Below are 236,623 nucleotides of genomic sequence, written 5' to 3' on the forward strand. Positions count from 1 at the left end.
ACTGGATTTGCATATTGTTTCTCCATTAGTGATCACAGGAGTATAAACAATTAGATTTGGAAAAGACCTTAAAAAATCACTTAATTCATATCAATGCCTTTGATTTCCCTCATTCATTCTCTAAATCTGTGTTTGAATTCTTTTCACATGCTTCCTGTGAAAGATCATTCAGGGATATTAAATTGTTTATTCTCTCTCAGTCTCAATTTCCACAATTCTAAATTGGAGACAATTACTACCTACCTCAGAGAACTAAATAATAGATATAAGGCATTTATTACAGTGCTTTGCAAGTGTTCAACAAATAAGTCTTTAATAAATATTAGTTTAAAATGACTTATTGGGGCTTGAAGTGTAGCTTAGTTGCAGAACATGTGTGAAGCCCTAGGTTCAAATAAAAAAAGCAAATTGTAGTTTGTAACCCATTGGTGGACTATGAAATCAATTTTAAATGTATAATGAACAGCCAATTTTAAAAGAGGAAATATAATACATACCATGTATTATTTCATAAAATGTTTTATTCCATGTAAATACGGGTGTATGTGTTATACGTGTTTATATGATATATATTTATAATATTTTTATATTACATATTTATGTGGCTATTTGCATATGTGTCTTCTGGGTCACAATGTGAAATGCATTACTGTGGATCAGGTGGAAATTTTGAGAAAAGTTGCAACACATCTTCTTTCCTTCTTTTGTCCGTGTATATTGAAAACCAGATCTCAGTTTTAGAGATTATCCCTCTGTCAAGGGCTTACAAAATACTTTATCTCTGTAAAGTAACTTTTGTTCCCAACTCTTACCACAATACTTTGTAAACAGAAGGTGCCAGGTTTTTTATTAAACTAGAAACATGAAACTATGGAAAAATATTATGAAGATATGAGAATGATTATTTTCTAGGTGATAAACTACTTTTGAGAAATTGTTGAAAAGTCTGGATCTTTTTTGCCAGAAGTGCTAAACACAATTCTGAAGATGTACGGACCCGAAGGTAAAGAACCCTGAAAAGTATTTAACTTTCGCTGGTTGGGTGAGTGGGATCGCGTGTTGGAAGATGGTTTAGGATTAGATTACTTTTTATATTCTACAAATCCTGGAATTCTGAACTTTGGTGCTGTGAGAGCTGGGATATTAAGAACGGTACAGCGGGTCCGTTCGCGTGTTTCGGTCAAAGAACATTGCGACAATTTTTTTTAACATACATTAATAGTATTTAATGCCATGTTAATCCTGTAATGACGAAACTGGAACTCTGAGATGCCCAATGACTAATCTAAGAGGACACAGCTGGTAGGTTCTGGAAAAAGGACTTGACCCAGTATCTCTGATTTTATGAGGTGAAGTCAGGCACCGCGAATAGCGTGGAGAAAGGGGCGGGCCAGCGCACGCGCACCGCTGCAGGGTCGCCGACGTCTCCGGGTTTCCTCTTAGAGCCACTCTTGCTCTCAGTCCAGTACGGTGGCCGACGGGAGACAGACTCTGGGGATGAATGAAGGTTCTGGGGCAGGTCGAAAAAGTCTCCTCCGCCTTTCCTTCTCTCCAGATTCTGTTCTGTCTTTGTGGGGTGTCTACCCATCCTGCCCCCATTTTATCGACGACCCGGTTGGTCCCACCATCTGAGTTCTTGGTGCCCGAACCGACTTGGGGCACAGGCAGGGTTTGGGGATCCGGATGATCGCCTAGGCCCAACTTCGGACCGCGTTCTCGATTTCTGCCGCGTCCCGTCTCTAAGACGCGGAATCCCAGTGGGGTCCCGTGAGGCTGCAGGGTAGAGCTTAAGGTATGAAGCACCCGCTTCTCAGGCCTCAGCGCGTTCCCCGCTTTGTCAGCAGCCAGCCGAGCTTTGCTCAGCCGGAGGGACTTGGTTCTTACGACTGAGGGAAAACCTAGGAGCACACAGGTCTCGGCGCCTCTGCTCCATCAGCCTGTTAAACGACCAGCTCCAGCTTGAAAGCAAAGCATCGTTTCTGTCCAAGACTCTGCCCCAAGTTTCTTCTAGTCAGTCGGTCTTAAGAGGAGATGGCTTTGGCTACCTGCTTCGAGCCTCCTATTCCTGTGGTGTTTTGTTTTGTTTTGTTTTGTTTGTGCCTTTGATTTCTCTTGGAGACAGAGAAGTGCCTAAGTGGGACTCGTCTTTGTCTCTCCTATAGCTAATTATTTCACTTACTCATCTACCCCCCCCCCCAACAGGGGACATAAAATTGTGTTGTGGTCTTCGGAGCCTGGAATCTGACATTACTTTAGGCCACTAAAGTGATTTACTAGTATTTTCATCTACTCACAGAGGGTGGAAAAGAAGTCCAAAAGTTTGTTGGGGAGGCCTGTGAAACTAAGGAAGTATGGCTGTGGCCATTCACGTATAAGCATTTACTTATCGAGGAGCTCTATACCTGACACAGTGAAGAAAGTCTTGGATTGGGATTTTAAAAATATTTATTTATTTATTTCTAGACAGGATCTTGCTATGTAGTTCAGTCTGGCCTTGAACTCACTGTGTAGCCCAGACTGGCCTCCAACTTGGGGCAGTCTTGCCTCACCCTTTGGGTGCTGGGACTACAGGTGTGGGACTGCAGCCACCACATCTGGCTCTTGCTCTGGGATCAATTTTATGAGGGTTCAGCCTTGGGTTTTGGCACTAACTAATACTGTTACTTTAAGTTGGTTACTGAGTTTTCTGGACTTCATATATGTGCTTTATAAAATAAGTATTAGAGCAGAAGATTCCTAAAGCTGGAATGTACATTAATAAATTCTATTTTTCTTATTTTCCAGATGGCAGTAGAAACATAGAAAGACAAAGAAACCTGGTCTTTAATTGTGCCAGAAACATTGCCAACATAAGGCCCTATTAAAGATCCACCACATTTTTCAGATTTTTGAAAAAGAAGGGTGATCATACAAGTGGAAATTATAACCATACTTTTTGTTTTTTAATCACCAGGATCAGCAGTGACAATGACTGAGTGTACAAGCCTTCAGTTTGTTAGCCCTTTTGCCTTTGAAGCAATGCAGAAAGTGGATGTTGTTCGCCTGGCATCTTTAAGTGATCCAGAGCTGAGACTTCTTTTGCCCTGTTTGGTGCGGATGGCACTTTGTGCTCCAGCTGATCAGAGCCAAAGCTGGGCTCAGGATAAAAAACTTATCCTTCGCCTTCTTTCTGGAGTGGAAGCTGTCAACTCTATTGTTGCATTGTTGTCTGTGGACTTTCATGCTTTAGAACAAGATGCCAGTAAAGAGCAGCAGCTCAGGTAATGTTATGTAATACACAGGTTGGAATTTATTTGGATTTTCCAAGGAGTAGAGAATCGGATGTTTTTCAGACTTTCAGAGTTCCTCCAGAGAATGAGAATCTAAACTTTGGAGGTCATTTTACTATTTATCTTTCCTATTTAGAGTTAAAATTCTGGGGTCTTTTGAATTCTGTATTATAAAATATCTGCAGAAAAGTTTGGCCACATACTGTTGTGCTTAGGGAGAACTTATTAGGTCAGTTACTGTTTGTGGGGAGTGGGTAGGATAACTTCCCCTGGATTAGACGGATTTACTGGACTCACCTGATATTATATGCTTTCTTACCCATTGTGAATCCAGAAGGCACTTTTGTTTAATGGCAGTGGGTATTAACTACCAGATCTGATGGAGTCCTTATGTAGCTCGTGAATTCCTGAAATAGGCAAACTAAACAGCATTTTGAAAGTAATAGAAAACATTTAAAATGCAATTATTTCCACACCAGTGTTCTCATAACTGTTGTTTTACGTGTTTGTATTTCATTAGGCATAAACTTGGAGGAGGCAGTGGAGAAAGCATCCTGGTGTCACAGCTTCAGCATGGACTGACATTAGAATTTGAACACAGTGATTCACCTCGTCGATTGCGTCTTGTGCTTAGTGAACTATTAGCAATTATGAACAAGGTGCTCTTTTATTTTTTAGCCATAACTCAAAAGTATTCATGATTTTTTCTTTCAAATTTTAATTTTTATTAGTACATGTTTGAAGGATATAATGATTACTTTCTTTCTTTTTTTTTTTTTTTTTTTTTGGTATCGGGGATCGAACTCAGGTCCTTGCGCCTGCGCAGCAGGCAGTGAACCACTGAGCTAAATCCCCGGCCTGTAATGATTACTTTCATCGTGGAGAGTTGGTGCATGTACATAACACATCTCAATTCTTTTTACATCCCCTTCCCCTCTCTATTTTTCCACCTCCCCTCATCTCTTTGATTCTTACCTGTTTGCGAAAGACAGTATTTGTGCTTTGATATCTATACATAGAAAGGTAGAAAAAAATAGAGGCAAGAAGTCAGGCAGGTTGCATCTTCTACTGGTATTTATTTATTTATTTTTCGACTGGTATTTCTATTTGATATGTGTTTTCCTTTCAAAGATTAAAAGGATATTAAAAATATACATTGGTCTATAATCCCAGCTACTCCAGAGGCTGAAACAGGATTGCAAGTTTGAGGCCAGTCTGGGCAGTTTAGTGAGATCCCATCTCAAAATAAAAAAATAAAAAGTGTTGAGTTGTAACTCTGAGACAGAGTGTTCCTAGGTTTGATCCCTAGTGCTGCAAAAAAAACCCCCAAAACAAACCCATAACCATCACTACCACCACCACCACAACAAAAACAAAGCCAACAACAACAAAGAAAACAAAAAAACATGCCATATAGGATTGCTTTCTCTAATTACTATTTTCTTTTATGTATGCCTTACATTTTCTGTCATAGGGATTTTTTCCCCCTGTATGGAATCCATACAATGGCTTCTTGACGTCTTAATTTATGTCAAGACTTGTATAAATTGACAAGTCCCCTATAAAATGTAGTGTGGCATAATTGAAAAATGTGCGGATTCATTTAGACACTGCCTGAACATGAAACTCCTCATATGTGACAATGAGTAAGGAATATCAATAAGAACCAAGATGCATAAAAAAAAAAAAAGAACCAAGATGCATTATGTAAAGGTACAATTCCCAATGAGAAATGTAATTGTGTTGTATACCTAAAATGTACCAATAAAAGAATTTAACAACAACAAAAAAAATGATTAAGAAATATCAGATCTGAATTAGATGTAGGATCACTGATTGGCCTCACTCACTACATGACTTAATTGACCCGAATGAAGGCTATTTTCTTCTAAGTAAAAATATAGATTTTTAAGTCATGGACCTTTGGGTAATTATGGTTAATTGAAACTCTGAACTTAAAATTTCTAATGTCCAGGATCTTTCATACAAAGAACTAAATTGGATCGTCATATTAAGGTGTCTCATGTGAAATGAGGCCCAGAGTTTTAGAGGTAAAAGTTACTGTTAGAAATTTGGGGTCAATTATTATAATCAGTAAAATTTGGTTGTATAAATTGTGGGGGAAAAAACACCCTAAATTCTGTTTCTAGAGAAGATGCTGGTAGGAAGTTTCAGCTAGCTTTAGATAAAGTTTTTAAGATATGTTACAAATCTTTGTAAAATTTTTTCTATCACAAATAATTTTCTTCTGTTCTTTTCCACTATACTAATACTCTTTAATTTCAACCAAATCCTCCCCTCACCCTCAACCAAATTTTTTTCTGCATCTTTTCCTTAATATATCACTTGATGGTTATGCTAAAATAAGTGAACTTTCTCCTCTAATTTTTCTGTTTAGCATTCTTTTTTTTTTTTTTGGTACTGGGGATAGAACTCAGGACTTTGTGCTTGTGAGGCAGGCAGTGGAACCACTGAGCCCAATCCCCAGCTATTTAGCATTCTTCATCATATGCAAAGCATGGTGATAAAATTACTGAAGGAGGAGCCTGGGATTGAGCTCAGTGGCACAATGCCTGCCTCATAAGTGCAAGGTCCTGAGTTCAATGCCTGGTAGGGGCCACGGGAGAGAAAGAGACTTACTGAAGGAAAATTCCCGAGAACTTTGTGCTTTTGTTGATCCAAATTTTAATTCCTTATTTTTCCTCACAGTTCATTCAGAATCAAATGTGAATTTATATTTATTATACAGCTTTACGTTTAGAGTTTTTGGCTTTTGAAAACAACTGGTTATGTAGATAACATTCTTAGATCATTTCTTTGGTTTACCTTATCCTTTAATTTCCAATGTCTTAAAATATGTAGTTAGCAATCAATTCTTTCTTTCTTTCTTTTTATTTTTTGGTACTGGGGATCAAACTCGGGTCCCTGCACTTACGCAGCAGGCGGCAAAACCACTGAGCTAAATCCCCGGCCCAGTTAGCAATCAATTCTTGAGACTAGTACTGCTAGATCTGAATAGTAATTGTGGTTAAATTGATTGAAGGTGATCTAGTACTGTCCATTCTGCTGCAGTATATTAGTGATATATTAAGAGAAATGAGCTGGGCATGATGGTTTGCTCCTAGAATCTCAGTTGCCCTGCGGCCTGAGGCAGGAAGATTTACAAGTTCAAGGCCGCCCACAGCAACTTAGTGAGACCCTGTCTCAAAATATAAGGTAAAGGGCTAGGGACAGAGCGCAGTGGTAGAGCTCAATGGTAGAGGCCCTGGGTTTGATCTCCAGTACTGGGAGAAAAAAAACAAAAACAAAAAAATGAAACATGATCTATGTGAGCTCAACAAATACTACAAAAATAGTAAGAGATTTAATTTATTACCTGAAATTAATAGAGGTGTTTTTGCATTTTAAGGTTTCTGAATCCAATGGAGAATTTTTTTTCAAGTCTTCTGAGCTCTTTGAGAGTCCAGTTTACTTGGAGGAAGCTGCAGATGTACTTTGTATTTTACAAGCAGGTACTGTACTTAGCGCTAAGATACAATTCAGACATAGTTTGCTGTTAAATGATAGTGTGTAACTTCTTAGCCCGGATTGTTGTTAGGGATCATCAAATAGAATTATGCCTACAAGTTTAAGTTAAAAAATGACTAATAGTAGAACAATGAGTTAAGTGAAGTATATTAGTTGTATAATATCGCATATTATGTACATACTAAAATAGTATATTTGATTTAATGATTTTAATGCTTACTAATGATTTTGGAAAATGTTCACAGTATGTTAAATGAAAAAAGCATCTAAATGTGGTGGCGCATACCTGTAGTCTCAGGTACTTGGAAGGCTAAAGTGAGAATATCTCAAGTTCAAGGCTAGCCAGGGCACCATGGTGAGATCTTGTTTAAAAAAAAAAAAAAAGCCAGGTGTGGTGGCACATACCTGTAATCCCAGCTGTTGGGAGGCTAAGTCAAGTGGATCACTTTGAATTCAACACCAGCCTGTGCTACTATTGAGTTCAAGGCCAGGCTGAACAACATAGTGAAATCTTGTCTCAAAAAACAAAACAAAATTAATATTATTGACTTTAAGAAAGGGGATTGGAGCTAATTTTAAAAACTTTTTTCTCTTTATACTGTTTTGTATTTTTCAAGTTCTTTGTAATAGGTATATATGTTAGAAATAAATGCAAAAAGACAAAAATGCAAAGTTTTTTGTGAGATCTTAGACCAGCGCTGTTCAGTAAAACTTTCTGCAGTGTCCTGTGTTGTCCTGTCTATGTCCTAGTCACATGTTCTGGGGATTACTTGAAATGTAGCTAGTATGACTGGGGAACTGAACTATTTAAATTTAAATTTAGCCACGGATTTAGCTCAGTGCCACTGTGCCTGCCTCACAAGTTTTAGGTCCTGAGTTCGATCCCTGGACCAAAAAAAAAAAAATTTAAATTTAAATATCTGTATGTGGCTATTGGGTATTTTACTGAACAAGTCAGCTCTTTGGTTTGAGACAAGGAGTTTCACTATGTAGCCCATGCTGGCTTTAAACTTGGAATCCTCCTGGGTCAGCCTCTGGAATGCTAGGATTATAGGAATGTGCCACACCACACATGGAACAGCTTTAGACTATGAAAAGAAAGTACTTTAATTGCATTCTGATGACATCTTTGAAATAAAAAGATGTTTAACATATAACACAATGAAATAGTACTCTTTAATAGTAACATTGACTTTGTTTTCTCATAGAGCTCCCTTCCTTGCTTCCTATAGTTGATGTAGCTGAAGCCTTGCTACATGTTAGAAATGGCGCCTGGTTCTTGTGTCTCTTGGTGGCTAATGTTCCTGATAGTTTTAATGAAGGTAAATATAATTTTAAAATGAGATATTGAAGACATATGGTGGAGCATGTACACAATGTACAGGATCCTTTGTATGTGGTTCTAGGGATTGAACTTAGGGCCTTTTCACTGAGCTATATCCTCAGCCCTTTATTATTTTTTATTTTGAGAGAGAGTCTTGCTAAGTGGCACAGTCTGGGCTTAATCTTGTGTTCCTTCTGCTTCAGTTTCCCAGGGTTGTACCATCAGCCTCCCTCCACCGCTTTTCTTTTTGAGTTGAGGTCTCACTATGTTGCCCAGGTTGGCGTTGAACTCCTGGGCTCAAACAAACCCTCTTTAGTCTCCTGAGTAACTGGGTACATGCCACTGCAATGTGGTTAGGTCCTTTTTTTTTTAAGCCAAGAAGAAACACAGGGCTTTATTTCAAAGCTTATCTTTTGAAAGTTTATTAGTGGGTATTTATTTTAGAAATACTGAACTTAGATATTTCCAAATTTTATTGACCTTGTAAATTTAAGTGTAGTTAATATGTAACAGAAACTTTTTTTTTTTTTTTTTGCCTTGGCCACCAGAGCTATAATACAACAGCAGAAAAATACCAATGAACTATAAGGTATAATCGCTATACTCAGGAAACGAAGAGAAGACATACATGTATGAACTAGCCAAAGAGCAATATGAGAGATAGGTAATAGGGAATACCAGCAATTAGACTTTTATTTTTTAGCCTTATTGCTGTCATTTTGCAGAATAGTAGAGAGTAGAAATTAACCAATTAATGAAGAATTTTCACCTTTATTTTAAACTACTAATAACTGAATATGGTTGTTTGAGTCTGAGTAATATAAAAATAAAAACAGTTTTTATTAAGCAAGGTAATTTATGAATTGGGAGCCAGGGAAGGAAAAGCCCTGGATCTGGGGTGTGATTCCTGACTTTGTTTCTTATTGTGTAATATCCATTAGGATGCATAACTTCTCATCTGTGAAATGGCATATTGATAGTATTTCCCTTAGACATCTAAAGATTTATTTACTATCACATGACATAAAGTGGCTTTTTCTAAATTATGTTTTTTCTGCTTTTCTGATTGTTTTTTTCAACTGCTGAAAGAGGTGACTTGTTGTCTCCAAACATAATTGTGATGGGGCCGGGGATTTAGCTCAGTGGCTTCACTGCCTGCTGTGCAAGCACAAGGACCCAAGTTCAATCCCTGGTACCAAAAAAACAAAAAAACAAAAAAACAAAAACAAACATAATTGTGGATTTGCTTGTTTTTATTTTTAGTGCTGTCAGTTTTTGTTTTGTGTGTTTTCAAGTTTCTTATGGAGTCAATGCACATCTAGGATTGACACATCTTTTTGATAAATTGAGCCTTTTTCCCCTTCTTTATGAAATGACCTTCTTTATTCCTGGTCATTTTTCTGTTTTTTAAGTCTACTCTATCTCATGTTAATACAGCCATGTAATCTTTCTTACAATTAGTACTTGGATAATGTTAAGTATTTCCTTATCTTTTTATTTTAATCTAAGATAGATTTCTTTTTTTCTTTTTCTTTTCCTTTTTTTTTGGTCGTGGGGATCGAACCCAAGGCCTTCCATATACTAGGCAAATGCTCCAACACAGAGCTACATCCTCAGCCTTTTAAGGGAGATTTCTTATGGGCAGGCTGGCCTTGAACTTGTGGCAGTCCTCTGGCCTCAGCTTCCCGAGTACTGGGGTTATAGGCATGTACCACCATGCCTACTTCATAACATCTTTCTTACAAAGCCTGAGGTAATAGACTCTCTTAAATATTTAGTTTGTAGAGGCCTGATCAAAAATGGAGAACGACAAGATGAAGAAAGTCTCGGAGGAAGGCGCAGGACAGATGCTCTACGCTTCTTATGTAAAATGAATCCTTCTCAGGCCCTCAAGGTCCGAGGCATGGTGGTAAGAGATCTTGTTTTTATGGGACACAGCTCTTTATACTGTATTAGGACGATGTACTTTTCTAAAGATGGTTTTAGAATCTTGTAGAGTTTGGGAATTTTAATTAATTATTGGGTGAGTTACCTTTGTTTCTCTCTTTTTTTTTTTGAGACAGGGTCTCACTGTGTAGTTCAGGCTGGCCTTGAACTCAATGTGTAGCCCAGGCTGGTCTTGAACTCAAGGTGATCCTCCTGCCTCAGCCTGCTGAGGCTGGGATGACAGGTGTGTGCCATCACACCTGAGTTAGATGCTTTAGATTTTAAAACATCCTAACCCTTTATGAGACTGAGTTTAATTTGCTTGCTTTGTTGTGTTAGGTGGAAGAATGTCACTTGCCAGGCCTTGGAGTGGCATTGACATTGGATCATACTAAAAATGAAGCTTGTGAAGATGGAGTGAGTGACTTGGTTTGTTTTGTTAGTGGTTTGCTGCTTGGAACAAATGCAAAAGTCCGGACTTGGTTTGGAACTTTTATCCGAAACGGACAGCAGGTGAGGGTTAAATATCTCTTGGCTGTGGATCAGATATTTTTGTGATTACTAAAAGAGAAAGAAACTCTTAAAAATATATCATTAGATCAGTGGTTCTTAAATTTATTTTCAGGGACATCCTTACATTTTGAAAACTCATTGAGGATATGAAAGAGCATTTGTTAGAATGGCTTTTTATCTTTTGATATTTCTCATTAAAAATGCAACTGAGGGCCGGGGATTTAGCTCAGTGGTTTCGCCACCTGCTGTGCAAGCTCAAGGACCTGAGTTCGATCCCCAGTACCAAAAAAAAAATGCAACTGAAATGTTTGAAATATTTAATTCATTAAAAGTAGCAGTAATTACCTAATTAAATGTGAACCCACTTTTAAGTTGGAAAATATATTTTCCAAAATCAAAAAATTTAGTGAGAATAATTGTATTTTACATTTTTCAAATCTTGTCATTGTCTGGGTTAATAGAAACTTTTGGAAAAATACAGTGTAGACTTGTGAGATAGAAGGAAAAAAAGGCAATGTTTTAGTATTGTTAAAGAAATAGTTTTGCCATTTTGGTCTCCATGAAAGGGTTTTAGAAATCTCCAGGGTCCTGGGTCAGGCTCGTGAGAACTGCTGCATTAGGTCACCAAAATAAGTTATACTCTATAATTTTAATGTACACATATGTGTACATATTTACGTACATAAACATCTAGTGCCATTTAATTGTTCTGAAGTGTATAGTTCATTGCATTAACTACATTTACAATGTTGTGCAACCATTATCACTATCCATTTCTAGAACTTCTCAAATTTTTTTTTTTTAAATTTTTAGAACTTTTTAAAGTCTAGCCCCCTTCCCCCAGTTCTTCAGGGAGAGATGACATCTTAATCATCTCTTACTCTGCAGGACCTAATATTGTGTCTGATAAGTAGCAAGTACTCAATATCTGCTAAGTAGGTGTGTGAATGGAAAAAGAAAGATAATAACATGAAAGCAGTTCTAAACTATAAATGGCAAATATTACTTGTTTATTATTCTTAGAGCGTTTCCAAGTACAATATAGATAAATCTGCTTTAATAATAAACTTAATGGGCCAGGGATTTAGTTCAGTGGTTTCACCGCCTGCTGTGCAAGTGCAAGAGCCCGAGTTCAATCCCCGGTACCAAAAAAAAAATAAATAAAAAAAATAAACTTAATTACAACAGTTCTACTAGATAAATATTATTAGTAAAATATTCATTTCCTTGTCAGTAAAAGAAATTAGGGTTCAGAGAAGTTACCTCATGTACTTAAAAGTACTTAATCATTCAATAGTAGAGCTAGGGTTTAAACTCAAGACCATCTTTCTCCGCAATCTGAGTACGTCCTACTGTACTACATGATGTATTTGCTTTTTTTTTTTTTTTTTTGTACCAGAGATCGAACTCAGGACCTTGCACTTTCGAGGCAGGCAGTGGAACCACTGAGCTAAATCCCTGGCCTGTGTTTGCTTTTTATTTATTTTTTCTCTTTGCTGTAGATTGAAGCCAGGGGCTTGTGCATGCTAGGCAAGCATTCTATCACTGGGCTACATGTTCAGCTCTATATTATTTATTTAAAAGTATCATTTAAATAATATTCTATACGTTTCTGGGCATGGTGGTGCACGCTTGTAATCTCAGCACTTGCGAGGCTGATGCAGGAGTATTGCTGTGAGTTCAAGACCAACCTAGGCTACATAGTGAGTTCAAGGCCAGCCTGAACTATATAGCGAGACCTATTTCAAAAAAACAAAAAAAGGAAAAGAAAAGAGAAGAAACAAAATTCTATAATTCAGATGATCACTGATTTAGTCTTCCTCTCTCTGCAACCTGTCCAAATCAGGGTAGAGTAGTCTTCCAACAGACCCGTGAATTTTGAGTTTACTTGAATTGTTAAAATGAGATTCTGTAGTTACAGTGACCTCTCTGAATGGGTCAGTTTCAAGTGTTTAAATGAGGAGGTCTGTTTGAGCTTCCTTTCACTTTAGTAAATGCTCTATGCTTTTTTCCTTTTGTGATTCATATTTCTTTCAGAGAAAAAGAGAGACCAGCAGTTCTGTTCTTTGGCAGATGAGAAGGCAGCTTCTTTTGGAGCTGATGGGCATTCTTCCCACAGTAAGAAGCACCCGCATTGTAGAAGAAGCTGATGTGGAGATGGAGCCCAATGTGTCCGTGTACTCGGGGCTGAAAGAAGAGCATGTTGTGAAAGCCAGTGCACTCTTACGTCTCTATTGTGCTTTGATGGGGATCGCTGGACTCAAGTATTCAATAATTTGATACTTTACCTTTTTGTCATTTTACTTTCTTGTTTTTATCCCAAGAAAGTGGGCCTAAGGCCTTTTTGTTCGGAGAATTAAAGGTTTTCTTTGGGCTCAGGTGGGAGCCTGGCCTAGATCAAGATTGCTGTTCTAGGAGCTGGGATTTAATTCAGTGGCACTGTGCCTGCCTTGCAAGCACAAGGTCCTGAGTTTGATTCCTGGTATGGAAAAAAAAAAAAAGATTGCTGATCTAAGGTCAAGTATTCCTGTCAGGAATGTGTTAATTTATTTTGGTCTGATTGTAATAGAATTATGAAAATACAGGAGGGGCCAGAGTAGTTTTTAAATTTCTGATCACAATATAAAGAAACTTGTGATTTCACTGCAACTTAAGACTTCTGCTGCATGATCTGTGTGTGATCCTTTTCTTGTCCATGCAGCTAGTTGAAGTAAATCTCTCCTATGTTTCCTTTTGCAACCAAGATTATAATTTTTAAAAAACTGATATAATGGGGCTATTAAGCACAGGTTTTTTTTTTATTCCCTGTACTCCATTCTTTTGAATAATGTCCTCAACTGTTATATGTCTAGTTTCACTTTGTGTCTCTGATATGTGTGAAATTCAGTGTTCTTTTCTTTTTGGTACTGGGAATCGAACTTGGGTCTTTATGCTTGCACAGCAGGCGGCAGAACCACTGAGCTAAATCCCCAGCCCATCAGTTACTATCATTTAGTTAAAAAAAATACTCATCCCTCAATAGTGTCCAAATTTCAGTTACCACAGTATATTAACCTAATAATTGTATAAAGTTCAGACTTTACTGTGAGCTCTTTAGGATACATACCACTATGTAAATAATCTCATGTGTATTAGTGACCACTAGCATTATTTCTTTAAAAGTCTGTTGGTGACTGAGCACCACACGTGTTTTGTTAGATTCATGCACAGACAGCAAAGTTTCCTTGCTTCCTTATCTCTCAGTGATAAACTTATGCCATTTAACAAAAATGGGTAATTGAAAGAGGGAATTGGCCAATAAAGATGAAAGTATAATAAACAAAAAAAAGTAGTAACATTGAAAATGATATTTGAGCCAGATATAAATTGAATAGCTAATTGTGTGAATTTTGACACTGGTACCATTTCCAAGACCCTAGATACGGAGCTGGAGGAATTTAGCAAAGGTGAACCTATTAACATAAATGATGTGTAAGAAAAGGGTGAAATTTTCCCAGAGGATGTGACATATGCATACATCTTCACATTAAAGGAAGTCTTATGGAAATGAAACTGCAAAGGATAAAGTGTTGGAAGCTGATCCAAACCTAGAAGGGTATATGCCACTTCAGCAAGGCATAGAGAAAAAGCTTACTCTATGTTACAAATTATGCAATGTAAAGAAGGCAAGGGCTATTTACAAAGAAACAAAACACTATTTCTTAATGTTTCTAGTGTTTTCTATTACAGAGTGGCATGGAAATATTAGTTTTACTGTTTTTTCCATTATAACATAGTTTTTCAGGTTTTAACAAAAATATTGAATAGGTCACAGTACAATAGTAATTTTCACCATTATTAAGATTGTGTTGCATGGTTTCAGCTATGTGTTCTTTTTTATGGTCCCACACTACTGGGCAAAGTGAGGTCTGCCTCTGTGTCTCAGGAAAAACACTGTAGTTGTAATTTCTTAAAAGTGTTGCTTTTGAGAATTTTAGATGTTAATGATTTTACAGTGTAGGATCATTATAAAGTTTTTGTATCAGCAAGGTTAATGTGTTGAGAAGTTTTCTTTCTTCCTCCCTCAGCTTAAAAAGTAAAGCCTACTTGTGTATTGCTTTTTAGACCAACTGAAGAAGAAGCTGAACAGTTACTGCAGTTGATGACAAGTCGTCCTCCTGCTACACCAGCTGGGGTTCGCTTTGTTTCACTTTCCTTTTGTATGCTACTGGCCTTTTCTACACTTGTCAGGTACCTCACTGTATAAATTTCTGTATTTTCTCAAAGTCTGCTTTTATTTACTTATTAAAATGGATATACAGGGTCATTGGAAGAGGCAGTGCCTAGCATATATGAAGCTGTGGGTTTGATCTCTGGTACTGAGAAAAGAAAAGTACATACACAATTAGATGTAGAGTTTACTATAAAAATTTTGCCTAGGAATGAATGGGTGTAGTATCTTTTTTTTTTTTAAGACAGGGTAGTTCAGGCTGGCTCTGAACTCACTATGTAGCCCAGGCTGGCCTTGAACTGACAGCAATTCTCCTGCTTCAACCTTCCAAGTGCTAGGATTATAGGTGTGCACTACCATGCCTGGCTCAAAGTTTCTCAAGAACATTGTTTAAAGGAGTAAAAATAGGACACATGTGTAAATATGGAGTAGTTTCTCAAGTGTGAGAAACTGAAAGTGTAAATAAGGACTAAAAGGTATAATAGAGAATGTGAAATAGGAAGAAAAGGGGCAAAGGGGAAGGGGAAGTGGGAGGGGTAGAGGAAAGGAAAGGGAATGGAATTAATATGAGAAAATGAAAAAATGGAAACAAATTCTTTGTAAATGGGGAGGGATGGAGGGGTTGAAGAGAGGTCAGGGGAAGGGGGAAAATAAGAACCAGGAGAGATTAAGTAAAGGTATCCAATGATTTTTATCCAATGATAATTTTATCCAATGACATTTATCCAATGATAAATGTCATTATATTGTATACCTAAAATGTAACAATTAAATTAATTAAAAACAAAAGCAAAACAAACAAAAAACCCTAAGTTGTGCATAGTGGTAAATGCTTGTAATCCCAACATTCTGGGAGACTGAGTCAATTTAGAGCCCAGTCTGGGCAACTTAGCTATTTAATGAGACTTTTTTTTTTTTTTTTGGTACCTGGGATCGAACTCGGGACCTTGTGCTTGCAAGGCAGGCGCCGGAACCACTGAGCTAAATCCCCAGCCCCAATGAGACTCTTTTAAAGATAAAAAATTAAAAAGAGCAGAGGATGTAGCTCAGTGCATAGGCCCTGGGTTCAATCCCTAGGACACCCCCCTCTAAAAAATAAGACTCATACCAGTCCTGACCTTCCTCCTTTTATCTCCCCTCCCTGAACACAATTTCTTTTAGTTCTTCAGCTAATTGTTTTGGATATGACTACTAAGTTGTTACTAACATGTTTGTATTTGATACATTTTGATATTTTTGTCTTAGATATTATTTGTTGAATTCCCACTTTCAAAGATAAGGAATTAGTTCTTTCTCTGTCTGAAAACATATCCACGTATCCTTCCTATTCTCCCATTTGCCTCTATATAGTTATAATGATTTTTTTTTTCCCATTAAGTTTATTGGTACATTTTCGGTAAAAAAATACAGTTACATTCATCATTGGGATCTTGTACCATTACATGAGTCTCTTGGTTCTTATTTTTTTTCCCCTTCCCTTGCCTTCCCTTCACCCCCTCCACTCTTTCCTATTTGCAAAGACCTTGTTTCCATTTTTTTTCTCTTCTCATACTTTTTCCTTTCCCTTTTTTCCCTTCCCCTACCCCTCCCAATTCCCCTGCTCTTTTAGACCTTTTCTTTCTGTTACACAATATCAGTTATACATTTTTTAAATTACAATATTAAGATCTAGGAGACATTATCACAGATTTTACAGAATTTAAAAGGATATAGAAAGCATATTACAAAAATCTTTTTTGAAATAAATTTGACAACTTCTAAGAAGTACCTTGGAAGACAAATTAATGAAACTAACTCTGGAGGAAATATAAAATTTGAACAGCACCTATTAAAGAAAATATATTCCTAGCTTGAAAACCTACCTATATGACAATAGCAGGCTCATAAACATTTAAACTGATAAATTATATCAAACAATTAAAGCAGAAAAAAGAAGGAACATTTCTCTCCTCATTTTAGGAACTCCACATTGTGCTAATCCTAAAACTGGATAAAGATAATAGAAGAAAAAAGTATGAACATAGATAGAAATTTGTATAACAAAACAAACTATTAGAAGTCAGATCTGGCAGGATGCAGAAAGTGGTTTTGTTATAGGGATAGCAGTGTTGGTTCAGCATTGGAAGATCCACCCCCAAAAGTCATCATTTAAACAGAGGAAAGGAAAAAGCCATATGATCCTGTCACTAGTTGGAGAAAAAGTATTGGACTAAATTCTACAGCTGTTCATGGTAAAAGCTATCAGGAGACTAGAAGTAGAACAGAAACTTCTCAACAGATTAAAGACATGTACTCCATACTTCCAGCAAGAATGCCTTATATAAATGGAGAAGATAGAATGCTTTCTCCTTAAAGTGGGGAACAAGGGCAGATATGCTTACTCTTTATCTGTCCATTAAACTTTGAAACCTAGTCCCCACCAAAATAGTCTGGCAATAAAATGACACAACTAGGATAGGATTGGCACGGCAGAAGCAAAATCTTTATATGTAGATGAAATGATCATCTACAGAGAAAATACTAAGAAATCTCTAGGAGCCCCTAGAACTTGTACTTGAATTTACCAAGATTAGAAAACACAAGGTATATATAAAAATTCAGGTCTGTGTATACTTGCTATAAATGAAGAATCGGATATTGAAATTTAAAAGTTATGTAGGAGTACAAAGGACCTAGAAAAGTTAAAAACAAAAACAAAAACAGTGTTGGAAGATGTTTAGTACCTAATTTTAAGACTTCTTCTAAAGCTACAGTAATCAAGGCAGTGTTGGCGTAAGGAAAGACATATAGAGCATTTGAATAAAACAGAGAATCTAGAAATAGAACCACACATATATGATCCACTGAGTTTTGCAAGATTATTTAACATTAGCATTTTATAGAATATAAACTCGATTCAAGAGCCGAGGAAGAGATAGTGTTTTCAGCAAACGGCACTAGAACACCTGGTATCCGTATGTAAAAACTTAACCTCAACCCTTTTTTTCCGTACACGAAAATAACTTGAAGGGATCTATGAACCTAAATAAGAAAGCCTAAAAGTATAAAACTTTAAGAAGAAATTATAAGGGAAAATATTTATGAATTCAGGGTAGGCAAGAACTACCTAGGATACAAAAAACATGATGTATAAAAGAAAAAAACTGATAAATGAGATTCCATCAAAATTTAGAACTTTAAATGACATCATTAAAATGAAAAGTAGTCCTTAAACAGACTATATTTACAATGCATATAACCTATGAGCAGAATATATAAAGAATTCTTAGAGCTCATTAATAGACAACCCAATTAAAATGTAGACATAAGATGATAAATAGCCAGTATAGCACAAGGAATGGTGTGCAACTCTAGAATCAGAAAAATACTAATCAGTACAATAATAAGATTGAATTATACACTCATTAGGGAGATGAAGTTAAAAGTTTTAAAAGGCTTGTCATGACTTTTTCTTTTTGTTGGATTCTCCCCCTTTGTGTTTAATTTGTCATGCCCAATGGATTCATTCTGCTGGGTTTCCTGGGGTTGTGATCCTCATTGTCTTTTCCTAGGGTATTGTCTAAAATTTTTTGGAGTGCTGGTTTGGTATTCATGAAGTTCCTGAGGTGCTCTTTATCATGAAAGTATCTTATTTCTCCATCAATTTTGAAAGATAGTTTTGCAGGGTACATCAATCTGGGTTGGAGGCTCTTTTCCTTTAGGGCTTGAAATACATCACTCCAGCTCTTCTTGCCTTGAGAGTTTGCATTGAGAAGTCTGCTGTGATTCTGATGGGCTTTCCTTTGTATGTAATTTGTTTCTTTTCTCTCACTGCTTGTAGAATTTTATTCTTCTGTTGGATTTCTGGAATCCTAACTATTATATGCCTATGTGTAGATTTTTTTTTTGATCAGGGCTAGCTAGAGTCCTATATGCCTCACTTATCTGTATGTCAAGTTCTTTTCCCCTCCTTGGGAAGTTTTCTGCCATCACTTCTGTGAACAGTTTTTTTATGTCTTCTGCACTCTCTCTTCTTTCTTCATTGACTCCAATCAGTCTTATGTTATTCTTCTTTGCATCGTCTAGCAGCTGCTGGATTGATTTTTCATGTTTCCTTACAATTTTAAAGCAATTTTTCTTTTCCTCCTAATTGCAATCTTATCTTCTATATGTGAAATTCTATCCTCACATTGGTTCATTCTGCTGTGCAGACTTTTGATGGAGTTTTTAATCTCTTGGAAATCTGTTTGTATCTGTTTTATGGATTCCATTTGTTTCCTATGTTGGGATTCCATCATGTTCCTCAGATCCTCTATTTTTTTAACTGTGTCCTCTCTAGATTTATTAATCATGTCTTGCACCATGAGCACAATCTTTGCTGTTATCTGAGTAATTATTTCTGATTTCATTTTTCCCAGATCCTCTTTTGTTGCCAGTTCAGAGAGTCCAGGTGGCTGAGTATCAGATTGTTCCATCTCGTTTCCCTTTGGGATTGCTGTAGGTGATCTGGAAGTCTGTTTTTGAGGCTTGTTTATGTGTTCTCTCATTTCCACTGGGGGGGGGTGCTTCTGGTGCCCACGCGGCTCACCTTCTCTGCCCTAGGAGCTTGGGATGGTGGTGGGGGAGCTTCCTTCCAGGTGCTGGGACCGGCTGAGCTTCTCTGCCCTAGGAGCCTGGGATGGAGGCAGAGAGCTTCCTTCCAGGTTCTGGGACCGACTCACCTTCTCTGCCTTAGGAGCCTGGGATGGCAGCAGGGGAACTTCCTTCCGGGTGCTGGGACCAGCTGAGCTTCTCTGCCCTAGGAACCTGGGATGGTAGCAGGGGAGCTTCCTTCTGGTTGCTGGGACCGGCTCACCTTCTCTGCCCTAGGAGCCTGGGATGGCAGCAGGGGAGCTTCCTTCCGGGTGCTGGGACCGGCTGAGCTTCTCTGCCCTAGGAACCTGGGATGGCAGCAGGGGAGCTTCCTTCTGGTCCTGGGACTGGCTCACCTTCTCTGCCCTAGGATCCTGCGATGGCAGCAGGGGAACTTCCTTCCGGGTGCTGGGACCAGCTGAGCTTCTCTGCCCTAGGAACCTGGGATGGTAGCAGGGGAGCTTTCTTCTGGTTGCTGGGACCGGCTCACCTTCTCTGCCCTAGGAGCCTGGGATGGTGGTGGGGGAGCTTCCTTCCAGGTGCTGGGACCGGCTGAGCTTCTCTGCCCTAGGAGCCTGGGATGGAGGCAGAGAGCTTCCTTCCAGGTTCTGGGACCGACTCACCTTCTCTGCCTTAGGAGCCTGGGATGGCAGCAGGGGAACTTCCTTCCGGGTGCTGGGACCAGCTGAGCTTCTCTGCCCTAGGAACCTGGGATGGTAGCAGGGGAGCTTCCTTCTGGTTGCTGGGACCGGCTGAGCTTCTCTGCCCTAGGAACCTGGGATGGCAGCAGGGGAGCTTCCTTCTGGTTGCTGGGACTGGCTCACCTTCTCTGCCCTAGGATCCTGCGATGGCAGCAGGGGAACTTCCTTCCGGGTGCTGGGACCAGCTGAGCTTCTCTGCCCTAGGAACCTGGGATGGTAGCAGGGGAGCTTCCTTCTGGTTGCTGGGACCGGCTCACCTTCTCTGCCCTAGGAGCCTGGGATGGAGGCAGGGAGCTTCCTCCCGGGTTCTGGGACTGGCTGAGCTTCTCTGCCCTAGGAGCCTGGGATGGCAGCAGGGGAACTTCCTTCCGGGTGCTGGGACCGGCTGAGCTTCTCTGCCCTAGGAACCTGGGATGGCAGCAGGGGAACTTCCTTCTGGTTGCTGGGACCGGCTCACCTTCTCTGCCCTAGGAGCCTGGGATGGAGGCAGGGAGCTTCCTTCCAGGTTCTGGGACTGGCTGAGCTTCTCTGCCCTAGGAGCCTGGGATGTAAGCGGGGGAGCTTCCTTCCAGGTGCTGGGACCAGCTGAGCTTCTCTGCCCTAGGAGCCTGGGATGGAGGCGGGGAGCTTCCTTCTGGGTTCTGCCAGTTATAATGATTTTGATTACATCAATAAATAGTTATTTATAATATTATAATTATGTAATCACTACTGAGCTCAATCATGTAGTAGATGATCTCTTCTGCCAGTTATAATGATTTTGATTACATCAATAGTTATTTATAATATTATAATTATGTAATCACTACTGAGCTCAGTCATGTAGTAGATGATCTCTTTGATATTAATAATTTTCTTATGTTTTTGTTTTTAATTTGCTTCGTGTTCTGTGTGCCATTAATGCAAATCTTACCTTTATCTTGTTCTCCTTTTTTAAAAGAGCTTTATTGTGATGTAATCTCCACACCCATATGATTCAGCCATGTACAGTGTAGAATTCAGTAGTTTTTAGTTATTGACAGGATTGTACAGACATAGTCACAATCTAATCCTAGGACATTTTCATTACTGCAGAAAGAAGCTGCTTATTTAACCTTTTAGGATTTGTCCTCAACTTGATCCTCAATTTGCTATTTAGCGTTTAATTTCTAACTCATTTTGTTCTATGAATGTTTCTTTGTAGTATCTGTTCCTTCATGCTTGTATACTTTTTTTGATTTTTATCAAAATATTAATGATATTGATCACAGATCAATGAGATTAGGAATGTCAGTGAATATCAATGAAATTTTGAAGGGGCTTTATATGTATTCTTTTTTTTTTGGTACTGGGGATCGAACTCGGGACCTTGCTTTTGCGAGGCGGGCACTGGAACCACTGAGTTAAATCCCCAGCCCTCTGTGTATTCTTTTCTCTGAGGTGCTTTTTTTGGTCTCTTTCTAGTTAGAAGCTTTTTTCAGGTGTTTAATATGTCTTTTCTTTTTTGGTACCGGGGATCGAACTCAGGTCCTTCTGCTTGCAAGGCAGGTGCTGGAACCACTGAGCTAAATCTGCGGCCCAAGTGTTTAATATTTCTTGATGTTATTTACAAATAGGAAACTGAAAAACATTAAAATACCTAGATAGGGGCTGGGGATTTAGATAGGTCTTTAGGAAACTCTTGGGCTGATCACAGTCCTAGAGATGACCACCCTGTTGCCTAGATTGTACAGGCCTGTCTAGGAACCTGTGAACAAAGTTAGGAGTGGAAAGGCTGGTGGATCTCAGCCTGGAGCATAGTCATTTGTTCACTTAGCTCTCCTCTGGTACTTTCAGAATGTCACTCCAGTTATAGCCGGTTGTCCCTTAATTCAGATGCACTGCTTCCCCATCTTTAGAGAATCATTTGTCAGCTTTCTCTTAGCTTGGGGAGGAGTAATCATGAACATGTGTAGAATAGAGAAGGTGATTTGGATGTCTACTACTTACACAGAGGATCACCCTCTTTTAGTCTCTCTTCACTTCCACTTCCAGAACCTTCCGGAGCTGTCAGTAGCTACACCCTTTGGGAATTCTGGGGTATAAAATGATTGGTTTTCCCTCCTGCCTGTTTAATATTTTACTGCCTCCGGGCTGTAAAGTTGGTTACCACTCATCTAAATGTTCTCTAGTTTCCTGTATTATATTGTTCTATTTCTATTCAACATTTATGCCTTATTTAAGAAATTTCCTTTAGGGTAGTTTTAGTGGGGTTTTTGGGAGGGTGTAAAATTAGATATATGAAATGAAGTGCTTTCTTTTCTCTTTATCTGAAGTACTTTCTAAATATTACCTCAAATTCTTAAGTTTTTTATTCAAGATTACACTACCAGTATATACCAGAGATGGGATTCCTACTCAAAGTTTGGCAAGCTCTTAAGATACCTATTTTATAACATTGTCTTTTATTAGTGAAATCATTTAAGTATAGTTGAGCATGACCTTTTAAAGTTTCATTACTTGGGAGTAGTAGGAGAAGGACATCCTTAAGCTGTTTTATGTTTTACCAATATTCACTGTAGTCAGGTGGAAAGTGAACAATAAAAATGTTTTTCACAAGTCAAAGTCAGCTTGTACCTTTCAATTTAAGAATCTAGGAATTGCTTTTAAAATGTTATGGTTATTGTTAAATTTTTATAACCATTTTTTCATATCTGATCAGCCTATAGTTGTCTAATTTCTTTTTCATGGTTAGTAATAATTTATTTCTCTATAAATTTGAATTCTAAAAATTGTTCTGTAAATCAGACTTCATTTTGCTGGTAAAAGATGGACTAATTTGTTATTGTATAGTAATCAGATTCTGACGTATTGGTACTTAAGTTTTAGCACTAGATAAGTGTCAGCTGTTAATGTAGTTCTTTTAAAATTTCAATCCCAGGGCTGGGGATTTAGCTCAGTGGTTCCACTGCCTGCCTCATAAGCAAAAGGTCCTGAGTTTGATACCCCCCCAAAAAAATTTCAATCCCAAATAGTCTTTGTTTTTACAAGGAATGTGAGGAAGTTCACTGTCTCTAACAACTTCTTTTTGGTACTGGGGAGTGGACTTGGAACCTTTCGCTGGCGAGGCAGGTGCAGTGCCACTGAGCTAAATCCCCAACCCTCCAACTTTCAAATATAGCAACTAAGACTTGGAGAGTTGATGGTTGAAATTCATGGAGAAAAGCAAAGGCTCTCATCCTTGAACTCCAGAACTACCACCTCTCTCAATTATAATTAATGGTCCAGTTCAGCAAACAGTTGATTTGACTTGATATTTCAAAATAAGGGAGGAGGCCGGGGATTTAGCTCAGTGGTTTTGCCGCCTGCTGCGCAAGTGCGAGGACCCGAGTTCGATCTCTGGTACCAAAAAAAACCCCCCAAAACCAAAAACCAACAAAACAAAATAAGGGAAGAATAAACAATTCCTACCAAAAATAATTTCAGAATGCTTTCATATTCCTATGCTTGTAAATCCAGTTTAAACCAGTGACATTCTGCTGTGTTTTATACAGCACGCCTGAACAGGAGCAGCTCATGGTTGTATGGCTAAGTTGGATGATAAAGGAAGAAGCTTACTTTGAGAGGTACGTTTACTTCTACTAACATGGTTCATTTAACTGAGAAACATTTTCTTATTCTCTCTTTGGAAATTCATATTTTTTGTGTGTTTCAACAGCACTTCGGGTGTCTCTGCTTCTTTTGGGGAGATGTTATTATTGGTGGCTATGTACTTCCATAGCAACCAGCTGAGTGCTATCATTGACTTGGTCTGCTCCACTTTGGGAATGAAGGTAACTTATTTTCATTCTGAAAGATGTTTCCAAATTGGAGGGTTTATTTTGAGTGTAAAATAATTATATTGCTTTCATTTAAATAATTTTAGTTGTTTAACAGTTTGAAATTTTTTGGTTTTTTTTGGATACCAGGGATCCAACTTGGGACCTTGCACTTGCGAGGCAGGCGCCGGAACCACTGAGCTAAATCCCCGGCCCAATAGTTTGAAGTTTTATCAGGAGCTCTAAGAAAATACATTTTGAGAGGATTTATTTATAAGAATAAGTTCAATGCAGAACATTTGGAAAGTATAGAAAAATACCTCATTTCCATCATTTAGTGATAATCAACTATACTACTGTTAACATTCTAGTGTTTGTCTTTTAAAATGATGTATTTAATAATTTAAAAGAAAAACTTACCATCCAGCACTACAAAACACCAAAACAAAACAAAGGTGTGTAATCCCAGCACTCTGTGAAGTCGAGGCAGGATAATAAATTCAAGCCCAGCCTGAGCAAAGTACAGATTTAGGGGATCCTCTCACAAAACAAAAAAAACTTTTACAAAAAGGATTGAGGATATAGCTTAGTATGAAGGCCCTAGGTTCAATCCCTAGTGTCACAAACAAAACAAAACTTAGTAGTATATGATGAACATTTCTTTATATCAATAAATATTATAATACAATGTAATTAATTAATTTTGTCCTACTGGGACTTGAACACAAGGACCTTATATATAAAGTATATGTTGTCATACTTTATATACTTTATTAATTTTAAGACATATGTTTTACCCAATATTGCAATTGGGATTCTTTTTTTTTTTTCTGCCACTGGGGATCAAACTCAGGACCTCACACTTGCCAGGCAGGCACGGTGCCACTGAGCTACATCCCTAGCCTTTAATTGACATGTGAATGTGATAGTGTTTGGTCTCTAGTCTTCTTACCTCTTTTTTTACCTACTGTTAAATATGTTGGTGCATCTTGGTGTTTTTAAAAGTGAAGGTGAGCATGGTGGCACATGCTTGTAGTCCCAGCACTCATGAGGCTGAGGCAGGAAGATTGCCTTGAGTTCAGGGCCAGCTTGGGCTACATAGTGAGTTCAAGGCCAGCCTGAACTACATAGTGAAACCCTGTCTCAAAAAAAAAAAAGCAAAGTAGAATATTTTACAAATGATTTTTCCCAATCTTTTTTGTCATTTAACTTTGCCATGAGAAAATTATTACCATTGATTTTATACAGTATATTGTTTCTTCTCTTCACATCCTGTTCTCTCCCCTCTCTACTTTTTTTGCAGTGCTGGGTTTCCAATTCAGGGCCTTGCATATACTAGGCAAGTGTATTCATTTTTTTTTGCTAGGTTTTGCTGTGTTGCCTAGGCTGGCCCAAAAAACCTGGGCTCAGGCAGTCCTCCTGCCTTCCTCTCCCAAGCAGCTGGGACTAGAGATGTGTGCCACTAGTCCTGCTTTACTAAGTACTTTTATATTGGTTCTTTTTCTGAGGAAAAGCATCCTTTAGTGTTGGGTTTTAGAAGATGCTTCTGAAACAGAATGCATATACGTTTGAACATTCATATTGTATATCTTGCATAGTTTAGATAATGAATTTCCAAAAGTAGGTTGTGTTTCATGTATTTTACATACTGTTGGAATTCTTTTGATTATTTTAGATTGTAATTAAGCCAAGTTCCTTGAGCAGGATGAAGACTATCTTCACACAAGAAATTTTTACTGAGCAGGTAAAAATTATTTTGTATGTTTAAGTATTTATTTAACTTTCTCTTCCCATATTTTTGGGGAGAAAACATATATATCACCTTTATTATATGGTCCTCCGTTCCATTTCAGTTTCTAATGATGTTTTATTTTATATTTGAAATTTCTGTAAAGAACTTTAAAGCAACTCATTGTAGAACAAAGTATGTTTTAAATTTATGTAGTTTTGGAGACTCTGAGTAGGTATTTTAGAGGCTAGTCTAGTATATTGGTTGGGCACTCATGTGAGATAATCATTTGGATTTATCAGGCAAAAAGTAGAGAACTTTAGTTTAAGTCTTTAGGTTGTAAGATTCATTTCTGTTTTTTCTTTTGGGTACCGGGGATGAACTCGGGTCCTTGCGCTTGTGAAGCAGGCAGCGGAACCACTGAGCTAAATCCCCAGCCCTGTAAGGTTCATTTCTAACAAGATTACAAAGAGCACTAAATTCCTTTTTCCTGTATTTACATGTTTTTATTTGGCCTCAATACTTTTGTCTGTAGCTAAACTTAAGAATATTAGAATATTTTTCAGTGGAGTTCATTCTAAAATTTAAAATTAATTCTCAGATTTATTTATCAATTTAAATCTTAAAATACAATATATATATATCTGTCTGAAAAATGAAATATTTTAAAATACTTATGGATCCATAGTTGTTGCTTCTTTTTTGTGATTAATATCCTTAGTCCTATGTCAGACTCTCCCCCTCCCTTCACAGACATGCACATATATGCTCCCATGTACCAGATGGTCACACAAAGGATGCAGGAGAATCACGTCACTTTTTATGTCATTAAATTTGAAGCAACTGGAACACAACTCTGGGAGAGTCTTTGAAAGACAAGTAGAAGTATGTGTATGACACATTGAGAATAACAATAGCTGTTTATGTGGTGCTTTATAATTCACATAATTATTTTCAAAAATATTTTTTCCATTACAGCAATCCTTTGAGATAGATGACATGGTCTTGCATTTTGTAGATGTGAAAATAGATTCAGAAGATAAAGTGACTTCTCTCACATCACTGAGCCCAGATCAAATGATTCTAAATTACATATATATATTTTTACCTTATCACGCCACTGTGTACATATCTGTGTTTTAAACTAAAAAATTAAAGAACTTTACATATCCCTACATGTATGAATAATTTAAAACTGTAATTGCTGATTTCCATCATTCATTCCTAAGTACCACACATAAGTATTGATAATCTATCCTACCTCTTTCACAATAATTTTTTATTTGGTTCTTTCATATGTATTAATATTATTTTTACATTTTAGGTTGTCACAGCTCATGCAGTTCGGGTCCCTGTCACCAGCAACCTGAGTGCCAACATTACTGGGTTTTTGCCTATTCATTGTATTTACCAGCTTCTCAGGAGTCGTTCCTTTACCAAGCACAAAGTGTCAATAAAAGTATGACTTTGTATTTATATTTCAAACTACAACCTAAGTTAATTTTTTTTCCTAGCTAGTTTTGTTTTATTTGTAGGCCTTTACTGTGTGTGGTATTTAGTGAAGTTATTAGTCATTCTTACAGGTAGAGTTATTAGGAACCCAATTTCAGAGTTTTAAAAAATATAACATTTTTAAAATGTAAAAATATTATTCATCCATTTAAATTCTCAGTAATGGTATGTGGCTACTATTAATACTGATTAACTAATATTAAGTATTCTTGGGGCTGGGGATTTAGCTCAGTGGTTCTGCCGCCTGCCTTGCAAGTGCAAGGTCCCGAGTTCGATCTCTGGTACCAAAAAAAAAAAATTAAGTATTCCTAGTACTTAGGAAGAAATGACCATTTTTTAAATTTTAGTTGTGTCCACCAAATTGGGAGAGTTGCTGGTCATCCATGACCACTATTCGCAAGTTTATTGCAAGGCCATCCAATACTTAAATTATACATGTACATGTTTCAGTTTGGTATATTTGTCCTATGAAACAGTTAAATGATCCTCTACAGAAAAGGCTAAAACCCAGGAGGTGCATAAATCTTTTTGAATCATTTATAGAATTTGCTTATTTATAAAGACCAATGAAAGTACATGCATGCTATTTTGCTTTCTTTGCCCTTCTTTTTTTTTTTTTCGTACCAGGGATCGTACTCGGGTCCTTGCGCTTGCGCAGGGGGTGGCGAAACCACTGAGCTAAATCCCCGGCCCATCTTTGCCCTTCTTTTTATGATTTAATGAAATTATTTTTGCAGCTAGCTTGCATTTTGTGTTTCTATTATCAAAAAGCGACAGGTGTGGTGGTGCACACCTATAATCGCAGCACTTGGGATGCTGAGGCAGGAGGATCACCATGAATTCCAGGGTAGCTTGGGCTACATAGTGAGTTCAAGTTCAGGCTGAATTGCATAGCATGACTCTGTCTCAAAAAACAAAACAAAACAAGTAAAATAGCTAAGAATTAAGAATCTGAATACTGTATCCAACATTTCTATGTGTTCTTTCTAAGCTAGTTAAGAGATATTGTCCTGTTAGTGCTGATAGTAGCTGCTTTCTTAATCTGAGTGTATGCTTTGAAGAAAGATCCCTTTCCGTAAATTCCTCTGCTGTGGGTCTTCCATGACAACAAATATGGTACTATAGATACATATTTAGTAGGGACTTAAAATGTTTTCCTTGTTACTTAAAAACTATTTAAACCCCAAACTAGACTTATCATATTAGATTCATCTTTCACTGGACAGTATTCTCATTTAGGCTATAGATGTAATATATATTTTTATATCAAAGAAAATTATGAAAGTCAATAATATATTTGGAACTGCCAAAAGCTAATACCGAGTTTCACTAATCCATAAATCATGTAAAACTGCATGTGAGTCTATAATTTTGCTTGCTTTTTCTTAGTGCCACAATTGATTCAGTGCCTGTAACCTTCTTCTTTAGGATTGGATTTATCGACAGCTGTGTGAAACCTCTACTCCACTCCATCCTCAGTTACTTCCTCTGATTGATGTGTATATAAATTCTGTACTTACCCCTGCATCTAAATCTAACCCAGAAGCCACAAATCAGCCAGTCACAGAACAGGAGATCCTCAATATTTTCCAAGAAGTCATTGGGGTAAAATACATTTATTAGCTGATTTTTCTTTTCCTTTCTTCTGACTTACTCTATATTTTTTCTCTTCATGAGACTTGTGGGTGATTCTGAATTTAAAATAAGATTAAATGTCACCTTAGATCATCTGTAAAAATTAAATAATGCTATTAGTTACAAGTAGTTTGTTAATCAGACACTCTTCGAGGAGTTTTCTTAAAAGTTTCATTTTAGGGCCTGGGATTTAGCTCAGTGGTTTTGCCACCTGCTGTGCAAGAGCAAGGACCTGGGTTTGATCTCCGATACCAAGAAAAAAAAAGTTTCATTTTCTTTTTCTTTTTTTCTTTTTTTTGGTACCGGGGATTGAACTTGGGACCTTGCGCTTGTGAGGCAGGTGGCGGCCTAAAGTTTCATTTTAAAGCTAGAGGTAGTGGTAAACGCCTATATTCCCAGCACTCAGGAGACTAAGGCAGGAGGATCACTGTGAGTTCAAAGCTAGCCTGGGCTACATAGTGAGTTCAAGGCCAGACTAAAGTACATAGTAAGACCCTGTCTCAAAGAAACAAAACAAAAAGGTTCATTTTAAAGTATAAAAGTACCTTGAGGGCCGGGGATTTAGCTCAGTGGTTCTGCCACCTGCCTCACAAGCGCAAGGACCTGAGTTCAATCCCCGGTACCAAAAGAAAAAAAAAAGTATCTTGAAAAGTATGTATTTGTTAAAGGACTATGTGGCATTTTAATACATTCAGTATAGTACTTGTTGAATTTCCTAGGAACCCAATATACACTTAGATTCCTTTATTGAAAATTTTACACATTTTTTCCCTCAGTGTGTTAGAAGGAAAAAAGTTGAATTTTTCACAAATATGTTAAATATTCAATATCTTTTTTATAGTTGTTTATTCATGAGAATTTCACATAATACTTTAGATTTCTGTAACCCTTTGAAAGTCACCCTGACAAGAATGCTGTTGAGAGTAGTAGGTGAAGGTTTTTGTTTTAGTTCCATCTTAAAAGACTAGGTAAGCATGTGGCCTTTCATGCCTTCTCAGATTTCTCTTAAAATTCATATTGTCTCCTTGAGTTTAAATACAGCGTCATTTCTTTTGGTGTAGCTGAGCTTGGCAGCAGCAACACCAGGCAGTCTATTTTGATACTTGGCTGTTAAAGGCAAAAGAACTCATGCAATGAGTAGTGTGTTAAAGTCTGTGATGTCACCTCCAGGGTGACAGCGTCCACCTTAACCAGCATTTCAGCATCACAGCGCAGCTTTTGGTGCTCTACTACATCCTGTCTTATGAGGAGGCTCTTCTGGCAAACACAAAGACCTTAGGTAAGTGGTACCTAGGTGATTGGCTCTACAAGTTCATTTGCTTGTATTTTGTTATTTTCAAGCTATGGTATGATAAAATATGACCAAATATTTAATAAGCTGCAGCATCATTTTCTTTTTCTTTTTTTTTTTTTGGTACTGGGGATGAACTCAGGACCTTGTGCTTGCAAGGGAGGTGGCAAAACCACTGAGCTAAATCCTTAGCCCAGTAACAGCAGTTTTAAACCATAACATCAAAACCTAGGACTTGCTGGGTGTGGTGGTGCCTGCCTGTCCTCCTAGCACTGGGGTGGCTGAGGGAGGAGGATGGACATGAGTTCAAGGCCAGCCTGGACTACACAGTGAGCTCAAGGCCAGCCTCAGCTACATAGTGGGACCCTGTCTCAAAAAACAAAAACTTTGTACATCCTGGGCTAGTGCTCTACTACTGAGCACTCCCCCTCAGATAATATAAGATGATTATAGTCTTTGTCATATTAGGGAAAAGGTAATTTAACTGTAAAAATTAGGTAATCTACCACTTTCATCGACACATAGACAATGTTTTCTTTTTTTTTTTTCTTTTTCTGTGCCTGGGGATCGAACTCGGGACCTTGTGCTTGCGAGGCAGGCGCCGGAACCACTGAGCTAAATCCCTGGGCCCACGGTGTTTTCTGTTTATAGGACACTTGAGATTTAATAAGTAGGCAGTAGAAGAATGAGCTACTAGGTGTTCTAGGGGAGAAATCAGACCACTAATACTGTAGCAGAGGCCTGAGATACTCTTTAGTTTTTATTTTAATGAATCAGATTTGAGAGAGAGGAAGCAAGGTTGACTTTGAGCCTTTTATCAGAGCATAAAGGATAGAGTGTGCAGAGGTTGAAATAAAAGTGAGCCTTGAGGAAGTCCAGGTTTCTGGAAGATCAGGATGAGGACGAAGAGTTCAGTTGTGAATGTGTTGAGATAATCTGTTAGACCATCCAGTGGGGTTGTTCAGTAGACAGCTGGGTGTCTGGGCTGGAATTTAGGGGAGATACCTAAACTGAAGTTTTGGGAGTCTTTGGCATATATATGATATTCAAACTCATGACATTAAGCAGAATCACTAAGGGATGGAGTACAGGGGGAAGTCAGGAGGCTATGGTGTTCTGGAGGCTAGAAGAATGTTTCAAAGAGGAAGTAGCGAGGACCTATGTCAGGTGACATTGGTAGAGCAAGTACATTTAGGACTGAGGCCCAGCTGACGACTGCTAAGCTAAGGTTACTGTTGTGTTGGTGAAAAGCAAGCTGTATGAGGATGAAAGCCAAATTGTAATGAATTCAAAAGAGAATTAGAGGAGATATACTGCGGACAATGAGACCAGGCTGGACTTCTGAGGAATTGTAAAGAAGAGAAATGATGTGATAACTGGAGTGGAAAATGAGGTCAAGAAAGGATTTTTTTTTTAAAAGATGAAGAAATAAGAGATTGTTGGGAATGAGCTAGTAGAAAGCAGAGGACTGATGAAGTCAGGCCATCCCTGGAGTGTTGTCCCTGATAGGTGGGAGGAGATGGGATATAGAAGGCAAATGGGGGAATTCGCCTTTTTTCTTGAAGTTTTCCCCCAGGTAAGAGATTTTTTTTCCTAGTCTAGTCTCTCATCTCCAAGGGGGAATAAATAACTGCAGACTATGTCACAGCCTTAAGGTAGGTTTCTTTTGTACCACAAAATGTTACTCTGCCTCACATTCCCAACTATGAAATTATGTTGTAATTTCAGCACCTGGCTAACTGTTCTGTGGTGGTTTTTTTTGTGTGTGTTCTGTGGTTTTGACTTTTACAATAAATAGGTTGTTGCAGAAGCTCAGATAAGGAATTCTGAAATTTGAGATAGAGCCAAATATTGGAATATTATAGCCATTAAAAATATATGTGTATTGGGCTGGGGATTTAGCTCAGTGGTTCCACTGCCTGCCTTGCAAGCGTAAAGACCCAAGTTCGATCCCCGCTAACAAAAACAAACAAACAAACAAAAAAGTTTTAAAAATAAATGTGTATTCGTTCTTGGTGTTTAAAAATATTTGTAATACAAATATTAATTTTAGTTAAATACTCATTTGATTAGTATTTATTTATTTGTGTACTGTATGTGTATATATATATTTGTGTTACTGGGGATTGATACCCAGGGCCTTTGCATTGAGCAATATCCCCAGACCTTTTTTTATTTTTTATTTTGAGGCAGGATCTCTAAGTTGCTAAGTTGCCCAGGCTGGGCTTGAACTTTCGATCCTCCTGTCTCAGCCTCCCAGAATCCTGGGATTACAGGCGTGTGCCACCAAACCTGACTGGTTAGTATTTATTTATTTTTTTAAAAATCCCTGTTCTCCCAATACTGAGGCTTAAACCCAGAGGCATTTTACCACTGAGCTGCATCTCCATCCCTTTTTATTTTTTATTTTGAGGCAGGATTTTGCTAAATTGCCCAGCCTGTCCTGGAAGTTGCAATCCTCCTGTCTCAGCCTCATGAGGTTAAATGTTATGTTTGAACCTTTGAAAACAATACACTGGGAGAAATTTATAAATGTTAATGCTCATGATATATATGACCAATATTCTTCTTATAGGCATTTCATGATTATAGTTTACTTTTTTACTGAAGAATTAAGAATATACTTGATAGTATATTTTACAGAGATTGCAAAGAGAAATAATTGCTTTGAATTGGACTTCATGGGCTGCTGGTTCTTTGATGGAATCATTAAAAAATGTGTTTAGGGCCGGGGATTTAGCTCAGTAGTTCCAGCCTGCCTTACTAGCACAAGGTCCTCAGTTCGATCCCTGATACCACAAAAACCCACCAAAACCCAAAAACTAAACAAAACCTCCCCCCCCAAAAATGTGGGGAATTTAAGATTTTTGTCTTCTTTAGGCTTGGTGATGCATGCTTGTAATCCCAGCCCTTGGGAGGCTGAGGTAGGAGGATTGCCATGAGTTTGAGGCCAGCCTGGGCTACATAGTGAGTTCAAAGATACTGTTGTTTTGGTTTGTTTTTGGTACCGGGGATGAACTCTAGGACCTTGCGCTTGTGAGCCAGGCAGGCACGGAACCACTGAGCTAAATCCCTGGCCCAAAGATACTGTTAATTACAGAGTGAGACTCTGTTTCAAAAACAAAACAAAACAAAGCAAACAAACAAAAAAAGATTTTTGTCTTAAGCTTCATAGGGCCAGCTAGTTCATAGTTGTTTTTTTTTGTTTTTGTTTTTTTTTCGTACCGGGGACTGAACTCGGGACCTTGCGCTTGCAAGGCAGGCGCTGGACCCACTGACCTAAATCCCCGGCCCCATAGTTTTGTTTTGTTTTGTTTTAGATAGTTTATAGTTTATCCTTAACTGATCTTGGGGACTCCAAATCTCCTCCCCTCCCCTCCCCCTCCCTTTCCTTTTCTCTTTCCCTTGTCCTTTCTTCTTCCCTTCCCCTACCCCTTTCCCTTCCCCTTCTTCCTCTTTCCCTCTCTCTATCCCTTCCTCTTTTTTTCTGTCTTCTTGCTTGTTTTTTGTGAAGGCTAGGGATTAAATTTAGTGCATACCGAGCAGCAGTGAGCTATATCTCCAGCCTTGACTTTAGATCTTACTTTTACTACTTAACATTTGAGTCCTTACTATGTGCCTTACACTGCCAAACCACTTTACAGGTGTTAACTCAAGTAAACCTTCACAACAATTCTATTGGACAGGTTATCTTTAATTTACAGGGCAGAACACTGAGGCACAGAGAAATTAAGTAACATCCCTATGTAATGAGTATTGGAGTTGGGATTTGATTATCATTGGAACCTGTAGTTATTGCTTTGACTACCTTCTCCACATTCTTTGTTCATAAAATAATTCTGGAAAATTAGGATGCTAATTGACTTACAGGGGATTATATTTGATCAAGAAGTGTATGGAAGGCTGGGGATATGGCTCAGTGGGAGAACCCTTGCCTAGTATGTGTAAGGCCCTGGGTTGCTTTGTACAGATGATGATCTTGACTTTTATTGTAGTACTTACATTCTTCTTGTCCTCAATCAAAAAAAAAATTGTTGGCCTTTACTTTCAGTGATTTGAAAAATGTTAGGCTTTACAATTAACATTTCATGGTTTTAAAAAAGAACAGCATAAAGAATAAAATATATGGATGTGCTTTTTCAGATACCCTGCTTGAGAGTCTCATATATTCATGTGGTATACAGCAAGGTTTCTTGGAATGAGAACAGGGTGCTAGGCACATAAAATATGATAAAGATGAGACAGAAAAAGATTAGTGAGCTAGTCACCACTATTGTGTATAATATGATTAAGTGAAGAATTTTTAAATTGTTACATTGGAATCACAAAGCTTTTAAGCCGTGTGTTCATGATGGCATTTGATCTTCTCTTTAGACTTGGGAGCTCTTAACTCATCAGCTCTTTTAGTGTAGTGAAGTGAATCTCTCATATAATGATTTTTCTCCCCATAGCTTTCAGTTTGAGGGCATTTTCCAGATCTTTCCCTTAAATATGGTCTTGCTTTTTCTGAATATTCAGTATTTTGATAGTTATTCTTCATTTTTTATGTACTATATTCACTGATAAGTGAATTAAAATAATTTAGGGGGATTAAATATGATCAGGCCAGGGATATAGCTCAGTGGTGCTGTGCCTGCCTTGCAAGCACAAGGTCCTGAGTTCGATGCCCAGTACCAAAAAAAAAAGATCAAGATGCAATATGTCTATGTGCAATTTCCTCAAAATGAATGCAATTATTATGTATCACAAGCATATACCAATGACAAAATAAAAGCATTTTCATTCCCATTTTGGTTAAAGGTTAAGATTTCTGTTGGTTCTGACAATTTATTTTTATATTTTTTATCTTTGACTGACAGCTGCCATGCAAAGAAAACCCAAATCATATTCTTCTTCTTTAATGGATCAGATTCCTATCAAATTCCTCATTCGACAGGCTCAAGGGCTACAACAGGAGTTGGGAGGTATTTGTTTCATTTGCTTTTTACTGCTCAAATTTATTGTTAAAAAATGTATGTCAATTTATAAGGTATATAGATGCTCAGTGTTAAAAATTCAAACAATTTAAGTGTGAGATTATTCTTTGCTTTCCTTACTAAATCCATTCTCTCACTTATTGGAACCTACCCCTTCCTGTAAAAAATCTGTAACTTTTCCAGTTTGGTGTATATTTTTAGGCATTTTCCTCTATTGGTTGAACCAAATAAAATTGAACATATTTAAGCATGGAGGTGTGGAGGTGTAGCTCAAGGTTAAAATGATTTGTCTAACATTTGTGAGACTCTGGGTTCAAGTGCTAGCATTGTAAAAAAAAAACAAAACTCAATTACTGATTGTGTTCCAAATCATATTCTTCATTAATGGATCAGATTCCTATCAAATTATGTATTTAACAGGCTCAAGAGGAGTTGGGAGTTGGGAGGCATTTGCCTACAGTGGGTTTATTGGTGATATAACCTCATCATAAGTTGGAAATGAATTTAATACATCTAATTTTGAATGTTTTAGCTTAGTAAAGTACAGTATAGAGTATCCGTTACTCTTGTGATTGTGTGGCTGATTTAGTTGCTGTTCTCTGCTTCTTGATGCCATTGCCCAGCATCATGAGAGAGTATCTTACTGCACTATTGCTGCCCCTGGAAAAGAAAAATTCAAAACACAGGTTTTTTTTGGTACTGGGGATCGAACTTGGGTCCTTGCGCTTTCGAGGCAGGCGGCAGAATCACTGAGCTAAATCCCCGGCCCACAAAACACAGTTTCTAATGAATGTGTCTTGTTTTCACATCATTGTAAAGTTGAAAAAACTAAGTTGAGCCATCATAGGTTGAGGGGGCATCATTTTTGACCTACAGAAACAGCAGTTTCATTTGGTTGAGCCTACTAGATACACAAATAACAACAGTTTTTAGCTGGGCATTGGTGATACACATCTGTAATTCCAGCTGCCTGGGAGACTGAGGCAGGAGAATGCCAGTATTAGGCCTGTCGGGAGGCAGATGAGCAAGACCTTGTCTCAAAATTTAAAAGCAAATAATTATAAAGGGCTGGAAATGTAGCTTAGTGGCAGAGTGAAAAAAAGGACTGGGGATAGAGCTCAGTGGTAGGGAGATTACCAGGCATGATTTGGGCCCTCAGTTCAATCCCCAGTACAGGGTTAAAAAAAATAGTTTAAACTGTGAATGATACCATTGCCTCTTCTGAGAGCACCCCCCACTCTAGAACATCTTTCCAAATCATTACGTGGAGACATACCTTATTGTTTGTCATTATTCCAGTCTACAGTATATTAGTATGGAGTAATGTAATAATTTATAAATGCTATTATTCTTAAACACCTTTTATAATGTTAGAATGTGGATTTTTTTTCTGTTTCTTTGCATAGTCTGTTTCCAAAGAAATGATACTGTATTTTGCAGCATTTGCCAATTAACTTGTTTTATTGAAGAGAACATAAAATATAGATTAGTTTGCACTATTATAAGCAATCTTTTTTGTGATTGTTGGGATGATTTTAATTGTTTGTATATTCCTGTTTATGTTTAGAGACTTAAACTTTTTTTGGTGGGGGGAACTGGTGATGGAACCCAGGGCTTTCACACTGAGCTGCACCCCCCAGCTCATTTTTAAATTTTTTATTTTGAGGCAGGGTCCCACAAACTCAGTTGTATTGCCCAGGCTGGGCTTGAATTTCCAGTTTTCCTGCCTCAGTCTCCTAGAGTGCTAGGATTACACGTGTGTGTCACCATGCCTGGCTTAAAATACTACTACTTTTGATTGTTGCAATGTCTTGTCAAACATAGAAACATCAATTTTATGCAGCTTTTATGAGAAAAGAAGCTGGTATTATCTCTACTGGTATTAAACAATGTTATAATTTGATTTAACTTGCAAGAAGGAATGATTGACTCTTAGTACTCTGATTTGCTGCTGCTGGTACTATACTCTTACTAATGATGATGGTAATAGTGTAGTAGTACTAGTAGTGTACTTATGTGCCAAGCACTTAGCTTATGCTACTTTATATAACTAAATAATCATTTTTATAGCATTATTTATTTTATTATTGTTACTACATAATAGCATAAATAGGTAAACTGTGCTGTAAGCACAATGTTAGAAACAAGGCTTTTGACTTAGGAAAAGGAAGGTTTTACTGAAAGGTGCCACTTGTAAACACTCAAAGTGGGCAACTTTAATTTTACCTGTCTCAGTGATTCTCAACAGGATTGAAGAAGGAAAGGGTAGGCACTCTACAGAACCCTATCAGAATTTCTGAGTCAGTCTTTTTCAAATCATATATGATTTTGCCTCTTTGGAGTGTGCCTTCCTCCTTTTTTTCCTCTCCACTCCTCTTAACACATTGTTCTGTCAACTTTTCCTAGGCATTTATGAGGCCCCAGTTTCAATCCTTAACACTGCCCAAAACAGAAACAATTACTGATCATCTTTCACTTATATGATAGGTTTACTGGGGAGATATATATTGGCATGAGGGGGAAAAAGCTTGAAAACTTTTGGTGTAAGTGGTGGTTCCCAGGTCACTGTGTATCTATTTTAGGATTTTTTCTTTAAGCAGATCCTCTGGCTTGAACTACTGTATAGAAATTCTTGAACTGTGGTATGCATGCATTGAGGTGCCAATTTCTAGGCAGAGTTTCTGCAGTGTTCATCTGGTATGGCATCTCTTATTCTCCTCATGAGAGATGGTTCCCAAGCTTCTGAAGCTAGAGGTGCTCTCATCATAGTGTGAGAAACACTGGTTTAGAGCATGACCTTACTGTCTATTGGCTTCCTGAAAATGAAGGGTGGGAAATCTTCTGTTTTTGAGAATGGGGAATCTAATTGACTTGCTGTTAATTTTCAAGGGTTGCATTCAGCTTTACTACGTCTCCTTGCAACTAACTACCCACATCTGTGTATTGTGGACGACTGGATCTGTGAAGAAGAAATCACAGGGACTGATACCCTGTTAAGGCGAATGCTCCTGACTAATAATGCCAAAATCCACTCTCCTAAACAACTACAAGAAGGTACAGTACATTGATAGTCCTCTTAGCCCTTTAGCAGTACAAGGAGATGCTAAGCTAATTGAAATCTTATAATCATACAGAATTTTCCTGGGCATATATCAATGTTTTGGCGAATGTATTTTAAATAATTCTTTTGAATTTAGGAAGTTTTTTTGGTACCAAGGATTGAACTCGGGACCTTGAGCTTGTGAGGCAGGCGGCGGAACCACTGAGCTAAATCCCCAGCTCCCTAACCATTTCTTTTTGATGTATTCATATTTTTTTCTTGCAGTGCTAGGGATCAAACTGACATGCATGCATCTTTTACCTCATGTCATATAGCCCTAAAAATGTTTTAGAAAAGTTCTAAACTATTTAGAAATAAATGCTATTAAATAAGGCTGTATACTTGCTGTTAATGGATAGTGTTCTACATCAGCACTGTTAAATAGAAATAATGTGAGCCACACAATATAAACTTTCTAGTATCCCTATTTAAAAGTAAAAGAAAGCCTGAGGATATAGCCAGTGTTAGAGCATTTGTCTAACATGGATGAAACCTTGGGTTCAACCAGGCAATATTAATTTTTAAAAAATTTTAAAGTTTATTATCTTTATGTGAAAAGTTTGTACAATCACTGCACATTAAGGTCATTGCAGAATCTTTACTCTTTGTTTTGCCAGCACTGACATTGGCCTTTGGTGTCCCCTTGACTTTCTTCTTTCTGTTCTTGAGTTTATTTCACTGTTTCCTTGAGGCCTTTTTCTTCTCATAGAGGCCTGTCAAGTGTATGTTTGAGTGTATTTTTCTTTACATAACCCAAGGAATTACAATTCATAGCAAAGCCAGTTGTCTTGCCACCACTAACATGGGTTCTTAATCCAGATATAGAGATTACATCTGGTGTGGTCTTGTAAATTTTGGCTATTTTTTTTCTGAATTTCTGTTTTAGATACTGTTCCTTTCCCATGAGCATCCTGGTCTGCATGGTTCCTCTGTCATTCATGTCAGCTGCCTGTCCAAGACAGCTAGGGAGGAACAAGCTTCAAAAATAATTTTAATATTTGTTTCATTTAACCACATACCTCCAGTACATTATTTCGCCATGTAATCAATATGAAATTATTAATGAGTGTCCTTTTTTTTTTTAACCCACATTAACTTTTTAGCCCATGTATTGTACACTTCCATCACACTTCAGTTTGGACTATTTGCATCTCAGGTGTTTAAAAGCCAAATGTGGTTGGTGACTACTGTATTTGGGGAGGACAGCAATAGATATTTTTAGTAACAGCAATCTGGTGGGTGCTTATACCCTGTAAAGGAGCCACCAGAAGGAAAGTATCAAGAAGTTAAAGCTTTCATATGACTATCCTAACAGAGGCAGTACCTGGTCTATTTTTCTGTATCAGTCCTGCTTTTAAAAGAAATCTGAATCATCCAAGAAAATGAGAATTGGGTCACTAATATTTTTGTTTTGTTTTATTTTGAGACAGAGTCTAGCTATGTAGTGCAGGCTGCCCTTGAACTCACTTTGTAGCCCAGGCTGGCCTTGAACTCGTGGGGGCGATCCTTCTGCCTTGCCTCAGAGTCCTGGGATTACAGGCATGTGCCACCACACCTGGATACTAATATTTTTTAAATGAGGTTTTGTTGTTGTTGTTCTAAAGAAATAATAGTTTCAATAATTGGACTTCCATGAATTTTTCTTCTTTTTTTTGGTACTGGGGATCGAACTCAGGTCCTTGCGCTTGTGCAGCAGGCAGCGAAACCACTGAGCTAAATCCCCAGCCCTCCATGAATTTTTCTAAAGGCTCTTATTTTAGGTTTAGTCAGAACTGACTGTGATTGAAAGTTTTATTTTCTAGTAACATTGTTTTCTTGATTTGTTGGGTCTGTAGTGTAAGAGCAATATTACTTCCTGCTCCATAAACTTCAGATTTTGACTGCCAAATTTTCTTTTTTAGCATTTTCAGCCATCCCAGTAAATCACACACAAGTGATGCAGATTATAGAACACTTGACTCTACTCTCTGCCAGTGAACTTATACCATACGCAGAAGTATTAACATCCAATATGAGCCAGCTGTTGAATTCAGGGGTTCCACGGAGGATTCTTCAAACAGTCAATAAGTTATGGATGGTTCTTAATACTGTGATGCCTAGAAGGTAAATTCAATGTGCATTGTTACGTATAGCAGTGTATAGCAGCAATAATACACAATAACCTAAACTTAATTGTTAAAAAAAATTTCACAAGACCACTTATATTTATTGTGTGACAATAAAATTCCTTTTTGAAGACTACTAATTAACAAGTTGTTAGGGCCGGGGGTTTAGCTTAGTGGTTCCACTGCCTGCCTTGAAAGCAGAAGGACCTGAGTTTGATCCCCGGTACCAAAAACAAAACAAAAAAAAACCAAGTTGTTATATCTTTAAGGGAAAGAATGAAATAGAAACGTATTTAAGAAATAGAAACGTATTTCCAATTTGAGAAAGTTCTTTAAAAACAGGTTCTCATGTTTATTATTCTCATGGCTAATTGTGATTTAGGTCATTATGTTGTCTTGCATCAGGGCTGGGGATTTAGCTCAGTGGTTCCACTGCCTGCCTGGCAAGTGCAAGGTCCTGAGTTCAATCCCCATTACCGAAAAAATAAAATAAGCAGCTATGTTGTCTTGCATCATTGCTTATTATGATCAATTTTTCATCAGGCTGTGGGTAATGACAGTTAATGCACTTCAACCTTCCATAAAGTTTGTACGACAACAAAAGTATACACAGAATGACCTGATGATAGATCCCCTCATTGTCCTGCGGTGTGATCAGAGGGTTTACAGGTACGTGTCATCTGAGTTTCATTTTTATTATAGAGTTATACTCTAGACAGTCAAAATAATTTGAAGAAATTCAGTTTAACCTTGTACTTGATGTTTTTGCAATAACTAGGCAGTATGACCTATGTGTCTTTTTCTTTAGTTGTTTATATTCATGAACTATATATTTGGCTTAGTCTTCAACATGTGGTTAAAAAATATATTCAACATGTGGTTAATAAAGTAAAGCCTTAGAGAAATTTCTTAGAGAAGTGTTGCTTTTGTTGACCACGAGTAGTGTTAACCGCGAGTAGTGGTTTTCGCTCTCATAGTGAAAACTGGTTAAGAATAACACTTTTTCTGCTAGCATGTTGAAAAAGGATTTTAAAAAACTGGTTCATTTTCAACTGTTACATACCTTACAACTGTGACTGTACCTTTAATTTTTTTTTTTTTTTTTTGAGACAGGGTCTTGGTGTGTGGTTTAGGCTGGCCTTGAACTCATGGTGAGGGAGTGTTGGGATTTCAATTATAATGTTAGCTTCACTGAATCTACATTGGTTCTAATTCTTTGTCAAAAACATTGAAGCGATTTCACCTCAAAAAGCAATCAATGAACTCAGATCATTAATATTTGAATTTCTAGTTGGTTTTTTTTCTTTAATTTTTATTTATTTATTTATTTGGTTTTTTGAGGCAGGGTCTCCCTTTGTAGTTCAGGCTGGCTCTGAACTCACTATGTAGTCCAGGCTGGCCTCAAACTTGGAGCTATCCTCCTGCCTCAGCCTCCCAAGTGCTGGGATTACAGGTGTGCCCCACCATGCCCGGCATTTCTTTAATTTTTTTGAGACAAGGTTTTACTATATAATCACTATGAATTTGTGATTAGCTTGGGATGTCCTTGAACTCACAGTCCTCTTGCCTTGCTCCCCAAATGCAGGAATCCAGGCATGTGCCCTCTGTTATATTACTTCTGGTTATAATGCTAAATAGTATCAAAGGCATTTAAATTGAGGGGACTGCCTTAAAGTGATTATCATCTGCATGGGGAAAGAGGACATAATGAAAAGGTGAATAATAATAATAATAAAAAAGAAAAGGTGAATAATATGGCCACGTGCAGATGAATGGCATAGTAATGAATGCTGGTAAAAGCTGGAGAAAGCTGGGACCTGGGTGTTTGAAAGGATTGACCTAGGATTTAAATGAACAGATAATATATTGGTGGGGTTCAGTGTATCAAGGAAAGTATTTGAGAAGGTATTTTGAATATGAGCAAAGGTATAGAAGCAAGGATGAAAAAGGCTTGCAACAGAGGGTTAATTTTTTTTTTTTTTTGGTTCTGGGGATCAGTCTCTGGACCTTGCGCTTGCGAGGCAGGCGGTGGAACCACAGAGCTAAATCCCCGGCCCAATATTTGAGAGAAGCACACTTTACAACTGGAAAGTTAAGTTGGAGTCAGATTATGCAGATGCTAGAAGATCATTTAGGTGGTATTTTGGGAAAAGAAGCTTTACATTAGGTGTGCCACAGGGAGAGAAACTATAGGAAAAATGACCAAGTAGGATACAACCTACACTCAACCAAAGGGATGACAGTGTGGGAGTGACAGACCTGATAAATTTGCTTAGTATGGTTTGGTGAGATTGGGGTTACATAGGAAATAGGAATCATGAGAATAAACAATGCAAATCACCTTAAGTATCTAATAAAAAGAAAAGCATGGTAAATAAAACTTCTAAAAAAGAGGTACTTGTTTTTCCTCTCAGTGCTGGGGAATTAATGCAGGACCTCATGCATGCTAGGCAAACACCGTGCCACTAGGCTGCACCCCTGTTTCTTTTCCTTTCTTTCTTTCTTTTTTTTTTTGGTACTGGGGATCGGATTTGGGACCTTTACGCTTGCAAGGCAGGCGGTAGAACCACTGAGCTAAATCCCCAGCTCTCATTTTTTTTTTCCAGTACGGTGGATTGAACTCAGGACCTTGCACTTGTGAGGCAGGTGGGCCACCACTGAGCCAAATCCCCGGCCAGTTTCTTTTTAATTTTGAGACAGGCTCTCGCTACATTGCCCAGGCTGGCCCCCAACTTGTGATCTTCCTGCCTCAGCCATCCCAGTAACTGGTGCTACAAACATGTGCTGTTTTAGTGTCTGGCTGAAAAGCAGTGCATCTAAAACAAATGATTTATCAGTGTTAAAATCCACTTAAGTAGGTGATGGATGGGTTACCTCAGGTAATTTAGTTCAGGGAGGTTACAAGATTATGCTTTCAAAATACATTCTGTATTTGTATAGTTTGGATGTACCACTAGTGAACCTTTTCTGATGCTAACAGATTTGTTTCTTATATTAATTGGCTGCGTTATTTCATTTTATTGATGTACTATGCTTCACCCCATGCCTTATTTATTGCTGAATATTTTATTTTTTTGTGGTATTGGGGATTGAACCAGGGCCTTTGCTCTAAGTTACATTCCCAGACCCCCTTTTTATTTTTGGCTTAATTTTGAGATAGAGTCTTACTAAGGTGCCCAAACTGGGCTCCAGTGTGACATTCAGGATTAACCCAGTGGTGGCATTAGGAAAGTGCATGGAGACTGTTGAAGCAGGGTGATGAGTTCTTGGGAATTTATTGTAATATTCCCTTTTTTTTGTATGTATGAACATTTTCATGCTATCTATTAATAAGTGAACCTTTAATAAGATGCAAGATTAACAAAAAGAAAAAACAGATTCTTTCTGGCCTCTTTTGACCAATCCCAGTTTTATCTCCAGAGGAAGCTGTTAGAATGTTGTATAAGTAGTTTTACTTTTCTGTGTACTTAGTAATTTATGAATAGAACTTTTTTTTGTTTCAAATGTTTTAAAGAAACATAAGTAATATTATAGGGATTGATTTATTCTTTTAAAAAATACTTTTGAGCCAGGTATGGTGGTGCATGCCTGTAATCCCAGCACCCTGGAGGCTGAGGCAGGAGGATCACCTTGAGTTCAAGGCCAGCCTGAGTTACACAGTGAGTTTAAGGCTAGCCTGAACTGCATAGTGAGACCCTGTCTCAAAAAATACAAACCACAACAAAACAAAACAAAACCCCCCCAAAGAAACAAAAAACCTAAACAAAAAACTCCCCAAAAAACAAGACTTTTACTGCTCTCCATGTTTTCTGTGTTCATTATGCGTAGTTCTACCTCATTTGCTTTAACTGCTGCACAGTCTTCCAGAGTGTCCTCCAGAATCTGTGAGAATGTCCGGATTGGAGCTTGAGTTTTATGATTTTTTTTTTTTGGTACCGGGGATTGAACTTGGGACCTTGGACTTGTGAGGCAGGCGCCGGAACCACTGAGCTAAATCCCCAGCCCAAGTTTTATAATTTTTTAAACAGGCCGTTCTTAGATTTTGGGAAGGTGATGCTCATTTTCAGTTTGGGGAAGCATGGCTTCAGTTCAGCATTGACATGGAGATGGACATTAGGTGGTGCCAGTGTTTCCGTTCTCAGTCCATCTGTGATGCCTGTGAAGGTGTATACAGGAGTTCTCTCTGTGATAAAGCCTAAGAAATGGAACCTCTGGTTTCTTTGAAGGGCTTGACATTTGAAATTCTAGTGGTCACTAGTTTATCTTTTTTATCATTATTTTCTTTTTTATACTTACTTTTACTTCATTTAAATTTAATCTACAATCTCAATCTTTGAGGAATGAATAACCATGTGCCTGTTTTTTAGATGAGGAAACTAAGGTTCAGTAAGGACCTTCCCTTAGCCTTCCCCAGGTTAAGGAGATGAAACACTCTTGGAATATGGAGTTGTCTTGTTCTCTTACTCCAAAGAAAAACAAGAGAAGATAAATAATCTCTTCTAGCTTCCGTCTTCTCCATCACAAAACATGCCTCTTTTGAGGACAACTGCTTTGCAGGCTCATGTCTAAGAGATTTATGGGGAGCATAGATTTCAGCAAAAAAGGAGTATCTTTTCTCTGTCGCTTATATTGCATTTTAGCTGATAAGATGAACAGGTGAAAGTGTATAATCTATAGAGAATAGGAAATATATATTTAAGTTTTATATTGAGAATAAATATTTCAGTGGGAAAATTTACTATTCTGTGATACTCAGATTTTTCTATTTAACTGAGTTGATCATGTTCTGACATAAATTTATATACTTTCCACACATTTGTCTTTCTTTTAGATGTCCCGCGCTGATGGATATTACACTACACATGTTGAATGGATATCTTCTTGCATCTAAAGCTTACCTTAGTGCTCATCTGAAGGAAACAGCAGAGCAAGACAGGCCTTCCCAGAATAATACAATAGGTTTAGCTGGACAAAATGATGCCCCAGAAGTTACCAGAGAAGAACTGAAAAATGCATTACTGGCTGCTCAGGTACATTTTGCTATAGTAAAATTTAGTCAGAAGGGTAAGGGGTTCCCTGCTAATGTAATTAAAGAAATGAATGGTACATTATGCCTGCTATGCTTGATATCCTGTGCATTCCTGTTATAAGAGCATCTGTGATGACGATGTTACCTTTGCACTGATTATTATATTTCACTGAAACCAGGAATAAGCTTCACAATGTGAATTTCATAGCGACTTAAATAAGTATTTTTAATAAAATACAAGGCTTTAACTTCTGAAGTTATAGTTAATATCTTTACTGACTAAACAAATACTTATCAGACACTTATGTGCCAAATACTGTTCTAGGGACTGGAGTTATAGTGGTGAAGAAGAGAAAATCTTTAGTTATTTCTTTTTTTTGGTACCGGAGATCAAACTCAGGTCCTTGTGCTTGCGCAGCAGGCGGCGAAACCAAATCCCCAGCCCTCCTTGGTTATTTCTTAAGATCAAATGGTAGAAAGGAAGTCAAATGTTGGAGACGGTAAATAGAAAAACAGGAAATATATAATAAAATGTTAGGGAGTGATAAATACTGTGACAATATAAGCAGTTCAACTTTATACTTAGGAAGTTTTATAACCATGTAGAATTTCGTTAAAACCTTAGGTAGTCATTTTTGAATAATGTAGCAGATGTGAGATGATAAAATGTTAAGCAGTTTGAGGTCTTCAGAAATTTTTTTTAGTTTGAAATGTATTTTCTGAAATCTCATTGATGAAAGGAAAATTAGGAGTAATAATACCAGTCTACAGTCCTCTAACCTATAGTATAGAAATCCAAAAAGGCTGTGAAAATGAGGCATTTCTTTTTTTTGGTGCTGGGGATTGAACTCAGGACCTTGCACTTGCAAGGCAGGCGGCAGAACCACTGAGTAAATAAATCTGAGGCATTTCTTTTTTAATTCATTTAGCAGAAAAATTTGACATTATGTGAACTCATTTGGTGAGAAATTGATGTAACACTATTGATGGTCTTTATCTCTCTTAATGTAAATATTGGTATGTTTGATATTCAATGTGTTTGCTGTCCCATTCTATACTTGATCTTAGCCAAAAGGCCAAGAAGCGATCCCACACTATTAATATTGTGTAATACTACCTTTTAAAAAATTCTGGCCATGTATGTTGTTGCATGTGTATAATCACAGCTACTTGAGAGGTAAGGCAAGAGGACCACAAGTTCCAGGTCACAAATTCTGGGCAACTTAGTGAGGCCCTGTGACAGAGGAAGCACAAGGCCCTGGGTTCAATCCCTAGTACCACAGTGGGGGAGAAAAATCTGAGTTCTAAAGTAAATTTTTCTCTGGGCATGGTGGTGCATGCCTGTAATCTTAGCACTCGAGAGGCTGAGGCAAGAGAGTTCGATGCTAGCCTGAATTACACAACAAGACCGTGTTTCAAAAAACCAAAAAAAAAGTAAAGCTTTTCGTATGGATTAGAATAAGGAACTGTAGATCATAATACTGTAGTTTACACCTATATACGGCTTACTACATGGGTAAGTTACGTGGGTGCCAGTCTAAGTTCTTTACATACATTAACTCATTTAATTTTTACAACCAACCTGTGAGGCATTGAGTATTATCATATGCATTGTGATAGATTTGGAAAATGAGACCCAGAGAGGTTTAGTGATTTGCTCAAGGTTATATATTCAGTAATGTGAGAGTTAAAAATCATGCTTGTGTACTCGGGTTCTGTAGCCTGCAAATAAAATCAAGTAAAACAAACACAAAAGCCACTATCCAAAATCCATCAACCTCAAGGACAGGTTGAAAAGAAAGGCTAACTTCAGTTGCAAAGAAAAGCTAACCCTAAGAATCATCAGATTCTTAAACATTTTGATCACGTAATTGTTCTCTACCCCAGCCAGTAGCTGTTTTACAGAGATGCATGTCATATATTCTTTCTCTCTTGTTTAAACTCCTTTTTAATAGATGAGATTGATTATAGTTCTCCTTCAGATAGAGGGGGCTCAAGTAGGTCACCCATTAAAAACTATTCTATGAAATGACTCCCAAGCTATAGCCTGAGCTAGGGTGGTTTGTGCAGGCAGATTGGGTGGTGAGGGTAGAATCTGTCCCTGTCCTTGCAAAACCAGGGCCTTTTAAGAGCCTGTCTTCAGGTTGAAAAGGATTATGGGAAGTAATTTAGGCATTATTACCCACAACCTTCAGAGGAATTAGTTGGTAGCCCAGTGAGAAAAAGGAGGAAGAACAGGTAAGACCTGGGAAAATTAGATTAGGAAGGAAGGGAAAGTCTGGTAGAAGTTGTTTTTGCCTTAGGGCCTATTTTGGGCGTCACTGAATTAGATTATCTTTCTAGTAGATGTTTTTAAACTGGAGTCTGTGGATCTGCCTTAGAGATATATGTCTTCCTTGAAATGATATAATATGTTTATTTTTGTTAATTTTTATGGAAAGAGGGTTTTATTTAGATTTTTAAGGGACTCATGACCCTAGAATGGTGAGAATATTGCTTTATACATTGTTTACTTCTGCTCTAAGAGCCGCCACTTTGTGTGTTTGGGTTTTTGTTTTTGTTTTTTTTTGGTACCAGGGATTGAACTCAGTACTTTGCGCTTGCGAGGCAGATGCGGTGCCACTGAGCTAAATCCCCGGCCCTTTTTGTGTTTTGAAAGAAACTAGTTATTCTGCCATTTCTGTTCATGTGGAAAAAATTGTTTGATTTTCAAATGAACTTCTCAGAAACTTCTGTTTGCTTTGCTTGTAGGATAGTGCAGCTGTTCAGATTCTCTTAGAGATTTGTTTACCCACTGAAGAGGAGAAAGCAAAGGGTGTCAATCCAGACAGCTTGCTAAGAAATGTTCAGAGTGTTATCACGGGCAGCTCTCCGAGTAAGGAAACAGAGGAAGGGGAAGACAATCTGCTTTGTAACCTTCGGGAAGTTCAGTGCCTTATCTGTTGTCTGTTGCACCAAATGTACATTGCAGATCCCAACATTGCTAAACTTGTTCACTTTCAGGTATGTTTTCAAAGAATGATGGTTTATAGTTTATTTTTCTTGGGGATTGTTAGGGATCATTTAGAGATACTGTAATACAAATGATCAAGTTCTTTTATAATATGGAAAACTATCTAAATTTTAGGTTTTTTTCCCAACCCAATAAAGCATTCAAATAATTTCTCTCTTATTCTAGTACATCAAAATAGTGAAATGCCAGGATACATGTAGAGCACTGTAGTCTTCTGAACATCTTTTACATAAAGAAAGTGAAACTTTCATATAGTGAAACTTTCATTTGTTTTTATCTACATTTATTTGACTTATTTCTAACCTTTTCCCTCTTTCTTGTTGAGATAGGGTTATCCATGTGAACTCTTGCCTCTGACAGTTGCAGGTATTCCATCTATGCATATCTGTTTGGATTTTATACCTGAGCTTATTGCACAGCCAGAACTTGAAAAACAGGTAATGAACGTGTTGGAGCTTTAAGAAAATGTTGATAGTCTGGAGTGGTGGTATATGCATATAATCTAGCTCGGATCGTAAGTTGGAGGCTGGTCTGGGCTACATAGCGAGTTCAAGCTTGGCCTCAACTATGTCGCAAGACCCTATCCCCAAACAAACAAAAAATTTGATCTCTTCCTGTAGTCTTGCTAGTTATATAAAACATCTTATAATTTTTAATATGTAACATATTCTTGAGAAATATATAACCTTTGGATTTTGTATTACAGATATTTGCTATCCAGTTGCTTTCTCACTTGTGTATCCAGTATGCATTACCAAAATCACTTAGTGTGGCTCGCTTAGCTGTCAATGTCATGGGAACTTTGCTAACAGGTGTGTAGCCAACATCAACAACAAAAACTTCTAACATGAATTACTACTGTACATATATTTTCTGAATTTAATGACTCAGTAGTTTTTTGTGTCAGTATGAAACAGTATAATACAATGTACGTTCTATGTAATTTAGGTCATCTTTTGAATTATTGTTTTGAAGATTCTTCTATTTAAAATGAGATTTATAGTGTAGAAGAAATGAATAGGCAGGTAAATGAGATCTTTCATTTAATTAAGTTAATTAATTTATTTTGGTACTGAGGATCGAACTTGGGACCTTGCGCTTGTGAGGCAGGTGGTGGCACCACTGAGCTAAATCCCTGGCCCAAAATCTTTAATTTTAAATGAATAGATATACATATAGACTTATAGTGGCTGTAATAAGATCACATTCTTATAAATAGAAGTCACATCTACTTTATGAATATAATTATTTAGTAGAAAATAAGTTAAGATTTATTATAAATGCTCAGAGCTCTAGAAAAATATAATCATACATGTGTAAAGAAGATGTAAATATGTTAGTTTCCTTAAGTTCTAAAATATATGTTAACATTTTAACCACCTTCTGATTTATAGAGTAAAATGGATGGAGATAAACTACTTTATAGTTGAGTCTTTTAAAGCTGTGGCTTAATTTAGTATTCTTTGTTGATGTTTTTATAATACTATGTTCATTTATCTTTCCCTTGTATTCATCTCACACTATAATTCTTTTTTTTTTTTTTTTTTGGTACCGGGGATCGAACCCTGGTCCTTGAGCTTGTGCAGCAGGCGACGAAACCACTGAGCTAAATCCCCGGCCCTCACACTATAATTCTTTATAGTGGTTAAGAGTTTATATTGCCTGAATTCAGTTCCACCTTCTGCACTAACTGGCTGTGTGACCCAGGTCAACTTTAGTTCATAGTTTTAATAGTCAGATGTAAAGTGAGTGTCACAGTGGTACTCTTCTCATTCTGGAAAGGGTGAGAACTAAGTGGGATAATGCCCGCAATGCACTTATGACAGCACTTGGGCATAATAAAAACTCCTATGTTGGATGATGACTGTTAGACTGTGTGCTCTCTGGAAGGTAGGGCTTACAGTGCCTTAGGAAACTTAGTATCTCCAGTACAGAGCATGGTGCTTAATTTGTTGTATAGGTTGCATATGTCCAATATGTATCTACAAAGTAAAAAATTCTGTTTAATTTCTTTCCAACAGTTTTAACACAGGCTAAGCGGTATGCTTTCTTCATGCCAACTCTTCCAAGTTTGGTCTCCTTTTGTCGAGCATTTCCTCCACTGTATGAGGATATTATGTCTTTACTGATTCAAGTAGGACAAGTTTGTGCCTCTGATGTTGCCACTCAGACAAGAGACATTGATCCAATTATTACACGTAAGTGGTAACTCATTTTCAAGATTGATCTTGTTTTTTTTTTCTGGTTTTTTTTTTTTGGTTCTTGGGATTGAACTCAAGACCTTGAGCTTGCTAGACAGGTGCAGTGCCACTGAGCTAAATCCCCGGCTCAAGAGTGATCTTACTATCTCAAAGATGACTGAATTCCTTTCCAGAGTTCTTGCCTTTATTTGTTTTTCTTTCCTTATGTTTTTTTTAGGTCTTCAACAAATAAAGGAGAAACCAAGTGGATGGTCACGAATCTGTAAAGATCCACCTAATAAAAATGGATCCAGGGACACTACAAGCATGGATCCTGACGTACAGCTCTGCCACTGTATTGAAAGCACAATAATTGAGATAATAAATATGAGTGTTAGTGGAATTTAAAAAATTTTTTGAATCAAAAAAGTGAAGCTGTTTGCTGCATATACCCAACATGAATCTGCATCTGATAGCAACTCCAAAATGAACTGGAATAGTAAGGTCTTGGAATTGCTGAAATGACTCAATTCAACACGAGTACAATTTAGAATCTGAGAATCATGCTTGCTTGTATTTGGTTCTTTTTTTTTTTGGAACCTGGAATTGAACTTGGGTCCTTCCACTTGTGAGGCAGGCAGTGGAACCACTGAGCTAAATCCCCAGCCCCATTTTTTTTTTTGGAACCGGGGATCGAACTCAGGTCCTTGTACTTGCACAGCAGGCGACGAAACCACTGAGCTAAATCCCCGGGCCACTTGCTTGTATTTGATTGGCACATTTTTGGATCTACTTTGGTGGTATGTTTATATTGTAGCTGAGCTTTTTTTTTTCCCAGTGGGAACACGTTTAAGAAACTCATTACTGGAAAGGGAATTTGGTCTTCTCCTTAGCTTTCGAAGTGAGAAAGACTGCCATGCCTTTAATTTCTTCTAAAAATGAGTATGTGGGTAGCCCTAGTATTTAACTGTGAGCTTGTAACAGAGTACAATAAGGGTAGAATGATGAGAGGGAGAGAAAGGGATCACAGGAAGGGAGAATTCAGGAAAAATTAGGAGTTAAATACCCCAATAGAAATCTCAAAGACTTGCAATGCAAGTCATAGTAGTGCAGGTTGGAATTCTAGTTCTCAAGAAATAGTATTGAGATGGTTTTAAGAAAAGGCAAGTAGCTTCTGTAAATGATTTCCATGGAATTACAGGTGAGGATTTATAGATATCACATATTTGCTTCAATTTTTACTAATAATGAAGCCATATGTTTAAAGAGATACTTGAATAATTTGGAAGTTTAAGATACTGGTTTAAAAATGTTTACAGGAACAACAAAGAAGAACCTGAAAGGAAGTCTCATTTATTTTATTTTTTAAAGTTTATTTTTATAATACTTTATTAACTTATCTAATTCTCAGAGAGGGGAATATATATCAAATTAAATGAAATTTAGAGCACTAAAACCCACTAGGTTAAAGAGCTCTTGGTTTGTCATCAGGATAATTCACATTTTACTTTGAGAAGATTTTTGGGTGAGAAAATACAGTGTTTGAACCTCAGGAAAAATTAAAATGTGGGAAATACTGTCTTGCTGAAGGATTTTGCAGTCTTCTGTTAGTAACTTCCATGGTTTAGGTTAGACGCATTCAGTAACCCATAAGCCTCATTTCCACCCCCCCAAATTAAGTATCTAATATAGAAAGTACTTGTCCTTGCTCTCTGAGATATACCTCAATCACTCCCCCCACCTTGAAGCAGACCTCTTCACTTGTAAAAAAAATTAGGAAAGTTAAATAACTTTGTTTTTTAAGAAAAGAAATTTCACTTCAGCCTTTTCACTAGCAAATAGTACATCTCATTTTCCTTCTTTGTAAAATGGGGTTCCTACTGGCCCTACCTCATTAGGGTATTCTACAAAAACTAGTTTGTAGCTGTTTCCAATAATGAAGTGCATAGTATCATGTGTGATAGAATATTTATAAATTTTTATTACATGCTTAATGTTCAATTAAATAATTTTGATGTGAAAAATTAATAGGCTTAAAAATGCTATAAGAATTTTCATATTTTTAAACAAGGCAGTTTTGTAGTATCTTAAGATTAAATACAACTGCTCTGTTTTTGTTTTATTTTTAAACTGAGGCCTTGGAGTATTTTGTGTGAATAGGTATCACCTTCAGAAGAGGTTACAGTATGTTTTTTAACTAAATGCAATACATATGTCCTTGGTCAATTTTCAAAGACTGCTTAAAACCTGCTGTGTAAAAATAACAACATAGGCTGTTTTTCATCAAATTTGTTGATGCTGTAAATAAAATGTGTAAATATATTAGTAAATGTTAATATTCATGTATTTTAAGTTAAGGTTATAAAATTTGTCACAATGTGATTTTTTTATTCACGTGAAACCAGATGTGTGCAGCTATTTTGAATATTGATTTATAAACATTCATAATCTTATCAAATGAACTTGTCTTTTTTTTGTGTTTCATTCCATTGCTGTTAACCTGATTCATGAGGTTCAAACCATGGAATCCAAGACTGTGTGGTTTATGTGGGCTCATGTGTCTTCCTGTTATGCCACATGCATTAAATGGCAGTAAGAGACTAGAGTTGATTGAAAAGCCTTAAGACATTTAGGTGAGGAAGTTAACAGTAGTTACCCTGTAGCAGTTACCTAAAATATTTGATATTTTAAAAATTTATAAAAGCAAAATAATGATTCAAAGTTTTTAAAAGGATTTATTTTTATGAATTATCCTTCATCTCATTGTAACAGTAAATTACTTCTTCATCTTTGCTTAGTCATATATTTTCACATTACTGAATTTCTAACATCCAATTTGGAGTCTGCTTTTTTTTTCATTTAACTTTATGTGACATTTTTTTCTTGCAAGTAAGTTTTTAAAGTAATAATCCTGTTCGGTTCATAATCTGTTGAATTTTGATAGATCAGACTGGGGAGTTTCTACGTTTTTCCAATATTCCAAATAGGCACTGTTGTCAGTTGAGGTGTTAGCACTTTTTCTTTTAGATTATGTCTTTAGGATAAATTTCTGGGACTGAGATTACTAAATCAAAGGGTAGAATTTATTTTTATGACAAATTTTGTCATTTTGGGAAGATGTAATAAAACAACTGAAAGTGAGGCAAATAATTCAACAAGTCTTATGCTCCCTCTTCCCAATAAACCTCTTCTCTCCAAACTAGCTACTTGAATTTAAGAAACTGTCCCAGGTTTTGCCCTTTTGGGACAATAGTATCTGAGCCATGGTTAGGGTATACAGAGTTTTAAGAACGAAAACCAAAATTACATAATTTTGCGAGGTCATGATTAACTCCTTGTCTCCGAGGACACTGGATTGTCGTCTTCCTTTTTTTGGTACCGGGGATCGAACTCTGGTCCTTGAGCTTGCGCAGCAGGCAGCGAAACCACGGAGCTAAATCCCCGGCCCAGGATTGTCTTCTTGATAAAGAATAAACTGGTCGTAGGAGCGATGGAAGGCAGATAAACCTTAGAAGTGTTCTGTTGGTGAAGACCTCAACAGTGATCAATAGTGTATCTCTGGCTGGTTCTGTTATCTGGAAAAGCCTTGAGATTTTTTTTTTTTTTTTGAGGCAGGGTCTCGCTTTGTAGTTCAGTCTGGCTCTGAATTCACTATGTAGCCCAGGCTAGCCTCCAACTCGCGGCAGTCCTCCTGCCTCCGCCTCCCTAGTGCTGGGATTACAGGCGTGCGCCACCATGCCCAGCAAGTATTAAGAAATACTGTACCAGTTGTCATAGAATCCTCTCACCCTGTTTGGCTGAGCAGACGGGCAATTCCGGTCTCAAGTTTTTTTCCGATAACCTGGCCACTGGAAAGCTGGGAAATTTAAATTGGCACTGATGAAAGGCCCGAAAACTAGGCAAGGCTTGAAGATACACCCTCTCCGTTGATCTAAAGAGAAATGGTTGCGTGGGTCACCAGTTTCAAAAGTCAAACGAAGAAGACTTTTTCCTTCGAGCAAACTCCCAGGTTTGCTTACCTCTCCTTCTACGGGTGATTGTCTTCCGGTGCCGCGAAGTACCTTGGGTTGGTTCTTATTTCGGAGGCTCCTATTGGGTGCTACAGGTTTCGCCCCCTAATCTCGTGCAGGGATTGGTTGCTTGCCTTCTTGCCTTGGCTGGTGATTGGTTGTCTGAACTCGTTCGGCGATTGGATACTTGGAGGCGAGGGGCTGGGAGGCGGGAATTCGTCGCGGGCTGTGTGGTTCAGCCCTGTGAAAGTTGCGAGGTGGAGCAGCCTGTGTACCCGTCAGCGGCAGCCGCGTACGGAGAGCAGCAGCCTAGAGAGGGAAGGAGAGGATTAAGGCTAGCGCCCTTTCTTCTGTACTCGGGCTCTACATTATTTGCTCTCGGAAACCAGTTTCTTTTTCCCCGTGAGTCAGCGCCCAGGCGGTGTTGCTTCCAGTTTCACCCAGGCAAGTCGGAGGGAGGCCGGCGGTCAGGAAGGCGCGCGGCCAGCGCAGGCCCCCGCTGAGCCCGGCCGCTCGGGCCCCGGTATACCCGGGCTGTGGGAGGCGGGCGTCGGGGGCGGGGAGCCCAGGAGGAGGGAGCCGCTCCTGCCTTCCCGCCCGCGCTTGCCCTGGGCGGAGGGCAGCGGGAGGAGGCGGCTCGGTTCCTCGGTTCCTAGGTCGGTAGCGGAAAGTGCCAGATTGAGACGAAAGTCGCCGATGCTGCGGCGTAGGATGAATTGATTCCTGGGTGGTATCTGAGGAGGTCAGCCTTGAGTTCTTGATTCAGATCAAGAGGTTAGAGTCCAGCAAATCCCGTTCTTACGGATAGAATCACTTTTAGAACAGAAAATACCATAGAAGAGTTTTTGTTTTTTCTCGGCGGTCCTGGGGATTGAACCCAGGGTCTTGGTACATGCGTACATCTCAGCCCCAGAATAGCGGTTCTTCTTTTGGAATACAAAAACTGTGGCTAAGGTTATTTATTGGCTTCATAATCTGTTGGATTGCTATTTTAACCATCTCCATCCTCAGGTTTTTATCATTTTTTCCATTACTACAAAAATTCCTCAGTTGATAAGTGTATATCATCTCCTCCCTTTGTGGTTTCCATGGGATATATTTATGTGAAGAGAAATCTATGGACTTTCCCTTCAGAAAAATTCAGTCATGTACACAAGTTTCCACATACGATTTTAATACATCACAGTTTCTGAATTACATCTGTGGATTCTAGTGAGGATTAAAGTACATCACTTCTCTGTCAGATATTAGGCACATTCTGTTCTGGTTTATTTTCATAAAAAACCCCATCAGCTAAGTAGTATTATCTCAGTTCCATAGATGAAGAAACAAGGACTGAGAGGTTAAGTGATTTACACTGTGAATTTTGAACTTGGATTTGTCTTACTTCAACACCCATCTTCTTTACGTTATACTCCACTGACCATTATTTAAGAATTACTGAGCACCCACTATGTCCCAAAGCAGGTTCTCCCTTATGGCAGGCTTTAAATTAGGAATTATTACAGAGGAGGATCTTAGACCAAAGAAGTGAAAAGACATGTCAAGAGAACCTTTCAAAACCTGCTGACTCCTGGTTCACAACTTTTTGGGAGACAGGAAGGCACAGACTAGCAGAGAGTTGCCTTAAAAACCTATTTGTTTCTGTAGCTTGATCATATCTGATCTAAGTTCTTACAAGAGTTCACCGAGAACCTGGCATGTACTGTATCATATGTGCACATTATTTCATTTAATCTTTACAACAATCCTATGGAGTAGCTATTGTTACTATCCTTATTTTCTGGATGAGGACACTGAAGTCTAGAAAAGTTAACTTGCCCAAAGTTATACAACAAATCATGGCAGAATAGGGATGCAAATCCAGATTTGTCAGACTGCAAGACATGCTCTTCACCACTGTGGTCTAATTATAGGACTAGGGAGTTCTTTTGCTTCCATTTGTTATGTTTATTCCAGTTTTTATTTCCAGATTTCTGTCTTACTGTTGAGTGGTTTTCTTTGAATGACACTGTTTCGATATTGTTTTTAATTTGTATTGCAATTAGGAATCTGAAGTAAACAAGAAAGCAGGATGTCATCATTGTGTTCTGAATACACAATTGGTGGGGTGAAGATTAACTTTCCTTGTAAAGCTTACCCATCACAGCTTGCTATGATGAATTCAGTAAGTATTTTTTCAGCAATTAAATCTTTGAGATACAGAAACCTATGACCCATAACATATATTGAATATGTGACTGTATTAATATTCTCAGTAAATGGATTGAGAATATTTGCAAGGTTTATTTGGAAGAATAAACTTTGGGAAACTTAATATTGATTACTATTAACTGTATATGTCTATGGTTAGAATGCAAAAAAGATTCAAGAAATATTTTCAGCTCATTTGGAACTTCTATTTCTTTTAACGAATTACTGCTTTCTGCAAAGTATTTTCTATCTTTTACAGAGCACTCTATTTCTCACTATTAATTTTAAGTGTAATTATCCCTAAGTACCTGTATGGAATTAATTCCAGGAACTCACCTTGGGTATCAAAATCTCCAGATGTCCCCAAATCCGTTACATAAAACAGTGCACAGTACAGACAAAATTTTTTCTTTTTTTTTTTTTTTTTTGAGTATTATTGATTTGTGGTTGGTTTAATCCATGAGTGCAGACTCTGTGGACATAGTCATTATATTTGAATCATAGAGAAAATTAATATAAAAATTTGAGTAAAGCAAGCTTCCAGTTTGTTATTTTTTAATATTTTGCCAAGTTTACTTCATATCACATTAGTATCCTGAATTAGTAATTTTTCTTTCTCAGTATGTTTTTATACTTTTACTACACATGTATTCATAAACAATATAGAGTATTATTTTACATATATTTAAGCTTTGTGAAGTGAGCTGGGCATAGTGGTACATGCCTATTATTTCAGTAACTTGGGAGAGTGAGGCAGGAGGATTACAAGTTTGAGGCCAGTCTAAGCAACTTAGACTCTTATCTCAAAATAGCAAAATAAAAGTGGCTGCGGATATACCTCAGAAGTAGAGTGCTTGCCAAATACGTATTGTGGTAGGCTTTGGGCTCAGTCCTGAACACTGCATTCAGTAAGTAGTAGCAACAATAACAAAAACTTTATGCAGTGGTATGAGATGATGCCTGTCTGCAGAACTTGTTTCTTTTTGTAGTATGGGAATCCATCCCAGGGCCTCATGCATGCTAGGCAAGTTGTCTACCACTGAGCTACACTTCCAGGCCAGACTATTTCTTCTCCTTCTCTTCTTCTCCTTCCTCTTCTTCTTCCCCTTCCTCCTCTTCCTTTTCCTCTTCTCTTTTTTTTTGCAGTACTGAGGATCGAACTCAGGGCCTTGTGCTTGCAAGGCAGGCAAGGTGCCACTGAGCTAAATCCTCGGCTGCTCTTCTTCCCCCCCGCCCCCCTCCACCTGATTATTTCAGTTGCAGCATAGTATGAATACAAGAATTTTATCTGTTCTTTTTTTATTGTTAGCCATTTAGCTTGCTTACATTCTTTTGTAATTATCAAACTATGCTGTTAAGAACGAACTTATACATTTTTTCCTTGTGTTCATGTAGGGAATAAAATATACATATAGTTGGATTTGTTTGAAGGTAGGCATCTTCAGCTTTACCACAAATTATTGATTGCTTTCCCTATTCTTTTTCTTTTGCAGTTTTGGGGATTGTACTCAAGGAGTACTGAGTTACATCCCCAGGCCTTTTTTAGTTTATTTTATTTATTTTGAGATAAGGTCTTACCAAGTTGCCCAGGCTGGCCTTGAATTTGCCGTCTTCCCACCTCAGCCTCCTAAATAGCTGGGATTACAGGCATGCACCACTGTAGCTGGCAATGCATTCCAGTTTGACAGAAATGATTGAATAAGTGATGTCCAAATTGCATTTTTAATTTTGTCTCTTGTGCCTCATAGGCTTGGAAGTCCAACATATTCTTAGGGCAAAGTGTAAAGGAAAAAATTCTAGATTTAACTAAATGGTAGTTCTTCATTGTGCTGTTGCTCTGTTTCCATGAGTGCAGCCTCACTTCTCCTTGGTATGTTGTTTATACTTCTTTTTTTATTTTGGTACCGGGGATCCAACTCAGGTCCTTATGCTTGCGCAACAGGTGGCGAAACCACTGAGCTAAATCCCTGGCTTGTTTGTACTTCTGATGGAAAGAGACTTAACAAGGTAAAATGTTTATTGATTTTCTATTAAATTGGTTTCTTTATCCATAGATTGTCAGAGGATTGAACAGTAGGCAGCATTGTTTGTTGGAGAGCCCTACTGGAAGTGGAAAAAGCTTAGCCTTACTTTGTTCTGCTTTAGCATGGCAACAGTCTCTTAGTGGTAAGTAGTAGCTTGATATTTTCAGATTGCTTGTTAGGATCTGAAATAATATAATAAAGTACTTTTTATGAGTGGTTCAACCATATTCTACCAAATTCAAATATTCTCTTTTAAGATTTTTTTATGTCATGTATTTCCAAAAGAGTTTCAATACAGCAAAATGTTTAACTCATCCTAAAACAATACTAACATAATTTAGTCTTTTATTTAATGATTCAGAAGGTATTTTGAGCGTTTTGGATGCTAAATGACAATAATTAGATGATAATTTGTATGGAAAAAATGCAAGCAAACTGAGTGTGGTGGCACACGCCTGTAATTTCAGCACTTGGGAGGCTGAGGCAGGAGAAGTACCACGAGTTTGAGGCCAGCCTGGACTACAGTTTGAGTTCAAGGCCAGCCTGAGCTACATAGTGAGATCCTGTCTCCAAAAAAACAAAATACAAGTGATACTAGGTATGGTGGCACATGCCTGTAATCCCAGCAGCATGAGAAGCTGAGGCAGAAGGATGGCAAGTTTAAAGTCAGCCTGGGCAATGTAGCAAGACCCTGTCTCAGAATTTTAGAAAAGGGCCAGTGATAATCTCAATATGAGGGCCCTGGGTTCAATCCCCAGTATCAGAAAAGAAAAAAAAAAGCAAAAGATGAGGCTATCATGATACTGAATAATATACGTACTAACTGCTGATTTTTTTTTTTTTTTTTTGATACCGGGGATCAAACTCGGGTCCGTGCGCTTGCGAGACAGGCGGCAGAACCACTGAACCAAATCCCTGGCCCATAACTGCTGATTTTTAAAAAGTAAATCCTTCAATATATTTGTTTATTTGGCCTTTCCTTATAAAAATATGGAATGTATAGGAAAGAAAATGTTTTAGTTGATCTTTCTACTTTTTTGGATGCCAGATAAAGAGCTTATTGTAATATTGTTTATATGAACTCATATTATTTCCCATTACTTTTACTTTATTTGCTAACAAGTGCCATTTAATATTTACACTTATGAAAGACAAATCTGTAGATGCCTTAGCCCTAAAGTATGAGGAGAATTTGAAGTTAACCACTGTAATATAGTATATACAGAATCATCTTTAAGTGGAAATGTTGGTATTATTAATAAGAATGTGTTAAACATAATAAATATTTTATAGGCTTTTTATTGTCCATTTTTATTTTTATTTTTGTTTGGGTGTGGGGGATCGAACTCAGGACCTTGCACTTGTGAGGCAACTGGCGGTACCACTGAGCTAAATCCCCCGGCCCTATCCATTTTGATTTTTACTAATGTTGGTCTTTGGGAAATTGAGATTAATTAAAAATTTACCAAAATTTTTTAATAACTTAAAATTTTAATAGCAGATATATGGAAAGTAAAATTAGTAGTATCTGTGTGGTACAAAGGAATAAATGTTGTCCATATTTTAAAAACGGAAATTATTCAGCTTTTATAATATATATGAATTGTGAATTTATATTCTGTGGGTATATGATACGGACACTGCATTCTGTGTATTTAATTGTCAAAATTACGTTTTGATAAATATTGATCTTAAAATGTGTTTTGATAGAATTTATACATCCTAGAATGTTTCTATTTAAAATAGTATAATATGGGAACTAATGTAACCCTTATGTATTTACATTATTATTTATGATATTGAACTTTCAAGTTCTTCATTTAGGGAACTAGTAATTGATAATATACCTTAGCTGCCTGCCTTGCAAGTGCAAGGTCCTGAGTTTGATCCCTGGTACCAAAAAAAGAAAAAAAAAAAATATATATATATACTTTAGGTCTTCCAGCTTGATTTTTTTTTTTTTTTTTTTGTGCAGGGGATCAAACTCGGGACCTTGCTCTTGTGAGGCAGGCACAGTGCCGCGGAGCTAAATCTCTACCCCCTCCAGCTTGATTTTTAAACGCATCTCTATATAAATGAGTATTTAAGTAGTTGTGCATGTATTGCATTAGTAATCTTTGCATCTCTTTTTTTAATTTTTTATTTTTTTGGTACTGGGGATTGAACTCGGGACCTTTCGGTTTCGAGGCAGGTGGCGGAACTACTGAGCTAAATCCCCTGCCCTTGCATTAGTAATCTTTTTTGGATTTTTTGTAGATTATACAGATTGATTATAACTTTTGTATAAATGTTTCTGGCATAATTGTTTCTCTCCTGTTCTTATTTGAAGCTATAGATAGGTTGACCATCTTGTCCCCATTGCCAGGGGTAAATCTTGCGTCCTAGGAAACATCTCAATCCTGTGTGAACTCAGGTGATTGTTCACCCTAGCTTCAGAGAAGGATTAATACTTATTTAGTTAGAGATATTGTAAATAGATACCTTTCCTTGTTTTTTTTCATTTTTAGGGAAGCCAGTGGATGAAGGCTTAAATAAAAAAGCTGAAGTACCATTGTCATGTTGTTGTACATGCCATTCAAGGAGCTCCACACATAGTGATGTGAACCAGGAGACTTCGCATCACTTTAGCAGTTCCGCTACACCACCATCTGAAAGGAGTGGCACTTCATCAGCTTGCCAAGGTAAATTATGTTTTTCATGGGTCTCTTAGTATCTGTAATTGCAACCTTAATTATTAGTGTTATGTGGTCTAATTTAGATGAATTTAGTTGACCTAATTTTTCTGTTGTTATTATTATTATTATTATTATTAGGCACTAGGGATTGAATCCAAGACTTTCATACTGAGTTACATCCCTAGCCCTTTTTAATTTTCTTCCTTTAAATTTTGAGACAGGGTCTTGCTAAGTTGGTAAGTAATTCCAATTTACAGTGTGCTGCTTGGAATTAATTAGTTGGTTTTGGTGCCAAGAATAGAACCCAGGGCCTTTTCACACCAGACTGTACCACCCCCTACAGCTGGAATATTTTTTTTTTCCCTGTGGTGATGGGAATTGAACCCAGGGACCTTTGCACTAAGTAAGCTACATTCCCAGCCCTTTAAAAAATTTTAAAATTTTGATGCATACTTATAATCCCAGCACTTGGAAGGCTGAGGCAGGAGGAGTGCCGTAAATTCAAAGCCAGCTAGTGCTATGTAGTGAGTTCAAGGCCAGCCTGAGCTACCTAGTGAGTCCCTGTCTCAAAAAAAAAAAAAAACCAAACAAAATTATTTCGGGAAGATACCCAGAAGGAGAATAGCTGGGTCAAATGGGACACTAATCCTAGTTTTTTGAGGACTCTCCACACTGATTTAAAACCATCATACCACAGTGATATATGTGCATCCACATTTATAGCAGCACAGTTTGTAATAGCTAAGTCTTGGAAACAACCCAAATGCCCATCAACCAATGAATGGATAAAAAAAGATTTTTTTTTTTAATACAATGGAGTACTAAGCCATAAAGAAGGATAAACTTGAGACATTTCTAGGTAAATGGATGCACCTTGAGACCATACTCTTAAGTAAAATAAATTGGACACGTGTGTAAATATTGCATTGTCTCTCTGGTGTGAAACTGAAAGTGTAAATAAGGACCAAAATGTATAATAGATATTCTGAAATAGGAAGAAATTCTTCAAAAGGAAAGGGGAACTAGGGAGGGGGAGGGGAAATGAGGGAAAGGGAAAAGAAAAAAATGAGAAAAGAAGGATAAACTGGAAACAACTTTGTAATTAAGAAGAGGAAGGGGGATTGAAGGGAGGGGAGGGGAATGGGAAAAAAGGAATCAAGGTATATCATGTACAGGTACAAATTCTCTATGATGAATATTATTATGTATATCTAAATTGTACAAATAAACAATAAAAAAAAAGCAAAAAAAATTTTTTTTTTGTTTTGAGACTGGGCCTTTTTGAGTCACTAAGTTAGCCTTGTTGGACTTGAATTTGTGATCCCCTTGCCTCATGCTGGGATGACAGGTGTGGGCCATCAAGCTGGGCTCCCAGCTGGAATTATTTAAAATAACACACAGAGTGGTCAATCATCCTTGGACTTTTACAAATTCTTGGTTTGACTTTTAATATAGAGAGACATTTTGCTGGCTTAAATAATTTTTTCTACTTTTTTTTTTTTTTTTTGGTACCGGGGATCTAACTCGGGTCCTTGCACTTGCAAGGCAGGTGGCGGAACCACTGAGCTAAATCCCTGGCCCTGCTTAAATCATTTTTTGATGAAGGTAAAGCAAAAGAAATGATTTTTTAATAGTTAATATTATTTGTAGCCAATATTATTAATTATCTTTTAGAATTTTATGAATCATAGTATTTCTATGCTGAGCAAATGTCTAATTAGCCTCATTCATTCTTGATAAATTTGCCTGATCTAAGGCCAGTAACCTAAGAAGAATCAAGAATGTTTTATATATGATCCTTAAATAGTTCTTACTAGATTAAGAGAAATATATTAAGACTAACATAAGATTTAAAAAACAATATTAAAAAGTACTTTGGCCTTTTTTTTTTTTTTTTTTTTTTTTGGTACGAGGGCTCGAACTCACAACCTTGAGCTTAGGAGGCTGGCGTGGTGCCACTGAGCTAAATCCCCAGTCCCTAATACTTTGGCTTTTGACTCTTGCCAGTTAGGATTGTTAATAGTTCAAAGAGCGTAAATCTTGTGTCTTGATGCCTTTGGGTTTGTAAGTAAATTCTTTTCTAAGATATAATCTCTAAATATAGACATGTGCAAATCTTACATGTATGGCTTGATGAATTTTCACAAAGTGAGTATACTCATGTAACCACCACCTGTATGAAACATAAGACATTACCAATACTGCAGAGGACTTTATACTCTTTTTTAGTCATTATCCCTTTTTTTCATAGGTAATGTCCTCCCTTCTGTCACTATTATGAATTTTGCCTCTGTATAGAAATGGAATGGTATATGTACTCTTATGTCTGTCTTCTTTTGCTTGACATTGTATTTGTGAGATTAATCTATACTGTTGCATATATTAGTACCTCTTGTTTCTGTATATCATTTCCTTGTATGAATATACCAGAATTTATCAATCAGTTTTTTTGTTTTGTTTTGTTTTGAGGCAGAGTCTCACTATGTAGTGCAGGCTGGCCTTGAATTTGCTATGTAGCCTAGGCTGGCCTTGAACTTGTGATCCTCCTGCCTCAGTCTCCTGAGTGCTGGGTTTACAGGTGTGCACCACCACACCCGGCTCAATCAGTTTTACAGTTATTAGACAATTGGGTTGTTTTGCTTTTGTTTATTACAATTATAACATTATTGTGCAAATAAATATTTTCTATTAACTACATACCTAAGAGGGGAACTGTGGTATATATAAGTATATTCAACTATGTAGATACTGCCAACATTTTCCAAAGTGATTGGACCGATTTATGTGCTCCTTCCTTTACCTCCCTTTCCCCCAATATAGACATACCTCATTTTATTGCACTTTGCATATGTTTTTTTTTTACAAATTGAAGGTTTGTGGCAACTGCATTAAAGTATATTGGTGCCGTTTTGTTCCAGTAGCTCAGATGATTGTTAGAATTTTTGAGCAATAAATTATTTTTAAATTTCAGACAGTGCTATTGCATACTTAATAGGTTACAGTATAGTGTACACTGAGAAACCAAAAAATTCGTGAGACTCTTATTGTAATATTTGCTTTATTGACATGGTCTATAGATAAACCCAGAAAATCTCCCAAGATATGCTGTATATGAAACATTTTCAGCACTTCTGTTAGCACTCAGTATTTTCAGTTTTTAAAAAGGATTGGACTGGGGCCGGGGATTTAGCTCAGTGGTTCCGCCGCCTGCCTCGCAAGCACAAGGACCTGAGTTCAATCCCTGGTACCAAAAAAAAGGATTTGACTTCCTCTTGCATGTATGACTCTCTCATTGAGTTATTTTTTCCTTTGTTGTTGTGCTGGGGAATTGAACCCAGGTTCCACCTTTATGTTGGTCTTGAGTCTTGAAAAACACTTAAGGTTATATTTCTTAAACCGTGTTATTGAGAATAGTCTACAAAAGCATGAATCTGTTAAGTCACAATAGGTTTTCTTATCAAAAGTATGTTTTCTCAAAAATGTTTATGTCTTTGTTAAAGTATTATAAACTGAATGTTAAAGAAGTATTTTTTTTTTGGTACGGGGGATCAAACTTGGGACCTTGCGCTTGCAAGGCAGGTGGCAGAACCACTGAGCTAAATCCCTGGCCCTTAAAGAAGTATTTTTTAAATATGTAGTATTTCATGTTTTAAGTTATGGTATGAAATACTTAGAAATAAATCTTATATCTTAGTTTTGGTTTTCTTTTAAAAAGATTGCCTTAGTGTAAGTTATTTATGTCAATTTTAATTACTTCTACAAGACTCTCCTGCAAAAAACACACTGGCTGCAAAGTTGTCTGCCAAGAAACAGGCATCCAAACACAGAGATGAAAATGATGATTTTCAGATAGAGAAGAAAAGAATTCGACCCTTAGAAACTGCGCAGCAGGTAAACAGAATATGTTAACTGAAGTAATGTAGATATAGTTCATCGTGGTAGTCCAGTACCAATCACGTTTTCTTTTGTTTTTTGTTTTTTGTTTTCCCGGTATCGGGGATCAAACTCGGGACCTTGCACTTGCAAGGCAGGCGCTGGAACCACTGAGCTAAATCTCTGGCCCTAAACTGTAGTTCTTTTCTTTTTCTTTTTTTTGGTACTGGGGACCGAACTCGGGACCTTGTGCTTTTGAGGATGGCGCCAGAACCACTGAGCTAAATCCCTGGCCCAGCCACATTTTCAGTGGCACTTGTGGAAATTTTTTTTTTAAAAAAATTTTTTTTTTGGTACCGGGGATCAAACTCGGGACCTTGTGCTTGCAAGGCGGGCGCCGGAACCACTGAGCTAAATCCCCAGCCCCTATTGTGGAAATTACTTTGATTGTGTCACATCCATAAATTAAATGGTAGTTTATTATAAGCTCATTTTGTACAGTTGTTTATTATAAAGATATTTGTGAGTATAGCAGCTTACTTACTGTAACATATCATTAAAGCAAAATTACATGATGCTTTCATTTTATGCAGATTTGACAGCAAAATACTTAAGCCATATCTTGGTAATATAGCAACTTTGCCCTTTTTAAATGCCTCCATTCCATTGGTTTTTTTTGGTACCGGGGATCGAACTCGGGTCCTTGTACTTGTGAGGCAGGTAGCGGAATCACTGAGCTAAATCCCCCGCCCTCCATTCCATTGTTTTTATCTAATAATTTTTGATCAAAATAGCTTTGGTATGAATATTCACATTATGGATATTTTGGCATTGATAGTTTTAGTATAATGACAAGCTTTACTTTTACTGGGCTTTTGAGATTGATACTGCATGATAAAACATGTATATTTCTAAAATTTATTAGGAGACCTGAATTACCAGATAATTTTAATGAACTATACTTTTTACAGATGAAGAGAGTTTTTTTTTCTTCAGAATTCATGACAAAGAGGTACAGGGATTTTAATAGACTTAATTTTATAAATACAAAAGTATTAATTGGCCTGTAATCTTTTAATTGAACATGCTCAAAGTATTTGCTTGTTTGTTTTGTTTTGTTTTTGGAGGGTCTTGTCTGTAGCGCACAATGGCCTGGTACTTGCTGTGTAGCCCAGGCTGGCCTTGAACTTGGCAAGCCTCCTGAGGGTTGGTATGGGCATCCACGACCACACCTTGCATCAATAAGTGTTTGCATTCTTATGTAGTTTTTTTTTTTTTTTTTTGGTACCGGGGATCTAACTCGGGACCTTGTGGTTGTGAGGCAGGCAGTGGAACCACTGAGCTAGATCCCCGGCTCTTATGTAGTTTAATATGTGTTCCACTCATAGTTAATTAATTTCTATAAGTAAGCCTTGTTTTTAGAAATAGAATGTGGTATTTTTGCAAAAGCACAAATTGTAAATGAAGTGTGAATCTATAGAGATTCCCGCCTCCTAAAACTATGTACATACAGTTGGATGTTAGAAATTGCAAATTGTAAAACATTTATTCTTTGACTTTTATTTCTTTGATAGGAATAGAATTATCAATATGTATTTTTTTCCCTCCTGATTTAAGTCCTTTTTTTTCTTTTGGTACTGGGGATCAAACTCGGGACCTTTTGCTTGTGAGGCAGGTGGCGGAACCACTGAGCTAAATCCCTGGCCCCTGACTTAAGTCTTTAGCAAGTAGAAAAAAAGCAAAATCCAATTTGGAAGGAAAACTTAGTAATATTTATAAAAGAAATTTCATCAAGTATAATTTAGTTTCTCTACTAAGTAATAGTAATAATACTAGTCAAGTAATTTTATCATGTAGAAAATTATGACTATTTACATTTTAAAATTTTATTTTGAGTTCTCTTCCATGTAGAATGAGGTTTAAATATTGATTTTTCTTTATTTTTCCAATTAAATATGTGATTGAACTTTAATACTGTATTTGATGTCTATGGGAAGATTATTTTATAATACTATAATATTGATACATTACTAATTAAAGCTATTTTGGTTAGAATTCAACAAGTATTACTCATTTCCATTTAAGTGCTATGATGATTTACCTATTTGTGCTTTTAAAAATTATTTGATTATTGCCAGTTAGAAAAAAGTCTCTTTTTTTTAATGTAGAAAGAAACCCCACAGAGATATTTGACCTTTGAGATTACTAGTCTGTCAAATAATTTCAGTTTAAACCTCATCTTGGTTGTGTATTTACAGATTAGAAAGCGTCATTGTTTTGAAAAGGAAGTACCCCATTTGGATGCGCAAGATGCCTTGGAGGACACTCTGAAATTCAATTCCCCATTAGGAAAAATAAACTCCTTTTCTTCACAAAATGTATGTATTTATGCTATTGTTTAGTTGAAAGAAGAATTTTGCAAGAGTTGTGTATACCATTGTGAGCTTGGCAGGTGTTTAGTACTTACAGACTTTAATGGTGAGACTGCTGGTAATGTAGAATTTGACTTTGTTTCCTTTCTAATGTGCTGAGAATCAAACTGAAAGCCTTGTGCATTCTAGGCAAGTATTCTGCCACTGGGCTACATCCCCACCCCATAGTGTTACTTTTTGGTATTGCATAATAATGTGTTGACATCTGTAAGATCTGTATATGTGAGACTCAGTGAAATAAATGTTAGCTATAAATGACCAGTACATGATATGGGCCTTTTTCTGCCCTGTCCCCCATTCTCAGGCAATCACAGGTTTTGTGTTCAGATTTAATTGTACTTTGTTGATGATATTCATTGGAAGTCTTATAATTAGAGAAATCAACTAGAAACTTTTGGTATTAAATTGTCAATTATCATTGACAGTGATATAGCATCATTGTATGATAAAATATGCTACATATTTTGCTCTGCTAATATTTTCTCATTTTCTTTCATGGTACCTTCTTTTTTTTTTTAAGAGTAGGAAAAATTTATTGAGAGAAAGAAAGCTTCTGTCTAAGAGAGACAGAAGAGGGACCAGAAAGTGGGTTTCCCCTCATGGTACCTTATTTTCTTCATAGCTTTATGATTACTGAATGTACTTGTTTATGTGTTTGTTATGCATTTGCCCTTTCAGGATGTAATATCAGTCTTTTGCATGTATATTCCTGGTGCCTAGAAGACCATGTGGCACATATTAGTTGCTCAGTAAATATTTGTAGAATCTTTTTTTTTTTTGGTACCAGAGATCGAACTCGGGTCCTTGCACTTGCACACCAGGCAGCGAAACCACTGAGCTAAATCCCCAGCCCCTATTTGTAGAATCTTATTGAAGTCTTTTTTTTTTTTTGGTACCGGGGATCGAACTTGGTTCTTTGCGCTTGCGCAGCAGGTAGGGAAACCACTGAGCTAAATCCCCGGCCCTCTTATTGAAGTCTTACAATCACTATGAAATAGTTACCTGTTCCATTTTATAGATAAGGAAACTGAGAAGTAAGTAACTTGCCTAAGCCCATGAACCTGATAAATAGTAGAGCTAAATCCTACCTATGCAGTCAACAATGTTCTAGCAAATACTCTGATTACTTTGTTGTACATTCTCTCTAAAATACCTCTTAGAAGTTTGGAAGCTATTTAAACAGAGTTATACACGGAGATAAGGAAAGAAGTATATAGGAGCATAGGGATGAGGAAGTCAAGTATAAAATAAGCTGTGATTCTATTAGAGAAACATTTTTTTTTTTGCTATTGGGGATTGAACTCAGGACCTTGGCACTTGCAAGGCAGGCATAGTGCCACTTCGCTAAATCCTCAGCTGTCCCTTGGGATTTTTTTTTTTTTTTCATTTAATTTGTTTTTATTTTTTAAAGGGCTGGTGTCTCACTGTGTTTCCTAGGCTGGCCTTAAACTCTTGAACTCAAGTAGCCCTTGCACCTCAGCCTCCCAGGTAGCTGGAACTATAGTTGTATGACACCATGTCTGACTTGGTTTTTTTAGTTTGCTAAATGGGGTTAATAACAGTACCTATGTCACAGGGCTGTTATGAGGATTACAGTTAGCAAAGTTCTTAGAGTATAGCTACCATATTTAGAGATTAAGTAGTAAGTAGTAGAAGTAGTTGAAGCAACCAATACAGACTGAGAAGCCATTATAAAAAGTGCTTAGACATGAAGTGTTCTGGATTTTGGGTATTTCAGATTTTGAAATATTTTTAAATACATATGGGTTGAAGTATGCCTTACCTGAAATGCTTAGGACCAGAAATATTTCAGATGTTGGAGTTTTTTGGAGTTTGGAATATGTGCATTGACTTTATATGATGAGATATCTTATGGATGGGACCGAAGTTTGAACATGAAATTCATTTATGTTTCATAATACACTGTTTAGGGGCCAGGAATGTAGCTCAGTGATTCTGCCACCTGCTTTGCAAGTGCAAGGTCCTGAGTTCGATCCCCGGTACCGAAAAAAAAGCAAAACAAAAAAACCCCCTTAATACACTGTATACACATAATCTGAAGGTAATTTTGTACAATATTTTCAGTGTGTCTGCATTTTGACAGTGACTTGTCACATACAGTCAAGTGTGGAATTTTCCACTTTGACATCTTGTCAGGGCTCAAAATGTTTCAGATTTTGGATTAGAATATTTAATGTGTAGTCACATATTTATAGTTCTTGTCTTTAACTTCTGGTAATAAAAGTTATTATATTGATGAATAATAGTATATATTTGTAGTTCTTATCTTTAATTGCTGTGAAAAGGCATTATATATTTTATATACATATATATAATTTTTTTTTTTTTTTCCTTTTGGTAGTGCTGGAAATTCATCCCCAAGGCCTCATGCATGCTAAGCAAGTGCTCTGCCACTGAACTGTATCCCTAGCCCAATTAATGTAAATTTTGAGGAGTAGGTCTAAGGTAAAAAGGAATTAAGTAAAAAAATTCTTTTAATATCTTGTAAGGATGAAAGCATTTTAGTCCAGACCACTTGACTCTGAGTACCTGAATTAAGCCAAATGTTTTGATTGATTTCACCTTTTGGTTAGGTAGTATATTGACATTGTGGATTGTTAATATTATGGTCTTACCAATAAAATATAATTATATCTATACTTACATTTATTTCAGCTTTATTTTTAGATCAGAAATTATGCTTTCTTTTTTGGCTGTAGATGACATAATTTTCCATTTGTGTAGAAATGGAATGATATTTTTATAAATGGGTGATTGATTACTCCATAATGTTAAAGGTCTTGTTTTCTGTGTCTCACAAGTGAATATTTATTGAACACACTAAATTTCTCAATTAAATCTTATAACTCAAATGATAACATTTCACTAGTGTGACATAGAACTTCTGTTTGTAAGAAGACATAAGTGAGATGTGCCATACTAATAAAACACATAGAGTAAACCTCAGTGACATCAAAGCATGTTTGCAATGCAAAAAACATACGGTTGAGTTCTAGTATTTGTTCTTTTTTGAAGTTTGTAGTGAAAAACATGAATGTATAAAGTAATTTTATATACTTTCTGAATGGTTGGACAAACACATCCTATAAATTCTGGGGTAAGTGACCTACATTTTCCATTATTTTCTTCCTAATAAAAAAAATAGAATAAGTAGTTACAATAGAAATAGTCATTAGAAAATATCAGTGCATGTGAATGTCCCTTTTTTATTTTAGTAAATTATTAGTAAGCTTAAATATCTCATGGATGTTTAGCATTAAATAGTACACCTAGTTTTTCAGAGAAGTAGGACTAATCATCTCCATGAATATAAAAGAATAAAGGGGCTATAAGTAGAGCTTATTTAAGGAATGATATCTTGGGTGTCACAGAGGAGAATTTTTTTAGGAAACTGACCTTGGTTTCTGTTATAACATTTTTTAGTCCTTGCGAAGGGACATTATAAATTACAAAAGTATTTTCTATAGCCTTTGCAATAGGTGATTTCATAAGGAAGTAGAATATAGTAATTTCATACATACTAATTTCATGTTTTAATGACTGCACAGCATCTTTTAGGAATAATCTTTTTTTTATTTTAAGTACCGGGGATTGGACTTGGGTCCTTGTGCTTGCGCAGCAGGCGGCGAAACCACTGAGCTAAATCCCTGGCCCCAGAACAGCATCTTTTAAACTAATCAAATTTTTGCTGGGCATGGTGGCACATTCCTGTAATCCCAGCATTGGGGAGGCTGAGGCAGGAGGATTTCTGTGAGTTAGAAGCCAGCCTAGGCTACATAGTGAGTTCAAGGGCAGCCTGAACTACATAGCAAGACCTTGTCTCAAAAAAGAACCAAAAAAAGGGCCGGGGATTTAGCTCAGTGGCACTACTTCTTCGCAAGCGCGAGGTCCCAAGTTTGATCACTGGTGCCAGAAAAAAAAGTTATTTTTGGTAAAATACTTGAAAAATGCCACCTATATTTTAGAAATTTTCCTGTTGAAAGATCATATATGTCACTCATTTTATCATATTTTAATCTAGACTGTTTAAAGACTTTTTTTGACTCATACTCTTTTTTTTTTTTTTTTTGCGGTACCAGGGATCGAACTTAGGACATTGTGTTTGCGAGGCAGGCGCTGTGCCACTGAGCTAAATCCCTGGCCCTAAAGATTTTTTTATTACAATTATTTTAAGGGGTTTTTTTGGGGGGTCAGTTTTCCTTTTTGGTACTGGGAATCAAACTCAGGGCCTCGCATTTGCCAGGTAGGCGCTGCGCTGCTGAGCTATATCCCCGGCCCTTTTATTACCATTATTAACACATATTAGTTGTATAAATTATTGGGTTTCACTGTGACATTTCCATATGTGGATATATCATGATTTAATAACGTCTGCCTTTTCTTCTATCTTCTCTTTCCTTTCACCTTCCCTCCTCAATCTCTTTTCCTTCCTTAATAGTTTCTCTTTTACTTTCAGATTTTTTTTTCCCAGTTTCTACATGTGAGAGAAAATACGCAATACTTGCTTTTGTGCCTGGTTTATTTTGTTTAACATGATGCTGTCATTTCTATTTTCTTGCAAATGACATGATTTCATTTGTTATGGCTGAATAATAAACCACTGTTTATATGTACTGTTTTCTCTCCCTTCCCCTTCCCTTTCCCCCTCCCCCTCCCTCTCCCTCTCCCCTCCCCTCCCCTCCCTTTCCTTCTATCCTGGTTCTCTCTATGTAGTTCAGGCTGGCCTTGAACTCACTATGTAGCCCAGGCTACTCATGGCAATCCTCTTGTCGCGGCCTCCCGTGTGCTGGGACTACAGGCATGAACCACCATGCCCAGCCTGTACTCTGTACTGTACTTTTTAATGCATTCATTTGGCGATGGGCACCTTGGCTGATTCCATATCTTGGCTGTTGTAAATAGTGCCATAATAAACATGAATATACAAGTGACTGACCACTCCTGTTTGTCTGTCTGTCTGTCTGTCTCTCTCTCTTGTTCTAGTTCTGTGAAGAATGTCATTGGTTTTTTGATGGGGATTGCTTTGAATCTGTAGATAGTTTTATTAGTGTGGCCATTTTAACAATATTAATTCTAATTAAAGAGTGTGGGAAGTGTTTTAGTTAGGGTTTTGTAATTGTCATTGTAGAGTTCTTTCTCCTCCTTAGGTTTGTTCCTAAGGTTTCTTATGTTAGGCTTTGGTGAATGAGATTACTTGTTGAATTTCTCAGTGAATTCATTATTGGTATATAGAAAAGCAACTGGTTTTTGTATGTAGAGTTTGTATCCTACTACTTTGCTAAATTCGTTTATTCCAAGTGTTTTGGTGGAGTCTTTAAGATTTTCTAAATACAGAATCATATTATTTGCAAAAAGGAGTAACTTGACTTTCTCCTTTCCTATTTATATCCCTTTTATTTCTTTCTTTTGCCTAATTGCTGTGGCTAAAATTTCCATTACTATATTGAATTTGAGTGGTGGGAGTAGACACCCATTCTTGTTCCTGATTTCAGAGGAAATGCATTTAGTTTTTCCCCATTAAGATGTTGGTTATGGGTTTTCACATATAATCTTTAAATTTGTTTTTCCTTGCAATCCTGGATGGGGGTTGAATTGGACTCAGGGCCTTAGATAAGTATTCTCCTGCTGATCTGAATCCTCAACCCTGTTTATTTATTTATTGGTCCTGGGGATCAAACTCAGGACCTTGTGGTTGCGAGGCAGGCGCAGTGCCACTGAGCTAAATCCCTGGCTTTATTTTTAATTTAGTTTTTAAATATTGAGACCATGTTGCTAAGTTGCCCAGACTGGCCTTGAACCTGAATCTTCCTGTCTTGGCCTCCTGAGAGCTGAGGTCACTGGTATGCTGTGCCCAGCTCATACATAATAGCTTTTGTCATGGTGAGGTATGATTCTGATACACTTGCTGTATTCAGGGCTTTGATGCTGAAGGAATGTTGACTTGTATCAAAGGTTTTTTCTGTATCTGTTGAAATAATCATGTAATTTTTATTATTGATTCTACTTAGGTGCCATTATGTTTGATTTGTGTATATTGAACCATCCTTGCATCTCTGGAATAAAACCAACATCATCATGGTACATGATCTTTTAGGTGCTGTTGAATTTGATTTGCTAATGTTTTACTGAGGATTTTTGCATCTGTATTAATCAAGGATATTGATCTATAGTCTTCCTTTTTTGTTGTTATAGCCTTATTAGGTTTTGGTAGTAAGTAATAGCATTGTAAAATGAGTTTGGAAGGCTTTCTTCTTTTTCTGTTGTATGGATAGTTTGAGGAACATCAGTGTTAGTTCTTCTTTAAAAGTCTGGTAAAATTCTGCAGTGAATCTGTCCAGTTCTAAGTTTTCTTTGTTGGGAGACTCTTTGTTACTGTTCAGTATCCTTTCTGGTTGATCTATTTAGGTTTTTAATATCTTCTTGAATCAATTTTGGTAGGTCATAGTGTGTCTTTCTATTCTCTAGATTTCCAATTTATTGGAATATAGTTTTTCAAAATATTCCTTAACAATTCTATGAAATTCAGTGCTATTGTTGTAATGTTCCCATTTTTTTGGTACCGAGGATCGAACTTGGGACCTTGTGCTTGCGAGACAGGCGGCAGCACCACTGAGCTAAATCCCCGGCTCTTAAATATTCCCTTTTTTATATCTAATTTTATTTGGGTCTTTTTCTTTTGGTTAGTTTAGCTAAGGTTTTGTCAATTTTGTTCATCTTTTCAAAGAACCATTTTATTTTATCGATCCTTTGTATTGTTCTTTTGGTCACTATTTCACTTGTTTTCTCCCAGGTCTTTATTTTTTTTTCTACCAACTTTGGGTGTAGTTCTTGTTTTTCTAGGACTTTGAGATGGAGGATTAGTTTTTTGAGATTTCTCTCTTTTTTAAAAATTTTATTTTAACATAGGCATTCATAGCTATAAACTTCCCTCTTAGTATTGCTTTTGCTCACAGGTGCTGGCATGTTGTATTTTCATTTTCATGTGATTCTAGGAATTTTAAAATTTACCTCTTGATTTCTATAGTGACCCACTGTCTGTTCAAAAGTGTGTTCAAATTTTATGGGTTTATGTGATTTCTGTAGTTTTTTTTACTGTTGATGTCTAGCTTAATTCCATTGTGATCTAATAAAATGCAAGAAATTATTTTAAATTATTTTGAATTTGTTAAAATTTGCTTTATGGCCTACTGTATGATCTGTTTTGTAGAAAGTTTCATGGGTTGTTGAATGTGTGTTCTGTAACTGTTCAGTGGAATATTTTTAGATAACTATTAAGTCCACTTGACCTATAGTGTAATTTAGATATTTCTTTGTTGATTTTTCTGTTTTGTTTTGGTCTGGATGATATATTGGTGAGAGTGGGGTATTGAAGTGCATACTAGACAGGCACATGCTTGGCAGTTGCTGTGAGCTACATTCCTAGACCCCAGAAAAGTAGTTATTTGGATTCAGAAATTAATGGCTTAGTTCTCTTATCCCTAAAAAGGTACCAACATTACAATCTTCATACTTTTTTTTATCTGCAGTTCTGTTATTTTGGACAGATTTTCTCCATAAATTATAAATTAGTTTAATAAAATTCTGTTTTCCTCTGAATTTGACATTAAACTTTCTAGGTTTGACTTTCAAATTTTCTTAATTTTTTAATAAAATAACTTAGTTTCCAAACTGTGGTTTGGAGAATTCGATAGTTGTCTTTTTGTCTTTCTGCTGTCTCTGGTCTCCTCTTTGCTTAAGTGAGAAAATGGTAGGTCAGTGATAGAACCTGCGCAGCAGGCACGATGCTCTGGTTTTGATCCCAGCACTGAAAAAAAGAAAATATTATCACTACCGCCTCATATGGATAACCTTCTAGTATCCACTGCTTGTTCCCTTTCTTGTCATTTTAGATTAATTTTCTTACATTGATAATTCATATATCAGAGATCTAGTGAGATATCAGTGTCCACGTGGTCAAAGTGTTAACAAAAAGTTAAGAAAAATTCTGATATTGAGATTAGAATGTTAACATTCTGGTTCATTGTTCCGCCATCCATATTTTTTTCTCTAGAATTTACATTTATTCTTTTAGTAAATCATTGAAATTGGCAAGATATTGTTACAGACAAATTCTTATGATTTTTAGCTTTTAATTTGTTAAATAAGTGCTAACATTCTCTCTATACTTTAATAAAATAATTTAGTTGAATGTAATGGGTTATTTTAATAATTTTTGCCTGAAATATGTAGTAGAAGCTTGGGTCCAGCAGAGGGCGCTGTTGACCTTCTGAGTGTTGATGTTACGATGACCTTGGGCTTTTTTCCCCTTTCTTCCTCCCATACCTTGTCCTTCCTTCCCTTCTTCCATACTCCCACCCTTTTTGTCTTTATTTAATATATCCTCTAGGCTTGCAGGAGAAAATGACCAGTTCTCTCAAATGAATTTTTTTGTTTTGGTACCGGGGATCGAACTCGGGACCCTGCGCTTGTGAGGCAGGTGGTGGAACCACTGAGCTAAACCCCTGGCCCTCTCTCAGATGAATTTTACAAGTCATTTTCTCATAGTTTTAATTTATTTTATTTGAAATAACTAGTCAACATGACTGCATACATATGTATGGTGGTGCGCTAATTGGATGCCAGACACTCTTCTAAGCGCTTTAGAAATATTCACCTAGAGAATACAGGTTAATGTGAGCTAATATTTATTGCCAAACTCTATTAACTTTTCTTTGGATTTGGCAGTTTGCAAACTAACACAAAAAATTTTAACTCAGTCCTTATAACAATCTTGTGGGGAAGGTATTAGTATTTTCCCTAATTATACATGAGAAAATTGAGGCACAGAGTAGAAACTGGGTTAAACGGCAGGCAGTCTGGCTACAGGCTAGAACCTCTCAAACACCTTAACATTCTGCCTCTGAATAAACTCTTCCACATGGCCTTCGAATGGAAGACACTTCATTTTTATATCGTCACAGGTCATAGGCATTGCCATGTAGATAATTTGTCAAGATAGTTTGTTATTTAGTCTCCCAGCACCTAGTCTTGGTCTTTACAGTGCTCACCAAAGTTTATGTTACTCATTTATATATAGGTTTAGCCATTTTGTTTTGTTTGCCTCATAGCCAGGCTATTCATAAGGACCTGTGTGATGTCTTTCTTTTTCACATTTTTATACCCAGCATGTAGCACACATCCTACATTTAGTAAGTACTCATATTTTTATTAGTGAATGAAAACACAGCCAAAGATAGGAAATGCATGATTCATTTTTACTTGTAGATTGTAACTTTTACTGAGATACATATACTTAAGGGAATATGATGGTATTGTTAAAATATTTTTTTCTTCTGCAACACATTTTGGTTGTAGTTAAAAAATATATTAGCATATAAAAGACTAAACAGTGATTTCAAGGATTGAGATATATTGGCATTTAATTTAACCAAAAGATGACAGCTTTTGATTTCTGTAGCTACCATGGGAACAAGTTATTAAATAATAAAGAAGTAGTTGAAGTATCATTTATTCAAGGGAGCAAAATTTCTGAAACTTATTCTATGCTAGTCACTTAAAAATAATCTGTATTTTTTAGTGTAACGATATGGTAGCTTTTTAGAACCTATACTTATGCCAGATAGTTTATATCAACACTGTGAAGAAGATAGAGTAGATATTCATCTCATTCTTCTAGGTAAGAACATTGAAGTCAGAAGATAATAGATGATTTGACCATGGTCATATTGCAGATAAATGGTGGAACCATGATTTGAACCTAGTTCTAAAATTCAATGACTATCCATTCGTGGATTATAAATGAGGGAAAGGAGAGAAAAAGTAGGATTTTTTTGTTGTTAGTTGGTGATAAAAAACCAAAACTAATATATGAGAGAAAATAGCTTCTGTTATCTAGTATATCTGGTCCTATAATATCTGAAGCAGCCAGTCTGTTTGGAGAGGTTAATTTACCTTACACATTTTGTGTACCTTATCTATTAAAGAGCCAAAGGAAATTTTAAACTCAATTTAAAAAAAAATTATGAGGAATAACTATTCTTTGAAAAACTTTTAACAGTATAAACCAGCACAGGATAAAAATTAAATATTCTCCCTTATATTACTTCCATCTTTCAGCTTCCCAGCAGTAAACAACCCTAAGTCATGAGAATCTTTCTAGATCTTTTCTGTAAGTTTATGATAGATATTTTTTATAATTCTTTTATAGTTTTGGTTTTATATTTGACTGCTGTATTTATAGGGTTTATTTTAATATATGTATGAGATCAGGTTCTAACTGTATGTTTGTTTGGTTTTTTGGGGCCACCAGAGCTCGAACTTGGGACCTTGTGCTTGCAAGGCAGGCCCTGGAACCATTGAGCTAAATCCCTGGCCCCTAATTGTATGTTTTTCAAAATAGATCATCAGCTTTCCGGAGTCCCTTGCAGCGTAATTTTTCTAGTTTTGAAGTTTTGCTACTGTTATATTTAAGTTGTTACATATACTTGGATTGGTTCCTGAACTTTTTTCCTCAGTACATTTAAAACAAACACGTATATATGTCTGTCTGTCTGTCTGTCTGTCCACCCATCTATCTAACCTACCTCTGTATCTGTCTACCTAATAGTAACAGCCGAAGAGTTTTACATGGCTTCAAACAAGAAAAGCAGAAGATTCTTGCCCGTTTCTTCATCAATTCTCATTATCTGAAGGCAGTGATTTTCACTCATTTTACTTAATTCTGATGTTTATTCGGATGGGATAATATACTTGTTCTGCTTTTCTCTTGAAGTTTGTCTTTCTGCTCCCTGCTATCCTGTCCACCCTTCTCTTTACTTCTCCCCCTACCTTCCCAATATTTGATATTTAAATTATTGTAATTCTATAAATATCATTCACAATTGATTATAGTTCTTTCTCCAAACCAGGATTTATTTTTTCTCATGTTAATAGTTGTTATTTGCTTAGTTTTCTATAGGTCTGTAACTGTTCATCCTGAAAGTCTTATTAGAACTGAAAATCTGTCAATTCATTCAAATACATGAGATAATGAATGTCCATGGTTTTAGACTCTCAATTTAGTAGAAAAAATGAAAAAAAACCCCTTCTTTTTGAGACAGGGTCTCACTACATAGTTCAGGCCAACCTTGAACTCACTATGTAGCCCAGGCTGACTTTGAACTTGTAATGAGCCTCCTGCCTCAGCCTCCTGAGTGCTGGAATTACAGGTGTGTGCCACCACAGCCAGCCAAAAAATACTTTTGGTGTTGAACTGCATTTTATATTTCTTAATGAGGCTGATTTTTTTCAGAACACAAAAGCATTATCTATTTCTTGTAGAAAATGTAAAACCCATCAAAATAGGCACTTAAGTTTTTTTTTTTGAAGTAAAACTTTTATTGGTACATTTTAGATATATGTAATGATAACATTCACCATAGCGAATTTGTACCTGTACATGATATATCTTGCTTCTTTTTTCCCCCATTACCCCTCTTGACCCCTCGTCCCCTTCTTATTTACAAAAGGCTTATTTCCATTTTTTCCTTCTATTTTTTTTTCTCCTTGTCTCTTCTTTTCTTTCCCACTCCCCCCTCCCTTGTTCTCCTCGTTTGAACGTTTACTTCCCGTTTTCCAATATCCGTTATACATTTGGTTCTTATTTTCACTTTCAGTTTCTCACACCAGAGAAACAATGTGATATTTAAATATGTGCATCTGATTTATCTCACTTAAAGAGAATGGTCTCAAGGTGGATCCATTTAGCTAGAAATATCTCAAGCTTATCCTTCTTTATTGCAGAGTACTACTCCATTGTATAAAAACCCATCTTCTTTATCCATTCATCAGTTGATGGGCAACTTAACTTGGGCTGTTTCCAAGATTTAGCTGTTACAAACTGTGCTGCTATAAACATGGGTTGCACTTAAGTTATTCACATTAATTCTATCTTTTTTTTTTTTTTTTTTGGTACCGGGGATTGAACTTGGGTCCTTATGCTTATGAGGCAGGCGGCAGAACCACTGAGCTAAATCCCCAGCCCCTTCACATTAATTCTAACTTAGCTGTCTCTTAGTGTCAACCCCTGATATTTTGCCTACTTTCTGTTCTTACACACATGCAATTAGTTACCCATTGGTATATAGCAAACCAACCATTTATTTATCTTACTATTTGGGAGAGCAGCAATTTAGGGAGGCCTCAGCCAGGCATGTCTTCTGCTGATCTCAGCTGGTCTACTCATGTGCTGTGGTCAGCTGCAGATGACCTGTAAGTTAGAAAAGCAGCCCTCCTTCAGGGAGCTGACTGTCGTTGATTGGGACCGTGAGGCGGGCAGCTCTCATCATTTAGCAGGCTAGTACCAGTTTTATCTTTAGGGTGGCCCCAAGGTTCGAAGAGCAGCCAGAAAATCAACATCAATATGCAAATACCCATTGATTCTCTGTGTCAGATTTGTTGATGTCCAGTCACCAAAAGCAAGTTATGTAGCCAAACCCACATTAAAGGGTAGAATTCATTTTTTGGTGGGGAGAAAAACAAAGTAACCTTGCAAAGGGGCTATTTACTTAGGTGGCAAAAATTTATGGCCATTTTTGTTTTGTAATATATATTACACATATACTTTTTTCCCACAAAATTTCGATTGTAGGGTATAGCTTTTGGGCCGGGGATTTAGCTCAGTGGTTTCCCCACCTGCTTTGAAAGCACAAAGTCCCAAGTTCGATCCCTGGTACCAAAAAAAAAAAAAAAAAAAAAACCTTATGGATATAGCTTTTATTTTTCACTTAGTATATCTTGGTCATAGTAAAGGTGTTTTAAATTTAATTAAGCTGGCATAGGTAAGTGTAAACTTGTGACAGACAAACGGTTGCATTCTTGCTGTTTTGAAGGAGTGAACCTCTTGCCAGTCCATTATTCTAACAGATAGGTACAGATCTCCAGACACATCTCTTCTGACTGGTTTCACATTTTGTACCAGTGGTTTGTGCTCACTGCAGAAGCCAGACTGAACGACAACCATGGCTATTTATTTCAGTTAATTAAAATTAAAATTCACTTTCTCAGTTGCACTAATCACATTTCAAGTGCCCAGTAGCTCTGTGTGCCTAACAGCAAGTGTATTGAATAGTGCAGATATGGAACATTCCATCATTGGAGAAAATTCTCTTGGATGGGACTGCGTTAGCAGCTTCTATGTTGATAGCATCTACTTTTTAATGCTCATGAAGGAAGCAAAACTATTTTGTATAGGTTTTGTTTATTGCATTGTAGTCAATATGCGAAAGATGACTGGATAGGGTAATATTTTCTCACTTACTTTAAAAAGTTCATTGACCAAAGTTTGAAAAATACCAAAACCATAAGGGAGAAAATAAAAATCTCCTTCAATCCCAAGGGCCAGGACTTTAAAATTTCTAATGTACAATTTGATTAATTTTCACCAACTACATAATACATATACATCTTTAGCACAGTTGGTGTATTCTTTTAAAATTTTAGTGCTTGGGGATCAAACTTTTGGGGCCTTGGATATGCTAGATAAGTGCTCTACCACTGACCTACGCCCATGATGCTGAGTGTTTGGACTTAATAATAAGATGGGCACATAAGTTTGTTTCTTATTATTATCACATCAGGAAACAAGATGCCAGTTTTTCTCACTGCTGTGATGCTAACTAAATTTGACCACTTGAACATGGTGACTACCCATGTTTCTCTACTGTAAAGGTACATTTTCCTTTTATAATTGATGAATAATCTGTGAGATGATACTTTAAGATTTTGTGAATATCCTATTCTCTTACAACTTTTCACTCAGTGATTTTAGCATCCATTTATATAGTTTACCGAAATCAGTTATTATATGAGAATTGTAAAATTATGATTCAAAAATTTTATCATTCTACTTAAATTTTTTAGCTGGCATTTCTCTGTAGAAAACAGCTTTCTTTCTCTGCCATTTTTCTCCTTTGAGCCTCCATTTTTTAAAAAAAATAAACACCCCAGGTATTTATCATGAAGTTGGTCAGTGTGACTCACCACTACTTTGAGACTCATTGCTCTAGTCACATATATAAAGTGCTTTTGTATAAGGATTTTTATTTAAAGCAGGTCACTCATCTTTATGATATGTTTGTTAAACCAATTCTTGCTGCATAAGATTGGTCTGATATAAATTTAGATAAAAATTATCCCACTTTGGATCTTTCTTGATTAATTCTACTGAAACAGACTTTTCAGAAACTGGGGCAACTGTGTTAAGGAATTCCCATTTACACTAGGCAAGAAAGTAAACAGTAAGTGGAGAGTAGGGTAACAAATACTTACGGTATCAAAAAACAACTGTGAAAAGGATCTGTCTTAATGTGCTAGCCCATTGCAGTTTAACATATTGCTTACAACCGTCACAATAGAATTGGAGTGACTTCAGTTACACATTCCAGGAGACTGGCAGTCTGTTACAATCAGAGTCTGAACTTCAGAGCAGGCTAATTTACAGCGATGGGATGAAGAAAATTGGATTTGTATTACACACTCTCACCTGACACTGTATCTGATCCCTTACTTGCTGATTGACATCTTGAATGAGTTCTTTGAAGCAAGTTCCAGCTTAATTAAAACGTTTGCTTGGTTAGCAGTGATCTGTGAAAGCCTGTGATAAATATTGAATCAGGTTCACCTGCTGGTTGCTGTGAGTGGATAAACAGCTGCTTTGTGCAGTTTAATCATGAAACTGGCAGTAAAGTACTACTACTGTTTGAATTTTTAGAAAAAGAACAATTGAAAAGATATTGTTATGTCACTTTTGCTGTGTTACTGGAGTGTGTGCTTATGTGAGATTTTGCACAACAGGCATTCAGTACCTGTTTAGATGGCTTGAACAACAGCAAATGGCTGATAAAGTTAACAATAAACCCAAAGATTGTAGTATAATTCAGCGCTCATTGGCACTTTAACATTAGCTTTCCATGTGTACAGCTTTTGAAATAAAAAGGACAATATTTTGCTTTTTCATCTAGTTAAATAGATTAAAATGATCCTGTTAATTAAAACTTTAAGATGAGTTTAGCTTCTTCACAAATTATTTATTTTGTAGCAACTTGAAGAATTGTTTTAGAATACTTTCTCCATGTAAAATAGAGTTCACATTGTGAATGAGCCAAATATTTTAACTTTATGTTAATATTAGGCAGTTAACAGACATTAATGTACAGATGAGTTTAAAAGCAGTGGATGAACCTTTATGAAATTATCTTCTTTTGACGGTCACTTTATTTCTTTATGGACTCAATGTGGCCAAGTTGGTTGCAAAGAAAATGCTGCTTTCATCTGATGCCCATTATGAAACCAGATATAAATTATAGAATAAAGCCCTCAAACAGTCAGTCACAGTCCCCTTTGAGAAACAGATGATAATGATCAATTCACTTTCTTGAAATGGATGGAAAAACCCAACCTATAATCCCAGCTACCCGGGATGCTGAGGCAGAAGGATAGGAAGTTTGAGTGCAGCCTGGGTTACTTAGTGAGACTTTGTCTCAAAATAAAAAAATAAAAAATGCTGGAAATGTTGCTCAGTATTTGAGTGCTTGGTTAGCGCTGGGTTCACTCCCTAGTAGAAACATCTATGCAAAATTGTGTTGTGGTTTCTGGGTGATCACAAACCTCTGTAAACAGTCCATGGACACTAATTAAGAACTATTTCTTAATAAATTAGGTTGAAAACTTTTGGTAAGGAAGGGTTAATATAAAAGCTATTCTTCTGGGCTTTAAGCAGCTAAAGAGAAACCAGAATGTATTTATGCTGTTTCTTTTGTGACATTTACAGCATTTTGTAGGTATATCGTTCACCACAATCCTTACCTCCAAGGATTATGTTCATTGTGGTGATTCCTAATTCTCTACTTATAGGTTTTATATTATTATGTTATATTATATTATTTTTATTCTCATCAATTTATTTGGAATTTTACGAGAATTACATTTAAGTCATAGCTTGCTTACCATTGTTATTTTATGTTAACGTGTATAATTCTGCTCATGTTTTTATGTACACATGCATATTTCCGCTGTTTGAAAAGTCCTTTGTCCATTCTGCTGTTGATACACTTAACATGTTTTCTTCATTACTAAAACAATGAAACAATTAGTATTTCTCTTGTATCTGTTTTAATGAGCAAAGTTTTCTCTTCTATGTATACCTACCAGTGACATTCTGGGTCAAAGGGTACTTTTATCTTTGGTTTTACTAGATTATCAATTTGTTTTCTAAAGTGCATGTGCCAGTTTATACTTGGATCAACAATTTTGAGGCCGGGGATTTAGCTCAGTGATTCCGCCGCCTGCCTTGCAAGCGCAAGGTTGCGAGTTTGATCCCCGGTACCAAAAAAAAAAAAAAAAAAAGCTAACAATTTATAGCTTCTTTCCTAGTCTCTCCAACAGCTAATCTGATATGGATATGAAATGGAAATTATAGTTTTAATTTGGATTTTCCTGATTACTGATGAGGTTGAGCATTAAGTTGCATATGTTTTCAGATATTTATTGGCCTTTCAGCTTCTGTCTTGTGATTTGCCTGTTCTTAGCTGTTTATTGAATTTGTCTTTTGAAAATGGATTTATTGCAATCCTTTATGTGTGACAGATATTGATTCTTATTTTGGTATGTATTGCAAATACCTTCTCTCAGTCTTTTTTTTGTAAAGGGCAATTATCTTTTTAAATAGAAGTTTTACATATTAATGCAGTTGTATTTTCAGTGTTTGTGCTTTGGAGTTATTGTCTTCAGCCCTTTCCTCCATTTGGATCATAAAGGATATTTTCTTATAAAATAACAGTGACCAAATAGCCTGCAAAGCCTAAAGTATTTATTCCTTGGCCTTTTATGAAGAAGGTTTGCTGGCTCTTGCTGTGAGTCCTGTAATTGAAAGTTTTTGTTTTTCCCTTGTGGAACATAACATGGATCTTGTTAGGAAAGATTTAATTTAAATATCAACCAGTAATAAGTTAAAATAATTTCATGAATTGAGTTTATAGTTTACCCTTACAAAAATTATAATTGCACTCAGAAAGTAATGCACTTAGAACTTAACAGTTCCTTAATTCATGAGTGAAACTAGTATTAGACGCTTAAACTGTACTTTGTGGAACAATTAAAGAGAGAAGTACTCTTTGTTAGTGAGATGAGTAACCCTTGTTATTGTCTTCTACTGGGCTTGATATATCAGGGCTTCTAGTGTTTCTTAAATGAATGGATGAATGAAATGAGATAATGCATGTAAAATGCTTAGCACAAGTATAACCTTAATAAATGGTAGTTATTTTTAATAGTGAACACATCAGGATATAAGTTTGTCACACCTAACTAACGTAGCTCAAATATTAGCATAAGGTGATTTTTTTCACCTCAAATAATAATTTGTCCTGTACGTTTTCTTTTAAAAGCTAATCTTTTAGTTTTGAAGTAACTTTTTGAAATTTAAAACATTTCACATTAGGATATCATTTAAGCATCTATCAGATTTAAAAACGTGATGTGTTGGTATAGTAGCTGGTTCAGGGACTTTTGGTCATAGACCATCAATTAAAAAACAGTTATAGCTATATACAGAACACTGTGTTAAGTGAATGACTTATATAAAGAAATGTGAGAGATTGTTTTGTCATTGAGGAACTTGCAGTGTGATTGGAAAGACAGTACGTGTACATGTGGAAAGTTATGGAAAAATATGTTACTGTTTCATATACCTACTATTCTCTTTATTTCATGTAAATCAGCTTTTTTTCAGTCTTCCTTTCTACTTCTTTATATATTTTTTATACTAAATATACCCTTTTATGTCTATTTTTAAAATTCAATTTCTTTATCATTTTTAATTTCTAAAAATATTTAATCCCTATTTATTTTTCAAATGTAGATATTCTGTTGTTTGGGAGTAGGTCATGAAAGTTTGGAAAAAGTTAAGAAATTTAGCAATTGACACTGTAGTTATCTTACTATTTAAGCTTCTGATTATAACTTTATGAGAGGAAGGGTGGCAAGGCCTTAGCAGTTGGCCTTTCTTTCAAGATCAAATATTCTAGTCCTTCCTCCTTTCAAAGAATTTGGATAATATGTACTCATGTAACAGGACAAGAGAGAAAATAGAGATTATTAAACAGATGGAAAACTTTCTAAATCCTTGGTTGCTGATCTTCTAAGAACAGTTTTGGCTATTGTAAATTTGAAATGTATTTTTGAACAATCGAGTTCTACATATGGAAATATTAACAGTTGTCACATCCACATGGGTCCTTTATGTTTCTCTTAAATATTACATTTAAATATTATTACATTTTTGTTGTTACTGGTGTTGGATTTTCTTGCCTTTTGTTGAAGGAAAAGGACTTTAAATTTATTCTGGTTTCTTAATAAAATCTTTGTGAATTTAAAGAGGAAAAGGAAAACATGCTTTTGAAAGATAAACCTAAAAACACACATACACAAAGATAAACCAAATTATATGTTAGCAGAAAAAATACTTAGTGAGAGGTATAAAATTATTTAGTTTTATTTATCTTATTAGGACTCCTAGGTCAAAGAGTTTCAGAGAAAGACTATAAAGTGTTATTGGCCTGTTAATAGGATTGGGGGAATATTCTGACCTCTTGTCATTGCTATCAGGATTCTTTCTCTTTTCTAACAGCACTAAAAGTTACCAATTTTGTTATATGTAATTCTTTTTTGTTACTAAATAAATGTTTACTTTGAAGCCTCTGTTCTAATGCCATATTCAGTTTTTCCATCTCCAAATATAAATGTACCAAATTCTTTAAATGGAAACTTAAATAAAACATCACTTCTGAAGAAATAATTCCTCTTTAATAATGCAAAGGAAAAAGAATCAACGTTCTTAATTTCTGTCTTATACTCTACTTGTCATTGAAAACCATTTTTTTGAGGAGTCTACCTTGAATTCATAAAAGGTATAATTCAGGTCACTTTAAAGCTGCAAAAACACATTTAATGTAAAATACCCATGGTTTATAATTTTCTGAATTATGGTATAAAAACAAATTTGAGATGCCTAAATAAAGCTGCCTTAGTGATATGTTTTTGAAAGCAGTTCTCTCTTTTTATTAGTACAGCATAACATTTTAAGATAAGCAGAGTATTTATTTAAATTATTAGTGCCAAATTCACCCACTTAAAAAGTTAAGTTTGAATACAAAGTCGCAAGTTATAAAACTATGCAGTACCATCCCTCTTTATTTGAAAAGAGTTATGTGAAATATATGTTTACATATGTATGAATGTTGATAAGTTCAGTATTATTTGTCTTAGGGTTGTGTATATTTCTATATTGTCTGAATTTTGGGAGAGTCAAGAATCAAAAGGAGTAGGTGGTAAACTTTAAATATAGAATTATGTTAAAAAGTATTACATCAAGGCCCGGGGATTTAGCCCAGTGGCACCGTGCCTTCCTCACAAGTGCAAGGTCCTGAGTTTGATCCCCGGTGCCAAAATAAAAAACCCCCCAAAAACAAAACCCACCCAAAAAGTAGGTTTTGTAAGCCTTGAGATATAATCATTTTTTAAATTACTTTTATCCTTGGATATAATGTATCCATATATAGCACAAAAAAAACTATGTGTTGGGCCCTGGCATCCTTATGTTCCAGTGAATTTAACAGTATCAGAAGGAAGAGAAATAGTAGAGTAAAAAAAATTGAAGCTTTGAAAAAGTAAACTAATTCTGTTACCCAGAGTTATGTACTTCAGTTGTCATGGTATGTTAATTAATTAATGTGATGATTGCAAAGACCAAAAAAGAACTGTCAAAGTATCATGATATAATTTGCATTCCATTTTCTCTGTGACCATAAATTGTTGGATATTGCAACATATGTAACATAAACCACATGTCAGCTGTTTCCTGCCTCACTGTTGACAAGAGCTCCATTCATAGCTCTTCTTTTTATCCTTTCAGTGAATAATTATTCAATATAGAAGGGAGGATATTTGGAACTGGCTATTTAACGTGGCAGCACTCTGTAATGAAATCTGCTGTTACTGGCAACCTGAGAGGGGAATGTAACAATTCCAGCATGGCTGTAACTTTATCTGCTTTGAATGACTGTTTATTTGGCACATCAGTGAACCTTTTATCCCAGTGAGTGACAGCTCCAGCAGGGTCACATTTACATCCATTCTATCATGTATTGTAATATTTAATGGTGGACAAGGTTGAGCGAGACAGGGAGTAATTTGAACTTGGTTTTCCACTAGTTGAGGCTAAAAGACAGCTTGATCCTCGGTATTGTGGTATAACATGCTATGAGTTAGCATTTGTTTATGAAGACTAATCTTAACTGATTACAATTTTTTAAAACCTCAAAAATTTTAATAAAGTGATTGTTCTATTAAACTGAAATTCTCCAGTACAAATTCTTTTAAATCAGTGTGCTATTTTTATCTGTTTCCCTTATCAGTGACCATTTCATAGTATTTTACTTAAGGCTTAATTTTGTTTCATTTGGTGTGATAATTGAGCCTTTGAAGAGAGTAATTATTAAGAATCTGTGAGTTCTAAAATACAGCATTAAAATTAAAAAATTTTTGTTTTGTCAATTTGGAAACAGGAGATAAAAAGGGAAACATTTGACTATCTTTCTCATGTTCCATGTGGTGTATTTAAGGAGGTATTTCTATAACTATTTAAGTTGTGAAACTGACTACAAATGAATTGTCTAAGAAGAGCTATCGTGGATAATTTACTCATGGGTTTGCTTTCCATGGCAGATAATTGGATTTCAGATATACTTGTCCCATACAAGCAACCTACTTTCATATTAAATGTTAATATTTTGCATTCATTTTCATATCTTTACAAGAGAAGAAATTTCTTTACTCATTTTGTTAGTGATACTTGAAATTCAACTTTGTATTTTTATTCTTTTGTAAACTATTGTTTTAAATTCTTTTAAAATTCACTAATATAGAATATTTGGAGGATATGAGTAAAACTATCATCTCTACACTATAATATCACAAATTCACACGAAACCTAAGCAAGAGTCAAAATTACTTTGTCATACAATTTTTTTTTGGTCATATAATTTTATAAGAAGGGTTAAAATGTGTTTGAAACATTTGGAATTGGCAAGTTAGAGTGGTATCTTAGAAAGAATGCAAATATGGAAATAATCATTTATAACCTTTTTTTTTTTTCTGGTACTGGGGATTGAGCCCAGGGCCTCTGCCTGAACTATATCCACAGCCCTTTTTATTTTTCATTTTGAGGTAGTCTCACTAAGTTGCCCAGGGTGGCTTTAAACTTGCAATCCTTCTGCTGCTTTAGCCTCTCAGATAGCTGAGATTACAAGTGTGCACCACCACCCCTGTTTCATTTATAACTTTTAAAAGAGAAATTTGAAATGGAGTTTTTTTCTTTAATTGGCAAGTTTTAGGTACTGTAATATTTTGAAATTTTCTCTTTGACAAATGGTGGTTCATTACTTATAAGTTCTGATTCCATGAAAGGTTTGGTAACACTTGTTATGGTAGTCCAGGTGTTAATTATCTTTTCTTTCCTGTGTTACAGCCCCCTGGCCACTGTTCTAGGTGCTCCTGTTCTACTAAACAAGGAAACAGTCAAGAATCTTCACATACCATTAAGAAGGATCATGGGGGGAAATTCAAGAGGCCCAAAATATATTTTGGGACACGCACACACAAGCAGATTGCTCAGATTACTAGAGAGCTCCGGAAGACAGCATATTCAGGGGTCCCAATGACTATTCTTTCTAGCAGGGATCATACTTGTGTCCATCCTGAAGTAGTTGGTAACTTCAACAGGAATGAAAAGTGCATGGAATTGCTGGATGGAAAAAATGTGAGTAAAATTATTTTGTTTTACAGAAAAAATAGGCTGAAAAGATTCACATTACTTAAGATATGTTTTACCTGTACTTTTATATTGTTAAATAACTTTGGGAAATAAAATTAATCGCTGGTATTGATACTTTTTGAAAAATAGTTTTACCACAAGAAAACCTTTATTCAAGTTTCAGATTACAGGTTTAGGTCCTAAAGTTTGGAGATATTTAATTCCTTGAACTTAATTTCCTTTGAGGTCAGATGTTATTTCTTTTAAATTCCTTTATCAAAAAAGTCATATGTTAATGATGTCATATAAAACTATTTAGACCAGTTAGACCTAATTAATATATTTTACATATTTAAAAACTTCAGAAGAAAATTAGGTAGCCTGAGCACATTTTTATATGGCTTCTAATTGAATCTAAAATATAATGATTATTCCATCTCATAATTCTAGTTAGTACAAAATTCTGTTTTAAAAGTTAGATTATTAACTATGAATGGTTTTGAACTTTTCCAGGGAATTTATGAATTTGGGTAAGGCAGAAATAGAATATTGTTTTTAACTAAAAATTATGATTTAAAATATTTTGGGGGACAATATTATTTTGGGAGTCTGTGTTCCAGTATAATTTACTCTAAAATTGAGGTTGCAGGTATGAAATTATACTCAGAAATCATCAGTAAACCAGTATTTGAAATGGCCAATGATATTTACTGTATTTTGAAAGTTGTTTTGTCTATTAGTATTTTATCAAAGAGAGTTGACTCTTTATTTTTTAATTTTTTTTTTTAAAGAGAGTTGATTCTATACAAAAAATAGTGAGCTATGGCCCCTGGAGTTCCATTTTATTGATATATTACCTCCTACCATATAATGTGAATAAATTATTTTATATTATGCTTTTCTTTCTCAGTGCTTTAATTAAATGAGAATTTATTCAAGCTTTATTTAGGGATATTCAAAAGATCCTTTAATAGATATTCAAACATTATAAAACTATAAAGTAAAAATTGTAAGGTGCTGGAGTAGAAAAATGTGGGGCCAGGGATTTAGCTCAGTGGTTCCGGCACCTGCCTCACAAGCACAAGGTCCCAAGTTTGATCCCTAGTACCAAAAAAAACCACCCAAAAAGCCCCCAAAAATACAATGCAGTAGAAAAATGTGAGTGATTTGTTCAGAGCCAGGAAGAAAATACAGAATTACTGAATCCAAACCATTGTTGAAATTCTGTAGTCATATTTATTTCCATATAGTTCTGAGGAACTGTGAAGTCTTTCTTACTGTATATATTTAAAAGTTCTTTTAAAGGAGAGATGGAAATATTAAAAATCAAATGTAAAAAAAAAAAAGAAATAGCTCTTCATGGTAAAACATCACAAATTTCATGCTTAGGTAGACTTCTTTCCAAAAATGGCTAACTGATTTGCTAAATTCCTCAAATGCTTGAATTTCTTTTTTAGCTATATAGTTTATGAAAGAAGATTTGCTGGCGTTGTAATATTTTAATCTTTTTTTACTCGTTATTGAGAAAATATTATGTATCTAAAAAATACATACATTGATAAAATGCATTGGTAAAAGTAACTAACGAGCCGGGGATTTAGCTCAGTGGTTCCACTGCCTGCCTCGCAAGCACAAGGTCCCAAGTTCGATCCCCGGTACCAAAAAAAAAAAAAAAAGTTTAGGGTTATGTATTGAAGGCAGATAGTCTTATAGTTTTCTGGAATCCTAGAATGCTGGTTATGCTTTTATTGATCTTGATTCTCATAAATTTGAATCACATAAAAATAAAAAATTCAGTAGACTTCAATATTCAGAATTACTCATTGCCTTTAGTTTGTCCTAAAGTGAACAAGTAAACATTTTTGAATGTTAGTGATACAAATAATTGAAGATACCTGTTTGTGGATTGCTATAACCTAATTCTAATTCTGCCTCAGAATGCTTGCCTCATGGGCATACATGAACCATTTTTTTTCTTGTTCCCAAGCCCTCAGAGTAATTTGGTATTGTAATGAGGGCCAATTACAAAATCACCATAGGTGTCTATGTTTACCATGGCTGAATTACCAAAAAGAAATGATAAATAGATAACTGACAGTTTGAGTGAAAACAGTTTAAAGTGTGATAACGCTTCAATTGACAGACTCCCCTCAGGGTTGTGTTACACAGCTAAAATGGATGAGCTTTTCTGGTATTGCTATCAGCCTGCACAAGGCTGTCATTCTAAGTGCCCTTAAAGTGTAAATGTTCTGATTTTTTGGCTTGATCTGATGGCACATGTGTTTTTGTTCCTGTTTCTTTTATTAAAATGCTCTCATGCTAGAAAAATATGCACTTGTCTGTTAAAAGCTAATCTGTGTTTCACTTGAGAAAAAATAATTTTAACAAGAGTCAGAAATGACAATTCTAAAGAGTACTTTAGATGCAGAGTAGAGTTCAGATTCTAAAGGCTTCTTAGTGATCATTCTGTACAAAGATGAACTTTCAGAATTGAATGGAAAATGCTTGAAATGAAGAAATGGCGAACATCATATTATTAAAGAGAGTCTGTATCAGACTCAGTATGAAAGATAATTGGCACAACTCTGCTTGTATGTGGATCTGAGAATCACAGAATTTTAGAACTGGAAGGAACTTTAGAGATGGTATAGTCAGTGAGTCAAAAGGAATTTTAAAAGGCTTCTAGTTCAGCTACTCTTTTGATGCTTAGTCACATGAGAAAAATGGATCTTGAAGTATACCCAGTCAGACAAGTGATTAGCAAGGGAGGAGGAGCCAGAACCTAAGTTTGTAAGTCCTTCTCCGTTGCTATTTTGATTACACTAGGAAGAGAAAAAGAGAAAAAGAGAAAAAGAAAAAGATGAATGTATGGGGGAAGGTGAAAGATTAAAAAAAGAGTAGCGGTTAGATAAGTAAATGAAAAAAATTTAGAAAACTAAATAAATTTAATTATGTGAGGCCTTTCCTGCTAATTATTTTTAGTATTTTGGAGAAGCAACAGATAGCTTCCTTGAACATGGCTCAGTACACAACTTTAGAAGAACTAGTCAACTGTTTATGTCTTGTCTTTTGATTTCCTGACATTCTTTTATGGGTTATGAAACTTCAGTGGTTTATTGTTTCTAGTAATTTCTAGGAACATTAGTGTATTTAATGATGTATATATGTTTTGAAAGCATAGACTTGTCTCCTTTTGGATAGTTCATAGGTAAAAGTACATATATATATTTATATATATTACATGTATACATATATACATGCATATATATGCATACATTCATACATATAATTCCTTGTACTTACTAAAGAGAAGCCAGGAAAGATTTTTTACTTCAAAATCACATTTAATTTTTATTAATAAGAATTAATGAAAATAAAAATGTCTCATTATTCTACCACTTAGTGCCTAATAGTACTTGAAAAAGAAAAATAATACATGTACATCATTAAAAGAGTCAAAATTATAGAGAAACATTAAGTGGAAAGAGAATCTTTGTTTTTGGAGCGCCTCCTCTCCCCTGAGCCAGTTATTTCAAGGAAACTACTATGAAGTTTTACGTGTATTTTTCCAGAACATTTAGAAAATGCATTTGCTATAATACATATTTATTCTTTTTAAATAAAGCTTACATGAACTTAATCACTATGCACATTATTCAGTAACTATATTTCTTAACATATCTTCTTTTTGCTATTTAAAAATTTTTATTAATACATAATTGTAGTACATAATGATTACATTCATTGTGGGGAATTGGTACATGTTCATAACAAATCTCAATTGATTTTTTTTCCCCTTCCCCCCAATACCTCCCTTTTTTGCCAGCATCACATTCATTTATCTATCTTATAAGTCCTTATAAAGTTAATTATCTTAGATTCAGATTAACAGCTAGAGTTAATAGACCAAAAACATATAAAACACATTAAGGTATCTTTTAGAGAGCCTAACACATCAGCACATGGGCAAATGTAACTTACTTTTAAGGGTGATAGCTTTTGTATGAATTAATCATCTGTTTAATGTGTCTACTGTGGGCAGTTGACATTAGGTTTATCTCCCAGTTTTTAATTTTTTTTTTTTTGTACTGGGGATCAAACTTGGGACCTTGCGCTTGTGAGGCAAGCAGTGGGACCACTGAGCTAAATTCCTGGCCTCCAATTTTTTTTTTTGGTACCGGGGATCGAACTTGGGTCCTTATGCTTGCACAGCAGGCGGCGAAACCACTGAACTAAATCCCTGGCCCTAATTTTTTGTCTTTTGAGACAAAGTCTTGCTATGTAGTTCAGGGTGGCCTTGAACTCACTATGTAGCCTAGGTTGGCCTTAAACTCATGGTGATCCTCCTGCCTTAGCCTCTCAAGTGCTGGGATTACAGGTATGTATTACCGTGCCCTATTTTAAGTTTTTGGCTATTAAACAGTTCAGTGTCTATATACTGTATATTAACATTAGTGGTTAAATTTAAAATTTTGACAGTTTTTGACAAATTGGCTGTGTACTTTTGCTAGTAGAAGCTTATATTTCTACTAAAAGTGGATTTATATACTTTTACACATTTTAAAGTAGTATATGAGGCACTTTTGCCAGGACTCGGTTTTATCAGACATTATTTAAATGCATATAAGATTTTTTTTTACTTTCAGTAATAGCAAAGGACATTAGTAGGTAACACAAAAGAAGAAAAATTATTGTTGAACCTCCTATAAAATAGTGTTAAACATTGTTAAAAACTATAAGAAATCATTGCAGAGATTCCTTACAAAACTAGGATTAGAGATTCCATTTGACCCAGCTATTCCCCTTCTGGGTATTTTCCCAAAAGAATTAACAGCATCATACCACAGCGATATATGCGTACCCTATAGTGACACAGTTTGTAATAGCTAAATCTTGGAAACAACCCAAATGACCATCAACTGATGAATGGATAAAAAAGATGTGGTTTTTCTATACAATGGAGTATTATTCAGCCATAAAAAAAGATAAACTTGAGACATAGCTAAATGAATGCACCTTGAAACTATACTCCTAAGTGAAATAAATTGGACACACATGTAAATATTGCATTGTCTCTCTGAAAGTATAGAGACCAAAAGTATAATAGATAATTAAAATTTAAAAAAGTGTTCAAAAGGAAGGGGGGGGGAACAAGAGAATAGGAAGGAAGAAAAAGAGAAAAGAAGGAAAAAATGGAAATGGGGTGTTTGTAAATAAGGAGGGGAAGAAGGGTTGAAGGGAGGAGAGGGGAATGGGGAAAAAAAGAGAAATCAAGATACTTCAAGTACAGGCTCAAATTCTCTATGATGGATGTGATCATTATGTATATCTAAATTATACCAATAAAATTAAAAATAACTATAAAAATACAAATCAAAGCAAGAAGATTCTATTCTTCACCTTTAAATAGGCAAAGATAAGAAAAGATATTATTATTATTTATTTGTTTATTTATTTATTTTTTTGGTACCAGGGATCGAACTCTGGACTTTGCACTTGAGAGGCAGGCAGCAGAATCACTGAGCTAAATCCCCAGCCATAAAAGATATTGTTGTTAATAAGGATATAGAAATGGATAATGAAAATAGTATCTATTTTCTGGAGGATAATTTAGGAATATTTTCAAGAAACTTAAAAATTCTTCAGTCTCTAGTCCCATTGTGCCATTTCTGAAAATGTCCAGTACTAAGAAATGTTTAGAATTGAGCATAAGGTAATTCACTCCATTACTATTTATAAAGTAGAAACTGGTAAGTCTAAATGCCCGATAATACGGGAACTAGTTCATCAACTTGGCACTTTAATTCGAAGTACTTATATGAATAGCAGTGAAAAAATATCTAGTAATACATGATTTTTTCTGATATGATTTTTAATAAAATAGGGAAGAATAAGTGAATTTAGTTTTATAAAAATATTTATTGTAGCCAGATTGTTAATTGTCAGTGCCTGGGGAACTTTTGCTTTATCTTAACTTGGGTCACATTGAGAGATGTCTCCTCATGTAAGTATGTATAGAAGAAGTATGAAGTGAAACACATCAGAATGTTAATAGTGCATTCTTTGTGAGATAGAATTATAATTTAGGGATTTTTTTCATACTCTTATATTTTCTGATTTTTTTTGTGTGTGTAGTGATCTGACCTACTGTATTTTCCCCCAAGATGTTCCAAACTACCTTGTTTGCTTGGTTGTTTCCTTTCTTTCTCTACCCTTTCCCCCCTTCCTCCATTTATTGTTCCTCCTGTGCATCAAAATTGAAAAGGTGTGAGTCTACAGAGAAAAATCACTTCTACTCCTGTTCCTAAGTCACTTAGTTCCCATCCCTAAAAGCAACCAATGCTACCTTAGTATATATTCTTCTTCTTCTTGTTTGTTTGTTGGGTTTCTTTTTTTGGTTTTTTTTTTTTGAGACAAGGTCTCACTATGTCATTCAGGCTGGCTTTGAACTCACTAGGTAGTCCAGGCTGGCCTTGAACTCATGGTAATCCTCCTGCCTCAGCTTCCCAAGTTCTGGGGTCAAAAGAGTGTACCACCATGCTCAGTGCTTTGTGTATTCTTTCATAAATAATTTATGCCTAGTATCACTTTAATCAGAACAAAGCCACAAGAAACATAATTTAAAAATATTTTTCTCTAGTTGATGAGATATTTAGAGTTTAACTTATCTGGAGCTTTATCTGAATCGAAGTCAACTACCATAGTTTCTTTAAAATGATTGTGTGATAGGCCAGGGATTTACCTCAGTGGCACCGTGCCTGCCTTGCAAGCACAAGGTCCTGAGTTCAAGCCTCAGTACCAAAAAAAAAATGATTGTGTGATTGTGGCCAGCCCTCATGGCATGCACGTGTATTCCTAGCTGTCTCTGGACAATGAGGCGGGAAGTGTACTTGAGCCTGTGGAGTGTAGGGCCAGAGACCCCATCTCTTACCAAAAACAAGTTATGATTGTGAAAATAGGGCATAATCTGGCTCCTTGGTAACCTTGTGGCTTTAATAATGTTCCTATAATTCTGAGATAAAACATTCTTTCTAGTCTAGTATTAATTCACATTTCCATTATACATATTTGGTTTTTAGGGAAAATCCTGCTATTTTTATCATGGTGTTCATAAAATTAGTAACCAACACACATTCCAGACCATTGAAGGAATGTACAAAGCCTGGGATATAGAAGAACTTGTCAGTCTGGGGAGAAAACTAAAGGCGTGTCCATATTATACAGCCCGAGAACTGACAGAAGATGCTGACATAATATTTTGTCCCTACAACTATCTTCTAGATGCACAAATAAGGGAAAGTGTAAGTATATGTATAAAAATCAGAGTAATTTTTTTCCTACCTATTGTTGTATAAATGATAAGTATAAAAGCCTTTCGATGTTTTAATAGCTTTGTTTTTTGCTTCATATTGAATTTATGTAAATATGTTAGAATACTGAAAATATATTCTAAGGTATAAGAATTTTAGAGCTAATCATTTTAATTTCCAAAATAATAAGCAATTTTAAGGACCCAGTGACTAAAGTGGGAAGATACCAGGGTTTTTGAACATTGGCAGTAACGACATTGTGGGCTGGATAATTCTTAGCTGTGGTGGGCCAGTCTTGTGCGCCATGGGTTGTGTTATAGCATCCCTGCTTTTATCTACTAGATACCAGTAGCATCCTCACAATTGTGACCATTAAATGTCTCCAGACACTGTCAGTCTTCTTCAAATAACCATTTATAACCATCTTTCTTTCCTTTCATGAGTAGTCAAAAAGAATTATTTAAAGACATGTCTCTGAACAAGCTGTATTTTGAAGCACTTGTATTGGGAATATATGAACACTATAGAAATTATGATTTGTGAGTTTTGGAGAAATGAACTTCAGATTTTATTTTAGGGACATCTAGTAGTTTTAGCAAAAGACAACAAAAGTAAATAAGTTGGTATAGGCCATTGTGTTTCCGTTCTTCAGATCTGACTGTGCAGTTCTTATTGGTTGCTATTTCTTTATGTTCAAAATTAATAAGCATTATATTTACTACTGCTAATACTGTCCTTTTATTCTACCTCTAATTGATTGCCTCTTATCCAGGTATCTTCCTTCTGAACCATTGCACATAACAATGCCACCCAGTCTTTCCTAATGTTACTTACTACATTCTTCCCCTATTTAAAAATCTGCTGCGGTTCCCTTTCCTCTGGGATGAAGTCCATATTTCTTAAATTTACATTCAAGAGTCTGATCTAGATTTGCCTTTTGAGCTTTCTCTCATAAAACTCCCAACTTGAACCCTTAAAAAATTATCAGAGTCCCCAGAGGATACCTTGTTTTTTCCTGTATCTCTGCTTCATCTCTTGAAATGCTCTGCTCATTTTTTGTCCTAATCTATAAACACGTTCTGTTTTCTATTCTTTCATGGCTCATTCTTAGTTGTTTTTAACCTTCAGTGTATTATTAATTTCTGAGACTACCTCACTGACAATTGCTTTGTGACATTTTCCTATATTAGTCAGGACTCCTTTAAATTGCAAGTGATGCAAACCCAACTTAAAAAAGGAAAGAGCTGGGCTGGGAATTTAGCTCGGTGCCGCTGCCTGCCTTGAAAGCACAAGGTCCAGAGTTCAATCCCTGGTACCACAAAAAAAAATGAGCGAGCTCCGGAAACAATTGATTTTCTATTGTGATAGCTTTTTCTCAGGCAAGCTCTTGTTTTATTTTTGAGACAGTCTTGCTATATAGTTCAGGCTGACCTTGAACTCATTATATACCCTCAAATTCATGGTGATCCTCCTGCCTCAGCCCTCCTGAGTGCTGGGATTATAGCCACCACACCTGGCCAAGCTCTTCTTGTGGGAATGAAAACAACCATAAGCAGCTAGCTAATTTGGGAAAAAGAACCTTATCTCATATTAGTTCCCTCAAAATTACTCTGGTTGGTCTACCTTGGATCACATATCCATTCCTGAACCTGACCCAGTCACTATCACCATAAAAGGTGGAATACTTCATGTGACTGAGAAGCCTAGGTTCTGAGCCTTAACCCAGTTGTGAGAATAGTGACGTCTCTTGATGTACAGATTAGTAGTTCTACTAGGTTCACATAGGAGTTGGGGAAGAGCAATGCTCAAAATGAAGGGTTGCAGGACAGACTAAAATTAAACAAATATATATTATACTACACTGTGTTATTATTTTAGGAGTCATTTGACTCTTGTATTATTTTACTATTAAAGGGTTGCTGCTCTGTTTTATATTGGAAACTCCTCCATGGGATTTTATACTCTTCTGTGTAACTAGCAGTACCCTGATACATGCTCACTCAATACGTATTTTTTCATTGATAGGTTCTTTTTTTCCTTTGGTACTGGGGATTAAACTCAGGACCTTGTGCTTGCGAGGCAGGCACGGCACCACTGAGCTAAATCCCTAGCCCTTCATTGATGGGTTTGCAAAATGTTTCAAGGGTACAAAATGGCAAACTCTGCACTATAAAACTGGTATGTGGTTGGCCTTAGTGCCTCTGAAGTTTTATTTAAGGCATAGAATCAGTTACTTATACAATCACTTGCTTATGTAATTGTACTACTTGCAATACTGGTGGGTAAGTGTGAATTTTTAAATTAAATCTCTTGTCTACCGCTGTTAAATTCATTTTGCCAGATGTTTTACAGGGAAATTCTTTTGTCTTACAGATGGATATAAATCTGAAAGAACAGGTTGTCATTTTAGATGAAGCTCATAACATTGAAGACTGTGCTCGGGAATCAGCAAGTTATAGTGTAACAGAAGTTCAGCTTCGATTTGCTCGAGATGAGCTAGATAGTTTGGTCAACAGTAATATAAGGAAGAAAGACCATGAACCTCTACGAGCTGTGTGCTGTAGCCTTATTAAGTAAGAGTATTTGTCTATTAGTGTATTTGTGTTGCCTTTGTACTAAAAACATGTTTTATTATGCCACAGTATCAAGCTTTGATTAACTAGACTACTTGGCAGTTGGATTCTTTGCCAGTAAAACTTTATTAAAACAAGGCTAGTCCAACCTTTTGTTTTATTCAAAAGAATATAATGAACATAATTGATTTTTTAAAAATTAATAATTGGAGTCTTACTCCTAATTAAGCAAGATAATTCAACAGCCCCACAGAAAGGGTATAAACAGAATAGGACAGAAACTAAACATGGTTTTAATTAATGTATTTTAAAGTTTTAGATGATGGCTTTATTTGTTGCTTTGTTCTCCAGTTTGAGTAGGATTCTAATTTGGTGGTTTTTATTTAACCATGATTCATTTAAGTATTCTAAAATAGACAGTACTAATTTTATTAAAATTTATATTAGGTAATTTCCCTTTTGTTTAACTTTTAAACTATTGCTCTAGAATCTCATCTTATAAAAAACCTGCCTCTGTAATCTCATTCTATGTATTGTGGTATTTTTCTGTTTCCTTTATTGTGTATTCTTTTAGAAGTCTGAATGTTATGAGATAACATGGTTGAACGTAAAATCTCTACAAGTTCATATACTAAAAACCTACTTTCCATCTCATCTCTTACTATTTAGTTTCTGTTCTTCTAGACAAGTTTGTCATTCAGGGCATATTTACATATGTGGCAGCCAATGTAGATATATTCTTTTAGTCTTCATTTCTTTGTCCAAATGATGACGTGCTATATATACTTTTTTTTTTGCATCAAGCTTTTTTCATGTATTTTGAAGACTGTTTCATATCAAGCCCTCAGTTGCTTTCTCAGTTTTAAAAAATAGTTGCCTAGGGCTGAGGTTTAGCTCAGTGGGAGAGGCCTTGTTTAGTATCTGTGAGGCCCTGGGTTTGATCTCCAGGGCTGCAAAAAGAAGGAAAAGAAAAAAATATTTGTCTAGAATTCCATTGAATAGATATATAGTCATTTGTTTACTGGTCTCTGAGTAATAGAAGGGGGTTTTTTCTGCTGTCACACCAGTTAGCACAGAAGCTTTCCTTGTCCCTTGTCCCTAGGCTGTGAGGATTCTCCTGGCAAGCAAGCAGTTCTGCTGTATCAGAAAACAGAGGGTGTCCTCTAAATTCAATTCAGTTCAAATATTGAACTGGAGGTAGCGTCAGATCCCACAGGCTGAGGGCTCAGTCCTAGGATTGCCCTGCCTGTGACTTTAGATGCCAGTCACAAGCCACAGCTTGTGCTTCTGATTGACCAGCTATAAATTGTGGTTCCTACAGCTCTATTTGCTTGAGTGGCTCACAGAACTCAGGAAAATGCTTTGCTTTATCAGTCTTTAAAGGGTATTATAAAAGATACAGATGAAGAGATACATAGGTAAAGGTATAGGAGAAGATGAGTGGAGCTTCCCTGCCTCCTTCTGGAGCATCGTTCTCTGGGAACCTCCACGTATTTAGCTATCTGAAACTTTCAAACACTGTCCTTTGGAACACTTCATTTCATAGCCATGTTTGATTAAATCATATTTCAATCTTCATGCCTCTCCCCCCTGGGAAGTTAGGAGGTTGGACAGAAAGACCTACCTCTCTAATCCTGCCTTGGTCTTTCTGTTGACCAGCTCTTGTCTTGTAGTCCATTCTGGCTTAGAAGCAAGTAGTACCCTGTTTTAAACACTTACAATATAGTCTCATTAAAAACTATTTGGAACTGTCCGTTGCACTTTGATTAGAATTCATATTTCTTACCCTATTCAAAATGAATTGAACCTTGTTTATCATTCTGTTTATTCCATTATCCACTGTACATTGTGATAATCATATTGGCTTATTTTTGTTTTTTGAGACAAGGTCTTGCTTTGTAGTGCAGGCTAGCTTTGAGCTCACTACATAGCCCAGGCTGGCCTCCAACTTGTGGCGATCCTTCTGCCTCAGCCTCTCCCAAGTGCTGGGATTACAAGTGTGTGCCACCGTGCCCGCTCACAATGGCTTTCTTTCAGGCTCAAAAGACCAGAATTTGTTAACTATCTCAAATTCTTTCCACTAGCTATTTCTTCTGTTTGGAACATGCTTTTTTCCCCCTTGAAGCTCCCATAATTGAATACTTTGTACATTCACTTGTTAGAATGAGTATCATTTGAGGGAGAATATCATTGACATTCAAATTAAAGTAGCAACTAGGTTACATTAATTTATTTTCATTATATATATCACTACCTGATATTTTCTTGGTTATTTTTTTCAGTGTTTATTTTTGTCTTCCTTTAGTAGACCATAATTTCTGTAAGAGGACCTTGTCTATAGTGGGTACTGCTATAATTTCTGTTGCTCAGAACAGTGGTATAAAGCATTCAAATAGTTATTGAGTTTACAAATATGTGTGAATGTGTATATATATCAGTGAATTTACTTTCAAATAGTTTTTTGTGTTAATATGTAGCACTTTTACTTATTTATTGGTTTGTTTTACATTTCCTTTTGTGTGCATTTGGGATAAACATGTAATACCTGGCTTTTAGAGAGACATTGGTCAAGTAAAACAGTATGAGTCCACAAAACAATTGGAAATTATATGCATGTTTCTTTTGAATAAAAGCTTATTTTTTTAGCTATATAAATGATTATTTTAGGGTACAAAACATGCATGTTTTCTTGAAGATGTCTTAATCCACATTCATGTCCTGAGAGCTATAATTGATAGAGATCAGTGTATAACAATAATGACAATAATGACATCTCTTGTTCTGTTGAAATAATGCACCTAAGAATGTTATTGGTTGACAGGGTTGCTTTATTTTATTCTAGTTGGTTAGAAGCAAACACTGAACATCTTGTAGAAAGGGATTATGAATCATCTTGTAAAATATGGAGTGGAAATGAAATGCTCTTAAATTTATACAAAATGGGCATCACTACTGCTACTTTTCCCATTTTGCAGGTAAGATTCTTTTTTTTCTCCACCTGTGAAATTCATCTAGTGAATTAGAAGTGATTTAGTAGATGGTAAATTCATAATAAATCCAGTGAATAATCCAGAATTTTTTCAAAAATTAGCAATTTGTTTAAATTTTTATTTTATCTAAATCTGATATCTTTAAGTGATGGCATGAGTAAATTATAGGTGAAAATAGCATTATTTAGTTTGAGGGAAAAAAGTTTTAGAGGGAAGTATTAACTGGCTGTGGTGCTATACACCTATAATCCCAGCACTCAAGGGGCTGAGGCAGGAGGATCGCCATAAGTTTAAGGCAAGCCTGGGCTATATAGTTCAAGGACAGCCTGTACTACATAGCAAGATCCTGTCTCAAAAAACAAAACCCAGAAGCAACAAAAAAGGGAAGTGTTGCTTTGTTCAAAGCTAAAAGGAGTCAATATTTGAAAAATTAATTTTATTGGTACATTTTAGATACACAATATAATGACATTCATCATTGGAGCTTTGTACCTTTACATAATATATCTTGATTTTTATTTTTTCCCCATTCCCCTGCCCTCCCTTCAACCCCTCCACCCCTCCCTGTTTGCAAAGACTTTGTTTCCATATTTTCATTTTCTCATATTAAGTCCATTCTCTTCTTTCCTTTTCTCTACCCCTTCTACTTCCCCTTTCCCTTTGAACCTTTTCTTCCTATTTCACATTATCTGTTATACCATTTAGTCCTTATTTACACTTTTAGTTTCTCACATCAGAGAAACTATTCGGTATTTACACATGTGTGTCCTATTTATTTCACTTAAGAGTATCGCCTCATTGTGCATCCATTTAGCTATAAATGTCTGTAATTTCTCATTCTTTATGGCTGAGTAGTACTCCATTTAAAAACCCCCACATTTTCTTTATCCTCCAGTTGATGGACAATTAAGCTGTTTCCCAAGTTTTAGCTATTACTAACTGTGCCATTATGAACATGGGTGCATATATATCGCTGTGATATGATTCTTTTAATTCTTTTGGGAAGATACTCAGCAGGGGAATAGCTGGGTCAAATGAGGCCTCTAATCCTAGTTCTTTGAGTTGTTTCCATACTGATTTCCACAGTGGTTCCACCAGTCTACACTCCCACCAGCAGTGGAGCAGGGTTCCTCTTTCCCCACAGCCCCACCAGCATTTGTTATTGGTTGATTTCTTGATAGCAGCCATTCATTCTGGACTGAGGTGGAATCTCAGCATTGTTTTCATTTGCATCTCTTGAATGACCAGTGATGTTGAACATTTTTTCATATGTTTATTTGCTATTTCTACTTCTTTGTGTGAGAAATGTCTGTTCATTTCAGATGCCCATTTTTGGATTGGGTCTTTAAATTTGGGAGGTCTGATTTTTTTAAGTTCTTTGTAGATTCGAGATAGTAGACCTTTGTCTGAGGAACAGCAGGTGAAAATCTGGTGGTTTTCACCTGGTGGATTGTCTCTTCACTCTGTTGGTGGTTTCTCTTGCTGTGCAGAAGCTTTTTAGTAAGAAGAGATCCCACTTGTTGATTGTTTGTGCTAGTTCATGGGCAACTGAGGTTTTGTTCATAAAATCTTTTCCTACACCAATGTTTTCAAGAGTTCTACCTAACCTCTGTTCCAGCCTGCTCAGCGTTTCTGTTTTAATATTTAGATCTTTAATCCACTTCAATTTTAATTTAGTGCATGTTGAGAGATATAGGTCTAGTTTTAATCTTTGGCAAGTTGAAACCTAATTTTTCCAGCACCATTTATTAAAGAGGCTATCTTTCCTCCAGTGAGGTTATTTGGCTCCTTTGTTGAGGGTGAGGTGGCTGAGTGTGTCTGTGTGTCTCAAGGTCTGTAAAGTATGCTGCTGGAATTTCAATTGGGATTGCATTGAATCTACATAGCAGTTTTGGAAGTATGACCATTTTCACTATATTGGTTCTTCCTACCCAGGAGCAAGGGATGTCTTTCCATTTTCTGATATCCTCTTTGATCTCTTTTTTTCAGAGTGCTATAGTTTTCAGAGTAGAGGCCTTTGATTTCTTTCCTTAGGTTGATTCCTAGATATTTCATTTTTTTTGGATGCTATTGTGAAGGGAGTTGTTTCTCCAGTTCCTTTTTCAGTGAGTCTGTTGTTCATGTACAGGAAAGCTACTGATTTTTGTGTGTTGACCTTGTATCCAGATAGTCTACTGAGTTTGATTATTAAGTCTAGAAGACTTTTGGTGGAGTTCTTGGGGTCTTCTGTATAGAGTATCATGTCATCTGCAAATAATGATAATTTAATTTCTTTGTTTCCTATCTTTATTGCTTTTATTTCTTTCTCTTGTCTACTTGCTGTGGCTAATGTTTCCAAAACTATATTGAACAGGAGTGGTGATAGTGGACATCCTTGTCTTGTTCCTGATTTTAGTGTGAAGGATTTCGGCTTTTGACCATTTAATATGATATTGGCTGTTGGTTTTTCATAGATGGCTTTCATCAGGCTGAGGTAGAGACCATCTGTTTCAATTTTTAGTAGAGTTTTTATCATGAATATATGTTGGATTTTGTTGAACGCTTTTTCTGCATCTACTGAAATGATCATATGTTTTTTTTGTCCTTGGCTCTATTAATATAGTGTATTACATTTATTGATTTGTGTATGTTGAACCATCCCTGCATCCCTGGGATGAATCCTACTTGGTCAGGGTGTATGATCTTCTTGATGATCTTCTGCATTCTATTTGCTAGTATCTTATTAAGGATTTTTGCATCTATGTTCATTAGTGAGATTGGCCTATAGTTCTCTTTTTTGGTTGTGTCTTTCTCTGCTTTTGGGACCAAGGTGATGCTTCTAGGAATGAATTTGGGAGTATTGCTTCCCTTTCAGTTTCACTGAAGAGTTTAAACAGTAGTGGCAGTAGTTCTTCTCTAAATGTCTTGTAGAATTCAGCAGTGAAGCCATCAGGGCCCAGGCTTTTCTTGGTAAATTTTTAATTATGTTTTCAATTTCATTGATTGATATTGGGTTGTTTAGAATTTTTAGGTCTTCTTCATTCAACTTTGGTAATTCGTATGTACCTAGGAATCTGTCCATTTCTTCTGTGTTTTCCATCTTATTGGCATATAGGTTCTTGAAGTAGGTATTGATGATCCTCTGGATTTCTGCTGGGTCTATTGTAATTTCACCCTTTTCATTCCTAATTGCTTGGATTTGGGCCTTTTCTTTCCTTTTTCTGATAAGGTTGGCTAAGGGTTTGTCAATTTGGTTTATTCTTTTGAAGAACCAACTCTTGGCTGCATTGAGTTTTTTGTATCGTTCTCTTAGTCTCCACTGCATTGATTTCTGCTCTGACGTGTATAATTTCCTCCCTTGCATTGGATTTGTCCTGGTCTTCTTTTTCTGTTTTTTTGTTTTGTTTTGTTTTGCTCTTCTTTTTCTAAAAGCTTGAGGTTCAGCATCAGGTTGTTTAATTGGGCTTGCTCTGTTTTCCTAATACAAGTATTCACTGCTATGAATTTCCCTCATAAGACTGCTTTCATTGTGTCCCATAGATTCTGATATGTTGTATTGACATTGTCATTTAATTGTAGAAACTGTCTGATTTCTTCTTTAATTTCCTTTGTGACCCATTGGTTATTCAGAAGTGTGTTGTTCAATTTCCATGTATTTATGAAATTCTTATGGTTTCTTTTGCTATTGACCTCCAGTTTCATCACACTAGGGTCTGATAATATACAGGGGATAACTTCAATTCCTTTGCACTTACTTAAACATGTTCTATGAGGAAGTATGTGGTCTATTTTGGAGAATGGCCCATGTGTAGCTGAAAATAATTATATTCAGATTTTGTGTGATGGGACACTCTGTAAACACCTGTTAAGTTCATTGTTTAAGAGTTTGAGTTATAGTATTTTGTTGTTTATTTTTTGTCTAGTTGATCTATCTATTTGTGACAGTGGGGTATTGAGGTTCCCCACTACTATTGTATTAGTTATTTGATTTTTTTATGTCTGTTAATATTTGTTTCATTTATTTATTTATTCATTTTTTTTTTGCTGGCTCTTTGTGTTTTATTATTTTTGGTGTCCATCACAGATGGAATTTTTCACTGGTAATTCCTCAGAACTAAATCCATTCATAGGGAATTTAGAGCAGTGAAAATAAATTTCACGCCATAGAGTAGGAAATGACAGCAATAAAAAGGAGTAGAGCAATGTGGGAATCAGCTGGTAGGACCAGTTCAGTTCTCAGCTGGTGTTGGGTTCTGCAAAAGCTGACTCATTATCACCTGTACAACATAGTACTTTGGGATCTTCAGCTCCTCCAGCTTCATTTTGTCAGTGAGATGTCTGCTAGAGAAGAACCACCACTGACTACTAGGTTTCACTCCTTCTGCTGACTGTAACCGTCTCTTCTTATGAAACACTTGTGTCTGTGGTGTGTACCGCAAGTTTGAGGTCTTTGCCTGTAGAAAGGCGCAAATGGGGCTGAGCTTCATGTCCAGAATTCGTTGGGTGGTGGCTCAGGAATATCCAGAGTCTCTGTGTCACTCTTTTCCTTTATCATGTTGATTGGTGGTGTCAAACAATAGACTGGAAGCTTATATCTATTCCCCAGTTCATCGTAGCACTCTGTAAGTGCACCATGCGGTAATGTTATGTTTGCACCATCAGTGATTGCTTGTGCCAGTTCATGATCATTGCTCTGAAAAGCATGTGCAGCAGCTTTTTTTGGGAAGGCATCCCAAATCTCTTTACAGCCTTCAAAAGCTGGTGTAGTGTTCCAAAATTCATCCCTCTTGCTGCGCACTTGTCCATCTGTTCTCGGAAAATTGCTTTTCTATTTGATTTCTCCTTTTTCAAAGGTTGGTTACGACCTAGAGTACTCCGGTGCCCTCCGAGTTCTTGAGGCTGCCCGAGGAGTCGTCCTGGGCGCCCACACACTGGCCCATCCCCTCCGCCCCGTGCCTTGTCGGCGACCTTGGGGCGCTTATTGTGGCTGGCCGCTGCCTCTGCTTCCTCGGGTGCAGTCATTGCCGCAGCCCCGAGCTCCGGACAGGCATGCTGTTCTGCTCGCCCGCCGAGGCCCAGCCTCTGCCCCCTTCACTGCTCCACCCACCGACTTGGCTGGGCCCCCTAGTATTTGTTTTATACACTTAGGCACACTAGTATTTGGTGCGTATGTATTTATGATTGTCATCTCTTCCTCTTGGATTTTGCCCTTTACAAGGATGTAGTGTCCTTCTTTGTCTCTCTTAATCAGTATTGGTTTGAAATCCATTTGATCTGCAAAGAGGGTAGCTTCTCCTGCTTTTTTTCAGGTTCCTGTCACATACTGTTTTCCACCCTTTAACTTTCAGTCTGTGAGTTTCTTTTTGAATTAAGTGTGTTTCTTGTATGCAGTATATTGTTGAATCTTGCTTCTTGACCCATTCTGCCAGTCTGTTTCTTTTGATTGGTGAATTGAGACTATTAACATCAATGGTTGTAACTGATGTATATTGACCTACCCTTGTCATGACTTCTTTTTGTTGGATTCTCCTCCTTTGCATTTAATTTCTTGTTGTGCCTGATGGATTCATTCTGCTGTGCTTCCTGGGATTGTGTTCCTCATTGTGTATCCTCATTTTCCTAGGATATTGTTTAAAATTTTTTGGAGTGCTGGTTTGATATTCATGAAGTTCCTCAGGTGATCTTTGTCATGAAAGTATCTTATTTCTCCATCAATTTTGAAAGGGTACATCAATCTTGGTTGGAGGTTGTTTTCCTTTAGGGGTTGAATTATTTCAGTCCAGGCTCTTCTTGCCTGGAGGGCTTGTGTTGAGAAGTCTGCTGTGATTCTGATGGGCTTTCCTTTGTATGTGATTTGTTTCTTTTCTGTAACTGCTTTTAGAATTTTGTTCTTCTGTTGGGTTTCTGGAATCTTAACTGTTATATGCTTAGTTGTAGATTCTTTTGATCATGGCTAGTTGGAGTCCTATATGCCTCACTTATCTGTATGTCAGCTTCTTTTCCCCTGCTTGGGAAGTTTTCTGCCATTACTTCTGTGAACAGTTTTTTATGTCATTTGCACTCTCTCCTGTTTCTTCATTGACTCTGATCAGTCTTATGTTATTCTTATTTGCATCATGTAGCAACTGCTGGATTCATTTCTCGTGGTCCCTTACAATTTTAAAGAAATTTTTCTTTTCCTTTTCACTAATTGCAATCCTGTCTTCTATATCTGAAATTCTGTTTTCACATTGGGTCATTCTGCTACATAACTTTCAGTGGAGTTTTTAATCTCCTGGATATCTGTTTGCATCTGTTTTATGGATTCCATGTTTTTCCTGCGTTGGGATTCCATTATGTTCCTCAGCTCCTCTATTTTTTTTTGATGTGTGTCTGCTCTAGGTTTATTAATCATTTCTTACATTATGGACACAATCTCTGTTGCTATCTGAGATATTTTTCTGATTTCATTTTTTTTCAGATTCTCTTTTTGTTGCTAGTTCAGGGAGTCCAGGTGGTTGAGTATCAGATTGTTCCATCTGGTTGCCCTTTGGGGTTGCCTTAAGTGATCTGGAGTTTGGTTTTGAGACTTGTTTAGGTGTCTTCTCAATTCAACAGATATAGCCTGTGGCACCTTTGTTAAGGCAACTTTTTGCTCACCGATTGGTCTTCAATTCTCAGCAAGCCACCGAGAAGCCTTTTCTCTGCTGCTCACCCCTGTGCCAATTCTTGGGTTCAGAATGGTGGCCTTCTGGATCCCTGTGCTGCCCTGTTGTCCAGGCGGGGTTCTGGCTGGGGCCTGTGGACACTTGGGATGGTATCTGGGTGTGTCTCTGGCTGGGGCCTGCCCTCCCTACATAGCTGTTTTCTGGGAGAGCCTTTGCCTGGGGCCTGTGCACCCTGGTTGCTAGTACCTGAGCGGGCTTCTGGCTGGGCTCTGCACGCACTTACCAGTGGTATCTGGGTGGGCCTCTGGCTGTTGCTTGTGCTCCTGTGCAGCTTTTTCTAGGTGGGCCTTTGGCTCAGGCCTGTAAGTCCAAGTTTCTGGGGTTGGGGTGGGGCCCTGGCTAGGACCTGCCTGCAACTGCACTGCTCTGGTTCACACGGGCTTCTTGCTGGGATCTCAGGAGTCAATATTTTCAAGTTGTAAAATTTTTTGTTACTCATAAAAGTGACATTTTGGAAAATGGGGCAGGGGATGTAGCTCAGTGACACCATGCCTGAAGGCAAGTGCAAGGTCCTGAGTTCAGTCCCTGGTACCACAATGAAAAAAAAAGGAATATAAAAAGAAAAAGTTCATATTTTGTTCACCTTACTTTAGAGATTATAGACTTGGAGTTCATGGATAAAGATCATGAATGGGCTTTGAGAAGTATGAACCTTACTAAACTGCATATAAAATATTATGGGTATGTACTTTTGTACATTTTTTTCTGGGTAGAGGTTTCATAACTGATTGTCTTCTCAAGTTCCTTTTTTTTTTGCTACTGGGGATTGAACTTGGGACCTTGCGCTTGCGAGGCAGGCAGCAGAACCACTGAGCTGAATCCCCAGCCCTCAAGTTTCTTTTTTAAGCATGTGATAATATATTTTCTTTTTTGTTCCTATTTATCTAAATTAATATACTTTATTTATTTACTTTGTTTATTTATTTATTTTTTTGGTACCAGGATTGAACTTGGGACCTTGCACTTGCAAGGCAGGTGCCGGAACCACTGAGCTAAATCCCCGGCCCAGTATACTTTACTTTTTAGAGTGGTTATTTTAGGTTTAGAGAAGAATTGAACAGAAAGTTCAGAATTCTCATGCTTCTACTGGCAGTACCCATATATACATATCTCTGGTTGGATATCAAACAAACACTTAAACTTTAAGTCCAAAACAGACTTCTTCCTTTTCCTGCCTATTGTGTCACATCCCCCAACCTCCTCCATCTTTGCCATGTAAGGGAAACAATAAATTTTACTTTTTACTAAAATACGCCTTTGCCATATTACTGACAGTAGAATACATTTGTCACAATGATGAACAAATATTGATATATTATTGTTAACTAAAGTCTGTAATTCAGTGTTTGTGTTATATGACTCAACTAGGTTTTGCCTAGTAATCCACCATGCAGAATAATGTAGGATACATTTATTGGCCTAAAAATCATCTGTTTTGTACCTGTTTATCCCTCTATTATATCATCTCATATTCCTGCCAAATTCCTGGCCAACCACTGACTCCATGGGATTGTCTTTTCCAGAATGCTATGTAACTGGAATTGTACAATATATAATCTTTCCAGACTGGCTCCTTTCAGTTAGCATTATGTATTTGAGCTTCTTTCATGTCTTTTTTTGTGGTGCTAGGGATCAAACCCAAGATCCTGCACATCCTCCAAGACTTTTCATGACTAGATAACTCATTTCTTTTTATTACTGAAAATATTTCCTCATCTGAAAGTACTGCAGTTTGATTGTCCGTTCACCTGAAGGACATATTGGTGGTTCCTAGTTTGGGGCAATTATGAGTGAAGTTGAAATAAACCTTTGTACTTATGTTTTTGTGTAGACATATTTTCTACTCGTTTGAGTAAATACATAGGAGCAGTTTTTGGATTATATGGTAAAATAATATTTAGCCCTGCAAGAAATTGCTAAACTGTCTTCCAAAGTGGCCATACCACTTTGCATTCTCACTAGCAATAAACAAGATTTTCTTTTCAAAAGCATTTGGTTGTGTTAGTGTTTTGTATTTGAAGCATTCTAATAGGCATGTAGTGGTATCTCCCTGTTGTTTAAATTTATAGTTCCCTAAGGACATATGATGTAGACTGCATTTTCATGTACTCATTTGCCATCTGTATATCCTCTTTGGCGAGGTGTCCAGATCTTTTGCTTGCTTTGGAATTACTATTACATTGTAATATATAATGAAATAATTATACAACTCAACATAATGCAGAATCAGTAGGAGCCCTGAGCTTGTTTTCTTGCAATTAGTTAGTTCCACCAGGGCTGATGGGAGACAATGACAATCGAAGTATGTCGCTTATGTCCAGTTTACTTTTTAATTTTGTTTTCGTTGTTGTCACTGTTAAAACCCTGTTTCCTGAAAACAGGATGTTGGAAATAGAAGCAAGGTTTTCAGTGCTCTTGTGGCAATTTCACAATATTCTGCCTTGACTTTAACCCAAAACACATGGATATTTGAAATTGTCTCAAAAATACTTTTTTTTTTTTTTTTTGGTACCGGGGATCGAACTTGGGTCCTTGTGCTTGTGCAGCAGGTAGCGAAACCACTGAATTAAATCCATGGCCCCTCAAAAATACTTTTAAGGGCACAATTATTTGTGATCATGCAGTTGATTTCTCTTCTACTACAAAGTCAGTTCACCTGGCTTGTTCACAAGTAGGCTACAAGTCCATTCTTTTTCAATTTGGGGGTCTTTTGGGTTGGGGAGTAATACTCAAACTTTTGAAAGCTGAGGTAGGTGAGCATGTACCAGTTAGGAGAAAGAAAGCCCTGGCTCAGTCTCTTTCAAAATTTCTACCACCATTTGAAACATGTCAAAAAAAATCCCAATGTTTACTCACTACCCCCATAATTCTAGTTTGGCTTTGAACAAAGCCACTTTACTGGTGACTTGAACATAGTTCCCGTTCTCCCCTGAAGTGACACATTGAGTTTGTTGAGCAGGTTGAATGTGTCACAAGAGTAAGCAAGATTTATGACCCATTCTGTGTCACTAAAATGTAATGCTGATGGTGACTGTTTTTCTAGAAGAAATTTCTGGAGTGGCTCTTGTAACTCAAAAGCTCTGACCAGTGATCTACCTTTAGAAAGCCATCTGTTGTTCTCTTGTGTATGAGAGAAGACATGTGTCCTCTGCATCCATCTCTTCCCGGAGCTGTGTAAACAGATATGGGTTAAGGACATGTACCTTAAGGTGGTTGATACTTTTAATCACATCCTGCAAAATGATGTTAAGTTCAGATGACATTTTTCGGCAATCAGCATTTCTCTACAGATGACAGTGTACATAGACTCACATTGAGAAGCAACCTCTGCAACCTGACTAGTGAAACCAGAAAGCCATTTACTCATGGCAACCATTCTGTCCATGTATATATCAACAAAAAATTACCAATTCAGTGTTCCTGATAGGTAATCAAAGTCTTGAATAGTTTTGCAGCTGTAGTGTTGTTAACCAACATAAAAGTGCATATGACAAATTCTCATGTACATCTGAAAAATCTGTAACACAAAAACAGCATTGTTGCCTTCTTGTCAATTGGTAGACTCATCAACCTGGATTTTGTACCACAGTGACTCATTATTCCTCTCTAACAATGTGCTTCAGTATCCTCTGCTATTCATCAGTTTGTCTAGTTATGGTGCTAGGTGAAAGGAAAAGTTCATGACAGATGTCTGTAGCAGCAGGCAGAATCACCTCTTCAACAGTAGTAAAAAGCCTCTTAGCTTCAGCCGTGTGATTAGCCGCTAAGAATGATTCTCTCAGTACAGACACATTTGATAAAGCAGTGGCCTTCAATAATTGTTCTGTTCTTCATGTTCACATTTTTTTTCTTTTGAAAAATTCCAAAAACTTGATTTATTTTTGAGACAGGGTCTCGCTATGTAGTCCACGCTGGCCTTGCAGTCATTATGTAGCTCAGGCTGGCCTTGAACTCAAAGCAGTCCTCCTGCCACAGCCTCCCTGGGATTACAGGTGTGTTCCATCACACCCAGCCCAAAGGCTTTTCTTTTAATGCAAGGTGCTTGGTCTCCAGGTGGTAGAGCAGTTTTGAAGGTTTCATGGCTTCGTTGGATAGCTGGTCAACACATATACAAAGCAGGCTTGAAAAGTGTGAATCATTTGTTATAGTGAATCTATAATTTAAATAGGACTCTTGATGTTTTCTTTTAAGTGCAGTTTTCTTTTTGTTGGCAGTCTTAGAGTCTTCTGCTGTCTCATCATTGGGTCTTCCCCTCTTTTCAGAGAAGCTCTCCAGGGTTGTTTGGTTTTTGTGGGCTTTTTTGTTTGTACCGGGGATCGAACTCAGGACCTTGCTCTTGCAAGGCAGGCAGTGGAACCATTTAGCTAAACCCCTGGCCTGGTTGTTTGGTTTTTACTCATTTAGGCAAGAGTTAGCTTGTGGACACACCACAACTGGGAGTGGAACAAGTGCGCAGTACAGGAAAGAAGTGCAAAAGCAAGTGGTAAATAAAATAATGAGCAGGACACATGCTATCTAAATTAAGTGTTGCATTCTGACTTAAAGCCTGCCACAAGATGCAGCTGTACAATTGAAGTACATCAACTCACTTTCCACTAAATGCCTGCCAGCAGATGGCAATTTAATTGTTGCTTGCCACTCACTGATAGGGCTCTGATAAAAGTCTGCAAGCAACAGACTTAGTATGGTCTTTGTAGTCAAACCCTTCTGATAATATTAATCTGTATTTATAGCCATTCCCAGCACTAGCATCATCACCCCAGCTCCACCTCAGATCATGAGGCATGAAATTCTGATAAGGAGCGAACAACCTAGAGCCCTCGAATGTGCAGTTCACAGTAAGGTTTGAACTCCTATGTGAATCTAATATCACTGCTGATGTGACAGGAGATGGAGCTCAGGCCTCAGTGCAAGTGATGGGGAGCAGCTGTAAAGGCTGAGGATCACTCATTGCTCACCTCCTGCTGTGTGGCCTGGTTCCTAACAGACTGTAGGCTGGTTCACCTAGGACCTGGTAATCCCTGCAATAAAAACAACTACTTTCATCATAGCCATATAGTTGAATCTTACAGATATAATGTTGGAAGAAACCAAACACAAAAACTACAAGCTCTATGATTCTGTTTTATGAAGTTTAAGAACAGATAAAGCTGACTGTAGTCATACAAGATGAAATGTTGGTTACTACTGTGCAAGGGTTGGGAGCAGTTGGAGGTGAAAGGGACAGAAAGGAACAGCTAAGATTCTAGGAATGTTTTGTATCCTGATTTGGTGCCAGTTACTAGGGTGCACACATAATGTGTGTGCTTACTGAGCTGTACACTTAATATTAGTGCATTCTCCTTTGTATATTACCCATCAATAAAATTATACAAATAAAATGTTATGTCAGAGGAAAAAACAAAAGGCACAAAGAAAAAAAAGACTCAAAGACTGATTATGAACATGTTGATTTATCTGTACCCATATCATTCATTCATATATATATGTATATATTCATTTTGTTTTGTCTTGCTTTTTTGGTACTGGGGATTGAATTCAGGTCCTTGTGCTTTTGAGGCAGGCGGCAGAACCACTGAACTAAATCCCCAGCCCTATATTCATTATTGTAAATATATTTAGGACAACATATCAACTCTTTTTTTAAATTTATTTTTTTGGTACCGGGGATCAAACTTGGGACCTTGCGCTTGTGTGGCGGTCGCTGAAACCACTGAGCTAAATCCCTGGCCCAAAGCTTTTTTTTTTTTGGTACCGGAGATTGAACTCGGCTCCTTGGGCTTGCGAGGTAGGCAGCAGAACCACTGAGCTAAATTCCCGGCCCTATATTTATTATTATAAATATATTTAGGACAACATATCAACTCTTGTAAGCCCCTTAGAGAAACCTTTTACTACCTGTGTCTTAGTTACTTTCCTAGTTGGGGGGACAAAATACTTGACACCCACAACATAAGGAAGGATTTATTTTGGCTCACATTTCAGTCTGTAGTCAGCTGGCTCCAAGGCAGGATGGCATGGCAGAGGAGAGCTACAAGGGGGAAAGAAAACAGAGCAAGAAGGGAGGAGTAGGGGAGGGAGATAAACCCAGACCAAACCCCCAGTGACCCTCCTCTTCCTACCAGACCCCACTTCCTAACACCCTCTCAGCTGTAATCCAATCACTTTCCAAAATCCCTGCTATGAGCACATGAGTATTTGAGGGGGCATCTAGACATAAACCATAACAACCTATTTGGTTTATTATTTCTGAAGGGCACTGAGTAGTGCCCTAACTGCCTGAAGATGTAATGAGCCTTCTAAATAGCTAATTTATTATTAAAGTATTTTTTATCCTGAAGAAAATGTGGCTAATATGGGAATCCAAAATTCAATGCATGTTTAAGGAAGTTTTTCCCTAATCCCACACTCACCTGCCTTTCATGTTTAATATGGTAATTTCTTATAGGGACATTTATCTTCTGTTCTTCAAAAAGAAGAAAAAGTCTCACCAATTTTTGGTAAAGAGGAGACAATAGAAGTGCCTATTATTAGTGCTTCGACTCAAATAATGCTCAAAGGACTTTTTATGGTGCTTGAGTATCTTTTTAGACAAAATAGCAGGTAAGTGAAGATATCTGTAATTTTTCTCTTAAAAATATTATCCTATTTGGATGCTAACATGTGTTAAATAAATACTGATTTTAGGTGAGTGGGAGTATTATAGATATTATGATGTATTTGCTTTTACTTATTGGGAGACTCAGATCAATTGCAGTTAGTCTTTTTTATAATGATAATATTGAAATGAGTAAATACATTTAATTAATTCATCATTAAATTTATGGTCTTTCAGTACTAAATTTAAACAATATTATATTATAATTAATATTATAATATTAATAAGTATAACATGGATGTATATTTACCAGTGTCAGAAAGTCTCTTTGGTATATTGTATAAAGCCACTACCTCTTGTCAAGTTATGGTACTACCTACTTCCAGGAATTTTAAAATGTTTTCTTCATTGTGGCAAATTATACATAAAATTTGCCATCTTAACCATTTTTAAGTATATACAGTAGTTCAACCCATGAGGTACATTGGCAGTGTACAATCATCAGCATTATCCATGTCCAGAAATTTTTTATCTTTCTAAACAGGAATTCTATACCCGCTCTTCCTCTACATTCCCTTCCTGCAGTTGCTACTAACCTTTACTTTAATTTTACAAATTTTTGCTTTCCAGGTATCTTATATAAGAGCAGTCTTATGATATTTGTCCTTTTGTATCTGGAACATTTCACTTCATTTAACATATTTTCAGAGTTCAGCCATCTAATAGCATGTATCAGGATTTCATTTCTTTTTATGACTGAACAATATTGCATTGTATGTGTATGCATCATCTTGTTATTCTGTTTGCTTATTGTGAGTAATATTATAGTAAATATTGGTGCACAAATATTTGAATCCTCCCTCAGTTCTTGCTTTACATATCCAAGAACTGGCAGCAGAATTTACAAGATCATAGGGTAATCTTACATTCAGCTTTTTAAGATAATTGCCCTAGTGTTTTCTACAGCAGCTCACCATTTTACATTCCCATTAGCATTGCATAAGGGGCTGGTTTCTCCATATCCTTGCTGAGGCTTACTATTTTGTGATTTTTATGCAGTCACTCCTAATGTATATGAAGTGATATATGGCTGTCATGTATTTTTTTTTTTTGGTACCGGGGATCGAACTCGGGACCTTGCACTTGCAAGGCAGGCGGTGGAACCACTGAGCTAAATCCCCAGCCCTGGCTGTCAAGTATTTTTAATTTTTATCTTCCTGATGACTACAGATATCAAGAATCTTTTCATCTGGCTATTGACCAATTGTATATTGTTTTTGGAGAAATATCTTTCAATATTTCACTCATTTTTGTTTTTTATTGTTGAGGAGTAGTAGCTTTTCATATTATCTGATTACCAATCCTGTATAAGATAAATACTTTACGGATATTTGCTTCTATTCTATGGGTTGTTTTTTCACTTCTTGATAATATCCTTTAATGCAGGAAAACTTTTCTTGAAATCTAATTTATATTTTCTTATGTTGCCTGTACTCTTTAGTTCATATATGCAAGAAGTCATATCCAAATCTGATGCCATGAAGATTTTTTTCTTCTAGAATTTTGTAGTTTTTTGCTGCTAGCATTTTTTTGGTACCAGGGGTTGAACTTGGGACCTTGAGCTTGCGAGGCAGGTGCCAGAACCACTGAGCTAAATCCCCGGCCTGCTGCTAGCATTTTTTATAAAATTCTCTTTACAGTTTTTGAGGATCTGACTTAACTTTGAGATCTGATTTCTTTAGGTGTGGAATTGACAGTAAAATATTATAATGAGGACATAGTTGAAAATACCACATTTTGTTTTGTTTAAGCCTATACATTTTATATTCTTTTATCGAAAAGTTATAAACTGGATGAATTATATATCTTCTGATTCAATACTTCTCATAAAAAGATGATGACTGAAACCCAAATTTTAAAGGGATTTCAAAAAAAATCATAATTAGTTGCTAACACCTTTTAAACTTTCAGCAAAAATTATCTATTTTCTTATATGATTAAAAGTATAACTTACCTTTTAGCTTCTTTTACTATAATACTGTTTCCTAGTTTGTAATTATGTAGTATGGGGTAAATAGCTGTGACCTGGGAGTTGGCTGACCTGAGTTTTAATTCTGGTTCTACCATAATTTATGTAATATTTGAGAATGGAATTGGGAAGTGGCTGATGAAGGTTAGATGTCTTGACGATTTGTAATATTTCCTGTAGGAACTGGTTTATTCTGTGATTTAATGGCTTAATTTATATCAGAATTACTGAATTTAATTAGTAATGGGAAGAATGTTATCTTTCAGTGGTAAGGTGCCAGCATTCTTTGAATTTTATATATAATTAGTTTTTATATTGTATGTAGCTGGGTCATTATATGTTTTATAATGTTTTGTCATTTAATTAGCATTTTCTTTGCATTTAGATTTGCAGATGATTATAAAGTTGCTATTCAACAGACTTACTCCTGGACACATCACACTGATATTTCAGATAAAAATGGGTTCTTTGCTGTACCAAAAAATAAGAAAAGTTCACGACAGAAAAATGCAGTTCATGTGCTAAACTTTTGGTGCTTAAATCCAGCTGTGGTAAGCTTATCACATTGTAAATGAAAGTTTTGTCTTCTTGGTCAATACCAACAGTTCAATGAATGTGACTCTTATAAGATTTTATGCATCTAATTTTTTCTTTTAGGCATTTTCAGATATTAATGGCAAAGTTCGGACGATTGTTTTGACATCTGGCACATTATCACCAATGAAATCCTTTTCTTCAGAGCTTGGTGTTACATTTACTATCCAACTAGAGGCCAATCATGTCATTAATAATTCACAGGTTAGTTTTTATTTTTATAAGGCTCCCAGGCTTTTTAACCTTAATATATTAATTCCACATAAACAAATCAGAAGATACCTGAAATGCCGGTAAACCAATCCTCATGTGAAATTCACAGTTTACTTTTAGAATAAAAGAAAATCCATCAATGGTTTAATAGTGTCAAAAAAGGAAATATTAATAGTATTCCTTCAGCCCAGTCGCTTTGGATCCCAGTCAGTTTGGATGCAAAGACTTTACTACAGATTCTTCATTTAATAAGTTTTAGTTTTTCTATGCAATTGAAAAACAAGAAAAATTTGACTTTATTGTAGTTCTTATTGTATATTTGTGTTCCTTTTTTCTATTAGACTATGATGTATCTTATTTTTCTTTTATATCTCCATTTTTCCTTGGTACTTAGATTAATACCAAGCTTTTAGTAAGTGTTCAGGACATATTTGAATGTCTAAAATAAAGTAGTACTTTTATGACTCCTATGATTTTAGTTTTAAAATTTTTATAATATCTATAAATGTTATTTTAACTTTCCTAGAAATGTTTGAATTGCCATTTTTGATTATGCCTTCTGTTTCTTTTTATGAAATAATTTAAAGTAGTTAGCTATATACTTAATATCACCTGTGTGTCTAACACAATTCTAGTCTCTGCAAGGCTGTATATGCAGGTTTCTGTGTGGGGACCCTTTTGCTTCTCACAGTTACTTCAGAGCAACTACTGACATTTAGTAGTTGGAAGCCCAGAATGCTTCACTCCTATGTAATTAAGAATTTGCTTTCCAAAATGCCAGAGGGCTTCTGTTCAGAAACATTGCCAAAAACAATAGTGAAGTAAAAATACAAGTTTCACATTTTCAAGTTGCCTTCTGTGGAGTCACACAGAAGTTATTAAATTCAACATATTTTCTCATAGGAATGTTATTGTAGGCTTTAATTAATTATAATTTCAGCCTAGGGCAGAAAAGTTCAATTAACCTGCAGTATTACTGAATTATTTATACTAATGGTAGTTGTGCAGCTCTATTGTTATATTGTCCTCCAATTTTAAAAAGTTTTATTTTAATTGTAATAAAATACGCATAACAAAATTTACCATCTTAATCATTTTTAAGTCTACAGCTCAGTCTTGTTAAGTGGATCCACACTGTTGCACAACCAATCTCCAGAACTTTCTCTTTTTTTTTTTTCAGTACCGGGGATTGAACTCGGGTCCTTGCGCTTGCGCAGCAGGCGGCGAAACCACTGAGCTAAATCCCCGGCCCAAGAACTTTCTCATTTTGCAAAACTGAAACCCTATTCCTATTCAAATACTTTATAGTCACCCTCCCCAATGAATCCCTGGTAACCACCATTGTATTTTCTGTTTCTGTGAATACTAGATACTTCATGTAAGTGTAATCATATGATACTTGTCTTTTTGATGACTTGCTTATTTTACTTAGCATAATGTCCTCAAGATTTGTCCAGCCTGAACTAAAAAGTGAGACCTTGTCTCAAAAACAAAAGTCACATTTGGGCTGGGGATTTAGCTTATTGGCTCTGGCGCCTGCCTCACAAGTGCAGGGTCCCGAGTTCAATCCCTGGTACCAAAAAAAAAAAAACCACAAAAGCCACAAACAGACAACAACAAAGCAAGAATCTTTGAACATGACTGAATTTATGGGAGAGCAGTTCCTGTTGTTGAGAGTTACCTATGGCAAATCAAACCAAGTCTTCACCCCCAGTAATTTAGGATTATCTTTTGGTATATAGACCTAATATATTTATTTTATGTGTTTACTTATTCATCCTGAAAATAATTGTGATATGCTTAATTTTGACCCTTTTTGCTTTGAAAGAACTTTCATTCTAAGAGAAGTCAGTGATCTACCTAAAGCAAACTCCAGTAAATTCTCTCCATAATTACAATGTTTTTTTCACCATTTCCTTCATCATTGAATTACTTATACTGATACATTCCTTCTTTTTTTATTTTGTGCATATTCTATAGATATTTCTTTGTGGCTACCATGGAGATTACAGATATCCTAAAATTATGTTAGTACTGTTTGAATTGATACCAACCTAACTGTATAAATTAAAAGTAACAGAGAACTCTCCAACAATTAAAAAAGAAATTTCTGTGAAATTTGTCGCTGGACTTAACTTTTGTATAAATATAAATAAATTGTTATTATCCTAAGTGTTAATTGTCTGTGCTGTTGAGGCATAACTCTTAATACTAACATTTGTATTGTAGGTTTGGGTTGGTACCATTGGTTCGGGCCCTAAGGGTCGGAATCTGTGTGCTACCTTCCAGCATACTGAAACATTTGAGTTCCAGGATGAAGTGGGAGCACTTCTGTTATCTGTGTGCCAGACTGTGAGCCAAGGAATTTTATGTTTTTTGCCGTCTTACAAGGTAAAGGAATATCGATTGTTTCTTTTGCCTTTAAATTATCACATAAGATTGCCTGATAAACTTTCTAGAGGGAGAAGCAACAAGGTAATAACAAACAGATTATTTTACTTATTTATTCAATAAGGTACTGCCTGCTTGTTCGATCGCTATTTTATTTAAAAGTCCAAAAGAATAAAAGTCTTCAAGCAATGTTATGTAACAGGGCTGCTCATGTTTGCATGATTTTTATTCTTGGAGGCAACTTGGTGTTTTCATAGTTGAAAGCAGGAGAAATTGTCCTTTTCATTCTCATAAATTATACTTCTGAATGTTTTCAGTAAAGCAAATCTAAGCCCAAGGTTCTGTGTTGACCATTATTTTATTCTTGCATCTGGCCAGAAGAGAGAGATTTTTCCCTTATTTTTGGAGTCATTCAGATTTTTAACAATTTTTTTAGTTAAATTAAAATTATATAGTATATTTTGATCATAATAGCCAAGACATCAAAACCACATACAATTCCTGAGAATAATAGTGTATTTTATAAAAATCTAAGTTAAATTTCAATGTAAAGAAGTGCCGGTTTTCTTTCTCAAGGCTGTTTTGACTATGTTGAATTCCTTGAGATTTCCTGTGCATTTTAGGATGCATTGCTTTGGGCAGTATTGCCATACTAACAATATTGAGTCTTCTAATCCATGAGCATAGAATGTCTTTTTTTATATATATGTCTTAATTTCTTTTCTAGTGTTCAGTAGTTTTCAGTGTACAAATATTTTGCCTCCTTTGTTAAATTTACTCCTAAATCATTTTTTTATTTTTGGTGGCATTGTAAATAGAATTATTGTCTTAATTTCCTTTTAAGGTTGTGCACTACTAGTATATAAAAGTGTGATTGATTTACTGGTATATAAAAGTGTGGTGACTTTGTGTTGTGCAACTTTGCTGAATTTATTTATTTGGGTGTGAGATCTTTAGGGTTTTCTTTTTTTTTTTTGTATCGGAGATCGAACTCAGGACCTAGTGTTCGCAAGGCAAGCAGTGGTACCACTGAGCTAAATCCCCAGCCCGGGTTTTCTTACATATAAGATCATGTTATCTGTATGGAGGGATGATTTTACTTCCTCTTATCTAATTTATATTCTTTTTCTTGCCTGACTACCTGGCTAGAACTTTTAGTATTCTGTTGAATAGAAGTGGCAAAAACTGGTATTGACATCTTGTTCCTGATAAAGGTTTCTGTGTTTCACAGTTAAGTATAATGATGTCTTTTCCTCTTTCTCTTTGTCTTATTCTCACTCTTGCTCTCCCCCCACCCCTCCACACTTAATACTGTCCTGGGGATTGAATCCAGGTTCTCCTGTACTAGTTAAGCACTCTATCACTGAACTGTATCCCCAACCTCCATTCATTTCCTTTCAACCTTAAGTCTTTAGATCTACTAGGATTTTTTTTTTTAATTGAACCTGGGACCTTCACACTGAGCTACATCTCTGATCCTTTTTAAAATTTTAAGATCAGGTCTTGCTAAGTTGCCCAGGCTGGGCTCAAAATTGTGATCTTCCTGACTCAGCCTCCCAAGTACTTGTATTATAGGTATGTGCTACCAAATCTGGCTAATATGAATGTCTTGTAGTCAGCATATAATTGGTCTATGGTTTGTTCCTTAAATTAATTCTGTGTCTACATTTTCATTGGAGAGTTTAGTTTATATATAAAGCAGTTATTACGTAAGTAAAGCAATTGTTGATAGGAAAGGACTTCTGCTGTTTTTCTGTTTATGTGTTTTTTTCATGCTTTTACCCGCCCCCCCTTCCTCCACTGTTGCTTCTTTTTTAATTTTTTCGTAGTGATGGATTTTGATTTCCTTCTCATTTGATTTTTTTTTTTTTTTTTTGGTACTGGGGATCGAACTCGGGTCCTTGCGCTTGCAAGGCAGGCGGCGGAACCACTGAGCTAAATCCCCGGCCCTTAATATATATCCTGTAGATATTTCTTTGTATTTACCATGAAGATTATAGATATTATATTATCCTAAAGTTATAATAATCTGATTTGAATTGATACTAACCTAACTTCAGTTATATATAAAACTACTTCTAAATAGCTCCCCTCACCTTTATGTTATTGATATTACAAATTTGCTCTATGTATATTATGTGCCCAATAACATGAATTTTTTTTGGTTTTTAGACAGGGTCTTGCTTTGTAGGGCAGGCTGACCTTGAACTCACTATGTAGCCCAGGCTGGCCTTAACACTTGGTGATCTTCCTACTTCAGCTTCCTGATGAGTGCCAGGATTACAGGCATGGATCACCTTTCCTGGCTCAGATTTACAGTTTTCACATATATTTTTAATCCTATCATAGAAAACAAAAAGTGGAGTTACAAACCAAAATTACAATACTGAATTTATATTTGTCTGTGTAATTACCTCTGTTGGAGATTTTTGTGTATTCCAAGTGCTTCAAGCTACTGTCTTGTGTCCTTTGATTCCAAAGTGAAAGATTCCTTTTAGAATTTCTTATAGAGCAAGACTAATATAAACTGAAAGTGTAAATAAGGATCAAAATGTATAATAGATAATGTGAAATAGGAAGAAAAGGTGCAAAGGGAAGGGGAAATGAGAGAGGTAGGGGAAAGGAAAGAGAGGAATGGAATTAATAAGAGAAAAGGAAAAAATAGAAACAGGCTTTGGAAATAGGGAGGGGTGGAGGGATTAAAGGGAGGGCAGGGGAAGGGGAAAAAATAAGATATGTTATGTAAAGGTGCAAATCCCCAATGATGAATGTCATTATATTGAATACCTAAAATGTACCAATAAAATTGATTTTAAAAAGCCAAAAAAAAAAGACTAATATAATAAACTTCCTCAGTTTTTATTTATCTGGCTATGTCATAATCTTTTCATCATTTTCAAAGGACAGTTTGGCGATAACAGAATTTTCGGTAGTTCTGGCAGATGTAGAATTCTTGGTTCAGTTTTTTTTCTTAGTACTTTAAAAATATCATCATTGCCTCTGACATTTAGGGTTGCTGATGACTGTACTGAGGATCCTTTGTGCTACGTTTCCTTTCTCTTGCTACTTTCAAAAGTCTCTGACTTTGTCTTGTGTCAATTATATGTCAGTTTGGTTTGCTTTGGGTTTATCTTCCTTTGAGTTTACTGAGCTTCTGTATTTGTAGACTAATGGCTTACATCAGATTTGTAAAGATTTCAGCCATTTTTTCTTGAAATATTTTAAAAATGAGTAAAAACAAATGCAAAATAGCATAATTTATGCAGTACAGTTGAAGTTATGCTTAGAAATTAATTGTTTTTCTTTTTTAAAAAGATGGTCTTGGGATTAAACTCAGGGCCTTCTACTGAACTACATCTCCAGCCTTTTAAGAATAGTGAATGACTGATTGAGTTAGGGTCGTGCTGAGTTGCTCAGGCTGGGCCCAGACTTGTGATCCTCTTGCCTCTGCCTCCTGGAATGCTGGAATTACAGATGTGTCCCACCTGTGCCTGACTGGAAATGTATAGTTTTTAATGTTTATGAGAAAAAAATCTTAAATCATAACCTATACTTCCACCTTAGGAATCTAGAAAAAGAAATGGAAAATAAACACAAAGTAAGCAGAGAGAAGGAAATAATGAAGATAAAAAGAGGAAAAAGGTGGAAAACTGTCAAATCATAGAAAAAATCAGTGAAACTAAGAACAGTCTTCACTATGAAAATGTATTTAGTAAAATTAATATAATCTAGCAAGACAAGTCAAGATAAAAAGAGAAGATAAATTACTAGCGTCAGAAATTACAGGGAACATCATTATAAATTCTGTTGCCGTTGGACAGATAATTAAGAATACTTGAAACAACCTTATGCCCAGCATTTAAGCAACTTATATAAAAGATAAATTCTCTACAAGACCCAGATCATCAGAATTGTTAAAAAGAATTAGTGAATTTAAATAACATGTCTATTGGACAAGTTGGGCAAGTAATTAAAATCTTTCAGTGAAAAGAAGTGTAGGGCTGAGTGTGTAGCTCAGTTGTAGAGTACAACACATGCAAGGTCCTGGGTGGGATCCTCAGCACCACAGGGCAAAAAATGTAGGCTTGGGCCAGGGATTTAGCTCAGTGGCACAGGCCTGCCCTGCAAGCTCAAGGTCCTGAGTTCGAGCCCTGGTACCAAAAAAAAAAAATGTAGGCTCAGTTGACCTTTTTGGTAAATTCTACCATGAAAATATACCAGTTTTATGCAAACTCACAAAACAGGGAGTGGAAAGATTTACCACAATATCAGGCACACTTAACTCTGATACCAAAGCCAAATAACAATATTATAAGAAAATAAAATTATAGACCAATGCAAGGCCAAAAATTACCAAAAATTAGTAAATATATAATAAAAAGAATTATATATCCCTACCCAGAGGTTCCAGGAAGTCAATATTAGTTTATTTTCAAAAGCCAAGTTGTGTAATATAGCAAATCAATAGGTTATAAAGGAGAATAAAAACATATTTATCTAAAAAAATGTAGATGAAACATTTATGAAATTTAATACCCAGTTATGATATAAACTTAGGAAACAAAGAGCAACCTGATTAAGGACATCTATGAAAAACACAGTTAATACCCTACTTCATATAAGACTGAATGCTCTTTTGCCTACTTTTACAACTGTGATGAGGCTATCCATTCTCACTATTTCTGTTCAGCATTGTATTTTATCCAATTTAGTAAGGAAGAAAAAGAATTAAACAGATTTGAAAAGAAATATAGTTTCTTTGCTCAGACATCATGATTGGACAGTTTGAAAATCCTAAGAAATCTACAAAAGATATTAGAATTAATAGTTGAATATAGCAAATTTATAAGGAGCTCATTATACACACATTGTATACAAGTTGTATACATTGTATACAATTGTTACATTGTATACAGTGTAACAAAACAGAGATGAGGTGTCTTTCTATAGTTGGCTTTATTAACATGAGGCCAAGGTAAACTTACGGAGAAGTGGGAGTCTTTTCAAGAAATGTTGCACGAGTCACTTGTTTTTCCATATGGGATAAAATGAACATTGACCCTTTTTAACCTTATAGAATGGTGACATATAGCTGTAATCCCAGCTATCAAGGAGGCTGAGACATGATCATAAATTTGAGGCCAGGACTGTGGATGTAGCTCATTTGCAGAGTGCTTGCTTAGCATGTGCAAAGCCCTGGTTTCCTTCCCCAGTACTGTACAATAATCAGTCAGTCAGAGAAAGCAAGCAAGCAAGCAAGCAAGCTCAACAGGTTGCACTAAGACTTGTTAACATGAAGAGCTTTTATCTCTGAGCCTGACTGGCAGCTGTAGGATTGCTGAAGAGCTCCAGAGAGAGACGGTGATCTGTGGAGAGCTAGGAAAGTGCCCTAGAGGGCACCAAAAGCTGCTGGAAGAGCAGGAGCAAGCTATGATGGGGCTACAAGCTCCAGCTACTGAGTGGGGTGGCTGGGAGCTGTCGGGAGCTGCAGACACCCAAGGCTTAGGGCTGTAACATTAAGAGCTAAGAGCTACAGACACTCAAAAGCTTGGAGCTGTAATACTTAAGGGCTGAGACCCGCTGACACTCAAACCCCAGAACTGCTAACATCAAGGGAGCAGCGCTTGCCAGTTCATGCTTTCTATCCAAATAGAGCAAGAACCCTTTGCCAATTCCTAAGTTCTCAGAAGCTGATATGGGGATCCTCTGCTTTAGAGGGCCTTGAAGAAGAGAGTGGACAGTCCTTTCTCTGGACATTTTATATAAATGGAACCATATAATAATATGGCCTTTTGTGTTAGGATTCTTCATTTCACATTATGTTTTCAAGGTTCATATGTGTTGGTGATTAGGCATGGCTTAGCTGGGTTTTCTTTTCTTTTTTGTTTTTTTGAGACAGAGACTCACTATGTAGTCCAGGATGGCCTCAAACTCTTGGCAATCCTTCTGCCTCAGCCTCCTGAGGCTGAGATTATAGGAATGCACTACCATGCCCACCTTAGCTGGACTTTCTGTTCAGTGTATCAAGAGGCCTTCAGTGGTCAGCTGGGCTGCAGTCTCATTGGAGAGTTGACTGGGGACAGATGCACTTCCAGTGTTTCTTGGTTTGGTGGCAGAATTTATCTCCTTGTGATTGTAGGATATAGTACCCAGTTTCTTACTCTTAGGTCTTCATGCCTGCACTCAGATCCTAGCCATGTGGCCTTCTCAACAGCAAGATGGCTTTTTCAAAGACAACAGAGTATCTCTTCTTAGGAGGGGGCCAATCTGTCTTTTAAGGACTCTTGCCTGTTTAAGTCATGCCTACTCAGGATAATTTTCCTTTTGATTAACTCAGAATCAACTGAAGTGGACCTTAATTACATCCACAAAAATCCCTTCACCTTTGTCACATAATATAACCTGATCGATCATAGGACTGAAATCTTACTTTCATTGCCCTACTCACATTAAAAGAGAAAAGTTTACATGGGTTATGTACAGGAGGTAAGAAATGTAGGGGCTATCTTAGACCTCTTCCTATCAGAAGAATTAATTTGTCAATGTAAGAAAAGGGTTAAGAAGACCATTAGAAGAAAGACTTTACTGTGGTATCCGAGGAGAATTAGGTAATGAGATGTAATTAGGTAACAAAGTCATCATGACTAGCATACAATATGCTCACTGTAAATGCTTGTTGAATTAACACTTGAACATAACTCTTCCTAGTTCAAGTCTTTCTTATTGTATTAGAATTCATAGATATTTTAAAACTATAAACATCTGGGTGATTTGCACTATAGAGCAATACATTCTAATTCCATGTACTGTGGACCCTTGACTTACAAACTCAATCGGTTCCTGAGTGCTGGTTGGAACAAAGTTAATACAGCTGAAATCTGGATGTTTACCTGGGTACACACTATAAATCACAAGAGGCAGATGAATCTCCAATTAACCTAATTAACCCAAGTTGTTCGTATGTCAGGCTGGTCATAACTTGAGGGTCCACTGTATGTCCTAGTATTTATTTCATATTGAGAAAGAATCTTTAGTATTTTTATTGGCTTTCTTTAAAATACTTAGTTTATACACATCGAAAACCTTGCTTACATTTGAGATCTCTCTGAGAAATCTGATAACTTTACTTCACATTTATTTTTATTTATTCACTGAGGAAATGATGATTGGGTACATATTTATGTGGTATGTACAAAGAACTTTGCTAAGCTATGTTAAATCTTCAAACATGAAAAAGTTAACTCTTCAAGATTTGTTTGATTGTGGTGTACAAATAAGTAAGTGTACAAATCCCTATAGCACTGGACAAAATCTAGTGATACTGGAAGTAAGAGTAGGAAGAAATCACATTTGTTTGAGTGAAGGAGGGATGATATTGAGTATTAAACAAAGGTAGCTAAAGTCACAGAAAATATTCTTATAATCAGGTTAGTTTAGTTTGTGTGAAAATACCACGGAAGGACTGGACAAGAGATTGCACATTTTCATACAAGAAACAGGAAGAAATCTACAACTTTTCAAACTATACATCTCAGTAGTATTTTTTTCATGTATGTCTAGATAATTAGAATATGTGATTTACTCAAAACTTTACTCATTCACTGAGAGAGATGAAACCTGTTTCCTTTTATTATAAACTGCATTACTGGGCGGGGGATTTAGCTCAGTGGTTTCGCCACTTACTGCGCAAGCGCAAGGATCGAGTTCGTTCCCCAGTACCAAACAAAACAAAACAAAACAAAACTGCATTACTTGTGGAAGTAAAGTTAAGGTGAGAAAGTTATCATTTTAGATTTTCCCCTACATTTTCTTTCAGAGCTTTCTAAAGTTACTTGAAATTACAGTTGTTTTGTGAAGAATATCATTCTTCTAAAATAAAACTGATTTTGACTCTATTGTCATTTAACTGGTAGCAACACTGCTTTAGAACTGAGAGATCATTTTTATGAGTGGAAGAGTTTCTAAGTTTTGTTATGGATAGAAAGTTTCCATTAAGTAATTTAAAAAAGAGACTATTTGGTGCCAGTGTAGCAACTTGGGTCTTTTTATTCATCCATTACATACTTTGATTTTTCTCTTACAACTTTATGAATAATACGCATAAACCATTTTCCCTAAGGAGCATTTTACATTCACCACTAAATGTCAAGTAAGAAATAAAATGCAAATGTTTCTGTTCAGTCTCTAGTTGTATTATTTAGCATTACATTTTTTATGTTGAGAAACTTGTAATGTTAGTAGAAGTTTGATATGTTTCTCATTTTTAAGCTACTTGATCTAAAGGAGAAACTGAATTGGTACTTTTTTTTTTAATGCTAGGATTAAAGCCAGTCCCTTGTGGATGGTAGGCAAGTAGTCTGCCCCTGGGCTACACCCCCAACTCGAAATGACTACATTGCAAAAATGTTTTTTGTTGTTGTTTAGATGGTTGAAGTTTCTATAGATGATTGATTTACCTTATTTTAAAAGATCAGCTGGGCCTTTTCAAGAGACACTTTCTACAGGGTTAAGTTGAAGGATCTTCATAGTGCTGAGGCCTTTGGGATGTGGTAGGAAGGTTGAATTCTTGGTTTTCTAGTCCAAAGCCAACTTTTATACTAATATTCTAGAGTTAAATGTATGAAATATAGTTGATCTGATAAATATTAATTTGATCTGTAATTTTTATTGAGAACAGTATATATTGATAATATCTGTATTTATGTTTGCTTTATTGTTTTTACTTTTGAGCCTAATTGTTATCCTTCAGAAGGTGAATATAAGAACTACTATGAAAACATAGCTGCTTTAATGAGTGAGTGAATATTCTGAAAAATAATAAGGCAGCTGGAAAGTAGCAATTTAAATAACCTAGTTTTGTTTTTACTTCATTTTCTTTTGTGTGCATATATGCATATTTGTAGTCACTCACATCCCTTGTCTGTTAATAATGTGCATACATTTGTGCCATTTTTGGTTCCAAATAAGCTCTGTAAAAATATATGGCCTATAATTTTTAAAGTGAAAAATTTAGGGAAAATAAAAGCACAGCAGTTAAGATTAAACTGGAGACAAGGTTGGCCAGGTAGCCTAGTTTGAAGAGGCAGGGATTCAGGCAGGAATAGACACTCAAGTCATCTTAACTCCCTGTGCTTTTTTCACTTCTTAGTTCTCATTTTTCAGAAATTAAAAGATAGGTATGCAAACTGATTTTAGGGAAAGGCCTAGAAAATTGGTTAAATAGAACTTCTGATTAATTTGCTATGTGTTTTTCATATTAAAGGAATTTTTTTGAGCTTGATATAAGCTAGAAAGACTTGGAGGCTCTAGGCACTACATCCTTGTTACAGTCTTTAAATATTCTATATTTAATCTTCATAATAGCAATTGATTTTTCTTTTTGCCTACCAATTTCAGATTAACTCCTTTTGAGTTTTTTATAATTGGCATTAATCCATTAATGAGTGCTCCACTCCTTTAACCTAAACACCTTCAATAAGGCCCCACCTCTTAACAGTGTTACTTTGTAGATTAAGTTTCATGGGCATTTTAACAATATTCTAATCCATGAACATGGGATATCTTTCCATGTATTTGTGTCATCTTCAATTTCTTTCATTAACTTTTTGTAGTTTTCAATGCTTAAATTTATTTGTGTTTTATTTTTTTGTAGCTATTGTAAACGAGATTGTTCTTGATTTCTTTTTTGGACAGTTTGTTAGTATATGTGCACATGTGTGTGTTGATTGTATTATGTGTTGATTGTTGTTACCATTTTGTGTCTTGAATTTGCATCCTGTAACTTTACTGTATTTGTTAGTTTCTTACAGATTTTTTTTGGTGAAGCTTTTTTTTTTTTGGTTCTGGGGATCGAACTCAGGTCCTTGCGCTTATGCAGCAGGCGGCGAAACCACTGAGCTAAATCCCCGGCCCTAGTGAAGCTTTTAAGGTTTTCTATATAATCATTATTTTGTCAACAGAAAATCATAACTTCTCTTTTTCCTTTGCTATTTGGATGTTTTAAATTTTTTTCTTCTGCCTGATTGCTCTGGCAAGGTCTTCCAATACTGTGTTGAATAGAAGTGAGCAAAGTGGACATCCTTGTCTTATTCCAGATCAAAGAGAAAAAGGCTTTCAGTGTTTCTTTTTTGAGTATGTTAACTGTGGATTTATCATATTTGGGCTTTACTGTGTTGAGGTACTTTCCTTTTTATCTAATATGATGAGATTTTTATTGTGAAAGAATGTTACATTTTGTCAAATGGTTTTTCTTTATCTAATGAGATGATTATAAAGTTTTTGTACTTCATTCTGTGAATACTTTAGAAGTTCATGTGTTTCATCTTCTCATAGTTTTATTTGAATGCAGCAATAATGAAGAATATACTCATTTTTATTATAACTTAAATTTTACTTAAAAAACATGACTAGTGGTTGTGGTGGTGCACACCTGTAATTCCAGCTATTCAGGAGCCTGAGGTAGAACTGCAAGTCTGGGTGCAACCCTGTCTGAAATAAAATTTAAAAGAGGAGTGGCTGGGGATGTAACTCAGTGCTCCTTGGGTTCAATCCCTAATACCATCAACAACAATAGCAACAACAATGCAACCTTACATATTTATATTTTATTTTTATTGGTTTTTAAAATGGACCATTTTATTTCTAACTTGCTACCTATAGGTACATAAAACTGAATAAAAGAAAATAAAAATTCTCAAATATTAATACCTAATGAAACAGTGAAGCATCATCTTTGGATGGAAAAATATGACAGGTTTTATTTATGAAATAAATTATGTGAATACGATTACAAAAGATGGTAGTCTGTTTAGGCAGAACTATTAAAAGCATTAAGACTTGAGAACTGGCTATTAAAGCGAGTAAATGGCAATATTATAAAGTTAAACACATGCCAAAAAACATTTTCCAGAGAACTGGGATTGTAACAATACCATTAATGAGGGCAAAGTGGTCTTAATGCAATTTGCACTTTCTAAAGTTTCAAAAAAGAGGCTTTGAGTTAGTGCATTATTAATGTACCGAACATCTGGAACTGTGTAAAAGCTATGGACGGTCAACCATTGCAGGATTTCCCCACTAGTTTGCATTCTAACTTACTGCCTCCCTACTGCAATACTGGCTTTCAGATGTTTGAAAAAGTAAAATGAGAGTGTCCAGATAAGACACAGACTTCCAAGGTATCTTGTAATTTGTGACTTTTAATTTGTGTAATACAATTTTTAAAAGATTGCTTCTGAGGTAAACAAATCCAAATGATGTGGACACCAATTGGCAAATTCCATCATCTCTATGCCTATGTTTTGGCTAGTCTTTGTTAGTGAATAGTACTTACCCTTTACGAGCTATTCAGCAAAATGACTTTTAACAGAGATAACCTCACATTTTCAACACATGTAAGCCTTAAACCCTAAGAGAGAGCTCTGTTTCATTATATTTTCCTATAATTGTTTCATTTTAAGGATATGTAAGAGAATTTAACAATCGAGTTATTTGTGTGCTTTTGTGATTGCACTGGCAATCACATTTACACAATTAAGTTGTAGAAATGTGCAATTTGAGTGTTACCTGTAACGAGACTGAAAAAGCTGTAGACCTAAACATTTGTTATCTGAAATGGAAAATTTGCTGTACATCATTTTGACTAAAATAATTGTATGCTTTTGCTGTAGCACTACCCTCCCAATGGGCATGTAGCCCCTGTGCAGTTCTTAATGGAAGGGTTTTAAGGTACTTTTTCTCCACTGAAGAGGTTAAAATAAACTCACCATGTTCTTTATTAATATTGCTCATAATCACCAAATTTCCCCCCTTTTGGAGTGTTCCTTGTATTTCTTTACCTGAACCAGAATCCGGGTATACCCAGAAGATATGCCACTTCCTACTCAGCTCTTTCAAGTTGTGACTGTTTTTTCCTCTCATAACTCTTTGGATTTAATAGTGTTTGCTCTCTATCATGCTTTCTAAACTTTCCCCTCTCTATTTTCTTTAAAAGAAAGAAAAGAAGTGGGGGAGCAAAGGAGAGAGGAGAGAAAGGAAAGTTATATAGGAAGGGAAGAAAGGAAAAAGGAAGGAAAAGGAATGTAAGAAACCACTTCTGGAACTCAGTAACAAAGAACTAGTCTCTGAGCTCATGTCTTTAAGTCATATCACTCTTTCTCCTTAGTCTTTATTGTCATCTTACAAATCACTTTACTATTCTTTTATTGAGGATTTTGGCACCTGATTTTACAGGAATTTATATTCCTCCCTAATCTTCCATGGGTTTAGACCTTCCTTTTTCATTCATTTGTTAAACTTATTGAATTGAGTACTTTTATGTGTCAGATACTGTTCTAGATACTGACAATCAGGGGTGAGCAAAACAGACAAAAGTGAGTGCCATCTAATATTTCAGGGATGAGAGACAGAAAATAAACCAGATATATAGAAAGATATAATAGTTAGATGATGTTATGGACTGAATATCTGTGTTTCACCAAATTTCTTATGTTGCAGTCCTAACCCTGAGTGTTTGGAGATGGAGGTCTCTGTGGAGAGAATTAAGATTAAATGAGGTTATCATGGTAGGGCCCTGATCTCATAGGAAGAGTGCCCTTGTAGGAAAAGGCACCACAGAGCTAGCTCCCTGTCTCTCTTTGCTCAAGCACAGAGAAAAGCCGTGTGAGGACCTGGAGAAAAGGGGGCTGTTTACAAGCTAGGAAGAGAGCCCTCAGCAGACATCAGGTTGGCCAATGTATTGACCTTGTACTTCCATCCTCCAGAGCTGTGAGTAATTTCTGTTGTTTAAACTACTCAGCTTGATATTCTGTTGTGGCAACCCAAGGGCCTAATACAGGCAGTGGTAAGTGCTATGTAGGCCACCTAAGCAAGGAAGGGGGAAAGAGAATTCTGGGAGTATAGGAAGAGATGGTTAGAATTTTAATTGATTTGGAGAGGCTTGTCTGAGGAGATGACATAGAGAAAAAGTCCAAAGGAGAAGAGGAAGCAAACCATTCTGATTTCTGGGGGAAGAATGTTCAGTTAGAAGGAACTTTGAGGTAGGAGAGGGGCTTGGTTTGAACAAGGAAACTAGTATGGTTGGAGCGGTGTAGGGATTAGGTGAGCAGAATCACCGGCGGTGTGATCAGAGAAGTAACTGAAGTAAAACCACGCCACCCCAAGGATTCAGATTTTATTCTGTATGCAGTAGGAACCAGGTGTAGACTTTAGAGTTTTAAAAGGATCATGCTGGCTGTTGTGTGGAAAATGGACTGTAGAGAACAGAGGAAGAAGCAAGGTAACTGTTTAGCAAAATCTGTACTAATACAAATGTGGCAGGGATGATTGTAGTAATAGTGAAGACAGTGAAAAATATTTGAAATGTAGATGTAATCTGAAGGAATTGCTGGCAGGATTTGCTGATGGATTAGATGTGCAGTGTGATAGAAGGAAAGAAGGTAAGGTTTTTTGCTAGGCCTTTATATGCATTGTCCTGCCAGTTGATCTTATCTATTTACAAGCATTCTTAGTTTCAGTTTTTGACTTGTTTTCCCAATTTATAACTCAGTTCTGGCCTCTGCATATCACACTCACATATGCAACTGCCAGATCAACATTTTAATTTGGATATCTTAAAGACTACAGAGTTGTAATCTTTGCTTCCAATCTTTGCCCTTTCCCCACATTGCCTATATGAATAAATGATAGTATAATCTATATTTGGATTAATCTGATATCAGTGGGGCTTCTTTAGATCTCTTTCTCCCTTTCCTGTCATAGCCATCAAACCACTTTATTCCTTTGGCATTGAGTGGGTGGTGGTGATGCTAGGGGATTGAACCCAAGGACCACTGCAATACATTTGCAGTCTTTCTTTTTTTCATTTTGAGACTGGCATCCTCACTAAGTTGCCCAGGCTGACCTCAGACTTTCACAAGACCGTTCTGCCTCAGCCTCCTGAGTGGCTGTCCTTATATGTGTGCCATCATGCCTGTCATAAATTTTAAATATATTTATAATCTGTTTACTTTTTTCCCTATAATTTTCAAAAAGATAAAATTATGGCCCAAATATAAATACAGAGTGAACACCTATCAAATATTTTATTCCATTGACTGATTAATGTGGAAATGAGCATGATGGTAAGGCCATTTCAGAAGACACTTAATGATCTATGTACTTATAGACAATTTAATAAAGAATAAAATGAAATATTGCTGACCTGAATACAAAACTGGTTAATGTACTATAGGCCAATAAACTGTAACCTTTGGGATTATCTTTTCTCTTGGACAGAAATGATTTGAATTTCTAACAAGTTAAAATGTAATTCAGCTGTCTCAATCCTTAATAATAAACAATAAATTCAACAAAGTGCATTTCCCTAGATAATCCTTTAGTAGAGACCTTTTCCTCCATTTTATAATGGAGTTTGTGCTCTTTTTTTTTTGCCTTTCTCGAATGTTGCATATTTTATCTAACTCTTTCAAAGTCAAGCCACTTTGTTGCTAAATTACTTTATTAGTAGCCTAGATGTATCTACTCTTGTTGCCCCTTGCTCATATTAATACCAGAGTAATGTTGTTTAATCTTTGTTTTAAACTGTGAAATATGAGTTGTGTTTAAGTGTAATATGTACATTTTAAGTAATAATAAGATGGGCATCTGAGTATTCACTGTCCTGCTTGAGCATTAGAAGCCTGAATGTATCCTGTTCCAATCACATCCCCTGCAAACTGGGGAAAAATTATTATTATAATTTTTTTTTCTGGTACTGGGGATTGAACTCAGGATCTTGCACTTACCAGCCACTGAGCTACATCCGCGGCTCAATTGTGTGTGTGTGTGTGTGTGTGTGTGTGTGTGTGTGTGTGTGTGCATCACTGAGGATTAAACCCAGGGCCTTTGCACTGAGCTGTATGCCAACCCAATTTTATTTTATTTTATTTTAGAGACAGGGTCTTACGAAGTTGCTCAAGCTGGGCTCAAACTTGTGACCCTCCTGCCTCAGCCTCCCACAGTGCTGGGATCACAGGTGTGAGCCATCATTCCTGGCTTGTTTGGTTTTTTAAAATATAGTCGGTCAGAACCCATTCTACATAATTTTGGGGAAAAAATCATTTCACAATTAAATTATTAGGCTAGTCTTCTTGCCTACAGGCCAGCTATGACATACCTAAACCTAACTCCATTTTTGCCTCTGGTCACAGCTGAGACCTCAATGGTTCTGTTATGCTGTGACATTCAAGGGCAACATTACATCAGCTGAAAACATCCTGGTTCTTTGAGAATGGAGTAGGAAGGTTTCACCTGGGGAGGGACAAATTCCTCATCCCACCTATTGTTATAAGAACTCCTTTGCTCATTTTATGTCTTAATCAACATAAGATCCTCATCAGCCTAAGATCCTCATGGTCCTAGGATTAGTGCCACCCTCCAAGAAATCTGATACTTCTGATTATAAGACCCTTGTCAATTTAATATTATCATCCCCCTCTGAGTCACCTGTTACTCCCTATGAATCCAATAAATAGTGGCAAGCTCGGGGTGCCTTTGTCTTTGCTGCCTGGAGTGGCATTGATCAAGCTAGAACCCAGCTTCTTTAAGTCTCATTTCTGTCTATATATTAATTAATTTACCTTGTGCTGTCGTGGCTCACAGGAGACCAGGGGTTCTGGTAACATCTCCTTTCCTTGTTCCCTACAGTAGTGCTTTTTCCCCCTTAAATAATAGTTTTAAACTTTATATAAAAATCATACATACATTGTCCATTTGCTTTCTTTTTAACTCAACATCTGTAGGTTTGCGATCTATCTTTGTTGAAACATGAAACTAGTTTATTCACTTGTACTACTGTGTAATATTCACTTGTATATGTGTGTTTATATTTTTTCAATTTTTAAAATCACGGTAGAATAAACATAACATAAAATTTACCTTTTAAGCATTTTTAAATTTTATTTTTGGTACCAGTGGTCGAACTCAGGACCTTGTGCTTTCGAAGCAGGTGGCAGCACCACTGAGCTAAATCCCCAGACCTTTTAAGCATTTTTAAGTGTTCAGTTCAGTGGCAATCTAGCACATTCAGAATATTGTACAATCATTGCCACTTTCCTTTTCAAAACTTTTTAACTATTCCAGTCAGAAACACTGTACACACCAAACACTAACTTCTTATTTTTCCCTCCTTCTAGGCCCTGGGAACCTCTCTTCTATTTTGTCTCATTGAATTAGTTAACCCACATAAGTGAAATCGTAGCATATTTGTAGTTTTGTGTCTTTTTTCAATGACCATGTTTTCAGGGTTCATGTATGTTGTAGCATGTATCAGAATTTCATTCCTTTTTATGGTTGAGTAATATTTCACTGTATAAAGATAATATATTTTATCTGTTGATTGAGAGTTCAATTCTTTAGACTTTTTGGCTATTGTGGATAATGCTTATGGGGACTGGTGTACACCTACCTGTGTAGGTCCCAGCCTATTTTTAGTTCTTTTAGGTGTATACCTAGAAGTGGAATTGCTGATCATACAGTAATTCTACCTTTTCTTTTTTTTAACTTTTGAGGAATCACTAAAATATTTTCCTTTGCAGTTTTACCACCAACATAATAGAAGTTCTTTATATGTTCTGGATACTAATTCTTTGTCAGATCTGGTTTGCAAATACTTTTTTTTTTACTTTATTGATAATTTTTTTTCCTGTACCGGGGATCGAACTCAGGTTCTTGCGCTTACAAGGCAGGCGGCGGAACCACTGAGCTAAATCCCCAGCCCTATTGATAATTTTTGATGAAATCCCATTCAGTCTATATTTTTCTTTTATTACCTGTACTTTTGATGTTGTAGCCAAGAGATAATTGCCAAATCTGAGGCCATAACACTTTGCTGTATATTTTACTCTGAGAGTTTTATATTTTTAGCTCTTAATACTAAGGTCCTCCATAGACTTTGAGTTAATTTTTGTATGCTGTGTTGGCAAAATCTAACTTCATTTTTTGGCATGTGGTTATCTAGTGTCACAGTGCTACTTGTTATAAAGATGCTCAGTCTTGTATCATTTCAGTAGATGTAGAAAAGCCATATGATAAAACTCAACTCTTTTTTTCCTTCTGGTTTTGGGAATTAAATCCAAGACCACCTCACTGAGGTACATCCTAGTCCCTGTGGGTTGTGTTGTGTTGTATTTTGATATAGGGTCTCCATAGGTTGTGCAGACTGGAATCAAACTTGTGATCCTTCTGCCTCACTCAGCCTCCCACAGTGCTAAGATTAGAGGAATGTGTCGCCATGCCCAGCTTCAACACTCTTCCATTATAAAGCTTTCTAAAACTTTGGATAAAAGGTAAATTACTTCATGGTAAAGGACCTATCTGAAATGTTTACAGCTAATGTCATACTCAATGGTGGAAAAAATGAAAGCTTTTCCTCCAAGATCAGGAAGAAAGCAAGGATGCCTACTCTCACAATTTGTATCTAATACAAGTATAATACTAGAAGTTCTAACCAGAGTAATTAAGCCAGAGAAAGAGATAAAAGGCATCCAATAAGAAAGGAAGTAAAATTGTCACTCTTTGAAGTCAATATGATCCCTCCCCCCCGCCCCGTACCAGGAATCAAACTCAGGACCTTGCGCTTACGAGGCAGGTGCAGTACCACTGAACTAAATCCCCAGCCCCAATTTTTTTCCGGTACCAGGGTTCAAACCCAGAACCTTGTGCTTATGCTCCATTAAGAAAGACTCTAAAAACTGTTTAGAACTGATAAATTCAATAAAGTTACAAGACATAAAATCAAAGTACAAATTAGTTGCATTTGTATACATTAACAAACTCTGAAAAGGAAATCGGGAAAAGAGTCTTATTTGTAAAGCACCAAAATGAATAAAATATTTAGGAATAAACTTAACTGAGGAGGTGAAAGACTTATACTGAAAATTATGAAACATTGCTGAAAGAAAGTAGATTATTTTGGTGCTGTATTGTTTTGATTTCTTTGATTCAAAAAATAGCAAAAAATAACCCAATTGAAAAATGGACAAAGGACTTGAATAGATATTTCTCTAAATTTGACATACAAATGGCCAACAAATATATGACAAGATGCTCAACATTATTAATCATTAAATAATGCAAATCAAGACCACAAGGAGATAGCACTTCACACCTCTTAGGAAGGCCATTATCAAAAATACGGAAAACAACATGTGTTGGCAAGGATGTTGAGAAGTTAGAGGCCTTGTCCATTGCTATCAGGAATGTAAAATGTATTTTTCATAATGGCCTATTTATGCAAAAATACCATGAGATTTTTATAGATTGCATGGAATCTGTATTTGTATTAGTTCTTTAAATGTTTAGTATACTCTCAGCATTGAAATCAAAAAGCTCTGGGAGTTTGTTTTGATAAGATACTTTTTTTTCTTTTTTGTTTTTTTGAGACAGGGTCTCATTTTGTAGTGCAGGTGGGCCTTGGACTCACTATATAGCCCAGACTGCCCTCGAACTTGTAGCAATCCTCCTGCCTCAGCTTCTGAGTGCTGGAGTTATAGATGTGCGCCACCACACCTGGCTTGATAGGATACTTCTTATTACTGATTTGTTCTTCTTGTTTTAACAGTTCAGATTTTCTGTTTCTTCATGACTCAGTGTTGGTAGCTTATATGTTCCAGGAATTTGCTCTTTTCTTCTAAGTTATCTGTTTGTTGGCACATTATTATTAGAATCTTTTTTATTTCTGCAGCACCATTTGTAATAGCTCTCTTTCATTTCTGATTTATTTCTTAGTCTAAAGTTTATGAATTTTGTTGATCTCATAAAAAACTCTTCTTTTCGTTTTATTCAGTTGTTTTTCCTGTTTCCTAGTTTGCTTTTTTCTGCTCTGATATTTCATTCTGCTAAGTTTGGGCTTAGTTTGTTCTTTTTTTTCCAGTAGTTGCTTAAGATGGTGTATAGTTGGTTTATTTACTTTAAGTCTAATTTCTTTCTTTTTTTTTTTTTTTTTTTTGGTACCAGGGATCGAACTCGGGTCCTTGCGCTTGCGCAGCAGGAAGCTAAACCACTGAGCTAAATCCCCGGCCCTCTAATTTCTTTTTTAATGTAGGCATTTATATCACTGTGTGCTTCCCTCTTAGTATTGCTTCTGTTTCATCTCTTACTTTTAGTATATTATGTCTTTTTTTGTTGTTCTCAAGATAATTTCATGATTTCTTTTTTGATTTTTTCTTTTGACCCATGCCCTCATTGTTTAAAAGTGTGTTGCTCAATTTCCACATATTTGTGAATTCTCTAGTTCTCTTTTGGCTATTGAATTCTAGTTTAATTCCATCATGGATAAGATATGTTATTTGTTTCAGTCTTTTTAAGTTTGCTGAGACTGACTTTGTGACCTAACATGTAATCTATCCTAGAGAATATTCTGTATGCCATTGAGAAGAATGTGTCTTTGGCTGCTGCTGTGTGGAATTTTTAATATTTGTCTATTAGGTCCTTCTGGTCTGTAGGGTTGTTTAGATTTTGTTTCCTTATTGATCTACTGTCTAAATATTTTATCCACTATTGAAGGTGGGGCATTGAAATCTACTATTATTGTGTTGCTATCTATTTCTCCATTTGGTTCTGTCAGTAAGTGCTTGGAAAGATTTATATTCTCTGATGATATGTACATAGACATTTATAATTATTAAATGTTCTCTGGTAAGTTAACTGATTTATCCATACCTAATGTCTTTTTTGTCTCTTGTAAATTTTTAATTTAAAGCCTCTTTAGTCCTATAGAAGTATTATATTGCTGTTCTTGCTGTCTTTTGGTTACTATTTATAAGGAATATTTTTTCCAATCTTTGACTTTCAGCTTATTTGTAACCTTAACTCTAAAATGACTCACTTTTCTATAGGATGTAGTTAGATCTTTTTTTAAACATCTGCAAAGCCACTTTATGTCTTTTGATTGGAGAATTTAATCCATTTATATTTAAATGACTATTGCCAATTTGCTTATTGTATTTTGATCTGCAACCTTTTTGTTCCCCTTTTTCTCTCTTGCTGTCTTTTTTCTAGAACATAAAAGTAGCTTAATAACTTATTAGCAATGTTTGGAGAATTAAAATAGTTTTCTGTTTACATTTTTATAACAAATTTGAAATGATTGCACACACTCTACTTGCTTTTAAATTTTTAAATCATAATTATTTTCTATATAAGAGAAAAAACTGTTGAATTTCTTTAATGTAAATTGTGCACATTGAACCAATTCTTTATTATTTTTCAAACTTTCCTTTTTAAATTGATTGAATTTAATCTGATTTTTGAATGTTGCCCTTTTTTTTTTTTTGGTACCTGGGATTGAACTTGGTACCTTGAGCTTGCGAGGCAGGTGGCAGAACCACTAAGCTAAATCCTCAGCCCCTCTTGATTTTTGAATGTATCCTGGAGTTCCCAGCCATAATTGTCTTACCCAAGTAGTGTGAGAGGTTTTCATCTAGACTTTGAATATTTGTAAGCTGCAGTATTGAAGGTTGTTGGAGGATGAAGGAATCAAAGATGAAATGTTATTTGTTACATTTTATTTGTTTTGGGTTTTTTTGGTACCGGGAATCGAACTCGGGTCCTTGCGCCTGTGGGGCAGGCAGCAGAACCACTGAGCTAAATCCCTGGCCCTGTTACATTTTATTTGGTTTTAAATATTGAGATATTTTTACCTTTTTCTAAACTAACTGCAATAGAGAAAATTAAATAGTTTAATAACCTGTTCTGCACATTATTCATTCTATAGCAGTCTTTCCTTCCAGTTGAAGATCCTTTGTGATTTTTCCATACACACTGTTGGTCTGAGTATTGTCAGGAGACTTTTTTTCATACTATTTAAGCATGGTGAGAGACTTTGATTCAGAAACAGTACATATTTAAAAAGCAAATTCTAATAGCCAATTTATGAGGCACTCAGAAAAGTTTTTACATCAGCAATAGCCCTACATTTTTTATACCTAATAATATGATGTTACGGGGATTTCAATTTTTATTGACTAGAGAACCCTGGTAATTGAATAAATAGCAATGAACTATTTCATTAAATAGCAATGTAAAACTTTTCTTGTTTTTACAGGCAAAGCTAACACTGAGGACATTTTTTTATTTTTTATTTTTTAATTTTTTTTTTTATTAGTACATATTTGTCCTAATATTGGCCACATTCATCACAGGGAATTTGTACCTGTACATAATATATCTTATTTCCTCTTTTTTTCCCACTCCCCTTCGCTCCCTTCAGCTCCTCTTCCCCTCCCCATTTACACAAGCTTTGTTTCCATTTTTCCCCTTTCTTTCTTTTGTTTCCTTCCCCTCTCCTCCCCTCCTCTCCCCTCCCCTCCCCTTCCCTCTCCTTCCCTTCTTCCCACCTCTTGTTCCCCTTCCCATTTGAATGTGTTCTTCCTTCTTCCCAGTATCTGTCCTCCATTATGCTCCTTATCTACCCTTTGGGTTTCCCACACAAGAGAAACAATGAGGTATTGAAACTTATGTATCTTATTTATTTCAGTAAGATTATGGTCTTAAGGTGCATCCATTTTCCTACAATGATTCAAGTTTATCTTTCTTTTGAGTAAATAGATTATATAAAAAAATGATTAGTTTCTGTTCTTTAGAGAATTTTGGGTGGTTTCTTGATACTTAACTACATTGTAATAACTGATCAACACTGCAGAGAACTCATGGCATAGAACAAGTGGGTAAAACAATTCAACTTAAATTATAATTTCTACTACTGACTTTTGTCTGTTTCATTTATTCATCTCTTTGATATTAATGTCTACTTTGTATTTTTGGTGTCTGTCTAGCTTCCTTGAAAATGTTTCTTTTTTTCAAATTAAAAAAATATTAAAGCTGTAAGTGTATTTCTAAGCATTGCCTTTGTTGCACTCTACACATTTTGAATTGTGAATCCTTTTCTTATCATTTGTATCTGAAGATTATATTCATTCCATTTTCCTGCCTCATCCATATTGTTTAAGAATATGCATTTTAGTGTTGAATTTCTTTTTTCTACTGACTGCATTATTTTAGATTGCTAGGTACATTATTAGAATGTGTTCAATATGATAAAAATTGTTTGAAATTTGTTTAAATTTCTTTTGTAATCTAGTCCATAGTTATTTCTATAAATATTCCATTTGTGCTTGTATGTTTTCTACTCATACAGTAGGATGAGTCCCTGTTTCCATATTCATTTTGGATTATTAATGATGATAAAAATGTCAAACATTATGCTTAACTGCCTATGTCCTTAGTAAAATCATCTTAAAGAATCAAGTAAGGACTGTTTAGTTAAGAATATGAAGGAACTGACCTTAGGCTTAAAGAAAGAACTTAAAAATTCTCAATTTTAAGGATTGGAGGTATAGACTGGTGGTAGAGCACATGCTTAGCATGAGCAAAGCTCTGAATTCAATCCTCAGCACCACGAAACAAATACACAGATTTTAAAAGAAGAAGTTTTTTTTTGCTTTTGAAATTACCAAGCTAGCAATAATAAGTAGCAATAGAAGCAGTAGTATTGTTGATGGTAACAGCAGCAGCTACTAATATTTATTCAGCTCTTACCTGTGTGCCAGGCACCATTCAAACCTCTTTAAATCTGTTAATGAATTTAACCTAATAATGGCTCTTGAGATATTGTTCACCTCATTTTATAGGTGAGAAGAGGCACCAAAAGTTTAATATGTTTGCCATAGTCACATTATAGTTAAATTGGCTTTGTATAAGAGAAGTTTGTTCAGCTGGACACAAAAAAATTAAAGTTTTTCTTTTCCCTTTTTAGTTACTAGAAAAATTAAAAGAACGCTGGCTCTACACTGGTTTATGGCATAATCTGGAATTGGTGAAGACAGTCATTGTAGAACCACAGGGAGGAGAAAAAACTGATTTTGATGAATTACTGCAGGTGTACTATGATGCAGTCAAGTACAGGGGAGAGAAAGGTAATTGGAAATTATTTCATAGTCAATGAGGGAATGTTTTTTATTATGAAGTAAAACAGTTGTTATTAGAACTTCATTTATATTTATTTGTAAATAAGTTGCCCTTAAGAGAAAAATTACATTTTATAGTCTTAGATGAAAAGAAACTTAAGAAATTCTGTTTGATGTTGTCTTCCTGTAAATAATATTAAGAAACAGCATGCCTTCAGGTGTATATCCCACACCTTTCCTTGTAGTACATGAACTATTTTGTGTAAGAAAATAGTTGGGATATCTATAAATATCTTCCTTCTAGCTAAAAGGGACATACATGTAATATACTTTGTACTTGTACTCTATAATTGTCAATATCTTTTTAATGATAAGAGTATAGATAGTGCTCTATGTGTTTTAATTGCTTTTCAATATAATATTGATTCAGGGGCTGGGAATTTAGCTCACTGGTACTGTGCCTGCCTCGCAAGTGTAAGGTCCACAGTTCAATCCCTGGTACCAGGAAAAGAAAAGAATTTTAAATATAATATTGATTCAGTCTTATGAAGTACAAATTGGAGTTATTTAAATTTCTGAGAATTATTTTCTGGTGATAAAGGTAATGATGGAAACTTCCATTTTTCGGTTCATACTTGAAGACAAAGAACTTTTAAAACTATATCTTACAATAGTGTTTATTTTGATTATTTTAAACAGTTGTTAATATGAACACCTTTAATTAGTCTTTTATAAAATAACCAAAATAAGCAGCTTCTGAGAATTTTGAGTGTGCTTTTTAAAATGTTTATTTTCTGTTGTTTAAGATGGAGCTCTTCTTGTAGCAGTTTGTCGTGGTAAAGTGAGTGAGGGTCTGGATTTCTCAGATGACAATGCCCGTGCTGTCATAACAATAGGAATTCCTTTTCCAAATGTGAAAGATCTACAGGTAGGCCACCCAAGCCTTAAGAAATTGTATTATCATGGAAGTCATTGGTTTAGTGTAAAATTAATTATACTTTTTTTCTTGAATCCTTAGACATTTTCTATCTATAGAGAATCTGAATGAATAAGAAAACATTAGTAGAAAAGGCTTATTTTGTTTTTAACTTACCATTGTCTTTTGCTTAACAAGAGTGATTTTCAAAGTGTGGTCTTGAGTCAGAAGCATCATTGTCCCTGGGAACTTGATAGAAATACAGACTTTCAGGCTCAGTCCAGATCTATTTAATCAGAAGTGCTTGATGTGGAGCCCACAATTTGTGTTTTATCAACCTCTTAGCTATAACCTCATAGGTTCTCCAGAGCATTGTATGGTCCATTCTCCTTCTATCTCTCTTCCTTATTAATGCCATAATCTATAGATTTCACAATTTTAGCTGCTTGAATTTCTGATTTCTTTCACCTTAGCTAGATAGGACTATTGCATTCTGTTTGTACTTCAGTACTGTATACTGTGGTTGTGAAACTATACCTAAAGAGAGATTTGGGAATAATGGAGTTCACCTAGTGAATTCCCCTAATCTCCATAATTACAGTCTTGTGCTTCCTAGTGTCTCCTTCCTGAAGCAGTTCTTCTACTTTGTTTTCCTATTACTTACAATAAGAGAGTTATTTCCAAACTAGTTACTTAATCTTTGCCAAAAAGAGTTTTGTCTGATCACTGCTTATTTCCCAAACATTATATTTTATTTTATTTTTTTTGGTACCGGGGATTAAACTCAGGTCCTTGCGCTTGCGCTGCAGGTGGCGAAACCACTGAGCTAAATCCCCGGCCCTCAAACATTATATTTTAAAAAATGATTTATAGTAGTAATTTAAAGCCTAAAGTAGGACTGGGTGTGGTGGCACACAACTGTAATCTCGGGGCCAGCCTGGGATACATGGTGAGTTCAAGGCCAACCTGAACTACTTAGTGAGACTGTCACAAACAAACAAACAAACACCAAAAAAATTCCTAATGTGTAATAGAGTTGTTTGGAGAATCAGAACTGGGAGGGAGGGAGGGAAAGAGACTTGGTATTGAGATTTCAAGATTGACTCACATGAGACCTGCCTGTCTACAGCGAGGTGATTCGGCGTCTTCCAAGCAACTCAGGACCTTGGTAGGGCGTGCGCAGACCTGCCTGTCTGCAGCGGGCTGATTCGGCGTGTTCTGTGTGGCTTGGGACCTGGGTGGGGCATGGGCGGACCTGCCTGTCTGCAGCGGGCTGACTCGGTGTGTGTTCCGCGAGACTGGGGACCTCGGTGGGGTGTGGGCAGACCTGCCTGTCTGCAGCGAGGTGATTTGGCGTCTTCCACGCAACTCTGGGATCTCTTCTTGAAAAGTTTCTGCACAGCAAGAGAAACCACCAGAAGTGTGAAGAGACAACCCACAATGTGGGATAAAATCTTCACCTGCTTTTCCTCAGACAAAGGTCCACTATCTAGAATCTATAAAGAACTTAAAAAAATCAGACCTCCCAAATTTAAAGACCCAATCCAAAAATGGACATCTGAAATGAACAGACATCTCTCAGACAAAGAAGTAGAAATAGCAAATAAACATATGAAAAAATGTTCAACATCACTGGTCATTCGAGAGATGCAAATGAAAACAATGCTGAGATTCCGCCTCACTCCAGAAAGAATGGCTGCTATCATGAAATCAACCAATAACAAATGCTGGTGAGGGTGTGGGGAAAGAGGAACCCTGCTCCACTGCTGGTAGGAGTGTAGATTGCTGCAACCACTGTGGAAATCAGTGTGGAGATACCTCAAAGATCTAGGACTAGAGGTCCCATTTGACCCAGGTATTTCCCTGCTGGGTATCTTCCCCAAAGAACTAAAAGAATCATACCACAGTGACACATGTGCACCCATGTTCATAGCAGCACAATTTGTAATAGCTAAAACTTAGAAGCAGTCCAAGTGCCTATCAACTGGAGACTGAATAAAGAAAAAGTGTTTTTTTCCCCTAAAACAGAGTACTACTCAGCCATAAAAAATGAGAAACTAGAGACATTTATAGCTAAATGGATGCACATTGAGGCGATACTCTTAAGTGAAATAAATAGGACACATGTAAATACCAAATAGTTTCTCTAATGCGAGAAACAAAGTGTAAATAAGGACTAAGTTTTAATAGACAATGTGAAATAGAAAGAAAAAGGGCAAAGGGAAAGGGGAAGTAGGAGGGGTAGGGAAAGGAAAGAAGGGAATGGAATTAATATGAGAAAATGAAGAAATGGAAACAAAGTCTTTGTAAATAGGGAGGGATGGAAGGGTTGAAGGGAGGGCAGGGGAAGGGGGAAAAATAAGAACCAAGAAAGGTTATGTAAAGGTGCAAATTTCCAATGATGAATGTCATTATATTGTGTACCTAAAATGTACCAATAAAATAAAATTAAAAAAAAAAAAAGGTTGACTCACATGATCACAGAGGCTGAAAAGTTCCACAGTGACCATTTGCAAGTTGATTTCTTGGTTCCTTCCAAGAAGCCAGAAGTGCAAGTCCCAGAGTCCAAAGCCCAAAGAATCTGCAGTCTGCAGTGGCAAAAAAAATACCAGCTCCAGAAGGAAGAGCAAGAAAGAGAGAAGGAGGGATGGAGAGATAGAGAGAATTAAAGAGAGAGAACAGAGAGAAGGGAGAGGATAGGGAGAGAATATGAATTCTCCTTTTTGCTTTTCTTCCCCCCCCCCCCCCCAGTCCTTAGCAAATTGAATGGTGCCGTCCACATTCAAGGTTGGTCTTCTCCACTCGTTTGTGGACCCATAAGTCAGTAGTGTCCAGAAATATCCTTACAGACACACCCAGAAGTAATAATTTACAAATTCTCTACGCATCCCTCGGAGTAGTCAAATCGACACCCAAAATTGTTCTGCCATAGTTATCTTTCATCAGAGAGGATTTTAGTTCATTTTTTACAGGCATTTGAAGGTGCTAGCAATCTGACACTGAAACTTGAGGTTTTTGGTCATTAAGGTGATCCATTGATTATAACCCATATCATTCCTCCCGGGGTACAACCAGGGTACATACCAAAGAAAGAGTTCTTTCAGTGGGATTGACTAAGCACTATGAATTATATAATTTTACTTCTTTTTCTTTAGGTCATGCAGTCTTTGGGTAGAATTAGCAGTAATAAGATTCCCTCATCTCCTACCCTTCCCTTATCTGTGGATCTCTTTCAAAATTTTTTAAAGTCCTCTGAGATGTGTTCCCTAATGATTCCTAATCTAATTCTTTTTGCCTTTCATGAGTTTGGTAGCTTCTTTCTTCAGGTACCATTGCTACCACAGAAGGCACTGATGATCATATGCTGGGCTCTGTCTCCTATGTTAAAATGGTTAATGCTGCCTTGACTGCTGCTATTGATGAAGCAATTGACATCTACTCTAGAAAACTACAGCAGACCCCTGACTTCCGAGCTCAGTGTGTTCCCAAGGACTGGTTATAAGTCAACTTGGTCAGTTTCCTTCAAAGCCTCTCTCTTGTATAATTTTAGGCCACACTTTCGTCTAGGCAGATCTCAGTGTCCTTACACATTGGTCCAGGATTTCTCAATTAACCCCACACAGGAAAGGATATTGTAATGTTCCTTCCAGAACTCTTTAAGGGTTAAATCTATATCTGAGACCATCTGGAAGCATAAGCGGCCAACATTTGGGTCATAATTCAAGACTTTTTTCATACGTTAAAACTAAAATTCTGGTCATAACCCAAGCTATTCATATGTCAGGCTAGTTGTAACTTGAGGATCCACTGTATTGTGTTATTAACAGTATTAATGCGACATTCTACAGAAGCTGAGTGCTGCTGTTGTCACTGCCCCTGGCACTGGTACTATTGCCTTTTGATATCTTACCATTTTACCCTGGCCTTATGTTGTTGTACTAATGGTACTTTGCTAAAGTGGACAGAATCCCTTTCCCCTCTTTATACTGCATGTTCCTCCAACATGTTAAATATAAATCTTCTTTCCCAAAAAACTAGTTCTTTCAGTTTTTGTTCATAGTCCTTGTACTTCTTACATCTACACATAAGTTCTCGAGAGCTAGAAAAGAATATAAACTTTATGACTAGTATCAGGCTGTACTAAATATACTTACAAAATAGCAAGGCATGAAAGAATTCATATGAAATTTATGATACTGATTATATCAGAGAAGAGAAGGGGATGATATTAGAAGTAGTTATCAAGAGGTACTTTTTAACTCTTCCATAATTTTTATGTAGGTATTGTTATTCTTTCAAAAAAGAATATTGTTATTGTCATTTTTTCAATACTTAAAATTTATAAAATGTATTTATATAGAAAAAATATTTCATTTGTCTTCTATTTTCTCTGCCTTTATCCTAACAACTATGATTCTGAGCATTGTTATTTGCACCAAACTTCAGTTCTTGGTTGGTTTTTTTTGCAGTACGAGGGATTGAATTCAGGACCTTGTGCTTGCAAGGCAGGCCATAGCACCACTGAGCTAAATCCCTGGCCCCTACCAAACTTCAGTTCTTAGTGCTTTCTTTTAGTCAGCTTCCCCATTACTGACAAAATACCTGAGACTATCAGCTTATTAGAAGGAAAAGTTTATTTTTGCTCATGGTTTCAGAGGTTTTAGTCAATGGTTGGCCCTGTTGACTTCAGGCTTATTACAAGGGAGAACCTTATGGCTAAGAGCACATGGCTGAGGAAACTGCTCACCAAGAAGCAACAAGAGAGAAAAATTGGGGTCCATTATCCCCTTCAAGAGTTTACCCCCAGTGATCTAACTCCTTCCTCTAGGTCCTGTGTCTTAAATGTTTCCCTACCTCCCAGCAGCACTGCAGACTGGTGACTAAGCCTCTAACAGATAGGCCTTTGGAGGATATTTATTCAAACCATAATACGTTGCTGACAATAAATTCCTGCCAGGGAACAGATCAGTCTGACATGAAAAAAGACACATGACCTGCTCTGACATCCTCAGTCATGATCCTACATGTCATAGTTCTGCTTATCCAAATTCCAATGGCTCAACGCATAAAATAGCAAAATAAGTATCAGTGAATTCTGAATGGGGAGGAGGGTGGTTCTAGAAGGATTTCTTGAGTGGTTCCCAAAAGAGGCAAGTAGAATGGACCAAAGAGCCCTCTGTGCTACAGAGATAGGGGAGAAAAAGAGAAACTCTTTATTAGCAAGGGCAGATGTAAGGGAAGTACATTTCATATAGCCATATATCTGTATCAATTCTTCCTGTGTAGCAATTCTAAAATTTAGTGACTTAAAACAGTAGCCATTATTATAGGTTATACATCTGTGGAGTGACTGAACAATACAAGTTACTGAAAATATTTGTGTGCCTCTATGGATATAGTATAAAAATTTCAAATTTTAATGATGTCTAATTTAGTTTTTATTGTTGTTACTTTCGCTTTTAGTGTCATACATAGGAAACCATAGACAAATTCAAGATCATGAAAATTTGCCCCTAATGTTTTCTTTGAAGAGTTTTTATAATTTAACTCTTCAATGTATGCATTTGATCCATTTGAGTAATTTTCTATATGATGTAATCTGAGACTCCAACTTCCTTGTATCCAAAGTAAATAAACAGCATTTGTAGGAGGATGTTTTTTTCAATCCATTCTATCAATCTCTGCCTTTCAGTTAGAGAGTTTAATTCATATATATTTAAAGTAAGTACTTATGGGGAAGGACTTTTATTTCTGCCATTTAGGTATTTGTTTTCAGGGTGTTGTTTATTTTTTATTTCTCAATTCAGTCATCATTACCTTTTTTTTTTTTTAGTTGATTTGTAGTACACTGCAGGTTGAATATCTCTTATCCAAAAATCCTTGGAATCAGAAATGTTTGAGATTTTGGAGGTTTTCAAATTTTGGAATATTTCCACAGACTTTACTGTTTGAGTATCCCTAATCTGAAAATCTGAAATCTGAAATGTTCCAGACTTTCTGAGGTTCATGTCAGTGGTCAGTTTCAGATTTCAGATTGTCACATTAGAGATCCTAACATATGTTTTGATTCCTTTCTTCTTCCCTTTTATGTATATTTTGTAGTTATTTTTTAGTGTTTATGTTGAGAGTTCAGCTACCATCTTACTTTTCATTCTTCTTTTTATATTGTTATTGTCACAGATTGTATTTTTATACATTTTGTGCCCATTAACATAATTATAATATAGGGAAAAAAGAAGAGTTGCAAACCAAAAGTGTAATAATACTGGCTGTTATATATTTATCTACATAGTTACCTTCACCAGTGTTATTACTTCCTAAAGCACCTACTACACTGCCTTTATTACATTATATTATTTATAAATATGTTTTATAATCTGTTAGAGGGTGTTCCTTGAAGATTGGAACAGTTTCTTAAGAATGTTTATGTATCTGCAATTAAAATACTGCCTTGGAACATAGTGTTCAATAAATGTTATTTTAATTAATATTGGATGTGGGATTAATATAAGCTTATTCAATTAAGATTTCATTTGGTTTTGTTTTAAAAAACAATTCTCCAAAAAAAATAACTTAATTCCTAGAGATTTTAATTAAGGCATGATAATAATAATAATCACTAAATGGTAATGAACAGATGCTAGTAAACATTAATATGGCTCATAAGGAAGCAATACAATATGTTATTGTAGTTATAAGACATTAAAGGGGTTTTAGAAGGGAGCACTCCATCCCTAATAGCCTCTTGTGCTTTATGTAATATGTAGTAGAACATAATAAAAGGAAGAGTATCTTATATTGACTGTGTTGGCTGTCACTCTTTGTATTAGTTTTCTGTTGCTGTCTAGCACATTACCACGTAATAGCTTAAAACAACACATTTATTAATATCTCCATGGGTCATGAGTCTAGAAATCGCTCAGCTGAGTTCTGTACTCAGAGTTCTACAAGACTGCATTCTCATTTGGAGCTTAGGATCCTCTTTCCTGCCCTTTAAGTTCCTTGTAGTTGTGGGACTAAAATTCCTTATAATGCATCCAGAGGCTGCTGTTGGCTCTTGGTGGCTGCTTACAGTTCCTTGCCATGCAGTCATTTCACAGGCCCTCTCAGCATAGGAGTTTACATCTTCAGGGCTAAAACGATGCTTTGTAACACCATCGAGTTAAAACAGGCTCTTAGGCAACTTGTATTCATGAGAGTAACTTTACCCTTTGCCATACAGTATGACCTGATGAAGTGACTGTACTGTAACCTTTGCCATATTCTATTGGCTAGAAGCAAATCTCAAGTTTTGCCCTTACTCAAAGAAAAGAATAGGAAGATGTGACTCTCAGGGTATAATGTTAGAGTGTGTCTACTATATTCATCTCTGTAAAAAGAGTGATGAGTTCAATGATTTTCATAAATGCTTTCTCCAAAACTATGCTTCAGAGTACTGGACTTTAAACTAGAACTTTATGGTTTTCTTTTACATTAATACTCAATTTATCATGCAAAAATAATAGAACTTACTGTAAGTGAAAATTTAAAATACTCTATCCTATAGAAATGAAACAACCTATTTCTGCATTATTTTCCCTATTTCACTTGAGTTCACATTTGAAAAGTTCATATTAGTGTTTGAGTTAGAAAAGTGATTTGAGTGGGGAAATTATGATATTAAGTTTTTCTTAAATTTAAGACAGATTATGGAAGTAAATATTAAAATACAGTTTAAAATACTAACTTAAGACTTCATAGTCTCAATAGCAGAGTTTAGGAAAATGAATGTTAGAGCCAAAAATATGACTTCTTTGGCTGTGACCAGGATTTCCTCTTCCCACCTTGGGGACTAGAAAGTAGAGGTAGGAAAATTTCATTTTGGAGCCAAGTGTGACTTGTTTAGTTCAAGTCATAATTTATTGGACGTACCTCAGGGACGTGAAAATAAAGAAACCCACTATGAAATGTTGATAATGGGCTACTCTGAAGGGCAAGCATTAAGCTAACTTTCCCAGCGAGGATTTTGTTCACTTCCCCCTTTCCCAGATGCTTCTGATCATTCTATATAAGAACATACTACTTAGTCATATAATAGTTTAAAAGAAAACTTACTATGCACCAAACTGAAGTATTTGAGGGGCATGAGAATGAACCAAGGCTTTTATATGACTAGATGTCAATGAAAAAGTATAACTAAAAGGAAAGTTGTTTTCTTTTAATGCAATTAAGTCATAGTAAAACAAGACAGCCTTTCTAGTGGGCATCTAAAGCAAATCTTTTGTCCAATTAAAACTACAAAAGCCTTCAACATTATAATTCAGTCATCTGCATCTCAACAGGAAATAGTTTGTGAGGCACAATAAAATCTGGTGTTTAAATTTTAAATATGTGAGGATTTTTTTCTGTATTCTTTAGGATGGTTTACTAGCAAATAGAAATATTCTGCCATTGTGATTATTGTACCTTTACTCCTATGAGGAAAAATTCATAAACAATGGCATGTGTTTAAAATTTTGTTTTTCATGTTTTGGGTGAATTTTTTTAAATGAAAGGACAGGTAACTTGTCTAAGAAAGTTTATAAAATGAATTAATGAAAGTAGGTTTGCAGTGTTGCAAACAGACATGCAGAATGAATTGGCGGAGTTTCTCACTTATGTAAACTGTACATAGAGGATTTGGGGATAGAAAGAAAGATCTGGGCACTCTCCTATAAATTCCATAAAAATGTGGAGCATTTCATGAATTTGTATTTCATCCTTCCTTAGGGACCATGTTAATCTTCTCTGTATTGTTCCAGTTTTAGTATAGTTGAAGAGAGAACAACAATTTTAATACTTTAAAAAGGTTCAAGTGGTGCCGCCTGCCTTGCAAGCGCAAGGTCCTGAGTTTGATTTCTGGTACCAAAAAAAAAATGTTGAAGTGTCAAGTTAAGACTTTTTTGAGTTGGTTTCATAAAAATTGATGGTAATATTCATTATCAGAAGTACTCTTACAATAATAAAAATAATTTATTAAAATAAACTACTTATTTAGTGTGTGTGCTTTTGAGACAGGGTCTTGCTATGTAGTTCAGGGTGGCCTTGAATTCACTTTGTAGCCCAGATTGGCCTCGAACTCATGTGATCCTCCTGCCTCAGCCTCTGGGGTGCTGGGATTACAGGTGGATCCACCATGCCTGGCTTAAGATCATAAACTTGTAGAATTTTTCTTGGTAGTAAAGTGTGCGTGTGTGTGTGTGTGTGTCTGTGTGTCTGTTGCTGGTGATTGAACCCAGCACGTCCCCCATGCTAGGCAAGCACTCTACTAGTAGCACCCAGTATATATATAGTGTGTGTGTGTGTGTGTGTGTGTGTATATATATATATATATATTTGATACTGGGGATCAAACTCAGGGCCTTGCACTTATTAGACAGGTGGCAGCACCACTGAGCTAAATCCCCTGACCCCAGAATAGATTTTATTTGGAAACTTTAAAAAATTCATTTAGTGATTTGAATATCCGAGTATTAGCATATAATAACTATGGTAAATTCCTTTTTTTTATTTAGCGAAATTCTCTTAGCTCTGAATATACTAGACTGTTTGAATATATTTTAATCATTTTTAAAAATTACATTGATGGTTGAAAACTACAGACATCTATTTTAGTTTTGTTACGTTAGTTATTGTCTTTAAAACGAACACATTTACTTAAATAGATTTCTACACATTATGGGCATTTTATAAAACAGTAAAAGTGCTTCCCCAAAGAATGACACCATCAGTAATAATACATCAAACCATGTTAAATCAGTGGTTTCAAGTATCAAATATTATCAGATGATGGCAGTATTAGAATTCTTAAATCCAATACATTCTGTTTTAAAGAGAATGCTGTTGTCCTTTCATGATTGTCATTGGTTTGATGGCAGTGGGAATATTCATGAGTAGCTAGATGAAGGCAAGATTGCAAGACTATATAGTATATGAAAATGAACCCTTTGGACAGGTTCATCTGTTCCTTTTGAACTGATTTATCCACTTTGGAATTACATTTTTGTCAAATTATGTTAATAATCTTGAGTGTTTCAGCATTTATGTGTGTGTGTGTTTTTATTGGTATACTTCAGATATATATAATAACATTCATCATAGAGAATTTGTACCTGTACATGATACATCTTGCTTTTTTTCCCATTATTCTCCCCTCCTTTCAATCCCTCTACCCCTCCTTATTTACAAAATATTTTTTTCATTTTTTTCTTCTATTCTTTTTTTCTTGCTCCTTTTCTTTCTCCCTCCCCTTCCTTTATTATCCTTATCATTTGAACATTTTCTTCCCATTTCCCAATATCTATTATACATTTTGGTCCTTATTTACACTTTTGGTTTCTCACACCAGAGAAACAATGTGGTATTTAAACATTTGTGTCCAATTTATCTCACTTAAGAGTATGGTCTCAAGGTGCATCTATTTAGCTATAAATGTCTCAAGCTTATCTTTCTTTCTGGTAGAGTAGTACTCCATTGTATAAAAAAACCCACATCTTTATTCATAATCAATTGATGAGTATTTGGGCTGTTTCCAAGATTTAGCTAATACAAACTGTGCTGCTATAAACATGGGTGTGCATATACCCCTGTGGTATAATGCTTTTAATTCTTTCAGGAAAGTACCAACAAGGGAGATAACTGGGTCAAATTGAACTGCTAGTTTTAGCTTTTTGAGGAATCTTCACACTGATTTTCACAGTAGTTGTACCAGTCTGTACTCCCACCAGCAGTAGAGAAGGGCTCTTTATTCCCCCACAGCCCCGCCAGCAGCCTGTCTTCTATATCTGATAATCTGTTCTCACAGTGGATCATTCTGCTGTGTATATTTTCAGTGGAACTTTTAATCTCCTGGATATCTGTTTGAATCTGTTTCATGGATTTCATTTCTTTCCTATGCTTGGTATTCATGGTTGCCATTATTTTCCTAAGCTCCTTTATTTTTATTTTTATTTTTGTGTCTGCTGTAGAGTCACTAACCATGTCTTTCATTATGGTTACCATCTCTGATTTTTTTCTAGAGCCTCATTTATCTGCTTTGTTACTTCTGCTGTTACCACTTCAGAGAGTCCAGGAGGGTGGCTTTCAAATTTTTCCACCTCATTTCCCCCTGGGGTTTTTTTCTTTGGTGAGCTGGAAGTCTGGGGTTGCATCTTGCTTAATTGTTCTCTCTCTCTCTCTCTCTCTCTCTCTCTCTCTCTCTCTCTCTCTCTTTCTCTCTCCCTCTCTCTCTGTCTCTTTTAGTTTAAATTCCTTGGTTGATGCTTTAAATTCCTTGTGACAGGTAGCTTTATTGCTTGTATTTAGAACCTTAAGAGATAACTACTACTCAGAGCCATCTTCCAGGTGTAGCTGGCTTTTGGATTTTGAGTCTGTTGTAGTATCCTACTTCTTCAATTTATTTGGGATCAGTTGCTGTCTATTTGGCCTAGCCACTGGTTCTTTGGCACTGGCCTATGGTATTGTCTCTGACCCTTAGACAATTTCAGTATTGCCATGCCAAGAAGAACAACTGACTAGAATAATTATGTCACCTTGGCAAAAGTAGTACAATTAGCAATAACAGTAGCATCAAACACAGCCTAGAAAATGACAAGCTGTGGTAACTATTTGCCACCTTTAACCATATGAACTATATTTGTGGTTATATAACAAAGTCTAAAACAAACCAGAAAATTGCATACAATAAATGTGTCCTCAGCAATTTTTTTTTTTTTTTTTTTTTTTTTGGTACTGGGGATCAAACTCAGGACCTTGTGCCTGCAAGGCAGGTGGCGGAACCACTGAGTTAAATCCTCGGCCCTGCCCTCAGCAATTTTACCCTTAAGAGGAGAAAATTTTTAAATGGGTTAGGGGGGAAAATAGAGAAATAAAAGAAGAGGGAGAGATGAAAAGCAAGGCTGGAGGACAAAGGAAGATTACGTGAACTTTGGGAAACTGGTAAAGAAGACAGGAGGGAAAGACAGGGGGAAGAAATAAAAAGAACAGAACAGATCAACAAAAAAAGCTAGAAACGATGTTCACACTAATATAAAAACAAGAACAAACAAAAACAATAGAAAAGAAGAAAAAAATATCCACTTCAAGTTGTGTCTCGACTGTCACTGGTACACAGAGAAGGCAGACCAACCTCAAATCCATGTGGATTAATACCAGCAGGCCAGCCATAGATTTATGATAGGGTAGTAGATAATTCCAGCAAGTCTACACCTTTAGTTCCAGTGAAGTTCAGGGTGGTTTCTGGCTGTGAGGCTGGACCTCAGTTTGTTCACCCTGCAGCATTCTGTGTGCCTCCTGCTGGCTTCCTGTGGGCTTCTTCACCTCCTGCTGATTGGAATTCAGTTCTGCCTCACCCTGATACTGGGAGCCATTAGATGGAGCCAGCCTGAGGCTGCTTTGAGTTCCTTGCTCAGTTGGTCTTTCTCCAAGATGGTTACTGGCGGGCCGGGGATTTAGCTCAGTGGTTTTGCCACCTGCTGTGCAAGCGCAAGGTCCGGAGTTCGATCCCCAGTACCGGAAAAAAAAAAAAAAAAAAAAGAAAATCTTGAAAAAAAAGGGGGCCCAGGATTTAGCTCAGTAGTTCTGCCGCCTGCCTCGAAAGCGCAAGGTCCCGAGTTCAATCCCCAGTACCGAAAAAAAAAAAAAAAAAAAAAAGGAAATAGAAAGATGGTTACTGGCCAATTACCTTCTCCTGGAGGACATCCAAACCCAAATAACTCACCAGCCGCTACAGTCCACAGTATCCACTGCTCTGTTCCACTAGTGTGTTTCTCTGCAGAGGCCTGTGAGGTCATTAGTAGTTACCATGCATCTGCAGGTTTGAGCCACCCCTCCCACACAGTGAGTCAGGGATCAGGGAGAAAGTGCTGCTTGCCACTTCCTTCCTCTGCATTGAGGTCTCTCTCTTTGCTCTCCTTGTAGGCTTGTTTTTGTTTTTTGGTACAGGGATCAAACTTGGGTCCTTGCGCTTGGGAGGCAGGCACCGGAACCACTGAGCTAAATCCCTGGCCCTCTCATTGCAGGCTTTAATTCTCACTTAAGATCCTCACTGGACCCACTTCCCTCCTTTTTTTTTTTTTTAGACAGGGTCTCACTTTGTAGTTCAGGCTGGCTTCAAATTCACAGTGATTCTCCTGCCTCTGCCTCCCAAGTGCTGGGATTACAGGCATGTGCCACCATGCCTGGCTCTTCCCTCATTCTCTTCCTCACATTGCTGTATTCTGGCATCTGGACACCAAATCTCGGAGTGGCTGTTTTTCTGCTGTTCATCACTCTGCCATCATCCTGGAATCGGCATTCGTTGATTCATTTAACAAACATTTCCTAAGAGGCTTACTTGTGCTTAATGCAGTGGGTACAAAATTGAATGAGACGTTTTCTCTACACTAGTGACTTTTATAATTTGGTAGGAGAGGAGAGCTTATAACAGGATGCTTTGGTGGAATTGAAACTTTGTCCTCAGATACTTAGGACAAGTAAAGTTGAGCAACACCATTCACCTTCCATCCAAACATCAATTTACATCAATTTACTTGGACTGACTTGTGGGAAAGATGAGATATGAGTATAGTCTACATTGAAATTCACATTTGCTAAAGTGAAAAGTTCTCTTAGAGGCTTAGATTCAGATTATAAAACTTAAGAATAATGAAACAATCTTTTTTTCCCCTTTTTCTTTTTTAAGTACCAGGATAGAAGTACTAAGTACTGTAATAGACTCTCAGATCATAGTGATACAGATATGCTATATACAGATCATAGCCCCTTGTCTCATGGAGCTTACAGTTTCACAAATATTGACATTATAAAATGGTAAACATTCACAACCATAATGATAACTATAAGAAAAAGTCATAGGGACCATGAGATGTTGTAACAGGTCTTTATGTGTCAGGAAAGGATTCCTGAGGAATATTTAAGCAGACACAGGAAAGAAGACTAGGAGTTATGTAGGTGAACAGAATGGATAATAGTATTCTCAGCAGAGGGACTAGCACATGCTAAGGCCCTAATGTGTGAAAGAGGATAGCAGTTTCCAGGAACTGAAAGAAGCTGAGATGTAAGTGGGGAGAATGGCATATGAATACAGACTGGGAGAGGTATTTAGGAGCCGAATCACTTAGGGCTCTGTATGCCATTTTCAGGATTTGGGACTTTATTCTAAACTATGGGAAACCAGATCCAGGAACAGAGTCTGAGGTCAGAGAAGAGTGGAATTCTGGTTATAATGTAGCATCTGATACAGAAACCCACCTGGATCTAGCCCCAGTAATAACATGTCGTTACCCAGGGGAAATGGCTGTGTATATAAACTTAAAGGCCTGTAATACTAAACTCTTTAGGATTTAGGAGTCTAGCAACTTGCTCTTGGAATTGTTGGAAACACTTAGGCCAAATCAGCAAGATATGGAAGAAAAACCTTGTCACTTCTAAAAGTCCAGAATGAGTTTAGTCTGTTGCTTGTATCTTTTTTCTCCTCCGAATATTTTTTCAGCTTTTGTTTTTTAAGATTAAAAAAAAGGTAGCTTGGCCAAAAGTATTATTATAGCAGTTTCTAATTATATCTTAAAATCTCAAAATTAAAATCTAGTTTACATCTAAGTATGCTCTCCAGCCTTGATATACAACTTGTATATTTGCCTTGGGCAGTGAAAAATGGGGTGACAAAATCCATTGATCTTATCTCTTCTAAGAAACTTAACAAACAAAAAAACCCCCAAAATAATTTAATGAATTGCTGAGGTTAATTTTTTTTAAGTCCCCATATTTCTTAAAGGAATGTTTGGGATCAAGGGTAGAAACATTTCAAATCATAAAATTTTTAAGCACATTTCATTGATAACCTATTTCTCCTAATACTCATGTCATTATATTTCTGTTGGAAAGAATATATATCTGAAAATAGGGCTACAGATTAAACTTCTGGATAATTAATAAAACAAAAACCTATTTTTTTTTTTAAGACAGGGTCAGGTCAGACTTGAACTTGCTGTGTAGCCCAGTCTAGTCTTGAATTTGGAATCCTTCTGCCTCAGCCTTCTATTGTTTTCAATTTTTGAAAAATTTTGAAATTATTTTCTTGTATTCATCTTGTGTTTGACAAAAACAATAATTTTCTTGCCTTTATGTATTAGTTTTGCTGTCAGAGTAGGTTGAAGCCTTCAGAAGTCAGTTTATTGGTCTGGGAACATGTGAGGTTGATTGATTTTTATGGTGTATGCTCTCAGCAGCAGTACCTCAGGGGAAGGAAGCGGAATTATTTTTTGACCTCTCTAAAAGTAAGTGTTTTTTTTCTTCAGATGAGAAGGTTGGTTGTGGATTTTAATCAGTTTATTCTGTCAGATCCCCTCAAAGACAGCCATGCAGATGGGCTCCAGATGAGCTATCACTAGATTCTTTTAAGGTCTCAGATAACATAAGCTGTAGTAGACATCACTGTGCAGTGTTTACATCAGTCTTTCCTGTTTTTGACTGAGATTAAAAGTTTGAAACCTTGGGATTGAGTTCACTTTATGCTTTCTAACTGTAGGACAAATAACACCAAAATGCCAGGGAGCATATAACCTGTATGGTAATTCATAATGTCTTTTCCTACTGCATTGATTTTGTTTTTTTCTTTCAGTAGTGAGGATTGGACTGAGGGCTCAGGGCCTCATGTATGCTAAGCAAGCACTCTACCATTGAGCTACATCCCTAGCCCTTTAAAATTTTAATTTAAGATACAGTCTCACTAAATTGCTCAAACTGGCTTTAAACTCCTGACTGTCCTGCCTCAGCCTACCAAGTAGATGGGATTATAGGCATGCACCACCGAACCTGGCAAATTTACCATTTTTATGCTTACAATTACTTGATATCAAGCTTGGCACTACTGACATTTTAAACAGGATGATTCTTCGTTATGATGGGGTGTTTAACTGTATCTGAGGCCATTATTCACTACATATCCCCTGCCCCTGCCTGCCACTTATGACAACCAAAAATATCTCCAGACTTTCTGGTAGGCAAAAATTCTCTTGTTTGAGTACAACTGCTTTATATAGTAAGACATACAAATGTGTATTATGGATTAAAGTGACCTATCTGCATTTATTTTTAAATTGTTTTTTTATCAAGTGGAAAAAGTTCAACAAAGCTTTTGCTAAGAGCCTAATATATACTAAATACTGTAGATGGCTTCTTATAATAACAATCTTTTAGCTTCTACCACACTCCCAGGCCCTGATTCTGTGAAGCAGTGGCTTTTACTTCTTTTAGCTATTTCATCAGGTATTTATGTCCATATATTATCTTTATTTAATTAGTTTTAGATATTAACTTCCTATTAGAAATAAGAATTTTAGCTTACTAACTGTACTTTCCCCCCACTTATGTCCTCTAAATATAGTTACATCACACTTTTTTTTGGTGCCAGGGACTGAACTCGGGATCTTACGCTTGTGAGGCAGGCGGCAGCACCACTGAGCTAAATGCCTGGCCCATCACACTTTTGAATTAAATCTATTATCAGCATTCATATTATCATTATTATGAAAATACTATTCAGTGTAGTCAGATAATTTCTTTCCTGTCTTGAACTTTAGAGTTAATAATACCCTCCTCGTCTCCCATTTTCTCTTTTTTAGATATTCATCTAAATAAATCTTTCTCCTTCTAATGGATTTGTGTAAGCCTCTCAATACAATTTTTCTATCAGACCTGCAGATCATATATCCTTTTTCCCCCTAGAGTCATCCTTCCTGCAGCCTCTAACCACCTGCTTCACTTTGGACTGTTGCTCTGTAAGCCCACCTCACTGTTGCTATCCTAATTTTTTTTTCCTTTGTTGTCATCCTAAGGATTTGATTTGCCGATCTTCTGTGTTAGATTACCAGTTTCCTGGGTCTTAGATTTTCCCCATTTCTTATTTTCTCTTTTACTCTTTGATCTTTTAGTTTTTTCCTCTTCCTTCCCCTCCCCCTCTCACGCTCCCCCCCCCCCTTTTAAAAGTGATACTGGGGATCAAACCCAGGGCTTACCACTAAGCACCACCTACAGCCTATATTTCTTATAAGAGACAAGGTCTTACTAAGTTGCCTAGTCTGGCTGCAAAGTCATGATCCTTCTGTTTTAGCTTCCCAAATAGCTGGGGCTTCAGGGATGCACCACTATACCACACCTTCTCTTTTGTATTTGTGATGCACATTTTCTAACAGTTTCCTACATTAGTCCGTATACTTCCATTTTCAGAGTCATTCTGTCCTTCTGCAGGCCAAACAGGCTTATTCCTCAGCAGTAGCTTTGTGGGTTCAAGTTTGAACTTTATCCTTTCTGCATAGTCATTGTTATGGCTTATGTCTCCATGTCCCCTTAAAGCCTCAGAGTCATAGGTGGGGCTTTTCAGAGGTAGCTGAATCTAGAGTGTGTGATTGATTAATGATGCTATGCTAGGATTAAGGGTGGATGATTACTAAAATCAGTCCACTGATTGGTTTGGCACCATCCTAATCCTGATAGTTTGGTTACAATATAAGGGACAGAAAGAGGCTTGTCTTGTCCCCCTTGCTTGCTTTGATATCTTCTGCCTGCCATAAACTGTTTCTCCTCTGCAGGGCTTGTCTGCTGTGCCTCCCTGCCTTGGAGCCAGCCAGTTATGGACTGAAATTTCTACAAACCATGAGCCAAATAAACCTTTCTTTCCTCCCTTAACTTTGGGTGTTGGGTATTTTGTCTCAGCAATGAGAGAAAAGTAACTAAGTGTCATTTACCATTGTCCATGTGCTTTTCATATATTGAGACTTGAAGTTAGATGTATCTTAGTTTAATTGAAGTTGAAGACTGTGTTTCTTATTTGTCTTTTAATTTGCGGCTTTTTGAGAAGCAAAGCAAGAGGGTTTTTTTGACTTCTTGAAATTAGAAGTCTTCTAACTTTCTAAGATAACATATTAGTTTGCAAAGTGCTTTGATTACATCTGCCTTATTCCCATACTCACATTCATACTTGAGAAGCTCTAAATCATATATTCCTGACAGTAATATTTTAAAGTAGAAAGTAATGTGTTTTTAAAGATAAACCTTATATTTGAAAGATAATTTGAGTGGAATAATAGAAATCTATATAGAAAATAATTTACACTGTGGACTCTGGAGGTAATAAATGGAGTTTTAACATTTTAGTTATATTTTCAATATTTTCTAATACTCATTTAGTCTTTTTTCTTAGTATATGTGCTGCCGAAGCAAGCACGTTTAATCTTTTTTCTTATAAGCACACTTTCTGTTGCTGATATTTTGACGTTTAATCTTGTGAAATCTGAGTGTGAGCCTACTGTTACTGGGATTAGCTTCCACTTTCTATGGTTGCCATTTGCCACTGAACCTTTATATAAGTCCCCCAGAGCCGTGCTGCTTATTATTATATCTTCTGGCATCCACAAGCCTCTTCTATAATAGATCTTGCCTTTTTTCCATCCATGTAGATGTAGATATAGTCTCTGGCATTACTTGTTCCTCTTAATAACACCTCTTAACATTAGCTCATTCTTTTAAGAGCCCATGGATCCATCTGGAGCTTCACATTCTGTTTTACATAAGGTAATACTTTTACTTTTTTTCTTTTGGTGGTGGGATTGAATTTAGGGCCTCGCTCATGCTAAGCATATTCTCTACCACAGAGCTACACCCCTTTTACATAAGTGATATTTTGCTTAGGTAATATTGCTAGAAGGGTATATCCATTTATATGACTTCAACAAGGGAAGCTCTAGTTTGTAAGATATTTGAGTGAAACAATATTTAGGCTAGTACAAGACTGATCATGCACTCATTCTCACACATTGCACCACCAGCATAGTATTTTATGTAGCTCTGCTTTCAAAAGCAGATTACAGCAAGTTCAAGGACCCGAGTTCGATCCCCAGTACCAAAAAAAACAAAAACAAACCAGATTATAGGTGGCAGAGTGACCAAAAAGTATTATGAAATATATTAAAGAATGCTAGCATTAATCTTGGTTTCTCGGAATACTTAGGATCAGTTGCAGAAGTTATTTAGAAAAAGATCTGTTTCAGAACTATTTGAACACTCTTATCCTGCCAGTGTACATGTTTCCACTGATAGTTAATGAAAAGGTAGCCACTCCATAACCCTAAAGTAACATGCCTATGTAGTCATTTGTATTGTTCAAGAACTGAGTGTTAAAACTCTGATTTGGGTCCAGCAACCTAAGTCATTGGCTGTATAACCAACATAGTCCTATAGCTTTTTCATATACATGATAAAAGTGTATTATGACAGACTGTAAAGTCCACCAAAACCTACACTGGATCTCAGAAATACGAGATAAGTAATGACTGTCTAGCCCACTAACCTCTAATATATGAGGCTTTAATGTTTCCTGCTTAAAATCATTTATTCAACCAGCTATGAGGTACAGTTGGCAGGAATTATTATCCTTTTTTTTTTTTAACGGAAGAGGAAACTCAGAAAGAAAGCTGTATGTGACTACAGATGTCAAAGCCTTGACCCCAAGCCATGTGCTTTTGCCACTGTGGTTCCTTTCCTCAAGTGGACTGTAAGCATGAATGGTGTCATTTTCTAGAGATGATAATTTAAGCATTTTCAGGTTTATCTGAGCAGTGTTTTAACGTGGATAGCCTAACTGTATTGCCCTTTACAGAATATGCATATAGAGAATTCTTACATGTCTTAAAGTATTAACTTTTTCTTTTAATAGGAAAATAATAATTTCTACTTTGGTCCTGTGCTCTTATCTTGACAAATTGTTTTCATAATAATAAAATCTAAGATCTCATGCTGTATCCTGAATGAGATGTTTTTGCATCATTGTCAAAGCATTCACTGAGGAGTGTTTAAATGTTATTGAGTGCAGTACCTAATAAACTAGTCTGGATAGTAGCCACAAGCTAAATTATTCTTAACCAGTGACACTGAATATGTGGAGAATAGGAGATACCTGATAAAAGAGCAATATGTTTTGTCTTTTTTTTTTCTTTTCCTAATTCTCTTCTCTTCTTTTCCTTTCCCTCATCTCCCTTTCTTTCCTTTCCTCTTCCTCCCTTTTTGTTTCCTTCCCTCCCCCTTGCTTCCCTCCCCTCCCCTTTTCTCTCCTTACCTCTCTCTCCTTCCCCTGGGGCTCAAACCTAGGGGCTTGCACATGCTGGTCAAACAGTCTACTCCTGAGCCACACTCCTAGCCCTGTTTAAAAAAAAGATTTTGCTTATCCCTGACAATTATGATGTAAAGTTTAATACAGAATTCTCTACAAAAAGTATTTTATCCAAAGCAGTATTAAAGCATATGTAAAATAAGTTATAATGCTGTTACTGTGACTTGATTCTTGTTGATAAGGTGGTCAAGTCCTAATATAATAAAGTAAATAATAATTGAAAATTATTTCTAATACATTTTTAAAAAATTTATTTAAAAGGGAGCCTGGCTTCTTAATACTTGGCAGAAACTTTTCCTTCATTAAAAAAATACTATATTTGGTTTACTTAGTGTTTCAGAAATTTTGAAAATATGCCAGATAAAATAAAACCAGCTATATTTCTTTTATCTAGCTAAATTATTTTACATACAAGATCTTATGATGAGTTTAGAACATTAACTGTTGGAATTTATATTGTGATACAATGATAAAAGTGTTTATACCATGATGATACAGAGCAGTAAAAGTCTCTAATGCACAATCTCTGTCTTCCAGATTTGGTTTGCTATAAATGTTTAGGTTTTAGGTCCTGTACCTTGGCTAGAGTTAAAACTATTCTTCTTGAGTGTTTGCTAGACAAATGTGTTTACTTTTCTGAAGCAACATTTTCTTAATAGTTTTAATTAGTGAGTTTAGCTGGTTATTTGTACTTTGTCTTATTTGGAAGCTTAAACCTTTGTCTTCAAGTTTACATATAAGGGAAAGAAACTATTTTGCTTAAGTTGATTGCTTTCAAGAAGGTATTTGTTACTAAAATCCTAATACATAATTATATGTATTGGGATAAAAATCTGCCACCTTTGATGAGGTAGTGGTAAAGATATGCAGTTATAGTTCCAACTCATACTTGTCACACCATTTATTTCTTCAGAAGCTACTTAAAAAAATATAAAAGGCTACTCTCATACACAGCAATTTAAGGCCAACACCGATAGGTTTGACCAAAAGTTGAAAAAAAATAATCCAGTGTTCAAAATTGTGACCTACATTTGTTAATGACATATGCAATATAATCCTTTTTACTATATTGTCTATTACTGTTGTAGGTAATTTCTGATAAAACTGAAGCATGGAAAATTTAAGGAAATTATGTTTAATCTAAAGTGTATTATAATATAATGGTAAAAATCAGAATACTAATTTTTGCTTGAATACTATCTGTTTATTGGATAGTTTTAACACAGTTCTTTCTATAAGTCGTCTTTTTTTTTTTTTTTGGTTTTTTGAGACAGGATCTCTCTATGTAGTTCAGACTGGCCTTGAACTCATTGTGTAGCCTAGGCTGGCCTCGAACTTGCAGCAATCCTCCTTCCCCAGCTTCCTGAGTGCTGGGTTTACAGCCATGTGGCACTACCCCTTGCTTACCACATTAGTCTTGATTATGAATGTATTTGCTCTTCAATATCTCTCATGTCAATTAGGTTATACTTTGGTGCAGATACATTTTTAATTGTGTAGAAACTACCAAGTTACCAAATTAAGAGTGTTTTTCATTTTAGGTGAACTTTGAAATCCATTTATGAAAAGAAATTTGTGTGAATATATGCATCATCTGAACCAGTGGGTTGCATATTCTAGCACCTACATGAGTTAAACAGTTTAAATGATTGAGCTAATTGAGAATAGGGGTAAAATAGTCAAATTTTTGAATGTTGGCAAATACTTCTCATTATTTTAAGCTACAGTAAGGCATACACAAAACTCAACTATGAGCCTTCAATTTGCAACCTTTGATAAAAATAGTTCGCCTTCTTCCTTCTGTTCTCACACCTCTCCAAACTCTCCAAAACTACACATACACTAATTTATGAGGGATGAGGGATGGGAGAGTGATTTAAACTCTTTCCAGGGTACAATTAAGTAGAGCTTTCTTTCTATGGGAAAGGCTTATAAAATGTATTTGAAAAGTAATGTTAAATGATCTAAAAAATCATCTTTCCAAACCACACTTGAGCTCAGTTTATCGTGTTTACTTTCCATCAAAATTTAGAAAAAGTATTCACAGTTAGCTTCCATAATATAAAATGTCTGTCTCATTAGCCATTGAAGAAGCATTGGTCAACAGGTATAATGTTGTTAGACTATGTAACTAATGGGCATGACCTCCCAAACAGATCAAAGACTAATCTCTTTTACAGTTACAAGATGGCAGAGCTCGCCTTGGGCCTTTTGGTGCTTCACATTGAAATTATTTGTTCAGGAAGCATGCCTGAGGGATAAGAATGTGTTTATATGGATGAGCAGGTAAAAGTAAAAGGTTGTCTTTTGACATTTCAACCAATCCCTTCCAGCCTTTGGTTTACTTAACATTTAGGCTGTTTGCTGGCAGGAGAAACTGGCTTTTTCACATATGCTGTATGTCATTTTAAATTGGGCATTGATTTTCATGCCAGATAATCACTAAGTTTACAATGAAGTCGATTCTGATATCATTAAAATGAAGTGTACTGGCTTCCTATCTTTTCTACACTCCTTAGTTTTTTTTTTTTAGTTAAATGTGATTCATCAATGATATAGTTTATTATTAATTTAAAGAATATTTTATATAATAAAAACATTTTAGAGTTAAATATATGACTCATTTCAAGTGCCTATTCTTGTTTTGTTTTTAACTTTCTGCTTAAAAGAATTCCCCTAGGTAAAATAGTGGCAGTATTTTAAAGGCCTTTTGGATTGTTAAAACATATTTGAAAATTTGCAAGAAATGTGTCGTACAGAAAAGTTCATTTATTTTGATGAAAAATAAAAGACTGAGTCATAATTTTATTTAATGTTGCTACATTATCTCTAAATATTTCTTTTATAAATAATTCTTCCTAGAGCAGCTGTTGTGATAGGAGCAGTCGTCTTTATAAAGTATCAGCCTGTCTGTGACATAGTCAATTTTGAAAACTCCTCAACTATTAGATCTGACAAAAATAAAAGTCAATTTATTTTGAGAAAAATACTGTTAAAGAAGAGAAACTGCTTTAGTTACATTTTGAGAGGTAGATAGGAAATTTATATATATTTTTCTCAGTTGTGTAGAATTTGTAAAATATTTCTTATATCTAAATGTTACAATGTACTTTATTAATGAATTTTTAGATTTATGTAATATTTGGCATAGTGTGACAGTATTTACTATTTGTTGCTTTTTTAAAAGTTTGCTTTACATTTTAATTATAAGATTTTAATTTAGAAAACTTCTAGGAGTTCTTTTGAGAGAATATAAAATAAAAATTTTTACCATTTTGAAAGCTTCTTATCAGTAGTGTGTTATTGTTTTCTTTGCTAAAGGTGTTCTTTTGTTTAAAAAATTGATAAAGTTACAGGTTACATATTTCTTATCGGAAATGCTTGGGACCAGAAGTTTTAGGTTTCAGATTTTTTAGGATTTTGAAACATCTGTATTATATACAATGAGATATCTTGGGATTAGGACCAAGACTAAAAATGAAATTTATTTATTTTCCTACATACATTATCCACATGGCTTGAAAGTAACTTTATACAGTATGTTTACTATGGTACATTTTAATTGTGCCCTGTCACATAAGGCCAGGTGTCTGTGCCCCAAAATTTCAGATTTTGGAGCATCTCTGATTTCAGATTATGAATACTCAACCTGTATAGGCTACACTGAAAAGACTGATCAATTCTAATAAATTATCTAAAAAGTTGACAATTTCCCCAAAAAGTGCCTTTACTTTTGTACTTTAGGCTTGTGTTACAAATATATACATACCATTCAGTATACTATCTAGGAATAATATATAAAGGATATCTTTTAAAATTGACTAGATGAAGGGAATAATTACTGCTGTTTCACGTTATATTAACTATTTGCTAGGAATTATAGTAAATTTCTGTGAGCCGTCAAACTAGCAGTTTGTGATAGCAAGTGAATTGCTGTCATTAAATTCTAGAACCTTTTTTTTTTAACTTAATTTAGATTTCTTTACTCATTTTGTTTTTAAATAGGAAAAGAAAGGCACAAAAGATATGACTTAACCTCAGGTCCCTCATAGTAGGTGTACAGTGTTAAACTCTAGAGTTTCACTCTTAAGAGTTAGCTCTTGAGTCAGACCTGGATTCTTATCAACCTGAATTATCTAATCTGTAAAATGAATATCTACCTTGTAAGATTGCTGTAAGGGTTAATCATTGCACTGTGCATGGAATTTATAGGAGCCCAGTGATGTTCTTTTAAAAAAATATTTTTATTAAGATCTTTGGTTCCCAGCTTCCAGTTTGACTGCGTAGCCAGCCCCTATTGTCATAATCTTTTCCTCAATAAAGCCAAATTTATCTTTTTTTTATTAAATTCTTTTATTGGTACATTGTAGGTATACAACACAATTACATTTCTCATTGGGAATTGTACCTTTACATAATGCATCGTGGTTCTTATTTTTTCCCCATTCCTAGCCTTCCCTTCACCCCCTCCACCCTTCCCTATTTACAAAGACTTTATTTCCATTTTTTCCATTTCTCATGAATTTTCCTTTCCCTTCTTTCCTTTTCCCTGCCCCTCCCACTACCCCTACCCCTTTGGACCTTTTCTTCCTATTTTGCATTATCTTCTGCCCAGCAAGAGAAACCACCAGCAGTGTGAAGAGACAACCCACAGTGTGGGAAAAAATCTTCACCTGCTCTTCCTCAGACAAAGGTCTACTATCTCGAATCTATAAAGAACTTAAAAAAGATCAGACCTCCCAAATTTAAAGACCCAGTCTGAAAATGGGCATCTGAAATGAACAGACATTTCTCACACAAAGTAGAAATAGCAAATAAATACATGAAAAAATGTTCAGCATCACTGGTCATTCAAGAGATGCAAATAAAAACAACGCTGAGATTCCACCTCACTCCAGAAAGAATGGCTGCTATCATGAAATCAACCAATAACAAATGCTGGTGGGGCTGTGAGGAAAGAGGAACCCTGCTCCACTGCTGGTGGGAGGGTAGACTGGTGCAACCACTGTGGAAATCAGTATGGAGATACCTCAAAGAACTAGGACTGGAAGTCCCATTTGACCCCGCTATTCCACTGCTGGGTATCTTCCCCAAAGAATTAAAAGAATCATACCACAGTGATATATGTGCGCCCATGTTCATAGCAGCACAGTTTGTAATAGCTAAAACTTGGAAGCAGCCCAAATGCCCATCAACTGGAGACTGGATAAAGAAAATGTGGTTTTTTAATAAAATGGAATACTAGTCGGCCATAAAAAATGAGAAATTAGAGACATTTATAGCTAAGTGGATGCACATTGAGGCGATACTCTTAAGTGAAATAAATAGGACACACACACGAATATTTCTCTGGTGTGAGAAACTGAAAGTGTAAATATGGACTAAAATGTATAATAGGTAATGTGAAATAGGAAGACAAGGGGCAAAGGGGAAGGAAGTGGGAGGGCTAGGGGAAAGGATAGAAGGGAATGGGATTAATATGAGAAAATGGAAAAATGGGAACAAAATCTTTGTAAATAGGGAGGGCTGGAGGGGTTGAAGGGAGGGCTGGGCAAGGGTGAAAAATAAGAACCAAGAGAGACTATGTAAAGGTGCAAATTTCCAATGATGAATGTCATTATATTGTATACCTAAAATGTACCAATGATTAGAATGAATAATCGATAATGCAAAATAGAAAATTTATCTTCTTTATCAAATATGCTTGTCTTTTTTTATCTTTTCTGGGCATATTATTGGGTTTCTCTCAATAGCTGGAAATTCAAATTTTTTTCTGGTTTTTTCCTCTTTAATAAGACCTACTTCTGGGCTGGGGATTTCACTCAGTGGTTCTGCTGCCTGCTTTGCAAGCACAAGGTTCCAAGTTTGATCCCTGGTACCAAAAAAAAAAAAAGACCTACTTCTGTTTCACAACTTAAGTCCTGTAGTTCCATAATGTGTTACAAACTGGCCTGTCTTCTACTCTTTTGCCTTTCCAAGTCAGGCCCTCATTACTCTTGGACCACATTCATGTCTTCATTTCTCATTTCCATTCACTCTGTACACAGTAATCAGTGTTAACACTTTAACACATTTATTTGATAACCGTTTGTGTTCATTTCTTCTTTGTTCATTGTAAGCAATTGGTGGCAGAAATCTTTTTAACTTGCCTTTATAGTCATGGTACCATCCACAGATGGCCTTGTACCCAGTTGAAGCTGCAAATATTGAACTGAATTCATTATTTTTTCAGCTATCAAAACTTTCTTCTTCCCATTATATCAAATTTTCTACTTTATGTTATATTTTTAATGTTTCTGCATCATTCTTGAGAGCTGTTTAAAACTAGTTCCCTTTTTGACTCAACTACTTTGAAAAGTCTAGAATTATAATATAGTCACCTCTCAGTATCTGTGGGGGACTGGTTCCAGAACCCACTGTGGATACTAAAGTACTCAGATGCTCAAGTCCCTTACATAAAATGGTGTAATATTTGCATAAAATCTAATGTACATCCTCCTATGTATTTTAAATCATCTTTAGATTATTTCTGATACCTCCTACAATATAAATGCTGTGTAAATAGTTGTATTGTTTGACTAATTTTTTTAAAGTCTGTACATTTTCAGTATAGCCACAATTTTTTTCCTTAATGTTTTCTATCTGTAATGGATTGAATCCACTGATGTGGACCTCTCCAATGTGGAGGAACCATTGTACATTATTTGTTTTCACTCAGAACTTGCATTTTACTTTTTAAAGCAGAACTTTTTTTAAACAGGAAAATGGTTATTAATTTACATTTGTATATTATATATAATAGATTAGTATGAATTGTTTGTTGTATGTATAAAGGTAGCTCACTCTTGGGGGAAGATGTGTTTTAAAGATTTATTAGTGGAGACTTTGAGACACTGTTTTATATCAAATACATTAGTACTTGTTTCAACGCTGGATGACAAGTTTGTTTAGATCATCACTGAATGATTTTGTATGCTTTGATTCTTTCATATGTCATTTGCTGTGTATGAAGTTACTTGGCTTTTATGGATGAGTTTTATTGCTTTTTTTTTAAATTTTTTATTTTTTCAGTACTGGGGATTGAACTCAGGACGTTGAGCTTGCGAGGCAGGCACGGTGCCACTGAGCTAAATCTCTGGCCCTTATTCCTTTTATTCCTTATTCCTTTTTTAATCTCTGAAGATTTACTAATTTTTTGCCTTCCATATGCTAATAAACTTATTTGGTGAATTTTTATTTCTATTACTGTATTTTCCAGATGTAGCATTCCTATTTGAATTTTTTAAAAAATAAATTTTACTGACTGCTGAGATTCCTTAAAATTTATTCATTGGATTACATGTTTTTGTTACTAAATATATTTATTACACTTGCCTTAAAGTCTTTGCTGTTCTCACAGCTGCCCTCCTCATTAGTTATTATTGACTACATTTTTTTCCTTCTGTTTACTAGTAATTTTTATTGTACACTAGATATTGTGGATGGTACATTATAGACATTCAGGATTCTATTTTCTTCTGAAGAATATTTGTTTTTTGTAAGCAGTTCAATTAGTGTCATGCACTTGTATGGGCATGATCTAATGATTTGTTAGGGAGCATCTGGGAAAAGCTCAAGGTACTCAGTCCTCAAACTGTTTCCCCTGTGGATCTGTCAGGAGGGTTTAATTCTTTATTGGAGTTGGTTTAGAATAGGCATTTCTCAGAATTGTGGTGCTTATTCCTAACATAGCAGCTGGCCTTTCTGATGTCTCAGATGGCTTATGAGTTAAGTTTGGCTGGTATTTTAGTGTTCCTTGAATACTTTAATCTCTGTTCTACTATCAACTGGAATTACTAGATGGTCTTTGGTAAACCTTTCTTAGTCACCCCATCCACATGTAACAATAAGACCTTCAGCCAGGAGCTCGCTGACCTGCATATGGACTGTGTGAGGTTGTTCTCATGCTGCCCTTTGCTTTGTCTCACCAGTTCCAGGAAATACAGATGCTCTAAACTTTGGTATAGAGCTTCCTGAATGAGCTCTATAATACAGCTGTTCTGTAATACACCTCAGTGCACTGAAGTTGGGAAGTTGTATCCACAAGAGATGGGAACACTTACCTTATGAATTTCCCTTCTCTGAGTTGCTATCTGCCCTTTTTCTGTTGAAAATATTTGTCTCATGTACTTTGTCCAATTATGTGGTTGTGTAAGGTAGGAAGGAAACTTAGTACTAGTTACTTTATCATAACTGGTATGGAAATGAAATTATTCTTGTAAGTATTTACCATTTTTACATATGAAAAGTAGCACTTTAATATTCTTGGTTATTAGTGAGGCATCTTTTTTCCTTTTTGTTGCTTTCTGTAATTGTTTTCCTTTAGAGCAAGTCATCTTTCTGGGTTTATAAGCTATTTATACTTTTGCTATAAATAATTATTTCATGTACCTTTCCATTTCTTTTAGAATTTTTATCTTTTAAAAATTATATATAGGGGCCGGGGTTGTAGCTCAGTGGTGCTGCTCCTGCCTGGCAAGCTCAAGGCCTTAAATTCAATTCCTGGTACCAAAAAATAAAAATTATATGGAAAAATTCTTGTACATATATTCTTGCATATTTTAATCTGTTTATAGATTTTTGTTTTTTACTTTAGAAGGTTTTAGCTTTCAGGTAGAGAGATCTATCAAAATTTTTCTTCTGTGGCTTTTGTTTTATGGTCTTTCACACATCAGGATTATAAAATACTTGTTTTCTTTTTGTATTGGGAATTGAACCCAAAGCTTTCATGCTGAGCTATATTCCCAGCCATTTTTTATTTTTAGTTTTTTGCTGTTCTAAGGCAGAATCTTGTTAAATTGCCCAGGCTGGGCTAAAACTTTTTTTTTTTTGGTACCAAGGATTGAACTCCAGACCTTGTGCTCTCGAGGCAGGCGGTGGAACCACTGAGCTAAATCCCCAGCCTGCTGGGCTAAAACTTTTGATACTCTTGCTCAGGCACACCCCCACCCAGAGTGCTCAGATTACAGGCATTTGCCACCACACCCAGCTAATATCCTATATTTTATTAATTGTAGGTTTTCAAGATAACTTGAATTTATTTTATAAGTGATATGGGATCCAACTTTATGTTTTTAAAGTGGTTCTTTTTCAAAAGTTGTCCCTAATACCACTTATTTACTAGTTTATCCTTTTGCACAGATTTAAAATTCTTTTATTATGTATCAAATAAGCAATAGTCTTTTTCCAGACTCTGTTTTGTATTCCAGTTTTCTCTATATCAGGTAACATATCAGTATCAGTGTTTAAGTTGTTTGTCTGTTTTGCGAAAAGTTCTTGTTATGTAGTTCAGAAAGGCTTTGAACTCACTTTGTAGCCCAGGCTGGCCTTGAACTTGAGGCAATCCTGCCTCAGCCTCCCAAGAGGTGGGATTATAGGTGTGCACCACCACACCCAGCTAAGTAAGTATTTTTTTAAACATTTTAACAAAAAAGTCATTCTTTATTGTACAGATTTTTAAAAAATTAACCCTGGAGTTGTATATCCAGTTCAATAAAACTTAACTAACAATTCAATTTACAGAAATTAGTTTAAGGCTAAGGATGTTATAAAGTAATGTTTCATAATAGTTTAGTGTCTCAAGATCTTATAAACTTGGAAATATGCAGGTGACACATCTGAACACAGGGTTCACAAGCTGCAGAGGTGGATCTTTCAGCCCTCTAGTGATACATAGGCTTAAGTTTGAATCCCTACTCTAGAAGGAATGATTCAGATATTTAATAATAACCCTTCTAATCAAGAATATTTTTAACTTATAGCTGAGAAAGATTTGAATGCTACCAAGTTGTAAATCACCCAATGTAGTTTGTTTTTAAATGCCCTTCTTATATGCACACATGCATATACAAACATGGACAAGAAAACATATATGGCATACTTACAAGATGGATAAAATATTGACAATAATGCATAATGGAGGTACATTAAACATTTTTCTCTTTATGTATAGGTAAAATTTTTCATAATAAATTTAAAAAATAAAATTAACAACCACAGAGGCCAGATAAACTTTTGCTTAAAAGAACTAGAAAACTGGATGTTTTAGATATTGAACAGTAGGCACAGTAGGACTGAGACTCCTGAGAAGAAGAAACTAAATTAGATGAACCTCACATTTGCATCAGATGGTTGCTTAGAGACCAGGCCACAGTCCATGGTATAGGAAAAATAACCTAAGCAAAGCGTAATAGTCTTACTGAGATGAGGAGACACAGTTCAGGAGACCATGGCAACAAGAATTTCCAAGACAAAGTACCAGAAAAGGATGAGTTGCATAAAGAGAAATCTACAGGTTGGCACATATATGAGAGGAAGCTACCTAAGGCCAGGAAAAGGAATAGCAAAACAATTCCTTGAGTTCACAAAAGACCAGGAATAGTTTGTGTTCACACCAGTGCGGGGCGGGGGGGCGGGGGGGAGGTATTATAAAACATGGGACATTTCATACAGTCAACAGAAGATTTCACTCTTGTACTGAGAATGAATTTGCCCTAGACTAAAGGCTGCTCTGGACCTGGCCTAAAAATATTTATAAGTAAATCTCAAAAGAATCTATTGATTCCAAGGAACTTACCTTCATTTCAGAAGAAAACACAGGACTGTGTAATACAACAAAGTCCAGTAACTGTTGATATAATATTAACAATGTCTAGTACCTGAATTCATACTTAACAAACCTGCAAGGAAAAAAATATAACTTCTACTATAGAAGAAAATCAATTTTTTTTTTTTTTTTTGGTCCTGGAGATCGAACTTGGGTCCTTGCACTTGTGTAGCAGGCGGTGAAACCACTGAGCTAAACCCCTGGCCCTGAAGAAAATCAATAGTAGAATCAGAAATGCCAAAGATTTAGAACTAGCAGATAAGCTATGTTATATGTTTTATATTCCACATGTTCAAAGAAGATAAGAGAACATATTTTTTAAAATACCTTTATGACATTTCTAGATATCAGAAATATAATATATGTAACCAAAAGTTCACTGAATGGGTTAGACACTGTAGAAGGAAAGATCAGTAAACTTGAGCACAGAAATAAAAACTATCCAAAGTGAAGTACATAGTGTGAGGGCCGGGGATTTAGCTCAGTGGTTCCGCCGTCTGCCTCACAAGTGCAAGGTCCGGAATTTGATCCCTGGTACCAAAAAAAAAAAAAAAAATTGAATGTGAAGTATATAGTGTGAAAAAAACTGGAAGAAATGAACAGAGCATCATTGACATTTGGGGTAATACAAAATGGCCCAACAAAGATATAATTGGAGTCTAAGATGTTGAACAATGTGTAGAGGCAGAGCCAAATTTTAATGTTAAAAGAAGTCCTTTGGGTAGAAGGAAAATGATATTAGTTGGAAACTTAAATCTGCACAATGAAAGAACGAGTGCCAGAAATGGTAAATTGTTGGGTAAAGATGGTATCTTTTAAAAGAGAGATAACTTACCAAGAAAAAAGGGAATTGCCAGAAAAAAGTGGAATATGAAAAAAGTATAAAGATCAATTAAAAGTGATGTCCTAATGTTAATTTCTTATTTTGACATATGTACCATAGTAATGTTCTATGTTAACATTAGAGGGAATTTAGTAAAGAGTATAAACAAACTATACCATCTTTATAACTTTTCTATAAATCTAAACCTATTCCAAAAGTAAATGCTTATTTAGCCAGGCATACTGGGACATGCCTGTAATTCCAGGTACTTGAAAGGCCAAAGCAGGAGGAGTGCAAGTTCAAGCCTAGCCTGGGCAACTCGGAAATATACCCTGTCTCAAAAATAAAGGTTGAAGGCGGGAAGTGGCCCAAGGGTAGAGTGCTGGCCTAGCATGGCCTCAACTCCCAGTACCTTAAAAAAAAAAGTTTATTTAAAAATAAAAAATAATAGACTATTTAAAACATAAATAATCAGATGTATTATGGATTTATAGCTAAACCCGTGTGTAAAACTAAAAAGTATGGCACCCATATCACGAAAGACAAGAAAATGCAATGGAAGTAAGTATATTATGGTATAGCTCCTTCTACTACACATGACTCGGAATAAAACTATTTTAACGTAGACAGTGGTAGGTTAAAGATGAATGTTTCTAGAGCAAACACAAGAAACAAAGCAAAAACCAAGATAAGTAGTTAAAATCCAATAGCAGAAATAAAATGGAAGCATGGGGGAAATTTTTATTAATAAAAAAATAAAAAGCAGGTGAGACAGGAGAAAAAGGTAGCAAAATGATATTCTTAAACCCAGACATAGCAGTAACAACATTAAATATAAATGGGCTAAACATCCCAGTTAAAAAGCAGAGATTAGGACTGAGAGCATGGATCAGTGATAGGGTGCTTGCCTAGAATGTGCAAGGACCTGGGTTCCATTACAGGGAGTGGAGGCAGAGATTACTAGACTAGATAAACATAGAATGAACTATTCATTTATTTTAGCATGGATGAATTATAAAAGCGTTATGCTAAGTAAAAAAGACAAATGATTTCATTCTATATGTTAATACATATTCACATGCAATTCTAGAAAAGCCAAAAAGCAGATTTGTGGGTTCCCTGGGTCAGCACTAGAGGAAGGAAATCAACTGAAAAGAGATAGGAAATTTTTAGCTGTGATGAAAATGTTCTATATTATGATTGCATGGGTGAGTTACAGGACAATATGTTTGTCAAAAGTTATCTACTCATTCACTAAAAGTGAATTTTATTGTGTGTAAATTAGCTCAAATGATTGATATCATAGCTAATTAATTATATGCATGAGAGAATTAAAGGATGAATAAAAACTTTTAATAAAATGAAAAAAATCAGTACTAGAAAACAAAACACCTCTTTAAAAATAGTTAAAAAGTTAATATGATTTTTTAAAACAAGCTATAATTGTCTCTACTACATTTTTTTTTAACTGTCAGGTTGAACTAAAGCGACAGTACAATGACCATCATTCAAAATTGAGAGGACTTTTACCTGGCCGCCAATGGTATGAAATTCAAGCATACAGGGCCTTAAACCAGGCCCTAGGTAGGTAAGGAAAGTCAAATTTATTATAACTGTTACTTCTGTCATCTGCAGCCAGGGCCACATGTAGAACTAGTATTGCTGTTTTTAAAAAAATAAAAGTGGTAAAATTCAACCTAACTAGAATCCTAAGAAGATACATTTTAAATGTTAGATGTCCCAAGAGCAAGTTGAAAAGAGTAAATAGAATAAATTAGAACCAAATTTTAAAACTCAACATTTGCTCAAGTTTAAAGAAATTTTATGGTTGGTTAAACAATGAATGGCATGCAAAGGTGCTCAGTAAATGCTGGTTAAAGGAAGCTCACCAACAAACCAAAAAGTATTGTCATGTGAACATCAAAACCCAGGCTGTGATTTCACAGGTAAAAATCATTCATTCTTCCATCCCAAAAATGTCAGGGAACAAAACTGAGATACCAGCCAGTGTGAGGAGTCATTCTATTTACAGAGTCTACTTTTAGTCACTGAAGCTGTGTAGAATCTTTGTATCTGTTAAATTATGTTTATCAAATACAAACAAAATCTATTACACTGCCCTGTAGGGTCTTGAAATTGCATCTTTTTTTTTTTTTTTGGTACCAGGGATCGAACTTGGGACCTTTTGCTTGCAAGGCAGGTGATGGAACCACTGAGCTAAATCCCCAGCCCTGCATCATTTTTTAGTCTTCTTCAATGTAAAGAAGGCAATTGATGGGAAAACATTTTTCATTTTAATATCATTTGTAAGGTTTAGATAGTTTAAATCTATACTTTCCTGCTGGGGATTTAGCTCAGTGGTCCCGAGTTCGATTTCTGGTACCAAAAAAAAGGTGAACCATTTTTCTCTTCTCTGTTTTGTTAACTTCAATACCTCAGATGTAGGACGCTTTAAACACAAGTCAAAGTGAAGCCGAAATAGGGTGACATCCTGACTTTGCATTAATTGTAAACACTCTTTTATGGCACAGACAATATTCATCTTCTTTCCATCTTGTCTAATGTTATATGATCTGTTGCCTTGGAACCTACAGTCTACCTATAAAAGTACCAAAATACAATGTCATATGAAATTTACATTTTTAAAGTCTTTGTGGAGAAACTGAACATTTATATTATTATTCTTTCACTCAAAGTCTATGATGGTAAAGGAATAAAAAGTCAAACCTAAAAAGTTACAAAGTGAGAGAAGGGGTAGTAGCAGACAAAAGAGATCATTAAAATTTGAATACCAGAAAATAGTTGAGTGATTTAATGGCTTAGCAGCCAAGAGAAAGCTGAAATTTAAATCTATAGAGATGAAAGTTAAAAAGGACCTCCAGATTCATTCTTGGAAAAGCTTAGGACTTAAGGCATTCTAAAGTGTCAATGAAAGTAAGGTTAAAAATAGAAGTATTGGTTGATAGGTTAGTATAAGAAGCAGATGGACAGCCCCACTCCACCCAGATTTACTTCTTGAAAGGCTGAACCAAAGAGTCTGTATTGTTCCACACCCAAGGAAGAATTTATGATGGAAGTTAATACATATTATATATGGAAATTCTGTATACTGAATGTGAGAACTCTGTTCTCTTGTTTTCTCAGCTCTCTGTAGGCTAACAGTTATTCATCTCTCCTAGACCTAAATATGTAGACCTAAATATTCTTTTTTAGGGAAACTGACTAGTCCATAAAACTGCCCACAGAGTGGTCCTATTGCTTCCAAATTACTCTGCAGCAAAAACCTCCCAGCCTGTAAGCTTTCCGCATATGTACAGAGTTGCCAGTCAGTGTTTTAATGCCTTACTCTTAGGGACAGTCTTTGCTGGATATTCAAATGATGTCTCTGACATAAAAAACGGTCCAAAATAATGGCAAAACAATTTGAACAAAACAACAAAAACAGGGTAAAGAACTCTAAAGAGCCGGACAGTATGTATTGTAGGATTTGCAGCATGTAGGAATATAAGATTACTTCCTTAACTTCACTAAAGAGATCTACGATAACATCACATTTAAATGTGAAGATTGAAAGTTTTCCTTTAAGTTTAAATTTTTGTTTTTCAAAGCACAGTATTAAGAGATAGAAGGATGGGCCGAGGATTTAGCTCAGTGGTGCCGCCAGCTGCCTCACAAGCACAAGGTCCTGAGTTCAATCCCTGGTACCAAAAAAAACGAAAGAAAGAAATAGAGGACTAAATTAAAAATTTTTTTTTTTTAAATACAAGGACAACTCATATGCAGAAAATATTTCCAAATCATGCATATCAGGATCCAGTAGCTATATTTAAAAAACTCCTATAATTTAACAGGAAGAAAAAATGTACAATTAAAAAGTGGACCAATACTTTGAATAGACATTTCTCCAAAAAGAAATACACAAATAGCCAGTAAATACATAAACAGTGCTCAAATTATTGGCCAATAGGGAAATACAAATCAAAACTATAATGAAATACTATGTTATTATTACAATTTAAAAAAAAGATGTACAATAACACATGTCAGTGAGGATGCAGATATTGGAATCCTCATACATAACTGATGGTAATGTAAATTGTGCAGCTGCTTTGGAAAGCAGTATGGTAGTTCCTCAAAAAGTTAAACATAGAGTTATCATATGACCCAGCATTTCCACTCCTATGTACATATCTAAGAGAATCAAAAACATGTATTCATACAGTAACTTGAACACAAATGTTCATAGCCACATTATTTGTAATGACCAAAAAAGTGGAAATTATGCCAATGCCCCCTGACTAAATGGGGAAACAAAATGTCATATATCCATATAAAGGAACTTCAGTCATTAAAAAAAGAATGAAGTATTGATACATGATATGAGTGAAACTTGAAAACATCATGCTAAGTGAAATAAACCAGATAGAAAAATGTCATGTATTTTATGACTCTAGTTAAATGAAGTGTCTGGAATAGGCAAATCTACAGGGACAGGAAATGTATTAGTGATGGCCAGAGGTAATGGGGCATAATAGGGATAACTTGGGGTGACTGCTAATGAATACAGTGTCACTTTTTTAAGATGATAAAAAGCTCTATAATAGTGCTTTATGTTGTAAAACTTGTAAATATATTAAACCTCTTGTACATTTAAAATTTTTAATATTATTTTAAAACAGACAAATATTTGGAAAAATACTAGTAAATTAAATTTGACAATCCATAAAAACAGTAATGTATCGGGCCGGGGATTTAGCTCAGTGGTTTTGCCGCCTGCTGCGCAAGCACAAGAACCTGAGTTTGATTCCCCGGTACCAAAAAACCCCCCCAAAAAACAGTAATGTATCATGACCATATGAGATTATACTAGGAATGCAAGGCTGGTTCAGTATTTGAATTGACCAGTATACTTTACCATGTAAGAGATGAAATAAGAAAAACTACATGATTATATTAATTGCATTGTAAAAATTTTTTTAACAAGTTAAACATTCATGATTAAAAAAAAAACTGTTGTCTAACTGTTCAAAAGACAAGCACATAAAGGGCCGGGGATTTAGCTCAGTGGTTTCGCCGCCTGCTGTGCAAGCGCAAGGACCCCAGTTCGATCCCCGGTACCAAAAAAAAAGACAAGTACATAAAACCTGAAATTATTTAAAATACGTAAGATTAAAAACCAGTCTATGTAGTTAAGGAAGAAGGTCTTGGAAAACATATTTTAGGTTTCAAAACAGGATGCACATAACATATTGGTTAAGAGCTGCAGTAGTCGTCAAATGTTGAGACTTTTTTATACCTACTTTGGTACATTGGATTAGGTAATTTATAACTCTTCTCATAATAACAAATTGATTATAGGAATGTGTAACTGGTGCATCATTGATTTTCTTAATTTTCTGTCTGTCCCTCTAGAAATCTGACTTTTATATTCAATGATACATATTTTTTATTTCCCTCTATTTTTTGGTAGGTGTATTCGACACAAAAATGACTGGGGTGCTCTTATTCTAGTGGATGATCGCTTCAGGAATAACCCAAGTCGCTATATATCTGGTAAGATTGCGAGCTGGGTTTAGAGTAATAGCTGGTAACTATCTTTATGTTTTCACTGTAGTTAAAAAACAAACAAACAAAAAAACACGACATGAGATTTGCCTTCTTAATTTAGTTAAGTGTGCAGTATAATATTGTTAACTACATGGACAGTTGTATGCCAGGTAACTAAAACTTTTTAATCTTGCATAACTGAAACTTTAAACTGATTGAACAGCAATACTCTTATTTCCCCATCCTCCACACCCTAGTAACCACCTTTCTGCTTTGAGTTTGACTACTTCACATACCTCATATAAATTGAATCGGGCGTTTGTCCTACTGTCACTGGGTTGTCTCACTGAATATACGGTCCTCAGGGTTCATCCATGTTGAAATTCCTGACAGGATTTCCTTCTTTTCTAGCGTTGAATAATAATTTCCTGGTAGGTATATATCATATTTTGTCTGTTCATCTGTAAATAGACATTTAGGTTGTTTCTATCTATTGGAAATAGTGAACATGGGAGTACAGATATCTCTTCAAAAATCTCTATTTCAATTGTCAGTGTAGTTAACAATATTATACTATACACTTACAAAAGTAAGGCAGATCTCATGTAATATATTTTTTTTTAACTACAATGAAAACACAGAGATAGGATTTCTGGGTCATAGGATAATTCTAAACCAATAGATATTTACCAAGACCGATATTATTAAACTCTTCCACTGTGTTTTCTTCAAACAGTTTTACAATGTCAGATTTAGATTTAAGTCTTGAATATATTTTTAGTAAAATTTTGTGTACTGTATAAGGTAAAGATCTAATTTTGTTCTGTTGTATGTGGATATCCTGTTTTCCTAGCATTGTGTGTTATTTTATTTTATTACTATACGTTTGCAATTCATGCCGTTTACAGTCATCTCAGGGTAGTAGTTACATGGACATACAGCTTTTTTTTTTCTAATCCCCTTCCTCTTCCCTCCCCCACCCCCCTCTGGTTCCCTTATCACCTTTTACATACTTACTCATATTGTTGGTCTTAGTTCATGTCATGGCATGTAAAATTTACATTGATTGGAGTAATTAGGATCCTGTATGAGACATCTTTATTCCTCTCATTTACCATTCCCCTCCTCACCTCTTGTCCTGTTCCCTTGGACTACTTCCTTATTGGACAAGATCTGTCTCCTTGTCCCTTTGTATCCATCCTTTATCATTTTCTTTTGTTTGTATTTTGCCTCACTCAAATGAGAGGTACCATATGGTATTTAAGCTTGTATGTCTGATTTATTTCACTCAGTATTATATTTTCCAGATGCATCCATTTTCCTGCAAATGCCTCAATTTGTCATTCTTTATAGCAGAGTAGTATCCCATTATATATAGACACATTTTGTTTATCCAATCATCAGTTGATGGGTATACAGACTGCTTCCAGGATTTAGCTATTATGAATTGTGCTGCTATAAACATCGGTATGCATGTATTGCTGTAGTATGATAGAGTCATTTTTTCAGCTCACAACATTCTTTTTTTTTTTTTGGTACCGAGGATGGAACTAAGGACCTTGTCCTCACAAGGCAGGCGGCAGCACCACTAAGCTAAATCCCCAGCCCTGATTGTGTCATTTTTTGATGGCATATCTTTCCCATTTGTGTTTATGGCACCTTGTTGAAGAGGAATTGACTGTATATTTGTGGTTTTATTTCTGAGCTCTCTATTCTGTTTCATTGGTCTGCATGTCTTTATGCCAGTACTATACTTTTTTTTTATTACTATAGCTTTGTAATATATTTTAAATCATATAGTATGATGCCTGCAGCTTTGACCTTCTTTCTCAATACTGTTTTGTCTGCTTATGGTCCTTTGTCATTCCATATGAATTTTAGGCTTATTTTTTCTATTTCTATAAAATATGCTACTGAAATTTTGGCAGAAATTGTATTGAATCTGTAGATTGCTTCCAGTAGTATGGACATTTTAACAATATTAAGTCCTCCAGTATGTGAGTATCTTTCCATTTATTTGTGTTGTCTTTAATTATTTTCAGCAGTGTCTTTGTTTTTTGGTACCAGAAATTGAACTCAGGACCTTGTGCTTGCCAGGAAGGTGCGGCACCACTGAGCTAAATCCCTGATATGGATTTCTCTTCTTGAATCTGGATGTCAGGTTTTTTTCTCGTTTTGGGAAGGTTTTAATTATTATTTCTATAAGTAAGCTTTCTCTCCAAATTCTCAGACTATATATATTGCTTTGGTTGATGGTATCCAATAACTCTCTTAGGCTTTCTTCACTTTTTTTTCCAGGGTTTTTTTTTTTTGGTCCATTTTGCTCCTCTTGACTACATAATTTGAAATTACGCGTCCTAAGAATTTACTGACTCTTTCTTTTGCTTAGTCATGTCTGCTGTTGAGCCCTGCCAGTGAATTTTTCAGTTGTTATTTCATTTTTCAGCTCCAGAATTTAGTTAATTCTTTATTTTTATTCTTTCTTTGCTGAAAAACCAATTTTTTCTGTGTCATTTTATTGAGCTCATGAGCATCCTTTTGATAGTTTTTTCAAATCTTTTGTCAGGTCATTGACATACCTCTATTGCTTTTGGGTGAATTTCTGGAGATTTATCTCATTCCTTTGAACAGGCTTTGAATAGGTTATGTCCCCTATTTCTTTGTATTCCCAGTAACTTTGTATTGGTATCTACACACTTGAAAAAACAGCCCCTTCTCAGTGTCTACATACTGGCTACAAGGGATGGGGATTTAGCTCAGCGGTTCCACTTACGGCTTCACAAGCGCAAGGTCCCATGTTCGATCCCTGGTACCAAAAAAAAAAAGAAGAGGAAGTGAAACAGAAACCTGGATATTTAAAAAACTGAAAAAAGAATACTCACATACATACTGGCTTCACACAAGAAAAGACCTTCACTCATCAGCCCTGCTACGCGTTCTGGGAGCCTCTCAGAATTTTACCATGGATCTATCTCCCTGGATTTATGTGAATAGATTCTTTTAACCTTATTTTTTTTTTTTTTTACATATTTGTCATACATTCCTCACATTCGATCACATTCCTCATAGGGAATTTGTGCCTGTACATAACACATTAGATTTTTAATAGAAGGGGTTTTTTTCTACTGGGCATTATACTCTCTTGTGTTGTGGGGTTTCTAAAGCAGCAGCAGCCCAGCTCTTCCATCCTCATGCTGTCCAACATGTAAAGTATGCCAGGTCCGATCCATGTCACATGACCCAGTCCCTGGGGAGCTTAATGAAAAGCCAAGACACTGGACACACTCATCTCTTTCTTCCTCCTGAAATGGCCACTGAGCTTCATTGGCCCACCTTCTCCCCCACACCATGGTTCCTCTGGAGCAGCATTATGCTGCTTCACTCTTTTGTTCTCAGTGGTCTCCAGGCATGCAGAGTATCCTAGATCGTGTCAGCATCTCAAGATGGGCAAGGCGGAAGCAAGTGCCTTGCAGAGCCTCCCACGAAAGTCAAGACTTTGGACATATAGTCCAGCCTTCTCGCCTCTATTCAAGGAGAAGCAAAAGCTGGGACTTCACTCTCAATCATGTGGCACTGCTCCAATGTAGGGACTATAGTGAGAAGGTGCCACAAAATTTCTTACTTGCCTTGATACAGCTGGTTTTGTGCTAGCCTGCATTCAGGAGCCTCTTACCTGATTTCTGGATTTCTCATAAAGGGATTTGGTCCATATAGTGTTGAATCTATTTCTTCATAGGAAGAAGTTGGGTCTGGGGCTTCCTATTCCACCACCTTAAATCTTTTGTATTTAATGGCATCTGTTTTTAAAGATAAATAGAAAAATTGAATTATTGAAGTAAACATGACTAATTTCCATTGACTAGAAATCTAGTTCTTTAGTTCTCATTTGTTTATAATTACAGAAATTCTTTATAAATGAAAATTTGTTTAGTTATCAACAAAGATTAAATCAGCTAGGATTCTCCAGTCTTATAGCATATAAGATATAATGCGATAATATAATAATGCTTTATTTACCACTTTCAGGAGAAAAGCTCTTCAAAGAAATGAATTTTTGAAGAAATTACAAATTTTTACATTTAAGTAAACAAAATGCATCTCTTTTGGTTGCTTAATGTTCTCTTACTTTGGGTTATGTTGAAGTTGTATTTCTTTGCTTGTTTCTTTAGAGATACTTCAGTTGTTTTAGCATTTATGTTAGTTAAAACTAGTATTTTCTTTTTTTTTTTGTACCAGGGATTGAACTCTGGACCTTGCGCTTGCGAGACAGGCTCCTGAACCACTGAGCTAAATTCCCAGCCCAGAACTAGTATTTTCTGAAAGTTCGTAAAACACAACTACAGCAAGACCAAGTAGATGATCATTTTACCCCCACTCAAATCAACAAATATCATGTGCTTGTGGTTTTCTTTTTTTTATTATTAATTATATTGGTATATTTAAGGTACAATATAATGACATTCATTATTAGAAATTTGCACCTTTACATAATCCATCTTGCCTCTCATTTTTTCCCCATTCCCCTGCCCTCCCTTCAACCCTTCCACCCCTCCCTATCTACAAAGACTTTGTTTCCATTTTTTTTTCTCATATTCCATTCCCTTGTTTCTTTTTCCCTACCCATCCCACTTCCCCTTCCTCTTTGCCCCTTTTCTTCCTATTTCACATTATCTATTATACCTTTTAGTCCTTATTTACACTTTCAGTTTCTCACACTAGAGAAACTATTCGGTATTTACATATGTGTGTCCTATTTATTTCACTTAAGAGTATCGCCTCATTGTGTATCCATTTAACTATACATGACTAGTTTCTTGTTCTTTATGACTGAGTAGTACTCCATTTTATTAAAAAAAACCCCACATTTTTTAATCCAATCTCCAGTTGATGGGCAGTTGGGCTGCTTCCAAGTTTTAGCTATTACAGATTGTGCTGCTATGAACATGGGTGGACATATATCACTGTGGTATGATTCTTTTAATTCTTTGGGGAAGATACCCAGCAGTGGAATAGCTGGGTCAAGTGGGACTTCCAGTCCTAGTTCTTTGAGGTATCTCCATACTGATTTCCACAGTGGTTGCACCAGTCTACACTCCCACCAGCAGTGGAGCAGGGTTCCTCTTTCCCCACAGCCCCGCCAGCATTTGTTATTGGTTGATTTCATGATAGCAGCCATTCTTTCTGGGGTGAGGTGGAATCTCAGCATTGTTTTCATTTGCATCTCTCGAATGACCAGTGATGTTGAACATTTTTTCATGTATTTATTTGCTATTTCTACTTCTTTGTCTGAGAAATGTCTGTTCATTTCAGATGCCCATTTTTGTACTGGGTCTTTAAATTTGGGAGGTCTGATTTTTTAAAGTTCTTTATACATTCTAGATAATAGACATTTGTCTGAGGAACAGCAGGTGAAGATTTTTTTCCCACATTGTGGGTTGTCTCTTCACCTTGTTGGTGGTTTCTCTTGCTGTGCAGAAGCTTTTTAAGAAGAAGAGATCCCACTTGTTGATTGCTTGTGCTAGTTCACAGGCAACTGAGGTTTTGTTCATAAAATCTTTTCCTACACCAATGTTTTCAAGAGTTCTACCTAACCTCTGTTCCAGCCTGTTCATAGTTTCTGTTTTAATATTTAGATCTTTAATCCACTTCAATTTTAGTTTAGTGCATGGTGAGAGATATAGGTCTAGTTTTAATCTTTGGCAAGTTGAAACCCAATTTTTCCAGCACCATTTATTAAAGAACCTATCTTTCCTCTAGTGAGGGTGTTTGGCTCCTTTGTCAAAGATGAGGTGGCTGAGTGTGTCTGGCGTTGTTTCTGCATCTTCTAATCTGTTCCACTGGTCCTCAGGTCTGTTTCTTTGCCAGTACCATTTGTCTTTATCACAGTAGCTTTGTAGTATAGTTTCAAGTTGGGGATTGTGGTACCCCTGCCATGTCTCTGTTGCCTAGAATTGCTTTTGCTATTGTAGGTCTCTTCTGGTTGCAAATGAATTTTCGGATTGTTTTCTCTAGTTCTGTGAAATATATTGTTGGAATTTCAATCAGTATTGCATTAAATCTATACAGCAGTTGTGGAAGTATGGCCATTTTCATTATATTGGTTCTTTTTACCCAGGAACAAGGGATGTCTTTCCATTTTCTTATATCCTCTACAGTCTCTTTTTTCAGAGTGCTGTAGTTTTCAGTGTAAAGGTCTTTTGCTTCCTTTGTTAGCTTGATTCCTAGATATTTCATTTTTTGGGATGCTATTGTAAAAGGAATTATTTCCCTAATTTCTCTCTCAGTGAGTCTGTTATTTGTGTATAAGAAAGCTATTGTTTTTTGAGTGTTGACCTTGTATCTAGCTACTCTACTGAATCTATCAAGTCTAAAAGTCTTTTGGCAGAGTTTTTTGGGTCTTCTATGTAAAATATCATATCGTCAGCAAATAATGACAGTTTAACTTCTTCCTTTTGTATCTACATTCCTTTTATTTCTCTCTCTTTTCTAATTGCTATGGCTATTGTTTCCAGAACTGTATTGAACAGGAGTGGCGATAGTGGTCATCCTTGTCTTGTTCCTGATATTAACATGAAAGTTTTCAGTTTTTGACCATTTAGTTTTGGGGTTTTTTTTGGGGGGGGGTTGTTTTTTTGGTACCAGGGATCGAACTCGGGACCTTGCGCTTGTGAGGCAGGCGCCGGAACCACTGAGCTAAATCCCCGGCCCTTGACCATTTCGTATGATGTTGGCTGTTGATTTTTCATAGATAGCCTTAATCCGGTTGAGATAAAGACCTTCTATTCCAATTTTCTGTAGGATTTTTATCATGAATGGATGTTGGAGTTTGTCGAATGCTTTTTCTGCATCTATTGAGATGATCTTATGGTTTTTGTCCTTGACTCTGTTAATATAGTGTATTACATTTATTGATTTACATATGTTGAACCATCCTTGCATCCCTGGAATACATCCGACTTGGTCAGGGTATATGATCCTCTTGATGATCCTCTGTATTCTGTTTGCCAGTATCTTGTTGAGGATTTTTGCATCTATGTTCATTAGGGAGATTGGGCCGTAGTTCTCTTTTTGGGTTGGGTCTTTCCCTGGTTTTGGAATCAAAGTAACACTTGCTTCCAGGAATGAATTTGGAAGTACTGCTTCCCTTTCAATTTCATTGATGAGCTTAAAGAGCAGTGGCAATAGTTCTTCTTTAAATGTCTTGTAGAATTCAGCAGTGAAGCCATCAGGACCTTGGCTTTTCTTTGTTGGTAAATTTTTTATTACATTTTTAATTTCACTCATTCCAATTGGGGTGTTTAGAATTTCTATATCTTCTTCATTTAACTTTGGCAATTCACATGTATCTAGGAATCTGTCCATTTCCTCTGTGTTTTCCATTTTATTAGAGTATAGGTTCTCGAACTAGGTACTGATGATCCTCTGGGTTTCTACTGGATCTGTTGTGACTTTACCTTTTTCATTCTTAATTGCATGGATTTGAGCTTTTTCTTTCGTTTTTCTGATAAGATTGTCTAAAGGTTTATCAATTTTATTTATTCTTTTAAAAAACCAACTCTTTCATTGATTTTTTTGTATCATTCTCTTTGTCTCCATTGCATTGATTTTTGCTCTGATCGTTATAATTTCCTCTCTTGTATGAGCTTTGGGTTTATTATGCTCTTCTTTTTCTAGGAGCTTGAGGTTCTGCATTAGGTTGTTGTTAATTTGAGTTCTCTCTTTTCCTAATATGGGCATTCACTTCTATGAATTTCCCTCATTGAACTGCTTTCATTGTGTCCCACAGATTCCTGTATATTGTACTGGCATTATCATTTACTTGTAGAAACTGTCTAATTTCTTCTTTAATTTCCCATTGGTTGTGCAGGAGGGTGTTATCCAATTTCCATGTGTTTGTGGGGATTTTGTGGTTTCTTATGTTTGTTTGTTTGGTTTTTTTTGGTACCAGGGATCGAACTTGGGACCTTTTGCTTGCGAGGCAGGCGGTGGAACCACTGAGCTAAATCCCTGGCCCTGTGGTTTCTTATGTTATTGATCTCCAATTTTATATGGTCTGATAATATACAGGGGGTAACTTCAATTCTTTTACATTTACTTAGACATGTCCTATGAGCTAGCATGTGGTCTATTTTGGAGAATGACCCATGTGCAGCCCAAAAGAATGTGTATTCTAATTTTGTGGGGTGGAACACTCTGTAAACATCTATGAAGTCCATTTGTTCAATAGCTTGGTTCAGTTCTAGAATTTCATTGTTAATTTTTTGTCTAGATGACCTATCTATTTGTGATAGTGGGGTATTGAGGTCTCCCACTACAATTGTATTAGTGCTTATTTGGTTTTTCATGTCCATTAATAGTTGTTTTGTATAGTTGGGGGCATTCATATTTGGTGCATATATATTTATGATTGTCATCTCTTCCTCTTGGATTGTTCAAAAGGATGTAGTGACCATCTTTGTCTCTCTTAATTAGTTTTTGTTTGAAATCTACTTTGTCTGCAAATAAGATTGCTACCCCTGCTTTTTTCCGGGTTCCTGTCACATGGAGAACTGTTTTCCATCCTTTTACTTTCAGTCTATGAATTTCTTTTTGAGTTAGATGTGTTTCTTGTATGCAGCATATTGCTGGATTTTTGCTTCTTAATCCATTCTGTCAGTCTATTTCTTTTGATTGGTAAATTGAGGCCATTAACATTGATGGTTGTAATTGATAGATATTGACTCAGCCTTATCGTGATGTTTTACTGTTTTTGGTTCTTTTATTTTTTATTTTTCCCCCTTTCCCTTTAGTTTCTTGCCTTGCCTGGTGGCTTCCCTCTGTTGGACCTCATGGAGTTGTGACCTTCATTGTCTTTTTCTAGGATATTGTTTAGAATTGTTTGGAGTGCTGGTTTGGTGTTCATGAAATTTCTCAGGTGTTCTTTGTCATGGAAGTATCTAATTTCCCCAATGATTTTAAAAGATAATTTTGCAAGATACAGCAGTCTAGGTTGGAAGTTATTCTATTTTAGGGCTTGAAATACTTCACTCCAGGCTCTGCTTGACTTGAGGGTTTGTGTTGAGAAGTCTGCTGTGATTCTGATGGGCTTTCCTTTGTGTGTGATTTATTTCTTTTTCTAACTGCCTATAGGATTTTGTTCTTCTGTTAGGTTTCTGGGATTTTGACTATTATATGTCTTAAGTGTAGATTTTTTTTGATCATGGCTAGTTGGAGTTCTATGTTCCTCAGTTATCTGTATGTCCAATTCTCTACCTCTGTCTGGGAAGTTTTCTACTATTACTTCTGTGAACAGTTTTTTTATGTCAGTTGTACTTTCTCCTGCTTTTTCGTGGAAGTGTGTTTCTGGTATGTAGCATATTGTTGGATCTTGCTTCTTGACCCATTATACCAGTCTCTTTCTTTTGATTGATGAATTGAGACCATGGACATTGATGGTTATAATTGATAACTATAATTGATAACTAAATAGGATTGACTTATCCTTGTCATGACTTTTTCTTTTTGTTGGATTCTCCCCCTTTGCCTTTAATATCTTGTTGTGCCTGATAGATTCATTCTGCAGAACTTCCTGGGTTTGTGATCCTCGTTGTCTTTTCCTAGGATATTGTTTAAAATTTTTTGGAGTGCTGGTTTGGTATTCGTGAAGTTCCTAAAGTGCTCTTTATCATGAAAGTATCTTATTTCTCCATCAATTTTGAAAGATAATTTTGCCAAGTACATCAATCTGGGCTTGAAATACATTGCTCCATGCTCTTCTTGCCATGTGGGTTTGCATTGAGAAGTCTACTGTGATTCTGATGGGCTTTTCCATTTTATGTGATTTGTTTGTTTTCTCTAATTGCTTTTAGAATTTTGTTCTTCTGTGGGGTTTCTGGAATCTTAACTATTATATGCCTATGTGTAGATATTTTTGATCATGGCTAGTTGGAGTCCTATATGCCTCACTTATCTCCATGTCAAGTTCTTTTCCCCTATTTGGGAAGTTCTCTGCTGTTACTTCTGTGAACAGTTTTTTTATGTCATCTGCACTCTCTCCTGTTTCTTCCTTGACTCCAGTCTCTCTGATGTTATTCTTCTTTGCATCGTCTAGCAGCTGCTGGATTGATTTCTCATGGTCCCTTACAATTTTGAAGCAATTTTTCTTTCCCTGGTTACTAATTGCAATCCTATCTTCTGTATCTGAAATTCTATCCTTGCATTGGCTCATTCTGCTGGGTAAACCTTCAGTGGAGTTTTTAATCTCCTGGAAATCTGTTTGGATCTGTTTTATGGATTCCATTTGTTTCCTACGTTGGGATTCCGTCATATTCCTCAGCTCCTCTATTTTTTTTTATCTGTTTTTGCTCTAGATTTATTAATCCTATCTTGTAGTATGGGCGCAGTTTCTGCTGTTATCTGAGAAATTATTTCTGATTTCATTTTTTCCAGGTCCCCTTTCGGTGCCAGCTCAGGAAGTCCAGGTGGTTGTGTATCAGATTGTTTCATCTCATTGCCCTTTGGGGTTCCCTTAGGTGATCTTGAAGTCTGGTTTTCGGACTTATTTATGTGTCTTCTCATTTCAGTAGATGCAGCCTCACCCAGTGGTCTTTAATTCTCAGTAAGCCACTGAGCAGCCTTTGCTCTGCTGCCCACCAGTACACCAGTTCCTCGGTTCAGAGTCATGGCCTTTTGGATCCCTGAGCTGACCTGTTGTCTGGGTGGACTTGTGGCTGGGTCCTGAGCACGCTTGGGATGGTATCTAGGTGTGCCTCTTGCTGGGGCCCCTATGTAGCTATTGTCTGGGAGGGCCTTTGGTTGGGGGCTGTGCACCCCAGTTTCTGTTGTCTGCACAGGTGTTGGCTAGGGTCTTCTCACACTTATCAATGGTATCGGGGTGAGCCTCTGGGTATTGCTTGTGTGCCTGTACAGCTCTTCTCTAGGCGGGTCCCTGGCTGTGGCCGATGGTATGACGAGCCTCTAGCTGAAGCCCATGTGCCTGTGCAGCCCCTTTCTGGGTGGGCCTTTGGCTTGGGCGGGTGTGCCTGAGCTTCTGGGGTTGGGGCAGAGGCCTGGCTGGGATCCGCTGGCAGCTGGGCTGGACCACACAGCTGCTCCCTGGGATCTGCAAGTACTCACCGATGGAATGGCGGGCCTGGCGGGAGCAGACGTGCCCGTGCAGCTCCTCTCTGGGCAGGTTCCTGGCCTGGGGGTGTGTGCCTCAGCCTCTGGCGTCAAGGTGGACCCCGGGCTGGGATCCGCCCGCAGCTGTGCCTGTCTGAGCCACATAGCTGCTTCCCAGGATCTGCACGCAACTGACCCATGGAATCGTGGGCCTCCCATGTGCTTGTGGTTTTCACCCAACAGTACAGTCCTTCCAGAACCAGTTCCAGGAATCCACATGTCATCAAAGAGCTGTGGGCTGTACTTGAATATGTATTCACACCTTTAAACTAGAAAGTCAATTATACTGTACATTTTAATTAAATTTTAATTTGGTTTCAGATAAGCTGTCTGTGGGCATAGACCCTACCCCTTTTCCATTTCAGTCTAATTACTATATTTGGTGTGATATTAAAACTTAACTATCAAGATTAAATCAGAAAATCCTGCTTGCTTCATTTTTTTGATTTTTCTTTTTCTTTTCATGTAAAGCGGGCAGTGGCTTAGGTCAAGCAGTAAATGAAAGCAAAAATGCTAAGTGCTGGTGTTTAGTCAGCAGGTGGAGCTCAGATCCTTTCAAGTTCTCAAAAGCAAACTATGACATCGCATACAAAGGTTTTCTTTGATTATAAAAAGAGCAAAATCAAAAGGTAATTATTTATACTAAGGTTTTTCAGTTTTAGAGAATTTCACATTTTTAGTTGGTATAATCATTTTCCCCAAACAAAATAAATATAAGAAAACTGCTTGTTCCGTCAAAAATTTTTTAAATCTAGAGCTTAAATTTTTACTTCATAGTTCTAATTTTTTGATATTTAGAATTAAATATTTTCCAATATTTCTGGATAGTTTTATTTTTCTGACATTCATAAAATGTAAAATGTTTTCTTTCTTTTTTTTCCTTTGCTTTGGGGATCAAACTCAGGACCTTGCACTTGCAAGGCAGGTACAGCGCCACTGAACCAAATCCCTGGCTCCATAAAATGTTTTCTTATTTTGTTAGTACTAGCAAAACATTGTTTCCCACTGCTATTTTCTGTATAAATTTTCAGAAGTAGAGAATTGATAGAAAAATTCCATTAAAATCTAAAGAAATGTATTTCAAATGAAAGTATGACAATTTAGGTTGCTTGAAACCTTGGTTTATCTTTCTTGGAACTTATAATACCATAGTGACTTAAAACTAATTGCTCCAAAAGATATTTGTTTTAGTGGCATTAGCCAGGGAATATTTATTTTGTAAAAGTCTAAATATTTTGAATTGTGAAGTGAACCATAATATAAAATACCTTATATTTTCAATATGGTTCATTTTTACACAGTTTCCAAATGTCACAAATCAAATCATATCCCTTACTTTATTTATATATATTTAAAACCGTATAGTAAAAATTCAGATAGGACATGATTTGCTCACAAGAGAGTGTTATTTCTTTCATCTTCAGAATAGTTTATGATATATTTGGTGTTGGTGGAGGAAAGGAACAAAAAAATGAAAACCTTTAAGACTAGAATCTTAAATTTATTTTTTAGAGTGCTATTCTTTATTTTATTTTATTTTATTTTTGGTACTGGGGATCAAACTCTGGACCTGGAACTTGTGAGGCAGGCAGCGGTACCACTAAGCTAAATCCCCGGCCCTTGAATTTATTTTTAGAAATGGAGCCAAATTCAGAACATTGAAATGGAAGATTGTGTTATTTACAACTTCTGTCTTTCCTATGTGAAAAACATAAGCAGTTGTTGTGAGGAATAATGCAATGATGAAATTAAATCTGCCATTTTTTCGATTCTCAACTTGGTAATACAGACGTTTCCCAACTAACAATGGTGCACTTGTAATATTTCAACTTTACAATAGTGTAAAGGCAATGAACATTTAATGGAACAAATTTTGATTTTGGTATTTTCCTGGCTACTGATACAGGGATAATACTCTCTGACAGTGCTGAGCAGCAGCCATGAGCTGCAGCTCCTAGTTGACCAAGTACCCACAACAGTAAACCACTGATGCTCTACAGTGTACCGTGTTGCTAAGCTGTCATGTTGCATGAGGTAGGTTTATGAACTGCATTTCGACTTTTAATATTTTAAACATTATGATAGGTTTATCGAGACGTAACCCCATCATAAGTCATGTGCATATTGTACATATGAAATACAACTATAGGAAAAGTATTGATAACCATTCTGTATATTCATATACAAATTAGATTACTTCATTAGAAAAAGTATGTTTTATCTCAGTACCTTAGTAACTAAATAACCAAATTTTCCTCTGGGTTTATTTTTTCTTTAGGACTTTCCAAATGGATAAGACAGCAGATTCAGCACCATTTAACCTTTGAAAGTGCCTTGGAGTCCTTGGCTGAATTTTCCAAAAAGCAGCAAAAACTCATTAATGTATCCAAAAAGGACAGAAAATGTACACAAGATGACTCTACTCTTGAAGTGGCCTGTTTGGAGAACAGTACCCCTACTTGTTTGTTGGAAGCGGCAAGTCATCTGTCACCAGAAAATCCTAGGGAAGATGAAGCAAAAATGCATGTCCAGGAACTACAATGTCCTAAAATGATGACTAAAAATCTATCTCCACCTAATGACATCATCTCCAGAAAGGAAAAACGTATGAAAAGTCCTTTCCTTTTACATTTGATAGAGAAGTCATTATATAATAGTGAAATGATATTTATATTGGTATAGATTACTTTCCTTAAGTATGTTGGTTTGTAATAGTGTTATCATAGCCAGGCTGGTGCACATATCTGTAATCCTAACTACTTGAGAGGCTGAGGCAGGAAGACTACAAGTTCAAGGCCACCTGGGCAACTTAGCAAGATGTTGTCTTAATATAAATAATGAAAGGTGCTTTTGAGTCATAATAGAAAAACGAATACCTGCCTAGCTATTCCTCCAGGTTTGGTTATAAACCTCAAGTAAGATGATAGATATCAGAGCATCATAAGGTTAAATGGACTCACATATTACAGACAACAAAGTTGAGCAGTTTTATGCATTCCACTAGAAGAGCTTACAGTAATTGAGTAGTTGCAACAGAGACAATATGGCCCTCAAAGCCTAATATATTTGCCACCTGGACTGTAAAAGAAAATGTTTGCCAAACTCTGGTTATTGGATATAATTTTAAGTTTTTAATTTATATGTCATTTTAGCTTAATATATCTATTTTTAAACATTAAATGTCATAGTGAATTCAAGGCCATTGTACTAGAAACCTAGGTTATAGTATTGGTCTTAACTACTATCCAGTTATATAACTTTGAGTAAACTCATAGCTTTATGGTTGTAAGTTTCCTTGGTGATTAAGGCAGTTCTTCTCAGTCACCAGTTAGTGGATTTCCAGGTAATTTTTCAGCCTGTTCCTTCCTTTATTCAGCCCTCTTCCTCTTCCAGATCCCTGATGTGCAATTTGATCATTTCCTGGACAGCATTATAACTTGGGCTAGGAAACACTGGAGATATGATATTCCTTTCAGAGTTAGCATTCTGTTCTTTTAAATTCTGGGAAGAAAGTTCAGTATTGCTGATTTTAGTCTCTAAATTATGTACTCTATGCAGTTGCTTTACTATTTCTAATAAAAATTATAACCTAACAATTATAATGTTAGCTAGGAAGAGAAAGTTAAAAGTCTCAAATTTTTGTATTCATAGATGATCCAGGATCATTGGAAGAGTCTGTCCAGGCAGTGAAAGCAGAAAAAAATGTGATTTCCAGATCCACAAGGCCAACATTCAACAAACTAACAAAAAGAATTAGCTGGTCTGGCTTTAATTTGAGGGGACCATATTTTACTGATAAAATACAGACGAAAATACCTGAGCTCCAGTCATCAGAGAACTGTGCCTCTAGTACTTCCACTTTTGAAGCCGAAAAAATAGAAAATAAAACCATTTTGCCTCTCACTGTTAAGTCTGAGTCCTCAGATCTAACAGCAAACACATCATTTAGGCCATCCTCCCAGTCAGAAAGCACTGTGCCATCAATAGAGATTGATGCTACTCATACTAAAAAAGATGACTCAGAACAACTTCTCTGCTGTAAAGAAACCTTGGACCTGGATATTGCATTGTCTCTTGGAAGCAAAGAAGTTAGACATTCCAGTCCAAATAGATCTTTTGAAACAGAGGAGGAGGAAGAAGATGAGTCTATCTATTTTACACCTGAGCTTTATGATCCTGAAGATGCAGATGAAGAAAAAAGTGAGCTAATAGAAACTGATAGACTCAGTAATGATTCATTTACATTTTAGCAGAAGACCTTTCTGAAATTGGAACTATGAAAGGAGTGGATTCAGTCAGAGAAATGAAAACTGAGGATTTCACAGATACAAAGTGGAATAGAATCATGCATACTGAAAAAAATGATGACATTGATAGTAATGTAAAATGTGTAAAAAAGTTGGAGCTGGTAAAAACTCATGGAATAGAAGTAACTTTAAGCAGTAAGTGGCTCCTGATGTTAGGTAATAATAACTTATTGTCAAGTTATAAAAATATGTTGTCATGCTTTTGTCAAACTATTGTAAATAATTTATACATTGGATAAATGATTTTTTAAAAATCTAAGATACACTTTTTCAGTGTCAGATTTTTAAGTATTTCATATTCAAGAAACTAAGTTACTATTTTCAACTTTTGATAAAGTGATTCTTAAAAATTATTATCCTCCAAGTGTTACTTAGCTAAATGCACTTTAAAATTAGTCTGAAAGACAGAGTTTCTTAGCACTTCCAATTTCATGTAACTTCATATTTTATAGTTTTATATTCCTCTTTACCCATTTGTTTTCATCCTGATACATGAAGATTAATAGCAGTTGAGTCTAGTCATACTTCTTATTTCACTATAGATTTTACATCAGATTGATCTTTTTTTCTGTTTTAAGAAATCAAAGTTTGTCTTGGAAAGTTTAATCCCTTATTAAACTGCCTTATAAGTAAGAAAAAGTAAGGAAACTCCTGTTTTGTTTTGTTTTGTTTTTCTGCAGTACTGGGGATTGAACCCAGGGCCTTCACACTGAGCTACATCTCTAACCCTTTTTTATTTTGAGATAAGGTCTTGCTAAGTTGTCCAGGCTGGACCCGAATTTGAGATTCTCCTGCCTCAGCTCCCCAGAGTGCTAGGATTACAGACATGCACCACCATGTCTAGCTCATTTTTATTTGAAATTATTTTGGTTTTTTGTTGATAAAATTAAAATCAAATGTGTCATAAAATTATGTAAAGTTATAAAAAGCCAAATGAAATATTCCAGCTGTTCAATTTTAATTATTTAGCTTCACTGTCATTGTGAGAAAAAGTGAGATGTGGTCCCCAGCACTAACCCCCCAAAAGTGATGAACATAAAGCTTTAATTAGGTTATTTTTAAGACAGAAAACTTCATATATAAATTTAATAAGCAAACCTGCATATATACCATTAGCTGAAATATATTCCTTTGGAGAACAATAATTGTTTCTGTGACTTGAATATGTTTTAAAGAATGAAACTATATCTAATCAACAATAGTTATAAAAGACACTTGTCTCTTCTAAGAAACATGCTATTCAGTGGGCATTTAGACTTCTGGATGGTTTGAATGAAGCTTGTGTGTGTGTGTGTGTGTGTGTGTGTGTGTGTGTGCTGGGGATCAAACCCAGGGGTTCATGCATGCTAAGTAGTTGCTCTACCACTGAGCTACATACAGTATATCCCTTCTAGAACTGAACTTTTGTGAGATGGTCAAATGGTAGGTATGGTCTGTTATTATGAAGTCAGAATTCTCAGTAATCAGATACTTTATACATTCACTTAGATAAAAGAAAATAATTTTTTTTTACTTTTATTAGTACACGTTTGTAGTATGTAATGATTACATTCACTGTAGGGGATTGGTACATGTGCATAACCATTTCAATTCCCTTCTTCCCTTCCCCCTTTATTTTTCCAGCATCAGGTTCATTTATTTATCTTATAAGACCGTATAAAGTTAATTATCATATATTCAGGTTGAAAACCAGACTAATAGGTCAAAGAACATATAAAACATGTAAGACAACTGTACTAAATCATGGTACACTTTTAGATACATTGTGCATATTGGATTAGCTTTTTTTAATTCTCTTTTTTCCTATTATCTGTCTTTTATTTTGTACTTTATATATAGAGAGAGTTTTTCATATAAGATATGCAGTATTTAAACTTGTGTGTCTGAGTTACTTCACTTAACATGTGTATGCATATGTTTGCTTTCATTGTGATGACATTTAGATTTAAGATAGCCTACCTGCTTTAAAGCATTGGATGTTACAACAATATTTGAAAGACATTTAAATTGACAAAGGATTTATCTATAGATTGGAATATTTTAGATCCCACCTAGTACATACATTTTTTCTTTAGTTGCTTAGTAGTAAGTACCAAACACTAGATTAGAAGGTAATTTATGTTTTGTTTTGTTTTGGGGTTTTTTTGGTACCGGGGATCAAACTTGGGACCTTGCACTTGCAAGGCAGGCAGTAGAACCACAGAACTAAATCCTTGGCCCTGTATTTTTTTTGAGAGAGAGAGTGAAACCATTTCTCCCCATCTGTATTGATCTGAAATGGGTAATAGGTGGAGCTGAAATGTAGCTCGGTGGTAGAACTCTTGTCTCACATGGGCAAGGCTCTGGATTCCATCCCCAGCACCAGGAAAAGAAAAAGGAAAAGATAATTGGGTAGTAGAAAGAATACCAGGTGTAAGACAAGAGATTTGGCTCTGCCTCTGCGTTGCTAAGTCATAGTAATAACACTATGCCTTTCATGGAATTAGTTTCATTTGTGAGATCAGGAATTTAGTCATATAAAGTCATATAAATCCCTTTTAGGATTCAAAATCAATAATTTAAAGGAATATCTTTATATTTTACTGAGTCGGTTTTCATTTGCTTTTGTTAGAAAATGCTTAAAATAAAGCAGATCATTTTACAGAAAAGGTGAAATGACTCTTACCTGCATTTAAGGAACATATACATGTAATGTATACGTGCTAGCTTGGAAAGGTAGCTATTTATTTCGACAGTGCTGGAATTGAAACATTTTGAAAACTTTTGAAATTGCCCTTAGTAAAATTGGTAAACTATATGAAAGCATCAAACATAGTATTATTATTTTTATTTTTTTGTTGGTACCAGGGAACGAAGTAGGGACCTTGCACTTGTGAGCCAGGCGCAGTGCCACTGAGGTAAATTGCTGGCAAGCATATTATTTTATAGTTACATCATAGTGTTATTATCAGACTTGATCACAAATAGCACCCCCTTTCCCTGATAGGATATTTTAATCTTTCTCAAACCTGATACCCCTAAGGCCAAAACATTCCATTAGTGAGAATGTGCATAGAGAAATGCCACAAGATTTTAGTAATTCTAAAAGATGTTTTGAAAAATTTGTACAATGGTATTACTGTTGAAAATAGGTCTGTGGTCTTCTCAGAGCACAACTTTAGAAAAGTGACAGTCCAAGAAGTAATCTATTGGTTTTTATAGAGAAAGAGATGGACCATTTTCATTATCACGAACATCTTTAAAAAAAAGAGAGATGGTTGTAGAGTTAAATAAGTTAAAATACATAAAAACATTTAAGAGGGCCGGGGATTTAGCTCAGTGGTTTCGCCGCCTGCTGCGCTAGCGCAAGGACACAAGTTCAATCCCTAGTACCAAAAAAAAAAATTAAAAGAGTATGTGGTACATGGTAAGTCACCAGCTATTAGTAGATCCAATCATATATCTAGAATATATGTTTGCTTTATATGAAGCCTTCCCTAATTGTATATAGATGAGTATATATGGATCAAATGACAATAAACTGATACAGAGCAAAGGAAACATTATTTGGCTGATTTATTTTTAAACATTTGGAGATAAGTTAGAAATTCTTTATCAGATAACTTACACATTCAATACATATGAAATAATTATGTAATACTGAAGTTATTCAAGGCTGACAGTATATACAGCATACTAGCCATGAGCTATGAAAACTACTAGTTGGAGAAAGGGTTTATTTGTGAAGGAAGGGCATAATATAAAAGTATATGTTTCATGACTTGATATTTGAATTTTAGATGAATCAGCTTTCTAGAATTGTGTGAGAAATTAATGAGAACTCACTATGCTCCTATCATGCATTTTATTATCACATGGTTTTAATTTGGCACTGTACCTACATTCAAATGGATTTGTTTTTATTTTTATGATCTTAATTTTAAAGACTATTTCCATATTTTTCTGCAACAGGACTTTGTCATGTTATTATTTTCCTATAATAAAGCACATTCAAAATATTTAATTCTCTAAAACTGTTTATAAGACTTCTTCATGAAGTGAAAGTGCTTGTAAATTGACTTGAAAGACTGGTTATTGGAGTCATCTGTAAGTGATAGCAGTCTTTTAAAAATTTGATTATCACAATTATTTATGCTTTTTAATCTCAAGTTTTTCAGTGAGCTGCACAATAATTTAGTTTTTATAAATTCTTGGTGGTTTTCATAGGTAGATGCAGTCAACTTTTATGAAGATAGTATTAAAATTTTTCATTAAAAAATCACAATGTTTAAGGAAGCTAAAACTTTAATGTGAAATATCTGTGCAGCTATGAATCATAAAATAAAGACTATCACTTCAGAAAATGGAAATTTAGAAAAATGAACACAGCTTGTCCTAAATGATTTTCATGTCTAAAAAAAAAGTTTTGTTTCGCAAGGTTTCATTTGACCGAACCATGTAACTGCTCCAGTTTCCTGGACTCCACAGTGGAGCCTTGTTACACCATCCATGGAGTCTGAAACAGCGGATCACCTTATTGGTAAGACCACCTTATAATGAGGTGCTTTCAGTAACTAAATCTTCTTGGACTTGGTCCAAAATAACCCATCTTCCACCAAATTCCACTCTAGTAAATAAGCTTCAGTGTATTGGAAAGAAAACAAAAGATGTATGAAACTTATTGTTCCCAGAAATTAGGCTTTGAAAATCTAATGATAAATACTGATTAAAATGAATATTTTAAGTTTATAAAAATTAGGAGTGTATTTTAGTGCTTTTTATAATAAATTTATGTTTTTGGCTTGGCCTTTTTAAAGAAATTTATATCATTTTGATTATATTATTTTTGCACCCAAATTTAATCATTTCGCATTAAAATATTTTACACCAAGTTTTACAGAACTAAGGGCTGTGAGTGTACCTCAGTAGTAAGAGCGTGTGCCTAGTATGTGTGAACATACATTTACTGAACTTGATATTTGAAGTGTTTAATTGGGCATATTGCTATTACAAAATACAAGTGGGATATTTATGTAAAATATTAGGTGCCATAATTTTAAATATGTGATTCATATATAGTTGAAAGGTCTTATTTTAAATTTTTTATTAGTATACTTTCAATACATAATTAGTACATTCATCCTGAGGAGTTGTACATATACATGTCACAAGTTGAACTTTTAAAGGTATTATATAGGATGTATATTTTAATTTGTATATTTAGTATATTTCCCAAACTAATATTATGGTATTAATATTTAAATGTTGACTATCTTTCAAATGTTAACCTTTTTTTATTTGTTGCAAGAGGATTCAAGTAACCTGCCTTACCTATCAGAACTTTATGTCTTGCTTGTGAAGCTGAATTATTACCTAAAACAGAAAGAGTAGGAACTATAAAAGCTTACTTTGTACCATCCTTAGTGTTATTGTTGGAAATTAGGCATAACCTTAAACTAAAGGATTCTTTGTAATACAGAATAGGCTTACCAAAATATAAATTACAATAAAATAAATGAAAATATTAATATGTCTATATTTCATTCTTTAAAGTTGATTGGCAGGCAGTATATTTGGATTTTGTTACTATTAGACTTGGAAACATGTTCCAACGTTACCTGCTGACTTAATTTGGGTAAGCTATTTAACCTCTTAGAATTTAAAATGGTGATAAATAATTTCATAAGAAATAGATCAAACAAAGAAATACAGTAGAGCATTGATGGCAAACCTTTTCGAGCTTTCAATGAGAACAACCCACTGCACCACATGTGCCATAGGATAGCCACCACTGCAGTAGTGTATATAGAAGGTCTTTTGAATCAGGTGAGGAGAAAACAGACCTGCTCAAGGCATTCTTAAGAGTACAGTTGTAAGTAACCAAAAATGAATGAATTAAAATACTAAAAGATAATGACAGTGACTATTAGTGACTACATGTAACTAGAGTTTATTATGAGAAATAGTTCCTGTTGGTAATAATGGATTTTGATAATATATTTACTTGCTTTATTGTTACCAGTATATGCAATGATCCTCCATAGAGTTGTCTTCTAATTGACAAACATACCTTATCCACAAACACCTTAACAAATTACTGCCAGGCATTGTGGTGCTTGCCTCTAGTCCCAGGTACTCAGGAAGCTGAGGTGGGAGGATTGCTTGAGTCCAGGACTTCAAGGCCAGCCCAGGCAACATAGGAAGACATTGTCTAATCAAAAAATAATAACCTAAATTACTGTAATCAACAGTATTTTTATAAAGAATATATACCTATGATACAGCTTTCTTAATTTTTTTTACCTTATTTTTAGGACTATTTTTAAAGCCTTTTCTAAAAATACCAGGCTAATAAAAATCCAAAGAATCTTCCTGAATGTTAAACTAAGTCTCCATTGCTTAAATGAGTCAGAATATGGATCAGAAGAAAATGTATTTTTTGTCATTAGTGACACTCCTGCCCCTCCTTAAATGTTTAATGGCGTATCAGGCTTCAGAGAAGAATGAAGGTAAACTTAATGACTTCTGAAATGGAAAATAAATTAATATATAAATTGTTTTTAAAGATATATTTCACTGCCTTCAGAATTGCAAAGAAAACAAAAACCAGAATCTCAAACTCAATTTGCATGAAACCAAAAAATGTGTAAGTACAATGTCACATTGGGATAGATGAGCCATTGATCCATCTGTTTCCGATAATGGCTCCGAAGAAAACATTCCGATGCCATACAATCCAAATTCATGCTTTGACAGGCTCAGCCTAGGTACAGGATGATCAGTACCTCATGGAGCAACTTATAGATAAAAGGAACTGGCTGCCACCAGCAGTTCCTAAAAAACAATGACATGGGCTCTTATATACAAACAAGTGACCCAGCAGCCCAAGTCCTTTTTCCTTCTAAATTTCCCTGGTTGCCTATCATCCTTTTGCAAGTTCCCAACTACTTTCAAGACTGCTCATTATGTTTATTTTTATTCTGCCGATACCTGTTTCTAAAGTTGGATAGTAGGCCCTAAGCCACACATTATGTTTTATCCTAGACCCTGTGCTCACCTAAAAATAATCCTGCACTCCATTCAGGTCTAGAAGCAATATGGCCAAGGAGAACCATATCACTTATATTCTAAAATATAGTATCTGCTATTTCTGCCATTTTCAGAATGAATTCATTTAAATTCTTTTCTTACCTGTTTAAAATCTGAGGATAACATTCTATGATAATATTCATTCATTCAACACTTAAGTATAAGACACTTAAAACTGAAACTTGGGACTTTCCCTACTGGTACACACTAAAAGGTGGGCCATTCATGACAAATCTGTATGTTTACTTTGGTTACAAATGTCTGCAGAAACATATGGTCAGATCATATGGTTCTAATAATGTTCCTTTTAGTACTTTGTAGCTTTGACCAATTTCAATATTTTTTCTGGAATTGGAAATTCTTTCTTGTGGTAATGTACTCATTTATCAAAAAATGAATATGTGGTTGTAAAGAATTTTTGACTTGTAGCAATATGAAAGATTGTAAGAAGTTTTTCTGAGAACTATAACTTCACATAGTTTTATAGTCATATTATTACACAAATTCATGACATTTTCAATTGTATACCCGTGAACTTGACGTGAATGATCATATTCTTACTATTTTTCTGAGCCACCTCATCCGATGTCTCAATTCTAAATTTCCATTCCTTCTTTCAGTGGATAGTGACTTCCAGACACAAATGTAATTCCATCCCAAGTACAATTAGGAGAGCAGGTACTGTATATGTAAGAGAGATTTCTTCTTAGTCTATGAATACTGGTATGAATACTTCTATTGCACATAGCACCACTAATTCCTGCAGAAAGTAGCAAATCCTCACTCATGAAAAGTCGTCCCAGCACCTGAAGTTCTCACTTCCTCCATGAAAACTTGTAATTATGTAAATGGCATTAGACATACAAGCTTAAATATCACATGGTTCTGCTTCCATGAGAAATCCAAAGTATACATGATTTAAAGAGCAAAATAAAAGATAGATATCGGGAAATGGGAATACAGATCTTTTGCAAATGGGAAAAGGAGCAAGAGATGGAGGAAGAGGAGGGAATGGGAAGTTAAAAGAATTAAGGTATGTACATGTACCAACTCCCCACAAGTATTATATACTAATAAGAGCATGTACTGATAAAAATTATTTAATAAAACTACTGGAAAAAATAAATTAACCAAATGAAAATGGCTATATAAATATTTAGCCAGGCATGGTGGTGCACACCTGTAATTCCAGCACTCTGGGAGGCCTGAGGCAGATGGATCTCAAGTTCAAGACCAGCCTAGGCAATTTAGCAACTTAGCAAGGCTCTGTATCAAAAAACTTTTAAAGGGCTAGGGATGCAGCTCAGTGTGAAAGTCCTGGGTTCAACACCCTACCGCAAAATAGTGATTCTTGCAAATTTGAAATTTGGACTGTTTGGTTGATTGATCAATTTAAGAATATGGAGGGCCAGGGATTTAGCTCAGTGTTTCCACAGCCTCCCTCGCAAGCTCAAGGTCCTGAGTTCGATCCCCTGTACCAAAAAAAAAAAAAAAAAGTAGAAAAGAATATGGAGAACCTTCGTGTATTGAAAACATATACATAACAGAAATACCTATTATTGTTATAAAAGGATCATTGCCATTCCCACAAATGGTTTACCATGTGGAAGCTTCAGCAAAATTGCTTTGCTATTACTAAAAGCTGAGGAAATATTTGTACTTTTAAAAGTTTCTTTGTTTTGGGGGGGAGTTTTTTTTTGGTACCAGGGATCAGGGACCTTGCACTTTCGAGGGAGGCAGTGGCACCACTGAGCTAAATCCCCAGCCCTAAAAGTTTCTTTAAATAGCCTTTTCTTAGAATATGAATTTTCAGGATCTGTTACTAGGCTCTGTCATGGGAAAGATTGCATTCTCCTTTTTTTTGGTACCGGGGATTGAACTCGGGTCCTTGCCCTTGCAGGACAAGCAGTGAAACCACTGAGCTAAATCCCCGGCCCCTCATTCTTGTATTTTTATATGATAAAATTCTGTTATAAAACTAATATGTTAAAATAAAAGATTGAAAGACTCAATTTCATATTTAGTTAAATAGGCAGATTTTCTTATAGAATATGGAGATTTTGATATTGTTCTCAGTTACACAGTTTTTTTTTTTACACATAGTTTTAAAAACAAGGAGTTATTTCTTTTGAAAAAACTTTTGATTCTAAATAAGGCAGTAAGTCAAAGTGACTTGAACATCAGTTTTGGACTTGTACATTTTAAACCCCAGCCTAATACTTTGTAACTCACTTTTCCTACTCATCCATGTAATGAGGACAGTAATTGCTCACATAAAATTACATATTATTATAATTTTACATAGTTACATTATTATGGTTTTACATAATAGGCATTAGCAAATATTAAGCTACTACTCCCCTTTTAAACACTTATTTTCTATGTTCTATACCGTGTTACACTAAAGATTAATAAAGTTAAAATTTCCATTTAAATATCTTGACATTTTTCAAAAACATTTTACAGTATTAACATCTAACCCACTTTCTGTTAGACCTGTACAACTGAAACTGAGATGGTGGATCTGGTAGTTCAGGCCTTATGAAAGACTTTTTTATTTTTGTAGGCGTGGAGACAGGATTATCTTTAAATGCCATCTGGAATATGAAAGAATGTTCTTTATCCAGCTACTTAACAGTGTAGAAATTGTATCAACCAGCCTGTACTCCCATGTCCTTTAATTGGGGCTGAAATAACTGACCTTAGAAACACTTCTGAATCAATGGTAAGTTTATATATATTTGTTCTTGAAATTTAATATGGTGCTATTTATGCATATCTACACTTATGTAATAATAAAGATATATGAAGTATTGCTGAGCTGTGGATGAATATAATTAAGACTTGTGTCTCTTATTGGTAAAAACTTTCAGAATATGATATACTATTAAAGATGAGCTGTTCTTAAGTACAATACTTTAGCAAATATATTATATCCTTAAAATGCAAGTATAAAAGCCAAAACTAAAGAGGCATTTGGTATGGCAACATAAAAATTTAGACACACTGTGCCTCCACACTGCAATGAAATATTGCACTTTTAAAAACTTGCATTGATAAAGTAATCTAGACATCTCTTTGTGTGTTTTTTAATCTGCTCATTTAAGCCTCATCAGGGTTAAATATACATTGGAGACAAAGACGTGACCCAGAGATTAGTCTTGTAAAACAAGGATCAGATTTTCAACTCAGTGTAACAGATCTGCAGTTGTAATAGTAACGTAAACAATTTGCTTACATATACACTGTCATCAGGGGATAGCAGTAGTTTCAGCAGATATTTCCTACAGATAAAACTGGGTGTGTTCTTAAAGTACTATGAATAACATCACTTTTGAAAACATCAAATCACCAGTGACATAATATAGTTAAGATTTTAAAAAAGTTTTCTTAATGTAATATGTTATAGTAGTGGTTAAGAATGTGGATGGTGCAATAAGATTCATTGGATATCAAATTCTACTTTTGCTCTTGTATTAATTGCATGCCCTTAAAGAAGTTACTTAACTTCTTTGTACCTTTGTTTATTTTTGTGCAAAACTGGGAGATTAATTTCTGACCAATAGAATTCTTATGAGGATTACATGAGTTAATTCATATAAACCACTAAGCATAGTGCCTGGCATAATGAAATAACTGTTAAGTATTAACTAGCAATAATAATTATAATGACAATAATGATGTATTATTATTATTATTGATAGTACTTTAAAATTAACCCTTTAGTTATGAGAATGTGCAAAATCATTCATTATCCCAACATTAACACCTATAATTAAAGGTTAGAACGTTTTCCCATTTTGAGGCTTAAAACGATGATAGCTAGGCATATGAACAATTTAAGCTGTAATATTCTTATGTTAGCATCATGAAACAGTGTCATACTCCCTCAGCAACAAAAAGGCTGTACTGCTGGGGGTTTTATAAGGTGAGTTTCAATATACATTTAGAGGAAATGCTATTTATAAGAATACAGTTAATTGAGTGCTCACAGGAAAAGCATAGTTAAGTACTATTCCTTCGTGGGCTGGGGAATTATACCTTGCAATTAATTCTTCTCTGTGGGAAAAAAATTGAGCTTGTCTTTCTTCCAAAGAAGAGAAAATTGGCAGTATGGGAGCACTGAAAAGTTCTGGCAGGGTTGTGTATTTTATTCTTTAAAATTCACTCTTCCCAATTGGAAATATAATAAAAATTTTGTAACAGTTTTGTTCTATTGTCTTGACTGATAAGAAATTTAGACAAGAGGACCTTATTTTGCTGTAGATAAGGGGGTATTATCTTTCAAATATAACCTTCACTTTTATAGTTATGGCATGTCCATCATATTGTGCTTACTGAATTAGTAAATTTCATTACTTACCATATATGTTAATTGAATGTAACCATCACATTCAATATATGCAAATCAATCAATGTAATACACTATTATCAATAGAGCCAAGGACAAAAACCATATGATTATCTCCATAGATGGAGAAAAAGCATTTGACAAAATCCAACATGCATTTATGATAAAAACTCTACAAAAAATTGGAATAGATGGTCTCTACCTCAAACTGATAGAAGCCATCTATGAAAAACCAACAGCCAATATCATACTAAATGGTCACAAACTGAAATCCTTCACACATTAGCCACAGCAAGTAGACAAGAGAAAGAAATAAAAGGAATAAAGATAGGAAATGAAGAAGTCAAATTGTCATTATGTGCAGATGACATGATACTCTATATAGAAGACCCCAAGAACTCCACCAAAAGTCTTCTAGACTTAATAACCAAATTCAGTCAAGTAGCTGGTTACAAGGTCAACACACAAAAATCAATAGCTTTCCTCTACACCAATGACAGACTCACTGAGAGAGAAATAAGGCAAATAATTCCTTTCACAATAGCATCCAAAAAACTGAAATACCTAGGAATCAACCTAATGAAAGAAATCAAAGACCTCTTCTCTGAAAACTATGGCACTCTGAAAAGAGAGATTGAAGATGATATCAGAAAATGGACAGACATCCTCTGCTCCTGGGTAGGAAGGATTAATATAGTGAAAATGGCCATACTTCCAAAACTGCTATATAGATTTAATGCAATTCCAATTGAGATCCCAGCACCATACTTTATGGACCTTGAGAAAACAATCCAAAAATTCATTTGGAACAAGAAGAGACCCAGAATATCAAAAGCAATTCTAGGTAACAGAGACATGGCAGGAGGTATCACAATCCCCAACCTGCAACTATACTACAAAGCTACTGTGATAAAAACAGCATGGTACTGGCAAAGAAACAGACCTGAAGACCAGTGGAACAGATTAAAAGATGCAGAAACAACGCCAGGCACACTCAGCCATCTCATCTTCGATAAAGGAGCCAAACACCCTCACTGGAGGAAAGATAGCCTCTTTAATAAATGGTGCTGGAAAAATTGGGTTTCAACTTGCCAAAGATTAAAACTAGACTTATGTCTCTCACCATGCACTAAACTAAAATCAAAATGGATTAAAGATCTAAATATTAAAATAGAAACTCTGAACCAGTTGGAACAGAGGTGAGGTAGAACCCTTGAAGACATTGGTGTAGGAAAAGATTTTATGAACAAAACCTCAGTTGCCCGTGAACTAGCACAAACAATCAACAAGTGGGATCTCTTCTTATTAAAAGGCTTCTGCACAGCAAGAGAAACCACCAGCAGTGTAAAGAGACAACCCACAATGTGGGAAAAAATCTTCACCTGCTCTTCCTCAGACAAAGGTCTACTATCTCGAATCTATAAAGAACTTAAAAAGATTAGACCTCCCAAATTTAAAGACCCAATCCGAAAATGGGCATCTGAAATGAACAGACATTTCTCAGACAAAGAAGTAGAAATAGCAAATAAATACATGAAAAAATGTTCAACATCACTGGTCATTCGAGAGATGCAAATGAAAACAATGCTGAGATTCCACCTCACCCCAGAAAGAATGGCTGCTATCATGAAATCAACCAGTAACAAATGCTGGTGGATCTGTGGGGAAAGAGGAACCCTGCTCCACTGCTGGTGGAAGTGTAGATTGGTGCAACCCCTGTGGAAATCAGTATGGAGATACCTCAAAGAACTAGGACTGGAAGTCCCATTTGACCCCACTATTCCACTGCTGGGGATCTTCCCCAAAGAATTAAAAGAATCATACCACAGTGATATATGTGCGCCCATGTTCATAGCAGCACAGTTTGTGATAGCTAAAACTTGGAAACAGCCCAAATGCCCATCAACTGGAGACTGGATAAAGAAAATGTGGTTTTTTAATAAAATGGAGTACTACTCAGCCATAAAAAATGAGAAATTAGAGACATTTATAGCTAAGTGGATGCACATTGAGGCGATACTCTTAAGTGAAATAAATAGAACACACATGTATAAATACCGAATAGTTTCTCTGATGTAAGAAACTGAAAGTGTAAATATGGACTAAATGTATAATAGGTAATGTGAAATAGGAAGAAAAGGGGCAAAGGGGAAGGAAGTGGGAAGGCTAGGGGAAAGGATAGAAGGGAATGGGATTAATATGAGAAAATGGAAAAATAGGAACAAAATGTTTGTAAATAGGAATGAAGGGGTTGAAGGGAGGGCTGGGCAAGGGTGAAAAATAAGAACCAAGAGAGACTATGTAAAGGTGCAAATTTCCAATGATGAATGTCATTATATTGTATACCTAAAATGTACCAATGATTAGGATGAATAATCGATAATGCAAAATAGGAAGAAAAGGTCCAAAGAGGTAGGGGTAGTGGGAGGGGCAGGGGAAAGGAAAGAAGGGAAAGGAAAAAATGATGAGAAATAGAAAAAATGGAAATAAAGTCTTTGTAAATAGGGAAGGGTGCAGGGGGTGAAGGGAGGGCTAGGAATGGGGAAAAAATAAGAACCAAGATGCATTATGTAAAGGTACAGTTCCCAATGAGAAATGTAAGTGTGTTGTATACCTACAATGTACCAATAAAAGAATTTAATTTAAAAAAAAAAGAATGTAACCATCACATGCGTTCCTAAGAAATAGTTCAATTTTTATTCTTGTTCAGTGTTATGTAATAGCACATCAAAATTCAGATATTAATTTTCAAATTATTTCTTTTAAAATACTCAGATATTTGGAGATTTTAAATCTGAAATAACTTCATGCAAATAGGCTGTGTGCAAATGAAGGATTATTTCTGTTGTTTCTAGTTTTGTTGAAGGTAAGTTTTTTAGCTGTTGTTGATGATCCTGATAAATATGAGATGCATTCTAGAAGTGTTAATATTTTTTACTCAAATATATCATATATAATTAAGTAATCAATATCCCTGTAGCACAGTCAATATTTTGTCCAATCCTGCAGCTCCCTGGGAAATCTCTATTCCTAAGATGTTGTGTCTGTTTTATCTAACATGTTAGTTGGAGGGACAGAGGAAGCCCTATTTCTGGGACTCTACACAGCTACCTACGCTGTCATTTCAGTTGGCACACAAGAGCCTGGCTAAGAATTCAAGTGGAAATCTTGGAGTTGCAGAAAGGAATAGAGAACTTTGAAAGGCTCTGATATACTTCTGGCTATCTGAAAGGCTACATACTGAACAAGGATATATATATATATATATATATATATATTTACAAAAGATATGAGTAAGGAGAAGCACCAATCAACTCTTGCTGACTTTGAGGTCAAGGTTGTCTTGTAAACTGCCTGAGGTCTGAAGGTGAGCCTCCACACAGATTCCTGTTGGCAAACATAAAAGGCTAAGCAATTTAGGAAATCTTTTTATTAGCCATCGACAGACAACTAAATACAGTGACCCAGAAGTGCCCACTAGCAACCCATGATTAAAAATAATCAGAACTTTAAAAAACAGAAGAGAACTCAGTGTCAAGAAATGCAAAGCCGCCGGGGATTTAGCTCAGTAGTTCTGGAGCCTGCCTCGGAAGTGCAAGGTCCCGAGTTTGATCCCCAGTACCAGAAAAAAAAAACAAAAAAACAAAACCTACACAATTCATTCTAGAAAGTTGTTAAATAAGAAAACAGGAAAAAGCAACAAACCCTGTGGAAGATGACTGAAATGCCAGAATTGTTACAATTTATTATCTAAAATACCCAGTTTTCAAGGAAAAATTATAAGACATGTAAACAAACAGCAAAATACAAAATACAAAAGAACTGTCCCTGAGTCAACTCAGATTTTTGATTTTTTTTTTTTTGGTACCAGGGATTGAACTCGGGACCTTGCGCTTGTGAGGCAGGCGCCAGAACCACTGAGCGAAATCCCCCGCAGATTTTGGATTTAATAGAATATATTAGTGGTTGCCAGGCATTAAGGAGGGCATGTAGGTGGAAGGAAAGTGGGCATAGTCATGAAAGAGCAACATCACAGATTCCTGTGGTGATGGAAATGTTCTGCATAGTGACTGTGTCACTGTCAGCAGCCTGGTTGTGATATCGTACTACTTTGCCAGGAATTATATTGTGGAAAACTGAATAAAGATATTACTCTGGGGGAAACTGAGTAAAGAATCATAGGACTTCTCTGTTTCTTATTATTGTAAGACACTCTTAGATAAACAAGAGCAAAGAATGCATTACTACCAGATCTGTTTTAAAAGTTGTCCTGGAGCTGGGCTTGGTGGAGCACGCCTGTAATCCCAGCATTTGGGAGGCTGAGGCAGGAGGATTGCTGCCACTTTGAGGCCAGCCTGGCTTACATAGTTCAAGGCCAGCCTGAACTATGTAAGCAACCCTGCCTCAAAAATAAACAATAATACTGAAAGTGGTCTTGCAGGCTGAAATGAAAAAATACTAGATGAAAACTCAAATTCACATGACAGTATATGGGGTAAAGGTAAACACAGAGATAAATATAAGAGGACATACAAGTTTATTTGTGTTCATAATCCCTTTTTCCTATCTTTTTAGAAAGACAACTACATAAATCAAGAATTATAAACTCACTAGGCCAGGAATTTCGCTCAGTGGCACCGCGCCTGCCTTGTAAGCACAAGGTCCTGAGTTCGATCCCCGGTACCACACACACAAAAAAAGAATTATAAACTCATGTTGATGAGCTTATATTAAAGATGTCATTTGTATGACAATAATAGTACAGGGGAAGAGAGATTAAAGATATCAGAAAAGTTTGAATATATTATTGAAATTAAGTTGGTATTAATCTGAACTAGAGTTTTAAAGTTAAGATAATTGTAATCTCTAGAACAAATACCAAGAAAATAGAAACAAGAAAGTTAACATGGTACACTAGAACATATCTAAAATGAAAGAAGATGATTAATTGAAGAATAGAGGAGCAAATGACACATAAGACTTAGAAAAATCACATGCTAAAATCCTGCCTTACCAGTAATTAAATTAAATTAAAATGGGTTAAATACGCTAACCAAAACCTCAGATATTGGGAGGATTTTCTTTCTTTCCTTTTTTTCTTTTAGTACCAGGTACCAGGGATCAAACTCAGAACCTTGTGCATGCAAGGCAGGCATGGCGTAAATCCCCACCGTGTGTGCTCTCTTTCTTCTTTCTTTCTTTCTCTCTCTTTCTCTCTCTCTCTCTCTCTCTCTCTCTCTCTCTCTCTCTCTCTCTCTCTCTCTTTCTCTCTCTTTCCTTCCTTCCTTTCTTTTTTCCTTCCTTTCTTTCTTTCTTTTTCTTTGACACAGGCTCCTGCTCTGTCATTCAGGCTGGGCTTGAACTCACTGTGTAGACCAGGCTGGCTTCTAACTTGAAGCAATCCTCCTGCCTCAGCCTCTTGAGTGCTGGGATTACAGGAATGTGCCACCATGGCCAACAGGAAGAATGAATTTTTTAAAAGAAACATTATCTGCAAAAAAAAAAAAAAAATCAGATGATGGGAGGGAGGGAATGAAAAAGGGATGAGAAAAGAACTGAAGATGTGTTATGTACATGTACTGACTGTACACAAGGAGTGTGAACATTATGTGCTACACATATTACTAATAAACTACAATAAAAAAACCATGATCTATCTATATGCTTTCTATGAAAGACATGGTGTAGATTCAAAGACACAAAGAGAATGAAAATAAGAGAATGGAAAAAATAAGCTATGTGATCTGTAATCAGAGAGTTCTTTGAAAACTTAAAACTGACATGAAGCTATCTTGATTTAAAAAAAAGAAGAGTCAAATTCCTACTGACCTTAAAAAAGTAAAAATTATTGCTGTGAACAACTGTATGACCAAAAAATTAGATAACAAAGAAGGGAGACAAATTCCTTAAAAGACACAAACTACTAAAGCTGACTCAAGGAGTCACGCGGAAGACGCCCAATCAGCCCGCTGCAGACAGGCAGGTCTGTGCACGCCCTACCGAGGTCCTGAGTCACGCGGAAGACGCCGAATCAGCCCTCTGCAGACAGGCAGGTCTGTGCATGCCCTACCGAGGTCCTTAGTCACGCGGAAGACACCGAATCACCCCACTGCAGACAGGCAGCCACCTGATTCCACATTACCAAGGCGCAGAGGACACCAGACCACCAGACCAAGGTACTGAGTCCCACTGTTCCCGGCCCAGAGGTAGGGCCTTCTGAGCCGTCGTCCCACTGCTCCTGGTCCAGAGGAAGGGGCTTCCTGGTCACCATCCCTCCCGCTGCTCCCAGCCCAGAGGAAAGAACTTTTGGGCCACCTTCTGTCCCGCTGCTCCTGGCCCAGAGGAAGGGGCTTCCGGGCCACCATCCCTCCCACCGCTCCCGGCCCAGAGGGAGTGCCTTCTGAGCCACCATCCCACTGCTCCTGGTCCAGAGGAAGGGGTTTCCCGGCCACCATCCCTCCGGCTGCTCCCAGCCCACAGGAAAGGGCTTTTGGGTCACCATCCCTACCGCTGCTCCCGGCCCCTGTCCCACCTCACCCAGCTCAGAGGAGGTAATCCGTGCAGGCGCTAACAGCCCCCCGCCCCAGTTGAAATGAGAAAACACATAAATAAGTCTCAAAACCAGACTTCCAGATCACCTATAGCAACCCCAAAGGGAAATGAGATGGAACCCTCTGATACTCAACCACCTAAAGCTGACTCAAGAAGAAATAGATTTAAAAAAGAAGAAGAAATAAATAATTTGAGTAGACTTAGACTAAATAAGAGGATTGAATTTGTAATTTAAAACCTTCCCACAAAGGAAAGACCAGACCAGATATTTCGTTGGTCACTATTTCTCAGAGTGGTGCTTCAGTCAGTGGTGGACTGCATAACCAATATCCAATGGCAGTTTCCTAGGTTACATCACCTAGTAACATGGTCATCTTTGTGTAAGTACAGCCTGTGAAGTTTACACAATAGCAAAATTGCCTAATGTTGCATTTCTCAGAATGTATCCCCATAGTTAGGCATCACATGACTGTATTTAAAGATGAGTTGGAGGAAACACTTCCCAACTTCTTCAAATATCCTCAAGCCAGACGATGACAGCCTGAGAAAACAACAGAGCAATATCAATATCCATTATGAATTTAGAAAATAAAGACTCGACAAAATAGTATATTTAATCTAGCAATATAAAAACAATTCTACACCATGATCAAGTTAAGATTCAGCTGAGAAAAGCAAGGTTGCTTTAAAATCTGAAAATCAGTCTAAAGCAGTGTCACCACCCTGTAATCCCAGCTGCTCAGAAGGCTGAGGGTGGAGGATCACTTCAGCCAGGAGTTTAAGACCTTCCGGGACAATATAGCAAGACCCTATCTCAAGTAATAATAATAACAATAATAATCTGAAAATCAATTAGTGCAACATACCATATGTACCATATACACAAAAGATAAAAACTACAAAAACATCTGAATGGATACAGAAAAAGCATTTGACAGAGTCCAGTATCATCTCATGGTAAGAATATGCACTAAACTAGAAACAGAAGGGAGTTTCTTCTAACTAATAAAGAGCATCTCATCTCTGAAACAACACAACTGATGTCATACTTAATGAAGGAGGTGTAGAAAAGTTAACATGGATCAGAGACTTAATGTAATATTTAATCTCTTAGGAGAAAACAGAGGAGTAAATTTTGACCTTGAATTAAGAAATGGTCTTTAAAGTATAGACTATTCTGTTAGAGCTGTCATTCATTTCATTTATCCACAAGCAATAGTCAACAATTACATTATTGCCATTATTGTTATTTTGAACAAGCAATCATTGAAACAATTAAGAAAAAAAGGCTAAAAGATTTTATTTTACCTTCATTTATTCCTCCCCTAATTAGTTTTATGATTAGGTCTCATTCCTTCTTTTTTTTTTTTTTGTTAGATCAAACTCAGGACCTTGTGCTTGCAAGGCAGGCAGTGACACCACTGAGCTAAGTCCCCAGCCCTAGGTCTCATTCTTTTAATAAGTTTGTGCCCCTGAGATGTGATCATCACAAATACTTTTATTTTTGTTTTGTTTTCCTAATAAGGTGAGCTAAGAAGACTACAGGAGGTTACCTCATATAGTCCAAAATTTCCCTCTCTCCATGTGGAAGGGTTGAGTTGAATTTGGGTGTCTCCTCTGTGACACGGAAGACTAGGGTGGCCTGTGTTAGGTATTTTCTTTCCCACAAATCAGCTGTACTCGAATAAAACCCCATTTGGTTGGGCTTTGATAAAATAGTTCCTCTTGAAGGTAGGCTGTTTTAAGAACATGCTGTCCTGGGTATATTTCACATGGCTCCTTTCCTTTTCAATACCTGAAACACAAGAGATTTATTTTTTCTCTGATCTTCAGGCTGAGAACCTGGTAGGATTCTTGTAGATAAAACTTACAAAAGTGTAGAGGTTCTCCTCAGACTGATTCTCCATGATGTTTTTTACTCTCAGATGTCTCCATACTGTGTCCAGCAACTTGTCACTTGTAGTTTAAGTTTTATTGCTCCAGTATGGTTCCTACAGAGATTTCTGCTCTTGTAAGTTGTGATTCTCTTTGTCTGCCTGTCTTTCTCCAACTTTGGGGACTGCCGCTTGTCTTGTGATCTCAATTTTCTGATACATCTAAGAAAAGCTGTCAACTTGCTGTTTGTTCAGGTTTTTTTCTTAATATAAGCATGAGAGAGATGACTTTCAAGATCCTTACATGCTGGATTAGATCTCACCTTCAGTTTTGAAGGAAATTTTCACTGGCTGTAAAATTCTAGTTGGCAAGGGAAGGCCCTTGTTTTTTTATGGAAGGTCTTTGGTCTTATTTCTTTACTCTGGTATTTCTCTCTTTTTTTAGTATATGTTTATATGTTTAACTTTCTATGTCCGACTAACTTCATTTAACATGGTCTCAAGTTCTATCCATTTTTCTGCAAATGGCAGAATTTCATCTTTCTTAATTGCTGAATAGAATTCCATTGTGTGTATATACAACATTTATTATCCATTCATCTGTTGATAGGCATCTAGGCTGTTTCCAGAACTTAGCTTTTGTGAGTTGTACTGCTATAAACATGAGTATGCGTGTATCATTATAGTATGCTGTCTTAAACTCTTTCAGGAATATGCCCAGGAGGGCTATGGCTGAATCAAATGGAATATCTATTTTTAGTTTTCTTGAAGAATCTCCATACTAGTTTCCCAGTGGTCCTACTAGTTTACATTCCTACCAACAATACAGAAGTGTTCCTTTTCCCCCACAGCCTTGTCAACATTTTTTTTTTGGTACAAGAGATTGAACTCAGGACCTCGTATTTTCAAGGCAGGCACGGTGCCACTGAGCTAAATCCCCAGCCCTGTTTTTTGTATTCTTGATGATAGCCATTCTTTCTGGAATAAGATGGAGTGTTTTGATCTGCATTTCTACAATGGCTAAAAATGATGAACTTTTTTAATGTATTTATTGCTCATTTGTCTTTCTTCTTTTGAGAAGTGGCTATTTAGTTCATTTGCTTGTTTTTTGATTGGGTCATTTGGTTTTCAGGTGTTAATTTTTGTTTTTATATCTAAGTATTTGATCCATTTTGAATTGACTTTAGTATAGGGTCAGAGAAATAGATCTAGCTTCGATCTTCCGCATGTGGATAACCAGTTTTTCCAGCACCATTTGTGAAAACTACTATCTTTTCTCCAAAGTATATTTTTGATCACTTTGTCAAAAATCAGATGGCTGAATGTGTGTGGGGTTATTTCTGCATCTTGGTTCCATTCCAGTGATCTACATGTCTCTTTTGTTGCTAGTACCATGCTGTTTTGGTTACTATACCTTTGTAGTATAACTTGAAATCTGGGGTTGTAATGCCTCCACTTTGCTTTTTTTTAAATTAGGATTGCTTTGGCCATTCTGGGTCTCTTTTGGTTCTTTATAAATTTTAGAATGTTTTTCCTAGCTCAGTGTAGAATGCTGTTGATTTTATAATAGGGATTACATTAAATGTATAGGTAAAATTTGATAATATGGCCATTTTAATGATATTCTGCTTATCCAGGAAAAGGCTTCTCTTTGGCATATCCAGATTGCCAGGATTGCTATTCTTATGCTTTGGGACCATTATTAAGCAAAGTAAGAGTGACTGAACACAAACACTGTGATACTGTGACAGTTGATCTGATAACTGAGATGGCTTCTCAGTGACTAACGGGCTGGTAGCACATAGAGCATGGATACACTGGACAAAGGAAGGAGATGATTCACAGGTAATGAAGCTGTGTGAGATTTCATTACATGACTCAGAATAGTATGTAATTAAAATCTTATAACTTGTTTATTTCTGTAATTTGCCTTTTAATATTTTCTGACCATGGTTGACCTCCAGTAACTGAAATGATGAAAATGAAACTGCAGATAAGCCAGACTACTGCTGTACTGTAGGGTTTTTGACAATCTGGATCTGGCTGCTTCTTGCTCTGAAGCATGGTTTAACAAGTGCCACAGACTTCTTTATTTTCCATAAATTGATAGTTGCATGTAGAGGGTATTCTGAATTCAGGTTTGACTTTGGCAATACTGCTTCATACATGGCATTTTGTTCTTCCATCAAGAACCATGTAGCATCTGATGATGTTAACAGCCATTGATGCTCAGCTTCTAGGGCCATGTATTCACTAAGGTTTACAAAAACTGATATTCCAATTCTACCATCCCTTATTCAATTATTAGATGGAGTTCTTTTAGAAGAAATGTCCCTTTAACTACTATGAGAAAGGTACACATGGATGTATTTCAATTCCTATCAGATTTCTAAAATAGAATAAAAACTCAAATGTTATTTACTTGCTTGCTTAATATAACTTTATTCAGAAAACATCACAGCTTACCTTGGGACACAAAATAGGGACCAAAGACAGGAATGGCGTTTCCCCTAAAAAGATATTCAAATGGCCAGTAAGCTTGTATGAGCAAATGCTCAACTTCAGTCATGAGGGAAATAAAAATTAAAAGCACAACACAATACCTCTAAATGCTAAAGAATGTAAAACAGCCAGAATTCTCATTACACTGTTAATGGTAATGTAAATTGGTATAACCACTTTGGAATACTATCTACTAAAACTGGACAGATAGATCCTATGACTCAGCAATATTCCTGGATATATATCCCACAGAAATGCGTTCACATTTTCACCAGAAGATATGGAAATTGTACACTTCCAACACAATTCATAGTAGCTATAAAGTGAAAACAGTTGTGGAATTATACATGATCCATAATCTATCAACAGTACACTGAATATATAAATTGTATATTTGTGCAAAGAAACTGAATGAACTATTACTATATTTTAAAATGTTGATGAGTTTCACAATATTGAGAAAGATTGATGTGAGTTCAAAAATAGGCAAAATTGCAGTGAGGTTAGTGAGTTAGTGACTAGATGGGGCTTCTGAGATACTGTTTCTTGATTTTTTAAAAATTTGGTTATGGGTTAATAGATATACTCACTTTGTGAAAATCCACTGAGCTCTTAATCTATTACTAGTATACTTTTTTTCTTTTGGCAGTACCCAGGATTGAACTCAGGACCTTGTGCTTGCCAGGCAGGCACGGTGCTACTGAGCTATATCCCCAGCCACTAACATACTTTTCTTAATGTTAGCTATACTTAGATAAAAAGGTATTTAAAATACAATATCTGATATTCTTGTCTAACTGCTTCCATATTTTATAAAATAGTGCTTATTCATGTAAGGGACAATTCTAAACCCCATCAGTTACAAATTGTTTTAGGAGCACAAGTATAAGCAAAACAGAAGCCCTTTCAAGTTGCTCACAAAGGGTCATTAGTAGGAAAACTTAAGCAACAGAACTGCTAAAGCTCTGGCATATTTATCAAGCTCTCAGTGTTTGGAGATGAAACCAAATTAATTTAAAACTACTGTAAAAATTAAATGCATGCAACCCATAAAAATGTTTGGTGTGTAATTTTCATAACTGATCAGACAAGGTAGGTGTTGAAAAGGTAACCTTTGTGTAATAAGGATTTTTCTGGGGTTTTAGGATTTTGATGGGTTTTAACACATTTGATAAACTTTTATCTTTAATGCGCCTTTCTGGAATACCAGTCTGACCTCAATCTGAACAAAGCCTTAGTTGTTGATGTTTGCAGGAGGTTAGCTTGGTCATTTTCTTGGCCTGCATGTTTATTATTGAATGTTAATCAGATTCATTATTAAAGGTTTCATCTGCCACACAAATGCATAATTGGCTATGTTTGAGTGGCTACCTTTTGTCTTGAGCAGATTGCTAAAACTGTTTTAAGTATCAGTAGGCCAAACTGATAACCTTATTAAATTGTCCTTTACTTGTTTTCCAAAAGATTAAGCCTTATTAGTATGCAAACACATTATAAAGAACGTTCTCAGAAAAAGCTCATGAATTTCTCTTACCTTGTAACAAATTTTATGCTGATGGATATGTGAAATAATTGTTAATTGTGTTTATTAAACCATTTCCTTTTATTATATATTGTATATTCTACAGTGCCATTGAGAATCTTTGAGTTAAAAGTAGTACAAAAGTGAGAAATTTGTAAATTGTGCGTTGCTCTTCTACCTTGATCTATTTTATCATCTACTTTTACAGATGAAATGGCAAAAGGGAAAAAGATTAAATATACTACTTATACTACTGCTAATTTTCTCCTAAAAGGAATTTTAAGATAGAGATAAGGAAGTCATCATGAAAGTGTAATTTTAAGTATCAAATTTACATTTTTACTCATCGTATTTTTCTTAAAATCACACTTACTGAGCTTCTCTATATATGACCCACAGAATTTTGTTTGTAAAGAATCCATCAGTGGCTTAAATTTAGCAAAGGAAATGATATGTAATGTCATCTTTCTCACTCTATTTCTGTTATTGTGGTTAGGTAAGTTTGGAGGAGGAAAAGAAATACGTGGAATTGGCCATCATCTGCAGTCTGACAATTTCAGCATAATTAGTTTAAGTGGGATGTGTTTCATACTGATCTCCAGAATATCTTTGGTAATCTGTCTGCTTCTAAAGCTGAGACTTGGCCACAAATGAAGTTATTGCAGCCTCAGAAATGAAATCCACACCCATTAAGGGTTCAGGTGGGCTTACCTTTGTAATCTGGCTTTAAAGTTTTGAGTAGGCAGATTTAGAAGGTTATCCTTCATCTTTCCTGACCTGTGTGTCAGGAAGGATATTTATGACTTTATATTTTATTCAGGAACTGAATTCTCTCAAATTTATATGTTTTACATTACACTAGAGATAAGTTATTGTCAAGCATTTTATAAAGTACCTACTAGAGGTTATAAAATTATTTCTGCAGTATCTATTTAAAAGTGAAAATAGTCACTCTTCAGTAGAAATATTTTTTATACAATCTGAACCAAACTTCTCTACAGCTCTATCAAACAGACTGGCTTGTGAAATAGGTGAGTGGTAGTCTAAATGGATTTAGTTACTGAGGTGCTCAAAGAATTCATTATGATGAATGGTACAATATTACATTTAATGAAATACCATCTATTTGTATAACATAAGCAATTGTTAGTTAATATAGCCTAAATAAAACATTGCTCCAATAAAGCTGATCGCCTGGCAAGTTTTGTTTCACTAGATATTTTTGTGTAAGTTTGACTCTAGAATACACCTTTCCATCTACTTTCTGTCTTACCTTTCCTGTTTGGATTCATCTCTTTTGTGAAACCTTCCCTTACCCATGTGGCCGCATACATGCCTCACTTTTCTGAAAATGCTTACTGTCTTCTAGACATTTAACCACTTAATCTTAAATAACCATTGATTCTCTGTTTAACTAGTATAGTGCTAGTTTCCTTGAGATATGGTCTTCAGGCACTCTGGAATGAACAGAAGGGTAGATGGATGGGTGCTCAATGTATGTTTATCAAAATGAATTGTATATCCCCTTCTTTCTTCAACATCTTTATTTTTTTTGTATATCCTTTTATTGGTACATTTTAGGTGTACAACATAATGACATTCATCATTGGAGATATGCACCTTTACATAATCTCTTGGTTCTTATTTTTCCCCCTTCCCCTACCCTCCCTTCAACCCCTCCATCCCTCCCTATTTACAAAGACTTTGTTTCCATTTTTTCATTTCCTCATATTAATTCCATTTCCCTTTCCTTTCCCCTACCCCTCCCACTTCCTCCTCCCCTTTGCCCCTTTTCTTCCCATTTCACATTATCTATTATACCTTTTAGTCCTTATTTACACTTGCAGTTTCTCACACTAGAGAAACTATTTGGTATTTACACATGTGTGTCCTGTTTATTTCACTTAAGAGTATCGCCTCAATGTGCATCCATTTACCAATAAATGTCTCTAATTTCTCATTTTTGATGGCCGAGTAGTACTCCATTTTATTTAAAAACCACATTTTCTTGATCCGGTCTCCAGTTGATGGGCATTTGGGCTGTTTCCAAGTTTTAGCTATCACAAACTGTGCTGCTATGAACATGGGTGCACATATATTGCTGCAGTATGATTCTTTTAATTCTTTGGGGAAGATATCCAGCAGGGGAATAGCTGGGTCAAATGGGACTTCCAGTCCTAGTTCTTTGAGTTATCTCCATACTGATTTCCACAGTGGTTGCACCAGTCTACACTTCCACCAGCAGTGGAGCAGGGTTCCTCTTTCCCCACAGCCCCGCCAGCATTTCTTGTTGGTTGATTTCGTGATAGCAGCCATTCTTTCTGGGGTGAGGTGGAATCTCAGTGTTGTTTTCATTTGCATCTCTTGAATGACCAATGATGTTGAACATTTTTTCATATGTTTATTTGCCATTTCTACTTCTTTGTGTGAGAAATGTCTATTCATTTCAGATGTCCATTTTTGGATTGAGTCTTTAAATTTGGGAGGTCTGATTTTTTTTAAGTTCTTTATAGATTGGAGATAGTAGACCTTTGTCTGAGGGACCACTGGTGAAAATTTTTTCCCACATTGTGGGTTGTCTCTTCACACTGCTGGTGGTTTCTCTTGCTGTGCAGAAGCCTTTTAATAAGAGATCCCACTTGTTGATTGTTTGTGCTAGTTCACGGGCAACTGAGGTTTTGTTCATAAAGTCTTTTCCTGCTCCAATGTCTTGAAGAGTTCTACCTAACCTCTGTTCCAGGCAGTTCAGTGTTTTTGTTTTTGTATTTAGATCTTTAATACATTTCGATTTTAGATTAGTGCATGGTGAGAGATATAGGTCTAGTTTTGGTCTTTGGCAAGTTGAAACCCAATTTCTCCAGCACCATTTATTAAAGAAACTTTTTTTCCTCCAGTGAGGGTGTTTGGCTCCTTTGTCAAAGATGAGGTGGCTGAGTGTGTCTGGAGTTGTTTCTGCATCTTCTAATCTGTTCCACTGGTCTTCAGGTCTGTTTCTTTGCCAATACCATGCTGTTTTTATCATAGTAGCTTTGTAGTATAGTTGCAGGTTGGGGATTGTGATACCCCCTGCCATGTCTCTGTTATCTAGAATTGCTTTTGATATTCTAGGTCTCTTCTTGTTCCAAATGAATTTTTGGATTGTTTTCTCAAGGTCTGTGAAGTATGCTGCTGGGATTTCAACTGGGATTGCATTGAATCTATATAGCAATTTTGGAAGTATAGCCATTTTCACTATGTTGATCCTTCCTACCCAGGAGCAAGGGATATCTTTCCATTTTCTGATATCCTCTTCAATATCTTTTTTCAAAGTACTATAATTTTCAGAGAAGAGGTCTTTGATTTCTTTTGTTAGGTTGATTCCTAGGTATTTCAGTTTTTTGGATGCTATTGTGAAAGGAATTGTTTGCCCTATTTCTCTCTCAGTGACTCTGTTGTTCGTGTAGAGGAAAGCTGTTGATTTTTGTGTGTTGACCTTGTATCCAGCTACTTGACTGAATTTGGTTATTAAGTCTAGAAGACTTTTGGTGGAGTTCTTGGGGTCTTCTATGAAGAGTATCATGTCATCTTCAAATAATGACAATTTGACTTCTTCATTTCCTGTCTTTATTCCTTTTATTTCTTTCTCTTGTCTACTTGCTGTGGCTAATGTTTCCAAAACTGTATTGAACAGGAGTGGTGATAGTGGACATCCTTGTCTTGTTCCTGATTTTAGTGTGAAGGATTTCAGTTTTTGACCATTTAGTATGATATTGGCTGTTGGTTTTTCATAGATGGCTTTTATCAGATTGAAGTAGAGACCATCTATTCTGATTTTTTGTAGGGTTTTTATCATAAATGTGTGTTGGATTTTGTCAAATACTTTTTCTGCATCTATTGAGATGATCATATGGTTTTTGTCCCTGGCTCTATTGATATAGTGTATTACATTGATTGATTTGCATATGTTGAACCATCCCTGCATCCCTGGGATGAATCCCACTTGGTCAGGGTGTATGATCTTCTTAATGATTTTCTGCAATCTGTTTGCCAGTGTCTTATTGAGGATTTTTACATCTATGTTCATTAGTGAGATTGACCTATAGTTCTCTTTTTCGGTTGGGACTTTCTCTGCTTTGGGGATCAAGGTGATGTTTGCTTCCAGGAATGATTTTGGGAGTATTGCTTCCCTTTCAATTTCATTGTAGAGTTTAAACAGTAGTGACAGTAGTTCCTCTCTAAATGTCTTATAGAATTCAGTGGTGAAGCCATCAGGACCCAGGCTTTTCTTGGTTGGTAAGTTTTTAATTACATGTTCAATTTCATTGATTGATATTGGGTTGTTTAGAATTTTTAGATCTTCTTCATTCAACTTTGGTAATTCATATGTGTCTAGGAATCTGTCCATTTCTTCTGTGTTTTCCATCTTATTAGCATATAGTTTCTCGAAGTAGGTATTGATGATCCTCTGGATTTCTGCTGGGTCTGTTGTAATTTCACCCTTTTCATTCCTAATTGCATGGATTTGGGCCATTTCTTTCCTTTTTCTGATAAGGCTGGCTAAAGGTATGTCAATTTTGTTTATTCTTTGAAAAAACCAACTCTTGGCTTCATTGATTTTTTGTGTGTTATTTTCTTAGTCTCTATTGCATTGATTTCTGCCCTGATCTTTATAATTTCCTCCCTTGCATGAGCTTTGGGTTTGTCCTCCTCTTCTTTTTCTAGAAGCTTGAGGTTCAGCATCAGGTTGTTTAATTGGGCACACTCTATTTTCCTAATATGAGTATTCACTGCTATGAATTTCCCTCATAAGATCGCTTTCATTGTGTCCCATAGATTCTGATATGTTGTATTGTCATTGTCATTTATTTGAAGGAACTGTCTGATTTCTTCTTTAATTTCCTCTGTGACTCATTGGTTATTCAGAAGTGTGTTGTTCAATTTCCATGTATTTGTGAAGTTTTTGCAGTTTCTTTTGCTATTGATCTCCAATTTTATCGCACTATGGTCTGATGATATACAGGAGATAACTTCAATTCCTTTGCACTTACCTCAATATGTTCTATGAGCGAGTATGTGGTCTATTTTGGAGAATGACCCGTGTGCAACTGAAAAGAATGTGTATTCTGATTTTGTGGGCTGAAACACTCTGTAAACATCTGTTAAGTTCATTTGTTCAAGAGTTTGATTGAGTTCTAGTATTTCATTGCTTTTTTTTTTGTCTAGTTGATCTATCTATTTGTGACAGTGGGGTATTGAGGTCCCCCACTACTATTGTATTAGTGCTTATATGGTTTTTCATGTCCATTAGTATTTGTTTTATATAGTTGAGTGCACTAGTGTTTGGTGCATAGATATTTATGATTGTCATCTCTTCCTCTTGGATTGTTCCCTTTACAAGGATATGGTGTCCTTCTTTGTCTCTCTTAATCAGTGTGGGTTTGAAATCCACTTGGTCTGCAAAGAGGATAGCTACTCCTGCTTTTTTGGGGGGTTCCCATCACATGGAGTATTGTTTTCCACCCTTAAATTTTCAGTCTATGAGTTTCTTTTTGAATTAAGTGTGTTTCTTGTATGCAGCATATTGTTGGATCTTGCTTCTTGACCCATTCTGCCATTCTATTTTTTTTGATTGGTGAGTTGAGACCATTAACATAGATGGTTATAACTGACATGTATTGAGTTATCATTGTCATGACTTTTTCTTTTTGTTTGATCCTCCCCCTTTGCTTTTAATTTCTTGTCGTGCCCAACGGATTCATTCTTCTGGGCTTCCTGGGGTTGTGATCCTCATTGTCTTTTCCTAGGATTTTGTCTAAAAGTTTTTGGAATGCTGGTTTGGCATTCATGAAGTGCCTAAGGTGCTCTTTGTCATGAAAGTATCTTATTTCTCCATCAATTTTGATTCTTATTCTTTTTTTCCATTTTTTCCATTTCTTATCATTTTCTCCATCAATTTTGAAAGATAGTTTTGCAGGGTACATCAATCTGGGTTGGAAGTTGTTTTACTTTAGGGCTTGAAACACATCACTCCAAACTCTCCTTGCCTTGAGGGTTTGCATTGAGAAGTCTGCTGTGATTTTGATGGACTTTCCTTTGAATGTGATTTGTTTCTTTTCTCTAACTACTTGTAGAATTTTGTTGGGTTTCTGGAATCTTAACAATTATATGCCTATGTGTAGATTTTTTTTGATCAAGGCTAGTTGGAGTCCTATATGCCTCACTTATCTATATGTCAAATTCTTTTCCCCTCCTTGGGAAGTTTTCTGCCATCACTTCTGTGAACAATTTTTTTATGTCATCTGCACTCTCTCCTGTTTATTCATTGACTCCAATCAGTCTTATGTTATTCTTCTTTGCATTGTCTAGCAGCTGCTGGATTGATTTCTCATGGTCCCTTAAAATTTTAAAGAATTTTTTCTTTTCCTGGTCACTAATTGCAATCTTGTCTTCTAATTCTGAAATTCTGTCTTCACAATGGCTCATTCTGCTGCATAGACTTTCTATGGAGTTTTTAATCTCCCGGAAATCTGTTTGCATCTGTTTTATGGATTCAGTTTGTTTCCTTTGTTGTCATTCCATCATGTTCCTCAGCTCCTCTATTTTTTTATCTGTATCCTCTCTAGATTTATTAATCATGTCTTGCACTATGGTCACAATCTTTGCTGTTATGTAAGAAATTATTTCTGATTTCATTTTCTCCAGATCCTCTTTCCTGCTAGTTCAGGGAGTCCAGGTGGTTGAGTATCAGAGTGTTCCATCTTGTTTCCCTTTGGGGTTGCTGTAAGTGATCTGGAAGTGTGGTTCTGTGGCTTGTTTACCTGTCTTCTCATTTTGACATGAGGGGGGCAGGGGGTTGTAGGGTGGGTCTGTGTTCCTGGCTCCCAGGCAGCTCACCTCCTCTGGGCTCGGAGCTGTGGTACACCTACCTGGAAGCCTCCTGCTGCCTCTCTTCAACATCTTTAAATTAGCCATGGCTTTGGCCACTCCAGTCATTCCTGGTCTAATTTTTTCCTACTTGTTTTGTTTTGAGATGGGGTTTCACTGTGTTGGCTGTGCTAGCTTTGAACTCTGGGGCTCAAGCCACTCTCCTGCCTCAGCCTCCCAAGTCACTAGGACTACAGGCAAACACAATTGTGCCCAGCTTATGCTTTTTAAAATCATTTTTCCTGAGCATAAATGTCCATCAGGTGTAGGTGGATCTTGCACACACTGTGTACACAGTGTATTCATATTAATTCAGTCTGTTTCTAAGTCAACATTGTAATTTTGTGTATAACATTTAGCAGACAATTAATGGATGTTAATAGTTTAAGGAGTATTTTTAGATTTAAAAAAATTTTTTTTTAGTACCATGGATCGAACTTGGGTCCCTGCAGTTACAAGGCAGGTGGTGGAACCACTGAGCTAAATCCCCGGCCCTTGATTTTTTAGATTTTTTCAAATATAATTTTCAGGGGGTCAACCTTTTCGTTTCAGTTCCAAGTGGAATTAATGAGTTCTACTTCTACCTAGCTCATAGAGATTTCACAATATGCAATGTATCAGTGTCCTCTGAACCCCAAGTATGTGTCACTGGACATTTTTAAGCATATATAAAATATGTATTCAAATTAAAGTGACCTAAATGTAGTTTACCTATACAAAAAGAGAATTTCTTTGCAAAGCACTGATTTCTCTGGCTTGTTAAAAGTAGTCTGATGGGAGATAATCCATGTATATTTGAAGCACTAAGATTTACAAGAAACAGAGATCTAGTAATACAAGTAAAGAGCTTAATTATAAACAGCATCTAAGAATCTAAGTGATCATCATGCATTTGAACTGTTGCCAGAATATGGAAATATAGCAGCTAAGCTAAAAATGTGCCCATTACTTAGTATTAGCCATGTAAAATTGCTGTATTTCAGGGTTTTTTTACCTACCAAAATAGCAATTTCATATGGTTATGCCTAATATTAATATATTGATTTACACAGTTAGGTTCCTGTCAAGAGCTGCCTTTATATTCCACTGAGGTGGAGAAGCAAGTTAAATGACTTGGCCTATAACATACCCTGGACTATACTCAAAAGCTGAGTGTGATAATGCAGGCTTGTAATCTCAGCACTGAGAAGACTGAGGCAGGAGGATCACCATGAGTGAGTTCAAGGCCAACCTGAGTTACATAGTGAGTTCAAGGCCAGCCTGAACTACATAGTGAGACCCTATTTCAGGAAAAAAAAAACCCCAAAAAACAATACCCCACTATACTCATTTTATTTCCTTTATTTTATCTTTACTACCTATCAATATGTCACATTATTTTAATCATTGGTGTATTGCATTATTCTTTACAGCATTTTCTAAATAATCTAAGAATTCAGTAGCCATACATAATTCCTGGCCTGTACTTTTGCCTTTTAGTTAATATTCTTGTTCAGCTTTAGGAAGAATGCTGGATTAGGGAGTTTAAAAATTAAGGGAGGTAGCCTTAGCTTTACCACTGTAAACAGCATATGGAAGGCTAATTTCTTTACCCAAGATTTCTGTGACTCTGGAGGGTGAGGTTGGTATGTTTTCTTTTTACCAGTAAGTCCAAACTTCTACTTTTGTTGAATTTATTCAGTTACTGATTATTTCTTCTCCCTGCACATGTTGCCCCTGTCTTCTACTGTGCTAAACCCCAGGGTAGAAGTGAACCTTGTTCGTAAATGCTATTTTGTAAAGAGAGGAAAAAAGGAGGAAAAGAGAAATAAAGAGAGTTTTTAAAAACAAAGAAAAAGAACCTTAAGGAACGTATGACATATGATTTGGAAAGAAGGAAACTTAAATTGAAAGAATTTATTCATCTAATTGAATATTAAACATTCCAACTTTAAAGGTGCTTCATGGACCCCTAAAGTTGCTACCAATCCCTTTCCTTCTTCTGTCTTTATCTTTTCTTCTACACTATCCCCAAATCTTTGCTTTTTTTCTAATACAGAACAATTTAGTTATCAACTGCTTCCTTGTATCTAGATACCCTTGTTCTCAGAATCTCATTTTTTATTTTCCAGTGTCACATCAAAATACTTCCTAAGCAAAAGCAGTTACCTCGCTAATAGAAAAGAAATTTTTCTTTTAATAATAAAGACAATGATTTTGTCACTTCAACAAAATTTGGGCAAATTACTTACACTCTCTGAACTTTTGCTCTTTCTCTAAATTGGAGGTGTTCTATCTGATTTGCCTATATCTCAAAGTACTAAGAATAAAGTTATATATATGAAAGTGTCATGTAACACCTAGAGTTTTATGCACATTTAAGAACTTCAATGTGGGAAAGAACATGGTGTAAATAACATTACATTTCAATTGGAAAGGACATGTGCTTATTCTGTGCATTAATTTATTCCTCACAACAATAGGGAATGGTTTTATCAAAAAATTTATCAATGACAAAATTGAGACACTGAAATGCCAAATAATTTGCCTAATGCCAGATAATTATTAAGTAAGAGAGCCAGGATTTAAATCCAAGTGTAAATGCCTATAAAGCCTGTGAATCTATATATTGTTTTGTTTTTCATTACATCTTACTGCCATATCTGATTTATTAGTGACTTTGACAAGTCACCTAATTTATTAAAACTTTGGTGAGTTTTGATCATAAATCAGAAATAATACCTATGCTGCCCACGTCAAAAGGATTTTCAAGATGGGCATAGTGTGTCACACACCTGTTATCTCAGCTCTCTGGGAGACTGAGGCAAGTGGATCGCAAGTTTAAGCCTAGCCTGAGCAACTTAGTAAGACCCTGCCTCAAAATAAAAAATAGCAAAAAAGAACTAAGAATATAGCTCAGTGCAAAGATTTTGAGTTCATTCCCCAGTACCACAAAAACAGAACAAAAGTTTTCAAGAATCTAATACAACATTTTGGAGTGCCATCTAAATTTAAGTAATATTATTTCATTGAGAAGTCAGTCCAAACAAAATCGATGCACATATTTAAGTGAAAAAATTTAGAATTCAAATGATATTAAGACTTTTTTTTGAGAGTAAAAAGTACTATAAGTACTTCTACCTATAATTCCAAAGAATTACTTTGCAGATTTCCCTGTCCATGGAACAATGTAAGCATACTTTCTACACTTGTCTTTTATGAAAAACAAATCATAAAAAAATCAAAATACTATATAAGATTTAGTTAAGAAAGTCAGTTCTGGGCCGGGGATTTAGCTCAGTGGTTCCGCTGCCTGCCTTTCAAGCGCAAGGACCTGAGTTTGATCCCCCGGTACCGAAAAAAAAAAAGAAAGTCAGTTCTATCCTACATTACAGAGTCAACACTGACTCAACTCAGTGTCCTAAATCATCTGTAGTAGTCATCCTGAGTCATTAAGAAATATTAAGAGATGTTAAGCCAGATGTAGTGGTGCAGGCTGTAATCTCAGCACTAAGGAGGCGAGGCAGGAGGATCGTGGTGAGTTTGAGGCTAGCCTGGACTATGTAGTGAGTTCAAGGTCAGTACGAACTACATAGTGAGAGCCTGGTGAGACCCTGTCTCAAAAACATAAAAACAGAGATGGGAAGTGTGGTCAGCTCACTAAATCAGGAAAGTGTAGAGTATCATAGGTATTTATATTAAAAAATATTTAAGGCACAAAATTTAGAATATCTTAAAAACCAATGTTTTCCTCTCAAGAATTCTAGTTTTAATCTCAACTATTTGGGAGGCTAAGACAGGAGAATTGCAAGCCCAAGGCCAGTCTGTGCAATCCTGTCTCAAAAAAAATAGAAAGGGCTGTAGATGTAGCTCAGTGGTAGGCACCCCTGTGTTCGATGCGCAGGACCATTAAAGCATAATCACTCTATTTGTGAAGGGGCTATACCAATTAACTAAAATTTTTCTATATTTAGTTTCTTTTTTAGATGGATTTTTGTTTTTGTTTTTTGCCTTTTAAGAGACTTAAAGCTTGTCCAAATTGAGAAAAGTATGTCTCTCACTATATAGGTAATGACAACTAGATCATAAAAAGATTAAAATAATTGATATAACAAGTACTTACAATCCTTAATATCTAAAAATACACTCTTCATTCCAAACATCAATAATTTTATCCAAAAATTCTAGCAAGGCCCTTTAAACTCTAAATTGGTTTTGATTATGTATAGTTAGTTTTGGGATTCTAGTTAGGTAGGTGAATATTAAATGAATTTTATAAACATGAATGTGTATGCAATTTTCCGATTTTTTTTTTTTTAAGTAAGGGGATCAAACTCAGGACCTTGTGCTTGGAGACAGGTGTGGAGCCACTAGCTAAATCCCTGGCCCTGGATCTTTATATTCTGACTGAAAAACATCACAAAAGAATATGGGTTTTTTTGTTTTTGTTTTTGTTTTGGTACTGGCGATTGAACTCAGGTCCTTGTGCTTGCTAAGCGGTGGTGAAGCCACTGAGCTAAATCCCCGGCCCAGTCATGTTGCTTTTTTTTTTTTTTTTTTAAGAATATGTATTTTTGTTAGCTAATGTATCATAGTTGTAATTTAAGGCCATCATTTGGCTTCAGTCATTATAAATCCACTTATAAATAAATTTTCTATAAATTATATGAGAATAAAGCTGATTAATTTTGCCATATAGTACCCTCTTAAGGTACGGTATGAGGCAATTTTTAAGGAAGAAAACTCATTTTTGTTTTAAAAGTCTGTCACATGGAATTTAAAAGGACACATGCAGCTTGTAACAAGAATGCTTAAAGAATTGTTTGCATATTGTCAATTTATAAATTAATGGATCTGTGCTTAAGGATACATAGTCTAAGCAAGAAATCAGGATCTATTTAAAGCCTACAGTAACAGCTGGTAAAATGAGGCACTAAGGATTGGATTGTTGAATATTCTAATAATCATTAATGTGGGGTTGTATATTGTTGTATATTGTCTCTGGTCCCTCTTGTAGGAGTAATAAAATATAAGCCACTTCTTTATCATTGACATGTTATTTGACTTTGTAGGAGTGAATTCAAAACACCAATCAACCAAAAAATGTTTCCAACATTATATAACTTTTATAAATGCTGTAATTGAGTTATTTGATTTTTCTATGATCCGTTTTTTATTTTCAATTATTTTATCTTTACTTGCTTATTTCTTTCTCTTCATTTGGTCCAAGGATTGGGAGAGGGCTTGAGAGTGGTAAAAAAATCTGCCTCGTGGCTGGAGGGGGGAGCTCAGGCAGAAGCCTTGCAAAGTCCGTCGGGCTCTGGTTGCTTCCCATGGTGCTTGCTGGGAAACCTCTTGAAGAATTACTCAGCCCAGCCTGGGGACCCGCCAGCCTACAAAGGTTAGTCAGATGGTCACCCATATTCTGAATGAGTTTCACCTCTTCCCCTAGGAAGACACAGAGGTGGTGGTCTATGCAGGCAGAACCCACAGTGTGAATATCCAAAACAACTTGGTTCAGCTCTTCTCCAGGGCTGTAGTGGCTTCCGTGGCATCCGTAGTTTGACCCCACTCATCTTGAGAAGGCTTCTGCATGTCCTCAAAAGAGAATATCGTCACCATGCTTGTTTTATATCTTGAAGAGAGAGCAGACATCCTCACAATTCTCCCCAGCCAACCCACACCCTCCAGAGCTCCATCACTGTGATGGAAATAGAAGCCCAGAGACAGGTGTGTGTAGGAGCCCTACAGATGCAGACTGACTGGGCAATTGGTGGTAGCCTCCACTTAGGAGGAGTAAGTCTAACAAGTCTGGGAGGATGGCAATAAGGAGATGACCACATGCAACAGTGTCGGCTGGTCCTGGAGGTAAGAGTTGGGTGAGAAGGTGATCTCAGAAGTTGCAACTGTGGAGGAGACGAAGACAGTCGGAGGCTGGAAGAAAGGGAGTTGCCAGGTCTGTTCAAACACTGTTGAAAACAGATACAAATTCACAGAACCTCTGGAAGGGGGAGTGTTGCTCTATTTTGTTTTCGATTGACATGTAATTTTGACTTGTGCTACTATAAAATGTCTCTAAGCAGAGGAAATTAAGAATTACTTTATGTATGTGAGGTGATGGATATATTAATTAACTTAATTGGAGAAATCATTTTATAACACATATGACTCTCAAAACAGTGTGTTGTATACCTTAAATATAAATGATTTTGTTATTGCTTGTTGGCCTTTTGGCTAAGATCAAGTGTATATATGATTTTGTCAAATATACTCAATAAAAAAGAAAAAATTGATATAATAATAAAGTAAATAATCAGTTTTTTTTAATTAGGAAAATTAAAGGGAAATTAAATAAGGTCTTAAATGTTTAAAGTTGCAAATAAATTTGTTCTGAGACTGTTTCATAGTATATCAGAAAAACAAATAGCTTTTAACAATAATTTGAAGGCTATAATAAGTAAAACTTGACTTTTTAACATATACTGATATGTTAAAGTTATAAAGGATTATGGAACTTGCTTTTTTTTAAAAAAATTAATTCATTTGACAAACAGTTACTGAGTACGCTCTGTACTGGGCACTGGAAATGCAACAGGGATCAAAGCCAGATTACCAGAGACCATAGCCTGGTAAAAGGGGAAGGAAAATTTTAAAATTAGGCAAATTAAATAATGAGTAAATGTAACCAAAGAGATGAAATATATACTAAAAACCAAAACATTGATGAAAAACATTTAAGACAACACAAGTAAATGGAAAGATGGCCCATGTTCATGAATCAGAAGAATTAATATTATTAAAATGTTCATATTACTAAAAGCAATCTACAGATTCAATGCAATTCCTATAAAAATTCCAATGATTATTTTCACAGAAATAGAAAAAACAATAAAATTTATATGGAACTGCAAAAGACTCAGAATAGCCAAGGCAATTTTGAGGGAAAAAACAAAAAGCTGGAAGCATCACACTTTCTGATTCACAGTATATTACAAAGCTATAGTAATCAAAACAGTATAGTACTAGCATAAAAACAGACATGATGAACAATGGGACAAAATAGGGACCCCAAAAATGAATCCACACATTTAGAGTTAACTGATTTTTGGCAAAGATGCTAAGAATATACAATGGAAAAGAGTGGTCCTTTAAAAAAATAACATTTGGAAAACTGGATATCCATCTGAAAAGAATGAAATTAAAGGGCTGGGGATTTAGCTCAGTGGTTTCGCCGCCTGCTATGCAGGCGCAAAGGCCTGAGTTCAATCCCCGGCACCAAAAAAAAAAGAATGAAATTAAATCCCCACCTCACAATTTATACAAAAGTCAACTAAAAGGCTGAAGATGTAGCTCAACAGTGGAGTGCTTGCCTAACATGCTTGAGGCCCTGGGGCCCTGGGTTTTGTCTCCAGCACACACACACACACACACACACACACACACACACACACACACACACGTCAGCTTAAAATTGATAGAAGACTTGAACCTAAGACTTTAAACTATAAAACTACTAGAAGAAAATAGGAGGAAAGTTCCATTCTGTTTGTCTGGGCAAGATTTTTTTGTATATAACTTCAAAAGCACAGACAACAAAAGATAAAATAGACAAATGGACTAATGGAAATATATCAAACTAAAAAGCTTCTGCATTGCAAAGGAAATAATCAATAGAGTGAAACAACTAAATAGTAAGAAAACAATGTGATTTTAAAATAGACAAAAGACCCAAATAGATATTTCTCAAAATAGTAGGGCCTGGGATTTAGCTCAGTGGTGCCGTGCCTGCCTCACAAGTGCAAGGTCCTGAGTTCAATCCCCGGTACCAAAAAAAAAAAAAAATAGTCCACAGATAGATGATAAATCGCAACATCACTAATCATTAGGGAAATGCAAACCACAATGAGATATCACCTTGTTATGGTTCAGATTTGGGGTATTCTCCAAAACCCTCATATGTTGGAAGGTAATTGGATCATGGGGCACCACGCTCATCAGTACTGATGAGGTCATAGCTGACTTGCTATTAGGAGGTAAAGCCTGGCTAGAGGTGGGTCCTCGGGCATGTGACCTTGAAGAATATATCCCATGTTTATGCCAGCACAATTCGGCATAGCCAAGGTATAGAAACAACAAGAATCTTGAGCCAATCAACTCACAATGTATAAACATACCATAAAGATGTACAGTTATTATCTGTCAATAACAAAAGTGTTCACCATCACAAGCCTTTAGAGACATGCCAATTAAGAAGACATTAAGAGTGCCAGGGATTTAGCTGAGTGGTGCTGCTGCCTGGCTCATGAGCGCAAGGTCCTGAGTTTGATCCCCGGTACCAAAAAAAAAAAAAAAAAACACATTAAGATGTCACTACCTATGAAAATGACTAAGAAAAAAATAGTCACAATGCCAAATACTAGCAAGAATATAGAGAAATGGAATCTATCATACATTGCTGGAGA

At 36.0% G+C, this 236,623-nt stretch overlaps 2 protein-coding genes, 1 non-coding gene and 1 pseudogene across 6 annotated transcripts; 2 read left to right on the plus strand and 2 right to left on the minus strand.

Moving 5' to 3' along the window:
- Positions 1 to 1,615: 1,615 nt before the first annotated feature.
- On the plus strand, positions 1,616 to 52,890 carry Ints2 (integrator complex subunit 2). Of its 3 annotated transcripts, none has more exons than XM_021248692.2 (26): positions 1,616 to 1,792; positions 2,954 to 3,260; positions 3,790 to 3,928; positions 6,679 to 6,781; positions 8,006 to 8,119; positions 9,900 to 10,030; positions 10,387 to 10,560; positions 12,598 to 12,824; positions 14,665 to 14,790; positions 23,595 to 23,666; positions 23,759 to 23,873; positions 25,534 to 25,602; positions 26,341 to 26,472; positions 26,912 to 27,046; positions 28,528 to 28,704; positions 29,905 to 30,013; positions 34,885 to 34,989; positions 37,891 to 38,055; positions 40,003 to 40,204; positions 40,750 to 40,875; positions 45,038 to 45,236; positions 47,987 to 48,238; positions 48,578 to 48,685; positions 48,955 to 49,060; positions 50,270 to 50,446; positions 50,667 to 52,890. In XM_021248692.2, the coding sequence occupies exons 2-26, from the start codon at positions 2,968 to 2,970 to the stop codon at positions 50,834 to 50,836; spliced, it is 3,726 nt and encodes a 1,241-aa protein (XP_021104351.1). In that variant the 5' UTR covers positions 1,616 to 1,792; positions 2,954 to 2,967; the 3' UTR covers positions 50,837 to 52,890. The 3 variants fall into 3 exon arrangements, with proteins under 3 accessions (XP_021104351.1, XP_087047573.1, XP_012923158.1); XM_087191447.1 differs by having other exon boundaries at positions 8,030 to 8,119; XM_013067704.3 differs by lacking the exon at positions 26,341 to 26,472.
- Positions 52,891 to 54,641: 1,751 nt separating this feature from the next.
- Positions 54,642 to 197,650, plus strand: Brip1 (BRCA1 interacting DNA helicase 1). Of its 2 annotated transcripts, XM_021248691.2 has the most exons (20): positions 54,642 to 54,882; positions 56,487 to 56,605; positions 58,686 to 58,797; positions 61,163 to 61,336; positions 65,094 to 65,221; positions 67,462 to 67,581; positions 89,219 to 89,509; positions 96,583 to 96,804; positions 99,187 to 99,386; positions 102,229 to 102,361; positions 115,511 to 115,665; positions 118,075 to 118,240; positions 118,347 to 118,487; positions 120,726 to 120,887; positions 143,680 to 143,839; positions 144,637 to 144,758; positions 177,872 to 177,984; positions 181,867 to 181,949; positions 195,382 to 195,708; positions 196,755 to 197,650. In XM_021248691.2, exons 2-20 carry the CDS (start codon positions 56,513 to 56,515, stop codon positions 197,351 to 197,353), a joined length of 3,501 nt encoding a protein of 1,166 aa, XP_021104350.2. In that variant the 5' UTR covers positions 54,642 to 54,882; positions 56,487 to 56,512; the 3' UTR covers positions 197,354 to 197,650. The 2 variants fall into 2 exon arrangements, with proteins under 2 accessions (XP_021104350.2, XP_087047574.1); XM_087191448.1 differs by lacking the exon at positions 96,583 to 96,804 and having other exon boundaries at positions 54,700 to 54,882.
- LOC101696384 (ubiquitin domain-containing protein 2 pseudogene) lies at positions 106,585 to 107,295 on the minus strand (annotated as a pseudogene).
- LOC147823773 (U6 spliceosomal RNA) lies at positions 153,450 to 153,552 on the minus strand. Its single transcript, XR_015443350.1, has one exon. It is a non-coding gene; the product is annotated as a U6 spliceosomal RNA (small nuclear RNA).
- Positions 197,651 to 236,623: the final 38,973 nt, after the last annotated feature.

Source organism: Heterocephalus glaber, unplaced genomic scaffold (assembly GCF_053883595.1).
Source record: "Heterocephalus glaber isolate CG9 unplaced genomic scaffold, H.glaber_assembly_v1.0 deba00001564, whole genome shotgun sequence".
Taxonomy (NCBI): Eukaryota; Metazoa; Chordata; class Mammalia; order Rodentia; family Bathyergidae; genus Heterocephalus; species Heterocephalus glaber.

Bases quoted from the DNA above. Each gene is read 5' to 3' on its own strand.
- Ints2 (XM_021248692.2), top strand. From the start codon at position 2,968: ATGACTGAGTGTACAAGCCTTCAGTTTGTTAGCCCTTTTGCCTTTGAA. The intron at 14,791-23,594 runs GTACCTCACTGT...TGTTTTATACAG, and splicing joins GCCTTTTCTACACTTGTCAG to CACGCCTGAACAGGAGCAGC. The intron at 30,014-34,884 runs GTAAGTGGTACC...TTTGACTGACAG, and splicing joins GGCAAACACAAAGACCTTAG to CTGCCATGCAAAGAAAACCC.
- Brip1 (XM_021248691.2), top strand. From the start codon at position 56,513: ATGTCATCATTGTGTTCTGAATACACAATTGGTGGGGTGAAGATTAAC. The intron at 65,222-67,461 runs GTAAACAGAATA...GTGTATTTACAG, and splicing joins CCTTAGAAACTGCGCAGCAG to ATTAGAAAGCGTCATTGTTT. The intron at 143,840-144,636 runs GTAATTGGAAAT...CTGTTGTTTAAG, and splicing joins CAAGTACAGGGGAGAGAAAG to ATGGAGCTCTTCTTGTAGCA.